Source organism: Dendrobates tinctorius, unplaced genomic scaffold (assembly GCF_039654945.1).
Source record: "Dendrobates tinctorius isolate UK_male_01 unplaced genomic scaffold, ASM3965494v1 ptg000011l, whole genome shotgun sequence".
Taxonomy (NCBI): domain Eukaryota; kingdom Metazoa; phylum Chordata; class Amphibia; order Anura; family Dendrobatidae; genus Dendrobates; species Dendrobates tinctorius.
In genome coordinates, this window is record NW_027361679.1 from 89,663,725 (window position 1) to 89,952,082 (window position 288,358).

Consider the following 288,358-nt stretch of genomic DNA (forward strand, 5'->3'; position numbering starts at 1 on the left):
AGGTCATTGCTAAAGAAGCTGGCTGTTCACAGAGCAGAGTGCTGTATCCAAGCATATTAATGGAAAGTTGAGTGGAAGAAAAGTGTGGTAGAAAAAGGTGCACAAGCAACCGGGATAACCACACCCTTGAAAGGATTGTTAAGTAAAATGCCATTCAGAAATTTGAGGGAGATTCACAAGGAGTAGACTGCTGCTAGTCATTGCCTCAAAAGCCACCACACACAGATGTATCCAGGACGTAGGCTACAAGTGTCACATTCCTTGTGTCAAGCCACTCATGACCAATAGACAATGCCAGAAACGTCTTGGGCCAAGGAGAAAAAGAACTGGACTGTTGCTCAGTGGTCCAAGGTGATGTTTTCTGTTGAAAATAAATTTTGTGTTTAATTTGGAAATCGAGGTCCAAGAGTCTGGAGGAAGAGTGGAGAGGCACACAATCCAGGCTGCTTGAGGTCTAGTTTGAAGCATCCACAATCAATGATGGTTTCAGGAGCCATGTCATCTGCTGGTGTAGGTCCATTGTGTTTTATCAAGACCAAAGTCAGCGCAGTCGTCCACCAGGAAATTTTAGAGCACTTCATGCTTCCCTCAACAAGCTTTTAGTAGATGGAAATTTCATTCTCCAGCAGGACTTGGCACCTGTCCACACTTCCAAAAGTACCAATACCTGGTGTAAAAACAACAGCATCACTGTGCTTGATTGGCCAGCAAACTCGCATGACCTTAACACCATAGAGAATCTACGGGGTATTGTCAAGAGGAAGGCTGCTATCAAAGCAACCTGGGCTTCCATAACACCACAGCAGTGCCACAGGCTGATCACCTCCATGCCATGCCACATTGATGCAGTAATTGATGCAAAAGGAGCTCCCCCTCAAGGCTGTTTTGTACCTTCATGACCAAGACAAATTTTACAATTTTGACCACTGTCACTTTATGTGGTAAAAACTCTGGAACGCTTCAACGCATCCCACTGATTCTGAAGCTGTTTTTTCATGACATATTGTACTTCGTGATAGCAGTAAAATTTCTTCAATATGATTTTTGTTTGTTTGTGAAGAAATTGGAAATCTGGCGACACTTAGAAAATTTAGCAATTTTCAAACTTCAAATTTTTATGCTCTTAAATGAGTTACTGTATGTCACACAAAATTGTAAATAAATAACATTTCCCTCATGTCAACTTTACATCAGGACAATTTTTGAGACATAATTTTTTTTTGTTAGAAAGTCATAAGAGTTAAAAGTTGACCAGCGATTTCTCATTTTTACAACAAAATTTACAAAACAATTGTTTTAGGGACCACCTCGCACGTGAAGTGACTTTGAGGGGTCTATATGTTAGAAAATACCCAACAGTGACACCATTTTAAAACTGCACCCCTCAAGGTGCTCAAAACCACATTCAAGAAGTTTATTAACCCTTCAGGTGCTTCACAGGAACTAAAGCAATGTGGAAGGAAAAAAATGAACATTTAACTTTCTATCACAAAAATGTTACTATGGCGCCAAACTTTTTATTATTACAAGGTTAAAAGTAGAAAATGAACCCAAAAATTTGTTGTGCAATTTCTCCTGAGTACACTGATACCCCATATGTGGAGAAATACTACTATTTGGGCGCATTGGAGAGCACAGAAGGGAAGGAGCACCGTTTGACTTTTTTCCAGCAAGAGTGGCTGGAATCGAGAGCGGATGCCATGTTGCGCTTGGAGAACCCTTGATGTGCCTAAACTGTGGACCCCCTCACCAAGTGACCCCATTTTTTTAAACTACACCCCTCAAGGAATGTATCTAGATGTGTGGTGAACTCCTGGAACCCACAGGTGCTTCACAAAAGTTGTTAATGTAGAGCTGTGAAAAAAAAATCCCATTTTACACACAAAAATGTACTGATGGCCCCAATTTTTTTTTTATTTTCACAAGGGTAACAGGAGAAAATGGATAACAAAATTTGTTGTGCGAGTTCCCCTGAGATACCCTTTATGTGGAGGAAAGCCACTGTTTGGGCTCACTGCAGGGCTCGGAAAGGAAGGAGTGATGTTTTGGACCGCAGACTTTCATGGAATGGTCTGTGAGCGTCATGTTGCGTTTGGAGGGTCCCTGATGTCCCTAAACAGTGAAGAAAACCCACAAGTGACCCCATTTTGGAAACTACACCCCTCAAGAATTTTATCCATTGGTATAGTGAGCATTTTGAACCAACAGGTACGACACAGAATTTGATAACATTAAGTTGTCATACTGAAAATCTTCATTTTTTTTCACAAAAATGTTTTAGCCCCAAATTTGTAATTTTCACAATAGATAATAGAAGAAAACGGATCCCATAATTTCTTGCGCATTTTCTCTCGAACGCGACGAGACCCCATATGTGGTCAAAAACTTCTGTTTGGGTAAGTGGCAGAGCTAGGAAAGGAAAGAGTACCATTTGCCTGGGATAGATTGTGAATGCCATGTTGCATTTGGAGACGCCCTGACATGTGAAAACAGCAGAAACACCCCCACAAGTGACCCCATTTTGGAATCTCGACCCCTCAAGGAATTCATCTAGTTTTTTTTAACCAACAGGTAATTTACAAAACTTTATAACATTTAGATGTGAGAACAAAATTTTTTTTCCCCACTGAAATACTGTTTGATCAAATTCATAACTTACACAAGAGGTATTGGGAGAAAATAGGTCGCACAATTTATTACATTTTTCCCCGAATGTGGCAGTACTCCATATGTGGTTTCACACTACTGTTTGAGCATACGGCAGAGATCGGATGGGAAGGAGCATTTCTTGGCTTTTAGAATGTAGATTCTGTATGAATAGACTGTTAGCTCCATTAGCTGAGCCCCTGAGGTGCCAGAACAGCAGAAAACCCCCAAAAGTGACCTCATAGTAGAAATTGCACCCCTCAATGACTGCATCTATGGTTGCAGTGATTGTTTATTAAGTTCCACACCATGCTTTTTTCCAGAGAATTGCAAATATGCCAGTCTAGTGCCCAGCTTGTGTTTCTGGCGATACACACCAGTAAATTAAGCGCTTTCTTTCCATTACAATAATGTCAAACATGTGTCCGCCTACTGGGGTTTTTGGCACAGTGGGGCTCAAAAGGAAGGATTCACTGGATTTTGAGAGGGTGGGAGCCAAGTCTCTTTTCCAGAGTCTTTGTTCTACCAGTAACGTGGGACCTCCTATATTTCCAGTGACGGATGACTGACCTGAGTGGGGGCTGGTTTTGTGCAGGATAAATTATAGTAACATTTTGGAGTACATTACTTTTTTTTTATTGCTTCCAGAATAAAGTTTGGTATTCTTGATCTACTCTGAGCACTTACGTCGGGGTTTCTATATAAATCCCATAAAAATGCAATTCAGATGACACCCCCAATGGAACCACCCACCAAGAGGCAAATAGAGAGACTTCGTACTCCATTTGGCATCTGCTCCGGTTGTATCCATCTTTTTGGACGTGCACAGATCTGTGGTCTCCCACACTTGTGCGCTAAAAAGAAGCCTATAATGATGTGATACCCCAGGAACAGAGACCATTCCAAAGTGACTCCATCTGCCCCGATAAGTGAGTGGTTCCCTCCAGGGTTTTCTCAATTGCGGTTTTGGGGAATTTACACGCAAACCCCTATGTAAGAGAGAGCAGGATAAATGTGAGCTGAGCCTTATTCTGATTCTTGGGAGGTAGAATAAACAAATAGGCAGTACAAGAGTAGTTCTTATTTTTGCACAGTTCACTGTGCGCTATAAGTAATAAGGTGGATTTATTCTTCGGGTCAATGCAATTAGAGTGATACCAGATTAATATCGCTGTTTTTTTTTAGGTTTTGCTCCTATCACACAGTAAAAATGCTTTTTTCTAAAAAGTAGTTTATTTTCATCACCGCATTCCAAGAGCTGTAACTTTTTTTTTCATTTTGGCGAACAGAGCTGTACGAAGGCTTATTTTTTCCAGGAGGAGTTGCAGATGTTTTTGATACCATTTTGGGGAGCATATTTTTGGATTTCTTTTTATTCAGATTTTTCAAACACTGAACAAAACCCAGCAATTCAGTTGTTTATTTTTTCTCCGAGCAGTAAAAGTGATGACAGATTTTTTTTCTTTAGGTCGGTATGAATACTGCAGTACCAGATTTATATATATTTTTTAATGTTTTGCTATTTATACACTTTTATAAAAATTAGTGTTTTTTCCAGGCTGTCCCTCCTAACAGCACCATGGAGGTTGTACTTCCAGCCTTTTAGGGACAGGAAACACATGAGGTTAAACGACCCCACCCACCCACACACACACCAGTGTTTTTACTGTCCCTTTAACGACAGGCATGAGAGAAGATGTGGAAGGTCAGAGTGGAGCTCTTGCGCTTCCAGGGTTACCTTGCGGGTTCAAGGGGATCGGGAGTCCAACTCTGCCTTCCCCTGTCAAGAGCTCCGGGGCTGACACTCCCCGAAGGGGGGTTCTTCAGCCATACGTCCTGTCGAATGGAAGCTCCGGGACTTGGGGCCGCTTCCCTCCCAGTGGTGACTCTCTGCTTCCATCGCCGGCAGAAGACCGCACATATCAATATCGGGTGCCACAAATGACTTCCGGATGCGTTCCAGGCTGAAACGCAATGGGTCGAAGGTGAGAGTGGCGCTTCCGGTGATATCAGACGCAGCGGAGCCGGCATGCCGACAAAGGTATTGAGGACATCGGGCAGCTCAGGCAAGAAAAGGTAGGACATATAAGACTACCTTGATCGGGGCAGGCTGTGAAAAAGGGAACCTCTTGATCAGCTTGGAGGAATCCAGAAGGACGGATATTCACCATGAAACACCAATGATTGAAAGTGGGCTTAAGGTCACGGCTTGATTATAACAGTAAAGACAGGAATTGATTAAACTTTCCTGTGCTTTACAGTAGGAGGATGCGGGATCAGTTATTATGGCATCGGCACCTAAGAGAACCAGCAAGTCCTCGGAGAAAATCCAGGAGGTGTGCCATTTGTTCCGTTAAGTTACCAAAAGCATGGGCTAAACAGCTATGCTAAGGATGCATCCTTAAAGTCATCAAGGGAGAACAGGCTTCCTTCTTGTCAAATGCGAACCATGGTTAGAGAGGAGGTCCAGGCTTTCATCTCAGGCCTCCTACCAGCCCAGACACCCCAACAGGGTCCCCGTCCCAAAAGACCGAAGTGGGAGATGGAACAGTCCTCGGACTAAGAGGTCCAGTCAATAAGTTCGGACCCTGAGGGAGAAATGACTTCGGAACCTCCGGAAGTGAGAAAGGGGTACCTTTTCTCTTCAGAGGACACGGACGAGCTTCTGGGAACTGTCTTAGTCGGTTCAGGACGAGATGTTTGGGGGCCTGCGGTCACAGATATGTCAGGTTTCCGGGTGAACGACCACATCTGGGCCATGATTCTGGAAGAGTGGGAAGACATGGCAAAATAGCTCGTTATCCCTTGAGATTTCAGACTCCATTTACCATTTGAAACGGAGAATATAAAGACTTGGGACAAAGTTCCTAAAATTGACGTTCCGGTGGCTAGGGTATCGAAGAAGACTTCAATTCCCTTTGAAGATTCTTCTAGCCTCAGAGAACCCATGGACAGAACAGCGGACGGATTCCTTAAGAGGGCTTGGGAGGCATCAGCGGCAGTTATGAAGGCCAATATAGCTGCCATATCAGTTGCTAGATCCATGTACTTTTGAATTGATCAGCTGGAGGACCAGATAAGAGGAAAACTTCTACGGGAGACATGCTAGAGGGCTTTTCCTTTTTGAGACTCACAATCGGGTTCTTAGCAGATGCTTCTGCGGAATCTGCGGTTTGTGGCATAAAATAACTTTGTCCAATGCAGCTTGTAGAGCCATATGGATGAAGACCTGGTCGAGCAATTACTAATCAAAAAATAATCTGTGTGCCATACCTTTTTCAAGGTCAAGAGTATTTGGGCTGTTCCTAGATAATAATCTAGAGACTGCCACGGATAAGAAGAAATGGTTTCCTGAGGAAAAATCAAAAACATACTATCCCTTTCAGAGGTCCGGCCCTGTCCAAAGATCGGAAATTTCGGGGAAAGTTGTAAACAGGGCGGTGGGAAAATCCTAAAGGGGCTAAAAGTAGAGCCCCTTCATCATGCTTCAGAGCTGATCCAAGGAACAGGAGGCAATGATGCCATACCTGTAAGTGGTCACCTTGGGGAATTTTCAGATTCTTAGGGACTCATCTATCAAAGTCAGTAGGTTCTGAACACTATATCTCAGGGATATAGCCTAGAGTTTGCCAGTCCTCCCCCCAACAAGGTTCATGGTCACAAATCCCCTTTCCAAAATCTTAGACTCTCCTATATGGGCAGATGTAATGTTCCTGTTAAGATTAAATGTAGTGGTCCCTCAGCCAGAAGTGGGTCAGTGTCATTACTCAACCCTATTCACAATAAAGAAACTGTCAGGAGAAAGTCGCACCATAATAAACCTGAAACCCCTAAACCAGGGGGTAAAATGCAAGAGGTTCAGAATGGAGTCTCTAAAGACCACCATTCCCCTCATAGACTGGAATGCAGTAATGTGCACAATAGACCTGTAGAGCGCGTACTATCACATTCTGATCCACCTATGCTCTCAAAAATTTCTATGGTTTGGGCTAAAAATAAAAAACGAGTGCTACCACTTCCAATTTTGTGCTCTTCCTTTTGGTCTTGCTTCAGCGCCTTACGTCTTTACAAAGCTGGTCGTGGCGTACCTGATGCCGAAGGATGTAGTCATTGTTCCATACTTGGATGATTTTCTTCTAATATCGAGTTCAAGGTCCGAGCTAGAAGAGCAGCTCAGCCTGGTGATTTCTACATTGGAAGATCTGGGTTGGATTTTCAAACCAGGAATCAGACTTGCTACCCGGAACCAAGAAAAAGTTTCTATGTGTCATTCTAGATTCCAGGCAAAGAAAAGGACAGTGAGAAACAAGGTCTGTCAGCTCCTTCAAAATCGAGTCTCCATAAGAACTGCGATGAAGGTCTTGGGGAATGTTAACAGCCTGGATCTCGTGCGTCAGATGGGGTCAGTTCCACATGAGGGCACTACAGAGAGCGATCCTTTCAGCAAGGGACAGACGACAGATTTCTTTTGACAGAGAGATTTGTCTATCTCCAGCATTAAAGTCGTCACTGGAATGGTGGACCATTAACAGAAACATCAGTCAGGATGGGGAGCTGATCTGGAAGAAAGGTATTTCCAAGGGGCTTGGTCGCCAGGCATCAGGGCCCAGTCCTCAAACTTCAGAGAGTTGTTTGCGGTTTGGGAGACTCTGAAGCGAAATCAGCCTTGCTTGCAGGGCCAGCATGTAAAAATTGTCAGTCAACATAACAGCAGTATCATATCTTTGACACCGGGCCCTTCAGGACCTGGCCGCACGGATTTTCACCTGGACAGAAAAGAGGGCCTGGTCAATATCGGCTGTACATCTAAAAGGATCCAGGAAAATGGTTGCCGACTACTTGAGCCAACAAGAAATCCAGGCCACAGAGTGGAAACTGAAGGGAGAGATATTCAACTACCTGTGTCATCAGTGGGAAACCCCTGAGCTGGACCTCTTCGCAACCTGGAAGAAAACCAAGGTGCGAACATTCTAGTCCCTCAATCCAACAGACCACCCAGAAGGAATCGATGCCCTGAACCAAGTATGGGAAGGAGGTCTTCTATATGCCTTCCTTCCCATTGCCATGATTCCGAGAGCCCTCAGAAATATTCAGGAGGAAGGTGCATTGGTAATGCTGGTAGGTCCATTTTGGCCAAGACGAAGTTGGTTTCCCTTGCTAAGGAAGATAGTCTGGGAAAGCCCATTCCGGTTACCAGAGACGGAAGATCTGCTTTCTCAGGAGCCAGGTCTACATCCGGATCCAAAAAGTCTACAGCTGTCAGCATGAATCCTGAAAGGAAGATCTTAAGAGCTAATGGTCTCTCCGACCAGGTGATCTCCATGATCCAGGCCAGCTGTAAACCCGTTACTCGTGCGATCTACAATAAGATCTGGAAGAGATTTTGCTTGGAATGTAGTAGTTCGTATATAAACTGGTCCCAGCCTGACATCCCTAGAATCCTCGATTTTCCTCCAGGCAGGTTTTAATAAAGGGTTGAGACCAAGCACGCTAAAAGTACAGATAGCGGCCCCAAGTGTTTTCTTTGATTTCCTCTTGGCATCTCACACGTGGGTAGCACGATTTTCTAATAGTCCAGTCAAAATACGGTCTGACCTGGAACAAATTCCAAGAAAGCGTTTTATGATTTTTATTTTATTACTATTATATGTGGGGAGCAACATATTAAAAGTTTTCCAAAAATTGATCACCACAAAGGTCCTAACTATGACGTCATAAGACGATGACAGCCATCGCACTAAAAATAACGAATATTTCCCTATTTCAAAGCTGTAGCTTTAGGTTACAGAAGAGTTTGCATTTTGTATACTACATATTTTCATACAACAATTTTTATACAAAGTTTTATACTAACTACATGGACAGGCGAGGTCATGACGTCATCAATGACGTCCTGACATATATGTACATTTCTAGAAATTATAGAATTAATACACAGTGCATTTTAAGACCTACTTCATCACTGAATAAGCGTGTCAGGTCAATAGTCACTATTTTCATCATCAGACACTGCTTCCTCACTCATATTGTCACAATGCCCTTCTTAACATGGTCTGCATACCGTGAACAGGTAAATCCGTGTCTTTTGCAAGTGCACCGAAGTGTACTACAATCACGAGAACAATTGCAGTGAATTATTTTCAGAAGTGTTTCTGGCGCGGGTGAAGTATCCATCACTGGAACTAGACTGTTGTTCTGCAATTCCTATCCCTATTCAGTAGTTTCCATGGCCTCACCATTGTCCATCCAAAGCATCACTTGGAGGTAACTCCGAAGGGCATGATACTTTGTTGCAGAGGAGGTCGGTGGCAGTCGTTCAGGTGTAACAAAGATTTTGGCTGAACCAACTTTTTTGCAGAGAGTAGAATACCTCATTGCAGACAGATTGTCTCCAGGTTTGCCCCCGAACAATGCCACCATTACTTTACACCCAGCGTCTTCAATCGCAGCTCTGTTTTTGTTAGGTGTGGAAAAGATTTTAGCACAGCTATTTAAGACCGAGTCTCCCTTCAAAACCTTGTGTAGACCAAGTTTTTTACCGATTCCAAAAACCGCAGAAGTGGTATCGCAACCCGTGAATGCATGAAGGAACAGAAGACTGCTGCAGTCATGGTTTCCCAGGAACTTCTTCATAACCTTAATGTCGTATACTGTTGCAGGACTCCCTTTATCCGAGTAGAAATAAAGCTTGTTGCCATCGCTGGTTGACGCGTGATGAAGTAACAACACCAAAAGATCTGTATCTTCGCCAATGAGACTAGTACTTTTGTTGGATGACATTGACACTGCTGCCTTAACAATCTCCACATCTGCATCCCCCCTCTGATTGTATTACGTGGCAACCTCTGTCATTCATGCGCTGTGAAACGAGATTGATAAGAGACTGTTTGTTCTCCACATTCGAATGGAAGTCCTCCTTTTTCCCGACAAATTTCGTTCCTTCAGCAATGTTCACTTTGTTACCTGTTCGTTTTTTGCGCCGTCGCTGATGGGTAATGTCCTTAGTGTTTGGTCCTCCAATGTAACCATCAAATTCTATCGTAGCCTTACCATAGTGCTTTAGTGTGAAAGATGCATAGTCTTCAGCGATTGAACAATATGTCTTTCCTTCTGACCACTTCAGTCGATGGAGAAGAGAACCTCCATCAAGAACATAATGTTCCACTTCTGGTACATCCTTGAGTACTGCATCATCTGAACTCTGTTCTTTTATAGCAGCCATCAGTTGTGTTTTCTTTGGTTTCCGTAAGAGATGTTTTGCCTCAAAAAGGGATGGTGGGTATGGTGAAAGTTCATAGGCCATCACCTCATCAAGGGAAAGATCAGCAGTTTGAGACACCATAAGAAACCTTTGGAACAAAAGAGCGGGGTCTATTGTTTTGTCCTTAGCAACGTCAATAGCCTCACTGGATGCCAGGGTCTTGGCTTCCATTGACTGCTTATACTTAACTGAAAACAGTGATTGACCCTCCATTGTTGCCACTATTTCTCTGCCAATGGTGAACAGGTTATGGACATTCACATCCTTATTTGCGTTGACACCGGTGATAATGTTGCGAAGAGACACTTCATCAGTGAAAGGTGAAAAGGTCTCTAGTTTATCTGCAATTTTCTCCAGGTCTTCACGATCTCTTCTCGTCCTTGACGTTCTTGCCTCCTTGTGGTGTTCACTGGTGACAAAGCTCTGGCGAGTGAAACCCTGCATTGCATCACTGTAGGAAGGGGACACTGGCACAGACAGAGTCCACAAGGCCCTCTGATGTTCGGACATTCCACTTCCTCTGGTGAGTCCTGCAGTTTTTAGGGAGCGCATCAGAGCTTGCTCGATGACTAGGTCGTAACCCAGGCCTGCCCAGTACTGATCAGTCCGCCTTACAACATGCAAGCCATTCATAAATCTATGGAAGACTGATGGCATATCATCTTCCAGAGTGGTCATAGACTGGAGGTAAAGGTAGGCGGCCTTCACATAGTTCCCATGCCCTGCAGCTACAAGAATGGGCAAACATTTGGCTACAGCATGAAGGTGCATCAGCCAGGATCCTATATGATCAGCCTCGATAAGCTCCCTTGCAATTCCAACCATCTGTTGGTAATTCAGCCATAGTTTACTTGTGCGAGATTGAGCGGATAATCCGTTTCTTTTGGTGGACAAGAGGTGGACAATTTCACTAAGGCAGGTAGAAGTGATGACCGAATTCAAGTCACTCTCCCTTGTCAGTGTCCGAGCATACAACTGCTCAAGTTCTTGCAACAGGTCTGCAAAACCGGGATGGTCGCAGAGTACTTTGTCTGCAACTTGCTGAGTAAGACACTGATCAAGGAGGAGATGGCCACGAACTGCACGCTGAACTGCCTTTCCAGTCATGATGTGTTGCACAGCATTGTCACCGTAAATTGTTCCCAAGATCTCTTTGATTCCACTCCCATCCATCAACGTTCCTATGGCACCCATTAGATTCATCAATGTCTGGAAGCTCCTGAGCATCAGGACAACATCTCGAACCGGGCTGTCTTCAGGCACCTCGTGTTTGATTTCTGACGCTTTCCAGTAGAGTGGCTGATGGAATGTTACAACTGCAGCGGATCGGTGTTCATCAGCAATGTTGCACTGATACTCAAGTGTAGAGAAGATGCATGACTTGTCTCCGGAATACATGTCAATGATGGGCAGGAAGATTACCGAAGATGACCCCGCATAATCACAGTCTTTATGTAGCATGTGCATCATTCCATTCCAGCTCGGTGCAGGCTGTTTGAAGCGTAAAGACATCTCCCACAATACATCAACACGATCGTCAATGAAGTCGAGAAATGGCAAGGGTTTGAATTTTATGTTTCGGCGAGTGTGTTTTGCGAAATGGTATTCCTTTACATCAACTCTGCTTTGTTCAACTATCTCCAAGTCCGCAGTCTTCCGTCTGAGAACAGTGCGACTGACCTTCCTTCCTGGAGTCACAGTAGCTACCATCCCCATGCCGTGGAAAGTCCCCTTCCCATCTAACGTGATGATATTATAATTGACATTGTCCGCAGCGAACAGCAGTGCCGTATCCAGTCTGCAATGGTACCACCGAGTACATCCTGGCCAACAGAAGCGGCAGCGTTTTCCTCGAATCGCTGAACTTCCGAATATGATGAACAATAGCCCATGGCTGAGAGACTGTCTACAAGAAATCGAGACCTGAAATAATGATGGAGCTGGACTGCTAACCCAAGCTGCAATGGAGCTACTACAGCCCTGGGACGTACAGCCTGAACAACTGATTGTCCAATGCTTGCGACCTTCCTGTGAATGTCCTTTCAAATGAAGAGGGTTTCAAGCAAGCAAAGCAAACTCGGGGAGATAATCTAAGGCAGACTGACATTCAAGCGAAGAAGTCTTCGGATATTCATCGGTTGAAGATGGTATCTTAGACTTGATATCGCTCTTGATTAGTTTGGCCGCAGTCTATATGATGGCTCTCTTCTGGGCTTCTTCATCCGTTTCCTGACTACGGAAATAGTCCCTCAGGATTATTCTGGTCTTTTCACGGAATGTTACAATGTTAGGCAACCCTTCACACTCTGCTATGAATAGTGAATCGCCATACCTCTCCTCCAGCCTATACCTCAGTCATTTATTACTATAGGCAGCACTGTCTCCTTCTACAAGATACCAGAAAAAGTCACTAATTCATGGAGATTAGAAAAAGACTTTGTGTACATACAAATCCCCTTAAAAAACAATTTATTAATGATCATAAAAAACACCACCTTCCCAGTGAAATTTGAAAAATATCAAAAATGAAAAAAGACCTTGTCTAAGGTGCTGCATAGCCCTACATTAAGGCCTAACTGATACCTTCCTAGCCGTGGAGGTTGGCACCCTAATAGTACGATATTGGCGCCCCCACTCAACGAGGACTGTCCCTCGCTTCCCTAGTGATCCCTGATATCACAGAGGGGAAAACAATCTTCAAATAGAACAGTGGTGAAATAATCAGAATGCCCTAGGACTCATGCAGACCAGACAAATAAATTTAAGGAATACAGCGATAAAAACATTTCAACCATATCATGATATCATGTGACCTATAAAAATAGAATGACCTCAATAAGGCCAAATCAGCAGCTATTCTCACTCGGAGAGATAAACATCCTCAGATACAATCACCAGATAATAAAAGGTCACTTATCATGTCTTATGGGGGAACCCTCAACGCGTTTCCCCGCCGTAGCGGTTCATCAGGAGGAATAATCCTTTCAGAGATATTGTTGCTGCTTCATGCCTGATACCACATCATGCCATCATGATTGTGGTATCAGGCATGAAGCAGCAACAATATCTCTGAAAGGATTATTCCTCCTGATGAACCGCTACGGCGGGGAAACGCGTTGAGGGTTCCCCCATAAGACATGATAAGTGACCTTTTATTATCTGGTGATTGTATCTGAGGATGTTTATCTCTCCGAGTGAGAATAGCTGCTGATTTGGCCTTATTGAGGTCATTCTATTTTTATAGGTCACATGATATCATGATATGGTTGAAATGTTTTTATCGCTGTATTCCTTAAATTTATTTGTCTGCTCTGCATGAGTCCTAGGGCATTCTGATTATTTCACCACTGTTCTATTTGAAAATTGTTTTCCCCTCTGTGATATCAGGGATCACTAGGGAAGTGAGGGACAGTCCTCGTTGAGTGGGGGCGCCAATATCGTACTATTAGGGTGCCAACCTCCACGGCTAGGAAGGTATCAGTTAGGCCTTAATGTAGGGCTATGCAGCACCTTAGACTAGGTCTTTTTTCATTTTTGATATTTTTCAAATTTCACTGGGAAGGTGTTTTTTATGATCATTAATAAATTGTTCCTTCTACAAGATACTCCATCATTTTCTTTGCAAGATCTGTGACAGTCAGTTGCTCTTCATCGTTGTCCTCGAGAAATGCACACATTCTCAAGAACGCTTGCTCTTGGTCCATGTTCATCGGCCTCCCTACCTTCTGCGGTTTCTTTGTAGTAGATCCACCACCATGACGCATAGGAATTCCGTAATTTATCCGAAAGTTAATATCACATGAACGATGATACAGACAGTCTGCAGCATGTAAGTCCTTCCCAAAGTACGTGATTCTCCCTTGAATGGTGATTGCCCAGTCATCATTACGCTGTTTGCAATGTGACAAGATGGACCTTACAAATCCATCCGTTTTAACAAAGTTATAGTCATTGAAATCACTACTAGATATTGTCTTTACCACTTCATGTCCACAGAACAAACACTGCGTTGTGCTATCATAGGATCCAGTAGGCACTTATGTACCTCTCTTGGCAGGTGAACGATGAACGGAAGTAGCTTTCTTATGCAAGTCTATTTGCTTCTTGTTTATGTAGTTCATACGACATCTCTTGTGCAGCAGTGCTCCAGCAGCTACCACAGTGCTAACGCCACTCTCAATACTGGCTTTATTGATCCCTTCAGCTCCTTTCGCACCAATCACCACTCTTTCTCCGTCATCTTCTACTTCATGGCTGCATAAGGGGCAAGTTTCTTGACTTTCCATCATTCTCAGCTCTGTAAAAGAAGATAAATAAATCGTTAAATAATAAATATAATAGTAGTAATTGTAAAAGAAATATGATAGACACTGAAAGGCGAGTCGCATTTAACATTTTACAGCTTTGGCGGCCATATTCTTTGACGTCACATTTGTACCCTTTGTGGTAACCCTATCTTGGTAAACTTTTAGTATGTTTTTCCCTACATGTAATACTACCAAAAAAAAAACAATAAAACGCTTTCTTGGAATTTGTTCAGGGTAAAGGATTTTTTTTTCGTATTTTGACTGGACTATAAAGCCATTCAGAAATTAAGGCCCTCCTTGGGATTTAAATTTGGTCCTCAATGCTTTGTGCAAGGCCCCATATGAGCCTGCGTAGAGTATAAACATCGCAAAACCTGCATTCAAAACAGTCTATTTAATGTCCATCACCTCAGCTAAAAGACTGGGAGAAATTCCGGCTCTTTCAGTGCAGAACACCTGTATTCAGATCTTCGATGACCATATAGTCCTAAAGCTTAACGCCGTTTTTCTGTCTAAAGTAGTTTCTCCTCAAAATTTAAATCAGGAGATACTTACCTCATTTTGCCAGCATCCAAAAAGCGCAAAAGAACAATTTTTCCTCTCGGATGTTAGGCAGTCAATACCTGGGGACCACTCTCAAATGGGGGCAAAAATAAATGGAAGAATGCATCTAAGCATTATTTGGTTAGATGGATAATGACCAACATCTCCCTAGCATACAAAGCCGAAAAATTACCTATACCCAAAGGTTTCAGGGTTCATTCCACTAGAGCGATAGCGACATCGCGGGCCGAAAGGGCGGGGGCTTCGGTAGAGCAAATTTGTAGAGCAGCTATATGGTCTACTTTAAACACTTTCTGTAAACACTACAAGCTGGATACATTGAGTAGACAAAACAAAAAACACAAATATCCTAAAATAAAATAAAAAATAATAAACTGCAAATAATGCATAAACATAATAATAATAAGGGATACATTGGCAGGCAGCCAGATGGCCTTCGGCCGTAAGGTGCTGCAAGCAGTAGTCCCACCCTTGAGAGATCTTACTGTGGTATTCTCCATGGTGCTGTCAGGAGGGACATCCTGGAAAACGGGTATTAGACCTACTGGTAATATTGTTTCCAGTAGTCCATCCTGACAGCACTGGTAATTCCCTTCCTTAATTTTGTATTTGTGATGATAAACTTTTAAAAAATTTCATTAAATAAGATTGCATCCATCCTGGTGTGGTACTTGGAAAAATCACTGGGGTGTGTGGGTGGGAGTGGTCTTTTAACCTCTCATGTGTTTCCTGTCTCTATAAGGATGGAAGGACAACCTCCATGGTGCTGCTAGTTTGGACTCCTGGAAACAATATTACAGGTAGGTCTAATCCCCATTTTCAATCGTCAAATTTTGAGAGCTGTAACTTTTGTTTTTTTGTCGAATGAACCATATTAGGGCTTGTGTTTTGCAGGACTGTTTGGCATTTTCATTTAAACCATTTTTTTACATAAGACTTTTTAATCACTTTTTATTCACATTTTTGTGAGTCAGTGTGATGAAAAAGCAATAATTTTGGCTTTTTTTAATATTTTTGTATGGAATTGTCCATACGGAATAAATTACATGCTAGTTTTATAGAGTGGGCCGTTCTGGATGCAATGATACCAATATGCATTTTTTTGTTTATTTTTGTTTTATCACAAACACTGCATTTTGTGTGGAGAAAAGGCTTGTTGTGATTTGTGTGTACTTTTTTTAACTTTTTTAATATTATGTAACTTTTTTACTTTTTCACTTAGTGCAACTGTGCATGAGAGCAGTCAGTGTCTCACTAGCACAGCCTGTGAGACCCAGCTTATAGCAAAAACCTTGCCAAAACAACGCATTAAAAACACAATACAATACATTTTTTTATTAAAAAAAAAAAAAACACTAAAAAGTTGCAAAAAATTGTGCAATTTGTCATTATTTGTGAGGGAGAAAATGCACCAAAGAATTGACATGATGCTTTTTTTAAACTTGCATTCAAAAGCAGAAAAAACACCACGCACCTTTTAGGCATGTTTTCCCAAATGAAAATTACAGTTGTGGCCAAAAGTATTGACACCCCTGCAATTCTGTCAGATAATACTCCGTTACTTCCTGAAAATGATTGCAAACACAAATTCTTTGGTATTATTATCTTCATTTAATTTGTCTTAAATGAAAAAACACAAAAGAGAATGAAGCAAAAAGCAAAACATTGATCATTTCACACACAACTCCAAAAATGGGCCAGACAAAAGTATTTGCACCCTCAGCCTAATACTTGGTTGCACAACCTTTAGCCAAAATAACTGCAACAAACCGCTTCCAGTAACCATCAATGAGTTTCTTACAATGCTCTGCTGGAATTTTAGACCATTCTTATTTGGCAAACTGCTCCAGGTCCCTGTTATTTGACCCTTCAAATATCAGGGACCTGGAGCAGTTTCTCCAAACTGCCATTTTTAGATCTCTCCACAGGTGTTCTATGGGATGCAGGTCTGGACTCATTGCTGGCCACCTTAGAAGTCTCCAGTGCTTTCTCTCAAACCATTTTCTAGTGCTTTTTGAAGTGTGTTTTGGGTCATTGTCCTGCTGGAAGACCCATGACCTCAGAGGGTGACCCAGATTTCTCTCACTGGGCCATACATTATTCTGCAAAATTTGTTGGTAGTCTTCAGACTTCATAATGCCATGCACACGGTCAAGCAGTCCAGTGCCAGAGGCAGCAAAGCAACCCCAAAACATCAGGGAACCTCCACCATGTTTGACTGTAGGGACCGTGTTCTTTTCTTTGAATGCCTCTTTTTTTCTCCTGTAAACTCTGTTGATGCCTTTGCCCAAAAAGCTCTACTTTTGTCTCATCTGTCCAGAGAACTTCTTCCAAAACATTTTAGGCTTTTTCAGGTAAGTTTTGGCAAACTCCAGCCTGGCTTTTTTATGTCTCGGGGTAAGAAGTGGGGTCTTCCTGGGTCTCCTACTGTACAGTCCCTTTTCATTCAGACGCCGACGGATAGTACGGGTTGACACTGTTGTACCCTTGGACTGCAGGGCAGCTTGTTTGGATGTTAGTCGAGGTTCTTTATCCAACATCCGCACAATCTTGCGTTGAAATCTCTTGTCAATTTTTCTTTTCCGTCCATATCTAGGGAGGTTAGCCACAGTGTCATGGGCTTTAAAATTCTTGATGACACTGCACAAGGTAGACACAGGAACATTCTGGTCTTTGGAGATGGACTTGTTGCCTTGAGATTGCTCATGCTTCCTCACAATTTGGTTTCTCAAGTCCTCAGACAGTTCTTTGGTCTTCTTTCTTTTCTTCATGCTCAATGTGGTACACACAAGGACACAGGACAGAGGTTGAGTCAACTTTAATCCATGTCAACTGGCTGCAAGTGTGATTTAGTTATTGCCAACACCTGTTAGGTGCCACAGGTAAGTTACAGGTGCTGTTAATTACACAAATTAGAGAAGCATCACATGATTTTTCGAACAGTGCCAATACTTTTGTCCACCCTCTTTTTTATGTTTGGTGTGGAATTATATCCAATTTGGCTTTAGGACAATTCTTTTTGTGTTTTTTCATTTAAGACAAATTAAATGAAGAAGATAATACCAAAGAATTTGTGTTTGCAATCATTTTCAGGAAGAAACTGAGTATTATCTGACAGAATTGCAGGGGTGTCAATCCTTTTGGCCACAACTGTAACTTATCTAAGCATATTTGGGCACTGAATCTGTGTCAAAAACTATTAGGATTCTTTCTTCCGATAAGCTTTTGGTGAGTTCTTGATATTGCAGATTTTCTGCATCCATTAACCCCTTTATGACCTTGGACGTACTCCGTACATCTTGCACATCTACAATTGTAGCCTTTAGCAATACTGCAATTGTTCTGTACTACAAATGGTGCCCCAGCATCATTGCGGGGATCCGATCGTTGCCATGGTGACCCAATGTCATCATGATGACATCTGTGTCACCAGGCTACGACACGTTCCTCAGACCACTAGCAGAGCACAGTCTCAGGGGCTTGTGTCAGTGCAGCACTGACAGTTATAATCCATTTCAATGCTCGTGTATTGCAATGGATAACTGATCAGGCTGCTGAAAGTGAAAGTCACACAGTGGGACAAAGTTAAAAAGTTTAAAAAAAAGTAAAAAATTCCAAAAACATATATATTTTTTAAAATCAGGAAATATAAATATATAAATTATACAGTTGTGCTCAAAAGTTTACATACCCCTGCAGAATTTTTTCAGACTCTCGCATCTTTCATCCAGCCACTGACATTTCTGAATTGTGAGTGATGGGGAAAGCAAACTTGTCAACGGATCTACGGGAAAAGGTAGTTGAACTGTTTAAAGCAGGAAAGGGATACAAAATTGATATCTTAGGAATTGATAATGCCAGTCAGCAGCGTTCAAACTGTGAATAACAAATGGAAAATCAGGGGCTCTGTAAAAACAAAACCACTGTCAGGTACACCAACAAAAATTTCGTCCACAACCTGCAGGAAAATTGTTCGGGATGCAAAGAAAAACCCACAAATAACATCAAATGAAATACTGGACTCTCTGAAAACTAGCGATGTGGCTGTTTTCAAGATGCAAAATAAGGAAGCACTTGAAGAAAAATGGGCTGCATGGTTGAGTCACCAGAAGAAAGCCATTACTTCGCAAATACCACAAAGTATCTCGCCTACAATACACAAAACAACACAGAGGCAAGCCTCAAAACTTTTGGAACAAGGTAATTTCGAGTGATAAGACCAAAATTGAACTTTTTGGCCACAACCATAAACGTTATATTTGGAGAGAGGTCAACAAGGCCTATGATGAAAGGAATAACATACCTACTGTAAAGCAGTGAGGTGGATCGCTGATGTTTTGGGGATGTGTGAGCTACAAAGGCACAGGAAACTTGGTCAATGTTGAAGGAAAGATGAATGCAGCATGTTATCAGCAAATAACTGGAGACAAAATTGCAATCATCAGCCTGGAAGCTGCGCATGGGACGTACTTGAATGTTCCAACATGACAACGATCCAAAACACAAGGCCAAGTCGACCTGTCATTGGCTACAGCAGAACAAAGTGAAGGTTCTGGAGTGGCCATCTCAGTCTCCTGACCTCAACCCCTTCAATGAACACCATTAAAAAAGTAAGAAAATGGGGCAAAAAAATAATGCTTTTCATCATATCGCCATAAAAAAAGTGGAATACATTGCGATAAAAAGAACATAAACAGTGTAGCTGATAACGTCAACTTTTCCTGCAAAAAATAATTCGTCATACAGCTCCATCAGTGGAAAAATAAAAAAGTTATAGCTCTCAATAAAGCGATGCAAAAATAATTATTTTTTTCTATAAAATAGTTTTCATGTAAAAGCGCCAAAACATAAAAAGATATAACTGTGGTATCGCTGTAATCATACTGACCAAGCTGCATTATCAATTTTACCACATAGGGAACAGTATAAACCCCCACCTGTCAGCAAAAAAACAATTCCTGAATTGCTGGTTTTTGTTAATTCTGCCTCCCAAAAATCAGAGTAGAAAGCGATCAAGAAGCATTATGTGACCAAAAATAGCACCAATAAAAACGTCAACACATCATGCACAAAACAAGCCCTCACATGACTGTCAGCAGGAATATGGAAAAAAATATAGCTCGGAAACTAAGGCAATGCAAAAACTAGTTTTTGCAATAAAAAGCGTTTTTGAGTGGGTGACAGCAACCAAAAATAAAAAACCGATATAAATCTGATATCGCTGTAATCACACTGACCAAAAGAATAAAGTGGTCTAATCCCTTAACCCCTTCACCCCCAAGGGTGGTTTGCACGTTCATGACCGGGCCAATTTTTACAATTCTGACCACTGTACCTTTATGAGGTCATAACTCTGGAACGCTTCCATGGATCCCGGTGATTCTGACATTGTTTTCTCGTGACATATTGTACTTCATGTTAGTGGTAAAATTTCATTTAAATAACTTGCGTTTGTTTGTGAGAAAAATGGAAATTTGGCGAAAATTTTGAAAATTTAGCAATTTTCCAACTTTGAATTTTTGTGCCCTTAAATCACAGAGATATGGCACCCAAAAAACTTGATAACTAACATTTCCCACATGTTTACTTTACATCAGCACAATTTTGGAACCAAAATTTTTTTTTGTTAGGAAGTTATAAGGGTTAAAAGTTGACCAGCGATTTCTCATTTTTACAACACCATTTTATTTTTACGGACCACATCACATTTGAAGCCACTTTGAGGGGTCTATATGATAGAAAATACCCAAAAGTGACACCATTCTAAAAACTGCACCCCTTAAGGTGCTCAAAACCACATTCAAGAAGTTTATTAACCCTTTAGGTGCGTCACAGGAATTTTTTTGAATATTTAAAAAAAAAAATGAACATCTAACTTTTTTTCACAAAAAAATTACTTCAGGTTCAATTTTTTTTATTTTACCAAGGGTAACAGGAGAAATTGGACTGCAAAAGTTATTGTGCAATTTGTCCTGAGTACGCTGATACCTGATATGTGGGGGGGAACCACTGTTTCGGCGCATGGCAGAGCTCAGAAGGGTAGGAGCGCCGTTTGACTTTTTCAATGCAAAATTGGCTGGAATTCAGATCGGACGCCATGTCACGTTTGGAGAGTCCCTGATGTACCTAAACGGTGGAAACCCCCTACAAGTGACCCCATTTTGGAAACTAGACCCCCTAAGGAACTTATCTAGATATGTGGTGAGAACTTTGAACCCACAAAGGCTTTACAGAAGTTTATAACGTACAGCGGTACAATTGAAAAATCATATTTTTTCCACAAAAATGATCTTTTCACCCCAATTTTTATTTTCCCAAGGGTAACAGGACCCTAAAAGTTATTGTGCAATTTGTCCTGAGTACGCTGATACCCCACATGTGGGGGTAAACCACTATTTGGGCGCATGGCAGAGCTCGGAAGGGAAGCAGCGCCATTTGACGTTTTTGGCTGGAATTGAGATCGGACATCATGTCGCGATTGGAAAACCCCTGATGTACCAAAACAGTGGAAACCCCCCACAAATGACACCATTTTGGAAACTAGACCCCCTAAGGAACTTATCTAGATGTGTGGTGAGAATTTTGAACCCTCAAGGGCTTCACAGAAGTTTATAACGTACAGCGGTACAATTAAAAAATCATATTTTTTCCACAAAAATGATCTTTTCACCCCAATTTTTATTTTCCCAAGGGTAACAGGACCCTAAAAGTTATTGTGCAATTTGTCCTGAGTACGCTGATACCCCACATGTGGGGGTAAACCACTATTTGGGCGCATGGCAGAGCTCGGAAGGGAAGCAGCGCCATTTGACGTTTTTGGCTGGAATTGAGATCGGACACCATGTCGCGATTGGAAAAACCCTGATGTACCTAAACAGTGGAAACCCCCCCACAAATGACACCATTTTGTAAACTAGACCCCCCCCAAGGAACTTATCTAGATGTGTGGTGAGCACTTTGAACCCCCCAGTGCTTCACAGAAGTTTATAACGCCCGGGCGTGAAAATAAAAAATTCGTATTTTTTCCACAAACATGATCTTTTAGTCTCCATTTTTTTATTTTCCCAAGGGTACCAGGAGAACTTGGACCCCAAAAGTTGTTGTCCAATTTGTCCTGAGTATGCTGATACCCCATATGTGGGAGAAAACTACTGTATGGGCACACGTTGGGGCTCGGAAGGGAAGTAGTGACGTTTTGGAATGCAGACTTTGATGGAATGGTCTGCGGGTGTCATGTTGCCGTTGGAGAGCCCCTAATGTACCTAAACAGTGGAAACCCCCCACAAATGACCCCATTTTGGAAACGAGACCCCCTAAGAAACTTATCTAGATGTGTGGTGAGCACTTTGAACCCCCAAGGGCTTCACAGAAGTTTATAATGCCCGGGCATGAAAATAAAAAAAATCGTATTTTTTCCACAAACATGATCAATTAGTCCCCAATTTTTTCATTTTCCCAAGGGTAACAGGAGAAATTGGACCCCAAAAGTTGTCCAATTTGTCATGAGTACGCTGACACCCCATATGTGGGAGAAAACTACTGTATGGACACACGTCGGGGCTCGGAAGGGAAGCAGTGACGTTTTGGAATGCAGACTTTGATGGAATGGTCTGCGGGTGTCATGTGCGTTTGGAGAGCCCCTGATGTACCTAAACTATTGAAACTCCCCACAAGTGACCCCATTTTGGACACTAGACCCCCCACGGAACTTATCTAGATGTGTGGTGAACACTTTGAACCCCCAAGTGCTTCACAGAAGTTTATAACGCTCGGACGTGAAAATAAAAAAATCATTTTTTTCCACAAAAATGATATTTTTGCCCCCATTTTTTATTTTCCTAAGGGTAACAGGAGAAATTGGACCCCAAAAACTGTTTTGCAATTTGTCCTGAGTAGGCTGATACCCTACATGTGGGGGTAAAACACTGTTTGGGCGCATGTCAGAGCTTGGAAGGGAAGGAGCACCATTTGACTTTTTCAACTCCGAATTGGCTGGAATTGAAATCAGACGCCATGTTGCATTTGGAGAGCCCCTGATGTGCCCAAACACTGGAAACCCCCAATTCTAACTCCAACCCGAACCCCAACACACCCCTAACCCTAATCTCAGCCCTAGCCCTAATCCTACCCTAACCCTAGCCCTAACCCTAACCGTAATGGAAAAATGGAAATAAATACATTTTTTTTATTTTATTATTTTTCCCTAACTAAGGGGGTGATAACGGGGGGGTTTGATTTACTATTTATGGCGGTTTTTATGTTTGGCGGCTGTCGCACGCTAAAAGACGCTTTTTATTGTAAAAATAGTTTTTGCATCACCACATATTGAGAGCTATAATTTTTCCGTATTTTGACCCACTGAGTCATGTGAGGTCTTATTTTTTGCAGGACGAGTTGATGTTTTTATTGGTACCATTTTCGGGCACGTGACATTTTTTGATCGCTTTTTATTCCGATTTTTGGGACGCAGAATGAACAAAAACCAGCGTTTCATGAATTTCTTTTGGGGGGTGCGTTTACACCGGTAAAATTGATAAAGCGGTTTTATTCTTCGGGTCAGTACGGTTACAGCGATGCCTCATTTAGGTCTTTTTTTATGTTTTGTCGGTTTTATGCAATGAAAGCTATTTTATATAAAAAATCATTATTTTTGCATCGCTTTATTCTGCGAGCTATAACTTTTTTGTTTTTTCGCTGATGATGCTGTGTGGTGGCTCGTTTTTTGCGGGACAAGATGACGTTTTCAACGGTACCATGGATATTTATATGCGTCTTTTTGATCGCGCGTTATTACACTTTTTGTTTGGCGGTATGATAATAAATCATTATTTTTTGTTTCGTTTTTTATTTTTATTTTCTAAGGGGTTCACTAAAGGGGTTAACTAATGGGACAGTTTTATAGGGCGGGTCGTTGCGGACGCGGCGTTACCTAATATGTGTACTTTTATTGTTTTTGTTTTTTTTTTTATTTTCAAAAAATGGATTTATTTGGGGGAATATTTTTTTTTTTTTGTAATTTATTTGGCGATTTTTTTTAAATTATTTTAACACTTTTTTTTTTTTTTTTTTTTTTTCTTTATTAAATAGTCCCAGGTGGGACATCACTGTTCTGTGACAGATCGCTGATCTGTCACATCACAGATCACTGTGACAGATCAGCGATCTGTCACAGGCAGTGCACAAGGCTTCCTCATGCCTGCGCTTTGCAAGCACTGAGGAAGCCAGCTTCCTGCAGGCCCCCCGAAGACCCCCGTCGCCATCTTGGATTCGGGTGCCTGCAGGAAAGGAGCCCCCGGCAGCAGCGCTGCACATTGCGCTGCCGTGGGGGGCTCAGGGAAGCACGGAGGGAGCCCCCTCCCTGCCGATTCTTCCCTTTAACCCCCGGTACACCGCGATCATGTTTGATCGCGGTGTGCAAGGGGTTAACGTGTCGGGGCGGTCCGTGACCACCCCTGACACATTGTGCCGGGTGTCAGCTGTGATAATCAGCTGACACCCGGCCGCGATGAGCGGCGCTCGCCACGTGGGCGCCGCTGATCGCGGTTGACGTACTATCCCGTCCATGGGCATAGGGGCCCGGGTCCCATGTACGGGATAGTACGTCTGATGTCAGGAAGGGGTTAAACCACACAAGGAACGCCGTAAAATAATTAAGTCAATCTTGACCTGCTGTTGATTTTTTTTTTTTTTTTTCATTCTGCCTCCCAAAGATCGCAGTAAGGCTTGGTGCACATTTATCCTGCTCATCACACTGAGCAGTTACACCAGAGTTTCCGTGTACATCTCTGAAAGATGTGATTAAGACGGAGCTTCTGGCGGAAGATTTACTATAATGAGGCACATTGAGGCACTGTGGACACTCTCTGGCCTGTGATCCGGAGGTGTCTGTATTTTTAGACATGCATAAAAGAGCGGTCCGTCAGTTTTGTGCACTTCTGAAAAGGACACCGCTGAATTGAGGCCAGACGGAGTCCAGAGTAACTCTACTGCCTCATAGTGAGTGGATCCCTCAGGGGTTTCCTCTTGAATCAGCTCAAGCCACAAAAATAGCAATCCTCACTCAGGTCTGTCATCTGTTAACAGAAATATAGGTGGTTTCCATGTTACTGGTGGTACAAATGCTCTAGAAAAGCGAAATGGTTCCTCACCCTCCAAAAGAAATTCAGCAAATTCTGTGCCGCCAATTCCAAATGCCCTCCTCCCTTCTGAGCCGCACAGTGTACCTAAACCACATTTAGCATCCAAATGTTTGGCAATTCTGTAGTGATGAGAGCCTGCCTAACTTACGGGTGCATGCCTCCAGAAGCATGAGCTGGACATAACATACTGGGCACTAGAATTTACTGGTCACTACAACATACTGATCACTATAAATTACTTGACACTAAAATGGCAGTTGCAATTTATTCAGTAACATCCACTGCTGCTTGTTTTTTGGAAAATACCCATGGAATCAAAATTGTCACAACACCTGTAGATAAAGGGCCATTTGAGGGGGAATTCTGCTCTTCTAGCAATTAGGGGCTCTTTATATGGAATCCTCAAACTATTCTTGGAAAAAATCTGTGCTACAGGAGCCAAGTAGCGCTATGGATAAGCTGCTCTTTCCACCACATATGGGATATTTTGACATTTAGCAGAAATTGTGGGACAAATTATGGTGCCATTTTTACCCGTTTCTCTTTGTGGAAATGTAAAATCTGGGGCTAAAAAACAGGATTTTTAGTTGCTTACCGTAAAATCTTTCTCGGAGCCTTCATTGGGGGACACAGGAGCCATGGGGTGTATGCTGCTGCCACTAGGAGGCTGACACTATGCGCATAAAAAAGTTAGCTCCTCCTCTGCAGTATACACCCCACCGACTGGCACTAAGTTAATCAGCTAGTGAGACAGCAGTAGGAGAAGAAACAAGATAGAACAAACAGACAATTCAAACTATAACATTAGCACACAGAAGAAAAAACAGAAGATGTAAAACATGGGAGGGTGCTGTGTCCCCCAATGAAGGCTCCAAGAAACAGATTTTACGGTAAGCAACCAAAAATCCTGTTTTCTCCATTGCTTCATTGGGGGACACAGGAACCATGGGATGTCCCAAAGCAGTCCCTGGGGAGGGAAACAGCAGAAAACTCCATTCAGGTCTGAGAACTCACCACTGCCACCTGCAAGATCCTTCTGCCTAGGCTGGCGTCCACGGAAGTGTAGGTATGGACCTTGTAAAATTTGGCAAATGTGTGGATGGAAGACCAGGTTGCCTCTTTGCAAAGTTGTAGGGCAGTTTCCCCATGGTGTACTGCCCAGGAGGCACCCACTGCCAGGGTAGATTGCCTGTTCAATGAATGCTCCAGTGAATGAGTCGGAGCAGGACAGAAGGAAAGGAGGACAATATCTTCGTTCAAGTGAAAAGTGGATACTACCTTGGGAAGCAAAGAAGGCGGAGGCCGCAACACCACCTTATCTTGGTGAAGAAGCAAGAAGAGGGGGCAACAGGAAAGAGCCGCCAACTCTGAGATGTGTCTAATGGAGGTGATAGCACCAAGAAACGCCACCTTCCAGGACAGGATGGACAGGGAGACCTCGGTTCAAAGGGAGAACCTCTCATGACCTCCAGAACAAGATTGAGGTCCCAGGGGATCATGGGATTCCGGTACAGAGGAGCTGCATGCGCCACTCCTTGAAGGAAAGTTATGATTTGATAATGGGAGGCTAAGAACTTCTGAAAGAGGAGAGAGAGAACTGACACCTGCCCCTTTAGAGAACTAAGGGCAAGGCCAGCATCAAGTCCCACTTGGAGAAAAGCCAAAATGGAAGGAAGAGACAAAGACATTGGTGGAATGTCATTGGACTTACACCAGCGGGAATAGGCTTTCCAGGTCCAATAATAGACCCTGGAAGACAACGGCTTCCTAGCCTGGATCATGGTGCATATCACCCGATTGGAAAAACCTGACTGTTTTAGAATCGCGGTTTCAACAGCCACGTCGTCAAATTGAGTGACCGAGAACTCTGGTGGCAGATCGGACCTTGTGACAGAAGATCTGGCCTGTCTGGGAGCCTCCAAGGGGCGTCCACCATAAGATTGACAATCTCTGCAAATCAAGACCTTCTGGGCCAATCCGGTGCGATCAGAATGACCGGCACCCCCTCCGCTTTGATCTTCAACAGCCTGGGAAGAAGAGGAAGGGAAGGAAACAGGTAGGGAAGCACGAATTGCGACCAAGGAATGGCCAGAGCATCGGCGCCCACCGCGAGAAGGTCGCGGGAACTGGAGACGAATCGTTGAACTTTCCTGTTCAGCCGGGACGCCATGAGGTCCACATCTGGAGTTCCCCATCACAGGCAAATCTGATGAAAGACCTTCTGATGAAGGGACCACTCGCGGCTGAGAAAATTGGCGGCCCAGTTGTCCACTCCAGGAATATCCACTGCGGATATTGCTGGAACAGTCGCCCCCACCCAGGGGAGGATCTTGGATAACTCGGCCATCACTAGGGAACTCTGGGTACCTCCCTGTTGATTGACGTATGCCATCACTGTGGCATTGTCCATTTGAACCCTGACTGGTAGACCCCTGAGAAGCCTTTCCCAGTGATGGAGGGACAGAAAGGTGGCCCTTACCTCGAGGATGTTGATCGGTAGAGAGGACTCTTGTGCCGACCAATGCCCCTAAACCGTCAAATGGCGAAAACCCGCCCCCCAGCCGAGAAGGCTGGCGTCCATCGTCACCACTTGGTAATGAAATGGAAAGAAGGAAACGGCCCTGGGGGCTGAGAAGGGATGACAACCACGATCCAGCGACAAGACAGATCTGTTCCACTGCGAAAGAGTGGCTCGCTGAAGTGGTCTCGAGTGGAATTGCATGAATGTGATTGCTTCAGAGGCTGCCACCCTCCTGCCCAGGACCTTCATTGCTGAACGGAAGGAAGGAAGCCGAAGGCCTTGAGGAGAGCAAACTCCCTGCTGGAGGTTTTCTCTCTTCTCTTCGGGAAGAAAAACCCTCGCCTGTCGGGTGTCAAACAGCATGCCTAGGAAGACCAGGCGCTGAGTCAGAATAAGGCAGGACTTTTTCCTGTTGACTAGCCACCCAAACCGGGCCAGGGAGTCGAGGACGATGGTCAGACTCTCCTGGGCCTGAGAGAGAGATGGAGCCTTGATGAGGATGTTGTCGAGGTACGGAATGAGCATTAGGCCTCTGATCCTCAAGATGGTTATCAAAGCTGCCATGATCTTCGTGAAGACCCTGGGAGCTGTTGTGATTCCGCACGGCAGGGCGACAAACTGGAAATGGTTCCCATGTACCGCGAAACACAGGAACCTCTGATGAACTTGAAAGATCGGAACGTGGAGGTAGGCGTCTTGAATGTCTATGGAGCACAGGAATTCCTGTGCATCCATGGAAGCAATTACTGAGCGGAGGGACTCCATCCTGAAATGTCGCAGGCGGACTCTTCAGTTTAGTAACTTCAGATCCAGAATTGGCTGAACCGCGTCATCCTTCTTTGGCACTATAAACAGGTTTGAATAGAAACCCTGTGAAGCGTTCCTAACCCCTGAACTGAGAAGGGAAGCGATGGACGCAAAGAAACCCGGAACCAGAGTAGGATCTTTTGGAAGACTGGATTCGAAGAAACGACCACGGGGACGCAAAGCGAACTCTATTTTGTATCCTGAGGATACTACCTCCCTGACCCATGCATCCTCCACCGAAGCGAGCCAGACGTCCTTGAAAAACGGGAGACTGACTAGCCTGGGAGATACGTTGGGAACTGTACATGAGTCATGCCAAGGAAGATCTGCCAGGTCTGGGCCTGGTGGACATGCCATGGGAGCTTTGAGTACGCCAGGAAGGCATGTGCTTGAATGAAGCCTTTTTCTGACCTGGCGGGTCTGCGACCTGCGCTGACCGGAAGAATCCTCCGTCGCCGCGAAACGGTGAAAGGGGTGGAATTGCCTCCTCCGGGAAGGCCGGCGAGGTGTTGAGTGGGGGAGAAGAAAACTCTTGCCTCCTGTGACCTCTTTAATAATCTGGTCCAACATGGTGCCAAACAGGTGGCCCCCCTGGAAGGAGAGGCTGTTAAGTGACTTTTTTGACGATGGGTCCGCCTGCCATGCTTTGAGCCAAATATTCCTTTGGATGGCCACCATATTGCTGGACACCTGAGCAGCACAGGACACAGCATCCAGGGAGGCAGATACCAAATATTTCCCTGCATAGGAAATCTGGTCTGCAAGGTCAGCTAGCTGCCTCAGAGGAGCTCCCGCAAGAATCCCCTTACGAAGTTGTTTGGCCCATCTGGCTATGGCCTTTGAGACCCAGGTAGAGGCAAAGGCCAGGCATAATGTAGAAGCAGCTGCTTCAAAGCCTGACTTTGCCAGCGATTCTATCATCCTATTGTTAGTCTTTGAGGGATGCTGCATTAGAAAGCAGGAGGACCATGTTGGTTGACAGTCTGGAAACTGGCGGGTCCACAGCTGGGGAGTCGTCCAGTTAGCGGTGAGCTCAGGAAAGAAGGTATAGGATGCCGAGGCGCTTCCCTCTTTGAAAGCGTCAGGTAGAGTTCTCTCATTCCCTCTTGAGTACCTCCTCAAATTCACTGTGTGGGGCAAAGACCTTGGAAGGTGGTTTTGACTGTCTAAACGAAACCGCCTCATCTGCGGGTTCCGTAGAGGTATCTTTGATGCCTAAGGTCTGGATGGTATCTCTCATGTTGGAGGCCTGTTCTGAATCTAGGTCTGACTCATCCTCTGAAAGCGCGTCCAAAGACGCCTCGCCGGATTTGGGAGAGGAGGATCCGGAAGAGGGATCTTGCTGTGAAAGACCGGATGGTAAGATGGAGCGGGAAGAGGACTTAGAACGGTGCTCCTGTCTGGGTCTCTTACGGCTTGTGTTGGAAGGGCAGGGTGGAAAAACCTGTGATCCACTGGCAACTGCGAGGGCCAGAAGGGGTAATTTGTCAAGTACGGACACCAGGGTCTGTGACATTCTGGTGAGGTCCGCCATAGACTGCGACAGAGAAGAAGCCCACCCTGGGAATGGGGTCTCGGTCTCGCCTGGAGTGGGAAGGTACTCCTGGGTGGTGGGCACAGTGGGGTTGCTGCAGTCCTGACAGAGAGGAGAGGATTGGCCTGAGGGCAATCTGCTTTTGCAAGAATAGCACGCAAAGTGTCTGACCAGAGTAGAAGAGGAAGCCGGAGGGATGAGATGGCTGTCCTTTGGGCTTAGGCATGATGAGCAGACCCACTAACTAATGCCAGAAGGTTAGGGGACAGTGAGCGAGACAGAGGAGAGTGTCAGTCTGTAGAGCAGAGCTACTAACAATATTCTGCCCAGAAGACTGCTTCCAGGCTGTAGAGGCTGCTGAAGAAGAGCAGGTCCTATAGGGAGAAGCCACTGTCCGGGATCACACGTAGGAAAATGGTGACCGCAGGGAGGATGCCGGAGGTCCGTGTATGAAATTGCGCGCTGCAGGAGAGTGGGCAAGCTAGGAAAAGCCCGCTCATAAAAGCAGAAAAGGGGGCGGAGCTAACCGCCAGGCCTGTGAGCAGAAAGATGGCAGCGATCGCTACTTTCCCTGCGCCACTTTTCTGATGAGGCTGGGTGCAGTGGGCAGAGCTAGCCACCAAGTGCAGAAGGCGGAAGTGGAGAGGAGACGGGCGGGAGAAAAGCCCGCCCGAAGAAGAGAAGGGAGGAAACTAGGACGGAATAGAAGCTGGGGCCTAGATCAACCCCCAGCGACCGCTGACGGAGGCGGGGGCGACGCGGAGGCCCTAAAAACATCGGAGCTATCTGCCGGATCCGACTAAAAAGTTAGCCAGGTGCTGGAACTAGGCCCGAATGTAAGCCGGGGCTTACATTAATCCTGGTAACCGTGGGAGGCTGCTCCGGTCCATAGAAGAATCTGGGGAAGTGGTGACTAACGTTCAGAAGGGGGGTCCCCTTAAGATAATACCTTCATTTTCTCTGACCTTTTCTTTATGAAGAACTAGTCCTAAAGGGACCTTGGGAAAAGGTACCTCCCCATCCCGGTGATGTTAGACGTCCGGAAAGGCCTGTTGCATGATGGCAACGTCTCTTCCAATCAACAGGCTCTGGTGGGCGATTTGGTGGGAGACGATGGGCCAGGACCGTGTCCAGATCACCTAAGCACGCTTCTGTGGTAGGGGTTGGGGTCCTGCCGACTAGACCTATGAGGATACGGGGTGGCAGTACACACCTTACTCATAGTCTCTGCGTTGGATTACAGTAGTGACCTTTCACACTGTATCCCTCCTGGTACCTGAAAAGGAACGATGCATATTGAGGAAGAAATGGGTCTAATAAAAGACCTGTGTCCACCTCCTACTGACACTAGGCTAAAACTGACTAACTGCCAGTCGGTGGGGTGTATACTGCAGAGGAGGAGCTATCTTTTTTTATGTGCATAGCGTCAGCTTCCTAGTGGCAGCAGCATACACCCCATGGTTCCTGTGTCCCCCAATAAAGATATAGAGAAACAAAATTTTCAGGGTAAAAATTTAATTATTTTTTCTTCCCTGCCTAATGATATAAAATTTCTGTGACACACCTGTGGTGTCAATATAATCACTGCACCCCTAGATTAATTCATCAAGAGTTGTAGTTTGTAAAATGGCGTCACTTGAGGAGTTCTGCTGTTCTGGCACCTCAAGGGCTCCGCCAGTGGGTCATGGCACCCGCAAACTATAACAGTAAAATCTGCACTATATGGTGCGCCTTGCCTTCTGAGCTTTGCACGGTGCATTGCATTGGTGCACTAAGGAGACAAAATGCAAATAAATGTATATAATATAAACAATGTGATTTTCTGGATTTTATTTTTGATATTCTTTCTCTCAATGTCAAAATTAATCTACCCTTTAATTTATACAGTTAGGTCCATATATATTTGGACAGAGACAACATTTTTCTAATTTTGGTTCTAGACATTACCACAATGAATTTTAAACAAAACAATTCAGATGCAGTTGAAGTTCAGACTTTCAGCTTTCATTTGAGGGTATCCACATTAAAATTGGATGAAGGGTTTAGGAGTTTCAGCTCCTTAACATGTGCCACGCTGTTTTTAAAGGGACCAAAAGTAATTGGATAATTGACTCCAAGGCTATTTCATGGACAGGTGTGGGCAATCCCTTCGTCATTCTCAGTTAAGCAGATAAAAGGCCTGGAGTTGATTTGAGGTGTGGTGCTTGCATTTGGAAGGTTTTGCTGTGAAGGAAACATGCGGTCAAAGGAGCTCTCCATGCAGGTGAAACAAGCCATCCTTAAGTCTAACTGTAGACTGTTCATGTCTTTGTCAGTTGGCAAACTTACAGAATCAGAAAGGGATCAAATACTTATTTCCCCTACTGTAGTTAAGGTTCCCATGAGGCACATGAATAAATATCTGTAAAAGGAAAAAAGAGAGAGGTGCCAGGACCAAGGTACAACACTGTTAAGAACAATACCTTTATTGAATACATTTAAAAAAAAATCATACAATGTAATCAAAGCAGATGCCAAAAATTCAGGTACAGACAACAAAGACAATTGTTGGGTGAGTTAAGGCCCCGTTACACGCATCAATGTCCCAGCGATCCCACCAACGATCCGACGTGGATGGGATCGCTGGGACATAGTTAGCTGATCGCTGGTGAGCTGTCATATAGACAGACCCACCAGCGATCAGGACCAGCGAGCAAGCTGGTTTCCAATGTAAACAGCGGGTATCTAAGAGCCGCGTGGCTCTTAGATACCCACTGTTTACCCTGGAAACCAGCGTGCACGCTAGTTTCCAAGGTAAACAGCGGGTAACTAAGAGCCATACCCGCTGTTTACATTGGAAACCAGCTCCCAGCGTCGCTGATCATTGCTCTCCCGCTGCCACACGCAGTGATGCCTGCTGGCCAGCGGGAGACCGACGATCAAAAAACGGCCGAGGACGTTCGAGCGCGATCAGCGATACCCGGCAGGGGGGGCCGGTCACTGATACATGTCACAGCGATATCGCTGGTGAGATCGATGTGGCGTCACAAAATCAGCGATCTCGCTGTGTGTGACGGGGCCTTTAGTCAAAATAATATAATAATGCATTGCAGGTACTTCAGAATAAGTAAGGCTCGATAGCAGTAAGTAGTAGAGTAGTGGATCTATACAGGGGATTGCATAAAGCATACTCACAAGAAATCACAAGTACATGAATACGATCAGCTCACTCACCAACAGACCTGACACGTGTTTCAACAACAGCTCTGTCAGCCCTTAGAAAAATTAAAAACTTGGGGTTAAAACACCATTTTAGTGGTAAAAATGTAATTATTCTTTCTGAACTGCCCAATCGTATAAAATTCTGTGAGGCACATATGGTGTCAATATTATCACTGCACACCTAAATGAATTAATTGGGAAGTGTAGTTTGTAAAATAAGGTCATATATGGAGGGGTTTCTGATGTCTCGGCACTTCAGGGAATCTGCCAATGTGACATGGCATCTTCAAACCATTCCAGCAAATTCTGAACTCCAATATGGCGCTTCTTCCTCTCTGAGCTTTGCACTGTGCCTCAAAAGTAGTTTTCAACCACATATGTGATATCGGTGTACTCAGGAGGAACTGCACAACAAATTTTGATGTGCATTTTCTCCTACTATCCTTGTGAAAATTTAAAAAAATGGGGTTAAAACAACAGTTTTATGAGAATTTTTTTTTTTAATTTTCACGGATCAGCGTTGAAAAATTCTGTGACGCACCTAGGAATTTAAGGTGCTCACCACACGTCTAAATAAATTCCTTGAGGGGTTTAGTTTCCAAAATGGGGTCACTTGTGGGTTTTTTTCTACTTTTTTAGGCATCACAGCGGATCTCTAAACAGGACATGACACCCGCACACATTTCTATGGAAGTCTGCAATCCAAAACGTCACTCCTTCCTTTCTGTGACCTACTGTTCACATATGGGGTACCAGTGTACTCAACAATTTGTATGGTGCAATTTCTTCTGTTACCTTTGTGAAAATAAAAAAGATGGGGCAAAAATGATTTTTTTGTGGGAAAAATTCGATTTTTTATTTTCACAGGTCAACGTTATAAACTTCTGTGAAGCACTACGGTGCTCACCACACATCTAGATACATTTCTTGCGTAGTCTAGTTTCCAAAATGGGGGGACTTGATGGTTTATACTGTTTAGGCACATCTGGGGCTCTCCAAGTGGGACATGGCATTCACTTAATGTTTCCATCAAGTTTTGCATTAAAAAAGTGAAATAGCACTCCTTCCCTTCCAAGCTCTGCCTATGCACCCAAACAGTAGCTTTCTTTCACTTATGGGGTACTCAGGAAGAAATTGCACAACAATTTTAATGTTTTTTTACCCTGGTAAAATAAAAAATTGGGGCTAAAATAACCTTTTTGTGGGAAAAATGGGATTTTTATTTTCAGTTTAAGGTTGTAAACTTCTGTGAAGCATCTGGGGGTTCAAGATTGTCATCAGACATCTAGATATATTCTTTGAAGTGTTTAGTTTCTAAAATGGCACCATTCATGGGGGGTTTTCTCTGTTTAGGCACATTAGGGCTCTCCCAAGCGTGACATGGCATCCGCTAATGATTCCACCCAATTTTGAGTTCAAAAAGTCAAACGCTGCTCATTCCCTTCCAAGCCCTGTTGTGTGCCCAAGCAGTACTTTTTCCTCAAGTATGTATCGGCATACTCAGGAGAAATTGCACAACAATTTTTTTGGTTCTTTTTCTCCACCCTTGTAAAAATAACAAATATGAGGCTAAAAGAACATTTTTGTGAAAAAAATTGATTTTTTTTTTTTTTTTTTTGTTTTCATGGCTCAACAGTATACATTTCTGTGAAGCACCTGGGGGTTCAAGGTTCTTACCACACATCTAGATAATTTCTTGAGGAGTCTAGTTTCCAACATGGGGGTCACTTGTGGGGGTTTTCACTGTTTAGGCACAGCAATGGATCTGCAGAAGGGACAAGGTTTCCGTTTTCGATTCCAGTCAATTTTACGCCCAAACAGTACTTTTCCTCCACATATAGGGTATTGGTGTGCTCAGGAGAAATTGCACAACAAATTTTATGGTTAATTTTCTCCTGTTTCCCTTAAGTCTAAAGTAATATTTTTGTGAAATAAAGTTAAATGTTCATTTTTCCTACCACATTCCACTAATTCCTGTGAAGCACCTGAAGGGTTAATAAACTTCTTGAATGTGGGTTTAACCTCCTTCAGGGGTGCAGTTTTTAGAATGATGTCACTTTTGGGTATCTTCTATCATATAGACCCCTCAAAGTCACTTCAAATGTAATGTGGTCCCTAAAAAAATGGTTTTGTAAATGTTGTTGGAAAAATTAGGAAATTGCTGGTCAACTTTTAACCCTTATAACTTCCTAAGGAAACTAAATATGTTTCAAAAATTGTGCTGATGTAAATTAGGCATGTGGGAAATGTTACTTATTAACTATTTTAAGTGACATAACTCTGATTTTGCATATTATTGTGCAGGCAGGAGGCCACATTTCCTAATCAAAATTGTTTGGGCTAATATTGCTATGCAGGCACCAGGCCACATTTCCTTATAAAAATCATTTGAGATAATATTGAAGTGCAGGCATCCGGCCATTTTTCTTAATCAAAATCGTTTGGCCTAATATTGTTGTGGAGGCACTCTCTCAGCAACTGAATACTGATTGTAAATTTAGTGACAGGTGCCTGACAGGACTGGGTCTAAGGTTGTGAAGAAGCTGGTTAAAAGAGGGGAAGGGTACAGCCAACATGAGTGGGAAAAGGCTAGGTCGTGGTTGAAATGGGAATAGCCTTGGTGTTCGACGTGAACATGGGTTAGGTGGTAATGTTACTGAGCGCTCTACTGAGCAAACACCATCTTGTCCTATCCAAAGACAACTGACAACATCTGTTACTGTACGGTCTACTTGATGCCCTTTCTTTGGCAGCCGCATGGCAGTACGCTTTGTAGATGAGGTCCGGAAAGAGCATGTGCTCCAGTGGATGGCAAGCGCTGCATCAAGTGGCCTCTCCTTTTCCAACTTAACAACACAGTACAATCTTCAGCAGTGGCAACCCAATTACTCTTGTTTTCCATCACGTCACAACTCTCCAACAGACCAACTGTGGGGAACCACAGAAGGTCGAGTATACAGAGCTGTTCACAGATTCTATTCAATGGGCATCAGAGGTCTTCTCCAAAGATTAACAGAACTTAAGGGGGTTTTACACATAGCAATATCGCTAAAACGTCACTGATTTTGTGATGATATAGCGATATTGCTAACGATATCGCTATGTGTGATACTTACCTCCGACTGGCTCCCCGCTGCTCATCGCTGATCGCGCGGCTCCATTTCTCGTCGTCTGCTTCCTGCTCGGGCTTCCTGCTGTGTGAGACGAGCAACGAGGGCGGGAGGACGTCAGGATCGCTGTGTGAAAGGTAAGTATCGTCCGCTGCGTCGCTGCTGCATCGCTGTGAGATCTTCCTGTGTGGCAGCTCACTAGCGATCATTTAGCGATGCACCAGCGATCCTGACCGGGTCGGATCGCTGGTGCATCGCTAAATGTAAAAGGGCCGTTAGAGGAGGAAAGTATCTCCACTGATGCCCAAAATTTTTTCATGTTTTATCCAGGGCTGAACAAAGTAGGTTCTGAGCAGGATTCAGACCCTCATCACCAGACGTTAACCACCAGGGGTGGAGGTGATCTTAATGAGACTCAGATACCTGAGGTGCACTTGGACTGTACTGTGCTGTCAGATCAGGAAGAGGAGGAGGGTGACTCTCAGGGCAAGGAGTCGGAGAACAGAGAGAATGAGGTTGTAGATCCCACTTGGTGTGAACTCAGAGGCACGCAGCTGAGTAGCTCAGCAGAGGAGGGGTAGGAAGACGAGGTTAGGTTGCAGCTTGCCGCACAGACAAGGAGTGATACAACCACGACAAGCACTGCATCCTCAGCCACAACTCTGGCTGTGGCCAGCAGCAAGTCTGCAGTTCACAGGGCAAAGGATGACCTACCTCATGTTATCTGTCAACTTTACAAAAACGAATCAGTAGAGGAAATAGTTGCAATAATCTGACTACTACATGTTTGAACTAGCACAACATGGGTTAGTCTGGGAATCTCACTGCGCAAAAATGCAGACTAGCGGGCCTCGCCAACCACCGGCATCCCATCAATCATATCTGATGCTTCTTCCTCCTCAGTCACCATGGCAAGTGTTCTCACACAGGTGTCCAGCCGCAGAACCTCCTCCACTTGTACACCCCCAACAGTCGGGATGAGTGAGAACCTTTCAGCTGTTATGGAAGTGGAGATGCCTGCTGTTTTTGTTTCACGGAGCACACCGCATATTTTTCAATCCATCATAACATCTCCGCCTGCACCACGCCTGGCAGATACAGATGGTTTCCGATAGCTGATGGCCGTCACAGTCCCCCAATATCAGTTGTGCAATTGACATTACTTCTCTAAGAAAGCTGTGCTTGGGCTATATCGGTATGTCTCAGACAACATCACCCATTCCCTGAAAAAATCCAGAGGTGTTATAATCTGCTGACTGGCCACTTGGTGCCTCTGGTGGCAGGCAGGCAAGGGGCTGCTCCACGAGTTTTGGTGTCACCAAGGCTTGCGGGACAAGCCTCTGTGTCTAACACTTACTCCACTGCCTCTTCCCCCTTCAGGGCCTCCACCTGCGCACTCGACCCATATCTTAATGAGACCCATGTTCCAACAGTGCGGAGAGGATCCCCCTCACCTCCATACTTCTTTGTTACTAATAGCATTACTGATGTAAGCGCCATTGCTGAGTTTTTTCATTGTTCTCTGTCTGTTGTTTTGGTTTGTGATTTATATCTTTTTGACATTTTTTGCCAGTTATATTGCTGCATTCATTCTGACATTTGGAGGTGTGAGGTGCCAAGGGGAGAGGTACTAGAAAACAGGTATGTTTCTCCCCGTTTCATTTCATATGTCTCCCTGTACTGATGATGAAGCCGGTTTATTTCACTGTAATCCAGTCCTGGTTTCCTTAGTGATCAGCATGGAAAGGACTGGTAGTTCCCCCTCCACTAATTCAATCCAGGTTTTGGTTTCCTGACTGGTCCAGCTGATATAATCAGGAGGAGCTGCAATCTCTCAGTCTATCGTCTGCTGAGCTGGGAGCTGACACAGTAAGATAACATGGACTTGTTTGCTGTTATATAGGTTTATTTTGTAGTTAGCCTGCTATTGTTAGTTAGTGGCCAGACGGCCTTAGACGTTTTATTTCATGTTTGGCATGTGTAACATTGAATAACAAGTGTGCACAATAAATATGCTGTGTCCATATTCATGTGGAACTTGCTAGTCTGCTGAAGTGACTTCATAGCCACACGCTTGTGCCAAAGCAAAGATCCCAGCTGAGCTATCTATTCCCCACAAATGGTGGAGAATGCGGGCACTTGTGGCTGCTGGACTGTGACTGCAGAGAAAACGCTGTGTATGTCCTGGCTGAAAGCTTCTGCGCTTTTGAAGAGCCAAGAGTCCAGTAATATGGAGGAACTAGTGAAGCAGTTATTGCAAGCAAATGTGCAACAACAGCAGACTAATGCTTGCTTCCAGAAGGCTCTGGAGCAGCAACACCAGATGCAGCAAGAGCAGTTGGAGGCAATAAAACAGGCCTTGGTTCGGCAACCCCGAGATGAGGGAGACCGTGCACAAAGCGCTGCTAGTGCGCAGAAAGCCGTACAGAAGACTTTGCTTAAAATGACCGCAGACGATGATGTGGAAGCATACCTCACCGTGTTTGAACGTATTGCAGAACGTGAGCACTTACCACTGGACAGATGGGCTGAGGTAGTGGCTCCATTTCTGAGCGGAGATCCACAAAAAGCCTATTACGATCTGAGTGGAGCGGATGCTATGGACTATATCAAACTCAAAGGCGAAATCCTGGCAAGGCTGGGAGTAAACACGTATGTACGTGCACAGAGGGTGCATTTATGGAATTTTGTGGAGCATCAGCCAGCCCGCTCACAAATGCATGATCTCATCCATCTAGTAAAAAAATGGCTGCAACCGGAGGCTTTGACGTCCGCACAGATGGTGGAGCGTGTTGTTCTAGACAAGTACCTGCGGTCCTTACCCGCTAAGATCCAGAGGTGGGTTGGACAGGGTGACCCAACTACCGCTGACCAGTTGGTGAATATGGTCGAACGCTACAATGCTTCTGAAAGCCTACTCCAAGGGACGTTAGCACCCCACTGGCCCCCCAAGAAATCGCTGGAGAGTCCTGCGAAACCTACTCCATCTTCAAAAGAAGAGAACGTCACAATGAAGGGTAGCAGACCTACAAAGGACTATGGAGGTGGTACGGGCTCACATCAAGCCAGCAGACCTCGTCTGGGATCTCCATCGAGGAGACAGGGGCCTATACAATGTTGGCGATGTCGCGGGCTTGGCCATGTAGCAGCTAACTGCCCAATGACTACAGAGCCAATGGACTGTAATGCTATGAGGCGTCTTTCATTATATGTGCAGTCAGTCTGTGGCGGAGACCCTCACGGGAAATGAACAACACGTGTGCCATGTCGAGGTTGACGGTTATAGTGTGAATGCCGTCTTGGATTCCGGCAGTCAAGTAACTTTGGTACATGCCAGTTTGGTGGACTCTAGCGCCCTAACGAACTTAACCGTGGGCATTAGTTGTATCCATGGGGATACTAAGAACTACCCCACTGCCTGGGTTACTCTTGCCACGCCAGTAGGGACCAAAAGACATCAGGCGGCAGTCATAAAGTCTATGGGACACAGTGTAATCCTGGGGAGAAACTTTCCCTTATTTTGGGACTTGTGGAACTTCAAAAGTGGCATGAACCCTCTAGTTGAAGACAGTGCTCCGGAGCTAGCCCCTGAACCATTGCAGCAAGACGACGGAGAACTCATCTCAGAGGAAGTACTAGAATCTGTGGACTCTCCTCTGGCTGTGTATGCAGGCGAGGCAGACCAGCTAGAGGATGTTTTAGAAATGCCTGACCTTGAGGTGGCCCATGGTAAGTTCGGGACCGCTCAGCACCAGGATCCTACTCTAGCAAGGGCGTGGGAAAACATAAAGGTCTCTGAGGGAAGACCATTGTACCCAGGGGCTCAAAACGAGTTCCCACACGTGGCGGTGCAGCAGGATATGTTGTATCACATAGACAAGGTGCGAGGGGTGGTGGTAGAACAACTAGTGGTACCTAAGTCCTTTCGCCAGGTAGTTTTGGAGTTGGCACATAAACATCCCTTGGGAGGACACCTGGCGGTAGAAAAGACAAAACACCGTATTCTGCAACGTTTCTTTTGGCCGGGTCTAGTGGGAGACGTGACCCAGTACTGTCGGTCATGTCCTACGTGTCAATTGACCGCACCTATGTCACATTTTAGAAGCCCCTTAGTGCCCTTACCAATAATAGAGGTGCCCTTCGAGAGGATAGCAATGGATATAGTCGGTCCATTAGTTAAATCTGCCAGGGGTCATCAGTACATTTTGGTAGTATTGGATTACGCCACGCGTTATCCCGAAGCAGTGCCCTTGCGGAATGCCAATGCGAAATCAATTTCAAAGGAGCTGGTTAATATGTTTTCCCGCACCGGCATTCCGAAAGAGATACTTACGGATCAAGGGACCCCCTTTATGTCTCGTATACTTAAGGATTTATGTAAACTGCTAAAAATCTCCCATTTGCGTACCTCAGTATATCACCCTCAGACTGATGGTTTGGTGGAGCGCTTTAACAAAACCCTAAAGGGAATGTTGAAAAGGGTGGTGGATAAGGACGGGAGAGATTGGGATGCCCTACTACCATACCTCCTATTCGCTATACGTGAGGTACCCCAATCCTCCACAGGCTTTTCACCTTTTGAGTTGGTTTATGGGCGGTGTCCTAGAGGCCTGTTAGATATTGCCAAGGAGACTTGGGAACAAGAGGTGACTCCTTATCGCAGTGTAATTGAACACATAACACTTATGCAGGACCGAATTGCAGCAGTTATGCCAATAGTTAAAGAGTGTTTAGAGCGCGCACAACATGCCCAAAGCACGGTATACAACCGAGCGGCAAAAACACGAGTCTTTCAACCCGGAGACAGGGTGTTGGTATTGGTGCCTACCATAGAGAATAAATTTCTTGTGAAATGGCAGGAACCATACGAAGTGCTAGAACGAGTAGGTGAAGTAAATTATAAGATACACCAACCAGACAAGAGAAAGCCCGAACAAATATACCACATAAACTTGCTTAAGGCCTGGCGGGACAGGGAGAGTCTGGTGGCAGGAGCTGCCCTTGAGGATGGGCCTCGAGGGGCACCACCTTCTAAGGTAAAGGACCCCCAGGTAGCTCCGCCAGAAGTGGGTATTGCAGACACGCTATCCGAAAGCCAAAAACGAGAGACCAGGGAGTTCATACAGAGGAACGCAGATATTTTCTCGGAACTTCCTGGCCGGACTCACCTAATTAAACATGACATTATTACTGATCCACAGGCGCGGGTACGGCTTAAACCATATCGAATTCCGGAGGCTCGGAGACAAGCCATTGCCCAGGAAGTGAAGAAGATGTTAGAGCTTGGGGTCATTGAGGAGTCCCGGAGTGATTGGGCTAGCCCTATCGTACTGGTGCCCAAACCCGATGGGACTATCCGATTTTGTAACGATTTTCGGAAAGTAAACGAAGTATCGAAATTCGATGCCTACCTGATGCCAAGAGTCGATGAACTGATAGAGAGACTGGGTTCGGCTAGGTACATATCCACTATTGACTTAACAAAAGGTTATTGGCAGATTCCCCTCACGGAATCAGCCAAAGAGAAAACTGCCTTTGTTACACCCCAGGGATTATTCCAGTACCGAGATATGCCATTTGGGTTGCATGGTGCCGCAGCCACCTTCCAACGTCTAATGGATATTGTCCTAAAACCCCATGGCCAGTATGCATACTTATGGCCAGTATGCGTACTTGGACGACATTATTATCTTTAGTAATGACTGGGACACGCATTTGTCAAAAGTACAAGCCGTCTTAGACTCCTTAAAAACAGCTGGGTTGACTGCCAATCCCAAGAAATGTACGTTAGGATTGGAAGAGGCTCGCTATCTGGGATATAGCATAGGGAGAGGCGTCGTGAAGCCTCAAGCCTATAAAGTGGATGCTATTCAAAATTGGCCACGACCGGTAACCAAAAAACAGGTTGGAGCTTTTTTAGGGATCGTTTGTTATTATAGGCGGTTCATCAAACATTTTGCGACCATCGCAGCTCCTCTCACAGATCTTACTAAGGGGTCGAAATCTGTCACAATAAAGTGGAACGCAGAAGCAGAGGAGGCCTTTCAGCGATTGAAAACAGTCCTCTGTGACCAACCAGTGTTGGTTGCACCAGACTTTAAACGGGAGTTTATTGTCCAAACAGACGCCTCTGGGGTGGGCCTCGGCGTGGTTTTGTCTCAAGAAGTAAATGGCGAGGAACACCCAGTGGCCTATCTAAGCAGAAAGCTTACGAGAGCAGAAAAGAACTACAGTGTAGTTGAGCGGGAAGCCCTGGCTGTGAAATGGGCCCTGTGCACCTTGCGCTATTATTTACTAGGTCGCCAGTTTAGGCTAGTGACGGACCATTCGCCCCTAACATGGATGTCCCGGGCAAAAGAAGGCAATGCATGGGTGACACGCTGGTTCTTAGCATTACAAGGGTTTAAATTTTCCGTTGAGCACAGGGCGGGCACAGCGCACAGAAATGCAGATGCGTTGTCTAGAACGCACTGCTTGGTGACTCGTCGTGTCCGACCCCACGGGCTCGAACAGAGGAGGGGGGTGTGTGAGGTGCCAAGGGGAGAGGTACTAGAAAACAGGTATGTTTCTCCCCGTTTCATTTCATATGTCTCCCTGTACTGATGATGAAGCCGGTTTATTTCACTGTAATCCAGTCCTGGTTTCCTTAGTGATCAGCATGGAAAGGACTGGTAGTTCCCCCTCCACTAATTCAATACAGGTTTTGGTTTCCTGACTGGTCCAGCTGATATAATCAGGAGGAGCTGCAATCTCTCAGTCTATCCTCTGCTGAGCTGGGAGCTGACACAGTAAGATAACATGGACTTGTTTGCTGTTATATAGGTTTATTTTGTAGTTAGCCTGCTATTGTTAGTTAGTGGCCACACGGCCTTAGACGTTTTATTTCATGTTTGGCATGTGTAACATTGAATAACAAGTGTGCACAATAAATATGCTGTGTCCATATTCATGTGGAACTTGCAAGTCTGCTGAAGTGACTTCATAGCCACACGCTTGTGCCAAAGCAAAGATCCCAGCTGAGCTATCTATTCCCCACAGAGGTTTTACAATTATAGAGTGGATTGTATATCTTAACCCCTTACTGCCATCGGACCGCATAGTCCCCTTACTGCCATGCGATGTCAGAATCCCCTGCTTTGATGTGGGCTCTGGTGGTGAGGCCACCTCAAAGCCGGGAAATGTTGGGTGTTTTGAACAGCTGACGTGCCCGCAATAGCTGTGAGCGGAATTGCGATCTGCCCGCGGCTATTATCTAGTTAAATGTGGCTGTCAAACTCTGACAGCGGCAATTAACAAGCGCTTCTGGACATCTGGCCAGAAATGCGCTCCCCGGTGACCCGCATCACGTGATCATGGGTCACCAGTGTGTCGGCATCACAACCAGAGGTCTCCTTGAGACCTCTATGGTTGTTGATGCCGGATTGCTGTGAGCGCCACCCTGTGGTCGGCGTTCATAGCAATGCAGTAATTCTGTTACACAGCCGATCAAGTTGTGGCAGCTTCTAGCCTCCCATGGAGGCTATTGAAGCATGCCAAAAGTAAAAAAAAAAATGTTTTTAAAAATATGAGAAAAATATAAAAACATAAGTTCAAATCACCCCATTCAAAATAAAAAATAAAAATAAAATCAAACATACACACATTAGGTATCGCCGCGTTCAGAATCGCCCGATCTATCAATAAAAAAGGATTAACCTGATTGCTAAACGGTGTAGTGAGAAAAAAAATCAAAACACCAGAATTACGTTTTTTTTGGTCACTGTAACATTGCATTAAAATGCAATAACGGATGATAAAAAGAACGTATCTGCACAAAAGTGGTATCATTAAAAACGTCAGCTCAGCGCGCAAAAAATAAGCCCTCATCCGACCCAAGATCATGAAAAATGGAGACGCTACGGGTATCGGAAAATGGCGCAATATTTTTTTTTTAGCAAACTTTGCTAATACAGCAAAGCACAGAAAGAGGGAAAAAAAAATCCTCCAATAATGATACACAGCAAGGGAACAACAAGGTTTACCCGTACAGGCCTCCAGACAATGCACTATCAGGGTGCAGTGGACCCATATAATTAGGATGGCAACACAGGTGCAAAAAATACCAACAAAATAACCTGCTCACATCCTACCAATACATGGAGGGGGCGGTTATCTGGCATATAGATGCACACGGAACTTGTGTTTGCAAAACCAAATGGGCCCAGCTGCACCCCGAAAGAGTGCAAAGAAAAACACATTAAAAAAATGTGGAGTATTAGCTGATATTTTGGCCAAAATACGTGAGCCCGTAACCTGCGCCAAAGGTCTCCACGTTTACGGGTACCTAACACTAATATATACTAATACAGCAAAGCACAGAAAGAGGAAAAAAAAAATCCTCCAATAATGATACACAGCAAGGGAACAACAAGGTTTACCCGTACAGGCCTCCAGACAATGCACTATCAGGGTGCAGTGGACCCATATAATTAGTAATGTATTAGTATATATTAGTGTTAGGTACCCGTAAACGTGGAGACCTTTGGCGCAGGTTACGGGCTCACGTATTTTGGCCAAAATATCAGCTAATACTCCACATTTTTTTAATGTGTTTTTCTTTGTACTCTTTTTCGGGGTGCAGCTGGGCCCATTTGGTTTTGCAAACACAAGTTCCGTGTGCATCTATATACCAGATAACCGCCCCCTCCATGTATTGGTAGGATGTGAGCAGGTTATTTTGTTGGTATTTTTTGCACCTGTGTTGCCATCCTAATTATATGGGTCCACTGCACCCTGATAGTGCATTGTCTGGAGGCCTGTACGGGTAAACCTTGTTGTTCCCTTGCTGTGTATCTTTAGCAAACTTTGGAATTTTTTTTCACCACTTAGATAAACAAGAGCCTAGACATGTTTGGTGTCTATGATTCTCCAGGTCATTACGAGTTCTTAATGGCAGGTCAGTTTTAGCATTTAGTGAACCTAGCAAAAAAGCCAAACGAAAAACAAGTGTGGGATTGCACATCTTGAAATTGGAATTTTTTTTCACGCTTTCTGCTACACGACATTGTGAAACCAATGGTATCATTCAAAAGTACAACTCGTCCTGCAAATAAACACGCCCTCACATGGCCATATTGATGGAAAAATAAAAAAGTTATGGCTCTGGGAAGGAGGGGAGAGAAAAACGCAAAACCGAAAGAAGCTGTGGTCATGAAGGGGTTAAGTGGTGTCACTGCACTGATAACTATTGAATAGCCATTTACCTTTCCTCTTGGTTGTCTACTTGATTACTCATTTTTCAACCTTGCTGGGCGTCCCCTAAATGGCATTTCTGTTTTTCATTTTATTTCTGTTTGATTTTGTGGCTTTTAATGGATCTGCTAAATTATTATAATTGATGGATCTCTTTGTGTACCCTCGTATTATTTTTACGTGGGATATGTTGTTCTAGGTTGTTTTTGAAGCGCCATTAACATTTGGGACATTGTTTGGTACTCATCTACATGTCTAAGGCCGGGGTCACACTAGAAAGAAATACGGACGAGTGAGAGGCGTTAAAAAAACGCATTACACACGGACCAATGATTCCCTATGGAACAGCTCCCATCAGCCGTATATTTTCTCGTCTGTATTCTAGTACGCCAATGCAAGTCTATGGGTGCGCTAAAAATACACATTACACACGGACCACATGTGTGACTTGCGAGAAATACGCACCCGGTGTCCTTTAGAAAAGCCGGCAATTCAGTGCGCGATACAGTAAAATCACACTGACAGGTTTAAGAACACAAAAGAAAGAATAGATATATATATATATATATACACAGTTGTGGCCAAAAGTATTGACACCCCTGCAATTCTGTCAGATAATACTCAGTTTCTTCCTGAAAATGATTGCAAACACAAATTCTTTGGTATTATTATCTTCATTTAATTTGTCTTAAATGAAAAAACACAAAAGAGAATGAAGCAAAAAGCAAAACATTGATCATTTCACACACAACTCCAAAAACGGGCCAGACAAAAGTATTGGCACCCTCAGCCTAATACTTGATTGCACAACCTTTAGCCAAAATAACTGCGACCAACCACTTCCGGTAACCATCAATGAGTTTCTTACAATGCTCTGCTGGAATTTTAGACCATTCTTCTTTGGCAAACTGCTCCAGGTCCCTGATATTTGAAGGGTGCCTTCTCCAAACTGCCATTTTTAGATCTCTCCACAGGTGTTCTATGGGATTCAGGTCTGGACTCATTGCTGGCCACCTTAGAAGTCTCCAGTGCTTTCTCTCAAACCATTTTCTAGTGCTTTTTGAAGTGTGTTTTGAGTCATTGTCCTGCTGGAAGACCCATGACCTCTGAGGGAGACCCAGCTTTCTCACACTGGGCCCTACATTATGCTGCAAAATTTGTTGGTAGTCTTCTGACTTCATAATGCCGTGCACACGGTCAAGCAGTCCAGTGCCAGAGGCAGCAAAGCAACCCCAAAACATCAGGGAACCTCCGCCATGTTTGACTGTAGGGACAGTGTTCTTTTCTTTGAATGTCTCTTTTTCACCTGTAAACTCTGTTGATGCCTTTGACCAAAAAGCTCTACTTTTGTCTCATCTGACCAGAGAACATTCTTCCAAAACATTTTAGGCTTTTTCAGGTAAGTTTTGGCAAACTCCAGCCTGGCTTTTTTATGTCTCGGGGTAAGAAGTGGGGTCTTCCTGGGTCTCCTACCATACAGTCCCTTTTCATTCAGACGCCGACGGATAGTACGGGTTGACACTGTTGTACCCTCGGACTGCAGGGAAGCTTGAACTTGTTTGGATGTTAGTCGAGGTTCTTTATCCAACATCTGCACAATCTTGAGTTGAAATCTCTTGTCAATTTTTCTTTTCTGTCCACATCTAGGGAGGTTAGCCACAGTGCCATGGGCTTTAAACTTCTTGATGACACTGCGCACGGTAGACACAGGAACATTCAGGTCTTTGGAGATGGACTTGTAGCCTTGAGATTGCTCATGCTTCCTCACAATTTGGTTTCTGAAGTCCTCAGACAGTTCTTTGGTGTTCTTTCTTTTCTCCATGCTCAATGTGGTACACACAAGGACACAGGACAGAGGTTGAGTCAACTTTAATCCATGTCAACTGGCTGCAAGTGTGATTTAGTTATTGCCAACACCTGTTAGGTGCCACAGGTAAGTTACAGGTGCTGTTAATTACACAAATTAGAGAAGCATCACATGATTTTTTAAACAGTGCCAATACTTTTGTCCACCCTCTTTTTTTATGTTTGGTGTGGAATTATAGCCAATTTGGCTTTAGGACAATTCTTTTTGTGTTTTTTCATTTAAGACAAATTAAGTGAAGATAATAATACAAAAGTATTTGTGTTTGCAATCATTTTGAGGAAGAAACTGAGTATTATCTGACAGAATTGCGGGGGTGTCAATACTTTTGGCCACAACTGTGTGTGTATATATATGCATGTCATTGAGACACATATATATTTATATTTCATGGAGTTCTTCATGGCAAAATGGACATATAATGGAGCCCTATGACAGGTTTTCTAACACAAACGAAAGAATAGATATATACACATAGAATGCATATATGCAGTATATATATACACACGTCATTGAGACACACACATATACATACAGTTGTTGCCAAAAGTATCGACACCTCTGCAATTCTGTCAGATAATACTCAGTTTCTTCCTGAAAATTATTGCAAACACAAATTCTTTGGTATTATTATCTTCATTTAATTTGTCTTAAATGAAAAAACACAAAAAGAATTGTCCTAAAGCCAAATTGGATATAACTCCACACCAAACATAAAAAAGAGTGTGGACAAAAGTATTGGCACTGTTCGAAAAATCATGTGATGCTTCTCTAATTTGTGTAATTAACAGCACCTGTAACTTACCTGTGGCACCTAACAGGTGTTGGCAATAACTAAATCACACTTGCAGCCAGTTGACAGGGATTGAAGTTGACTCAACCTCTGTCCTGTGTCCTTGTGTGTACCACTTTGAGCATGGAGAAAAGAAAGAAGACCAAAGAACTGTCTGAGGACTTGAGAAACCAAATTGTGAGGAAGCATGAGCAATCTCAAGGCTACAAGTCCATCTCCAAAGACCGGAATGTTCCTGTGTCTACCGTGCGCAGTGTCATCAAGAAGTTTAAAGCCCATGGCACTGTGGCTAACCTCCCTAGATGTGGACGGAAAAGAAAAATTGACAAGAGATTTCAACGCAAGATTGTGCGGATGTTGGATAAAGAACCTCAACTGACATCCAAACAAGTTCTAGCTTCCCTGCAGTCCGAGGGTACAACAGTGTCAACCCTTACTATCGGTCGGCATCTGAATGAAAAGTGACTGTATGGTAGGAGACCCAGGAAGACCCCACTTCTTACCCCGAGACATAAAAGCCAGGCTGGAGTTTGCCAAAACTTACCTGAAAAAGCCTAAAACGTTTTGGAAGAATGTTCTCTGGTCAGATGAGACAAAAGTAGAGCTTTTTGGGCAAAGGCATCAACATAGAGTTTAAAGGAGAAAAAAAAGAGGCATTCAAAGAAAAAAACACGGTCCCTACAGTCAAACATGGCGGAGGTTCCCTGATGTTTTGGGGTTGGTTTGCTGCCTCTGGCACTGGACTGCTTGACCGTGTGCATGGCATTATGAAGTCTGAAGACTACCAACAAATTTTGCAGCATAATGTAGGGCCCAGTGTGAGAAAGCTGGGTCTCCCAGCAGGACAATGACCCAAAACACACTTCAAAAAGCACTAGAAAATGGTTTGAGAGAAAGCACTGGAGACTTCTAAGGTGGCCAGCAATGAGTCCAGACCTGAATCCCATAGAACACCTGTGGAGAGATCTAAAAATGGCAGTTTGGAGAAGGCACCCTTCAAATATCAGGGACCTGGAGCAGTTTGCCAAAGAAGAATGGTCTAAAATTCCAGCAGAGCATTGCAAGAAACTCATTGATGGTTACCGAAAGCGGTTGGTCGCAGTTATTTCGGCTAAAGGTTGTGCAACCAAGTATTAGGCTGAGGGTGCCAATACTTTTGTCTGGCCCATTTTTGGAGTTTTGTGTGAAATAATCAATGTTTTGCTTCATTCTCTTTTGTGTTTTTTTTCATTTAAGACAAATTAAATGAAGATAATACCAAAGAATTTGTGTTTGCAGTCATTTTCAGGAAGAAACTGAGTATTATCTGATAAAATTGCAGGGGTGTCAATACTTTTGGCCACAACTATATATATATTTATATTTCACAGAGTTCTTCATAGCAGAATAGCCGCTAATTCAATTGCCGGCTTCTGTCAAATCATTCCCCAACCCGACATGAAATGACACATGGTTTGCATACAGTAAACCATTTCATTTAATGTTTTTTTTTTATGTCTTTCAATAGTAATCTTATAGATGCGCCATTTCTGGGGGCAGATTTTTGTAGCCGGGGGGGCAATAACAATGGTCCCTCTCATGGCTATTAAAATCTGCCCTCACTCACCTGCTTTACCTCTCTGGTTGACAAATTACCGCGGGAGCCCACGCCTTTTTTTTTACAACAAATTAACCCCTTAAATTAACACCTACACCTCCAAAATTTTACACATCAACCCTCATCTAATTACTAATGAAAGACATATAAAAAAAAAACCATGAACTGAAATGGTTTACTGAATGTAAACCATGTGTCATTTCATGTCGGGTTGGGGAATGATTTTACAGAAGCCGGCAATTGAATTAGCGGCTATTCTGCTATGTAGAACTATATGAAATATATATATATATAATATATATGTGTTTCAATGACGTGTGTGTGTATATATATATGTATATATGTATTCTATGTGTATATATCTATTTTTTCTTTTGTGTTATAAACCCTGTCATAGGGCTTCATTATATGTCCATTTTGCAAGCCGGCAAGAAAATCTCACCATACGGATGCTCACATCCGCAAAATATGCGACACCTTGATTACGGATGACATACAGAGCACTGTTTAGGGGACATTTCTCCGTATTACGCATGTAAAATACGGACCGTATTTTGCGTCGGTTAGTGTGACCACGGCCTAGCAGTGGTAAATCCCAGTGGATATATTTAATCAGCCATCATGTGTTTTTAAGAACCACTGGTGGAGCGGAGCTCTGCCCATGGCTAATAACCTGGTAAACGCCGGTCAATCTCTGACAGTGGAATTTAACACATGGTGGCAGAAGGGAACATCATTCCACCTTCCCATCGGAGTGCCTGTGATGTGATCGCGGAGTGCCGATGGGTTGCCATGACAGCCAGGAGTATACTGATGACCATCTTGCCTGTCATTATAATACTCCTGTGAAAGCCAGCATTTAGCATAGTAATATAGTTTTTTGAGGTTGAAGGAAGACTTTAAGTCCATCTAGTTCAACCCATAGCATAACATGTTGATCCAGAGGAAGGCAAAAAAACAAACCCCATGCGGCAAATACTAAGTTCCACTTTGGGGGAAAAAATTTCTTCCCGACCCCACATACGGCAATCAGACTAGCTCCCGGGATCAACGCAATATTAAGGAAACTAGTGTATATACCCTGTAATATTATACTTTTCAAGAAAGGCATCCAGTCCCTTCTTAAATTTTAGTAGGGAATCACTCATTACAACATCATATGGCAGAGAGTTCCATAGTCTCACTGCTCTTACAGTAAAGAATCCGCGTCTGTGAGTATGCTTAAACCTTCTTTCCTCCAGACATAGAGGATGCCCCCTTGTCCCCGTCACAGGTCTAAGAGTAAAAAGATCATTAGAAAGGTCTTTGTACTGTCCCCGCATATATTTATACATTGTAATAAGATCACCCCTAAGCCTTCGTTTTTCCAAACTAAATAACCCCAGGTGTAATAACCTGTCTTGGTATTGCAGACCCCCTAGTTCCCTAATAACCTTGGTCGCTCTTCTCTGCACCCGCTCCAGTTCAGCTATGTCTTTCTTATACACCGGACGCCAGAACTGTACACAGTATTCTAAGTGTGGTCGCACTAGTGACTTATATAGAGGTAAAATTATGTTCTCCTCATGAGCATCTATGCCTCTTTTAATGCATCTCATTATTTTATTTGCCTTTGCAGCAGCTGCCTGACACTGGCCACTAAATGTGAGTTTGTCGTCCACCCATACACCCAGGTCTTTTTCAGTGAGTTTTGCCCAGTGTTTTACAATTAAGCACATAATTATACATCTTGTTTGTTCTACCCAAGTGCATGACCTTACATTTATCCCCATTAAAACTCATTTGCCATTTATCAGCCCAAGCTTCTAGTTTACATAAATCCTCCTGTAATATAAAATTGTCCTCCTCTGCATTGATTACCCTGCAGAGTTTAGTGTCATCTGCAAATATTGAAATTCTACTCTGTGCCCCCTACAAGGTCATTAATAAATGTTAAAAAGCGGGCCCAATACTGACCCTGTGGTACCCCCACTGCTAACCGTGACCCCGTCCGAGTGTGCTCTATTAATAACCACCCTTTGTTTCCTATTCCTGAGCCAGCTCTTAACCCACTTACACATATTTTCCCCTATCCCCATTGTTTTCATTTTATCTATCAACCTTTTGTGTGGCACCGTATCAAAAGCTTTTGAAAAGTCCATGTATACCACGTCCACTGCATTCCCTTGGTCCACTCCGGGACTTACCTCTTCATAGAAACTCATCAGATTAGTCTGACAGGAACGGTCCTTTGTAAACCCATGTTGATATTGGGTCATGAGGTCTTCAGATACTCCAGTATAGTTTCTCTTAGAAAACCCTCCAGGATTTTACCCACAGTAGAGGTTAAAGCTCACTGGCCTATAATTTCCAAGTTCAGTTTTTGTCCCCTTTTTGAATATTGGCACCACATTTGCCATACGCCAGTCCTGTGGTACAAACCCTGTTATTATGGAATCTTTAAAGATTAAAAATAATGGTCTATCTAAGACTGTACTTAATTCCTGCAGTACTCAGGGGTATATCCCATCCGGGCCCGGGGATTTGTCAATTTTAGTGATTTTTAGATGCCGCCGTACTTCCTGCTGGGTTAAGCAGGTGACATTTAATGGAGAATTTTTGTTATCACTGATCATGTTATCCGTCATGGGATTTTCTTGTGTAAATACTGTTGAAAAAAGTCATTTAGCATATTGGCTTTTTCCTCATCACAAAATGTATCCTCTGCGATCTCCTGCTGTAATGTCAGTATTGTCTTTTGCTTCCTCCCCTGCCCAGGAGCTGTGGTATGTTCTGTACACTGTCAGACACAGGGGTGAGAGAGACAGAGTACAGGGGGGAGATAGCTCAAACGGGACAGCACATGTGGGGAAAACACAGCACAGGAAGGAGACAGCAGACAAGGGGGATAGCATATGAGGTAGACAGGTCAAAGAACAGAGCACAGACGGGAGAAGTCAGCACATGGGGAGAGTGGATAGGTGGGTGAGCACATGGGGGGGAGATTCTCAATGCTGCAAAGCCTGCCCCCATTGTGACATTACCGCCCTCCATCAGACCTCCATCTAGGTTTTTATACAAATATGAATCTGAAAATGGTGATGTGTATTTTTATTCAGCCCCCCTGATTCAATACTTTGTAGGACCATCATCGGCTGCAAGTCTTTTGGGGTAAGTCTCTACCAGCTTTGCTCATCTGGAAGCTGAAATTTTTGCCCATTCTTCTTTTCACAGTGATATTGAATGGACAGTGTCTGTGAACAGCAATTTTTCAAGTCTTGCCACAAATTCTCAATGGGATTTAAGTCTGGACTTTGAGCCATTCAATCACATGAATATGATTTGATCTAAATGATTACATTTTAGCTCCGGCAGTATCTTTAGGGTTGTTGTCTTATTTTATGGTTAACCTATGCCCCAGTCTCAAATCTTTTGCAGCCTGTGAGGAGCTGACCACTTAATAAAGACTATAGGACGAATAGACGTAAAGCGGAGTCCACAGCTCTAAGGGATACAGACTTTTTCCAGCACGGAGCACCGGTTACATCAATATTATTGTATTTTATTAGATAGTTGCTTGCTGTGTTTTATTAGTGATTTCCTTGCTCATCAGTTCATCCTCAGGAATCAATGTTTCTGTTAAGTGACAGCAAGTAGAGGAAGTGCAGGTTGTATCTTATGTATATATAAGGCCAGACAGGAGATTGCCTAAGGTAAATATAAAGCAATCCTGTCAATCTCACCTGTATCTCAAGGTCTCAATCCATTGTACTCTGAGCAGTAGGCCCATTGTGTGGATGAGAATTGTAGACTCAGGGGAGCCATCACCACAAGGGGTCTCACATGGAATCCCAGGCGATGGGCTTATTGAATATGCTTCATTCTGTGAGTTAAAGAAAAATGTTTAAGGGGGAGGGATAAACAGACACCACAGGTTTAGTCAGGCAGTTGGAGTAAATTCAAAGGGAGAGGATCCACGCTGGGATGGATGGTCTATGGAGCTTTGGAGATCGGTTGCCGACTGGGCTGAATCCACCTGCTACTGTTGAGGGATCTAACTTTCTTAAGGATTGTTGGTCCTGGATACATGGACGTCAGTTGTGTTGTTGTCTGGAGGAGCCTGGACTGTGACTACAGACTAAACGGCCAGGAGATATGAAATCTGTGGGCCAACCAAAAGTTGGGAGGCAGTGAGTATCGCCGGGTAAGGGGACAGTAGGACTATCGGCCCCGGGGAGGGGATCTTGTGGACTGAGGAGACTGTATTTTGGCCATCTACCTGGATTTGTTGTAAAACCATGGATGTATGGAATAAAAAAATAGTTGCATTGTTAACCTGCCTAAGTGATTATTACAACCCACAACCTCAGATCTTCACACAGCCTCAAACAGATTTTCCTCCAGGATTTCCCTTTATTTAGCTCCATCCATCTTTCCGTTAACTCTGAGCAGCTTTCCGGTCCCTGCTGAAGAAAAGCATCCTCACAGCCTGATTCTGACACCACTTTTGATAGTGGAGATAGTGTTTTCAGCGTGACGTGTAGTGTTAATTTTCCTCCACACATAGCATATTTCATTTAGCCCAAAAAAGTTCTACTTTGGTCTCATCTGACCAGAGCACATTCTTACACATTCTAGCTGTGTCCCCTACGTGGCTTTTTGCAAACTGCAAATGGGACTTCTTATGGTTTGCTTTCAAAACTTGATTTCTTCTTGCCACTCTTCAATAAAGGACAGATTTGTGGAGTCTATGACAAATAGTTGTCCTGTGGACCGATTCTCCCACCTTAGCTGAGAATCTCTGCATGTCTTCAGAGTGGCCATGAGCTTTTTGTCTGCTTCTCTAATTACTGTTCACCTTGCTTGTGATATTAGTTTAGGTGGATGGCTATATCTTGGTAGGTTTGCAGTTGTTGCATACTCCGTCCATTTTTGGATCATGGATTGAACAGTGCTCCAAAGATGTTCAGAGCTCAAGCATTATTTTTCTTTTATAAATTAACCCTGCTTTATACTTCTCCAAAACTTTATCCCTGACCTGTCTGGTGTGTTCCATGGTTTCCACAATGCTGTTTGATACCTAATGTTCTCAAACAATCCTCTGAGACCTTCACAGAACAGCTGTAGTTACGCTGATAATACATTACATACTGGTGGACTCAATTTACTATTTCTGTGACTTCTGCTGGCTGATGAAGCGGTAGTGAAACACTTGTTGGAGTGGTGTGTGCAGGGGGCAGGGAAGAGTCTGACCGGTTAGTAATATCTTCATAGCGTTATCACTGATGCACTTTACTTTTATTGTATATTGCTCACATTAAGAGGTGAACCAGACTTCTGGTATATGCACTTTATTTTTTATTATAGACAACTTTGCTCATAGGCCAATTATTATGGCGCACACTATGTTATTATAGCACTTGCAATGAATATATACTTTATTTAATCTTAAAAGAGAAATAAATCTCTATTACAGAGAATGAATCACTTGATGATCAATGTATTTCTAATGTGCACTTTTTTGTATACACATGCTAATTGATGTTTACTATGAATATATAGAGTTGCATATCTCGCACTAATTTTATTTTTTAATATTATTGGTCGTGTATCTTTATATTTTTTTCTGCCAGCCATTGCAGTTTCTCCATGCCCCCTGCATACATATGCATTTTTAGTTCTTATTTTTTTACTTTTTATGAAAATAAGAATAAAATCTCTTTTTGTAACATCTTGTCTTTTTAATCAGTATAACATTTTGTGTCATTATGTCTTTCTTGTGATACATTGAATAAAAACAGTCTAATTTTATGAATAACACTTTGAATGTCTTTTGTTTGGGTTATATATTGTATCAGACACTGAGTGTTTTTGATTTTTAGTATACCATTAGTATTTCTTTTCTATATAGGTATCTACCATATAGCAACTGGATTGCTCTCAGCACATATCATGCTGGGGAAAACACTTATGGCTTTCACATCACACAGGAAAGCAATCATTGTCACACATATCTCCCTTCATGTACGACCACCAGTGACCCTGTCACAAATAATATATACACACACACAAAATGCTGCCACTATCAAATACAATGATTTCTAAAAGAAAATAAACAAGCCCTCATACGGCTACATCAATAACAATTGTAAAAAGTTACACCTCTTGGTACCCGTCAACAAAAAATTAAACAAAAAGATTGTTCATTATAGAGACCAAAGCTGTAGCCACCCATCATGGAGATGGCACAAGATACCGAACTCAGAAAGTAGCTGCAGGGGTGATGTCACATCGACAGCGCCCAGTTTATTTATTTTTTTGTACAAATAGGATCAGGGGCCAGGAAATATTTCATATCTTTTCCATGTGGTCTTACCTGCATGGCTTTGCATTTATTTGCTTTTATTTTCTTGTCGTCAATTATGTATGGTTATATTTTCATAGACAAATGTTAACATTTTAATTCTTTAAAGAAGTGTAACCAAATAGCTTTGTGAAAATTGTATTCAAAGTTAATTACCATTTTTAATGCCCCTTGTGGTCATGTTAAATGAAGAAATACAGCTAGAACTATTTTTTATTAAATACATAAGGTGACTGCAGATAACAACAACGTAGACTTACATTTTATTATTAATGGAAATGATAAATTAATCCTGTAAATTCACAGCAACTAGGTAAGAGCTCTATAAATTTGGTCAATAACAGCCTCATATCCAGCATCTTTCGGAACCCGTGTAGCCAATGATCCCTGCAAATAAAATAAGGACAGTTAAGTGTTAACAGAATAAAAATATATTCTGGTTATTTGTATCTAGCAAAAAATAATGTGTGCACTGTTAGGCTCCAAGGTATAATGTCATCTTTAAAGGGATTTACTTCTATAGGCACTTTGATTATGCAAATTGCTTCTTCAGAGAGGAAAAAGCCTAGAACTCTATAGCGCGACCTCTTGGAAGCTATAAGACTACTATTAGATAGCACAATAACCTGTAAAAGCCATTATAGGTTAGCTGATCACACGGACAGATCATTCAACCCCCTCACTGGCCATCTATAGGCTATGTAAGTAGTCAAGGTTATGCAGTCTATAAGAATTAAGATTACGGTGGTCACCTCTTCTGTGCATGTACTCAACGTAATCAGCCATTTAGTGCCTGCACAGAAGAGGACGTGTCCAGGGAAAAAGGATGCAGTAGTCACATGGGGTAAATCACATCATCTTGCTTCCTGCTAATGACAGACTCTATACTGTTTGCATCATTCATAGGTGGGCAGCCAGGGGCCTTAAGATGAATAGTTGCAAGAAGCTATGAGGAACTTTATGGTGTTTTGTGCTACAATAAACATGTTTAGGGCTTTTAACAAATATTTTTAACAAATTCTAAAAGGTAAAACATTGTAGAAATAGAATTGCTGAAAAAGATATGTAGTGAAATAGTTTGTGAAATCACATCTGGGAGCTCACCATGGACAAATACTGTAGACTCAATACTTTACGTCTGACATATTTTTTGCTCTTTCCTAACTGCCAATGGCGCCATTTTTTGGTAACTTTGTGTGAAAAAGTGTTTGACCCCTTCCTCATTTCTTATTCTTTAGCATGTTTGTCACACTTAAATGTTTCAGATCACCAAATAAAAATATTAGGCAAAGATAACACAAGTAAACGCAAAATACAGTTTTTAAATGAAGGTCTTTATTATTAAAGGAAAAAGAAATCCAAACCTACAGGGCCCTGTGTGAAAATGTGATCCCCCCCCTTAAAACAAATTAACTGTGGTTTATCACATCATTGGGAAGCAGAGTTAAAATAATCTACCCAAATTCAGGCCTAATTACTGGCTGGCTGTTTCAATAGGTATTATTGCACCTGTGCAGTTGCCATTTTACTTGGGTCCGCTGCACCGTTAGTGCATTTGTATTGAGGCCTGTCTATACAAGTAAGCATCTCTGTCTGTTTTGGTTTCTTCTCAAATATTGGAGGATTCTTTCCTCTTTCTGTGGTTTTCATGTTAGAGTAGGACTGGCAAGTGTAAGGAACTAATTTCTGCCACACCTGTTCTCAATCAAGAAATCACTTAAATAGGACCTGCCTGACAAAGTGAAGTAGACCAAAGGATACTCAAAAGCTAGACATCATGCCATGCCATCATCAGGACAATGATACAAAACACACCAGCAAGTCCACCTCTGAATGGCTTAAGTAAAACAAAATTGACTTTGGAGTGGTCCAATCAATGTCCTGACCTTAATCCAACTGAGATGCTGTGGTATGACCTTAAAAAGGCAGTTCATGCTCGGAAACCCTCCAATGTGGCTGAATTACAACAATTCTGCAAAAATGAGTGGGCCAAACTTCCGCTTTGTAAGACTTATTGCCATTTATCGCAAAAGCTTGATTGCAGTTGTTGCTGCTAAGGGTGTCAGAACCAGTTATTAGGTTTAGCGGAAATCAGGAAGGGGGCAAACCCTTTTTTTCACAGTGTATTAGAGAGAGGGATGGGGGTTTCTTCCATAAGCCCATCAGTTCATCACCTGATAACTGTATTGTAATCTGTGTCTTGTATCCACCACATATGTGTATTACCAGTGTCAAACTGCAATGCCAAGGGCCCACCAGTAATATTGACTCGGGGGGGCACTGATCAGATTCACACATATTACATTACCCTCATTCAAAAATTGGTGGTGTAAGTATCGATATAATACACTGGGAAGTGTGCTAAATGGTTGACGTTGTATTTGTCAATAGTGGATTGTGCAAACACTATTCATATAAGGTGGTAGGGGTGCCACTCATGCACAGGGGGCTACTGGAGATTCACACATTACCCTGTGGACCAGGCCAAGCCTGTTTATAACCATTACCTGACCAAAACACTTTGTTTCCCTGAAAGTAAACTATGAGGATGAATTTACATACAGTGTCAAAATGGTCAGTCATGCACATGCACAAAGAACCCCAGTGGCGTGAACAACGCCAATTGGTAAAATACCAACAGTCCCTCGCCAGGGAAAAAGAACACCCACTCATAGAAGACATGTATAACAAGGAGAAAAAAAGAGCATCGGGCCATAATCTAGTTTTATTATATCCACCTAGTTGCTATCGCATCGGGAGGATGCGATAGCATCACACCTCTTGCCATGTTAACCCTCAACACACACACTCCTCTCACCTTTCACTCCACATACGACCCCTTCTCTCACTCCGTCTCTCATACTCACGCCGTCATCGCCGCTGCTCCACGATCCCTGACATCATCTTCCACCGGCGCCATCCTGGATCCAGACGTTGTCCATGCCGGCGACATATTCTTGCGGCGACGCCATCTTGAGTATCGTGAAATCCCGCGATACTCAAGATGGCGTCGCTGGAAGAACATGTCGCCAGCGTGGACGACGTCGGGATCCAAAATGGCGTTGGCGAAATCTTGCGAGTTTTCGCCAACGCCATTTTGGATCCCGATGTCCTCGCCGGCGACATGTTCTTGCGGCGACGCCATCTTGAGTATCGCGGGATTTCGCCGATCCAAAATAGCGTCGCCGCAAGAACATGTCGCCGGCGTGGAGGACGTCTGGATCCAGGATGGCGCTGGCGGAAGAAGATGTCGGGGATCGTGGATCAGCGGCGATGACGGCGTGAGTATGAGAGACTGAGTGAGAGAAAGGGTCGTATGTGGAGTGAAAGAGTGAGTGGAGATGGTGAAAGGTGAGTGGAGTGTGTGTGTTGAGGAGTGGTGTGTTGAGGGTTAACATGGAAAGAGGTGTGCGGTGACGTCACCGGTTACAACTGGACGGAAGTTGTTACAACCGGAAGCTGCTTAGGGCATTTATTATTATAGATATATCACTTTATTAAACAATTACGGTAAGTACCAAAATATACAATATATAGAATAACCGTTAATAGACATCATGAGACAATAGCAGGATAGTCCAGATACCACAGGGAAGAAAACAGTACCCTATCATGCATGTGAGCAGCTTAAGAAAATATCATTGAATAAAGGTGCTAGTGCCTAGCTTGCTTCATACATGTATGAGAGCTCCCAGCAGAAGTCCATAGTAAATATAAAATGCGGACAGAGTCGTCCAGTAAAAGATATATATGACCAAATAGTGGGGAACACTGCAAACAACCCCGGACTGGGTATGGATGTTCCATAGAATGTACAGAAAAAAGCCTTTACTTACACACAAAAATTGTAAAGCTTGTTTTGAGTTTGCCAAAAGACACGTGGGCGACTGCCCAAATATATGAAGGAAGGTGCTGTGATCAGATGAGACCAAAACTTAACTTTTTGGCCACCAAGGTAAGCGCTATGTCTGGCACCAAACCAACACAGCTCATCACCCCAAGAACACCATCCCCACAGTGAAACATGGCGGTGGCAGCATCATGCTGTAGGGATGTTTTTCAGCAGCAGGGATAAGCAAAATTGTCCGAGTCGAGTGGAAGATAGATGGTGCAAAACAGGGATATCCTTGAGCAAAATCTGTTTCAGTCTGTCAGTGATTTGAGACTGTAACAGAGGTTCAACTTCCAACAAGACAATGACTCAAAGCATGCTGCTAAAGCAACACTCAAGTGGTATAAGGGCAAATGTGTAAATATTTTGGAGTGACCTAGTCAAAGCCTAGACCTTAATCCATTGAGAATCTGTGGTCAGACTTAAGAATTGTTTTTCAATAGAGAAAACCATCAAACTTGAAGGAGCTGGAGCAGTTTTTGCCTGAGGAATGGGAAAAAATCCCAGTGGCAAGATGTAGAAAGCTCATAGAGACATATCCAAATTGACTTGCAGCTGTTGTTATTAATGCGACGTGTCCTAAGTGCTTTGGGACTTGATTTTTTTTTAGCCTTTTTTAAAGCTTCTTCATGAATCTTATGCGGTTAACCTCTTGATAAGCTAAAACAATAATCAGAAAGCACAATTTCTGTAGTGGGGCCAATGTGGGTATGTATGTCCGGGATTGGCATCCGCACCGTTGCAGCTACAGCCACAAAATTTGGCGCAGTCACATGTCTGGACCCCGAGAGCGTCATAGGCTATGTTGTGAGGCGAAATTTTAACCCCGTGCATTACAATTCACCAAACAATTTTACCCCTATCTACATAATGGGGAAAAAGTGAAAGGAAAAGTGTTGGGAGGCAAATTGACAGCTGCCAGATGTGAACAAGGGGGACTTAAAGAATGAGAGCGATGGCGCCAAAGAGTATATACCTTACAGTTGCTAAGGTGGGGCCCTGACATGGGATACTCACCACACACGGGGATATGAACACACACACAAAATGCGCCACACACTACCACGTGCTTCAACACATATACCACCCTCAGCACACATTTCACCACACAGACACCAACCTCACAACATAAAAGTCGAAACACAAAAGTCGCCACTCAAAACTCGCCACGCTGTTCCAGAGCTGTTTAAAAGATGAAAAATGAGCTGTGATTGGTTGCTATCAGCAACAGCTTTCTTTGTAGACAGTTGTGGTAACTGAGGCCTATTATTCTTATTTCTATGGTGTTATCGTCCTTCTGTAAAGCTGGAAATAACACAATTTATTACCGTACCAACACAGACCACCCTCTGACACAGACTGCAGGGGAAGCCCAGTATCACACAGGATAGGATTAGATTAGATAGGATTAGATACACGGCTCAGCAGTCAGTATCACACAGGATAGGATTAGATACACAGCTCAGCAGACAGTATCACACAGGATAGGATTAGATACATAGCTCAGCATTCAGTATCACACAGGATAGGAATAGATACACGGCTGAGCACACAGCATCACACAGGATAGGATTAGATACACGGCTAAGCAGACAGTATCACACAGGATAGGATTAGATACACGGCTCAGCAGACAGTATCACACAGAATAGGATTAGATACACGGCTCAGCAGACAGTATCACACAGGATAGGATTAGATACACGGCTCAGCAGACAGTATCACACAGAATAGGATTAGATACACGGCTGAGCAGACAGTATCACACAGGATAGGATTAGATACACAGCTCAGCAGTCAGTATCACACAGAATAGTATTATATACATGGCTCAGCACACAGTATCACACAGAATAGGATTAGACACACGGCTCAGCAGTCAGTATCACACAGGATAGGATTAGATGCATGGTTTTTATGTGCAATATCATTATAATTTGTTATAACTAACCACAGTTGGTTACTATGCCCAGGCAACGCCGGGCTCTTCAGCTAGTATGTGATAAAATTGGAGTACTCCCAAAACAATTGCAAAACTAAAACAATGGAGTAAGCCATAATTCAGAAAAAGACACACAATATTAAAATAGAGAACATATAACATAGTATAATGAAAGCATATAAAGGAAAGCAGCACTAACTAAATCTTGTGGCATACAGCAGAGCACCAACAATAGTAATAGGTGGACAAGCTCAAGAAGTATAGTGCATAAAGTGCAAAGGATGATTAACCCCTTAAGCCCCAAGGGTGGTTTGCACGTTCATGACCGGGCCAATTTTTACAATTCTGACCACTGTCCCTTTATGAGGTAATAACTCTGGAACGCTTCCATGGATCCTGGTGATTCTGACATTGTTTTCTCGTGACATATTGAACTTCATGTTAGTGATAAAATTTCATTCAAATAACTTGCGTTTATTTGTGAAAAAAATGGAAATTTGGCGAAAATTTTGAAAATTTCGCAATTTTCCAACTTGAATTTTCATGCCCTTAAATCACATATCAGATATGGCACACAAAAAACTTAATAAATAACATTTCACATATGTTTACTTTACATCAGCACAATTTTGGAACCAAAATTTTTTTTGTTAGGAAGTTATAAGGGTTAAAAGTTGACCAGCAATTTCTCATTTTTGCAACACCATTTTATTTTTACGGACCACATCACATTTAAAGTCACTTTGAGGAGTCTATATGATAGAAAATACCCAAAAGTGACACCATTCTAAAAACTGCACCCCTCAAGGTGCTCAAAACCATATTCAAGAAGTTAATTAACCCTACAGGTGCTTCACAGGAATTTTTTTGAATGTTTAGAAAAAAAATGAACATTTAACTTTTTTTCACAAGAAAATTACTTCAGGTCCAATTTTTTTTATTTTACCAAGGGTAACAGGAGAAATTGGACTGCAAAAGTTATTGTGCAATTTGTCCTGAGTACGCTGATACCTGATATGTGGGGGGGAACCACTGTTTCGGCGCATGGCAGAGCTCAGAAGGGAAGGAGCCCCCTGAAGGGAAGAGCCCCCTGAGTAAGCAGACATGATGTTTTTAGGATAGGCTTGATCATTATACTATGTTATATGTTCTCTATTTTAATATTGTGTGTCATTTTCTGTATTACGAAAATGTATGTAGTTTATAATTTTCAGTGGTTTATGGCTTATTCCATTGTTTCAGCTTTGCAACCTCTTGATAAGAACTGACTTTTTAATTCATCTGCTTGTTTATCAAACGCCTACCAACTTCCTGCCATTCCTGGACCCGTTGAAGCGTCTGATCGATGTGAAACGGCAGTCATCTTCCGCTGCACCTTGTATTGAATAAAGAAAGGATTGTTTTACTGCATCACGGAGTGCCACCTATTTTTTTTTCCTCTTTGGCCTAGCAATTGTTAAGTACACGATGCTATATAATATGATTGCAATATACCAAAAGGATAAAAACTTTCATGGGAGTGCTTCTTTAAGGATCAGTGTAACTGCACACCTGGAAGAGTGCATGAGAGAGATGTGTAATCCTTCCCTCTACACCTGGTCTAATGGCCGAGACGTGTGAGCTTTCCTACTACAGTCAGCTGGTCTAGTGGGTGAGAGCTATGTGAGCCTTCACAATACACCAGGAAAATGTATTCCGACTTGATGTAGGAGTGTGCCTGTTGACAAAGTTCCTGGCACACAGAGGGCATTTGCAGAAAGTCAGCTGTTGGAGGAACAAGTCACGGCCTTCTTCAGTGTGCAGTCTTGGCCCCAATGGCATGATCTGAACTGAGTTATCCCACTGGGCTGCCTTGAAGTTGTCTCTATATTTTTTTGTGGGACTTTAACATGCCACCCCATGCCATGTGTGTTCTAAATTGTTTTTAACCTCTTTTCTTGGGACACAGGGTCCTCTATAGAGCAGGCTTGATCTCTGTCTAGAACTAGGGGTTCCCTTATATCGGGTAGAAGGGACCACTAGTGGCTGTAGGGTCTGTCAGGGCCCCCAGGGATAGCCATCGTGAGCGGGGGCGCCACAACGTTCCCCCCTTAGGGTGCCAACCTCCGCAGCCAGGCAGGGTACAGCTCAGTAAACAATTAGGGACTCACAGGGGTTACCCTAGTGTGGGCTATTTTTGAACACTTTTTTTTTTTTTTTCATTTTCTGTCACATTTTTTCTGGTGTGTACCACATTTGTGGTTTTTAAACAATAAAGTATCGTTTTAGGGATTTAATATATGAGTTTGATTTGAGAACCCTTTAAGGATTATATTTCAGATTGTTGGGATACAAAACAGCTAAACAAGTAGTAAAAGACAGAGAAGGAAAGGAAGAAGTGAAGAATGTGGGACCAATATTGGAAAAGGCAAATATGCTGGAGTGTGGATTTTTGGAAAATTTATTTTTTCCAATCTCCCTGCCCTTCCCTGAATCTGTGGCAAAGGAAAGGAACAGCAAGCACATAAATACTGTTGTGTGGTGAGGAAGTGCAGCAGTACGGGTGTAGAGAGACCACAATCGGGCATGTGGTGTAGTATCAATGTAGTGTCAATGATTTGATGCATTAAAAACTGAGACCATGACCGCTACCATCCCACCTCATTATAATTAGAAACATGGACCAGACAGATGGACTTGTAAACATTGTGGTCAGCAAAACCCTCCCTGGAGAGATACTTGTGCGACATGTGCTGCCTCCCTACCCTAAGCGTGTCACACAAAATGCTGTTTAGACGAGATCACATGTTGAGAAAGAAGATGCTGAATATTTCCCCTTACCCTTATGTTGCCTTACCCAGAGAACCAACCCGTCCCCATTTTTAGATAAATACAGATAATACAGAGGACATATAAGTGCACTTGGGCAGACCTAGAGAGTCTGGTCGCTGCAAAGGTAGGTGACGTACTGGGACACATAATTGGAACTTTTATGGACGTGACAAAGGATCAAATGTGGACAATGAATGAGCAGTCTGTACAGTCCAGAGAGATGTACTGTGAAGCTCTGATAGAATGGGCTATGTTGAAAAGATGTACTTTGGGCATTTACAACTGAGATGGGTAGCCATGGGGTCCAGTCGTAGAAACTCACTGGACGTTAAAATACTAATGGATTCGTTCATCGATGGTTAAGAATAAGATTTTGGGGGGGGCTGCAGAGAAGCCAGACCTGAATGCAGAAACATGGACTCAAAACACCTTTTGCAAGTGGCAAAGAGAGTTGAACAAAGCAGAATTAAGTTTGCAGTCATAAATGTGAGGGCACAGGGAAACCTTGTGACCTAGAAACAGTGCAGTGCTGGAACTGTGGGGAGAATGGATATTACTACAGACAGTGCAAATACCCCAGAAAGCAACAGACTGCTTTTCCACCACCATTACAATGGAAAGTTAGGAAGCACAGTGACGAATGTGCACTCCATGATTGGTTAAGAAAGTGTGAATTCAACTGCATAGCCTACTAAAGCTGCGACTGCTGCTCATGTGACGCTAAAAAGAGATACAGGAGAGAGGTGATATCACTGATAGAACGGCTCTATTATATAAAACTTTGGTTAGATGCAAGAGTGTGTTTTCTGAGTATACTAGAAAAGGAGAGGTAGGCCAAGTCCCCAGATAAGTATTGTAGAGTGAAATCAGGTGGGAAATGAGATCTTCAGCAAACATTTCGTAATATACAGTTGAAACCAAGAAGTTTATATACACTATATGAAAAGACACATATGCATGTTTTTCTCAATATCTGCCAAAATGGTAACAAAGTGGCTTAAGGATAACAAAGTCAATGTTTTAGAGTGGCCATCACAAAGTGCTGATCTCAATCCTATTGAAAATGTATGGGCAAAGCTGAAAAGGCAGGTGCAAGCAAGGTGACCTAGGTACCTGAAACGGTTACACCAGTTTTGTCAGGAGGAAGGGGCCCAAATTCCAACCAACTATTGTGAGAAGCTTGTAGAAGGATATCCCAACGTTTGGCCAAAGTCATTCAGGTTAAGGGCAATGGTACCAAATACTAATGAGATGTATGTAAACCTTTGACGTTGCAGTAAGTAATAAAAATGCCTTAAAACATTATCTCTCTCATTATTCTGGCATTTGGCAAATATTAATAATTATGGTAATTGACCTAAAACGGGAAGGGTTTAGTCTGATTTCACGTCAGATATTGAGAAAAACATGCAGATGTGTCTTTATATATAGTGTATGTAAACTTCTAGTTTCAATTGTACATGCGTGAATCTGTCTGGGTCTGAGGCAATTCCAGAAGGAAGGAACTTCAGGACACTTAGAATTTCCTGCTTGTTAATTGGTTTATTTAGTCAATCTAAAGCCTCAGAAGAATGTGTAGGAAGGTTGCACTTGGATAAATAGGTGTGCAAAAGGGAGGAACAACAAATCAGATCTGACAAGACAGAAGATTAGAATAGTAGTGAAAGAAAGTGGCTATTCCTGCAGGGTCATGTATGTTCTATCTGGAAACGTCACTAAATGCTGAGGAGCTGAAGCTGCAGACCGATCTAGTAATTGCTGGGCTAGCAATGTATGAGCTTTGTTGCCCTTGACATAGAGCTTATTCTCTGTGAAGAAAAGAAGCGTCTCAACTCTCCACGCAAAACCAGATCCTTCAATTTATGTACCTGCTACCATTTTCCAGTGAATCCGAATAGACTGGATAAAGTATAAGATTTGGCATGTTGTCTGATAATGATATGGGACCAATGGCCATGTTCTTAAGCAGTCTGAAGATAGGCATGTTTCTAAAAATAAATAAAAAAAAATAATCCATGGAGATTTGTGTATAATCTTTGGAGGAATAACCATCTTAAGGCATGGGCCCGCGTTAAAATACAAAAATCAGAATAAAAAAGGGTCAGACATATAAGTTGTGGTCTGTCCTGGACTCGGAGCCTGTCCATTTGCTCTGAAAATGAATGTTTAAAATCCCCCACTAGAAAGGCTGTTGAAGGCATTCTTTGCACAAGAAACAGAATTTGGGCTGCATTTGGCACATATCCTCTAAAATAAAGTAATGCCCATCAGGGCTGAGCATGTAGAAACAGGTGATATGACGACATCTCCCTTTTTATGGCTACAGCGTGCCAATCAAGCGGTGGGAAACATTCTTGCCACAAAACAAAATGTCCCCTGATTTATCATAATGGATCTCCTGCAAGAAGCCAACATCAACTTTTTGTAATCTTTAATTATTTTAACGTAAGGTGCCTTTTCCTATCTGGGTTAAGGCCCTTTACACTAAGAAAACTCCCCGAATCATTAGGATATATACAACAAGTAATTTCTAAATGGATCTCACCCATTGTACAAGTCACTCTACATCATCACATAACTATTAGGATCAACAAGTCTTCTTTACCTCATTTCAGCCTATTCCAGATAGATCCATTACTCTAACCAATAGTTTGACCTAGTGTTAAAAGAGGGGGAAGGAAAAAACACTAGGATAGGAGGTTGAAACTGATGACATACAACAAAAAAACATAAGCAACCTTGGCATATAATGCATTTCCCAAGAGCTCCAGGTTCTAAAACACTGTGAAAATCTAGTCAAGGTGTGTTAATTACAAAAATGTCCAAAATAAGTACCCTATGTCACAGAAGAGAAGTCAACAGCTAGAAAACAGTGGTGCGTAAGGAGAGTGGGAGAAAGCCCAGTAATGGACCAAGGCTACAGTAACTAACAAAATAAAACCAGGATATTTCAGTACCCACTACATCATAATATCAAATTGGTTTTTAATGGCGTGAATGAGAAACCAAAGTGTACCAACCCCTGTGTTCAAGGAGGGATTTCTGGAAAGGCAAGGCAATGGTGGGAGGATCCCCATCTCTTGCTAACCTGTTGCTGGCAAGGGACCTCAGACAATGTTTAAAAAAAATGGCATGAATAACCATTATTGAATATTTTGGGCTATCCTGTATATAGAGTGCCTGTGTAACTCATGTTGTGATCTAACAGAAGCACGGGTGGTCTTCCATGGTGCATGGAAATGCCGTGATCAGGGTGAACAGGAAGCCCCAGCTATACAAAATCCAGTGGTTCATCAGTTACACAAGTAGAGGGTTTAGGTGCCTTCTTTTCTGAAGTGTAATGCGAAATAAACAAGGATCTTGTTGGATTGCAGAGCCTTTGTATTCCAGTGTTGTTAGCGCTATCAACCTTTACTGTGGGAGATGGCGGCTCTCCAGCATGGTCAGGAATGGCCTTAAGATCCTCTGTATCACTCCACGTCTCTTACTTGCATATTGCTTCTTCTACCCCTACTGCCCAAGTCCTATGAGTGACTTTGCATAACCTGAGCAACTAATTTTTGGGAAAATAAACATTCTACAGGTAGGAAATATAAAAGCTGGTATTATCATGCTCAATTTTCAGGGTTTCATTTCAACATGTCCGTTAAATATCCTGGCTCATACATGCTATTTCACTCTGTGGTTCTCTCACTTCTGAGGTCAGTGCCTTAAAATCTTCTTTAGTAGGAAACTGACTGATATATTTGCTAAATGTCAGGATAGGAGGAGTATCTGATTCTGAATAGTTCCCCTTAGATTCTGAAGAGGTTCAGTGGTTTCATAAAATAGTATATTTGGAGAAACGAGAAAACATTTTACTCACATCAGGGGAGTTAGCAGTAGTACTGGTCCAGTCACTCTGCTAATGTATGTGCAGATTTTTTCAGCCTTGGTAAACTGTGAGAGGTTTGCTAGTCATAATACAAGAAACCCAAGCATGGGGCCTAGTATAATTCTATTGGTCTACAGCAACTTTGAGGAAGCAGGAGAGGGTTTGTTGTCTAATAGGGTTCTTAGTTTCTTGCATGTATTCAATACAGATTATCCTTGATAAAAACCAACTGGTCTAAAGCGCTGAAATATGATCCCGTAATTTATTGCCAGAATAAATCACACTGACGCACTTCAAAGATCTGTTATAGGCTTTATTGTACGGAGATTGCAGCTGACGGCCCCGAGCCTGCAAGGACAATAGCTCGCGGCTCGGGATCAGCAGGACGGAGCCAGCGCAGCCGGTGGTTCGGAGTCTCCCCCCCCCCACTCAGGTGGATGAAAGTACGTGTCAGCGGAGGCACCCACACTAATAGCCGGCATACAACACACTTCAAAGCAGCAGCCGCGACTGCCTCTAAACCAGGCGGCTGAAAGCTCCGAGAGATATGGGACAATAGCTCTCGGCCAGACTGCAGCGTGTCACCGCGGTCTGCACTTAAAGGGAATCTTTCACCTATTTTTTCGTCAGCTGCCGGCACCACCATCAGGGCTTTTCTACAGCATTCTGTAATGCTGTAGATAAACAGGTCAGAGTAAGTGCGCCTGCGTAGGAGCCGTAAGAAGGAGGACGTCATCGCTACAAGATGGGAGGCGCCGGACCGGACCGCGACACCCATCGGACCGGACCGGACGCCCGGGTAAGTATAATCTAACTCGTTTTTCTTATCTTTCAGGTTACATCGGGGGCTTATTACAGCATTACAGAATGCTGTAGGTAAGCCCCTTATGGCGGTGGCTGCATCTTATAGCCAAAAAATAGGTGACACATTCCTTTTAACAGTTGAATTTAGTGGAACTCTGCTGACCGACAGTGGACGTCTTGCGAAAGTGTTCAGCCCCCCTGGAACTTTTCAACCTTTTCCCACATATCATGCTTCAAACATAAAGATACCAAATGTAAAATTTTGGTGAAGAATCAACAACATGTGGGACACAATTGTGAAGTTGAATGAAATTTATTGGTTATTTTAAATTTTTGTGGAAATTCAAAAACTGAAAAGTGGGACGTGCAATATTATTCGTCCCCTTCACATTCAGTGCAGCAAACTCACTCCAGAAGTTCATTGTGGATCTCTGAATGATCCAATGTTGTCCTAAATGACTAATGATGATGTTTGGGAGACACACCAAACATGTGGAAGAAGGTGCTCTGGTCAGATGAAACCAAAATCGAACATTTTGTCAACAATGCCAAACGATATGTTTGGCATAAAGGCAACACAGCTCATCACCCTGAACACACCATCCCCACTGTCAAACATGGAGGTGGCAGCATCATGGGTTGGGCCTGCTTTTCTTCAGCAGGGACAGGGAAGATGGTTAAAATTGATGGGAAGATAGATGGAACCAAATACAGGACCATTCTTGAAGACTGGGACAGAGATTTGTCTTCCAACAAGACAATGATCCCAAACATAAAGCAAAATCTACAATGCAATAGATCACAAATAAACGTATCCAGGTGTTAGAATGGCCAAGTCAAAGTCCAGACCTGAATACAATCGAGAATCTGTGGAAAGAGCTGAAAACTGCAGTTCACAAACGATATCCATCAAACCTCGCTGAGCTCGAGCTGTTTGCCAAGGAAGAATGGGCAAGAATTTCAGTCTCTCGATGTACAAAACTGATACACATACCCCAAGCGACTTGCAGCTGTAATCGCAGCAAAAGGTGGCGCAACAAAGTATTAAGTTAAAGGGGCCGAATAATATTGCACGCCCCACTTTTCAGTTTTTGAATTTCCACAAAAATTTAAAATAACTAATAAATTTAGTTCAACTTCACAATTGTGTCCCACTTGTTGATTCTTCACCAAAAATTTACATTTCGTATCTTTAAGTTTGAAGCATGATATGTGGGAAAAGGTTAAAAAGTTCCAGGGAGCCGAATACTTTCACAAGGCACTGTAAGGAAATGGTGTCCCAACGGCCTGCTATATCTATACCCTTAATGACCGGAGTGGATCTTATACGTATCGCCAGTGCTATGCATGTTGTATTTTAGGTGGTAGAAATGATAAAAATTTAATTAAGGCATGTGTATAGTGACACACAGTTGACATAGGTTCATACCTTTATTTTATCTAGGAATGTATTCTCTTCATTCCAATTATCCCGGAGTGCAATTTGGTCTGGTCCTCCTTTATAAAACTCAACCAGCAGAGCCTATGGGAGATATAAACAGTGACTGAAAAATATGTAGTACTAGCTGAAGAGCTCGGTGCTGCCCGGGCATAGTAACTAACTACGGTTAGTTATAACAAATTATAATGATTAGATCTATATATATATAAAGCTGAGTGTATAGCCCCACCCACTCCGCATAGCCACAGTCACTATAATATCCCACACATCTCGTCAGCCAGAGCTACCGGACTACTATCCCTAATGTCCCACATCGTCCCGTCAGCCAGAGCCACCGGACTACTACCCCTAATATCCCACATCATCCCGTCAGCCGGAGCCACCGGACTACTACGCCTAATATCCCACATCATCCCGTCAGAGCTACCAGACTACTACCCCTAATATCCCACATCATCCCATCAGCCAGAGCCATCTGACTACTACCACTAATATCCCACATCATACCATCAGCCTGGGGTCAGAACCAGAGCACTGAGTGAAACGGTCCTAACTTCCATATCGGGGATCTCTTTAAGAGAGGCCTGGCGTCAGAACCAGAGCGCTGAGTGGATTTGCCCTGACTTTCATACCAATGATCCCTTTAATAGAAGCCTGGGGTGAGAATCAGAGCGCTGAGGGATTTACCCTAACTTCCATACCGGAGATCTCTTTAAGAGAGGTCTGGGGTCAGTACCAAAGCACAGAGTGGATTTGCCCTCACTGTTAGGAACGGCAGAACGCACTAAATAAATAATAAAGTGCGTTTGCCGCTCCGGGTCCACCGTGCAGGTGTTAAAACCGCTGCTAAACAATGGCAGACGCGCTATATGGCAGTATAATGCGCTCGGGTTCAACGTCACCCGATGAGCGTGGAGCGGACTCTGTTAAACTCACAGAGGTGCTGTAACAAAAACATACAAGTATACACTGAGCCAGTTAGACTTCACCGGACTCAGTGAAATTGCACGCACGGTATCTGGTCACAGGACACAGGTCCAAGACAGGGGACGGTGTCCGTCTAGACCTACCGTGCGTGCGGCGTTGCTGCTCTGGACGCCGGTAAGTGCTGCTACATGCAACGCAGCGGCAGACACAGCCGCTAAGCGATGGTGCCTTGAGAGACGTGACACCACCGGACGCTAGTGTAGAGGTGCGGTGTGCACAGTGGCCTATGGTTTGCCACTGACTGGCACGGACTCTAACTATAGTTCCCTATCCACATGTGTAATATCAGAGGGAGGGGAATCTTAATGAGTCAGTTACCAGAATCATACATCCATCACCATTCACACATCTAGCAAGAATAGCCTATACTAGTGCATGGCCATATGGCCATGCGGCCCTTTTATAGCCGTGCGCTGCCGGGACCTTCCAGATCTCTGAGATGGACCAATCAGATCAGGAGAAGGACCTGAGCACGTGATTCCCGACCTCCAATGGGAGATTATCTCATGAGCATGCTCAGAGGAGCGGCAGAGGGACTTAGCCTCAGGAGTAACTTGCTGCGAAGCAGTATGTGAGGCTCTGGACTCCTGCTGTGTAGCCGCAGGAATCTGACGCCTAACACTGACTTGCATACCAATGATCCCTTTAATAGAACCCTGGGGTCAGAATCAGAGCGCTGAGGAATTTGCCCTAACTTCCATACAGGAGAGCCCTTTCAGAGAGCTTGAGGTCAGTACCAGAGCATTTGAAGGCTCACTTCCATACCAGAGATCCCTTTAAGAAAGGCCTGGGGTCAGTACTAAAGCGCAGAGTGGATTTGCCCTAACTTCCATACCAATGATCCCTTTAAGAGACCCTGGGGTCAGAACCACAGCGCTGAGTGGAAAGTTCCTAACTTCCATACCAGAGATCCCTTTAAGAGAGGCTTGGGGTCAAAACCAAAGCACTGAATGGATTTGCTCTAACTTACAGACCAATGTTCCCTTTAAGGGTGAGTGCACACGCTGCGGATTGTGCTGCAGATTTTTCCACGTGGATTAGCCTGCGGTTTGACACCTGGACAATGGAGCAGGTGTAAAACCGCTGCGGATTCCGCACAAAGAAGTGACATGCTGGGGATTTGAAACCACAGCAAATCTGCGCGGAAAAATCCGCAGCATGTGCACTGCGGATTTGAAAACCCATTGCCTAACATTGTACTGTACACTGTCTGCGGAACTGCTGCGGATCCGCAGAGCCAAAAACGCTGTGGATCCGCAGCAGAATCCGCAGCGTGTGCACACAGCCTAAGAGAAGCCTGGGGTCAGTATCAAAGCGATGAAGGATTTGCCCTAACTTCCATACCGGAGATCCCTTTAAGAGGGAAGATGTGCCTATGGGGTGGAGGATGTGTGATGGGGATATGGGCACAGGAGGGGGGATTCATTTCTGTCATGTGCCCTCTGCTCCTTTTTGGGGGGCAGATAATGATGGGGGCTTATGTTCCCAGGAATGCTAGATTTCTCCCACCCTGACAGAGTCTGCTGAGGTCTTGTCAAGTGGGAAAACTTGCTAATAGCAACCAATCACAGCTCAGCTTCTTTTAACCAGCTTTAGGTAAATGAGAGATACTTAGTGATTGGTTGCAAGGAAAACTGTTGCTCATAGCAACCAATCACAGCTCAGCTTCTTTTGAACAGATCTGGTGAAATGAAAGATGCTTCGTGATTGGTTGGTGATGCACACACACACATACACACACATTCATTTTTATATATAGAGATGAAAATCGTAGTTACTTACCGATAACGGTATTTCTCTGATCCCATGACGGCACCACGGAGAGAGGGATCCGCCCTCAGGGACAGGAAACCTATGGATGAAAAAGGCGGTACCTCTCTCCCACATCAGTTGGTTTACAGAGCATTACACAGAACTCTCAGCTGCAACTCAAATGGTTATAAAAATCCAAAATTAATCAAATTTACTCAACTTAAGCTTAATAGAGGCACCGTGTGGCTAAGTACTAAAGCTAACTAACTCACTCTTATGTGCACACCTGTGTGTGTGAAAGGGAGGGGATGTACGGGTGCCGTCATGGGATCAGAGAAATACCGCTATCGGTAAGTAACTACGATTTTCTCTTTCCCGCATGACGGCACCACGGAGAGAATTACAAAGATAGTACATCTAGGGAGGGACCACCGCCTCCAGAACCCTTTTCCCCAAAGGTGAGATCTGAAGAGGAGGTCAAGTCTAGACGGTAATGTTTGAAAAATGTAGAGGGGGAAGACCAAGTGGCAGCTCTACATATCTGATCTATTGAAGCGCCAGCTTTCTCTGCCCAGGATGATGCCACTGCCCTGGTTGAGTGGGCTCTTACGTCCTCTTGTAAGCTTTAGAAAAAACATTTTTTTTTATTTTTAAATTACGCGCCGCCGCCCCCTTCCCAGGGATCCCTGCGCTCCGCCGGAAGTACCGCGGCCTGCCGGAAGTTTCGCGCATGCGCACGGCGAGACTACCCAGTGGTGCACCGCGCGTCCCCCCTTAAGGGAACTGACATGGCGCGAGCGCGCGCCCATCCCCCGGTGTACCGCACGCCGGCGCTGGTTCCTGCGGCCTCCCGGCGCTGCACACATGGCTCCGGTGGCTGCCGCCGCCCCCGCTGTGTGCTGCAGAGGCCTGCCCGGTTCGTGGTCCTCGGTGGGCCCCCACCTCCCTGGTATGGCAGGCTCTGCCGAATGGCCCTCAGTGACCGTTGCCACCTGCCCGGCCCCTTGACAGATCGGCTGAGCTTCTCCCGTAGTGACCGCCGTCACTAACTGCACAGGAGGCCCCCTTTTTTTTTTTTTTTTTTTTCCTTTCCTTTTTCCTGGGATCGACAGGCTTCCAGGATTCTTCACTGCCTTTCCCCATTCACCCTCAAGGCCCGCCGACCCCGATAGTGGTGCTTCGGGGTGGAGCCTGTTCGAGCCCCGCTGCCTTTTGCTGGTCTGGATCGGTCCCCGGATCCTGCGACGACTCCAGGTACGTGCTGTAGGTTCCCCGCCAGGGACAGGAAACCAACTGATGTGGGAGAGAGGTACCGCCTTTTTCATCTGTAGGTTTCCTGTCCCTGAGGGCGGATCCTTCTCTCCGTGGTGCCGTCATGGGGGAAAGAGAAACGCTATTAGTACCAAGTGGTTAGTACTTCTAAACACAAAGTAGAGAGAATTTAAAAAATAGTCTAACTAAAAATCTGTGAGAGTGGTGCACACATGTATAGACTTCAGGTCCCATACACATCACACTCGGCTGACAGTCTAATGTTTATGATATATGAGGTCCAGGGAGATTTGGTTCTGACATGTCTGACTTTGGAATGCAGATCCTTTTATTCGTGCAAAGATAGACCACCGCTAGAGGATTATGGCAGTCTCTCTCTCAGAGAACACAGAACCGCTCGGGACAACCAGAGGTCCTATGTATGGAGGAGTCAGGAGAGATAGCCATTGTTCAGCCAATTGCTTGGCTGGCAGCTATCTATTGTGTGGGAGGCCACTTACAATTGAGCCCATACATGTATCTGGACAAAACTCATGCAGAAGCTTTGGAGTGGTATTTTGATCAATTTGTCTCAGAACCCAGATACCCACTGAGCGGCAGGTCTAAGCAACTTATAATATAACTCCAATTCCAAAAAAGTTGAGATTCTGTGTTGTAAAATGTAAAAAAGACAGGAATGCAATGATTTGGAAATCTCTCATTGCCATACTGTATTCACAACAGACCATGGAAAACATCAGAACTTGAAAATTAGACATTTTTCCATTTCATTTGAAAACAATTGCCGTATATACTTGAGTATAAGTCGACCAGAGTATAAGCCGAGGGACCTAATTTTGACATGGAAAACTGGGTAAGCTGATTGACATTGTCCCCTCATCCCTGTCTTGGTATACGTGGCTCCCCCCCATCCTGTCCTCATATGCGTGGCTCCCCCGTCGCTGTCCTGATATGATGGCTCCCTCCGTAGCTGTCCTGGTATACGTGGCTCCCCCAGTAGCTGTCCTGGTATGCGTGGCTCGCCCCGTAGCTGTGCTTGTATGCTGCGTGGCTCGCCCCATAGCTGTCCTGGTATGCGTGGCTCCCCCATTCCATCCTTGTTGGCATGCTTCCTATTAAAAGAAAAAAAAAAAACAACCTACTCACTCTCCAGTGTGCCGTCGCAGCACCTCGTTCCCGTGCCAGCAGCTCTTCCTATGCTGAACGATCACGTGGCACCGCTCATTAAGGCCTGTTTCACACTTCCGTTTTTTCAAATCCGTCAAAATCCGTTGTTTTCCGTAAAAAAACGGATCCGCCATTTTTTGCAGGATCCGTTTTTTTGTGCCATAGACTTCCATTACGGTTACCGCGGATCCGTCAAAAAAACGGATCCGTTTTTTTAAAAACGGATCCGTTGGCATCCGTTTCCGTCAAAAAAACGGAAACTGATCCGTTTGGCGGACACAAAAACGGAAGTGTGAAACAGGCCTAAGGTAATGAATATTCCCTCCACGCCTATGGGAGTGGAGACGCTTGCATATTCATTACCTTAATGAGCGGTGCCACGTGATCGTTCAGCACAGAAAGAGCTGCTGGAAGCCAGCACCAACGAGATGCTGCAAGGGCGCAGGGAACAAAGAGATGCTACGAGAGCACGCTGGAGGTTGAGTAGGATGTCTTCTGGAAGCCGGCGGCTGCAGCTGTCACTGTGTGTGCTATAAGAGAAATTAAAATTCATTACTTTTTAGCAGTGGCACAGGCTGTAGCCATACCCGCCAACTCCTGATTCTGTCACCCACCACTCCCCCTCCCCCCGCCAACTTTATGGGACAATTGACTTGTGTATAAAGGGCCTGTCACACTAAGCGATATCACCAGCAATATCGCTATAACGTCACTGGTTTTTGTGATGTAGCAGCGATATTGCTAGCGACATCGCTATGTCTGATACTTACCTCCGACCGGCTCCCCCGCTGATTATCGCTGATCGCGCGAGAACGTCCTGGACCGTTTCTCGTCGTCAGCTTCCTGCTGGGCTTCCTGTGGCGCCGACGAGCGACGCGTGGACGTGGGTGGGAGGACGTCTTCATCGCCTCGTCTGACAGGTAAGTAACGACCCCCGACCGCTGCTATGTCGCTGGTGAGATCTGCCTGTGTGGCAGCTCACTTGCGACCACTTACCGATGCACCAGCGATCCTGACCGCGTCATATCGCTGGTCGGGATGGCTGGTGCATCGCTAAGTGTGACAGTACCTTTAGCCGAGGGGGGGCATTTTCAGCACAAAAAAGTGTGCTGAAAAAACTCGGCTTATACATGAGTAAATACGGTAACTCATTTAGAAATTGATGTCAACAACACATCTCAGAAAAGTTGGGACAGGGTTAACAAAAAGGCTGGAAAGTATGTCTTACTAAAGAAAAACAGGTGCACAATCAATTTTGAACTAAGTTACAGGGCTTTGTATAAAAAGAGCAAGATAGAAAGGCAGAGTCTCTCAGAAGCACAGATAGTCAGAGGTTCACCAATCTAAACAGCTGCATTTAAAAATTGTGAACCAATTTCAGAAAAAAAAGTTCCTCTATATAAAATTGCAAAGACTTTGAATATTCCACTATCTACAGAACACAATATCAAAATATTTAGAGATTGTGGAGAAATCCATGTACACAAGTTACAAGAGCGGTGATCAATATTAGATGCTCATGATTAATGGGCCTTCAGGTGGCACTGCATTAAAAACAGGAAAGATTTGGTTGTGTAAATCAATACATGAGCTCACAAATACTTCCAGAAATCAGTACAGTTTGATGTGCAATCCTCAAATGCAAGTGAAAGCTCTATCATGCAAAGAAGCTGCCATTTGTCAACACAATCCAGAAACCGCTGATAGTTTCTATGGGTCAAAGCTCATTTATAATGGACTGAGGAAAAATAGAAAACTGTTCTTTGGTCAGATGAATCAAAATGTGAAATTCTTTATATAAACAAGGACATCATATCCTGCAGACTCAAGAAGAGAAGGACAACCCAGTTTATTATCAGCGAACAGCTCAAAAGCCTGCATCTCTAATAAGGCTTACATTAGTCTCTATGGCATGGGCAGCTTACACATCTCGATAGGAACTGTCAGTGCTGAGCATTATATAGTGGTTTTAGAACAACATATGCTCCCATCCAGACATCTATTTCAGGGAAGACCTGGCATATGTCAGCCAGACAATGCTAAACCACATACTGGGTCCATCACACCATCATGTCTTCATAAAAGAGTTAGTGTGATGACCTGGCCGGCTCCAGACCAGACCTTTCACCAATGGAAAATATTTGGAACATTATGAAACATAAAAAAAACAAACAAGGCTCAGGACTGTTAAGCAGCTAGAATCCTACATCAGGAACGAAGAGGACATTCCTCTCCCAAAACTCCAACAATTGGTCTCCTCACTTCCCAGACCTTTACTGTCTGTTGTAAGAAGAGTGGATGCTGCATAATGGTAGACATGGCCCTGTCCAAACTTTTTTGAGATACGTTGCTGCCAATTTCTAAAGGAAGTGGTTTTTCTAATAAAATGGAAAAATGTGTAACTTTCACCTCATGATCTGTGTTCTATGTTCTGTTGTGAATATAATTTGGCTATAAGAAATTTCCAAATCATTGCATTCTAATTTTCTTTACAATTTACATAGTGTCCCAACTTTATTTTGGATTTAGGGTTGGATATAAAAAGTTTTTCAAATGATAGGTACAATATAAAGGATTTTGATCCCTTTGGAGCCATTCCACTCAAATATGTGTATTTTGGTCAAAAAAATCTTTTTGCAACAAGGTTTTCTTAAACATTTTGGGCTGCTTGGTTTCTACAGCCTCTACTTATCCCAGTACTTGATGATGAATGAGTTAACAGTGATTTAGTCAAAGGGATTGCAACTCTCCTCGCTCTTCTCATGAATGATCATTAAACCCACTCATGATTTCATCAAAGTTAATGTTTTATCATGAATCAATTATAAACATTTCAATGTCCTATAAAAAAAAATGGGACTCCTTACCATGTCGTGCAAGATGTCATTTGTTAGAAAGCTGTCCTGTATATATGCAACTTCAACTTCCATAGGAATTCCATAATCATTTGGACGGTGCTGGACGAGATTTGTATTATAAAAAGGAAAAAAAATGAAACGTAACCTACAACATAGGGAATGTGAATTCTAAAATGTATAACTAACCTCTGCAGGAGGCATAACCCAGAATGGACAAATTGTAGACTGGGTCCCATGGTTTCCACGGAAGTATGGGGCTAATTTAAAGAAAGCAAAAAGTTATAAAAACCCCACAGACCTTGAAATGCTATGGATCTGTGAGGCAAATGAGAAAAATGTCTCACCGCATATTAAGCCCAAACATGGCTGGAAACTGTTGTCTGAACCCTGCAGTTTTAGCTGATAATCCATCTGAGACTCAATGTCCTGCAGGGATGGCAGAGCGGGACTAAAAGGGTGACTATGATACCAACCAACCAAAGACAGGCCCCGTAGGAAAAGATTATGATAGATCTGGTTGGAAAAAGAACTATTCTGAATAAGGAGAACATGGGAATGGATATAAACGAAGCTGATGTAGAAGGTTGTAAATGGATAGGTTAAACGATGGTATGCTTAAAGAGGTCGGCCAATTTATGGGAAGGTTTAAGGCTTCCTGCTTCCCATGTAAACTGGAAACTAGCAGTCTCCATATCCTTAGAATTTAAGATGGCAGCAGTCTTGTGATTTACTCATGTGATTACTTAGTTGGCTCTTCCTGCCTGAGTTCCTCTATAGTTTACTACTGCCTGCGTATGTGCTAGATGCATTAAGTTAATGCATAAAATCTGTACAAAGGCAGATATGGCCAAGGACTGCGGACTTGTGGTCACATTGGTCAATCATGTGACTGCTGCCAACCTATAGCCTATGGATACTTAGACCTATGGTTACCAATTCTTTCATAGCCCATACATGAGCAGCAAGGACTATTACATTGCAAAGCTTTTTTTTTTTTAATTTTCCAAAACTTAATTGTTTATGGCCTTTCTGACAATCTTCCTATTGAATGGCCAGTCCCTTTAAAAGAAAATATTTTTTTAAACAGAAAAAACTTCACAATTTACAACTGATACCCTCATAATTATTTCTGGTACCCATCGCAGTTAGCATTTATATAAATAGCACTTGAAGTGCTACAGCTCTCTTCTCTCACAATAGGCAGTGTACTAACATAGGCTAGTCAACATCTCGATTTAAGAGCTTGTGGTAATGTAATGGGGAGAAAAGAGCAGCAGGCCAAGTCTCTTTGTTGAGAATCACCATTGCATGCAAAACCTCTGATATTTGAAGTGATTCAAGGCATTTTACTAATAAAACTAGTGGTATGACCCACCCCAATGCACTTCCAGGTAATGTTCTCTCTAAGTCTTTGTAGAAGAGAAGCATCTACAGTTAGGTCCAGAAATATTTGGACAGTGACACAAGTTTTGGCATTTTAGCTGTTTACCAAAACATATTCAAGACACTGATATGTAATCAATATGGGCTTAAAGTGCAGATTCAGCTTTAATTTGTGGGTATTCACATCCAAATTGGAGTAAGGGTTTAGGAATTGTAGCTCTTTAATATGTACACAGAATCATTAGGCTATAAAAAAGAAGAAATCCATTAGAGAGGTAGTAAAAATGTTTGGAGTGGCCAAAGCAACAGTAGTACATTCTGAAAAAAGCGTACTGTTGAGCCTGGGAACTCCAAAAGGCCAGGGCATCCATGGAAGGCAACAGTAATGGATGATCGCAGGATCCTTTCCATGGTGAAGAAAAACTCCTTCAAAACATCAACCCAGGTGAAGAACACTCTCCAAGACGTAGGTGTTTCATTATCAAAGTTTACCATAAAGAGAAAACTTCATGAGCGCAAATACAGATGGTTCACCTCAAGGTGCGAACCATTAATCAACCTTTCAAATAGAAAGGTCAGATTAGACTTTGCTAAATAACACCTAAGGAGTCAAGCCCAGATCTGGAAAAGCATTCTTTGGTCAGACGAAACTAAGATCAACCTGTACCAGATTAATGGGAAGACGAAAGTACGGAGAAGGCTTGGAAAAGCTTATGATCCAAAGCACACCACAAAACGTGGTGGAGGCAGTGTAATGGCATGGGCATGTATGACTTCCAATGGCGCTGGGTCACTAGTGTTTATTGATGATGTGACTGGAGACAGAAGCAGCCGGTTACATTCTGAAGTGTACAGGACTATACTTTCTGCTCAGATTCAATCAAATAGATTGGATGGCGCTGCACAGTATAGATGGGCAATGACCCAAAATATACTGCAAATGTAACCCATGAGTTTAATGTAAAGAAGTGAAATATCCTGCAATGGCCCAGTCAATCACCAGGTCTCAACCCAATCGAGTATGCATTACATTTGCTTAAGACCAAAATTTAAAGGAAAAGGTCAAAGTACTGCGTACTGCAGTACTTTACTCTGCCCTCAACAGGGCAGAGAAGTATGCCAGCGCAGGAGCGTGATGATGGGGAGCCTGTGTGGATGATGCAGGTTTGTGTCATCCACAGGAAGCAAGCAGGAGGGTGGCGATCATAAGAAGATAGGAGGCGCCGGACCAAGACCAGCGACACCCATCGGACCGCCCCGTAGGGGAGTATAATAAAATTTATTTTTCAGTTCTTCCAGGTCAGGTTGGGGGCTTATATACAGCATTATAATATGCTGTAGATAAGCCCTGAAAGGTGATGGCTGTATCTTATATTGGCCAAAACTGCTGACCGGTTCCCTTTCAGGCAGAAGACCCACAAACAAGCAATAACTGAGGCCAGCTGCAGTAATGGCCTGGCAAAGCATCACAAAAGAGGAAATTCAGCGTTTCGTGACGTCCACGGCTTCCAGACTTCAGGCAGACATTGCTTGCAAAGGATTCTCAACAAAGTATTAAAAATGATCATTTTATTTATGCTAAAGTTAATTTGTCCAATTACTTTTAAGTCCCTCTAATGAGGAGACTTTACAGAAAAATGGTTGAAATTCCTAAACATGTTGCACGATATTTTTGTTCAATCCCTTTAATTAAACGTAAACGTCTTCGCATCAATGTCATCTCAGTTGTTTCAGTTTAAATCCGAAATAGTGACACGCAGCGCGCAAATCACCAAGCTTCGGTCACTGACCAAATATTTCTGGATCTGACTGTAAGAAGTTGCGCAGTGTTCTGTTAAAGAGATCCTACAACTAGGCAAAGTGTATCCAGATTTGGTATTGTTTTATTACTGCTACTCCACTGAATATTCCATTTTTTTAATCCGCCATATTATTCGAGACCTATGGGCCTTTTTATTTTGCGTTAATTTTAATTGTCTTTACTAAAGGGATATAGCTTTAGGCACTCTGCATAATTACTCTGTGAGAATTGTCAACTTGGTAAAGACCATAAAATTCGCACTAAATAAAAAGACCCATATCTCTAGAACTGTATAGCGGATTATAAAAAAAAAAAAAAACTAAAACTGAATAGTCAGGGAAGCAGCGGAAATAAAATGTTCTGTGTTACCACCTGACATCCCACTGTTTTCAGGCTAAATTGCATGTGGCTCACTGAATTTCCATAAAACAAGCATCATTTCTATTGTTACAACTCATACAGCCATACCACCAGTTTTATTGGTAAATTCGTTTTGACAGATTCCATTGAAGTTGCTAAATATAACTTAATAAAATGTAAAAAAATAAAGTTAAAATGATAGAAGTGCATTTTGACATATTTCAGGGGACATGTCTCCAATCTCTGATGTTCCCATTTCAATGTTTCCAAACATCACCTCTTCTTCTACTGCTGCAGCGGTCTCCGTGTCCTTCAGGCGAGAGCGGCAAGGAAAGGCACGCAGAACAGTCAACACTAGAGAAAGATTTACAATTTACTCCAGCACAATACTTAGTAGGGGTTTTCCACTACTTGTCAACCACAGCTTAATCAATATAGGACCCCCAGGTGTATACTAGTCTCTGCAGCGGCATCATTCCAGTGATGTCAGCAACACTGCAGAATGATGTGATATTGTTGTGCCGCATGCTGGCTGTAGCCAATAAGTGGCGCTTCATCAATATTTTGTCAGGGTGGACATTCACGGTGACACAACAAAGGGTGACGCTCACGAGCAACGGATCATTGGCTACAGCCAGCAACTGGCACAAAAATATCACTTCACCTACACGGCTGGAATGGCGCCACTGCTGGAATTGACAACCCCTTATTTGATCAATTATTATTGGGTGAAGTAGAAACAACAAAAAATACTTACGCTGGCTGCTGGTGTCCCAACGCCCCCCAAGGTAGCCCACTACTTCACTACGCGTCAAGTGGCTGTGGAAATCCTGGGATGTAGTGAATTGATTACTTAGCGGTTATTAACAAAATTGCATTTTAAAACATTCAAAAAGGACTGAAACTCACCACCAACAGAAGAGTGTTACTGGAAATAGACACGTGAAAAGGCTGGAACTTGTTCAATGCCAGGAAAGAGGTAAGTTGAACCAACGTATGTGGGTCTCTAAAACAAAAATGCCGAATAATGATTATCACAGGTCTTTCTTAAGTGGTTGTAGAGAAAGTACAACTAACATCAGAGAAACATTCTCACTAATCTCTGTAGGTTCTATGTTTTCCTTTTAACTAGGTCGAATAGCACAGCAGTCACCATCAGTTTTGTCTGTTAACCCCTTCAGGACTGTCCCATTTTTAGTCTTTAACCCCTTAATGAGCGCCGATACGCATTAAAACGTCAGCCGTTAAGGGGACTTATTCTCTCATTGCCGTTTTAAAACAACAAATCGGGAATAAGAGTATAGCGTCCCAAGCGTCGGACATTCTCTGGGGTTTCAGACGCTGAAGAACATAATCAGTGCCGGTTTTTCCAGTTCCCGATCACGTGATCACCGTTATTCAATGAATAATGACGATCACGATTAAAAAAAAAAAAAGTGCCGCTATTAGAGACATTTCTATCTCTTCTGAAATGATATATATGTCAAAGGAGAGAGACATGAGGTACCCTACTCCCCCCACTCCGGTACCTTCACCGCCCCCCAAGCTCTGTTCCCGCCCCTCCTCCAACACTTCCTGGAAAAAAAAATGGCGTTCGGCACCTGGCAACAGTGGGGATTTTTCTTATTGGTTCATTTTGATCATTGTGATAGACCTTATCACAGTGATGAAAAGCCAATAACTAGTATGTCACCCTCCCAGTGTCATCCCCTTACATTTTTTTATTTTATCATTTTTATTTCTTTCATTCTTTGTCATTTGAGTTACGTTTTTTTCAAAAGTTAAAAAAAAAATAAAAAATGACGATATGACGTCTAGTGTGGAGTGCAAGTGCACGCTACTTGATTTGGCATCAGGGTTGCTCGAGCACCCGAAATACTTGCATACAGGAGCACCCCGATGCAAACTCGAGTAGCCCTTGCGCTCAACACTAATGATGACATATTCAATATCACTACCTAATGTTATCAAATTCTGTGTAGCACCTTTGGGTTAAAAAATCAATACTATACCCCTGGATAAAATGCATGAGGGGTGTAGTTTCCAAAATGGGGTCATTTATAGGGGGTTTCCACTGTTTAGGCACATCAGGAGCTCTCCAAACGCTTCTGCTTTCCTTTCGAGCCCTGCCGTGTTCCTAAATAGTAGTTTTCCCCCACAGGAGAAATTGCACATCAAATTTGTGGCTCCATTTTCTCCTGTAACCCTTGAGAAAGTAAAAAAAAATTGGGCCTAAAGCAAAATTTTTGTGATAAAAAGTAAAATGTTAATTTTTTCCTTCCAGATTCCATGAATTCCCGCAGACAACCTGAAGGGTTAATAAACTTCTTGAATGTGGTTTTGAGTACCTTGAGAAGTGCAGTTTTTAGAATGCTGTCACTTTTGGGTATTTTCTGTCATATAGACCCCTCAAAGACACTTGAAATGTGATGTGAACCCTAAAAAAGAATATGTTTAAAAAATGATGCAGATGTAAAGTAGACATGTGGGAAATGTTATTTATTAATTATTTTGTGTGGCATATCCATCTGATTTAAGGGGAAAAAATGTAAAGTTTAAAAATTGTGAAATTGTCACATTTTCTGTAAAATTTTCAATATTTTCATAAACACAAATCATATCGACCAAAAATTACAACTAACATGAAGAACAATACGTCACAAAGCAAGTAACATTCTCTGAATCACTATGATCCATTGAAGCGTTCCAGAGTTATTACTACTTAAGGTAACACTGGTCAGATTTAAAAAAATCTGGCCTGGTCATTAAGGTCAAAATTAGTTCCGTCACTAAGGGGTTAAAGACAAAGCACTTTTTTTTATTGTCATAACATTTTTACTTTTATTGTACGAGATAAGTTGTATTTATCAGTGGCACCAATTTTGGGCACAAATAACATCACCAAAGGGCTTTTTTTGTCTCATATTACAAAAAAAAAAAAAATTCCGTTCTGTGTTATTTTATTTCGTTTTGCTTTTCCTTTTTAAGTAGTATGTTTTGTGCCATTTACGTTTTGTACAAATAGAGTTAAGTACTTGCAGCAATACGGCAATACCAAATTCACGTTTTAAGGCTTTTGTACAATACTTTCTTTGCTAAAAAATCATTTGTTTTTGTGTCACTATTTTGTTTAACCCCTTAGCGACAGGGCCAGTTTGCAGCTTAATGACCAGGCCAATTTTTACAATTCTGACCACTGTCCCTTTATGAGGTTATAACTCTGGAACGCTTTAATGGGTGCCGCTGATTCTGAGATTTTTTTTTTGTGACATATTGTACTTCATGTTAGTGATAAAATTTCTTCGATAAGTCTTGTGTTTATTTATGAAAAAACGGAAATATGGCGAAAATTTTGAAAATTTTGCAATTTTAAAACTTTAAATTTTTATGCCCTTAACCCCTTTCTGACATCAGACGTACTATCCCGTCCATGGGACCCGGGACCCTATGCCCATGGACAGGATAGTACGTCTAGTGCGATCAGCAGCGCCCACGTAGTGAGCGCCGCTGATCGCGGCCGGGTGTCAGCTGATTATCACAGCTGACACCCGGCACAATGTGTCAGGGGCGGTCACGGACTGCCCCGACACGTTAGCCCCCTGCACACCGCGATCAAACATGATCGCGGTGTACCGGGGGTTAAAGGGAAGCATCAGCAGGGATGGGGCTCCCTCCGTGCTTCCCTGAGCCCCCAACGGCAGCACAATGTGCAGCGCTGCTGCGGGGGGCTCTTTCCCTGCAGGCCCCCCGAATCCAAGATGGCGATGGGGGCCTTCGGGGGCCTGCAGGGAGCTGGCTTCCTCAGTGCCTGCAAAGCGCAGGCATGAGGAAGTCTGCAGTAGTGCCTGTGACAGATCGCTGATCTGTCACAGTGATCTGTGATGTGACAGATCAGCGATCTGTCACAGGACAGTGATGTCCCACCTGGGACTATGTAATAAAGTTAAAAAAAAAATTAAAAAAAAAGTTAAAATAATTAAAAAAAAAATAAAAAAAAAAAAAATTGCCAAATAAATTAGAAAAAAAAAAAAAAAAATATTCCCCCAATAAATCCATTTTTTGGAAATAAAAAAAAAACAAAAAAACAATAAAAGTACACATATTAGGTATTTCCGCGTCCGTAACGACACGCCCTATAAACTGTCCCATTAGTTAACCCCTTTAGCGAACCCCTTAAAAAATAAAAAACGAAGCAAAAAATAATGATTTATTATCATGCCGCCAAACAAAAAGTGTAATAACGCGCGATCAAAAAGACGCATATAAATATCCATGGTACCGCTGAAAACGTCATCTTGTCCCGCAAAAAACGAGCCGCCATACACCATCATCAGCGAAAAAATAAAAAAGTTATAGCTCGCAGAATAAAGCGATGCAAAACTAATTATTTTTTATATAAAAGTTTTCATTGCATAAAACCACCAAAACATAAAAAAATGACCTAAATGAGGTATTGCTGTAACAGTACTGACCCGAAGAATAAAACCACTTTATCAATTTTACGGCACGCGGAACGGTGTAAACGCACCCCCCCAAAAGAAATTAATGAAACGCTGGTTTTTGTTCTTTCTGCGTCCCAAAAATCGGAATAAAAAGCGATCAAAAAATGTCACGTGCCCAAAAGTGATACCAATAAAAACGTCAACTCGTCCCGCAAAAAATAAGACCTCACATGACTCAGGGTGTCAAAATATGGAAAAATTACAGCTCTCAATATGTGGTGATGCAAAAACTACTTTTACAATAAAAAGCGTCTTTTAGCGTGCGACAGCTGCCAAACATAAAAACTGCCATAAATAGTAAATCAAACCCCCCCCGTTATCATCCCCTTAGTTAGGGAAAAATAATAAAATAAAAAAAATGTATGTAATTCCATTTTCCCATTAGGGTTAGGGTTAGGGCTAGGGTTAGGGCTGAGATTAGGGTTAGGCTGTGTGCACACGCTGCGGATTTTGCTGCGGTTCCGCAGCGGTTTTGGCCGCTGCGGACCCACAGCAGTTTTTGCTGCGGTGTACAGTACCATGATTCCCTATGGGAATCAAAAACCGCAATGCAGACGGTGCGGAATTTTCCGCGCGGATTATCTGCGGTTTTCAATCCGCAGAAAGAATTGACATGTCAATTTTTTCTGCGGATTCCCCTGCGGTTTGCCATCTCCTCCATTGAGGAGATGAAAAACCGCATAGCAATCCGCAGGTAAAACCGCAGGTATTTTGACCTGCGGTTTCACCTGAGAATTTTACAAAATCCGCGCGGATGAATCTGCACCTAGTCCGCAGCGTGTGCACACAGCCTTAGGGGTCTGTTGGGGTTCGGGTTGGAGTTAGAATTGGGGGTTTCCACTGTTTGGGCACATCAGGGGCTCTCCAAATGCAATATGGCGTCTGATCTCAATTCCAGCCAATTCTGAGTTGAAAAACACGGGTATTACATACCTGGTAATGTGTTTTTTCATGAGACATGACGGCACCACGAGAGAGGGGATCCACCCAGCGAGGACAGGAAACCTTCAAGATAAAAGGGGCGGCTCCTCTCTCCGCATCAGTTGTTTTACAGAGCACGAGAGGAACTCCGCAGGTTAGTGTACACATAAATAATACAACTTTAACGCTGATAAATTTCCGGCACCAAGGGAGTGTATAATACTAATAATGCACCCAACTAATGACGTGATCAAATAGGGAGGGAATATAAGGGTGCCGTCATGTCTCATGAAAAAACACATTACCAGGTATGTAATACCCGTGTTTTTCCATTCTACATGACGGCACCACGAGAGAGTTACAGAGATTTGTATTCTCTTTAGGGGGGGATCACTGCTTGTAACACTCTTCTCCCGAATGTGACATCAGAGGTAGCAGATAGGTCTAATCTATAATGTCTGAAAAAGGTAGATGGAGAGGACCAAGTGGCCGCCTTACAGATCTGGTCGATGGAGGCGTCCGCTCTCTCCGCCCAGGACGTTGCCATGGCCCTCGTGGAATGGGCTTTTAGGCCCTCTGGAACAGCCCTACCTGCACTACTATATGCTAGTATGATGGCCTCTCTCACCCATCTAGCTATAGTTTGCTTAGAGGCTTTAAGGCCCTTCCTTGCCCCCTGATATGAAACAAACAGGGCCCTCTGTTTCCTCCAGGGTTTTGTCATCTCCAAATATTGTAGGATACATCTCCTAACATCTAAGCAATGTAGCCTCTCCTCCTTCTTGTTACCGGGGTTAGAACAAAAGGATGGCAAGACTATTTCTTGAGCTCTGTGGAATTTCGACACTACCTTAGGGAGGTATGCTGGGTCTAATCTTAAGACAACTCTATCGTCCATAATCTGAGTGTACGGCGGGTCTGCTGACAGTGCGTGTAAGTCCCCCACCCTACGTGCCGATGTAAGCGCTACTAATAAGGCTGTTTTTAAAGTTAACACTTTATCTGATGTCACGTCTAGTGGTTCAAATGGACTTTCTGTTAGAGATGATAGGACTAAGTTTAGATCCCAGGGAGGAGGTTTAGGAGATGGGACAGAGTTGGCTCTAGTACAGGCCCGGACAAACCTGGCCACCCATCTATCATTTGCTAGGTCATAATTGAATAATGCTGCCAGTGCTGAAACGTGTACTTTGAGGGTGCTGACAGCTAAGCCCAAGTCTAAACCCCTTTGCAGAAACTCTAGCACTGCCCTCACAGGTACTTCCCCCTCCTGTATTGGGCCCGAGGTGGACAAAAATTTTCTCCATATTCTCCCGTATATTTTTGTAGTCACTGGCTTTCTGCTACTGATTAGGGTGGAAATTAACCTTTGTGAAAACCCTTTTTTCTCTAACAGCGACCTTTCAAATTCCAGGCTGTCAAATGCAACCTGGAGTTCGGAGGGTGATTGAAGGGACCCTGTGTTAGGAGGTCGTGGTCCTCTGGGAGTACCCACGGGTCCGTCACTGACATCACTCTTAGCCAGTAGAACCATGGTCTTTTTGGCCAAAAGGGAGCCATCATAATTACTCTGGCTCGGTCCTCCCTGATCTTCTTCAGGACTAATGGAATGAGGCATATCGGAGGGAAGGCGTACAGGAGACCTGATGTCCATTTTATCCTGAAGGCGTCTACCGCCAGTGGCATGTCTGCCGGACTTAGAGAGCAGAACTTTTGAACCTTTCTGTTGGTTTTTGAGGCGAAGAGATCTATTATGGGTTTCCCCCACATAAGCATAATCCGTTGAAAAATGGACTCTTTTAGACACCATTCGCCTTGCTTCAACCGGTTCCTGCTCAGAAAGTCTGCCTTCAAGTTGTCCACACCTCGGATATGCAGGGCCGATAATGAGAGAAACTGACGTTCTGCTAGAGTCAGGATTCTTCCCGCTATCTTCATTAATGACCGAGAACGGGTGCCCCCCTGATGGTTCACATATGCTACTGCTGTCCGATTGTCTGATAGGACTTTCACGTGATGTCCTGTCAGGTGTGTCAGTAAACCTTCCAACGCCCTTTCGATGGCTAACAGCTCCCACTCGTTTGAGGATAGATCTCTTTCGTCCTGAGCCCAAGGATCTTGAAGCCATAGGGTGTCTAGATGGGCTCCCCAGCCCCAAGGGCTGGCATCTGTCGTGATTACTCTGGAGGCTGTGTATGTCCAGGGTACTCCCCTTGGAGAGGACTCTATCTGTAACCACCACCTGAGTGACTGGAGTACAGGGTCCGGGATGGTGAGTTTTTGCTCTAACTGCCCCTGAAGCCTCAGATCGTTTTGTAACACGCACCACTGAAGTTCCCTTGTGTGAAACTGAGCCCATTTTATTGCTGGTATGCAGGAAGTTAGGGATCCCAACACTGACATGGCTTTCCTCAGAGTCATTACTGGCTTTCTTAATGTTGTCCTGATTAGGTTTTTGATTTTTCCTTCTTTTTCCTCTGGGAGGCGACATTCCTGCACCACTGAGTCTATTGTTAGGCCCAAAAAATTCTGGATCATTGTTGGTTCCAGTTTGGATTTTTTGAGGTTCAGTTGCCAACCCAGAGTCTGAAGTGTCTCCATCACTATCTTGACTTGTTCCTGACAGTGAGAGAAATCTCTCCCCACTATCAGGAAGTCGTCCAGATATGGTATTACCAGGGCATCTTTTTCCCTGAGATGTGCCGAGACCTCCGCAATTAATTTCGTGAAGACCCGGGGGGCTATTGCTACCCCAAAGGGCAGAGCCCTGTATTGGAAGTGATGCCACTGAGATTTTATCTGGACTGCCACCCTGAGATATTTGCGGTCTTGCTGCTGGATCGGGACATGATAGTAAGCGTCCTTGAGATCCAGGACCGCCATGTAACACCGAGGAAAGAGGAGTTTCACTGCAGATCTTATGGTTTCCATCTTGAATGATGGGACTATCAAATATCTGTTGAGGCTTTTCAGGTTTATAATTGTCCTCCAGGAATTGTCTGGTTTCTTTATTAGAAATAGGGGGGAGTAAAAGCCTTCCTTTTTTTCTTTTTCCGGAACTTCTTCCAGTACGAGTTTCTGTATGAGTGACAATACCTCCTCTTCCAGACTCTCTTGTCTTTCTTGAGAAGATTGCACTGGAGTCTGAATGAATTTTTGTGGTGGCCAATGGTGGAACTTTAATTCCAGACCTGACCCCACTATCTGTCGGATCCAGGTGCTGGATGAGATTCTCTCCCAGGCTGGGAGGAAGTGAGAGAGCCTTCCCCCCACCTGAGAAGGACCGTCACTGGGAGGGCTTTTTGGCTTCCCTGGAGGGCTTACCGAAATAGAAGCCTCTCCCTCCTCTGTATCGTCTGTCAGAATTGTTTTTGTCTCGATCTCTGAATCGTTGCTTTCTGAATTTTCGGCCCCTCTGAAAGGAGCGCCGAAACGCCTGAAATGGTTGTTTTGGAAAATTTTTCTTTGTATCACCCGCTTTTTCCAATACGTCATCCAACGCTGGTCCGAACAAGAAATTTCCCTCGCATGGCAGAGAGCACAGTTTCATCTTTGCCTGAGTGTCTCCCGGCCAGCATTTTAGCCATACTGCGCGCCGTCCTACAATGGTTAAGGCTGCTGACTTTGCTGCTAGTCTGGCCGAGTCTGCAGAAGCCTCTGCGAGAAAGTCTGCCGCCGCTCTAATAGCCGGTAATGCTTCCAGAATTGACTCTCTGGGCACTCCATGTTCTAGTTGATCCTCCAAGTTGTCTACCCATATCTTTAGAGACCTAGCCACACACGTAGCTGAGATAGCTGGTCTTAGTGCCCCAGCCGAGGTTTCCCAGGCTGTCTTAAGGCAACTGTCAGTCTTTCGGTCCAGCGGTTCTTTCAGAAACCCCAGATCCTCAAAGGGTAGGGAGGTTTTCCTGGCGACTTTTGATATCGCTACGTCGATTTTGGGAGCTCTATCCCAGGATGAGGATGCCTCTTCCTCAAAGGGATACCTCCTCTTCAGAGAATTAGATATCTGGGACTTTTTCTCTGGTTTTTCCCATTCGCGTTTTATGAGCTCTTCTATTTGCTCATTAATAGGGAAGGTCTTACGCTTTTTCTTTTGTAGTCCACTGAACATAAGTTCTTGGGCTGTCTTTTTTGCTCGCTCCTCTACCAGACCCATGGTAGATCTGATTGCTTTAATAAGTTCATCCGTAGATTCTACTGGGAACGTATCTTCCCCATCTGAGCTACTATCTGAATAGTGCGTTTTATCTGAGTCCTCCTCTGATCCTGTATAGTCTTCTTGAGAGACCCCTGAGGGGCTGCATCTATCCCTAGTTTTCCTATCTGCATCCGCAGTTTGCAATGCACTTACTGACTTACAAACCTCGGTTTGAATTAGGGACCTCAGACTATCCGAAAATGAGGGAGTCTCCTCCGCTATAGTTTTGTTAATACACTCCTGGCATAACTTTTTATTCCAGGCTGTTCCCACAGGACTTTTGCATAAAGCACATTCTTTATTCTTAGATTTTCCCCTACTTTTCCTAGGGACTTCCTATACTCCACCCCGCCAGTGTATGTAAGAGAGGGAGGAGAAGGAAGAGAGGAGACAAGAGAAAGAGAACAGACATTAGAGTACTGGACTTTCTCGTAGTTCACTCACCACTCGGACGCTTTCATAAAACGGGTACCGGATCTGGAGGCTGACTGGTCTTCTCACTGTCTCCCAAGGAGACTAGGGACCCCTCCTTCTTGCGTTGACGATCCGCCCGTGCGCTGCCCGAGCGGCTTCCACTGCTGCTGCGGCGTGTCTGGCTCTTTTCGTGTGAGCGTGACCGCCTTGCTTCCTGGCGTGGTTGTATATGCTCTGGTGAGGGGCTCTCCATCCTGCCGTATATGTCTGCTGCTATCTTGTGCTGAGAGCAGTCACACCCTACCATATAATGGTGTAGTGACGCCTGCCGCTACTGGTTTAAATAGCAGCCCCCAGCTTCCAGGTGCTTAGCAGGAGCCACTTAATGAGAGCAGTCACCTTCCGCCTAAGAGGGAAGGTTATTCCCCCTTTTTTTTTTTTTTTTTAATTGGACCGCCTGGTCTCCGCGCCCTGCTTGCGCCCTGTGTGCGCGCGCGCGCGCGCCACCGCCTGTGTCCGCGCGTCCCCAGTAACTGCGCACACCCTCCTGTGTCTCTGCTGAGCGCGCCAGTACTACTTCCGGGTCGCCGCTTACCACTTCCGGTTTAGCGTCGGTTTCCTCCCAGCAAGGCCCCGCCATGCGTGCTCCCATGCGCGCATCCTTGCCGCCCCGGTGTGCTCAGCGGCGCGATCCCGGGTTGCCCGGTGAGCGCCTGGGCCCTATACCGGCCATCTGCTCCCTCTTACCTGAGGAGAAGAGGATGGGCGACCACTATACCACCAACGCATCCACCAGGTAAACCTTCCCCTGAATCTTGCAGGGACTGGCGTCGGGTCTCAACAGGGTGGGTACACCAACGTGGCACCCCCGAGGAGCAATATCTTCGCCCAGACACCGATGTGTCGCATGGGCTGCATGGCCACCGTACGTCGACAGGGAGGGAACACGAAAAGTGGCCTCCGTGGACGTTTTACGGGGTATTTTTACCTCTTGGAGGGTACACCACCTGTGGCCTCCAAGGTATCCAGCTTCACCCGGGCATCTGCCCCATGGGCTGTGGCCATGCACTCACTCAGGGGGGACATAGGAATATATGACCCCCGAGGCGACTACCGGTACCTGGTATCAGGTGTAGCAGACCGGCGCCTGCTATTTGATCACCCGATCCAGGCCCAGGCATCCTCTTCTTTCTTCCATCAAGAGGTTTTCATCTTGAGGGTTTCCCATCGAGGACAGGAAACCAACTGATGCAGAGAGAGGAGCCGCCCCTTTTATCTTGAAGGTTTCCTGTCCTCGCTGGGCGGATCCCCTCTCTCGTGGTGCCGTCATGTAGAATGGAAAAAGTCAAATGGTGCTCCTTCCCTTCCAAGCTCTGCCATGCGCCCAAACAGTGTTTTACCCCCACATGTAGGGTATCAGCCTACTCAGGACAAATTGCAAAACAACTTTTGGGGTCCAATTTCTCCTGTTACCCTTAGTAAAATAAAAAATTGGGGGCAAAAATATCATTTTTGTGGAAAAAAATGATTTTTTTATTTTCACGTCCGAGCGTTATAAACTTCTGTGAAGCACTTGGGGGTTCAAAGTGCTCACCACACATCTAGATAAGTTCCGTGGGGGGTCTAGTGTCCAAAATGGGGTCACTTGTGGGAAGTTTCAATAGTTTAGGTACATCAGGGGCTCTCAAAACGCACATGATACCCGCAGACCATTCCATCAAAGTCTGCATTCCAAAACGTCACTACTTCCCTTCCGAGCACCGACGTGTGTCCATACAGTAGTTTTCTCCCACATATGGGGTATCAGTGTACTCAGGACAAATTGGACAACAACTTTTGGGGTCCAATTTCTCCTGTTACCTTTGGGAAAATTAAAAAATTGGGGACTAATTGATCATGTTTGTGGAAAAAATACGATTTTTTTATTTTCATGCCTGGGCATTATAAACTTCTGTGAAGCCCTTGGGGGTTCAAAGTGCTCTCCACACATCTAGATAAGTTCCTTAGGGGGTCTAATTTCCAAAATGGCGTCATTTGTGGGGGGTTTCCACTGTTTAGGTACATTAGGGGCTCTCCAAAGGCAACATGACACCCGCAGAACATTCCCTCAAAGTCTGCATTCCAAAACGTCACTACTTCCCTTCCGATCCCCGACGTGTGTCCATACAGTAGTTTTCTCCCACATATTGGGTATCAGCGTACTCAGGACAAATTGCACAATAACTTTTAGGGTCCTGTTACCCTTGGAAAAATAAGAATTGAGGGTGAAAAGATCATTTTTGTGGAAAAAATATGATTTTTTAATTGTACGGCTGTATGTTATAAACTTCTGTGAAGCCCTTGGGGGTTCAAAGTTCTCACCACACATCTAGATAAGTTCCTTAGGGGGTCTAGTTTCCAAAATGGTGTCATTTGTGGGGGGTTTCCACTGTTTTGGTACATCAGGGGTTTTCCAATCGCGACATGGTGTCCGATCTCAATTCCAGCCAAAAACGTCAAATGGCGCTGCCTCCCTTCCGAGCTCTGCCATGCGCCCAAATAGTGGTTTACCCCCACATGTGGGGTATCAGCGTACTCAGGACAAATTGCACAATAACTTTTAGGGTCCTGTTACCCTTGGGAAAATAAAAATTGGGGGTGAAAAGATCATTTTTGTGGAAAAATATGATTTTTTAATTGTACCGTCAATTTTTAACCCTTATAACTTCCTAACAAAAAAAAAATTTTGGTTCCAAAATTGTGCTGATGTAAAGTAAACATGTGGGAAATGTTAGTTATCAAGTTTTTTGTGTGCCGTATCTCTGTGATTTAAGGGCATAAAAATTCAAAGTTGGAAAATTGCGAAATTTTCAAAATTTTTGCCAAATTTCCGTTTTTCACACAAATAAACGCAAGTTATTTGAATGAAATTTTACCACTATCATGAAGTACAATATGTCACGAGAAAACAATGTCAGAATCACCAGGATCCATGGAAGCGTTCCAGAGTTATGACCTCATAAAGGGACAGTGGTCAGAATTGTAAAAATTGGCCCGGTCATGAACGTGCAAACCACCCTTGGGGGTGAAGGGGTTAAATCAGAGAGATGTGTCACACAAATTTCTTAATAAATAACATTTCCCACATGTCTACTTTACATCAGCACAATTTTGGAAGCAAAATTTTTTTTTTGTTAGGAAATTATAAGGGTTAAAAGTTGACCAGCGATTTCTCATTTTTACAACGAAATTTACAAAACCATTTTTTTTTAGGGACCACATCATATTTAAAGTCATTTTAAGGGGTGTACATGACAGAAAATACCCAAAAGTGGCACCATTCTAAAAACTAGACCCCTCAAGGTGCTCAAAACCACATTCAAGAAGTTTATTAACCCTTTAAGTGCTTCACAGGAACTAAAGCAACGTGGAAGGAAAAAATTAACATTTAACTTTTTTTTTGCAAAAAATTTACTTCAGAACCAATTTTTTTTATTTTCACAAGTGTTAAAAGAGAAAATCAACCACAAAATTTGTTGTACAATTTCTCCTGAATACGCCGATACCCCATATGTGGGGGTAAACCACTTTTTCAGCACACGGCAGAGCTCGCAAGGGATGGAGCGCTGTTTGACTTTTTCAACACAGAATTGGCTGGAATTGAGATCGGATGCCATGTTGCGTTCGGAGAGCCCTTAATGTGACTAAACAGTGGAAAACTCCAACAAGTGACCCCATTTTGGAAACTAGACTCATTAAGGAACTTATCTAGGTGTGTGGTGAGCACTTTGGACCTTCAAGTGCTTCACAGAAGTTTATAACGTAGAGCCGTGAAAATAAGAAATCCATTTTTTTTCCACAAAAATGATGTTTTCGCCCCCAAATTTTTATTTTTACAAGGGTAACAGGAGAAATCATACCCCCACAGTTATTGTGCGATTTGTCCTGAGTACGCTGATACCCCATATGTGGGGGGGAACCACTGTTTGGGCGCATGGGAGAGCTTGGAAGGGAAGGCGTGCCATTTTGGAATGCAGACTTTGATGGAATGGTCTGCGTGCATCATGTTGCGTTTGCAGAGCCCCTGATGGGCCTAAACAGTGGAAACCCCCAACAAGTGACCCCATTTTGGAAATTAGACCCTCTTAGGAACTTATCTATATGTGTGGTGAGCACTTTGAACCCCCAAGCGCTACACAGAAGTATATAAATGCAGAGCCGTGAAAATAAAAAGTCTTTTATTTCCACAAGTGATTTTTTAGACCCCCAAAGTTGGTAAATAGTGGAAACCCCTCAATTCTTGCTCCAACCCTAACCCCAACACACCCCTAACCCTAATCCCAACCCTAATCCCTAATCCTAATTCTAACCCTAATCCTAGTTCGCCCTAACCCTAATTCTAACCCTAGCCCAACCCTAACCCTATCCCAACCCTAATGGAAAACTGAAAAAAAAAATATTTTCTTTATTTCATTATGTTTGCCTATATAAGGGGGTGATAAACGGGGGGGTTATGTACTATTTTTTTTATTTTGATCACTATGATCGTTTATCATAGTGATCAAAATAATGAATGGAATCTGCCAGCTGGAGCCGGCAGATTCCCGGTGGGTGCACTGCGCATACGCCTGCCATTTTCAAGATGGCGGCGCCCATCGGAGGACGCCGGCGGGACCACCGGGAGGGAAGTGAGGACCACGGAGAGGTACCGGGGGGGGGATCGGGGACCCTATTTCTTTCTCCTCTGATGTATGATCACATCAGAGGAAAGAGAAATTTAATGCATAATCGCGACTTTTTTTTTCTTGCGGTCGTCGTTATAGGGTTAATAACGGAGATCGCAAAAGCGGGGTTGGTAGAAACCGACCGATTCATGTTCTCTGGGGTCTCGGCTACCCCTGGCAGCCGAGACCCTGGAGAAAATCCGACACTGGGGGGCGCTATGTACTTTCTCCACATCACCGTGAATTAACGGCGCTGTGGTTTTAGTACCCTTAATTACCGCCGTTAAAAGGCGTATCGGCGGTCGTTAAGGGGTTAAATTTGTCCGTCAACGGAGCTGTGTGAGAGCTTATGTTTTGTGGGACAAGCGGTTTTGGGTACATATGACTGTTTGATTACTTTCTATTTCATTTTTTTTTGTCAGGATGGATGAGCAAAACAAAAACAAAAAATGTTTTTCCTATTTGGCAGCATTCATAATGAAAGTGCACTGCTACAGACACGGCAAAGCCAAATGTATACATACACATAAATACCATATATTGTGTACGGTATTATCTTATCCTATCAGTGTTTGTCTGATAGGTAGTCTATTAAGCCCCCGTTACACACTGCGATATCGCTAGCAATATCGCTGTAAAGTCACCGATTTTGTGACGTTGCAGCGATATTGCTAGCGATATCGTTGCATGTGATACTTACCTCCGACCGGCTCCCCCGCTGGTTATCGCTGATCGCGTGAGAAGCTCCTGGACTAAGAGCATACTAAATCAGAAGAAATGCTATTATATAACCCACTGTCTGTTTAAAGGAGACATTGAAAACCAACCGGAAAAACATTTTAAATAAAGCAAATCTCAGAGAGACTTAACCCCTTAGTGACCAAGCAAAGTTTGACCTTTATGATCAGGCCAAATTTTACAATTCTGACCACTGTCACTTTATGAGGTAATAACTCTGGGACGCTTCAATTGATCCCACCGATTCAGAGCCAGTATTTTCATGACGTATTGTACTTCATGATAGTGGTAAACTTTCTTTGAAAGGACTTTTGCTTGCTTATGAAAAAAATGGAAATTTGGCCCAAATTTTGAACATTTTGTAATTTTCAAACTTTTAATTTTTGTGCTTTTAAATCAGAGAGTTACCGTATGTCACACAACATAGTTAATAAATAATAAATAAATAACATCTCCCTCATGTTGACTTTATATCAGCACAATTTTGGGAACATAAAAAAAAAAATTGTTAGAAGGGTTAAAAGTTGATCAGTGATTTCTCATTTTTCCAACAAAATTTAAAAAAACATTTTTTTCTTTTTAGAGACCCATCACATGTGAAGTGCCTTTGAGGGGACTATATGACAGAAAATACCCAAAAGTGACACCATTCTAAAAACTGAACCCCTCAAGGTGCTCAAAACCACATTCAAGAAGTTTATTAACCCTTCAGGTGCTTCACGAGAACTAAAGCAATGTGGAAAAAACATTTAACTTTTTTCACAAAAAATTTACTTCCGAACTTTTTTTTGGATTTTCACAAGGGTAACCAAAAAAAGGACCCCAGAATTTTTTGTGCAATTTCTGCTGAGTACGCCGATACCCTAAATGTGGGGGAAATCCACTGTTTGGGAGAACGGCAGAACTCGGAAGGGAAGGAGCACAGTTTGACTTTTTGAACCCAAAATGAGCTGGAATCAAGAGTGGATGCCATGTCACGTTTGGAGAGCCCCTGACGTGCCTAAATAGTGGAAACTCCCCACAAGTGACCCCATTTTGGAAACCACACCTCTCAAGGATTTATTCCAGAGGTATAGTGAGCATTTTGAACCCACAGATATGACACAAGACTTGATAACATTAGGTTGTCACAATGAATAGGTCTTCATTAGTGTTGAGTGCAAGTGCTCGTTACTACAGTTTGCATCGGGTGCTCGAGTATGCACCAAATATTGCGAGTGCTCAAGTGACATCCTCATGTCCCTGCCCCGCATGTTTTGCGGCTGTTAGACACCAAGAAAAAACATGATGGGATATGCGATACTCTGTGCATACCAGAGCACCTGATGCAAACTCGAGTAGTGAGCAATACAAGCCGTCACATCGTTGTCATATTTTTTTTTTAACTTTGGAAAAAAAAAACAAAAAACAATTCTCTCTCCCACCTGAACATAACCCTAACCCAACCCCAACAATAACAGCAAACAATGGAAAAAAATAAAAATATGTATATATTTTATAATTTTTATCTAACTAAAAGGGTGACAAAGGTGGATTTGATTTACTATTTTTTTTTATTTTGATCACTATGATAGACCCCATCACAGTGATCAAAAGGAACAAATAGGAAAAATTCCCTATTGTTGCTGGGTACCGGCCGGTGGATCTAGGTGAAAGCACTGCTAATGTGCCCGCCAGAAAGATGACGCAGGGGTATGGAGCAAGAGGACCCCGGAGAATGGCGAAGGAGCTCGGGGGACCTCATTTCTCTCTTCTCTGATATGTTAGATCATAACAGAGGAGAGAGAGATTCATTTTAAATTGAACTTCTTTTTTTGTGTGATCATCATTATTCGGTGACTAAGGCTGGTTTCACATTAGCGCTTTTTAAGCGCACGCACGGCCGGGGGTAGCTCCGCCCCCGAGCCGGCTCTCTGCCCGGCGTGCCCGCCCCTTGCTTGTAGCGCCGCCTCCTAGCGCACAGCGGCGCCTGCGATCGGCGCACCCTATCTTTAGCATAGGGTGCGCAGATCGTGCGCAGGCCGTGCGCTAGTTGCGCTTTGACCTGCGCTGCGCACTTTTGACGGTGCGCCGTGCGCGCCAAAATCCGAAAAGTTTGATTTTGGCGCGCACCATCAAAAGTGCGCAGCGCAGGTCAAAGCGCAACTAGCGCACGGCCTGCGCACAATCTGCGCACCCTATGCTAAAGATAGGGTGCGCCGATCGCAGGCGCCGCTGTGCGCTAGGAGGCGGCGCTACAAGCAAGGGGCGGGCACGCCGGGCAGAGAGCCGGCTCGGGGGCGGAGCTACCCCCGGCCGTGCGTGCGCTTAAAAAGCGCTAATGTGAAACCACCCTAACAAGGATCATGTGACAGGGGACTGTAAAAACCGGCCCTGATCACAATGTTGCTAGGCCAACATTTCGGATTTTAAAAATAATTTTTCAAGCTGGTGCTATAAAGTATTCTAATTTACTGAGATAATGACTTTTGGGTTCTCATTGGCTGTAAGCCATAATCATCTACATTAGCAGAAATAAGCACGTGAAATAGATCACTCTGTGTGTAATGACTCTATAATATATGAGTTTCACTTTTTGTATTGAAGAACTGAAATAAACTTTTTGATGATATTCTAAATTTGTGAGAAGCACATGAACAATGTTTTGATTGCTTTTTATTGCATATCTTTAGGGAGGACTGACGACCAAAAAAAGGCTAATTTTGGAGTTTATATTTTTCACTTCACGGAATTTACCGAATGGGATAAATAATTTCATATTTTTATAGACTGTACTTTTACAAATGTGGCAAAACTAGGTATGCTTATTTCCTCCACATTAGCTTTGTGCCGAAGGGATCTGGTGCCTGTGTGCATTGGAGATCACGCTATTTAAAGAAAATCTGTCAGCACATTTGATCTATCTAAAATATTAATACGTTTCCTTTCACAGATTTTCTTTAAAATATAGCTCTCAGGAATTGATAGCGACATATAAATGGTTAAGCAACAGCAATCACAGCTACATCTGGCTGCTGCTGTTGCAACTCAGCTGGCATCTCCCTGGTATGGTGCGGTATCAGCTCTAGAGCCCGCTCCATTCACAGGGACCAAACCTGACATACAATTATGTCATGTCGTGAAGGGGTTAACTTCATATCTGACCACCTAGACTGATTGACACCTCCTCTGTATCCCTCCTACTTTGGAAATTCCATACTGGGCGGCTATTAGGGTGAGCGGAGACTGAATACCCTTGGATTCAGGAGCTTGTGTGTTCTAAAATTGCTCATAAAAAACATGTTCATCTTAATATCAGGATTATATAGTCATTATGACATGGATTTTCAAAACTAACACACTAGCCATATGAAAACTTATGACAAATCCACTTTAAATGAGTAGTCCAAGCTTGAAGACCCTCCAATATCGAGAGAAATTAAACAATTGTGGAAAGATGAGTGGGACAGTGATGTAAAAGTTTGGCAGAATAAGTTATCAGGTTTATGGTGGTAAATAATTTTTCATTAGGGCTATATAGATTTAGAAGCCTTTTCTATACACAATAAATATAAACACAATAAATAAATGATCATTTCAGAGCTGCACTTTTTGATTATTTATATAAATTTATATTTTACCGTAAAATTAGCTGGGTAATGTGAAACATTTCAGGAAATTTGAAGAAATCTGGTTAGAGAAAAATACCTTTTTACTGTAGGTAAATAGATTTAGAAATATTTGTACATGCAGTGCATCCTTTTGTACTGTACCTGGCTGAATCCCGACTGCCTAGTGTGGAAAATTTCACGGGTGTACGGCTTTCAACTTGACTGCTTCTCAGATCTACGACAACAATTCTCAAGTAAGAAAAGGAATGTGTATGTACACAAGTAAATAACACTTCAAGAGAACACAAAGTTTATATAGAAATGGTGGCAATTGGTAACACATTTTTAGGAATGTACCAACATTATGGGCTTGCTCACATGAGCGTATAACATGGCACTCGGCCTAATGGGGCAGAGCCGACCATCGTTTTCTTTGTCATGCCGATAATCGAATCACGCACAACCATACAAGTCTATCGGTGCGGGTGAAATATTGGATGTCATCAGTGTGCAGTCCGATTACCGCAGACACAGAGAATGGAGGAGATGTAAAAATTAAGTTCTCCATCTTCTGTGAACCTGTGATATGGTTCTCTCCTGCGAGAGAATCGGATCACTCTAATGTGACACTCAGATCTAACTCTGACAGAGTTTGATCTGAGTGACATTAGCATAATAGGCCAGATTCTCTCGCATGAGAGAACTGATGGCCATGTGACCCCAGCCTAACACTTTGAATGCATTTCAACAGTTAATTGCCATTGTATTTGATGAGCAAAGGTTTTTCAGTTTCTTCTGACACACAGAAGGAAAAATTTCCCCCCCTTTTCTGTGATGACATATGAAGGTAGGGGTTTGGCTGTGTTCCTTGCCGGTAGGGGTCTTACAACACAAGCAATTTCAGCCACTTAGGGTACCATTACACTTAGCGATGCACCGCACCAGCGATCCTGACAACGATATGGATCGCTGGTGCATCGCTAAGTGGTCGCTAGTGAGCTGCCACACAGGCAGATCTCACCAGCGACATCGCAGGGGTCGGGGGTCACTACTTACCTGTCAGACGCGGCGATCCTGACGTCCTCCCGCCCGTGTCCACACGTCGCTCGTTGGCGCCACAGGAAGCCCAGCAGGAAGTGGCCGACGAGAAATGATCAAGGAGCTTCTTGCGCGACCAGCGATAATCAGCGGGGAGCCGGTTGGAGGTAAGTATCACATGTAGCGATATCGCTAGCAATATCGCTGCTACGTCACAAAATCGGTGACTTTACAGCAATATTGCTAGCGATATCGCAGTGTTATGATTGAGTCACTGTAGGAAAATGAACTCACAACATCGCAGTGTGTAATGAGGGCTTTAGTCTTGGTTCACAATGAACCCTCTGACTGTGGGAGAAAATTCTATTGGGACTTATATCAAATCCCCGCATAGCGAGATTCGGGTGTATGTGCTGACATTGGGTCAATGACAGAAATTATGCAAACCGAGTGTGCGCTGTTGTACACCATTCTCGGCAATTAATACCTAGTGATAAGTGTGACAACATAGCATTTCTTCTTAATTATACCATACGTAAATTCCTTAGGCTCAGAATCAGACTATTTTCTGAATTGACTCTTCTTGTAGGTTGAATGGATATTTGTAAATTGATGTATGCTTGTTATTTACCTCTTACATCAGCTCCTAAAGTTTGTTGTACTGTTACCTTTGCAAAACAGGGACCCAAGGTCACTGAACAATAATGTTTGCCAATATGTTGATTACATATTATACCAGGCCATGCAGTTTATTGACTTGCAAACATTGAAGGATAATCAAACAATGCGGGTTAACCTCATCACCCATACCCCTTGACCTGTGAATCATGGCTTGAAGGACAGTTTTGAACTATATAAGGACACTTTGCCTCTGTTCCACAGGACTCTACAGGATGTCAACTGCTACACTGACCATCAATGAACCCTCAGAGACGTCGTGAAAAATCCAGGTTGGGACACATCAGGTCACCTGGCACTTACCACACTGCTCTCGCTTATCTTCCTAAGCTTGTTGTTACCTCCTCTCTGTGGGTGCCTGCAAAAAGCAGTGGGGGTAGCCAGTCCTGGAAGTGGCTCTAATCTCGGCAAGTCAGTGGAAGGGAGAGAGTGTAATTTGCACTATATCTCTGGTATTTGCTGGGACTGTTCTATATGTTATTGTTTGTTGGTGGTTCAATAAATTATTGGCACACCGTTTTACCCTCACCCTGTGTTGTCTGAGTAGTATTATGCCCACAGTAAAAGGAGAGTGGGGGATTAATGGGATGATCCCTGGTCCATGTGGTCTCAAGCAAACAGACTAAAGCACCCGCTGACCCCGTGTCTCCACAATAAGCAAGAAACTTGGCAGTCACAATTGATTAACTTAAATTATAGTGATTTAATATGCAATCCAACAATAAGGTTCACAAACGTTTCGGTCTACATCAGACCTTCCTCAGGGTGCTGCATGGCAAAAAAAAATTCACAGAAGACCCATATTTACATATATGTATCCATAGTCATAGATTCAAATTCCATTAAACAGTAATGTATAGGATAGCGTTAAGACATCATATACCTCTAATCTTATTTGTGTCAAAACAACATATCATATTGTCCAATTGAGTGAAAGACATCTATAAAGAAAAAGAAATCCCTTAGGCTAGGTTCACATTGCGTTAATGCAGTCCATTCAACGCATAGCGTTAGCGGACTGCGTTAACGCTACTCCCTGCGGCGATCGCATTATTAAGCATCTGCGCTAGCAGTGACGGACCCTCGGACGCTGCAGACCGCGTCCGAGGGTCCGTCACAGAATGACGGTACATCGCTAACGCATGCCGATTACGACATGCGTTAGGGATGTGCTCGTCTATAGCAGTCTATGGGTGCGTTAACGCATCCGTTACATAGCATTAATACTGCTATGTAACGGATGCGTTAAACGCACCCCTTTAACGCAATGTGAACCCAGCCTTATGCAGTGGACGTGACGGTAATCAAAGGAAAGAGCTCCTAAGGGTGGTGACAGAGATATACCAGATAGCCTAACTGTCAGAAGGGGATAATCGCTAAGTGCCCACGTTGCAGAAATGCTGCGGAAATGTCTGCCGCGGGTAAAACGCATGCAGAATTCGCATGCTTTTTCCCCGTAAAACACAAGCGTTTTTAGCTTGCAGAATGCTTGCACTTTTCCAAGCGATTTGAAGCATCGCTTGGAAAAGTGATTGACAGGTTGGTCACACTTGTCAAGCATAGTGCTTGACAAGTGTGACCAACTTTTTACTATTGATGCATTATTAGTAAAAGATAGAATGTTAAAAATATAAAAAAAAAAAAAAAAAAAAAAAAAAGAGATATACTCACCTTCTGTCGGCCCCTGGAGTCGTCCCACCTCTCAGCGACGCTGCAGGCTACTTCCGTTCCCAGGGATGCCTTGTGACAATGACCTTTGATGATGTAGCATCACGCAAGACCGCTATGTCATCAGAGGTCATTCGTGCAATGTATCCCTGGGAACAGAAGATGCTGGCAGCGTGGCTGAGAGGCGGGAAGGCTCCAGGGGCCGCCAGAAGGTGAGTATATCCCTATTTTTTTTTTTAATTCTCTTTTTCACAGGAATATGGTACCCTGGGTACCATCCGGACATGAAGCTCTCACTTTACGCTTGGTGGGCATAGCCACATGCGTAAAGTGAGCGTTTCAATGTAATCCTATGGCAGATTATACTATAAGAAAACCAAGGTAGCAACAAGAATAATGATCCCTAAAACTTCACTTTTAATCAATATTTAAAATCTGGACAATCCCAGTTCATAGGGACTAGGGTAATATTTAAACAGACACCAGACAAAAAAACCGGATTACTTACCGGTAATACACTTTTGTAGAGTCCACGACAGCACCCACTGAGAGAGGGGATCCGCCCCCGGAACAGGAAACCTACAGAGAGATAAATGGGGCGGTCCCCCTCGCTCCCTCAGTTTGTGTTACCGAGAACAACGGAGGAACCGCCATACATGTTTTAGTCAATTTGTTTGGGCGATTCATCTATCTTACCCCTACATCATTTAAGTTTGCTAAGTTTAACCACGTATAAAATTTTAATTACAATCTCCGCCACCAAGGAGACCCATGTGAAAAAAGTTTTACGGGAGGGAAGTGAGCGGGTGCTGTCGTGGACTCTACAAAAAAAGAGTATTGCCGGTAAGTAATCCGGTTTTTCCTCTTCACCACGACAGCATCCACTGAGAGATTTCCAGAGATAATCACTTGGGAGGGCACACAGTGTTAAGGACTGATCTACCGAAAGACAAATCCTCGGTAGAGGATAAATCTAGTCTATAGTGACTATAAAAGGTAGATGGAGAAGACCAGGTTGCAGCCTTACATATTTGCTCAATTGGGACGTTTGCCCTCTCGGCCCAGGAGGATGATATGGCTCTAGTAGAGTGCGCCTTAATCCCCAGCGGAGGTTCTTCTCCTTTAGCCAAATATGCCATTGTGATCGCATCTCTAATCCACCTGGATAATGTGCCTGTTGTAACTCCAGCCCCCTTTCTGTTGCCCTGGAAGGAGACAAAAAGAGACCTACTCTGCCTCCAGGGACTGGTCCTATCCAGGTAGGCTAGTACAGCTCTCCTCACATCTAAGGTGTGATATTTCACCTCGTCCTGGTTTGACGGGTTTTCGTTTAAGGAAGGTAGGTATATCTCCTGAGACCTATGAAATTTAGTTACCCGTTTGGGAAGGTATGACGGATCTGTCTTCAAAATCAGTCTGTCTCGTGTTATTGACAAGAACGGAGGGTCTATTGATAGAGCATGAAGATCACCTACTCTTCTAGCTGATACTAAAGCCACTAGTGTAGCAGTTTTCAATGAGAGGCACTTCACTGATGCTGAATCTATGGGTTCAAACGGGGCCTGAGTAAAGGCATCCAAGACCAGAGTAAGGTCCCATGCCGGAAGCCGAGGAATATGCACCGGTTCTGATCGTTGACAGGCTGAAACAAAACGGGTCACCCATCTATTTGCTGCCACATTATAGTTAAATAGGGCTCCTAAGGCCGATATATGGACTTTAAGAGTATTTACTGAGAGGCCCAATTCTCGGCCTCTTTGAAGAAACTCTAAGATGGCCGTAATGGGTGGTTCACCGGCTAGCCCTGCTGGGTGAAAGGTCAGGAATTTCCTCCACACCTTGGCGTATATCCTTGTTGTAGATTCTTTTCTACTTTGTAGCAGGGTATTAATCAGGTTTTTCGAAAAGCCTTTCTGCTTTAATAGTTCCCTTTCAAATTCCAGGCCGCTAGGTGTAGTGCTTTGACCTGTGGATGGTAGCAGGGTCCCTGCGAGAGAAGATCTTGGTGCAGCGGCAGGATCCACGGGTCGGTTATTGACATGGCTCTCAGCCATGAAAACCACGGCCTTTTGGGCCAAAACGGGGCTATCAAGATGACCCTCGCCCTCTCTTGTCTTATTTTCCTGACTACTGTTGGCAGGAGAACCATTGGAGGGAAGGCATAGGCTAGCTGGAATGTCCAGGGTGCTTGGAGGGCATCTAGAATGTCTGGGTTGTCTGACCTGTAGAGCGAAGCAAACCTTCTTACGCGTCTGTTGGCTCTGGTTGCGAACAGGTCTATCTCTGGTCTGCCCCATTCTGACGCTATCGTCTCGAAGACGTGCCTGCTGAGGACCCACTCGCCCTGATATAGGACCTGGCGACTGAGATAGTCTGCTTGAGAGTTGTCCACTCCTCTTATGTGGAGCGCCGACAAGGAGTGAAGATGTACCTCGGCTACCTCTAGGATCTTTTCCGCAATAGACATCAACGGTCCCGATCGCGTACCTCCTTGTCGGTTTATATAGGCCACTGCGGTGGTATTGTCTGTCTGGACCCTCACGTGGGTTCCTCTTAACTGCGGGAGAAATTGAGACATCGCATAGTAAATTGCTTTTAGCTCCTTTACATTAGAGGAGGTTTCTATTTCATGTTTACGCCACCGGCCTTGCATCATGTGCTCCTCCAGGTGGGCCCCCCAACCTAAGGGGCTAGCATCCGTGGTGAGCACCTTGGAGGGAGTTACCCACCATTGCACTCCTTTTGACAAATTGGTAGCATTCAACCACCACTTTAGGGAATTAACCACTTCCAGCGATAGGGACATCTTCCCTTCCAACCGTCCCTGCAGTCTGTTTCCTGCAGAATAGCCCACTGTAGCTTTCTGGAGTGGAACTGAGCCCATTGCACCGCTGGGATGCACGATATCAGGGATCCCAGCAAGAACATACCCTGTCTCAATGATATTACGGGTCTTCCTATAGTATTTTGTATCTTATTGATTATAGCCACCGCTTTAGCGTCTGGTAGAAAACATTTTTGGCTTAAGGAATCTACTTGCAGGCCTAGGAACCTCTGACAGGTCACCGGTTCTAGCCTGAACTTCTCCCAGTTAATTAGCCAGCCCAGTGTTTGTAAGGATGAGATAATCCTAGCCATTCTTGTTTCGCACTGAGAAACAGAATTCCCCACTACGAGTAGGTCGTCCAAGTAAGGGATCAGTAGGGTGTCATTCAGTCTTACATACGACATCACCTCCAGCATCAATTTGGTAAATACCCGAGGAGCCATGGATAGCCCGAATGGCATTGCCGCAAACTGGAAATGCTGAATCCGACCCTTGAACCAGACCGCTACCCGCAGGAACTTCTGGTGCTCTCGGAATATGGGGAGATGGTAATAGGCATCCTTTAGGTCCAAGACTGCCATATAACACCTGGGAAACAAAAGTTTTATTGCAGAATTTATTGACTCCATCTTAAATGGCCTCAGCCTCAAGAAGGTATTAAGCTTCTTTAAATTTATTATAGTCCTGAAAGAGCCATCTGGTTTTGGGATTAAAAATAGAGGAGAATAAAAGCCCATTCCTCTTTCGTCCCCTGGGACCTCTATCAGGACCTGTTTAGTTAGCAGTACTGCAATCTCCATCTCTAGTGCTTCCTGCTGTATCTGGGATTTCATGGAAGTCAATAGGAAGAGGTTCGGTGGATGCCGAACGAATTTTAGTTTTAGGCCCGATGAGACGATATCAATGGCCCATGGGTTTGATGATACCTTCCCCCATTGGTGGCTGAATTTCAGTAGTCTGCCACCTACCGGTGTACTGGTATTAGCGGAACCTGTCTCCTCTGAAGGGACGTTTTCTGAATAGATTGCCCCTTTGTTTGGGGTCCTTATTTCCCCAGCGATCCTGGGGTTTAAAGTCTTTCTTTTTGCCAAACGGCGGTTTTCTGTAGGCCCTCCTATTAAAGGGAATATACGGGTTAGGAAAACCTTTCTTTCTCTCCCCCGCTTTTGTTAAGATCTCGTCCAGTTCCGTACCAAATAAGTACTTACCCTGGCAGGGTATAGCATACAGTTTAGTTTTTGTTTGCGTGTCTCCTTTCCACCCCTTCAACCATAAGGCCCGCCGGCCTGCATTGGTTAGTCCTGCTGCTCTAGCGGATAAACGGAGAGAGTCCGCTGAGGAATCGGAGAGGAAGGCAGCTGCTCCTTTAATGAGGGGCATAGAGGACAGGAGTTTACTCCTGGCCACTCCATTCTTAATATTGTCCTCTAGGTCATTCAGCCACACTAACATTGACCTTGCCGTGCACGTGGCTGCTATTGCGGGCTTAAAAGCTGCCGTACATGCTTCCCAGGATCGTTTAAGGAGTGTATCGGTCTTACGATCCAATGAGTCAGCCAACGCTCCTGAATCCTCTACCGGCAGGGAGGATCTACGAGAGGTAGAAGCCACTGCCGCATCCACCTTGGGGGCTCTCGACCAAGCCGTCAATTCCTCGTCGTCAAAAGGATATTTACGCTTTGACGTTAAGGGGAGGAAGGTTCTCTGCCCTTGTTTCTCCCACTCCTTTTTACTAGCTCTTTTATAGCTGGGACCACTGGGAATGCTCAGACCTTTTTACGGGAAATGCCTGCAAACATTATGTCTTGCGGAGTCTTGGGGTCCCTACTCTCTGGTAGCCCCATGGTATTCCGGACCGACTTAACCAAGTTACTGACGCTATCTGTAGGGAAGCACGTCTGCTCCTCATCCTCTGAGGAAGGGTATTCCTGGGATCTATCAGAGTCTAGATCCCCGGTTTCTGACGGTGAGTTTGACGCCGGCGAAGCTCCCTCTCTTGGTGAACCTATTTCTCTCACGGAGGAGTGACCTCCCAGACTACTGGAGCTGCCTAAGGCCCGTAGCTCTTCTCTAATTATCGCTCGGATATCCTCCTTCTTCCGCGAGGATTCGTCCTGTAAGGCCTCCTCAGTACACGACTGACATAATCTTTTAGGGTGGCCGTCTGGGAGGGGCTGAGAACATAAGGCACACTCTCTATTTTTCGCCTTCTCCGTTCTTTTGGCCTAAAAAAGGGGGGTGTGGACCAGAAAAAACGGACATCAGTTATTTATTCTGACTAAAAACACTCACCCGTGAGTTTCGTCAGTAAACTACCGGCTGCGGGGTCCGCGACTCAGGCTTAGGCGAGGCGTGGGACGGTTTCTTCTCTTTACGTTTTTTCTCTAAGGGCTCGTCTTGTCTGGAAGGTCCGCTAGATTCCTTCCTGGAGCTGCCACTTCTTCTGGTGCTACTACTTCTCCTTGTAGTACCGCTTTGTCTGCTGCCATGTGTGGATTCCACTGGCTGATTTAACGGGAGCGAAGCTGGGTCATCTATGGATGACATGACTGCGCACTGGCGCTATGCTCGTGGCTTCTTTTTATAGGTTTTTCTTATTGATGCTCCACCATTTTTTTTTTTGCCCCATCTGCACATCGCCGCCTCCTGTGTTGACCCCGGAAGTTGTCCTACCACTTCTGGGTCGCCTCTGCCTGGGAGCGCCGCTGGAAGTGCTTAAGCAGCAGCCGCCGGACAGTGATCCCCACGCACCCGGCCGCACCCCTTGCCGCAGGTATGATCTCCCGTAGCGCTGCCTGTCACAGCGCTCAGGCCCCTCTGCTTTCTCCCGGGGGGTCGCACGGCCAACATCCTGGATATAGCCTCATGGCATCTGTAATGCGCTCGCCACCTCCTGGGCGCTCAGGCTCTTCTGCTTTCTCCCGGGGGGGCGCACGGCCGCCATCCCGGATATGCCCTCATAGCATATGTAATGCGCTTCTCGCCCCTTCCTGGGGGGGGGTATACGCCCCGTCCATTCAGTGAGCCTTGGCACCTTTCTTACCTCCGGCCTCACCTGCATTACCAGCTCTGGGGGGGGAAAAAAAAAAATCGCCTCTCCGCCCGACGCTGCTTCCAGTCCTGGGGCCCCTGCTGCTCATATTATGCACGCAGGCGGCTACCAGACCAGGTATCCTCTTCTGCGGGTTCCTTTCCAGGAACAGGAAACCAAACTGAGGGAGCGAGGGGGACCGCCCCATTTATCTCTCTGTAGGTTTCCTGTTCCGGGGGCGGATCCCCTCTCTCAGTGGGTGCTGTCGTGGCGAAGAGGAAAATAATAATAAATGCTCCGGGCCACTAAACTCGCTCTAATAGTCCCTAGCAATCCCTGCCTAACCGCGGAGGTTGGCACCCTAATTGTAGACGATAGTGGCGCCCCCGCTCAACGTCGGTGACCCTAATACACCCTAAGAGACCCTAGTCCACAACGAGGATACACAGAAAAACACAAACACACAATAAACACCCCAAAAAAAACCCTGGTGGAGAGACTGTATAACGTCTCTAAGATATTAGACTTATCTCGTACTGGAATCATGGGCATATAGACCCACCCTGAATAATATCTCGTAGTAAAAAATACTGATACATAGCAGCTGTTGATGACTTATCTCGTAATAAAAAAGGCTTATGCTGCAAAAAATGACAGACCAGATATAGCCCCCAAAAGAGAGAAAGAAAAAAAGTTTATACAGTAAACCACAAAAAGTGCAGCCACAATAATGCACAATCCAAGCACTTCAGGTTAAATAACCACAAAAACTATCCACCAGATGGAGATTAGTGGCATGAAAATAAAGTACAAAACGCTTATTAAGTCATGAATAGTGGACATAATAGTCCTACATGTAAACAATGACGGCAATAAAAAGCATTCCCTGATTAACAGGTTGCCCTAATACAAAAACACTTTGCCATCCATCAAACAATAAGTCTGTCAGCGTTATGAAATTGTTAACGCTTATCAGCCATCAGAAGATATGAGGCCCAGCCCGACGCGTTTCCCCCTCCTAAATGCTGAGGGTTCATCAGGGGCAAAAAAGAAAAGGGGTCATTTTTTGCAGCATAAGCCTTTTTTATTACGAGATAAGTCATCAAAAGCTGCTATGTATCAGTATTTTTTACTACGAGATATTATTCAGGGTGGGTCTATATGCCCATGATTCCAGTACGAGATAAGTCTAATATCTTAGAGACGTTATACAGTCTCTCCACCAGGGGTTTTTTCGGGTGTTTATTGTGTGTTTGTGTTTTTCTGTGTATCCTCGTCGTGGACTAGGGTCTCTTAGGGTGTATTAGGGTCACCGACGTTGAGCGGGGGCGCCACTATCGTCTACAATTAGGGTGCCAACCTCCGCGGTTAGGCAGGGACTGCTAGGGCCTATTAGGGCGAGTTTAGTGGCTCGGAGCATTTATTATTATTTTTTGTCTGGTGTCTGTTTAAATATAACCCTAGTCCCTATGAACTGGGATTGTCCAGATTTTAAATATTGATTAAAAGTGAAGTTTTAGGGATCATTATTCTTGTTGCTACCTTGGTTTTCTTTTTGTCTTTGATCCTGAAAATATTTTTTGGAGGTTTTTTTCAGATTATACTATACCCTTAAGTAAAAAATTCAAATCCCAAGATGGGTTTCTATTTGACCTTCTAGGATTTATTTGAGAGGCAGCTATCAAATCTTTTTATCCATCTGTACTCTGCCAGATTTGTATCCAAGTAAGAGCTTAAAGCCGATAGATGGATCTGGAGGGTACTTGGTCTTAGTCCTTTTGACAATCCTTCCTGCATAAAATCCAGTATTTTAGCTATCTCCGGATGAAAGAGGTCTTAGCACAGATTGAATTAGTGTCCTGCTTTCTGCTTTTCTAGAGAGTCTGAATCAACCCTTCTGAGAGGCCTCTGGCTCTTAAGATTGAGGCTTCAGAAGTCAGGCAGCTAGATTTAGTCTCTAGGGAGGTCTAGCGCCCCAAACCATCCTCTTTTTGGCCACATTGGAGCTATGTGGATCATCTTGACACGTTTTGCTCTGATCTATTGCAGTGTTCTCGGCAGTAGTGGAATTGGAGGGAATGCATATGTGAGAAACCTTCAAGGGGTGAGGGGGGGGGTGAGGGGGGGGCGAATGCATCTACTCCCGCTGAAGTGTCTCTGGGATCCAGGGAAAACATTGGTTTTACTTTTGCGTTCTGGTGATTGCAAATAGATCCACACCTGGATGACCCCATTTCTCTGTGAGAATGTGGAATATTTCTGTATTCAAGCTTCCTTCCCCGGGATGTAAGGCTCGAATATGGCTAATTCGGATTTGGTGACAGATTCCGAACATATTCGCTCAACTCTACTCACTCTTGACACTAGTTTTGGAAGATATTGTTTCCTCTTCCAACTTTAGGATAATTCCAGCGACCCGATTTACCTTTCTCTTTGTATTGAAGGCTTTGGGCCTGTGATGGCCGAAAGGATTTTTTCCTAAAGATTTTTGGCTCTGGCAGCTATTTCTTTTTACCCAAAGATTTTTCCGAAAGATAAATGAGAACTGATCCAAATACACATTCTCCTTTCAAGGGAATACAGCAAAGCTTGGACTTTGAAACACTATCTCCGTTCCTCATCTTCAACCAGAGAGCTCTTAGATAAGACTGAGGATCTGACTGCTATCCTAACCGACTGCTGAACGTCCGGTACTTTCTGCATGTGCCTTAAAGGCCTGTCACACTAAGCAATATCACTAGCAATATCGCTATAAAGTCACTGGTTTTTGTGACGTTATATATATACACTTACCTCCGACCTCTCCCCCGCTGGTTATCGCTGATCGCGCGAGAACGTCCTGGACTGTTTCTCGTCATCAGCTTCCTGCTGGGCTTCCTGTGGCGTCGACGAGCGACGCGTGGACCCGGGCGGGAGGACGTTAGGATCGCCTCACTTGACAGGTAAGTAGTGACCCCCGACCCCTGCGATGTCGCTGGTGAGATCTGCCTGTGTGGCAGCTCACTAGCGACCACTTAGCGATGCACCAGCGATCCTGACCACGTCATATCGCTGGTCGGGATCGCTGGTGCATCGCTAAGTGTGACAGCACCTTTGCAAGCGCGATGGAGGACAAGAGGAAGACAGCAGCTGAGGAGCTACGGGAGGCCCTTAGCCCTCAACATCAACTCAGCGTTACCCAAGGGTGCAGGAGAGTCGTGAGGTCCCGCTCCTAAAGGTGAGGGAGCTAACAGAGAAGGAAGGCAGTACACGATCGACCTCAGCAACCCGGTTCTCTGCAACGTTTTTTGTCAGCGCCGGATCGGCTTTTCCCACAGCGCATGCCCGGACTCTGTGAATGTTAACCCCACAAGTGCCCGGCGAGAGAGAGAGAGATCTCTCTCTGTCACCCGGACACTTGTGAGAGATCTCTCTCGCCGGGCACTTGTGGGGTTAACACTCACAGTGTCTGGGTGAGAGAGAGAGATCTCTCTGTGGGGTTAACCCCACAAGTGCCCGGCAAGAGAGAGAGATTCTCTCGCCTGGACACTAAGTGTTAACCCCCCATGTCTCTCTCTCCACCCCCCTCTCCTCTCCCCTCCCCTCCCCTCCCCTCCCTTTCAGCAGCTGTCTCTCAGCGGCTGCCTCTGTCCACCTCCTCCTGCGGCTCCTTTAAATCATGTCCGAGCCGTATGTCTCGCCGCATACACATCCGGTGTCACGGCTGCAAGCCGGATCTGGCGGACCGGCTTTTCGCCGCACGCCGCCGGACCCCACACACCGGATGTGTGAAAGTAGCCTAAGTGTTTTGTGTGACATATCTCTGATTTAAGGGCATGAAAATTCAAATTTGGAAAATTGCAAAATTTTAAAAATTTTCGCCAAATTCCCATTTTTTTTTTACAAATAAACGCAAGTCATGGCAAAGAAATTTTACCACTATCATGAAGTAGAATATGTCATGAGCACCCTCGGGGGTAAAGGGGTTAATATGGGAAAGTAGCAACTTCATCACCTTCCAGCAGTTCAGTGTCCTTTTCTGCCCTGCACGTACTGTAAGCCTATGTTCCCATGATGAGTTTCTGGTGAGATATTTTGAAAAAAAAAGGCACGTAATCCATTTTACTTAGTCAGTGCAGAAAATCTACAATGTAAAAAAAACTCACCAAAAGCTCATTGTGTGAACATAGCCCAAATGTTCACAAAACAAAACATATCTAGTGTGAACTAGTAGATACTAGACTAGCGGCCCTGTGATTGTCATTTTTTATTTTTTATAGTAAGTTATCTACATTCCTAGTGCACAATACATTTTGTTTGCTCCTCAACATAAACTGTATATCTAAATGACCAACAAAAGAAACAAAATACAAGTTTTTAGGCATCATCCACAATTTCAGCTTGCTTTATCTATTACGGTACCTTGTTCTTTTTTGCTGCCATTTGGTTCCATGTTACATATCTTTCCACATCTCGAGTCCACATCTCCCTCCACTTCAAGTAAATCATATTCTTCTCCTTCACTTAAAGGACTCTGCAGGAAGCATATGTATTAAAAATAGGAGAAGATGCGGAGGTGCACAAAAGACACTTGCAACAAAGGAAATAATTATGCTCTTACTCCTTCAGTCGTCATCGAGCCATGAAGCTGATTCTGTCGCAACCATGCAGTCTTGTACTGATCCAGCTTTTGCCCTTTGTACCGTACTGATGCCCATCCACAGCCAGATTTCTTTGCAGGGTTAACTAGACGTTTGCAATGTGTAGCCCATGCACTGGGAGAGTTAAAGGCTTGACCACTTTCTTGCCAAATAATTTTCCCATCCAGCAAAAGATCACCAATAAACTTCCTTCCCTGAGATAGAAATAAAATAGGTGCATTTTGTGACATCCAATCCAGCTTTCCTAAAGGTGGTGAATACAAGTAAAAGAAAAAGCAGGAAAAGTGTCCATACCCTTGGCACAGCTTTCAGTAGACCCTCATACATATTAGATGGCCGATTGGTCTTCCCATAAGGCTACGTTCACACAACCATATTTTATAACTGAGTGCTGACCATGTTATTCAAATGATCTGCCAGGTGACCTTTATTGTTTCACGGATCAAATAGCCATGTCAAAAAATTTTACAAAATTGCAATAAAAACATTTTTTTTATACTAAATAAACTTATCTTATTTATTTCAGTAAGAGCATTGGAGATGGGTCATGGCTGGGTCTTCCAGCATGACAATGACACAAAACACATAGCCAGAGCAACCAAGGAGTGACTTTGTAAGAAGCATTTCAAGGTCCTGGAGTGGCCTAGCCAGTCTCCACACCTGAACCCAGTGGAAAACCTTTCAAGGTAGCTGAAACTTAGTGTTGTCCAGCGACAGCTCGAAACCTGAAAGATCTGGAGAAGATCTGTATGGAGGAGTGGGCCAAAATCCCTGCTGCAGTGTGTGCAAACTTGGTCAAGAACTGCAGGAAACATCTAACCTCTGTAATTGCAAAAGGTTTATGCACCAAATATTATCGTATTTTTCAGACTATAAGACACACCAGACCATAAGATGTACTCCAAATTTTCAGAAGGAAAATATGGAAAAAAATTAATACATCAAATTGGGGACCATCTTACAGTCTGAATTCAGCTTACCAGGGAAATTGGCAGTGCTGGTGGAGCGGGGTCACAAGAGGTGTTTGATGGTCCAGCGATGATCTGATTCCCGTCCCTGGCTGGTGCAGCAGGTTCGGTGGTGCTCGGTAGTGCACCAACATTTTGTGAAAGCCCGGAGCCCTCGCGCATCCATTGCTGCAATGCGGTGGCCTCCGGGGAAAATGGCCGCTGGAGGCGGCACATGCGCAGATTGAAATCTCAGCACTGAGATCCAAGTTTTGGATGTCCTTGCGAAAACAAAGTAATTTCAAGACTTTCTACTGAGCTTTTTATTAAGTCCACTGACAAAAACAATATTCTTAAGTATGGGAGTCCTCATCCACGGAAAATAATTTAATCTTTCCCCTATAGCCAATTCTTGCAAGCTAGAGGATAGTGAGTGATGAAAAGGTATTAAGTATCTTGAGAAAATTCAAACAGAGAAACTATCCAAATAATTTACTCAAGAAATGGGTGAAGGTGGTTAATACAATAGAGCGTGACTCTATCTTGTAGTAAATTGAATGTGGGGAAAATAAGAGTTTCCTGATGGTGACTACTTTCAGTGAAGAGAGCGATACCATTGTGAGAATTATTAGACAACATTGGGCCATGCTGGGTAAATGCTTACCAGACATTGAGGAGTATCAATCTCCTCCAGTAATGTCATATAAAAGGACGAGAAATAAAAAACATGTATTGATTCATTCTGACTTTGGCCCTAAAAAAAAAAACAAAAACGCAGACATACTTGACTGGAAAAAGGAAAACAGGCTGTTTTCCATGTTTAAACTGTATCACTTGTTCCTACATGATGAAAGGTACCAGCTTTCAACATCCTAGTACTAACGAAAAGTACACTATTAAAGGGAACCGGTCACCCCTCCAGGGCGTTTTTAACTAAAAGAACCACCTTCAGCAGCACCAAGGCTGCATTCTGTGAAGGTGGCTCTTTTGTTTCTGAAATATTGACTTTTATAACTAGGTCCTCATACCTGGAATCAGTCAGAGAGGTACGGCATGTCCCACTGTATAAGCCGCCTCCTAGCTGTCCATCAACCCCCTTGTAGCGTCCGGCACCGCCTCCTCCTGTGTTGGATGCCGGAGGGCGCCTGCGTTGTTCCAACAGTTCTCGGGCATGCGCAGTGCAGGCTGCCCGAGAGCTGACATCAGGCTATGAAGCCTGCGTGTTTTGGAGTCCCCTGATCCCACCCCGCAGTGTGTTATAAAGTATTCACACTGCAGGGCTGGGAATCTTGCACCTGCGCATTGAACAGCTTTAGCTTCGCCTGCCTCCATCTCCCTCCTCCTCTTTAGTTTTTCTCCTTTGGCAGTGTCTGATGAGCTGAACTGCCAGTGAACTAGTGGTACCAATAAAAATGTCAACTCGTCCCGCAAAAAACAAGCCCTCATATGGCTCTGTGGGCCAAAACATAGAAAAATTATAGCTCTCAAAATGTGATGATGCAAAAAACTAGTTTTTGCAATAAAAAGCGTCTTTTAGTGTGTGACAGCTGCCAAACACAAAAACCCAATATAATTCTGATATCACTGTAATCACACCGACTCGAAGAATAAAGTCGTCTAATCACTTGTACTGCATGAGGAACGGCGTAAAAAATAAATAGAACCAATTCTTTACCTGCTGTTATTTTTTCATTCTGCCTCCCAATGATAGCAGTAAGGCTCTGCGGTGAGTGCTTACACCGTGGATTCCGTGTAAATCTCTGAAATACATGATTCAGACAGGACCTTCGACGAAAGATTCCCTATAATGAGGCAGATGGAGGAAGTGGACGCCATAGGATCTGTGATCCGGAGGAGTCCGTCTTTTTAGGGTTGCATAAAAGTGCCGCCTGCCACAGTTCTGTGCACTTCTTAAAACGACACCGCTGAACAGAGGCCAGACGAAGTCCAGAATAACTCTGCTGCCTCATTATAGTGAATGGATCTCTCGGAGGTTTCATCTGAATCACGTCACTCAGACATTTAGATGGAAACCGCAAAGTAAGTGCTCAGCGTAGAGCGCCGGATAAATATGATCCCAAACCTTATGCAAAATGCTCCCAATAAAGGTTTCAACTCAATCCACAAAAAACGCAAGTCCTCACTCAGGTCTGTCATCTGTTAATGGAAATATAGGGGGCTGCCACATTACTGGTAGCACAGAGGCTCTGGAAAAGCAAAATGGCTCCTCAGCCGCCAAAAGAAATTCGGCAAATTCTCTGCTCCCAAATCCAAATGCCCCCCTCCCTTCTGAGCCCCACAGTGTAACTGAACCTCATACTGCGTACACTAGGGTGCCAAGGAAATGCATGGTAAATTTTTGAAGGTCTTACCTAATTTTGTTCCTTTTTGGTGATAGATATTGTATAATTTTCTTTTTTTAAGATTAGTTATCATTTACTGGTAGCTCAATGGCACATCATATTGCAGTTTTAAATGTTTGTTTAGTATTTATCGTCATGCATATCCCGCGTTATGTATGGTATGTTATGACGTTTACCGATCAGATTAATTGATTTTATATTTTGATAGATCGGGCGTTTCTGAACGCGGCGATACCAACGGGCGTATCTGAACGCGGCGATACCAAATGTGTGTATAATTTTTTTTAACCCTTTAATTTTCATACTCGCAAGCGAAGGGGAAGGAGGCCCCCGTGACAGAAGGGAAACACAGCCAGCAAAGTGCAGCAGATTCAGGAGGCATGCTGGAAAAACAGTTATATATGCAGGGCCAAATTAATTTCAAGTTACTAGCAAAAGAAATGGCGGTTTACCTGGCTGAAGATTTCAAGCAGGCTGTAGCCGACATGATACAAGCCACCACCAAAGTGCTGCAGTGCAGGGTGACTCATCAGGAAGGGCAGCTACAGGAGGCGGAGCACAGGATCTCAGAGGCTGAGGACAGAATCTGCCAGTTAGAGGCACAGGTTAATAATTTAAAGAGTCAGTCCTCCTACACAATGGATAAACTGGAAGATTTGGAAAACAGGTCCCGCAGAAATAACTTGAAGCTGATAGGTCTCCCAGAGTCAATAAATGCACAACAGTTAAATGATATATTTGAGACAGAACTGCCAAAGGAGTTGTGTCTGTCATACAAATGCAGAGTGGAACATGCTCATAGAATAGGCCCTCCTAGAGAGTCCTCGGAATCTGACAAAAGCAGGACTAGACAAAACAACAAGGCAGCACAAAGACCGCGTCAATCTGTGGCAAAATATCTGAATTTTAAAGATAAAGAAGAAATACTTAGAGCCTATAAGGGGAGGCAGCGACCACTGATAATACAGGGACACAAAGTCCTTCTGTTTGGAGATTTTTCGGCTGAAGTGACACGAAGGAGGAGGGCATTCAGCGAAATATGTACTCTACTGTTAAAACGCAATGTAAGATTCCAACTGAATTACCCAGCAACTTTGCGATTCAGAACAAGAGAGGGTACGATGAGGTCGTTCGTGGACCCTAAAGAGGCCATAGAATGTTTAAAACAGCAGATGCCCTCTTCCGGCCATCAATCGCCAGGAAATACCAGCCCACCAAGAGGGGTGGCGGAAAGGAACATAGAAGAGGAGAGAGGGACGACTCAGCCTCATGCTTATAGACTAAGATCGGAGGCGCATACGGAGGGGGACAATGAGGGAGTCTCAATGGCAAAAGAACAGAGACCCCCAGTGACAAGACCCCCAGTGACAAGCTCAACCAAAAAAGCCAAATAAGACAAGATGCAAAAAGGAATCAAGGACGGAGAAACTGATATAAAATACATCTCGTGATTGGTAAGGGAGTCCAGTTAAGGCTAAAGTCATACAAGAGCCACTTGAGAGATGGTGATGAAGACTAAGAGATAAATATAAGCTTAGTAAGGACTGTTTACTATCACCAACTCTCTGAGAAAAAGTAGCTGTACATCAGTAACATCTGAAAGACGTACGAAGATGCATTATCTACTTATATGTTCACTCGTCTGGGACCTAAGAGGAGGGACTCTCTTGGATGTTTGTGGAGAGACGCTCTCTTTCCCCTACAGATTTCATAAACTACCGCACCCCATGGAATACCTTTTTCTTGTTTTTTTTTTTCCTGTTTTGTTTTTCCTTCCCTCCCCCTTACCGCCCCCTTTTTTTCCCCTTTTAGGCTATACGGATACGGCTGGAACGAATGAAAAGCCCAGGTCGCAGACTGCAGCAATCTACGATGTGGGGTGCACCAGCAACTGGCGAGGTTTATGTCCTCTTGCTCTAGGGGTACTGAGGTACTGAGTTGTCTTCACAGAGGAGAACTTTATGCCAACTCCTAACAATGACAGCTGGGGATGATCAGTATATCGGGAAGATGGACAAGGACAACACTAATTGCATTGTTTTGTTCTGAGTTGGGAACTTTTTTGGGGTAAAATTGCACCACAACTGTTGAAATTATATTGTGGGGGTTCTCTTGGGGGGTGGGGTGGGGAACAAACTTTATGCTCCTCTGACATCATAGATGAGGTGACAAAAGGTGTTTTTGTACTGTTGGAATAACGTAGGAATTAAGAACTGTTGTAGCTATATAGAAGGGTGGGGGACTTTTAAGTTCTAAAGACTTGAAGTTTGATCACAAGAGGTTCAGGGCTCAGGGCCTAATTATATATAACATCGACGGTTAAGGTTAGATGTGAGAAATAAGGTGGACGGGACATAATTCAGTCTGGATAGTGGTGGAAAAAAGAGAAGTCAAAAATGTGGTTTCTATATGGGGTGGGAGGGCTGAGGGATGGGGAAAACGAGGGGGAGGGAGGGAAAAGATTGTCCATGATTCTACTTATTATATGCTAATAAATTTACTACTGGCTAAGAAGATACTTAATGACATACCGTACACGAATAAAGGTACTGTCACACTTAGCGATGCACCAGCGATCCCGACCAGCGATATGACGCGGTCAGGATCGCTGGTGCATCGCTAAGTGGTCGCTAGTGAGCTGCCACACAGGCAGATCTCACCAGCGACATAGCAGGGGTCGGGGGTCGCTACTTACCTGTCAGATGAGGCGATCCAGACGTCCTACCACCCGCGTCCACGCGTCGCTCGTCGGCGCCACAGGAAGCTGACGACGAGAAACGGTCCAGGACGTTCTCGCGCGATCAGCGATAACCAGCGGGGTAGTGGTCGGAGGTAAGTATCAGACATAGTGATATCGCTAGCAATTTTGCTATAACGTCACAAAAACCAGTGACGTTATAGTGATATTGCTAGCGATATCGCTTAGTGTGACAGGCCCTTAAGATAAAGTTATATTTCACTTATACCTACAGAAGGAAATATACTAAAAAATGGTTAGGTTAATAACTTGGAATGTAAAGGGATTACGCTCACCAAACAAAAGGCTGATGATACTCCGTCATTTAAAACGACTAAAGGTAGATATAGCCATGCTTCAAGAGACGCATCTAGTCAAGGAAGATTTTTTTAGGATGAAGAAACTATGGCTGGGAGAAGTTTATGGCTCTAGCGCGCTAGATAGAAAAGCAGGGGTCTTAATACTTATACATAAATCGTTGGCACATAAAGTGACATCTGTAGAGACAGACCAAGAGGGCAGGGTAATTCATTTGACATTACAAATACATAACGACATTGTTAGTTTATATAACATATACGCCCCAAACATAAACCAAAAGAAATTCTTTACGTCTTTACAGAATATAATACTTACGGATAAGGAGGATAACATAATTATAGGGGGAGACTATGACGAGGTACTTAGAGAGGATGAGGATAGAAAAGGGAGGTTAACGGGACTGAGCCTAGGGGAGGAGAAAAGACACACGGGGGAAAAAAGGGTACTTAGAGGACATGATATTGAATTTGCAGCTGAAAGGTGCGTGGAGATCAAGGCACCATATGGACTGGGAATTCACACATTACTCTCACGCGCATAAGACATGTTCATTATTTCAGATAAGTTACTGCTTAGATTGCTAGCCGACAATATTGAATCATAGAATCATAGAATCGTAGAGTTGGAAGGGACCTCCTGGGCCATCTGGCCCAACCCCCTGCTCAAAGCAGGATTCGCTAAATCATCCCAGTTAGATGTCTGTCCAGCCTCTGTTTGAAGCCTTCCATTGAAGGAGAACTCACCACTTCTCGTGGCAGCCTGTTCCACTCATTGATCACTCTAACTGTCAAAAAGTTTTTTCTAATATCTAATCTGTGTCTCCTCCCATTCAGCTTCATCCCATTGCTTCTAGTCTTTCCTTGTGCAAATGAGAATAAAGTTGATCCTTCTACAATGTGACAGCCTTTTAGATATTTGTAGACAGCTATTAAGTCTCCTCTCAGTCTTCTCTTTTGCAAACTAAACATTCCCAAATCCTGCAACCTTTCCTCATAAGACAGGGTTTGCAGACCGGTCACCATTCTGGTCGCTCTTTTCTGAACTTGCTCCAGTTTGTTGATGTCTTTTTTAAAATGTGGTGCCCAAAATTGGACACAATATTCCAGATGAGGTCTGACCAAAGAGGAGTAGAGGGAAATAATTACTTCACGTGATCTAGACTGTATGCTTCTGTTAATACATCCTAGAATTGCATTTGCCTTTTTTGCTGCTGCATCACACTGTTGACTCATATTCAGTCTGTGATCTATTAGTATACCCAAGTCTTTTTCACATGTGCTGTCACTTAGCCCTATTCCTCCCATTCTATATATGCTTTTTTCATTTTTATTGCCCAGATGTAGTACTTTGCATTTCTCCCTGTTAAAAACCATTCTGTTAGTTACTGCCCACTTCTCCAGTTTATTTAAATCTTTTTGAATCCTCTCTCTCTCTTCTCTAGTATTAGCTATCCCTCCTAGCTTTGTGTCATCAGCAAATTTAATCAGTTTACCCTCAATTTCTTCATCTAAATCGTTGATAAAGATGTTGAACAATACAGGGCCAAGAACAGAGCCCTGTGGTACCCCACTTGAGACATTCTTCCAACTGGATGTGCAGCCATTTACGACCACTCTTTGGGTCCGATCACTAAGCCAGTTATGAATCCACCTAACAGTTGCCTTGTCCATTCCATACTTAGTCATTTTTTCAATAAGGATTGTATGAGAGACTTTGTCAAATGCTTTGCTGAAGTCAAGATATACTATATCTACAGCATTTCCTTGATCCACCCAATCAGTAATACCGTCATAGAAGGAAATTAAATTAGTCTGACATGACTTATTAGTTACAAACCCATGCTGACTCTGTTTAATCACTTCATTCTTATCCAGGTATTCACATACATGTTGTTTAATAATTTGTTCAAAGATCTTTCCTGGTATAGAAGTCAGACTCACCGGCCTATAGTTGCCTGGGTCCACCTTCTTCCCCTTTTTGAAGATAGGAACAACATTTGCTCTTCTCCAGTCTTCTGGCACTTCTCCTGTTCTCCAAGAATTTTCAAAGATTATGGAGAGGGGTTCAAAAATTTCTTCTGCTATCTCCTTCAGTACTCTGGGGTGTAATTCATCTGGACCTGGAGACTTGAATTCATTTAGGTTAGCTAAGTGTTTCCTCACTATCTTTCTGTTTATAGATATCCTGGATTCTTCTATTCCCTTAATAGGACAGTGAATAACAGTTGATGTTACATTTCCTTTCTGAGAGAAAACAGATGCAAAATAGGAATTTAAAAGTTCAGCCTTCTCAACATCCTGTCTTACCATTTCATCATTTTCATCCTGTAAAAATCCTATAGCATCTTTGACTTTTCTTTTACTTTTGACATATCCCCAAAATCCTTTATTATTGCTTTTGACATCTCTTGCAAGCCTCAATTCATTTTCAGCTTTAGCTAATCTGATTTGTGCCCTGCAGGTTCTGCAGACAGCATTATATTCTTCTTTAGATATGCCTCCCTCTTTCCATTTCATAAACATTTTTTTCTTCCTTTTTAGCATGTGCTTAAGTTCTGTGTTCATCCATCCTGGTTTCCTTAAATGCTTCCTATTCTTCCCTCTTTTCGGAATTGTTAACAACTGTGCTTTGAGAATTTCATTTTTCAAGATTTCCCATCCTTCCTGGACATTTTTGTCTTTAAGGATATCCAGCCATTGGATCCCTCCAATTCTCTTTCTGAATCCCTTAAAATCTGCCTTTCTGAAATCTAACCTTGACGTCTGAGTCTTCACAGGTCTTCCGCCTCTAGTTATCCAAAATTCTAAAATAGCATGGTCGCTACCTCCTAGGGTCCCAGCCACTTTTACCTCCTCAACCATTTCCTCCCTGTTTATAAGGATTAGATCCAAGGTAGCAGTTCCCCTTGTTTTCTCCTTTACCTGAAGGACATGGTGATCTCGGATCATAGTCCTGTAACTCTGGACTTGGCTGATATACACCAGAAAGGGACAGATTATATATGGCGTTTCCCGGGATCTATGAGAAAGGACTATGATTTTGTAAAACGGATGGGAGAATAGTGAATTTGCATCCCATAATGAAGAACACAATTCCAATCCTAGACTATATTGGGAAACTGCGAAGGCGGTATTAAGAGGAAACATCATAGCCCACACGCAGAGATTAAAGAAGCAAATAAAAGACCAATTTATAAGGGCAAGCGGCGAAGTCGGGACAACATATACAAAATATAAAAACACCTTATTACACGAGGATAAAAACAATTGGATGCGAGCTAAAAAAGAATGAGCAGAAAAAAAGCGAACAACTATATAAGAGTTACCTGGACATAGAACTAAATAGGTATGGCGACAAAGCAGGGAAAGTAATGGCCAATTTGGCCAAGGGAAGGTATGCTCATACATCTATAATGGCAGTCAGAAATAAGGGAGGACAACGACTGACGGATCCCAAAGACATAAATCGGGAGTTAGGGAAATTTTATAGAGAGGAAGGACGACAGGATGCAACAGGAGACACATGGCTTGACAAAATTAATATCCCGAAACTTACGGACGAGGAATTACAAGACTTGAATGGTTACATCACAGAGGAAGAAATAAGTATGGCAATAAAGGGGTTGGGGTCCAATAAAGCTCCTGGGCCCGATGGGTTTAATGGTTCCTTCTATAAAGCATTAAATGACAAATAACTCCCATACTTAAAGATTTGTTGTATTCTGCAAGACATGTCAGAAGTTATGAATACGGCTTACATAAAACTTCTCCCAAAGGGAGGGAAAGACTTGGAAGACCCCTCGGGATATAGGCCAATATCATTAATAAACCAAAATGTCAAACTTCTATCAAAAATATTGGCCGATAGAATGGCTAAAATACTACCAAGGTTAATCTCGAAACATCAAACAGGCTTTGTAAAGGGTAGGTCAGCCATTACCAATATCAGGAAAGCTATGTTGTTACTAGACGCGACTAGAAATAAACGCCTGGAAAGGGGGGGGAAGACCCAGCCATGGTCACACTAGACGCAGAAAAAGCGTTTGATAACGTGAGGTGGCCGTGGCTGGGTAAGTATTAGATAGAATAAATCTGGTGGGCCCATTTAGGCAATTTTTGACAGCTCTATATCATAACCCAAGAGCAAGGATATATACGCCGGGATTTCTGTCAGAAACCTTCGAGCTGAAAAAATGAACGAGGCAGGGGTGCCCTCTGTCCCCTCTATTGTTTAACCTGGCAATAGAGCCTTTGTCAAGGTATCTAAATGATCATGATATATGCAAGAGTGTGACGGTGGGAGGACAGATGGTTAAAACTGCACTATTTGCAGATGACATAATTTTATTTATGAGAAACCCAGAAGAAGATCTCCCTAAATTACTATCAGAGATTGAAAAATTTGGAGAATTTTCGGGCTTCCGGTTAAATAAAAGTAAATGTGAGATTTTGTTCATGAGAAATGCTGAGAAACGAAGCCAGGGAAATAATATAATGGGTATCCCGAAAGCGACAACATCTATAAAATACTTGGGAATAAATTTGGGAAAATCGCTGAAACAGATATATGACCTAAACTATAAACCAATTATCGATAAAATAGAGAAAGAATTAGAAAGATGGGGGAGTTTACCCCTCTCACTACTAGGACAATGCCACCTAATCAAAATGACAAGTTTTGCAAGACTATTGTACCCATTGCAGACTATTCCAATGCTGATTCGACACGTGGATGTTCTAAGACTGAATAAGGCCTTTTCTAAGTTCATATGGAGAGGGAGAAGGGCGAGACTTGCTTTGAGAACTTTAATGCGTTCAAAAGAGGGAGGGGGGTAGGATTTCCAAACATTAGAGGCTATAATCTCTCATGCTTAATGAGAAATGTAATTGATTGGGTTAAAAAGACGGGGCGTTCTACCGATTATACGCTAGAATCGGAATTTTGTGGTCCATGGGACCTGACGGCACTGCTTCACACACATTATCACATATTCCGCCAGATATTAAACACTCGGTAATCTGTAAGGACACTACTATTGCCACATAGAAGGCAGTAAGGAAAAAACTGAAAATGTCATGGAAGGTATCAACACATCTTAATCCCTGGGCATTCCCAGCCTTTAAATTAGGTAAAGAAAATGAACTGTATACGGCATGGATACAAAAGGTATACAGACGCTAGATGACTTAATACGTGTTCAGGACTGTCGTTGGTTGACGGGACCAGAGGTGACAGACAAGTATAAATTGCCACGATTCCATCTGATGCTCTACAGCCAATTAAAGCACTATGTATTAGATAATCTACAGGACGTGAGGAGGGAAATCGACTCCAAGGTGTGGGAGGATATGGTTGCCAGGGACATTGGGGATGTATCGATCTCCTCAATGTATGGGGGACTGAGGGACACACTGTGTCCATCAGGAGCAGAGTTTTTCACAAATGGGAAAAACACATACAAGATGGAGATCTTGATCATAAAATACTGCAAGGTTGGGAACTGGTAAGGAAACATATCAATGAGCAGTGGAGGGACAGCCAATTCAGGATAATGAACAGAATAATATGCGGATTCAATATACAGCCAACTCCACAAAAACCTGACAGGCAAAAGAGTTGCCCTAAATGTAACACACCTAAAACAGACATGGAACATGGAATATGGTCGTGCCCTAAAACACAAGAACTCTGGGTAAAGACTCAAGACATGTATTTTAAAATGTGTGGGATTTGGGTGGACATCGACCCATGGAGCTGGTTGTTCCACTATACGACAGGCAAAATAAGAGGTGGAAAATTGCATGATTTGTTTCACAACGTGACACTGGTAACAAAGTGTTTAATTTTGCAAAATTGGCTTGCCAAAACACTTCCAGGGATGAAGGAGATAGAGGCAGGGCTGCTTTCTGTCTTGTATTTGGAAAAAAAGAGGCAGAAATACAGAAAGATAAAATGACAGAAAAGTGGAGAATGTTCATGGAATCGTTACTGTCTACTGGAGAAATCCAGGAGATAATGGTGTCTTTTATTAACTCAGATTGGTACATGTTAGAAGATTTAAGTGGTAATTTGGGCAAACTTAAATATGTCATTTAGTAAATACATCAGAAAGGATAGATACAGAAATCGGTTGTAAAGTAATTGCATGCATGGGACAAAAAGACAAGCGAGAAACGTGCCATTCACAAAATGGTACATAAAACGAGTATTTTAGATAGATACTGATATTGACAGCAGATAGGATCTATCTAAATTAAGAAAATATACACATAATTCAAATTTTTAATAAAACTAGATTTTTGTTTATAAGTTCTATTTAAATTGATTTAAACAAAGGGTACAATAGATATTTTTTACATATTCCTAACATACTTGTTAAAAGCTGGAAGCAGTTTGAGAGCTAAGCAAAATGTAAATATATAAATGATCTCACCAAGTAGAGTATAGATAAGACCCCTTGACCTGGCTCGATCAGGCCATCTTTCAAGAGTACCCGCAAGGTGATGCCCCTCTTTGTCAAAAAGTTGTTTGCCTTTTCAGAGTGAGGCACTCTTCCAGAGCTCTCGGTTTCATTATCTTCCAGTTCCTCATCATCATCTTCCAATACATCTTCACCCCAAGGAGATTGTTCCTCCATTACTGAGAAAAAGAAATAGTATTTTAGTCACCAATTAAAAAAAATATATATATATATATTTTAGGAATGTTACAGGGAAAACCTATTTGCTTTTAAATAGTTGTCTGTAAAATACCCATGTTTGGTTGGTTTATTCAGCAGCTTGCAAGAGGGATGTGCTGAGATTTCACCCAGACAAAAAATAATCTAGTGCCATCATCATAGAAACCATTGGAGCCAGATTCATCATTTGCCATATGTCACTTTTCTTTCCTTGTCTCGTGGTATTCATTGACATTTTATGCACCAAATTATTCAAAATGGCACATGTGGTCAGGGTTGCCAACAATAATTTTGGTGCTCAATACAGGAAAAATTTACGGGCCCCCCTTGAGGATCCACCCCAGCTCCACCTTCACCCCTCAAACCTTCCACAGTCCCACCACCAAAAATTGGAAAAACTCCACTTCGGCACCACGTTCTCACCAATCACACATTAACAGTTCCCATTGAACACCATATCACAAACATAGCCATCAGCCTTTGTTGCAGCAAAAAGATCTTTTAAGTCGCCACCACCATGACAAGGTAGGACTCTTTTGGCCAGTCCGTACTCTATTCTAACCTATTAAAAATAGCAAGCAGCAGACAGACTACCTCCAACCTCACACTGGGTGGGGGGCACAAGAAGAGTAGCGGGTAGGTGGGGAATGGGATGTCGGATGTGGGAATGGGGGGTCGGACGGGTGAGTGGGCGTACAAGCACACCTTATCACTATCAGGCCCTCAACTACTGCATAATAATGTACTGCAAGGGTTCGGGGCACTCCGGCAGCTTACGAACACAGGGCGGACTGGAAGCGCTTGACGTCATGGATGTCAGAAGCGGCCGGCCCCCTATGCTGCGGCCATACAATGTAAGTAGCCGCAGCTGTGAGTGACCAGGGCCTTGGGTCTTAATAAAGTAATTAGCCCGGACCCCAGTGTGCCACGCAGTTTAGATAATGGCTCAGCTGTGTTGCCTCATTGTAGGCTGCAGAGCAAGTCTCAGCCAGTCCGGGTCTCCTCCGCTTTGCTTCTGCTCACCGGGGAAGGGGGGGGGGAGGGGGAGGCCCATCTATATATATATATATAAAATTGAATGTATGTGTGTGTTTATGCATGTGTGTGTAGAGGTGGTGGGGGGCGAGCTGGGGGGGGTGGTCCCTCTTCTTACCGCGCAGAGACGAGACAGAGACAAGATGGAGGCAGGTAATGGGTACAACAGGTCCAAGTTTATTTCTGCGCGCCGTCCGTCTGACGGCCCTCGCAACACATCGCCATATCGCTCTCTCTCGGCCCTCCACATCCAGAGCCGCTTCACGACACAGCACAGTACCTCATTCATGGCCCTCTAAATCCAGAGCCGCTTCACACACCGTGTTTCTCGCCGGGGACGTATATATACGTCCTGTCCTTTCTCCTTTCCTGACGTAGTTACAGCTTCCGACACTGTGGCTGCCCTAAGCCAAATCACCAACAGTCCGTTCACTGGTCAGACGTCGTACTCTACACGGTGTGCCTATTCCCTTTTAACTCGTCTCTGTTGCGGTGTACCTGTCAGGACCACCCCCCTGTTGTTCTCTCTCCTCAGTCCCCCTGGTCTGGATTCACCTCACAGCGCACAGACTGTAGCAGTCCTCCTGTCACTGGAGCTCCCCCTGGGGACTGGAACCTTCCCTCAGTATTTCTATCCAACCCGGTTCCTTGAAACTGTCACTGTCACCACGCCCCCCATGACCAACGGTTTCTAAAGCCCTAAGCTGATGTCAAGTCCTTTGCTCACACTCCTCCCTGCCATCTAATGGTCAACCCAAGGTACTGCACGTCCACTACACTTTCCTAGCTGTTTCCCCACTGTACACCTACCTACACTGTGCAAACCTTTCCTTCTTCACTCTGACTAGTCCGTCCGTCCGGTCACCTTCCCCACATGTGTATCACTGTGATGGAAAGTTGTAGTTACTCACCGGTTAACGGTATTTTTCGGAGTCCATGACAGCACCAACTGAGAGAGGGGATCCGCCCTCCAGGAACAGGAAATCCTACAGATATATAAGGGCGGCACCTCTCCCACGCATCAGTTGGTTTACAGAGCACAAGAGGACCGTAATGGTTAATAGCATAAATTATATACAATACTCTACACAACTATCAATTATCCGTGTACATACAAGAGGAAGAAGTGCACACCCAAATTAAACTAAAGGGAGGGAATGTACGGGTGCCGTCATGGACTCCGAAAAATACAGTTAACCGGTGAGTAACTACGACTTTATTCGGTCAGCCATGACAACACCACCTGAGAGAATTACAGAGAGTAATAATTACTTTAGGGAGGGACTACAGCCTGCAGAACCCTGACACCAAAGGAGAGGTCTGAGGAAGCACCCAGGTCTAGTCTATAATGGTTATAAAAGGTGCTCGGAGAGGACCAAGGAGCTGCCTTACATATTTGGTCGATTGAGACCTCCGATCTCTCTGCCCACGAAGTTGCCATGGCCCTGGTGGAATGCGCCCTCAGCTTGCCAGGGGCTTGTTTGCCTTTTGAGGTGTATGCTGAAGAAATAGCCTCTCTAATCCATCTCGCTAGCGAACTTTATGAAGCCCTAAGGACCTTTCTAGTGCCCTGGTAGGAAATAAATAAGGCATTATCTTTTTTCCAGGGGTCAGTAACTGTCAGGTACTCTAGGAGACATCTCCTAACGTCTAGCGTGTGAAATTTCCTTTCCTTATCGTTCGTGGGATTAGGGAGGAAGGATGGAAGAACTATCTCCTGAGTTCTATGGAAACTGGAGGCTACTTTAGGCAGGTATGCTGGATCGGGTGTAAGAATTACCCTGTCATCCCTGAATTATATGTAAGGAGGAAGTCTAGATAGCGACTGCATGTCACTCACTCTACGGGCTGATGTCAACGCTACCAGGAGAGCCACTTTAAGAGACAGGTTTTTAGTGGAAGCTGATGAAATAGGCTCAAACGGGGCCTCTGTCATGGCCGTAAGGACTAAGTTTAGATCCCATGGCAGAAATTTATTTCTCACTATCGGTCTGGACCTGCCCGTTGCCTTAATAAACCTATTGATCCAAAAGTTATTGGCGATGTTGCAGTTAAACAGTGCCCCAAGAGTCGACACCTGTACCTTGAGGGTGCTGGCGGAGAGTCCCATATCCAGACCTTTTTGCAAGAACTCTAAGATCTGCGTTATGGGAGTGGACTGTCCAGCTACTACCCCCGAGCTCTGAAGGAATCTTTTCCAGATCCTCACATAGATTTTTGTTGTAACCGGCTTTCTGCTTTTAAGTAGGGTGTTAATTAGGGCCGGGGAAAAACCTCTCTCTTTTAGCAGTGCCCGTTCAAAATCCACGCCGTCAGATGTAGGCCAGCTACCTGAGGATGGTAAACTGGGCCCTGGGACAGGAGGTCTGGGATGTTTGGTAGAACCCAAGGGTCGGATACCGACAAGGTCCTCAGGCATGAGAACCATGCCCTCCTGGGCCAAAACGGGGCGATCACTATAATCCTCGCTTTGTCTGTCCTGACTTTCCTCATCACCAGGGGTAGTAGAGCCAGGGGAGGGAAGGCGTATGCTAGCCTGAAGTCCCATTTGATTAGAAGAGCATCTACTGCCAGAGGGTTCTCCCTGGGATTCAGGGAGCAGAACTGCGGCACCTTCCTGTTCTCTCTGGTGGCGAAGAGGTCCACTTCTGGCTGCCCCCATTTTTGTACTATCTGGTTGAAGATGGACGCTTTTAAGGACCATTCTCCTTGCTTTAGGAGGTTGCGGCTCAGGAAGTCTGCCGTGGTGTTTTCCTTTCCTTTTATGTGCAGAGCTGTTAAAGACAAGAGATGTTGCTCTGCCCACTGGAACAGCTGTTCTGCTACCTCCATCAGGGGCTTGGACCGAGTGCCGCCTTGGTGGTTGATGTAAGCCACGGTGACCTGATTGTCGGAGAATATACGAACATGGTGCCCTTGTAGATACACAAGATTTTTAACTACCTTCTCTACGGCTGTTAGTTCTTTCAGGTTGGAGGACATTTCCAACTGATGACTATCCCACAGGTCCTGAATTAAGGTTTCCCCCATATGGGCCCCCCAACCCGTAGGGCTTGCATCCGTGGTGACTACCCGGGTTATGTTATATTCCCAGGGTACCCCTCTGGCTAGATTGTTCTCGTCTAGCCACCACTCAAGGGTTCTCAAAGTCTGTTGGGACAGAGGAAACCGGCCTTTTAGATACCCGCCCAGGATTTTTTGGTGGCGTAAAACCTCGCTCTGTAGCACCCTTGTATGGAACTGGGCCCACCGGACTGCGGGGATGCAGGATGAGAGAGAACCCAGGAGGGACATTGCCTTCCTGAGAGACATAGAAGGGCAATTGGAGGCGTTCAAGATCTGCTGACGTAGGCGGGCCAATTTTTTGTGAGGAAGACGACATTCCTGATTCTGCGAATCAAGGATTAAGCCCAAGAACTGCTGGACCTTCATGGGCTGTAGACGGGACTTCTTGAGGTTTAATAGCCACCCTAACCCCTCCAAAGCCAATTTTGCTTTCTGCAATTGATCCAGACAATGGACTGCTGTTTTTCCTACAATAAGGAAGTCATCCAGGTAGGGGATTACTAGGATACCTGCCTCCCGTAGATGGGCCATAACCTCCGCTATAACTTTAGTGAACCCCCGGGGGTCAACTGCTATAGAAGGGAAGGGCGACGTTTTGGAAATGCTGCAACGACCCCTCCAAATGAACTGCCATTCTAAGGAAACGCTGATGAGACGCATAGATGGGTATATGGTAATAAGCGTCCTTTAAATCCAATACCACCATAAAACAATTTTCAAACAGCAACTTTATTGTGGAGCTGATAGTCATTCGACCTTTCAAAATGGAAACTAGGTATCTGTTAAGCGCCTTCATATTAATTATGGTCCTGTAGGAATTATCCGGTTTACGGATCAAAAATAGGGGGGAGTAGAAGCCTTCGCCGTTGGTTTCTAGGGCACTCTGTTCTGCCAAGGAAGACCTAAGCGGAGTGGCTCTAAAGCTGCTCTGGGGGACACAGGCAAATTCGAGCTTTAGGCCTGTGGCCACCAACCCCAGGATCCAATTACTGTTCGAGATCCGTGACCAGGCTGGGTAGAAGGCCGATAGTCTACCTCCCACCAGGGCTTCTAGTCATTGGGGATGTTTCTTGGACTCACGGGATGCTTCTTGGCATCCCCCTCCAAAACATAAAACCGGTACCTTTTCTTTCTTATCTTCCCATCTGCCCCGGTCCACGGACGACCTCCTCCGAAAAAATCTCTTCCTAGCAAAGGGACGCCTATAGGAAGTGGTGGGTAGGGAAGGGAATTTCTTTTTATCATCGCCAGCCTTCTCCAGGAGTTCATCTAGGACTGGTCCGAATAGATATTCTCCCTCACATGGGATGGAGCAAAGCAGGGATCTGGCCTGGATATCCCCGGGCTAGCATTTCAGCCATATAGCCCGTCGGGCTGCATTCGATAGCCCTGCGGCCTTGGCTGCCATTCTCGCAGAGTCTGCTGAAGCGTTGGCTAAAAAGGCTGCCGCATCATTGATGGTAGGTAGGTAGGGTTTTTAAGATAGATTCCCTCGAGGCTCTGTCTACCAGCTGTGTTTCTAATTGGTCTAGCCAAACCATCATAGATCTGGCCGTGCAGGTAGCTGCGACCGCCGGTCTCAGGGCGCCAGCCGACATTTCCCATGTGCCTTTCAAGTAGGAGTCCGCCTTTTTATCCAGCAGATCCTTCAAACAGACCATGTCATCAAAAGGAATAGTGGATTTTTTGGACGCCTTAGCCACTGCTGCATCCAATCTCAGGGCTTTTTCCCACTTATTCACCACAGGGTCCTCAAAGGGATATCGCCGTTTAAAGGCTGGTGGTAGGGAGCCTTTTCTTTCCGGTTTCCTTCATTCTCCATTAATCAAATTTTGGACCCTGTCGTTTAACGGGAATGACTTACGTTTCCTGGGGTCTAAACCCCCGAACATTAGGTCCTGTGCTGACCGTTCAGGTCTGGCGTCTGTTATCCCCATGGTAGCCCTAACTGCCTTGACTAGTTTGTCCACTTGGTCAAGACCTAGGCAGAAACGGCTGGCGTCTTCCTCTGAAGAGGACGCGGACGCGGAGGTGGAGGGTTCTGAGGAGTCTTCGTTCCCTCTAGGGTCTGCTGAAGAGCCTGACTCTGAGAATCTCGCCCTCTTTCTCTTCCTAGACGACTCCCCCTGGGATACGGATCTTAGGGCTTTAACCTCCGATCTGATTATTTCCCTTAGATTTGTAGCGAAGTCAGGGGTCTCTTCTGCCACCTACAGGAGGGGGGATAGAGCAGGAAGAATGCTTGTAACTTTTTGGGACTACACCCCCCCCTTTTTCCTCTTTTTTTTTTTTTACCGTCTGCCGTATGCATGGCTGGCACAGCCTCTTAGGGTAGGCATCCGGCAAGGGGCATTTACAAAGGGCGCAATCCCTGTTTTTTGCCATGTCAGTACATTTCTTCCCCTATAGAAGGAAAAACATAAGGGGGACACTGCATCAGGGCACATTCACGAAGATCTCTTACCCTGAGCAGAAGGCATAGGTACCGGATCACGGGGGGGAGGGGGGCGGGGGTGCGAGCTGGATCCTTTGGCCTGGAGGAACTTCTGTGCCCGGATTGTCCAGTTCGTTTCTTCTTCTGCTGCCGGGAGCTGGTTTGGGACCTCTCTGAGGTACGTTCCTGCTCTTTGTCCAGCTGTGGCACAGGAGCTTCCGGCTCGTCCATCCTGCCTCTGAGCTTGAAGCCGCTCGGCAGTGCATCAGTGCCCTTTTCTCCCCCCGGAAATCCGGGTCCACAGGTGACGTGGCCAGGGGATGATTTTCACCCCCCCCCCCCATTTTCCCCGACGTCCACCCCGTGTGCCGCGCCCCCCCACCCCCACCGCCCTGCTGGCGCCCGCGACGCACGGGGAGAGAGAAAGCCGGCCGGCACCCGATTTCCGGTCTGGCGCCACCAGCCCCGCCCCCCGCTGTGCCACTTCCGGTCCGGGCGCGCGCGGGGACGTGCAGGCCATCAGCACCACCTGACCCGCCCCCCCACACCACTTCTGGTCCGGGCGAGGACGCGCAGGCCACCGGCCCCGCCCCCATCGCGCCACATCCGGCCCGGGCGCACGCGAGGACGCGCAGACCACCGGCGCCGCCTCTCACCCGTGCCACCCCTGGCCCAACGCGCGCGAGGATGCGCAGGCCACCAGCGCCCCGGCGGCGCCGACACATAGCGTTCCCCGGATGCCACCGAAGCGCAGCCGCACGACTCTGACTGCGATCCAGGGGAGGGGAGCCGCATCGGCCGGAACAAGGACCAGGATCCTGGGGGGGAACCCTACTTACCTGCCGGCGCCGGCCCAGGAGACGGGCATCCACCGGACCCCGCTCCCACCTGCCCCGCACACTGCCCGAGGTAGGAGACCCCCCCGCTACCTGAGTCGGACAGCCGGCCTGGGGATTCCTTCGTCCATGATGGCATGATCTGTAGGGAATCCTGTCCTCCAGGAACAGGAAACCAACTCATGCGTGGGAGAGGTGCCGCCCTTATGTATCTGTAGGATTTCCTGTTCCTGGAGGGCGGATCCCCTCTCAGGTGGTGCTGTCATGGACGACCGAATAAATATATATGTATTCCATATAGATCTCACTTGCATGCACATTGCTATATACTGATATATAATAACATCTCTAATATGTGACCTATAATCAACTGTTCAGAATGACCTAACAAACTCATGACCCAGACTAGTGCAAACCAGACTAGCTCCTTGGTGCTTTCCCAGACATGGAGAAGAGAAAGTAACAGCAGATGTTCAAACTGATGTCTCCATTTTGTTGAATAGCAGGAAAAAGCATAGCTAAGCATATATTGCTAAATAAGCCTTTTTTTGTTGAATACTTCCATATACGTTCATGTACTCAAATAGCCAATAGCAATGAAGCTCAAACCTTATGTAAATTAACTAACCACTCCTTTCTGTACGTAATTATAAAACCATGTATGTGCAATAAACCTCCAGAGTTCTGGTGGAATGTAATGCTGCTAACAGGTGTATAGTATCATCATTCCTCATTTGAGCGCTCAAAAGACTCTGTTTTAATTGGGATCTGCCGCAGCACACACAGGGATAGATCTATCCATCCAAATTCCCATAACATCTGACACCCAACATGGGGCAGTGGACGAAACGCACAGGGACCCTGCTGACCGGAGAGACTGGGGTGTCAGCTATGGCCTTGGCTCATGGGGACAGAGACTGCGCAGCTCCATAAGTAAGGTAAGAAAATCTGGTTATCTTACCTGAATGTCCCCTGTGCCCAGTCCAGGTCTATACCTCTTGCCGGTCAGGTGTGGTCACCACCGCATTTCCCAGGTAGTATAAAAGTCCACGCTCTTATCCAAACCCTGGGATATAAGTCAAGGTGTCTGCTGTGTGCGTGTTTCATGTCTGTTAGGATCTGGGAGAAAGGGCTGGAATGGTGGCCGATTTTGCTTGCAGTTGCTGGGAAACCGATAACAGGAAGCAATCTCTCTGGATAAGTTATCACGGTTCCTTTACATAACTGGGACAGGCGAGGCCCAGGTGCAGATGGTTTTAGCTTGGAGAGATATCACAGGTGAATCCCTCTGGACAAGCTGTCATGGTTCCCATGCATACATGGATGGTGTCAGCTTGGAGAGATATCACAGGCTGATCACTGGAGAGGTTATCACGGTCCGGATGGTGATGACTTGGGCCTCTTTCACACTTCCGTTTTTGACAATCAGTCAAGATCCGCCGATTTGGAAAAAAAAAACGGATCCGCCATTTTTCTTTGCGGATCCATTTTTTTCCCCATTGACGGATTGCCGTCCGTTGCATCCGTTTTTGTGAGGATCCGCCAAAATGTTGGTGTCCGTAAACATCCTCAAAGATTTCCAAACGGAGCTTGCAACGTTTTTTTGGGCGGCGGATCCTCCAGACACTGATTTAACCCGAAATTCTGTCTGGGTGCTGGACAGAAAAAAATATCTCTCTCGGCCAGCGGTTCCTTTAAATTTCCTCATTTTGCGAATCCGTCAAAAAACGGATCCTGTGGCATCCGTTCACATCAGTTAGGAACGGATCCGCTTCTCCGCCTTTTTGGCGGATTTTAACTGACACAAAAAACTGAAGTGTGAAAGAGGCCTTAGTGGGATATCACCGGGCCCGTCTCCCAGGACGGAGGCTGATACATCCCGGCGCCAAAACGCCTGGTGTGATTGGGGCAGTTGTCGGTTACCATGGCTGCCTGTACTACGTGTCACAAAATAAAGAGGACTTCGATTTTTCCCGGATGTCTATTCATGTGTGTCCATCCAACTGTGATTCATTGCTGCTTTCAATGAAGATCTGGAGCAGAAAAAGTTTTAGTTTTTTTTACACTTCCTCTTTTGCCCATATTGTTACATCTGTTTTGTGCTGTATTTCCCGTGTTCATTTTTGCATTCTGTGAAAGTTTTAGCTGCAGTGTGAGAATTTTGAGCAAAGCTGGGTTGTTGAGCTGTATATACCATTGTTCAGTGTGCCCTTTGTTTTCAGAGACGTTACTTAACTGAGAATAGACGCGGAGGCAGAGAAAAGGAGAAGAGTGTGTCTTGCATCTGTGCACGGACATAAATATATATATTATTGGAAGTTGTACTGATTTTTGATCTCTTTTCGGAGTGTTTTTCCAACTCCTTGATTTTTCCCTTTATTTTCTTTTTTTCTCCTTTTTCTAAGTTTTTATTAGTGTAACGGGGTCTACCAAGCTGGGGTACTTCTTTCAGTACCACCCCGTGCTTTCGGAGGTCCGCTCTGCGTTGGCTGGAGTCTGAATGAATGACGCTGGCTGGAATTCCTTGGTTACATGGGCGCATATAAAAGATCACTGCTTCTCCATGTATTTCCAGTCTGACAACACTTTACTCACAGGACACAGAATATATCACACAGATATACAGAGGGCAGGCCAATAGAAAAGCGGCAGGCCAGACATGCATTACAAAAGCCGCAGGTGGCCGGAGACTGCCGATGTTTACTGTGGAAATTACAAAGGTGGGGGGAGGGCGGACAAAAGGAGAATATCGTGTCCCCTCTGCCCAGGGGCGCAGCCTGTGAACTGATGCATTAGGGACATGCATCTCACATGGAACCTATTATACATACATATAACTGCACAACATATTCTGGGTGCTAAGTGGTTCTGTAACATGTAACACGGCTCTCATTTTCAGCGACGCGTGTTATGATGAGTCACCGAAGGAGGAAAAAACAAAATACCAGCTAAGTCCAGAAAAACCAGAAAGGTTGGCAGCTATCGGATTGCAGACCCCTGAACCTATCCACAACAACTAGCAGTAGCCGTGGGGGGTTCCTACGGTGCCCTAGACCCCTCGATCACAGCCGGAGAACTATATAGCCTAAAGACAGAAAGGGGAAAAACTAAACTGCCCCAGAGCAGACCCCAAAGCAATAGGCAGCCCCCAACATATAATGACGGTGAAGCAAGATGAAAATACTAACACAGATAGAAAGATAGGTTGAGCAAATGATGGGGCCCAAGCTAACTACATAGGACAGGATAGGAAAGCTGCTGTCTGCCATCCGCAAAAACCCTATCAAAATGAGCCAACCGACTGATAGGAAAAACAGGCCCTGAAGTCGCTAGGCTTCAAAAGACTATATCAGCACTCAGGTATATTCTGAAGACAGAGCAAAATATCAACAGATCAGAGACAAAAATGGAATTCAGCTCACCCCCGGCCGGGGATGGCAGAACTCCCAAAAAACAAGGCAAAACAAAAACAAAACTGAAGAGTACAAAGCAGAGCAGAAAAACTTAGCTTTGAGATGCAGGAATCAGACTGGTCTCCAAGAATCCAGCAGGAAAATCACCAGCCAGGAAGAAGGGCGTCGGCAGCCTTATATCCAGTCCTCAATTCCAGCCATCCAGTCATCATCTAGCTGCCCAGGTGTTTGGTAATCAGTCTCACTACCTTCCTTCACTAGAGGAGGGAGTTCATCAGACCTCAATGGTGAAGGGAAAAATGAACTCACAACAGACGCGGTCGGCATACACAGTCTGATCCTCAACGGATCGGTTTGGGGATGACCGAAGTTTATGGGGTTGGTACAAGTTCCGTTTGTCGACTTAGTCCATCGGAGTTACCATTTTGCTTGCCGGGTCTGTGGTGGATGATGAAGTCCAGAGGTTGTAGGGATAAACTCCACCGCAGCAATCTGGCGTTGTCTCCGGAGACCCGATTAAGCCAGACTAGGGGATTATGGTCCGTTAGGAGGGAAAAACTGTCGTCCATAAAAATATGATTGCAACTTCTTGAGTGCCCATACTACCGCCAGGCACTCCTTCTTGATGGCTGCATAGCTTACTTCACGGGGCAGTAGTTTCCGACTCAGGTAAGCCGGGTGTTCTTGGCCGTCCGGCCCAACTTGGCTCAGTACTGCCCCCAATCCAAACATAGAAGCGTCTGTGTGAACAAGGAAACGTTTAGTTGGATCGGGTGCGGCCAATACAGGGGAGTTGGTGAGGGCGTCCTTTAGTTGGCGGAAGGCTTCCTCACACTCTGAGGTCCAGGTTACCTGGTGGGGTTGGTTCTTATGGGTTAGATCAGTGAGGGGCTTGGCTACGCTGCTGTAATTGGGAACGAATTTCCTGTAATACCCCGCTGTCCCTAGAAACGCCATGACCTGGGTTTTAGTGCGTGGGATGGGCCACTTGACTATGGCCTCAATCTTGGCTGGTTCTGGTCGCTGTTTCCCACTTCCCACCCAATGTCCTAAATACTGAACCTCTGCTTTGCCCACGTGACACTTGTTTGGGTTCAGGGTGATTACGGCCTGGTGGATCCTGTCCAATACTGTCTCTAGGTGATTTAGATGCTCTTCCCATGTCGCACTGTAGATGGCGATGTCGTCCAGGTAAGCACAAGCATAGTCCTGGAGACCATCCAGAAGCCAGCCTTTGGAAGGTCGCCGGGGCATTCTGCATCCCGAATGGCATAACTCGAAACTGGAATAAGCCGAACGGGGAGACAAATGCCGACTTGGGAATAGCGTAAGGACTAAGGGGAATCTGCCAGTAGCCTTTGCATAGATCGATGGTGGTCAAATACTTTGCCCCCGCCAGCCGGTCTAACAACTCATCCACACGCGGCATGGGGTATGCATCCGTCACTGTTTTCTCATTGTGCCTACGATAGTTTACACATAACTGTGTAGTCCCATCCTTCTTGGGCACTAACACTGCGGGGGATGCCCAGGGACTATCTGACTCTTCAATGACCCCTAAACGCAGCATCTCTTGTATCTCTTGTCGCATCCCCTCTCGTACAGACTCAGGGACGCGGAAGGGGTTTTGTCGCAGGGGGGTCTGATCCTGGGTCTCAACCTTGTGTTGTGCCAGGCGAGTGTACCCTGGTCTCCCCGAAAACATCCTCTGTCGCTGCCTCAACAACTCCTCCGCCTGCTGTCTCTCCCGGGGGCCTAGGTCTTCACCCAAGTGTACCTGGTCCCATGTTTTAGACTGAGTCCTTTCCCCTAAGACATCCGGCAAGGGAAGTCCAGCTAAATCCTCTGCTTCAGGTGCACAGATGGCCACTACCTCTTCAGGGCGCTCCCGGTAGGGCTTCAGCATATTCACGTGGAACATGCGGATAACCCTGGGGTCGTCACAATCAGCGACATTATAGGTTGTGTCGGCTATTTTCCCCACTACCTGGTAGGGCCCCTGCCATGCAGCTTGAAACTTATTCTGCTTAGTGGGCTCTAACACCAGGACCTTCTGTCCTATTTCCAAAGTGCGCTCTCTGGCCCTCCGATCGTACCATATGCGCTGGCGCCGCTGGGTCGCCTGCATGTTCTCACGTACAGCCTGAGTCAGCTCCTGTAGGCGGTCCCGGAATTCCAGCACATAGGGTACAATAGGTACCCCTTCTATGAGGCCCTCCCCTTCCCAGTGTTCCAGCACTAAGTCTAGGGGTCCCCTTACCCGTCTCCCGTACACCAACTCGAACAGGGAGAACCCTGTGGATTCTTGGGGCACCTCCCGATAGACAGGAGGTGTGGCAAGAATTTCTCCCAGTCCCTGTATGTCCTGGTAAAAGTCCCAATGAGCTGTTTTAATGTCCCGTTGAAGCGCTCACACAACCCATTGGTTTGCGGGTGGTACGGGGCGCTTCTAATGGACTTTACGCCGCACAGCTTCCACAGTTGTTTGGTCACCTCTGCTGTAAACTGGGTACCCTGGTCTGAGATTATCTCCCGGGGAAATCCAACCCGTGAGAACACCTGGAACGGGGCGGCCGCCACCGTCTCTGCCAGTATGTTAGGTAACGCAACCGCCTCTGGATACCGTGTGGCGTAATCTACCACTGTCAATATATACTTTTTCCCTGATGGACTGGGTTTGGTTAACGCCCCTATCATATCGACCGCTACTCGGCTAAATGGTTCCTCCACAATGGGGAGGGGGCGTAATTTGGCCTTGCATCGAACCGCCCTCTTGCCAATGCGCTGGCAACTGTCACAGGTCAGGCAGTACTGACGAACATCAAAGTTTACCCCCGGCCAAAAGAAGTTTTGTGTCAGACGATGCCTGGTGCGACTGACGCCGAAGTGCCTGGCGAAGGGTATGTCATGAGAGATTCGCAGTAGCTCCTGCCTATACTTCTTGGGAACTACCAGCTGTCGTTTTATAGTAGGGCTCATCCCTGTGTGGTGCTGCTCTGTGATCCGGTAGAGGAGTCCATGCTTCCATACAAACTGTTCCCCTTCCAGTACCCCTCTCCCCTCCTGTGCCTTCCCACGATATCCCTCTAATGAAGGATCCTCAAGTAACTCCCTCTTAAATTCATCTGGGGTGGCCCAAGAAATGTGTCTGGCTATGGGAATAGGTGTAGGGCTGGGATGTCTTACCTAACTTGTCTCCGGGTGGTCACAGGATAGGTCTCAGCCAGAGGGGCCACCGAGAATGCAGACAACATGGGCCCCAAGTCCTTTCCCAGCAAGCCGTCTGCAAGCAAATCCTCCATCAAGCCGACCTCAACAAGGCCATCCCCGACTCCCCAGTTCAGGTGAATCCTGGCAGTGGGCAGTCGATGTATGGCTCCCCCTGCTACATGGACTGCCACTGACCGGTCCGTCTTCTCTTGGTCCCGGACGAGATGAGGCTTCACAAGGCTCAAAGTTGCTCCGGAATCTTAGTCCCTGCATACGTTTCCCATTAACCCACACGACCTGTCGATGCTGTTGTCGATTATCTGCCCGGGCTGCCTGCACGGGGTCTACTTCATGCAGCACTTACTCCATCTCTTCCACCCCTTGGTTAGTCGTAGCCCCCAATGCCGGGTCAGCTTCGCCTTGGTAGCAGTGTACAGCAGCCCGGCTGAAGGTAGCTGTTCCCGCCTTTGGCCACTGGGTATGCTGAGTCCGGTTAGGACATTGTCTTTGCAGGTGGCCCAGCTGACGGCAGGTGTGGCATCGTGCTCCAGGGGGACTGTGGTAGGCCGGGTTTCTAGCTGGTCCCCCTACAATCTTTGGTGGTTTGGGGCCCTCCAGGTCCATGGGCGGGCCCCTAGTGACCATCTTTGATCCGGACAACTGCGGCCTCCTGGCATCATGATGTTCATCGGCCAGACGAGCTGCTTCCTCAAGAGCCATTGGCCGCCTGTCCCGAAGCCATTCCTGTGTCTCGGGGGTTAGTCCATTAAAGAATCGTTCTAACAAGAAGAGCTGGAGGACGTCCTCCTTAGTGGTTGCTTGGCTCCCTTGTACCCAATGTAGCAGTGACTGCCGTAATTTACAGGCCCATTCAGCGTGGGTATCGGTTACGAGTTTTATAAGTCCGCAGAACTTTTGGCGGTATGCCTCTGGTGTCAGCGCATACCGGGCCAAGATCACTTCTTTGATCCACTCATAGTCCATACAGTCCTCATCAGGTACCGTGCGATAGGCGTCCGCTGCCCGGCCTGTCAGCTTGCTGGCCAGAATCTGAACCCGTTCCTCCGGCTTCACTTGATGAAGGGCACACTGTCGCTCAAAGTCCTGCAGAAAGCCATCAATGTCTTCCTCTGCCTCCCCCAACTGTCGGAAGGCATTATACTGGATCTTTTTGTGGCTTACTGTTGAAGGTACCTGGTCGAAGGCCAGAGCTCCCCCTGCTCGCTGACTCTCCTCTCTCCGCTCTGCCATCTCCATCTTGGCTAGCTCTATCCTGGTCCGCTCGGCCATCTTTTCCTTCAGATCAGTACGCACATCAGCCATCACCTCTCGTATGATCTCTACCGCAGGGTTTGGGCCATAGAACGCCAATCTGTTCTTTACCTCCCTCTGGAATTCTGTCTCCTCCATGTTCACGTTGGGGGGCGCTGCACTGTCGTGTTCCATGATGGCTGCTATCAAATCCGCTTTTGTTTTGTTGCTGGCGATCAACCCTCGGGCTTCCACCAGATCTTTTAATGTAGTCCTCTTTAACTTCTGGTAGTTGTTTTCCATTCATTCCTTTCCTCCTGTAGAAGTGGTATCAAATCCCGCTGTCTGCCACCAGTGTAACGGGGTCTACCAAGCTGGGGTACCTCTTTCAGTACAACCCCGTGTTTTCGGAGGTCCGCTCTGCGTTGGCTGGAGTCTGAATGAATGACGCTGGCTGGAATTCCTTGGTTACATGGGCGCATATAAAAGATCACTGCTTCTTCATGTATTTCCAGTCTGACAACACTTTACTCACAGGACACAGAATATATCACACAGATACAGAGGTCCGGCCAATAGAAAAGCGGCAGGCCAGACATGCATTACAAAAGCCGCAGGTGGCCGGAGACTGCTGATGTTTACTGCGGGAATTACAAAGGTGGGGGGAGGGCGGACAAAAAGAGAATATCGTGTCTTTTCTTCCCAGGGGCGTAGCCTGTGAACTGATGCATTAGGGACATTCATCTCACATGGAACCTATTATACATACATATAACTGCACAACATATTCTGGGTGCTGAGTGGTTCTGTAACACGTAACAATGTCCTTATTACTGCACCTGATACCCCAATGCTGAGCTGCTGCTGCCGTATATGTCCTTATTACTGCACCTGACACCCCAATGCTGAGCCGCTGCTGCTGTATGTGTCCCTATTACTACACCTGATACCCCCATGGCGAGCCGCTGCTGCCGTATGTGTCCCTATTTCTGCACCTGATACCCCAATGCTGAGCCGCTGCTGCCGTATATGTCCTTATTACTGCACCTGATATCCCAGTGCTGAGCCACTGCTGCTGTATATGTCCTTATTACTGCACCTGATACCCCAATGCTAAGACGCTGCTGCTGTATGTGTCCCTATTACTACACCTGATACCCCCATGGTGAGCCGCTGCTGCCGTATGTGTCCCTATTACTACACCTGATACCCCAATGCTGAGCCGCTGCTGCCGTATGTGTCCCTATTGCTGCACCTGATACCCCAAATGCTGAGCCTCTGCTGCCGTATGTGTCCCTATTACTGCACCTGATACCCCAAAACTGAGCCACTGCTGCCGTATGTGTCCCTATTACTGCACTTGATACCCCAATGATGAGCCGCTGCTACCGTGTGTCCCTATTAATGCACCTGATACCCCTATACACACACACGGCTCTGCTCCGCACCCCCTATACACACACGGCTCTGTTCCGTACACCTTGCACACATGCAGCTCTGTTCCGTACACCTTGCACACACGCAGCTCTGTTCCGTACACCGTGTACACACGCGCCTCTGCTACGTACACCTTGTACACACCTGGCTCCGCTCCGTGCACTTGTACACATGCGGCTCTGCTCCGTACACCCTGTACACACGCGGCTCTGCTCCGTACACCCTGTACGGACGCGGCTCCACTCCGTACACCTCATACACACGCGGCTCTGCTCCGTACACACGCGGCTAAGCTCCATACACCTTGAACAAACGGCTCCGCTCTGTACACCCCGCACACACGCGGCTCTGCTCCGTACACCCCGTGCACAGACGGCTACGCTCCGTACACAATCGGCTCTGCTCACCCCATACACACGCGGCTCCGCTCCTCTGTACACCTCAAATATGCATATCTCTGCTCCGTACACCTTCTACACACACGGCTCCGCTCTGTACACCTCATACACACAACTCTGCTACATCCACCCTGTAAACCCCTCCTGACCCCACAGAGAAACTTAGTTCACCTCATCCAGCACCATGACATCCAGCACAGCAGAGTCCTGCAGCCACTGAAGCCCCTGATCATGTGACACCTGACTCCGCCCCTCCTGTGACCTCATCACAGGTCCTGTGCGCACAGAATAGCCCAGGACGACATTGCTGGCTGTGAGGCCCACTGCTGGCACCGGGGCCCCCCACCGCCTTCTCAGGGGCCCATAGCGGCTGGGCGGCAGAGTAGGGAGATCTATTCTCCCTGCTCTGCCGCAGAATGTAACTGTATGGACGCGCTGTGCACGCCAATACAGTTACAGTAGCGTAGCTCGGTGGGCCCCCTTAGAGCGCGGGGCCCGGGGTCACTGCCCACCTGGTAGCTACGCTACTGCTAAGCACTTATTGTGATTCAATCTGCACTTGAAAAAAATCTACCTTTTTGGAGTTTATACGGGGACTCCCCAACTCTATTTCATGCAATTCTTTTTGCATAAATTGCACGCCCATAATGATATTAGATATTCTTTAATAACCTCTATTTGTGGCGAGGGGGTGTGGACTTATACTACCCCTTTCAGTAATCAGGGGATTCTGGGGAGATTGCAAAAACCCCCAGCAAACTTTCTTATTCTAACATGGACCATTTATTATGCATCAGCGTTTTGATTATCTAGCAAACACCTTATAACTTGCATTTTAAAAAAATCTACGTTTTGGAAACAACTTGGGTGCTCCCCGACTCTATTATAAGTCATTTATCCTTTGCAATTTGCACATCTACAGTTGTGGCCAAAAGTATTGACACCCCTGCAATTTTGTCAGATAATAAATACTCAGTTTCTTCCTGAAAAGGATTGCAAACACAAATTCTTTGGTATTATTATCTTCATTTAATTTGTCTTAAATGAAAAAACGCAAAAGAGAATGAAGCAAAAAGCAAAACATTGATCATTTCACACTAAACTCCAAAAATGGGCCAGACAAAAGTATTGGCACCCTCAGCCTAATACTTGTTTACACAACCTTTAGCCAAAATAACTGCGACCAACCGCTTCCGGTAACCATCAATGAGTTTCTTACAATGCTCTGCTGGAATTTTAGACCATTATTCTTTGGCAAACTGCTCCAGGTCCCTGATAATAGAAGGGTGCCTTCTCCAAACTGCCATTTTTAGATCTCTCCACAGGTGTTCTATGGGATTCAGGTCTGGACTCCTTGCTGGCCACCTTAGAAGTCTCCAGTGCTTTCTCTCAAACCATTTTCTAGTGCTTTTTGAAGTGTGTTTTGGGTCATTGTCCTGCTGGAAGACCCATGACCTCTGAGGGAGACCCAGCTTTCTCACACTGGGCCCTACATTATGCTGCAAAATTTGTTGGTAGTCTTCAAACTTCATAATGCCATGCACACGGTCAAGCAGTCCAGTGCCAGAGGCAGCAAAGCAACCCCAAAACATCAGGGAACCTCCACCAGGTTTGACTGTAGGGACCGTGTTCTTTTCTTTGAATGCCTTTTTTTCTCCTGCAAACTCTATGTTGATGCCTTTGCCCAAAAAGCTCTACTTTTGTCTCATCTGACCAGAGAACATTCTTCCAAAACGTTTTAGGCTTTTTCAGGTAAGTTTTGGCAAACTCCAGCCTGGCTTTTTTATGTCTCGGGGTAAGAAGTGGAGTCTTCCTGGATCTCCTACCATACACTCCCTTTTCATTCAGAAGCCAACGGATAGTACGGGTTGACACTGTTGTACCCTCGGACTGCAGGGCAGCTTGAACTTGTTTGGATGTTAGTCGAGTTCTTTATCCAACATCCGCACAATCTTGCGTTGAAATCTCTTGTCAATTTTTCTTTTCCATCCACATCTAGGGAGGTTAGCCACAGTGCCATGGGCTTTAAACTTCTTGATGACACTGCGCACGGTAGACACAGGAACATTCAGGTCTTTGGAGATGGACTTGTGGACATGCTTCCTCACAAATTGGTTTCTCAAGTCCTCAGACAGTTCTTTGGTCTTCTTTCTTTTCTCCATGCTCAATATGGTACACACAGGACACAGGACAGAGGTTGACTCAACTTTAATCCATGTCAACTGGCTGCAAGTGTGATTTAGTTATTGCCAACACCTGTTAGGTGCCACAGGTAAGTTACAGGTGCTGTTAATTACACAAATTAGAGAAGCATCACATGATTTTTCGAACAGAGCCAATACTTTTTGACACCCTCTTTTTTATGTTTGGTGTGGAATTATATCCAATTTGGCTTTAGGACAATTCTTTTTGTGTTTTTTCATTTAAGACAAATTAAATGAAGATAATACCAAAGAATTTGTGTTTGCAATCATTTTCAGGAAGAAACTGAGTATTATCTGACAAAATTGCAGGGGTGTCAATACTTTTGGCCACAACTGTATAATAACAAAAGATCCTAATTCACATCTGGCTTGAGTATATGCTGTTATTGGCACTCTTTGTATATAAGCGCCGCTCTGAATGCCACTCAAGGATCAGTGTACCCAGTTTTTTTTGGTGATGAATCTTTCTTTACTCAGAGTAAGGCATTATAGTATTTGTGCAGGAGAACACGCGTTATTCAATGCATCTTGGCCTCCTATTCCAATCCGCGAGCGCTCTACGATACAAGCGCGTTAGGGGACTTCTCTCTTTAATCTTCTGCCATACTCCCTTCTCCGCATGTCCGGACACGCGCTCGCACACTTCATTCTATTTTACTAGGGAACGTTCCCTTCTTTTCATCCTCAGCTTCAATCTCTCCTGCGCATGCCCGAACTCGCGCATGCGCATCTTATTTCAGTTCAGCCATATGCAAACACCCTTGGCAGTGGCTTCTTTTACAGCATTGCGCAGCCGCGCTCTTTAACTTCTGGTTTACAGTGTCATGACGACATATCCTCCCTCTGCGCCCTGAGTCTCCAGCTGATTTCAGGCATCTTTGATTTTACAGGTACTTAAGACACTCTTTTTGCACACTGCACCAATTGCCCCTGAGGAAGTCAGACTGGCGACACGCGTCGGGCGTATTCCTGCCCTTGTCTTCTCCACCGCGCTCCATTCTCAGTACCATGTCTTTGGGCTCATTTCAGGCACTTTACCAGACAGTCCTCAGTATACAGGTCGTATAGGTGTTTTAGACTGCTAAATAATATTTTGAGGCCCCAGTAAGTGGCCCCTTTCTTTGACCAGGAGCCACAAACCATTATGGTACAGTCGGACTTCTTAGACTCTTTTGCTATATAACTTTACTACATTCATTTACATTTTTTGGGTCTATTGTTCTAGGTCTTCTTTAGTGGCCACCACAAGGGAGCTTTTTGTGACTATTTAATTTGGGCAGTCCTTAAGGAGGTTTCCAATATCAATAATGATTTTTGTATTGCATGTTTAGCAAATTAGCATATTGGGCTTCCATTAATATAGTGTTGTATCTGTTTCATGTCCGCCATGTCTGCCTTGTCTGTTTTGCCTCAAGAATCCCTGGAGCGGTGTGCACGCGCATCTCGTGTCTGCTATCCTGCATGTTCCCTAGAGCAGTGTGCACACTCACCTTTCTGTTGAGCTGCTGCTCTGCCTTCTGTGATCATCTCGTCATGTCTAGCATCCCTGATCATGTGTCCTTCTTATGTTCTAGCATAGGCTGGTTCTGCATTCGTCTCTGCATGTCTGAAACCCTGATCACGTGACCTTCCCTAGGATCCTGCATTGTCCGGTTCTGCAATCATCTCTGCAGGTCTGAAGTCCTGATCATGTGACCACGCTCTGTGATCCTGGAGGAATGAACTGGAAGCTCTTCCCTGGTCCTGACCCGGAAGTGGTGGTGCTAGGCCCTATATCAGACCGCCCCTTCCTATGCTCAGGGCCTGAGTATTGTGTTGCTTCCCTGTATGGCTGCTTGGTCTGTGGGGTTGCTCCCTCTATTCTGTGCCCTTGCACTCTGCTCTGTAGTGCGTCTCTGCACAAGCTCCGTGCTCGTATTCCGTCTCTTGTCTCGTGCCTTGTCCAGTGTTTGTTTTCGTGTTATGTTTTGTCTTTGCCCTGCTTTGCCTTGTAGTCTTTGTTTGCTCTGATTCTGTTCCGTGTTTCTTTCCATGTCTCCTGTCTCACTTTGCTTGTGGCTTCAGGTACCCCTCTCTGTACCCTGTCCCTGACGTGTCTCCCTACACGTGCAGGCCTCGTCTCTGTACCCTGTCCCTGGCGTGCCTCTCTGCACGTGCAGGCCTCACTCTGTACCCTGTCTAGTCCCAAGGTTCTCCCTTGGCTTGGCTCTGGGCTTCGGCCTACGCTCCGCTGCTAGACTCTGTCCCTCTCTCTGACGTGTCTGTCTACAGGTGCAGGTCTCCGTTCTGTCCCTGTCCTTGACGTGTCTGTCTACACGTATAGGCCTCTGCTCTGTACCCTGTCTAGTCCCAAGGTTCTCCCTTGGCCCGGCTCTGGGCTTCGGCCTACGCTCTGCTGCTAGACTCTGTCCCTGCCGTGTCTCTACACGTGCAGGTTTCGCCTTGTACTTTGCCCCTGGCATGTCCTTTGCATGCGCAGGGTCCTGTCTACTACTCTATGCCTTGTCTCTGATACTTCGTGCGCACTTGCACTTTTCGTACTAGGCTTTGCCGTGCTATCGCACGCGTCTCTGTCCTGTACCTTTGCCTAGCCCTGCCTTGTGGCGCCGTGCCTCCGTGCACATGCCTGGTCGCCTGTGCCTGCCTGGTGTGCCTCAGCCGTGCCGCCTCTAGCCGTGCTCGCCTGTGTGCCTCAGCCGTGCCCCCATCCAGTGCTATAGTGGTTTCCGGCTGCGTGGCCGCAGCGGTGCCGCCTCTAGTCGTGCCCGCCTGCTTATGCCATCGTCGGTACCACCTGCCGGTGCCCCCAGCTGTGGTGTCCGTGCTCCCTTGCACGCACGCTGGTTCTCGCACTGTGCCTTTTCGTGCTACTCTTGCACAAAGCCTTTTGCCTCTTTTGCTCTGCTCTGAACTCTAGTTTGCCTGCCGGATTCCGTAACCTGTCGACCGCTGCCAGAGGTCCGGACCTAGATGACTGCGGCCTGATGTCCGTAGCCTGATTCCTGGACCCTGTCGGTTGATGCCAGCACCCCGGATTCCGATGCCATTGAACCCGCCCCTGGCGTGCCCTCGCACGCGCAGGTCTCCATCCTTGTACCCGTCCCTGGCAGGCCCCTTGGCATGCGCAGGCCTCCATACTGTGAACCCGAACCTGGCGTGTCCTTTGACACGCATCATGTCGTTAACCCTGTCTTGTTTCCTTGCATGGAACCCTGGCTGACTTTCGGATGTCCAGATCCTGATGATTGCCTACAGAGCTTCAGAACCTGATGTCCCGGTTGATCTTCGCTTGCTGTCCGGAGTCTGATGTCATCGTGCCTCCGCCTACCATCTGCATGTACCATGCTTGGACTTTGGCGTGCCCTTGCACGCACTTTGCTATGTTGTCCCTGTTCTGGTTATGTTTGTACCTGATGTTATCCCTGAAGCCTTCCTTAAATGAAGTTTCTTTGAACCAACGTCTTGTCTTGTCATGTTTCCCTGAGCCGGCGTCTGGTCCAGCTGCCGTGGTGGCTCACCCCCTTAGTCTTGCCCCTGACACTCCCTGTATAGGGGGTGGTTCTCACTAGGTTAGCTCGCCCTAGGTGGGTGCCACGGTCCAGAGGGTCCACTCATTCAAAGAAGAAACGACTCTGCGTAAGCTGATGCTCGTCACAATCTGTGACTTGTCCTAGTCTTGTATACTGTATGCTCATTATTATCTCATTTATCTATAGTGCCTTTTCATCCAGAGCGAGTATCTACTGTGGAGCGGCAAGGGTTTGACCTTATTGTGGGTCATGTTTCTTACCTTTTTTTACTTGTTTGCAATTTTAAATGTTTTTTTAAGTGTTTTTGCAGTGTTGTGAAATTTTGTCACATAATAAAGTTTATATATTTTTCTGATATTATTTGGTCTGTGCATGCTCTTGTCTTTATGATGTTTATATTCCTTCGATTCCGTAGCAACATATAGCCCTGGATTTCATCACGGATTTGCCTTGCTCGTCTGGTTGCACAACTATTCTGGTGGCGGTAGACCGGTTCTCCAAGATGGCCCACTTTGTCCCTTTTCCAGCGATGGCCTCCGCTCCTAAATTGGCAAAAATCTTCATCCGGCACATCTTCCACCTTCACGGCTTCCCGCAACATATTGTCACAGATTGAGGCGTACAATTCACGTCTCGATTTTGGAGAGCTTTTGGGTGTGTGCACACGCTGAGGATTCTGCTGTGGATCCGCAGCAGTTTTTGCTACGGTGTACAGTACCATTATAATCTATATAAAATGAAAACCGCAGTGCAGACACTGCGGAATTTTCCGTGCATTTTTTCTGCGGTTTCTGTTACGTGCTACAGAACCACTCAGCACCCAGAATATGCTGTGCAGTTATATGTATGTATAATAGGTTCTATGTGAGTTGCATGTCCCTAAATGCATCAGCCCACAGGTTGCGCCCCTGGGCAGAGGGGACACGATATTCTCCTTTTTTCCGCCCTCCCCCCACCTTTGTAATTCCCACAGTAAACATCGGCAGGCTCCGGCCACCTGCGGCTTTTGTAATGCATGTTTGGCCTGCCGCTTTTCTATTGGCCTGCCCTCTGTATCTGTGTAATATATTCTGTGTCCTGGGAGTAAAGTGTTGTCAGACTGGAAATACGTGGAGAAGCAGTGATCTTTTATATGCGCCCACGTAACCAAGGAATTCCAGCCAGCGTCATTCATTCAGAATCCAGCCAATGCAGAGCGGACCTCCGAAAACACGGGGTGGTACTGAAAGTGGTACTCCAGCTTGGTAGACCCTGTTACACTGGTGGCAGCGGTGGGACATGATACCCCTTCTACAGGAGGAAAGGAATGAATGGAAAATAACTAACAGAAGTTAAAGAGGACTACATTAAAAGATCTGGTGGAAGCCCGAGGATTGATCGCCAGCAACAAAACAAAAGCGGATTTGATAGCAGCCATCATGGAACACGACAGTACAGCGCCGCCCAATGTGAATGTGGAGGAGACCGAATTCCAGAGGGAGGTAAAGAACAGACTGGTGTTCTATGGCCCAAACCCTGCAGTAGAGATCATACGAGAGGTGATGGCTGATGTGCGTACTGATCTGAAGGAAAAGATGGCCGAGAGGACCAGGATAGAGCTCGCCAAGATGGAGATGGCAGAGCGGACCAAAGTGGAGCTAGCCAAGAAGAAGATGGCAGAGAGGAGAGTCAGCGAGCAGGGGGAGCTCTGGCCTTCGACCAGGTACCTTCAACAGTAAGCCACAAAAAGATCGAGTATAATGCCTTCCAACAGTTGGGGGAGGCAGAGGAAGACATTGATGGCTTTCTGCAGGACTTTGAGCGGCAGTGTGCCCTTCATCAAGTGAAGCCGGAAGAACGGGTTCTGATTCTGGCCAGCAAGCTGACATGTCGGGCAGTGGATGCCTATCGCACGGTACCTGATGAGGACTGTATGGACTATGAGCGGATCAAATAAGTGATCTTGGCCCGGTATGCGCTGACACCAGATGCATACCGCCAAAAGCTCCGCGGACTTATAAAACGCGTAACCGATACCAACGCTGAATGGGCCTGTAAATTACGGTGGTCACTGCTACAGTGGGTACAAGGGAGCCAAGCAACCACTAAGGAGGACGTCCTCCAGCTCTTCCTGTTAGAACGATTCTTTAATGGACTAAACCCCGAGACACAGGAATGGCTTCGGGACAGGCGGCCATCGACTCTTGAGGAAGCCGCTCGTCTGGCAGATGAACATCATGATGCCAGGAGGCCGCTGTTGTCCGGATCAAAGGTGGTCACTAGGGGCCCGCCCATGGACCTGGAGGGCCCCAAACCACCGAAGATTGTAGGGGGACCAGCTAGAAACCCGGCCTACCACAGTCCTCCTGGGGCGCGGTGCCACACCTGTCGTCAGCTGGGCCACCTGCAAAGAATGTCCTAACCGGACTCAGCATACCCAGTGGCCAAAGGCGGGAACAGCTACCTTCAGCCGGGCTGCTGTACACTGCTACCAAGGCGAAGCTGACCCGGCATTGGGGGCTACGACTAACCAAGGGGTGGGAGAGATGGAGGAAGAGCAGCATGAAGTAACCAAGGGGTGGAAGAGATGGAGGAAGAGCTGCATGAAGTAGACCCTGAGCAGGCAGCCCGGGCAGATTCTTGACAACAGCATCGACAGATCGTGTGGGTTAATGGGAAACGTATGCAGGGACTAAGAGATTCTGGGGCAACTTTGACCCTTGTGAAGCCTCATCTAGTCCGGGACCAAGAGAAGACGGACCGGACAGTGGCAGTCCTTGTAGCAGGGGAGCTATACATCGACTGCCCACTGCCAGGATTCACCTGAACTGGGGAGTCGGGGATGGCCTTGTTGAGGTCGGCTTGATGGAGGATTTGCCTGCAGACGTCTTGCTGGGAAATGACTTGGGGCCCATGTTGTCTGCATTCTCGGTGGCCCCTCTGGCTGAGACCTATCCTGTGACCACCCGGAGACAAGTTAGGTAAGACATCCAAGCCCTACACCTATTCCCATAGCCAGACACATTTCTTGGGCCTCCCCAGATGAATTTAAGAGGGAGTAAGGCTAGTTTCACACTAGCGTTTATGAGCGCAGCGACGGCCTGCGCACGGCCGCCGCTAAGCCCCGCCCCCTGCCCCGCCCGCCGGTAGCTCCGCCCACCGGCGCATGACGCTGCATGCGCCCTGCGTCCCCTATCTTTATCACAGGGGGCGCAGGCCGTGCGCAGTATGCGTTTGGCGGAGCATGCGCCTTTATGACGGTGCGCCGACGCAACCAAACTGCTGCGGGTCGGCGCACCGTCAAAAAGACGCATGCGCCGCCAAACGCATACTGCGCACGGCCTGCACCCCCTGTGATAAAGATAGGGGATGTAGGGCGCATGCAGCGTCATGCGCCGGTGGGCGGAGCTACCGGCGGGGCGTGGCAGGGCTTAGCGGCGGCCGTGCGCAGGCCGTCGCTGCGCTCATAAACGCTAGTGTGAAACTAGCCTTACTTGAGGATCCATCATTAGAGGGATATCGTGGGAAGGCACAGGAGGGGAGAGGAGTACTGGAAGGGGAACAGTTTGTATGGAAGCAGGGACTCCTCTACCGGATCACAGAGTAGCACCACACAGGGACGAGCCCCACTATAAAACAGCTGGTAGTTCCCAAGAAGTATAGGCAGGAGTTACTGCGAATCTCTCATGATATACCCTTGGCCGGGCACTTCGGCGTCATTCGCACCAGGCATCGTCTGACACACAACTTCTTTTGGCCGGGGATAACCTATGATGTTCGTCACTACCGCCAGACCTGTGACAGTTGTCAGCACATTGGCAAGAGGGGGGAATCGATGCAAGGCCAAATTACGCCCCCTCCCCTTTGTGGAGGAACCATTTAGCCGAGTAGCGGTCGATCTGATAGGGCCGTTAGCCAAACCCAGTCCGTCCAGGAAAAGGTATATATTGACAGTGGTAGATTATGCCACACGGTATGCAGAGGCAGTTGCGTTAGCTAACATACTGGCAGAGACAGTGGCGGCCGCCCTGCTCCAGGTGTTCTCACGGATTGGATTTCCCCGGGAGATTATCTCGGACCAGGGTACCCAGTTTACAGCAGAGGTGACCAACCAACTGTGGAAGCTGTGCGGCGTAAAGTCCATTAGAAGCGCCCCGTACCACCCGCAAACCAATGGGTTGTGTGAACGCTTTAACGGGACATTAAAACATCTCATTGGGACTTTTACCAGGATCTACAGGGAATGGGAGAAATTTGTGCCACACCTCCTGTTTGCCTATCGGGAGGTGCCCCAAGAATCCACGGGGTACTCCCCGTTCGAGCTGGTATACGGGAGACGGGTAAGGGGACCCCTACACTTACTGCTGGAACACTGGGAGGGTGAAGGCCTCATAGAAGGGGTACCTATTGTACCCTATGTGCTGGAATTCTGGGACCGCCTACAGGAGCTGACCCAGGTTGTACGTGAGAACCTGCAGGCGACACAGCGGCGCCAGCGCGTATGGTACGATCGGAGGGCCAGAGAGCGCACTTTGGAAATAGGACAGAAGGTCCTGGTGTTAGAGCCCACTAAGCAGAATAAGTTTCAAGCTGCATGGCAGGGGCCCTTCCAGGTAGTGGGGAAAATAGCCGACACAACCTATAATGTCGCCGATTGTGACGACCCCAGGGTTATCCGCATGTTCCACGTGAATATGCTGAAGCCCTACCGGAAGCGCCCTGAAGAGGTAGTGGCCATCTGTGCACCTGAAGCAGAGGATTTATCCGGACTTCCCTTGCCGGAAGTCTTAGGGGAAAAACATGGGACCAGGTACACTTGGGTGAAGACCTAGGCCCCCGGGAGAGACAGCAGGCGGAGGCGTTGTTGAGGCTGCGACAGAGGATGTTTTCAGAGAGACCTGGGTACACTCGCCTGGCACAATACAAGGTTGAGTCCCAGGATCAGACCCCCCTACGACAAAACCCCTTCCGCGTCCCTGAGTCTGTACGAGAGGGGATGCGACAAGAGATACAAGAGATGCTGCGTTTAGGGGTCATTGAAGAGTCAGATAGTCCCTGGGCATCCCCCGTAGTGTTAGTGCCCAAGAAGGATGGGACTACACGGTTTTGTGTAGACTATCGTAAGCTCAATGAGAAAACAGTGACGGATGCATACCCCATGCCGTGTATAGACCGGCTGGCGGGGGCAAAGTATTTGACCACCATCGATCTATGCAAAGGCTACTGGCAGATTCCCCTTAGTCCTGACGCTATTCCCAAGTCGGCATTTGTCACCCCGTTCGGCTTATTCCAGTTTCGAGTTATGCCATTCGGGATGAAGAATGCCCGGCGACCTTCCAAAGGCTGGCTGACCGGCTTCTGGATGGTCTCCAGGACTATGCTTGTGCCTACCTGGACGACATCGCCATCTACAGTGCGACATGGGAAGAGCATCTAAATCACCTAGAGACAGTATTGGACAGGATCCACCAGGCCGGAATCACCCTGAACCCAAACAAGTGTCACGTGGGCAAAGCAGAGGTTCAGTATTTAGGGCATTGGGTGGGAAGTGGGAAACAGCGACCAGAACCAGCCAAGATTGAGGCCATAGCCAAATGGCCCATCCCACGCACTAAAACCCAGGTCATGGCGTTTCTAGGGACAGCGGGGTATTACAGGAAATTCGTTCCCAATTACAGCAGCGTAGCCAAGCCCCTCACTGATCTGACCCGTAAGAACCAACCCCGCCAGGTAATCTGGACCTCAGAGTGTGAGGAAGCCTTCCGCCAACTAAAGGACGCCCTCACCAATACCTCTGTATTGGCCGCACCCGATCCAACTAAACGTTTCCTGGTTCACACAGATGCTTCTATGTTTGGATTGGGGGCAGTACTGAGCCAAGTTGGGCCGGACGGCCAAGAACACCCGGTAGCTTACCTGAGTCGGAAACTACTGCCCCATGAAGTAAGCTATGCGGCCATCGAGAAGGAGTGCCTGGCGGTAGTATGGGCACTCAAGAAGTTGCAACCATATTTGTATGGACGACAGTTTTCCCTCCTAACGGACCATAATCCCCTAGTCTGGCTTAATCGGGTCTCCGGAGACAACGCCAGATTGCTGCGGTGGAGTTTAGCCCTACAACCTCTGGACTTCACCATCCACCACAGACCCGGCAAACAAAACGGTAACGCCGATGGACTAAGTCGACAAACGCAACTTGTACCAACCCCATAAACTTCGGTCATCCCCAAACCGATCCGTTGAGGATCAGACTGTGTATGCCGATCGCGTCGCTGAAAAGGGGGAGCCGTGTTACGTGCTACAGAACCACTCAGCTCAGAATATGTTGTGCAGTTATATGTATGTATAATAGGTTCTATGTGAGATGCATGTCCCTAAATGCATCAGCCCACAGGCTGCGACCCTGGGCAGAGGGGACACGATATTCTCCTTTTGTCCGCCCTCCCCCCACCTTTGTAATTCCCACAGTAAACATCGGCAGGCTCCGGCCACCTGCGGCTTTTGTAATGCATGTCTGGCCTGCCGCTTTTCTATTGGCTTGCCCTCTGTATCTGTGTGATATATTCTGTGTCCTGTGAGTAAAGTATTTTCAGACTGGAAATACGTGGAGAAGCAGTGATCTTTTATATGCGCCCATGTACCCAAAGAATTCCAGCCAGCGTTATTCATTCAGACTCCAGCCAACGCAGAGCGGACCTCCGAAAACACGGGGTGGTACTGAAAGAGGTACTCCAGCTTGGTAGACCCCGTTACAGTTTCAAATCCGCAGCATGTCAATTCTTTGCTCGGATTCCGCTGCGGTTTGGCACCTGCTCCATGGCAGGTGTCAAACCGCAGGGGAAAACCGCAGGCTAAACCGCAGAAAAACTGAAGATAAACCGCAGGTCTTTTGACCTGCGGATTTACCTGCGGTTTTCATCAAATCCGAGCAGAAAATTCCGCAGAGCAATCCGCAGCGTGTGCACACACCCTTATGTAGACATCTGCAGGTGAAATTGGACTTTTCCTCAGCGTTCCAATCCCCAGTCCAAATACCAAGTGGAACTAGTTAACCAAGCGCTGGCTCATTATTTATCTATAGTGCCTTTTTACCCAGAGCGAGTATCTACTGTGGAGCGGCAAAGGTTTGACCTTATTGTGGGTCAAGTTTCTTACCTTTTTGCTTGTTTAAAAAACTGTAAGTTAATGTGTATGCACAATGTAAGTGCATATTAACACGACCATTAACCAGAGAAAACATTCACGTCACTTGGCAAGTGAAAAGGTTTTAAATACTAGAGTAGGGACTGTCCCACAAGGGTTGCCGTGACATGGCGGGATGCCTTGTACATTATTTTGATCAAAATCAAGTTTACTAAATACCCTTATTATTATTATTATTACCTTTATGCACTATTTGCAGTTTATTTTTTACTTTTTAGTTTAGGATATTTGTGTTTTTTGCTTTTGGTTTTCTCTTTTTGCTTGTTTGCAATTTTAAATGTTTTTAAAGTGTTTTTGCAGTGTTGTGAAATTTTGTCACATAATAAAGTTTATATTTTTTTTTTATATTATTTGGTGATCCCTGGTCTGTGCATGCTCGTCTTTATGATGTTTAGTTTGCTTCTTAACATGCATTAGGTGATCCCTAACGGTGGTGCCCTCCTACATCCTTACATTTATACTGGAATCGAAGGAATCGGCAGGAGAAGCAGAAGTCCGGAAGGTGACCATTTAGGGACCTTGACTTTGGCAAAGGAGGGACATGAAGCAGCGAAGTCAGTCACATCTTGACATAGAGAGGGTCACCAATAAAAACCGAGTAATGAGGTCCAGTGTCTTTGACTTCGACATGGCCAGAAACCTTAGAGGATAGCACCTCTTTTCTATCTGCCTCCGTAACGTAGATCTTGCCAGAGGCGGAGCAATCAGTCTCACAGGAGCCACAGTGATGATCTCGGCTGGATCAATAATGTGAGTCGGCTCCTCCAACAACTCTGGAGACTGAAGGGACGGAAACGCAGTTCAAAGTCGAAGCGGCCAAAGAAGAGAGACCATCCGGCTTGCCGGGGGTTGAGTCTCTGGGCTGACTGGAGGTATGCCAGGTTTTTATGGTTGGTAAAGATGGTAAACGGATGGACCGATCCCTCTAGAAGATAGCGCCATTCCTCTAGAGCCAACTTTATGGCCAGCAACTCGCGATCCCCGATGGAGTAATTACACTCCGCAGGAGAGAAGGCCTTTGAAAAGAATCCACAGGTAACCAGGCGGCCAGACGGAGACCTCAGAGAGTACGCATCGGCTCCCGTGGAAGAAGCATCAACCTCAAGAATGTTAGCCTCGGGACGGTGTAAAACAGGTACAGCCGCAAAGGCTTGTTTCAAGCTTGAAAAGGCTTCTTCAGCCTCCGGAGTCCAGACCGTGGAATTGACTCCCTTGCGAGCGAGACTGGAAATGGGTTTGATGACAGACGAAAAATGTGGCACAAATTGACGGTAGTAATTGGCAAAGCCAAGAAAACGTTGAATTGTCTTGACCCCCAACGGACGTGGCCACTGAAGGATTGCAGACAGTTTCTCAGGATCCATCTCCAGTCCAGAATCTGAAACAATGTAGCCCAAAAAGGGCAAGGAAGACTGCTCAAAGAGGCACTTCTCTAACTTAGCGTAGAGGCGATTCTCCCGCAGATGCTGAAGCACTAGATGAACACTCCTACTATGGGAAGCCAGATCCGGAGAAAAAATGAGGATGTCGTCAGGGTACACCCCCATGCAGGAGTATAGCAGGTTTCGGAAGACATCGCTGACGAACTCTTGAAACACCGCGTGGGCGTTGCAGAGGCCGAAGGGCATAATGAGATATTCGCAATGCCCATTCCGGGTATTGAAGGCAGTCTTCTACTCATCGCCGGGGCGAATGCGGACGAGACTGTAGGCTCCGCGTAGGTCCAACTTAGAAAAGACCCAGGCTCCACGCAGACGGTCAAAGAGCTCAGGAATGAGTGGCAGAGGATACTTACTTTTGACAGTTATGTCGTTCAGTCCTCGGAAGTCGATGCAAGGCCGAAGCGAGCCGTCCTTTTTCATGAAGAAGAATCCGGCACCGGCAGGATTAGACTTCCGTATGAAACCTCTAGCTAAATTCTCACGGACGTACTTGGACATGGCCGAGGTCTCGGCTGGTGACAAGGGATAGATTCGCCCCCTGGGCGGGGTAATTCCGGGTCGCAAATCGATAGGGCAGTCGTACGGGTGATGGGGAAGGGTCTCTGCCTCCTTTTTATTAAACAAGTCCGCAAAAGACCAGTATGCGGCGGGTAAGCCAACAGGACCCGAGGAGGCTGGAGCGGAACTAGCAGGCTGGACGGACTCTAGGCACCTCTCTTGGCATGGATGCCCCCAGCGAAGAACCTCACCAGAACGCCAAACCAGGACTGGCTCGTGTGTCCTAAGCCAGGGAAGGCCGACGAGCAGGGCATGGGATAGGTTGGGTAGAACATAGAATGCGATCAGCTCCTGGTGCAAGGCCCCGATTTGCAGACGTACCTCCTCCGTGACCAAGGATACAGACTCTTGTAGAGGTCTCCCATCCACAGAGGCAATTACGCCTGGAGTTTTTAGAGTGACCACGGGAATCTGATACTTCTTCACCTCTTTAAGCCTTATGAAGTACCCCGCCGCGCCCTAGTCCACCTCCGAGCCACGTCTCTGGCCAGAAACCAGCTAAACAGAAAGAATGAGAGGATGAGAGGAGTGGGACACAACTAGGAAGGCCTCTCTTACCTGGCCTAGGTGGAGGAGTTTCCCGGCCTCTCTGGACATAAGCGCAGAAAGTGGGACGCGCTGCCACAATACAAGCATAAACCTTGAGCCAACCTCTCCTTCCGGCGTTGTTCCGCCAACCTGACCCGATCCACCTGCATCGGTTCCGGTGCCGAACTGGTGGAGGACCCAGGAGGACGTGGACTGGGTGGCCTGTGAAGAGAAGAAGATGGTCTAAGTGGTCTTCTCTCCCTCGCAGCTTCATGGGCATGCTCTTGAAAATGGAGGTCGATACGTGTGGCCAAGGAAATTAGGTCCTTCAAGGTCGTCAGAGTATCTCGCCCAGCAAGTTCATCCTTAATTTTGCCAGCGAGGCCACGCCAGAAGGACCCAACCAAAGCCTCATTGTTCCACCCCAACTCAAAGGACAAGGTGCTGAAACCAATAGCATATTGTCCAACCGTAAGAGTACCCTGAATGAGGTAGAAAAGGGACTCAGTTGCGGAAGCCAGTCGACCAGGCTCATCAAAAACTCTCCGGAAGGTGTCCATGAAGGTCTGGACTCTAGAAACAATGGGATCGTCCCGCTCCCACGGGGGTTCACCCAGGAGAGGGCCTCTACCTCCAGGTGGGACACTATAAAGACTACCTTAGCCCGATCAGTTGGGTACTGTTGGGGTAGGAGTACAAAATGCAGCCTGCACTGTTTCAAAAACCCCCTGCACAACTTTGGGTCGCCGCCATACCGAGGCGGTTTACCAAGCCGGGGGGAAGGAGCAGGGACCGAATCAGTACTGCGGGACGGGTCTCGCGAGGAAGTCAACTGTAAGGAAAGCAGACGGTCGTCCACCGAGGCCATATAAGAGAGAATATGGGCCAGGGTGTCACATTGTTGAACCAGCTCCTGCTGAAGGCTGGTCAACTGGGAGGCGTTACCAGGATCTGCGGTCTGCAAGGCCGACAAACAGGAGTCCATTGTCTTCATAAAAGACATTATACGGGTCTGGTTCTCCCGTAGGAACACTAGCTCTTTTTGGGCGGAGGCCCCAGCGGGGTCCATGGCCTGACTATTCTGTTACGCCAAGGGCAACGGGTGCAAGAGTGGACCCACTGGACCGTGGTACCGAACCTTCCCCGAGCGAGAGCGCCAGGTGGAACCAACACCTATAGAGGGACTGTTAGGGAGCAGGATCAGGGACCTCAAGCACCACCGTGGCCAGGACCAGGGGTCAGCTCAGGAAGCTGTGCAGGCAGTGGGGAGAGACCAGAGATCCGGGGAGGGGTCCGGGATAAACGGAGTCCGGAGGGTAGAGCTAGTAGGAAGCAGAACGGAGAGACGGAGCTGGAGACCTGAGGCAGACCGGACTGGAGCGGGCACTGAAAGAAGCAGAGGACAACACACGGATTAGGAGAGGAAAATTACAGGGCAAACGGGGACCAGGGGTAGTGAGCGGAGGCAAGCTGCGACTAGCGGAAGCGAGCGGAGGCAAGCGGGGCTAGCGGTGGCAAGCGGGGCCTAGACACACAGAAGGAACTCAATAGTCAGGCGCCTCCACTAAGGGAGGGCAGCCTGAAATACCTGGTGGACGTTCCTGATAGGTTCGAGGGTGCTGCCGGGTCAGGTCGCGCCAGAAGGCAAAAGGAGCACAGGGACGCTCGGCCTGGCCCTAAGGCACATGCGCTAAGGCACTGTGCGCGCAGCCAGTGGCAGAGGAGAAGTGCACCGGGAAGTAGCCTGCCGAAAAGCAGGAGGCGCACACTGAAGCAGGGAAGCAAGAGGCGCACACTGGAGCGGTCACTGTGACGGACCTCGGGCCGATGGTGGTGAGCCTGCAGACGAAGAACACGGGCCGGAGGCGGTGAGTACCGGGCCAGAGGCAGCGCCAACAATAGCTAAGCATATATTGCTAAATAAGCCTTTTTTGTTGAACAATTCAATATATGTTCATGTACTCAAAAATAGCCAATAGCATTGAAGCTCAAACCTTATGTTAATTAACTAACCACTCCTTTCTGTACGTAATTATAAAACCATGTATGTGCAATAAACCTCCAGAGGTCTGGTGGAATGTTATGCTGCTAACAGGTGTATAGTGTCATCATTCCTCATTTGAGCGCTCAAAAGACTGTTTTAATTGGGAGCAGCTGCAGCGCACACAGGGATAGATCTATACATCCAAATTTCCATAACATCACTAACCAATCACTAAGCATCTTTCATTTCACCAGAGCTGCTTAAAAGAAGCTGAGCTGTGATTGGTTGCTATGAGCAACAGTTTTCCCACTCGACAACACCTCAGCAGACACTGAATGGGTGGGAGAAATCTAGCATCCCCGGCAACATAAGCTCCCAGCCATTATCTGCCCCCCAGAAAGGAGCAGACAGCACATGACAGAAATGAATCACCCCCTCCTGTACCTATATACCCATCACACATCCTCCATCCCATAGGCACATTTCCCTCTTAAAGGGATCATTGATATGGAAGTTAGGGCAATCCACTCAGCGCTCTGGTTCTGACCCCAGGCCCCTCTTAAAGGGATCCCCGATATGGAAGTTAGGACCATTCCACTCAGCGCTGTGGTTCTGACCCCAGGGTCTCTTACGGGGATCATTGGTATGGAAGTTAGGGCAATTCCACTCAGCGCTCTGGTTCTGACCCCAGGCCTCTCTTAAAGGGATCCTCAGTAGGGAAGTGAGGGCAAATCCCTCAGTGCTTTGGTTCTGACCCCAGGCTTCTATTAAAGGGATCATTGGTATGGAAGTCAGGGCAAATCCATCCAGTGCTTTAGTTCTGACACCAGGCCTCTCTTAAAGGGATCCCCGGTATGGAAGTCAGGGCAATTGCCTTCAATTGCTCTGGTACTGACCCCAGGCTCTCTTAAAGGGATCTCCTGTATGGAAGTTAGGGCAATTCCACTCAGTGCTCTGGTTCTGACCCCAGACCCCTCTTAAAGGGATCCCCGGTATGGAAGTGAGGGTAAATCCAAACTGAGATTTGGTACTGACCCTAGGCCTCTCTTAAAGGGATCTCCAGTATGGAAGTTAGGGTAAATCCCTCAGCGCTCTGATTCTCACCCCAGGCTTCTATGAAAGGGATCATTGGTATGGAAGTCAGGGCAAATCCATAGTCCGGTAGCTCCGGGATGATGTGGGATATTATAGTGAATGTGGCTATGCGGAGTCGGCAGGGCTCTACACTCAGGTTTATTATATATATATATACATATACACAGTGCCTTGCGAAAGTATTCGGCTCCCTGGAACTTTTCAACCTTTTTCCACATATCATGCTTCAATCATAAAGATGCCAAATGTAAATTTTTGGTGAAGAATCAACAACAAGTGCAACATAATTGTGAAGTTGAATGAAATTTATTGGTTATTTTTAATTTTTGTGGAAATTCAAAAACTGAAAAGTGGGGCGTGCAATATTATTCGGCCCCTTTACTTTCAGTGCAGCAAACTCACTCCAGAAGTTCATTGTGGATCTCTGAATGATCCAATGTTGTCCTAAATGACTAATGATGATACATATAATCCACCAGTATGTAATCAAGTCTCCGCATAAATGCACCTGCTCTGTGAGGCTGTGTGCACACGCTGCGGATTTTGCTGCGGTTCCGCAGCGGTTTTGGCCGCTGCGAACCCGCAGCAGTTTCTGCTGCGGTGTACAGTACCATGATTCCCTATGGGAATCAAAAACCGCAGTGCAGACGGTGCGGAATTTTCCACGCGGATTATCTGCGGTTTTCAATCCGCAGAAAGAATTGACATGTCAATAGAGGAGATGGCAAACCGCAGGGCAAAACCGCAGAGCAATCCGCAGGTAAAACCGCAGGTCCTTTGACCTGCGGTTTCACCTGCGGATTTTACAAAATCCGTGCGGATGAATCCGCACATAATCCGCAGCGTGTGCACACAGCCTGATAGTCTCAGGGTTCTGTTTGAATCACAGAGAGCATCATGAAGACCAAGTAACACAACAGGCAGGTCCGTGACACTGTTGTGGAGAAGTTTAAAGCCGGATTTGGATACAAAATGATTTCCAAAACTTTAAACATCCCAAGGAGCACTGTGCAAGCGATTATATTGAAATGGAAGGAGTATCATACCACTGCAAATCTACCAAGACCGACCGTCCCTCTAAACTTTCATCTCAAACAAGGAGAAGACTGATCAGGGATGCAGCCAAGAGGCCCATGATCACTCTGGATGAACTGCAGAGATCTACAGCTGAGGTGGGACATTCTGTCCATAGGACAATAATCAGTCGTACACTGCACAAATCTGGCCTTTATGGAAGAGTGGCAAGAAGAAAGCCATTTCTCAAAGATATCCATAAAAGTGTTGTTTAAAGTTTGCAACAAGCCACCTGGGAGACACCAAACAAGGTGCTCTGGTCAGATGAAACCAAAATCAAACTTTTTGACAACTATGCCAAATGATATGCTTGGTGTAAAGGCATCACAGCTCATCACCCTGAATTCACAATCCCCACTGTCAAACATGGTGGTGGCAGCATCATGGTTTGGGCCTGCTTTTCTTCAGCAGGGACCGGGAAAATGGTTAAAGTTGATGGGAAGATGGATGGAGGCAAATACAGGACCATTCTCGAAGAAAACCTGTTGGAGTCTGCAAAAGACCCGAAACTGGGACGGAGATTTGTCTTCCAACAAGAAAATGATTCCAAAGATAAAGCAAAATCTACAATGGAATGGTTCACAAATAAACCTATCCAGGTGTTAGAATTGCCAAGTCAAAGTCCAGACCTGAATCCAATCGAGAATCTGTGGAAAGAGCTGAAAACTACTGTTCACAAACAATCTCCATCAAACCTCACCGAGCTCGAGCTGTTTACCAAGGAAGAATGGGCAAGAATTTCAGTCTCTCGATGAACAAAACTGATACACATACCCCAAGCGACTTGCAGCTGTAATCACAGCAAAATGTGGCGCAACAAAGTATTAAGTTAAAGGGGCCGAATAATATTGCACGCCCCACTTTTCAGTTTTTGAATTTCAACAAAAATTTAAAATAACCAATAAATTTCGTTCAACTTTACAATTGTGTCTCACTTGTTGTTGATTCTTCACCAAAAATTTACATTTGGTATCTTTATGTTTGAAGCATGAGATAGATATATATATATATATATATATACATACACACACACACATACATACATATACAGTGCAGATAGATAGATAGAATCATTATAATTTGTTATAACTAACCATAGTTGGTTACTAAGCCCGGGACCACATCACATTTGAAGTGACTTTGAGAGGCCTATATGACAGAAAATACCCAAAAGTGACACCATTCTAAAAACTGCAACCCTCAAGGTGCTCAAAACCACATTCGAGAAGTTTAGTAACCCTTCAGGTGCTTCACAGGAATTTTTGGAATGTGGAAGGAAAAAATAAACATTTACTGTATTTTTTAGTTTATAAGACACACCCCAAATTTTGTGGAGAAAAATAGGAAAAAAATGTAATAAAATGGTGCTGCTTTTTACAATCCATGCGTCTTATTGCTTACCGGGGGGGTGGTGGCTCCAGTGAAACGGAGTCCCAGAGTCGCTGCTGGCGGAGGCAGGAGTGGGGCGATGCTGCGGACCTCAGACTGTGAGAAAGGGGTGTTCAGATATGTGACACTGCGGGTTTTCGGTGGTGCGGAGGCTCCGCCAACATTTTGGGAAAGCCCGGAGCCCCTGTACTTCCATGGTCTACTTTTCGGTGGACTCTGGGAAAATGGCGCAGATGGAGAGCTTGGCACTGAGATCTCATCTCCCGAGATCTTGGTGTCGAGGTGTTGGTGGAGCCCCCGCACCACCGAACACCCGCAGTGTCGCACCTCCCAACACCCCCTCATCCCAGCCTGCGGCCTGCAGCACCACGCCACTCTTGCCTCCTCCAGCAGCGACCCTGGAATCCTGCTCCGCCGTGGCCGGTAAGATATTAGAATCATAAGATGCACCCCCATTTTCCCCCTAAATTTTTTTGGGAAAAAATGCGTCTTATAATCCGAAAAATATGGTACTTTTCTTTCACAAAAATTTTCCTTTGTAACTATTTTTTTTTTTTTTTACTTTTGCAAGGATAACAAGAGAAAATGGACCATACAATTTGTTGTGCAATTTCTCTTTAGCATGCAGATACCTCATATGTGGGGGAAAACTAATGTTTGGGCACATGACAAGACTTGAAAAGGAAGGAGCGCCATTTCACTTTTTGAATGTAAAATTTGCTGGAATAATTAGCGCATGCCATGTCGCATGTGGAGAGCCCCTGATGTGCCTAAACAGTGTAAACCCCCCAAAAGTGACACCATTTTGGAAACTAGGCCCCTAAGGGAACTTATCTAGATGTGTGTTGAGCACCTTGAACCCCCTAGGTGCTCCACAGAAGTTTACAACATAGTCGTGAAAAACAAAAAAAATACACATTTTTCCCAGATAAATAATTTTTAGCTCCAAATTTTGTATTTTCAAAAGGGTAAACGAAGAAATTGCTCCATACAATTTGTTGTGCAATTTCTCCTGAGTTTGCAGATACCCCATATGTGGTTGAAAACTACTTTTGAGGCACAGTGCAAAGCTCAGAAGGGAAATAGCGCCATATTACAGGGCAGATTTTGCAGCACTTGTTTGAGGGTGCCATTTTACGCTGGCAAAGCCACTAAGGTGCCAACACAGCAGAATCCCCCATAAATGACCCCATTTTAAAAAGTAAACCTCTCAATGAATTCATCTAGGGGTGCAGTGATTATATAGACACCACAGGTGTGTCACAGACTTTTATACCATTGGGCAGTGAAGAGAAAATAATTTACATTTTTACCACCAAGATTGTGTGTTAGACCAAGTTTTACATTTTCATACTGGGAAATGGGTAAAAATGGCACCAAAATTTGTCCCACAATTTCAACTGAACAAGGAAATACCCCATATGTGGCGGTACAGTATTGCTTAACCATACGAAAAGACTCGGGAGAGATGGAACGCTATTTGCCTCCTGGAGCGCAGATTTTCCTAGAGTAGTTTGCGGATTCCATATACAGAGCCCCTAAGTGCTAGAAGAGCAAAATACCCCCTCAAGTGACCCCATTTTGGAAATTAGAACCCTTGGAATTTATCTACAGATGCAGTGACTCCATGGGTGTTTTTTTTACAGAAACAAGCAGCAGTGGATGTTGCAGTGAAAATTGCAAACTGCCGTTGTAGTCACCAGTACGTTGTCCCCAGCTCATGCTTTTGGAGACACACACCTGTGCAAGTTAGGTGGGCTCTCATCACTATAGAAATGCCAAACATATGAGCGCTAAATGTGGTTTAGGTACACTGGGGCTCAGAAGGGGGGAGGGCATTTGGAAGCACAGAATTTTCTGAATCTATTTTTTTTTTGGGGGGGGGGGGGTGGAGTGAGGAGCCATTTAGCTTTTCCAGAGCCTTTGTAATACCACTAACGTGGAATACCCCTATATTTCGGTTAAAAGATGACAAACCTGAGTGGGGGCTTGCTATTTTTGTGGACTGAGTTGAACCTTTTATTGGAAACATTTTACATAAAATTTATGATCACATTTATCCGGCGCTCTACGCTGAGCCCTTACAGTGGGTACAGAAAGTATTCAGATCCCTTTCAATTTTTCATTCTGTTTCATTGCAGCCATTTGGAAAATTCAAAAAAGTTCATTTTTTTCTCATTAATGTACACTCTGCACCCCATCTTGAGTGAAAAAAAAATAAAGAAAGAAATTTTTGCAAATATATTAAAAAAGAAAAACTGAAATATCACATGGTCATAAGTATTCAGACCCCTTTGCTCAGTACGGAGTAGAAGCACCCTTTTGAGCTAGTACAGCCATGAGTCTTCTTGGGAATGATGCAACAAGTTTTTCACCCCTGGATTTGGGGATCCTCTGCCATTCTTCCTTGCAGATCCTCTCCAGTTCTGTCAGGTTGGATGGTGAACTTTGGTGGACAGCCATTTTCAGGTCTCTCCAGAGATGCTCAATTGGGTTTAGGTCCGGGTTCTGGCTGGGTTCCTGTACAGTCAGACAAATGCTGTGATCGAACTCGATCACAGCATTTTGAAAGCAAGCAGAGGGAAGAAAGCCCTTCTGCCCTTGGATCGGAGGTCCTGCAACGTCAACACGGGGTCCCGATCGTTGCCATGGTGACCCGATGTCATAAAAACATCTGGGTCACCAGAGCTAGCAAAGATGCTTGATCATGCCCAGACCATGATAAAGAAACTTTGTAAGTGTGGCGCTGACAGTTTGCATAGCACAGGGATGCAAAAGCGATCAGTCTGCAAAAAATTAATGTCCCAAAGTAAAAAACTTATTTTAAAAAGTTTAAAAAAAACTGTAAAAATATTTTAAAAATCAAAATATATTGTACCCATGAATAAATATTTGTATATAAAAATAAAAATATAAAAACAATTAAAGTGAACATAGTTGGTATTGCTGCATCCGGAACAACCTGTCCCACTAGTTAACCACTTTAGTGAAAAACAAAACAATGCTTTATCATCATACTGACAAACAAAAGTGGAATAAAACGCGATCAAAAAGACTAAGACTGTGTGCCCAAGTAAGCGTTTTTGAAGCGTTTGTCCAGGTCAAAACGCTTCAAAAATGCATAAAAGAAGCATCCCACTAATTTTAAATGAATTCCGCACTTTTTGTGCACATTGATGCGTTTTTTCCATGAAAAAAACGTTTTGCGGTAAAAAACTAAACATGCTCATTAATTTTGCGGAAACGTCCACGTTTTTGCTATATTCTATGAGTCAGAAAACGCGCAGAAAAAAGCATTAAAAACGCACGGTTTTTGTGCAAAAAAAACCACGCAGAAATAAAATGTGCGTTTTCTGGGAAGGAGTCCGGTTTTGAAGCAGAAATTTTCTGCATAAACATGGTACCGTTGAAAACGTCACAATGTCCTGCAAACAACAAGCCCCCATACAGCTTCATCAGCAGAAAAAATAAAAAATGTATAGCTCTTAAAATAAAACGATGCAAAAATAATTTTTTCCATAAAATAGTTAATTGTGTAAAAGAGCAAAACCATAAAAAAGATATAAATGGGGTATTATTGTAATTGTTCTGACCTTTAGTATAAAGAATACTATAAAGAATAGTATAAAGAATTTAGAATAAAGCTGCCTTGTCAATTTTACCACACACTGAACAGCCTAAACCCCCCCAACCCCAAAAAAGATTCCTGAATTTCTGTTTTTTGTTTAGTCTGTCTCCCAAAAATCGGAATAGAAAGCGATAAAAAAAAAGTTATTTCTCTGAAAATGGTAACAATAAAAACGTCAAGCCGTCCCACAAAAAAAAAGACCTCACATGATTCTGTGGACTGAAATATGGAAAAATTATAGCTCTCAAAATATGGTGATGCAAAATATGTTTTTTTTATTTTGTGACAGCAGCCAAACATAAAAACCCTATATAAATCTGGTGTCGCTGTAATCACACTGACCAGACGAATAAAGTTGCCATATCACTTAACCACACAAGGAATGGCGTAAAAAAAAAAAAAAAAAAAAAAAAATTTCACTTGCTGTTGATTTGTTCATTCTGCCTCCCAAATATCTCAGTAAGGCGCACATTTATCTCATGCTCTGGGCGAGCGCTTACACTGGGGTTTCTGTGTAATCTCTGAAATACGCAATTCAGATTGAACCATCAGGCGGAAAATCACTTCTAACGAGGCAGATGGAGGAACTGTGGACGCTATAGGACCTGTGATCCGGCGATGAAAGTCTTTTTAGGATTTCATAAAAGTGCCGTCAGCCACAGTTTTGTGCACTTCTGAATAGAAGGACACCGCTGAACAGAGGCCATCCAAAGTCCACAGAAATTCTTCTACCTCATTATAGTGAATGTATCCTTTGGGGGTTTCATCTGAATCATGTCACTCAGAGATTTAGAGGTAAGTGCTGAGCTTAGAGCACAGGATAAATGTGATCCCAAACGTTATGTAAAATGTAACTAACAAAAGCTTCAACTCAATCCACAAAAAAAAGAAAGTCCTCACTCAGGTCCGTCATATTGGTAGCACAAAGGCTCTGGGAAGGCTTAATGGTTCCTCGCCCAGCAAAACAAACTCAGCAAATTCTGAGCTCCCAAATCCAAATGCCCCCTACCTTCTGAGCCCCTCAGTGTACCTAAACCACATATAGCATCCACATGTTTGGCTTTTCTGAAGCGATGAGAGCCCATCTAACTTACGGGGGCATGTCTCCAGAAGCACGAACTGGGCATAATGTACTGGTTACTACAATGGCAGTTTGCAATTTTTACTGAGCAACATTCATTTGGCTGTGTGAGAGGCGTCTGATCGATTCCTTGCTGTACTGTCATGATCCAGTCCGGGTTTTGCGTCCTTTCTGACCCTTTCCCGGACTGATCATGTCAAGGGTTAACTTTGCCTGGCCTCGTTTTGGGTTCAGGTCTGCTATTTCTTCCCGATGCGTCCTGCAGGCCATGTCAGTTATATTTTCTGCCTACGGTGTGAGTATCTGACTCTGATAGTACACTGATTTGTACTGCTGCACTTTCTGACCTTGCCCGTGTCCGTTCATCCCTCTCTGCTGGTTGCCAAAAATGGGGGGACCCCACGCCGTTTATTTTAATTATTTAAATAATTTTAAAAAACAGCATAGGGATCCCTCTATTCTTGATAAACAACCTTGCTAACGCTGACAGATGAAGGTTGCAGCCTGCAGCTGTCAGTTTTTCCTGGCTGGGTATCAAAAATACGGGGAAACCACGCCTTTTTTTTTATTTATAGCGCAGGCGGTGGCTGAATACTCCCATCAGCCGCCGCCTGCTCTCACTGCTATTGACGGCAGCAGGTGTAGGCTGATGGGAGCAGTAGTCCCATCAGCCGCCGCCTGCTCTCACTGTTATAAATTGAACATAACTCATCTTTCAACCCTGTGTTGCGCCCCTGAGGCTCTGTCGCCACAGAGGTACTGCACCTTCTCCTAAGGTGTAGTGCCCCACCAACTAGGTAAGTTGGGAACTCCTTTCCACACCAACACTCGCACCCCACACAACAGGGTAGTTCTGCACAACCACATTGAGGTGTCTCTCTCCTCCTAGACATTAGGAGTGCCTTGGTGGTTCCCTGCTTGGAACACTGGATGTGCTGGGAGGTGGGTGGAGTTGAGATCCATATAAAAGGTTGGGATGGTTTAGAATTACAGTCTGACGGGAGGTCAGGTGGGAGAAGGACAGTCAGTCAGGAGAGTCTGAGGACGGGTCCAAGAGAAGAAGGAGTGCTGCAGCTGCTTCAGTGATCTGAACCAGCTGGCACGGGAAAGGAACAAGAGAGAGAAAGACGTAGAACTGCAACCTAAGCTTCCATAGGAAAGAGACAAGCACGGAACGAAGGAGTAGAGAGAACAGAGATGAGTTGTGAGTTGGAAGAGGAACCCTGCCTATAGGTTCTTAGCGCAAGCCCGGGGCCCGGTCCACGAGGTTGTATGGACACTTATTGTTCTGCAGCAGACACCGATGGAGTAGTTGGCTGTAAATGCACTACTCCCATCTAAGACTTGGGGCACAACAGCAACTGAATAGAGAGCCAGGACTCCGGAGAAGGGAGTCCCCGAGAGAGGCTACAGCTGTCTGCCATACAAGTAGAGTTGTTAGGAACATCTGACAGGAGGAACTCCAGAGTACCACGGTACTGGAGCTCTTCACACCTTAAGGCGCATTAGAGGAGTCGTTCAGGAAAGGTACATGTTGGCGGAGTGTTGGAGAGGAGAATCCTGACTTGCCCGGGAGGTTGATTGAGTCTCTGCCCCGGAGGACACGGCACGGAGGCAGGCACCAGTGTGTACCACGCACTGTGAGTAAAGCTTTGGAACTGCAAGCCCTGGTGTCTTCCATTCATTTGTGCGCTAACACCATCAACACCGCTACATCTGGGTACCAGCATTCCTCACACCGCCTGCGCCTATCCTCCTCTATTGCAATTACACTGCCCTGGGGTTACAGCTTCACCTGTGAGGAGCTACACCATCTTTGCTGCAACACACCATCAGCCCCAGAGGATCTGCATGCAGCGTTGGCTTAACATCTTGCTTGCCAAACACCACAGGTAGCGTCACAAACTATTCCATTAACTACATATACATTCCACCATTGCTTTGGGCGCCCAGGGCCACGGACCGGGTCACCGCTGCTGTGACACCTTTCCCCCTGACACCGGCCCGGTACCGAGTACCCCACAGCCCTGGGAGGGCGACCCAATTTTGGCGTCACGAACAGGATGACGAGACCCGATACCCTCTGGTTCTGTGCGCCTGAAATTTCTGAGACTTTGAACTTTTGAAAATGTGTAGAAGACCTAATTTAATAGACTGTAAAATGGACATTAGAAATGGCCGCTGGCACGGAGAAGAAGGGTGTGAAGAGATGGGAGGTCCTAGGAAAAGACCGCGAAGAGTATTGGGCCTTCCCTGCCTGAATTACTATGTGACAGCGACATGGCCCACCCCCCGAGGGATTCGTATACTGGCTTAGTATGGAGGTGCTGGAAGACGCCGCCCCCGGAAGGAGGGGCAGAAGAAGCCAGTGGCGGGAAAGGGGCCGAGGCAGGAAGAACGCCAGAACGCCATGATGGAAGGAGCGCAGAGGCCAGAAGGAAATGACAAGGGGAAGCCCCCCCTTCCCCAAGCAGCGTTCGCGGAGCATACCACCGCTTCGACACCCTTTACAGTGCCCGCCGCTGCCGCCAGGCCGGTGCTGTCATTGGATGCGGCCTGCCAGGAGAAGATATATGAGAGTCCCGGAGATTGTGGGACGGGAGCGGAGTCCCAGCCCGAAGCCGGCGCAGCCACGCAGACTCCTGCCGGCCTGTCCTGGTCCTGAGCCGGGACGGATACAGCTACCGGCCGTATGACAGATAACCCCGGGGGTTACGGCCGCCATCATTCGCCATCCAGTGCCTCTGCAGGAGTCGTAACATCACCGGGAGGTAGCAGGTATGTTGACTGCCCCTACCATGATCCTAGTATTAGGAGCTGCACCCGCAGACAGAAACGGTCCAGTGATCGCGCTGACATCAGGGGGTGGCCACCAAATGGCCTTATACCCGCAACAGCCGGCCGTAGTATCATTTGCTGTGATACCCCCTGCAGTCGCGGAACAACACCTATCGGTACCCGCTGCCGCTCTGGCCGAATCGCTAACGGCAGAAATACCAGCTGCAACCCCTGCAGAACCCCATGTAACAGACCCATCAGCTTCCAGAACCCCAGGAGGGGATCAGCAATAAGGATTTACAAATCTCGTTACCCAGGAGGGTTTGTTTGCACCGTTGTGCCTGTTTCTATTTTTGTTTGTTATCATGTTTTTCTGGTAGCACTTTTTTTGCCTAGTTTTTGCAGTGGCAGCGTTCTTCAATTTTGAACTACAGTGATCATGAACTTGGAGTGTATCACAAACTCTCTTGTAAATAGTTTGCACCTCTTTAGGTGCTCTCTCTTGGTTTTACATAAAGACACTTTGCGAAGATGATGTTTTGCATGGACACTTTTCGAAGATGATGTCTACCTCAAAGGACACTGCAAGGAAATCCCGGCCGGGAGCGGTGTCCAGCACTTACAAGAATAATTATTGAATGTTTTACTGTGAAGTATTTGATAATGTGCTTTTATAAGGAGTATTAGTAACTGAGAAATGGCTTTTAGATAGAGAATTGAGAATGTTTTGATACAGAATTAAGAATTGAAAGTAGACAGGTGACGGACCAGGTACTTGTGGTCAGCGTCTTGGGTCTAGAAGAGAGTAAAATGATAAAGAAACGTGTACTAGGGAAGGAAAAGCTGAATAATACTGAAGTGATAGTGAGTCACAGATAATGGCACTTAGAATGAAAAATTACACTTTTTGACTTGAACCTTAGATAGTTAAATAAGAATTGTTTGTAACGGTCAAGAATACGTACCCCCTATACTAGGAAGCTTAGCATAAGAATTGTTTATGCAGCATTATAAAAAATTTTGCATGTTCCTGTACTGTCAACTTTGTTGTCTTGCAGCCCGCGGACGTGCTGTGTTTAACGGGGGGGTATGTGGCGCCCCTGAGGCTCAGTCGCCACAGAGGTACTGCACCTTCTCCTAAGGTGTAGTGCCCCACCAACTAGGTAAGTTGGGAACTCCTTTCCACACTCCAACACTCGCACCCCACACAACAGGGTAGTTCTGCACAACCACATTGAGGTGTCTCTCTCCTCCTAGACATTAGGAGTGCCTTGGTGGTTCCCTGCTTGGAACACTGGATGTGCTGGGAGGTGGGTGGAGTTGAGATCCATATAAAAGGTTGGGAAGATTTAGAATTACAGATCAGTCTGGAGGTCAGTCTGACGGGAGGTCAGGCGAGAGAAGGACAGTCAGTCAGGAGAGTCTGAGGACGGGTCCAAGGGAAGAAGGAGTGGTGCAGCTGCCTCAGTGATCTGAGCCAGCTGGCATGGGAAAGGAACAAGAGAGAGAAAGACGTAGAACTGCAACCTAAGCTTCCATAGGAAAGAGAGACAAGCACGGAACGAAGGAGTAGAGAGAGAGGAGTTGTGGGTTGGAAGAGGAACCCTGCCTATAGGTTCTCAGCGCAAGGCCGGGGCCCGGTCCCCGAGGTTGTATGGACACTTATGGTTCTGCAGCAGACACCGATGGAGTAGTTGGCTGTAAATGCACTACTCCCATCTAAGACTTGGGGCACAACAGCAACTGAATAGAGAGCCAGGACTCCAGAGAAGGGAGTCCACGAGAGAGGCTACAGCTGTCTGCCATACAAGTAGAGTTGTTAGGAACATCTGACAGGAGGAACTCCAGAGTACCACAGTACTGGAGCTCTTCACACCTTAAGGCGCATTAGAGGAGTCGTTCAGGAAAGGTACATGTTGGCGGAGTGGTGGAGAGGAGAATCCTGACTTGCCCAGGAGGTTGATTGAGTCTCTGCCCCGGAGGACACAGCACGGAGGCAGGCACTAGTGTGTACCACGGACTGTGAGTAAAGCTTTGGAACTGCAAGCCCTGGTGCCTTCCATTCATTTGTGCGCTAACACCGTCAGCACCGCTACATCTGGGTACCAGCATTCCTCACACCACCTGTGCCTATCCTCCTCTATTGCAATTACACTGCCCTGGGGTCACAGCTTCACCTGTGGGGAGCTACACCATCTTTGCTGCAACACACCATCAGCCCCAGAGGATCTGCATGCAGCGCTGGCTTAACATCTTGCTTGCCAAACACGACAGGTGGCGTCACGAACTATTCCATTAACTACATATACATTCCACCATTGCTTTGGGCGCCCAGGGGCACGGACCGGGTCACCGCTGCTGTGACACCTTTCCCCCTGACACCGGCCCAGTACCGAGTACCCCACAGCCCTGGGAGGGCGACCTACCTGCTCACGAAGATCGCCGGCACAGCAGGGGAGAATGATGCGAGCAGTCTTCAGCACCTGGCGACAGGAATAGCGCTAATTGTACCATTGCTTCCCTAGTACCGGTACGTGTGGTACTAATGGGTCTATATGTGCAAGTGTCTCAGGTCACACATCCTTCAGTGTCCTGCCCCCTGTTTTACATACTGAATATAATATGTTTTTTGGGGAAAAAAATTCACATTCGACAGGCTGGCACTGTAGCATGATTGCATGTATAACGTCCATTTATTTTATTTGGTATAAAAATGTATAAACCCTCTCAAAATAGTGCAAAATTGCATCCTAGCCTGCACAATAGCATCTATCAGCAACCCGAGTGCTGCTACTGCGCAGGCGCCGCTCCATTTTACTAGAAGAAAAAAAAAAAATTGTCTCCACCAAGATGGAGTATCTGTCAGTGATCCAATAGATGCTGACAGGTTCCCTTTATGGTGAAAGATACCTTGCGGGGGTAAAGGAGTTAAAGTAAAAAATAAAAGTACTTCATTCATCATTTTGGTTTTTATTTCAATTTTGTCACTTTAATTTTTTGCCTTGTAGGGTTCATTGATGTTTTATGTGCCAAATTCTTCAAAATAAGGAGCACGGTTCATGAATATTGCTCCAAAACAAGAAAAAGTCTTTCACCTGTTGGGCGACTTAACGCAATTCACCAAACAATTTTGCCCCTGTCTACATACTGGGGAAAAAATGTGTGCGCGTCAAGCCCCGCCCCTCTCTACATACTGGGGAAACAGTGTGTGCGAGTCAAGCCCCGCCCCTCATTATGATGTCAAAATGCCCCTATCTACATACTGGGGAAACAGTGTGTGCGAGTCAAGCCCCGCCCCTCATTATGTCACAATGGTTGCCATGGCGACGCTGATGTCATCATAGGTTGCAAGCCCCGCCGCTCATTATGATGTCATAATGGTTGACTACGGAATGGAGGATGTGTGATGGGTATATGGGCACTGGACTATGGGATGGAGGATATGTATGATGGGTATATGGGCACTGGACTATGGGATGGAGGATATGTATGATGGGTATATGGGCATGGGACTATGGGAAGGCGTATATGTATGATGGGCATATGGGCACTGGACTATGGGATGGAGGATGTGTGATGGGTATATGGGCACTGGACTATGGGATGGAGGATATGTATGACGGGTATATGGGCACGGGACTATGGGATGGCGGATATGTATGATGGGTATATGGGCAAGGGACGGAGGGTATGTATGATGGGTATATGGGCACGGGACTATGGGATGGAGGATGTGTGATGGGTATATGGGCATGGGACTATGGGATGGAGGATATGTATGATGGGTATATGGGCATGGGACTATGGGATGGAGGATATGTGTGATGGGTATATGGGCACTCGACTATGGGATGGTGAATATGTATGATAGGTATATGGGCATGGGACTATGGGATGGAGGATGTGTGATAGGTATATGGGCACTCGACTATGGGATGGAGGATATGTATGATGGGTATATGGGCACGGGACTATGGGATGGAGGATAATTATAATTTGCTATAACTAGCCACAGTTAGTTACTATGCCCGGGCAGCGCCGGGCTCTTCAGCTAGTATATAATATATGGACTTAGGGGGCAGTCAGACGGATGTATAAATCAGAACGCAGTGCCCGGACTGGCTGGCGGCTCTCCCTAACCTGAGAGCTGCATAACTATACCATAGCTCCCAAGTGTCCCGGATTTGGCGGGACAGTCCCGTTTTTGATTGCATGTCCCGCAGTCCCGGGCGGTAGCTTATTTTTCACGCATTTCACTGAGCCGACCACGCCCACACAGACAGACCCACCGGCCACCGCAGCCCCACAGTGATGAATCCCAGCGCTGATCGCTGGGTTCTTCAGTGCGCACAGGACCTGTGATGAGGTCACAGGAGGGGAGGAGTCAGGGGGTCACATGATCAGGGGCGTCCAATGCCCCTGATCATGTGACCCCTGACTCCTCCCCTCTTGTGACCTCATCACAGGTCCTGTGCGCACAGCCCTGACCCCTGAGTGCCTGCAGGACTCTGTTGTGCTGGTTGTCATGGTGCTGGATGAGATGAAGTTTATGTGTGGGGTCAGGAGGGGTTTTCAGTGTGGATGTAGCAGAGCCGCGCGCGTACGAGGTGTACGAAGCAGAGCCGCACGCGTACGAGGTGTACGAAGCAGAGCCGCACGCGTACGAGGTGTACGAAGCAGAGCCGCACGCGCACGAGGTGTACGAAGCAGAGCCGCACGAGGTGTACGAAGCAGAGCCGCACGAGGTGTACGGAGCGGACCCGTGTGTAAGAGGTGGACAGAGCAGAGCCACATGTGTACAAGGTGTATGGAGCGGAGCTGCACGTGTATGATATAGAAGGTTTGCACATGTACGAGGTGTGCGGAGCAGAGCCGCACGTGTACGAGGTGTGCGGAGCAGAGCCGCACGTGTACGAGGTGTACGGAGCAGAGCCGCACGTGTACGAGGTGTACGGAGCAGAGCCGCACGTGTACGAGGTGTACGGAGCAGAGCCGCACGTGTACGAGGTGTACGGAGCAGAGCCGCACGTGTACGAGGTGTACGGAGCAGAGCCGCACGTGTACGAGGTGTACGGAGCAGAGCCGCACGTGTACGAGGTGTACGGAGCAGAGCCGCACGTGTACGAGGTGTACGGAGCAGAGCCGCACGTGTACGAGGTGTACGGAGCAGAGCCGCACGTGTACGAGGTGTACGGAGCAGAGCCGCACGTGTACGAGGTGTACGGAGCAGAGCCGCACGTGTACGAGGTGTACGGAGCAGAGCCGCACGTGTACGAGGTGTACGGAGCAGAGCCGCACGTGTACGAGGTGTACGGAGCAGAGCCGCACGTGTACGAGGTGTACGGAGCAGAGCCGCACGTGTACGAGGTGTACGGAGCGGACCCGTGTGTAAGAGGTGGACAGAGCAGAGCCACATGTGTACAAGGTGTATGGAGCGGACCCGCACGTGTATGATATAGAAGGTTTGCACATGTACGAGGTGTGCGGAGCAGAGCCGCACGTGTATGAGGTGTGCGGAGCAGAGCCGCACGTGTACGAGGTGTGCGGAGCAGAGCCGCACGTGTACGGAGCAGAGTCGCACGTCTACGGGGTGTACGGAGCAGAGCCATGTGTGTACGAGGCGTGGAGCCGCGTGTATTCGAGGTGTACGGAGGGGAGCCGCGTGTGTAGGAGGTGTATGGAGCAGAACCGCTAGTGTACGAAGTGGATGGAGCAAAGCCGCATGTCTACAAGGTTTACGGAGTGAAGCCATGTGTGTACAAGGTTTACAGTGCGTGGCCGCGTGTGTACAAGGTGTACGGAGCAGAGCCACATGTGTACGAGGTTTACCGAGTGGAGCCGTCTGTGTGCGAGGTGTATGCAGCGGAACCGTGTGTGTACGAGGCATACAAAGCGGAACCATGTGTGTATGAGGTGTCCCAGATCCAGCGGGACAGTCCTGATTTTGATAGTCTGCTCCGGCCGGGAGGTTACTTTTCCCGTGGACTCAGGAGTACACGGCGGAGCCCCAAAGAGAACGTTAAAATTCACACGTGACATTCCACCGGAAGTGACGTGCTAGAAGGTGACCGGAAATGAGGTAATTTCGGGAGGAGATTGTGACGGAACCATGGAGGCACTTCAGGGAATGCTTCAGATCCATCACCATGTCCTCCTCCGATAGCGTGGACAGCAGGATCACCTTGGACTCAGGATGCCGGCCATCTGAGTGGATCATGATATGTCCTGCACCGGGAGGCTCAGGGGGGCATTACAATGGGAGCCGGGCTGCTATAGTATCTTTATAGAATCTTTCTTTATCACTCTGTTTCTTTCTCTCTAATCTTTATTTCTTTCATCTGTATCTTTCTGTCTGTTCTTTCTTTCCCCTCTTCCTTTCTCTCTCTGTTCTCTTTCTTTCCCCTCTTTCATTCTTTCTCTCGGTTCTTTCTTTCCTCTCTTTCTTTCTCTGTTTCTTTTGTTCCCCTCTTCCTTTATCTCTGTTCTTTCTTTCCCCTCTTCCTTTATCTCTCTCTGTTCTTTCCCCTCTTTCTTTCTCTCTAATCTTTCTTTCACTCTCTGTTCTTTCCTTTCTTTTTCTCTCTCTCTGTACTATCTTTCTTTCCAATCTCTCTCTCTGTTCTTTGTTTCATTACCCTCTTTCTTTCTCTCTGTTCTTTCTTTTCCTCAGTACCAGTCTGTGCCCACAGTACCAGCCACTGTGCCCTCAGTACCAGTCAGTGTGATCAGCAGTGCTAAATGGGTGTCTTTTGGGCATGGACATGGGTGTGGCTAGTTGTGAAATGTGTGTGGCCTAAAATCGCAGCCTTTGTCCCTCTTTCCCTTCTTCAAAAGTTGGGAGGTATACTATACATGAAGCAGTCAGGCTCAGCTCAGGAGAGCCGCCAGACAGTCCTGCACCGCCTTCAGATCTCGCTCCTATTTATACAGCCGTATAAAAGTGCAAATAAATAAAAACAAGCAAAAAAAAAAAAGAAAGAAAAGGGGCAAGTGCAATAACCCCGTCTCCCCCTGGACCCGTCGGTGACTCGTAATGCTCACGGTCACTGTGCATGTTGCACCCCTCACATGTAGAGCGCCATGGAATAAAGGTGCGATAATAATAATAATAATGTGTTGGGCCCAAACTGCTTTATTTTGTGCAGAATTCATGACTGCCACAGGACAACGCCTAGCAGCTAACAATGGGGGTGAAGGGGTCCCTGTGCTGTTCCTCCAGCTTGGAAGCATTTCTATGGCTTTAGCCGCAGACTACAGGCTTCTCTACAGGTCAAAAACCTCCATCCCGGCTCTCAGCAATGACAGAAAACGCCACACAGCCTCAGGGTCTCTGCCTCACAAGACCAGGAGTTTTATGCAATGAAGGCCAATACTACTATAGGGAGAGTTCACACAAAAGCAGAATTACCAGCGTCTACACGGCGGCCGCCTCCTGCAGGAACTCCCGGTGTCAGGTAAAGACAGCGTTATCTCCTCTCTGTCAGGATACAAGCGATATCCTAGGTGCTAAAGGACCTTTCATGATGTCATGATCATGTGACCAGTCACGTGTGTAGGAAGAGTCAGACTCCGGGGCTGCTTTACCTGGTCATGGATTTTCCCTGCAGTCCGTGCATTCATTGTGTGGGGAGAAGCACTGTACTCTGTGTGGAGGGGGGCTGCATTATACTCTGAAGGGGTTGCAGTATACTCTGAAGGGGTTGCAGTATACTCTGAAGGGGTTGCAGTATACTCTGAAGGGGTTGCAGTATACTCTATGAGGGGGGCTGCAGTATAATCTGAAGGGGTTGCAGTATACTCTATGAGGGGGCTGCAGTATACTCTATGAGGGGGGCTGCAGTATACTCTATGAGGGGGGCTGCAGTATACTCTATGAGGGGAGTTGCAGTATACTCTATGAGGGGGGTTGCAGTATACTCTATGAGGGGAGTTGCAGTATACTCTATGAGGGGAGTTGCAGTATACTCTATGAGGGGAGTTGCAGTATACTCTATGAGGGGAGTTGCAGTATATTCTATGAGGGGAGTTGCAGTATACTCTATGAGGGGAGTTGCAGTATACTCTATGAGGGGAGTTGCAGTATACTCTATGAGGGGAGTTGCAGTATACTCTATGAGGGGAGTTGCAGTATACTCTATGAGGGGGGCTGCAGTATACTCTATGAGGGGAGTTGCAGTATACTCTATGAGGGGAGTTGCAGTATACTCTATGAGGGGGGCTGCAGTATACTCTATGAGGGGAGTTGCAGTATACTCTATGAGGGGGGCTGCAGTATACTCTATGAGGGGGGCTGCAGTATACTCTATGAGGGGAGTTGCAGTATACTCTATGAGGGGGGCTGCAGTATACTCTATGAGGGGAGTTGCAGTATACTCTATGAGGGGGGCTGCAGTATACTCTATGAGGGGAGTTGCAGTATACTCTATGAGGGGAGTTGCAGTATACTCTATGAGGGGAGTTGCAGTATACTCTATGAGGGGAGTTGCAGTATACTCTATGAGGGGGGCTGCAGTATACTCTATGAGGGGAGTTGCAGTATACTCTATGAGGGGGGTTGCAGTATACTCTATGAGGGGGGTTGCAGTATACTCTATGAGGGGAGTTGCAGTATACTCTATGAGGGGAGTTGCAGTATACTCTATGAGGGGAGTTGCAGTATACTCTATGAGGGGAGTTGCAGTATACTCTATGAGGGGAGTTGCAGTATACTCTATGAGGGGAGTTGCAGTATACTCTATGAGGGGAGTTGCAGTATACTCTATGAGGGGAGTTGCAGTATACTCTATGAGGGGGGCTGCAGTATACTCTATGAGGGGGGTTGCAGTATACTCTATGAGGGGGGCTGCAGTATACTCTATGAGGGGGGCTGCAGTATACTCTATGAGGGGGGCTGCAGTATACTCTATGAGGGGGGCTGCAGTATACTCTATGAGGGGGGCTGCAGTATACTCTATGAGGGGGGCTGCAGTATACTCTATGAGGGGGGCTGCAGTATACTCTATGAGGGGGGCTGCAGTATACTCTATGAGGGGGGCTGCAGTATACTCTATGAGGGGGGCTGCAGTATACTCTATGAGGGGGGCTGCAGTATACTCTATGAGGGGGGTTGCAGTATACTCTATGAGGGGGGTTGCAGTATACTCTGAGGGGGGCTGCAGTATACTCTGAGGGGGGCTGCAGTATACTCTATGAGGGGGGTTGCAGTATACTCTGAGGGGGGCTGCAGTATACTCTCTGAGGGGGGCTGCAGTATACTCTCTGAGGGGAGTTGCAGTATACTCTCTGAGGGGAGTTGCAGTATACTCTCTGAGGGGGGTTGCAGTATACTCTATGAGGGGGGCTGCAGTATACTCTATGAGGGGGGCTGCAGTATACTCTATGAGGGGGGCTGCAGTATACTCTATGAGGGGGGCTGCAGTATACTTTGAAGGGTTTGCAGTATACTCTATGAGGGGGGCTGCAGTATACTCTGAAGGGGTTGCGATATACTCTATGAGGTGGGCTGTAGTATACTCTGAAGGGGTTGCAGTATATGAGGGGGGCTGCAGTCTACGCTGAAGGGGTTGCAGTATACTCTGAGGGGGGCTGCAGTCTACGCTGAAGGGGTTGCAATATACTCTATGAGGGGGGTTTCAGTATACTCTCTGAGGGGGGCTGCAGTATACTCTATGAGGGGGCTGCAGTATACTCTATGAGGGGGGCTGCAGTATACTCTATGAGGGGAGTTGCAGTATACTCTATGAGGGGAGTTGCAGTATACTCTATGAGGGGAGTTGCAGTATACTCTATGAGGGGAGTTGCAGTATACTCTATGAGGGGAGTTGCAGTATACTCTATGAGGGGAGCTGCAGTATACTCTATGAGGGGAGTTGCAGTATACTCTATGAGGGGAGTTGCAGTATACTCTATGAGGGGGGTTGCAGTATACTCTATGAGGGGGGTTGCAGTATACTCTATGAGGGGAGTTGCAGTATACTCTATGAGGGGAGTTGCAGTATACTCTATGAGGGGAGCTGCAGTATACTCTATGAGGGGAGTTGCAGTATACTCTATGAGGGGAGTTGCAGTATACTCTATGAGGGGAGTTGCAGTATACTCTATGAGGGGGGCTGCAGTATACTCTATGAGGGGAGTTGCAGTATACTCTATGAGGGGAGTTGCAGTATACTCTATGAGGGGGGCTGCAGTATACTCTATGAGGGGGGCTGCAGTATACTCTATGAGGGGAGTTGCAGTATACTCTATGAGGGGGGCTGCAGTATACTCTATGAGGGGAGTTGCAGTATACTCTATGAGGGGAGTTGCAGTATACTCTATGAGGGGAGTTGCAGTATACTCTATGAGGGGAGTTGCAGTATACTCTATGAGGGGAGTTGCAGTATACTCTATGAGGGGGGCTGCAGTATACTCTATGAGGGGGGCTGCAGTATACTCTATGAGGGGAGTTGCAGTATACTCTATGAGGGGAGTTGCAGTATACTCTATGAGGGGAGTTGCAGTATACTCTATGAGGGGGGCTGCAGTATACTCTATGAGGGGAGTTGCAGTATACTCTATGAGGGGAGTTGCAGTATACTCTATGAGGGGGGCTGCAGTATACTCTATGAGGGGGGCTGCAGTATACTCTATGAGGGGGGCTGCAGTATACTCTATGAGGGGGGCTGCAGTATACTCTATGAGGGGGGCTGCAGTATACTCTATGAGGGGAGTTGCAGTATACTCTATGAGGGGAGTTGCAGTATACTCTATGAGGGGAGTTGCAGTATACTCTATGAGGGGAGTTGCAGTATACTCTATGAGGGGAGTTGCAGTATACTCTATGAGGGGGGCTGCAGTATACTCTATGAGGGGAGTTGCAGTATACTCTATGAGGGGAGTTGCAGTATACTCTATGAGGGGAGTTGCAGTATACTCTATGAGGGGGGCTGCAGTATACTCTATGAGGGGAGTTGCAGTATACTCTATGAGGGGAGTTGCAGTATACTCTATGAGGGGGGCTGCAGTATACTCTATGAGGGGGGCTGCAGTATACTCTATGAGGGGAGTTGCAGTATACTCTATGAGGGGGGCTGCAGTATACTCTATGAGGGGAGTTGCAGTATACTCTATGAGGGGGGCTGCAGTATACTCTATGAGGGGAGTTGCAGTATACTCTATGAGGGGAGTTGCAGTATACTCTATGAGGGGAGTTGCAGTATACTCTATGAGGGGAGTTGCAGTATACTCTATGAGGGGGGCTGCAGTATACTCTATGAGGGGAGTTGCAGTATACTCTATGAGGGGGGTTGCAGTATACTCTATGAGGGGAGTTGCAGTATACTCTATGAGGGGAGTTGCAGTATACTCTATGAGGGGAGTTGCAGTATACTCTATGAGGGGAGTTGCAGTATACTCTATGAGGGGAGTTGCAGTATACTCTATGAGGGGAGTTGCAGTATACTCTATGAGGGGAGTTGCAGTATACTCTATGAGGGGAGTTGCAGTATACTCTATGAGGGGGCTGCAGTATACTCTATGAGGGGGGTTGCAGTATACTCTATGAGGGGGGCTGCAGTATACTCTATGAGGGGGGCTGCAGTATACTCTATGAGGGGGGCTGCAGTATACTCTATGAGGGGGGCTGCAGTATACTCTATGAGGGGGGCTGCAGTATACTCTATGAGGGGGGCTGCAGTATACTCTATGAGGGGGGCTGCAGTATACTCTATGAGGGGGGCTGCAGTATACTCTATGAGGGGGGCTGCAGTATACTCTATGAGGGGGGTTGCAGTATACTCTGAGGGGGGCTGCAGTATACTCTGAGGGGGGCTGCAGTATACTCTATGAGGGGGGTTGCAGTATACTCTGAGGGGGGCTGCAGTATACTCTCTGAGGGGGGCTGCAGTATACTCTCTGAGGGGAGTTGCAGTATACTCTCTGAGGGGAGTTGCAGTATACTCTATGAGGGGGGTTGCAGTATACTCTATGAGGGGGGTTGCAGTATACTCTATGAGGGGGGCTGCAGTATACTCTATGAGGGGGGCTGCAGTATACTCTATGAGGGGGGCTGCAGTATACTCTATGAGGGGGGCTGCAGTATACTTTGAAGGGTTTGCAGTATACTCTATGAGGGGGGCTGCAGTATACTCTGAAGGGGTTGCGATATACTCTATGAGGTGGGCTGTAGTATACTCTGAAGGGGTTGCAGTATATGAGGGGGGCTGCAGTCTACGCTGAAGGGGTTGCAGTATACTCTGAGGGGGGCTGCAGTCTACGCTGAAGGGGTTGCAATATACTCTATGAGGGGGGTTTCAGTATACTCTCTGAGGGGGGCTGCAGTCTACGCTGAAGGTTGCAGTATACTCTATGAGGGGGGTTGCGGTATACTCTATGAGGGGGGCTGCAGCCTACGCTGAAGGGGTTGCGGTATACTCTCTGAGGGGGGCTGTAGTATACGCTGAAGGGGTTGCAGTATACTCTATGAAGGGGGCTGCAGTATACTCTGAAGGGGTTGCGATATACTCTGAGGGGGGCTGTAGTATGCTCTCAAGGGGTTACAGTATACTCTATGAGGGGGGCTGCAGTCTACGCTGAAGGGGTTGCAGTATGCTCTATGAGGGGGGTTTCAGTATACTCTGAGGGGGGCTGCAGTATACTCTGAAGGGGTTGCGATATACTCTGAGGGGGGGCTGCAGTCTACGCTGAAGGTTGCAGTATACTCTATGAGGGGGGTTGCAGTATACTCTCAAGGGGTTACAGTATACTCTATGAGGGGGGCTGCAGTCTACGCTGTAGGGGTTGCAGTATACTCTATGATGGGGGCTGCAGTATACTCTGAAGGGGATGCAGTATACTCTATGAGGGGGGCTGCAGTATAGTCTGAAGGGGTTGCGGTCTAATATATAAAGCTCAAAGTGTGTATGTGTGTGTGTGTATGTTTGTATGTCCGGGATAGGCATCCGCACCGTCGCAGCTACAGCCACAAAATTTGGCACAGTCACACGTCTAGACCCCGAGAGCGTCCTAAGCTATGTTGTGAGGCGAAATTTTAACCCCGCGCGTTCCTATTCATCAAACAATTTTGCCCCTATCTACATACTGGGGGAAAAAGTGTGTGCGCGTCAATCCCCGCCCCTCATTGTGATGTCACAATGCCCCTATTTGCATACTGGGGAAGCAGTGTGTGCGTATCAAGCCCCGCCCCTCATTATGATGTCACAATGGTTGCCATGGCGACGCTGATGTCATCAAAGGTTGCAAGCCCTGCCGCCGCTCATTATGATGTCATAATGGTTCACTATGGAATGGAGGATGTGTGATGAGTATATGGGCACCGGACTATGGGATGGTGGATATGTATGACAGGTATATGGGCACGGTACAATGGGAAGGAGGATGTGTGATAGGTATATGGGCACTGGACTATGGGATGGAGGATATGTATGACGGGTATATGGGCACGGGACTATGGGATGGCGGATATGTATATGGGCACGGGACTATGGGATGGAGGATGTGTGATGGGTATATGGGCACTGGACTATGGGATGGAGGATGGGTATATGGGCACCGGACTGTGGGATGGAGGATATGTATGATGGGTATATGGGCACGGGACTATGAGATGGCGGATATGTATGATGGGTATATGGGCACGGGACTATGGGATGGCGAATATGTATGATGGGTATATGGGCATGAGACTATGGGATGGAGAATATGTATGATGTGTATATGGGCATGGGACGGAGAATATGTATGATGGGTATATGGGCACGGGCCTATGGGATCGTGGATATGTATGATGGGTATATGGGCACGGGACTATGGGATGGAGGATAATTATAATTTTCTATAACTAAACACAGTTAGTTACTATGCCCGGGCAGCGCCGGGCTCTTCAGCTAGTAAACCCTGAGGGGGGTTGCAGTATACTCTATGAGGGGGGCTGCAGTCTACGCTGAAGGGGTTGCAGTATACTCTATGAGGGGGGATGCAGTATACTCTGAAGGGGCTGCAGTATACTCTATGAGGGGGGCTGCAGTATACTCTATGAGGGGGGCTGCAGTATACTCTATGAGGGGGGCTGCAGTCTACGCTGAAGGGGTTGCAGTATACTCTATGAGGGGGGCTGCAGTCTACGCTGAAGGGGTTGCAGTATACTCTATGAGGGGGGCTGCAGTCTACGCTGAAGGGGTTGCAGTATACTCTATGAGGGGGGCTGCAGTCTACGCTGAAGGGGTTGCAGTATACTCTATGAGGGGGGCTGCAGTCTACGCTGAAGGGGTTGCAGTATACTCTATGAGGGGGGCTGCAGTCTACGCTGAAGGGGTTGCAGTATACTCTATGAGGGGGGCTGCAGTCTACGCTGAAGGGGTTGCAGTATACTCTATGAGCGGGGCTGCAGTATACTCTGAAGGGGTTGCAGTATACTCTATCAGGGGGGCTGCAGTCTACGCTGAAGGGGTTGCAGTATACTCTATGAGGGGGGCTGCAGTATACTCTATGAGGGGGGCTGCAGTCTACGCTGAAGGGGTTGCAGTATACTCTATGAGGGGGGTTTCAGTATACTCTGAGGGGGGCTGCGATATACTCTGAGGGGGGGCTGCAGTCTACGCTGAAGGTTGCAGTATACTCTATGAGGGGGGTTGCGGTATACTCTATGAGGGGGGCTGCAGCCTACGCTGAAGGGGTTGCGGTATACTCTCTGAGGGGGGCTGCTGTATACTCTGAAGGGGTTGCGATATACTCTATGATGGGGGCTGCATTATACTCTGAAGGGGTTGCAGTATACTCTATCAGGGGGGGCTGCAGTCTACGCTGAAGGGGTTGCAGTATACTCTATGAGGGGGGCTGCAGTCTACGCTGAAGGGGTTGCAGTATACTCTATGAGGGGGGTTGCAGTATACTCTATGCGCGGGGCTGCAGTATACTCTATGAGGGGGGTTGCAATATACTCTATGAGGGGGGTTGCAGTATACTCTATGTGGGGGGCTGCAGTATACTCTATGAGAGGGGTTGCAGTATACTCTATGAGGGGGGCTGCAGTCTACGCTGAAGGGGTTGCAGTATACTCTATGAGGGGGGATGCAGTATACTCTATGAGGGGGGCTGCAGTCTACGCTGAAGGGGTTGCAGTATACTCTCTGAGGGGGGCTGCAGTATACTCTAAAGGGGTTGCAGCATACTCTATGAGGGGGGTTGAAGTATACTCTATGAGGGGGGCTGCAGTCTACGCTGAAGGTTGCAGTATACTCTATGAGGGGGGTTGCAGTATACTCTATGAGGGGGGCTGCAGTCTACGCTGAAGGGGTTGCGGTATACTCTTTGAGGGGGGCTGCAATATACTCTGAAGGGGTTGCAGTCTAATATATAAAGCTCAAAGTGTGTATGTATGTGTGTGTATATGTTTGTATGTCCGGGATAGGCATCCGCACCGTCGCAGCTACAGCCACAAAATTTGGCACAGTCACACGTCTGGACCCCGACAGCGTCCTAAGCTATGTTGTGAGGCGAAATTTTAACCCCGCGCGTTCCAATTCATCAAACAATTTTGCCCCTATCTACATACTGGGGGAAAAAGTGTGTGCGCTTCAAGCCCCGCCCCTCATTGTGATGTCACAATGCCCCTATTTGCATACTGGGGAAGCAGTGTGTGCGTATCAAGCCCCGCCCCTCATTATGATGTCACAATGGTTGCCATGGCGACGCTGATGTCATCAAAGGTTACAAGCCCTGCCGCCGCTCATTATGATGTCATAATGGTTCACTATGGAATGGAGGATGTGTGATGAGTATATGGGCACCGGACTATGGGATGGTGGATATGTATGACAGGTATATGGGCACGGGACTATGGGATGGAGGATATGTATATGGGCACGGGACAATGGGATGGAGGATATGTATGATGGGTAAATGGGCACGGGACTATGGGATGGCGGATATGTATATGGGCACGGTACTATGGGAAGGAGGATGTGTGATGGGTATATGGGCACTGGACTATGGGATGGAGCATATGTTTGACGGGTATATGGGCACGGGACTATGGGATGGCGGATATGTATATGGGCACGGGACTATGGGATGGAGGATGTGTGATGGGTATATGGGCACTGGACTATGGGATGGAGGATATGTATGATGGGTATATCGGCACGGGACTATGAGATGGCGGATATGTATGATGGGTATATGGGCACGGGACTATGGGATGGAGGATATGTATGATGGGTATATGGGCATGGGACTATGACATGAAGGATGTGTGATGGGTATATGGGCATGGGACTATGGGATGGAGGATATGTATGATGGGTATATGGGCATGGGACTATGACATGAAGGATGTGTGATGGGTATATGGGCATGGGACTATGGGATGGAGGATATGTATGATGGGTATATTGGCATGGGACTATGACATGAAGGATGTGTGATGGGTATATGGGCACTCGACTATGGGATGGCGAATATGTATGATGGGTATATGGGCATGGGACTATGGGATGGAGAATATGTATGATGTGTATATGGGCATGGGACGGAGAATATGTATGATGGGTATATGGGCATGGGACTATGGGATGGAGGATGTGTGATGGGTATATGGGCACTCGACTATGGGATGGAGGATATGTATGATGGGTATATGGGCACGGGACTATGGGATGGCGGATATGTATGATGGGTATATGGGCATGGGACTATGACATGAAGGATGTGTGATGGGTATATGGGCATGGGACTATGGGATGGAGGATATGTATGATGGGTATATGGGCATGGGACTATGACATGAAGGATGTGTGATGGGTATATGGGCATGGGACTATGGGATGGAGGATATGTATGATGGGTATATGGGCATGGGACTATGGGATGGAGGATATGTATGATGGGTATATGGGCACGGGGCTATTGGATGGAGGATAATTATAATTTTCTATAACTAACCACAGTTAGTTACTATGCCCGGGCAGCGCCGGGCTCTTCAGCTAGTATACTCTATGAGGGGGGCTGCAGTATACTCTATGAGCGGGGTTGCGGTATACTCTCTGAGGGGGGCTGCAGTCTACGCTGAAGGGGTTGCAGTATACTCTGAGGGGGGCTGCAGTATACTCTGAAGGTGTTGTAGTATACTCTATGAGGGGGGTTGCAGTCTACGCTGAATGGGTTGCAGTATACTCTGAAGGGGTTGCGGTATACTCTCTGAGGGGGGCTGCAGTATACTCTCTGAGGGGGTTGTAGTATACTCTCTGAGGGGGGCTGCAGTATACTCTGAAGGGGTTGCAGTATACTCTATGAGGGGGGCTGCAGTATACTCTGAAGGGGTTGCAGTATACTCTATGAGGGGGGCTGCAGCCTACGCTGAAGGGGTTGCGGTATACTCTCTGAAGGGGGCTGCCGTGTGTGTGCACAGCAGCCTAATCCATCACAATGAACACAGAAAAATTACGGCGGACATAACCAAGCGTGCACGGCAACAGTGGTGGTGAGCCACAAACCAACAACAAGAAAATAGGGGGGGAAGCCAGCACTGCTTAAGGTTAGAACGCATAAATTGGAGTGCATATGCACATAATGTCTAGCTGTATTCAAAAATGAGATATTTAGCAAAAAAATTGATCAATACTCTATGAGGGGGGCTGCAGTATACGCTGAAGGGGTTGCGGTATACTCTTTGAGGGGGGCTGCAGTATACTCTGAAGGGGTTGCAGTATACTCTATGAGGGGAGTTGCAGTATACTCTATGAGGGGGGCTGCAGTATACTCTATGAGGGGGGCTGCAGTCTACGCTGAAGGGGTTGCGGTATACTCTTTGAGGGGGGCTGCAGTATACTCTGAAGGGGTTGCAGTATACTCTATGAGGGGAGTTGCAGTATACTCTATGAGGGGGGCTGCAGCCTACACTGAAGGGGTTGCAGTATACTCTATGAGGGGGGCTGCAGTCTACGCTGAAGGGGTTGCAGTATACTCTGGGAGGGCTGCAGTATACTCTGAAGGGGTTGCAGTATACTCTATGAGGGGGGCTGCAGTCTGCGCTGAAGGGGTTGCAGTATACTCTGAGGGGGGTTGCAGTATACTCTGAAGGGGTTGCAGTATAATCTATGAGGGGGGCTGCAGCCTACAATGAAGGGGTTCCAGTATACTCTATGAGGGGGGTTGCAGTATACTCTATGAGGGGGGCTGCAGTCTGCGCTGAAGGGGTTGCAGTATACTCTGAGGGGGGTTGCAGTCTACGCTGAAGGGTTTGCAGTATACTCTATGAGGGCAGCTGCAGTATACTCTGAAGGGGTTGCAGTATACTCTATGAAGGGGGTTGCAGTATACTCTATGAGGGGGGCTGCAGTCTACGCTGAAGGGGTTGCAGTATACTCTATGAGGGGGGCTGCAGTATACTCTGAAGGGGTTGCAGTATACTCTATGAGGGGGGCTGCAGCCTACGCTGAAGGGGTTGCAGTATACTCTATGAGGGGGGTTGCAGTATACTCTATGAGGGGGGTTGCAGTATACTCTATGAGGGGGTTGCAGTATACTCTATGAGGGGGGCTGCTGTCTACGCTGAATGGGTTGCAGTATAGTCTGAAGGGGTTGTGGTATACTCTCTGAGGGGGGCTGCAGTATACTCTGAAGGGGTTGCAGTATACTCTATGAGGGGGACTGCAGTCTACGCTGAAGGGGTTGCAGTATACTCTATGAGGGGGACTGCAGTATACTCTGAAGGGGTTGCAGTATACTCTATAGGGGTTGCAGTATACTCTATGAGGGGGGCTGCAGCCTACGCTGAAGGGGTTGCAGTATACTCTCTGAGGGGGGCTGCAGTCTACGCTGAAGGGGTTGCAGTATACTCTGAGGGGGGCTGCAGTATACTCTGAAGGGGTTGTAGTATACTCTATGAGGGGGGTTGCAGTCTACGCTGAATGGGTTGCAGTATACTCTGAAGGGGTTGCGGTATACTCTCTGAGGGGGGCTGCAGTATACTCTCTGAGGGGGTTGTAGTATACTCTCTGAGGGGGGCTGCAGTATACTCTGAAGGGGTTGCAGTATACTCTATGAGGGGGGCTGCAGTATACTCTGAAGGGGTTGCAGTATACTCTATGAGGGGGGCTGCAGCCTACGCTGAAGGGGTTGCAGTATACTCTATGAGGGGGGCTGCAGTATACTCTGAAGGGGTTGCAGTATACTCTATGAGGGGGGCTGCAGCCTACGCTGAAGGGGTTGCGGTATACTCTCTGAAGGGGGCTGCCGTGTGTGTGCACAGCAGCCTAATCCATCACAATGAACACAGAAAAATTACGGCGGACATAACCAAGCGTGCACGGCAACAGTGGTGGTGAGCCACAAACCAACAACAAGAAAATAGGGGGGGAAGCCAGCACTGCTTAAGGTTAGAACGCATAAATTGGAGTGCATATGCACATAATGTCTAGCTGTATTCAAAAATGAGATATTTAGCAAAAAAATTGATCAATACTCTATGAGGGGGGCTGCAGTATACGCTGAAGGGGTTGCGGTATACTCTTTGAGGGGGGCTGCAGTATACTCTGAAGGGGTTGCAGTATACTCTATGAGGGGAGTTGCAGTATACTCTATGAGGGGGGCTGCAGTATACTCTATGAGGGGGGCTGCAGTCTACGCTGAAGGGGTTGCGGTATACTCTTTGAGGGGGGCTGCAGTATACTCTGAAGGGGTTGCAGTATACTCTATGAGGGGAGTTGCAGTATACTCTATGAGGGGGGCTGCAGCCTACGCTGAAGGGGTTGCAGTATACTCTATGAGGGGGGCTGCAGTCTACGCTGAAGGGGTTGCAGTATACTCTGGGAGGGCTGCAGTATACTCTGAAGGGGTTGCAGTATACTCTATGAGGGGGGCTGCAGTCTGCGCTGAAGGGGTTGCAGTATACTCTGAGGGGGGTTGCAGTATACTCTGAAGGGGTTGCAGTATAATCTATGAGGGGGGCTGCAGCCTACAATGAAGGGGTTCCAGTATACTCTATGAGGGGGGTTGCAGTATACTCTATGAGGGGGGCTGCAGTCTGCGCTGAAGGGGTTGCAGTATACTCTGAGGGGGGTTGCAGTCTACGCTGAAGGGTTTGCAGTATACTCTATGAGGGCAGCTGCAGTATACTCTGAAGGGGTTGCAGTATACTCTATGAAGGGGGTTGCAGTATACTCTATGAGGGGGGCTGCAGTCTACGCTGAAGGGGTTGCAGTATACTCTATGAGGGGGGCTGCAGTATACTCTGAAGGGGTTGCAGTATACTCTATGAGGGGGGCTGCAGCCTACGCTGAAGGGGTTGCAGTATACTCTATGAGGGGGGTTGCAGTATACTCTATGAGGGGGGTTGCAGTATACTCTATGAGGGGGTTGCAGTATACTCTATGAGGGGGGCTGCTGTCTACGCTGAATGGGTTGCAGTATAGTCTGAAGGGGTTGTGGTATACTCTCTGAGGGGGGCTGCAGTATACTCTGAAGGGGTTGCAGTATACTCTATGAGGGGGACTGCAGTCTACGCTGAAGGGGTTGCAGTATACTCTATGAGGGGGACTGCAGTATACTCTGAAGGGGTTGCAGTATACTCTATAGGGGTTGCAGTATACTCTATGAGGGGGGCTGCAGCCTACGCTGAAGGGGTTGCAGTATACTCTATGAGGGGGGTTGCAGTATACTCTGAAGGGGTTGCAGTATACTCTATGAGGGGGTTGCAGTATACTCTATGAGGGGGGCTGCAGTCTACGCTGAATGGGTTGCAGTATAGTCTGAAGGGGTTGTGGTATACTCTCTGAGGGGGGCTGCAGTATACTCTGAAGGGGTTGCAGTATACTCTATGAGGGGGACTGCAGTCTACGCTGAAGGGGTTGCAGTATACTCTATGAGGGGGGCTGCAGTATACTCTGAAGGGTTTGCAGTATACTCTATGAGGGCAGCTGCAGTATACTCTGAAGGGGTTGCAGTATACTCTATGAGGGGGGCTGCAGTCTACGCTGAAGGGGTTGCAGTATACTCTATGAGGGGGGCTGCAGTATACTCTGAAGGGGTTGCAGTATAATCTATGAGGGGGGCTACAGCCTACAATGAAGGGGTTGCAGTATACTCTATGAGGGGGGTTGCAGTATACTCTATGAGGGGGGTTGCAGTATACTCTATGAGGGGGGCTGCAGTATACTCTATGAGGGGGGCTGCAGTATACTCTATGAGGGGGGTTGCAGTATACTCTATGAGGGGGGCTGCAGTCTACGCTGAAGGGGTTGCAGTATACTCTATGAGGGGGGCTGCAGTATACTCTGAAGGGGTTGCAGTATACTCTATGAGGGGGGCTGCAGTATACTCTGAAGGGGTTGCAGTATACTCTATGAGGGGGGCTGCAGCCTACGCTGAAGCGGTTGCAGTATACTCTATGAGGGGGGTTGCAGTATACTCTGAAGGGGTTGCAGTATACTCTATGAGGGGGTTGCAGTATACTCTATGAGGGGGGCTGCAGTCTACGCTGAATGGGTTGCAGTATAGTCTGAAGGGGTTGTGGTATACTCTCTGAGGGGGGCTGCAGTATACTCTGAAGGGGTTGCAGTATACTCTATGAGGGGGACTGCAGTCTACGCTGAAGGGGTTGCAGTATACTCTATGAGGGGGTTGCAGTATACTCTATGAGGGGGGCTGCAGTCTACGCTGAATGGGTTGCAGTATAGTCTGAAGGGGTTGTGGTATACTCTCTGAGGGGGGCTGCAGTATACTCTGAAGGGGTTGCAGTATACTCTATGAGGGGGACTGCAGTCTACGCTGAAGGGGTTGCAGTATACTCTATGAGGGGGGTTGCAGTATACTCTATGAGGGGGGCTGCAGTCTACGCTGAAGGGGTTGCAGTATACTCTATGAGGGGGGCTGCAGTATACTCTGAAGGGGTTGCAGTATACTCTATGAGGGGGGCTGCAGTATACTCTGAAGGGGTTGCAGTATACTCTATGAGGGAGGTTGCAGTATACTCTGAAGGGGTTGCGGTATACTCTCTGAGGGGGGCTGCAGTCTACTCTGAAGGGGTTGCAGTTTACTCTATGAGGGGGGCTGCAGTATACTCTCAAGGGGTTGCAGTATACTCTATGAGGGGGGTTGCAGTATACTCTCTGAGGGGGGCTGCAGTCTACTCTGAAGGGGTTGCAGTTTACTCTATGAGGGGGGCTGCAGTATACTCTTAAGGGGTTGCAGTATACTCTATGAGGGGGGCTGCAGTCTGCGCTGAAGGGGTTGCAGTATACTCTGAGGGGGGTTGCAGTCTACGCTGAAGGGTTTGCAGTATACTCTATGAGGGCAGCTGCAGTATACTCTGAAGGGGTTGCAGTATACTCTATGAAGGGGGTTGCAGTATACTCTGAAGGGGTTGCAGTATACTCTATGAGGGGGGCTGCAGCCTACGCTGAAGGGGTTGCAGTATACTCTATGAGGGGGGTTGCAGTATACTCTGAAGGGGTTGCGGTATACTCTCTGAGGGGGCTGCAGTCTACGCTGAAGGGGTTGCAGCATACTCTGAGGGGGGTTGCAGTATACTCTATGAGGGGGGTTGCAATATATAAAGCTCAAAGTGTGTATGTATGTATGTATGTATGTATGTATGTATGTATGTCCGGGATAGGCATCCGCACCGTCGCAGCTACAGCCACAAAATTTGGCACAGTCACACGTCTGGACCCCGAGAGCGTCCTAAGCTATGTTGTGAGGCGAAATTTTAACCCCGCGCGTTCCAATTCATCAAACAATTTTGCCCCTATCTACATACTGGGGGAAAAAGTTTGTGCGCGTCAATTCCCGCCCCTCATTGTGATGTCACAATGCCCCTATTTGCATACTGGGGAAGCAGTGTGTGTGTATCAAGCCCCGCCCCTCATTATGATGTCACAATGGTTGCCATGGCGACGCTGATGTCATCAAAGGTTGCAAGCCCTGCCGCCGCTCATTATGATGTCATAATGGTTCACTATGGAATGGAGGATGTGTGATGAGTATATGGGCACCGGACTATGGGATGGTGGATATGTATGACAGGTATATGGGCACAGGACTATGGGATGGAGGATATGTATATGGGCACGGTACAATGGGAAGGAGGATGTGTGATAGGTATATGGGCACTGGACTATGGTATGGAGGATATGTATGACGGGTATATGGGCACGGGACTATGGGATGGCGGATATGTATATGGGCACGGGACTATGGGATGGAGGATGTGTGATGGGTATATGGGCACTGGACTATGGGATGGAGCATATGTTTGACGGGTATATGGGCACGGGAATATGGGATGGCGGATATGTATATGGGCATGGGACTATGGGATGGAGGATGGGTATAATGGGCACCGGACTGTGGGATGGAGGATATGTATGATGGGTATATGGGCACGGGACTATGAGATGGCGGATATGTATGATGGGTATATGGGCACGGGACTATGGGATGGAGGATATGTATGATGGGTATATGGGCATGGGACTATGACATGAAGGATGTGTGATGGGTGTATGGGCACTCGACTATGGGATGGCGAATATGTATGATGGGTATATGGGCATGAGACTATGGGATGGAGAATATGTATGATGTGTATATGGGCATGGGACGGAGAATATGTATGATGGGTATATGGGCATGGGACTATGGGATGGAGGATGTGTGATGGGTATATGGGCACTCGACTATGGGATGGAGGATATGTATGATGGGTATATGGGCACGGGCCTATGGGATCGTGGATATGTATGATGGGTATATGGGCACGGGACTATGGGATGGAGGATAATTATAATTTTCTATAACTAAACACAGTTAGTTACTATGCCCGGGCAGCGCCGTGCTCTTCAGCTAGTATACTCTGAGGGGGGCTGCAGTATACTCTATGAGGGGGGCTGCAGTCTACGCTGAAGGGGTTGCAGTATACTCTATGAGGGGGGTTGCAGTATACTCTATGAGGGGGGCTGCAGCCTACGCTGAAGGGGTTGCAGTATACTCTATGAGGGGGGCTGCAGTGTACGCTGAATGGGTTGCAGTATTCTCTGAAGGGGTTGCGGTATACTCTCTGAGGGGGGCTGCAGCCTACGCTGAAGGGGTTGCAGTATACTCTATGAGGGGGGCTGCAGTATACTCTGAAGGGGTTGCAGTATACTCTATGAGGGGGGCTGCAGTCTACGCTGAAGGGGTTGCAGTATACTCTATGAGGGGGGCTGCAGTATTCTCTGAAGGGGTTGCGGTATACTCTATGAGGGGGGTTGCAGCCTACGCTGAAGGGGTTGCAGTATACTCTATGAGGGGGGCTGCAGTATACTCTGAAGGGGTTGCAGTATACTCTATGAGGGGGGCTGCAGTCTACGCTGAAGGGGTTGCAGTATACTCTATGAGGGGGGCTGCAGTATACTCTGAAGGGGTTGCAGTATACTCTTTGAGGGGGGATGCAGTATACTCTATGAGGGGGGATGCAGTATACTCTATGAGGGGGGATGCAGTATACTCTATGAGGGGGGATGCAGTATACTCTATGAGGGGGGCTGCAGTCTACGCTGAAGGTTGCAGTATACTCTATGAGGGGGGTTGCGGTATACTCTTTGAGGGGGGCTGCAATATACTCTGAAGGGGTTGCAGTCTAATATATAAAGCTCAAAGTGTGTATGTATGTGTGTGTGTATGTTTGTATGTCCGGGATAGGCATCCGCACCGTCGCAGCTACAGCCACAAAATTTGGCACAGTCACACGTCTGGACCCCTAGAGCGTCCTAAGCTATGTTGTGAGGCGAAATTTTAACCCCGCGCGTTCCAATTCATCAAACAATTTTGCCCCTATCTACATACTGGGGGAAAAAAGTGTGTGCACGTCAAGCCCCGCCCTTCATTGTGATGTCACAATGCCCCTATTTGCATACTGGGGAAGCAGTGTGTGTGTATCAAGCCCCGCCCCTCATTATGATGTCACAATGGTTGCCATGGCGACACTGATGTCATCAAAGGTTACAAGCCCTGCCGCCGCTCATTATGATGTCATAATGGTTCACTATGGAATGGAGGATGTGTGATGAGTATATGGGCACCGGACTATGGGATGGTGGATATGTATGACAGGTATATGGGCACGGGACTATGGGATGGAGGATATGTATATGGGCACGGGACAATGGGATGGAGGATATGTATGATGGGTATATGGGCACGGGACTATGGGATGGCGGATATGTATATGGGCACGGTACTATGGGAAGGAGGATGTGTGATGGGTATATGGGCACTGGACTATGGGATGGAGCATATGTTTGACGGGTATATGGGCACGGGACTATGGGATGGCGGATATGTATATGGGCACGGGACTATGGGATGGAGGATGTGTGATGGGTATATGGGCACTGGACTATGGGATGGAGGATATGTATGATGGGTATATCGGCACGGGACTATGAGATGGCGGATATGTATGATGGGTATATGGGCACGGGACTATGGGATGGAGGATATGTATGATAGGTATATGGGCATGGAACTATGACATGAAGGATGTGTGATGGGTATATGGGCATGGAACTATGGGATGGAGGATATGTATGATGGGTATATGGGCATGGGACTATGGGATGGAGGATGTGTGATGAGTATATGGGCACTCGACTATGGGATGGAGGATATGTATGATGGGTATATGGGCACGGGCCTATGGGATCGTGGATATGTATGATGGGTATATGGGCACGGGACTATTGGATGGAGGATAATTATAATTTTCTATAACTAACCACAGTTAGTTACTATGCCCGGGCAGCGCCGGGCTCTTCAGCTAGTATACTCTATGAGGGGGGCTGCAGTATACTCTATGAGCGGGGTTGCGGTATACTCTCTGAGGGGGGCTGCAGTCTACGCTGAAGGGGTTGCAGTTTACTCTATGAGGGGGGTTGCAGTATACTCTATGAGGGGGGCTGCAGTCTACGCTGAAGGGGTTGCGGTATACTCTATTAGGGGGGTTGCAGTATACTCTGAGGGGGGCTGCAGTCTACGCTGAATGGGTTGCAGTATACTCTGAAGGGGTTGCGGTATACTCTCTGAGGGGGGCTGCAGTATACTCTGAAGGGGTTGTAGTATACTCTATGAGGGGGGCTGCAGTATACTCTGAAGGGGTTGCAGTATACTCTATGAGGGGGGCTGCAGTATACTCTATGAGGGGGGCTGCAGTATACTCTATGAGGGGGGCTGCAGCCTACGTTGAAGGGGTTGCAGTATACTCTATGAGGGGGGTTGCAGTATACTCTGAAGGGGTTGCGGTATACTCTCTGAGGGGGGCTGCAGTAAACTCTATGAGGGGGGCTGAGGTATACTCTGAGGGGGGCTGCAGTCTACGCTAAAGGGGTTGCAGTGTACTCTATGAGGGGGGCTGCAGTATACTCTGGTGCCATAGGAACGATTTTGAAATGCTTGAGGTACAGTGTGCATGTAATGAGGTCTTGCTTTTATACATTTAGGAGGCCGCAATGGCACAGCGAACATAAAAAACGTAGAGTAGGACTCCCCATACGAGACTGCCTTGACGTGGCGGGGTAGCTCAAACAATTGATCAATTTTTTGCTAAATGTCTCATTTTTGAATACAGATAGAAACCAATGTGTGTTTTCACACTTTATGTATTACGTTCTGACCACAAGCAGCGCTGGCTTCTCCCCCTCTTTTTTCTGAAGGGGATGCAGTATACTCTATGAGGGGGGTTGCAGTATACTCTATGAGGGGGCTGCAGCCTACGCTGAAGGGGTTGCAGTATACTCTATGAGGGGGGTTGCAGTATAGTCTCTGATGGGGGCTGCAGTATACTCTGAAGGGGTTGCAGTATACTCTATGAGGGGGGTTGCAGTATACTCTATGAGGGGGGCTGCAGTCTACACTGAAGGGGTTGCAGTAAACTCTATGAGGGGGGCTGAGGTATACTCTGAGGGGGGCTGCAGTCTACGCTAAAGGGGTTGCAGTGTACTCTATGAGGGGGGCTGCAGTATACTCTGAAGGGGATGCAGTATACTCTATGAGGAGGGTTGCAGTATACTCTGAAGGGGTTGCAGTATACTCTATGAGGGGGGCTGCAGTATACTCTGAAGGGGTTGCAGTATACTCTATGAGGGGAGTTTCAGTATACTCTATGAGGGGGGCTGCAGCCTACGCTGAAGGGGTTGCAGTATACTCTATGAGGGGGGTTGCAGTATACTCTCTGAGGGGGCTGCAGTCTACTCTGAAGGGGTTGCAGTTTACTCTATGAGGGGGGCTGCAGTATACTCTGAAGGGGTTGCAGTACACTCTATGAGGGGGGCTGCAGTATACTCTATGAGGGGGGCTGCAGTCTACGCTGAATGGGTTGCAGTATACTCTGGGAGGGCTGCAGTATACTCTGAAGGGGTTACAGTATACTCTATGAGGGGGCTGCAGTCTGCGCTGAAGGGGTTGCAGTATACTCTGAGGGGGGTTGCAGTCTACGCTGAAGGGGTTGCAGTATACTCTATGAGGGGGGCTGCAGTCTACGCTGAAGGGGTTGCAGTATACTCTATGAGGGGGGCTGCAGTATACTCTGAAGGGTTTGCAGTATACTCTGAGGGCAGCTGCAGTATACTCTGAAGGGGTTGCACAAAGGAAAAAGTTTTTTGTCAGCTCACCAAACCGTAGCAAATGCGAAGTCTGGAGGAATGCAATCAATCCTGGGCGGTGCAGGGAACTTGGATTCCGGAAAATCTTGTAGGCACAATACTTGGGAGATGTTCCAGCAACTTCGACCAAAGGATGGTTAAAATCAAAAGACTTTATTCCAAAAAAATGATTAAAAACAGAATAGATGCATAAAAAACATATGGTTCACCAATGTGACAGACGCTTACGCGTTTCGGACTAGAGGGTCCTTACTCATAGCTTAACATCTTACAAATAAGCATATACCTATATACACTTGCTGGCTGAAGTAAAGTGGGAGGGAAAGAAAATGGGCGGAGGTCCACAATAACAGGAAGGGAGGATTTTCTCCACAAAAAAAAAAAAAAAAAAGGGGTTGCAGTATACTCTATGAGGGAGGCTGCAGTATACTCTGAAGGGGTTGCAGTATACTCTATGAGGGGGGTTGCAGTATACTCTGAAGGGGTTGCGGTATACTCTCTGAGGGGGGCTGCAGTATACTCTGAAGGGGTTGCAGTATACTCTATGAGGGGGGTTGTAGTATACTCTATGAGGGGGGCTGCAGCCTATGCTGAAGGGGTTGCAGTATACTCTATGAGGGGAGTTGCAGTATACTCTGAAGGGGTTGTGGTATAGTCTCTGATGGGGGCTGCAGTATACTCTGAAGGGGTTGCAGTATACTCTATGAGGGGGGCTGCAGTCTACGCTGAAGGGGTTGCAGTATACTCTATGAGGGGGGCTGCAGTATAATCTGAAGGGGTTGCAGTATACTCTATAAGGGGGGTTGCAGTATACTCTATGAGGGGGCCTGCAGTCTACGCTGAAGGGGTTGCAGTATACTCTATGAGGGGGGCTGCAGTATACTCTGAAGGGGTTCCAGTATACTCTATGAGGGGGGTTGCAGTATACTCTATGAGGGGGGCTGCAGTCTGCGCTGAAGAGCTTTCAGTATACACTGAGGGGGGTTGCAGTATACTCTATGAGGGGGGATGCACTCTACGCTGAAGGGGTTGCAGTATACTCTATGAGGGGGGCTGCAGTATACTCTGAAGGGTTTGCAGTATACTCTATGGGGGGGGCTTCAGTATACTCTGAAGGGGTTGCAGTATACTCTATGAAGGGCGTTGCAGTATACTCTATGAGGGGGGCTGCAGTCTGCGCTGAAGGGGTTGCAGTATTCTCTGAGGGGGGTTGCAGTATACTCTATGAGGGGGGCTGCAGTATACTCTGAAGGGGTTGCATTATACTCTATGAAGGGGGTTGCAGTATACTCTATGAAGGGGGCTGCAGTCTACGCTGAAGGGGTTGCAGTATACTCTATGAGGGGGGCTGCAGTATACTCTGAAGGGGTTGCTGTATACTCTGTGACGGGGGTTGCAGTCTACGCTGAATGGGTTGCAGTATACTCTGGGGGGGCTGCAGTATACTCTGAAGGGGTTGCAGTATACTCTATGAGGGGGGTTGCAGTATACTCTATGAGGGGGGCTGCAGTCTGCGCTGAAGGGGTTGCAGTATACTCTGAGGGGGGTTACAGTATACTCTATGAGGGGGGCTGCAGTATACTCGGAAGGGGTTGCAGTATACTCTATGAGGGGGGTTGCAGTATACTCTATGAGGGGGGCTGCAGCCTACGCTGAAGGGGTTGCAGTATACTCTATGAGGGGGGTTGCAGTATACTCTGAAGGGGTTGCGGTATACTCTCTGAGGGGGGCTGCAGTATATTCTGAAGGGGTTGCAGTAAACTCTATGAGGGGGGTTGCAGTATGCTCTATGAGGGGGGCTGCAGTCTACGCTGAAGGGGTTGCAGTATACTCTATGAGGGGGCTGCAGTATACTCTGAAGGGGTTGCAGTATACTCTATGAGGGGGGCTGCAGTATACTCTGAAGTGGTTGCAGTATACTCTATGAGGGGGGCTGCAGTATACTCTATGAGGGGGGCTGCAGTCTACGCTGAAGGGTTTGCAGTATACTCTATGAGGGGGGCTGCAGTATACTCTGAAGGGGTTGCAGTATACTCTATGAGGGGGCTGCAGCCTATGCTGAAGGGGTTGCAGTTTACTCTATGAAGGGGGTTGCAGTATACTCTGAAGGGGTTGCGGTATACTCTCTGAGGGGGGCTGCAGTATACTCTGAAGGGGTTGCAGTATACTCTATGAGGGGGACTGCACTATTCTCTGAAGGGGTTGCAGTATACTCTATGAGGGGGCTGCAGTCTACGCTGAAGGGGTTGCAGTATACTCTATGAGGGAGGCTGCAGTATACTCTGAAGGGGTTGCAGTATACTCTATGAGGGGGGTTGCAGTATACTCTGAAGGGGTTGCGGTATACTCTCTGAGGGGGGCTGCAGTATACTCTGAAGGGGTTGCAGTATACTCTATGAGGGGGGTTGTAGAATACTCTATGAGGGGGCTGCAGCCTATGCTGAAGGGGTTGCAGTATACTCTGAAGGGGTTGCGGTATAGTCTCTGATGGGGCTGCAGTATACTCTGAAGGGGTTGCAGTATACTCTATGAGGGGGGCTGCAGTCTACGCTGAAGGGGTTGCAGTATACTCTATGAGGGGGGCTGCAGTATAATCTGAAGGGGTTGCAGTATACTCTATGAGGGGGCTGCAGTCTACGCTGAAGGGGTTGCAGTATACTCTATGAGGGGGGTTGCAGTATACTCTATGAGGGGGGCTGCAGTCTGCGCTGAAGGGCATGCAGTATACACTGAGGGGGGTTGCAGTATACTCTATGAGGGGGGATGCACTCTACGCTGAAGGGGCTGCAGTATACTCTGAAGGGTTTGCAGTATACTCTATGGGGGGGGCTTCAGTATACTCTGAAGGGGTTGCAGTATACTCTATGAAGGGCGTTGCAGTATACTCTATGAGGGGGGCTGCAGTCTGCGCTGAAGGGGTTGCAGTATACTCTATGAGGGGGGCTGCAGTATACTCTGAAGGGGTTGCAGTATACTCTATGAGGGGAGTTGCAGTATACTCTATGAGGGGGGCTGCAGCCTACGCTGAAGGGGTTGCAGTATACTCTATGAGGGGGGTTGCAGTATACTCTGAAGGGGTTGCGGTATACTCTCTGAGGGGGCTGCAGTCTACGCTGAAGGGGTTGCAGTATACTCTATGAGGGGGGCTGCAGTCTACGCTGAAGGGGTTGCAGTATACTCTATGAGGGGGGTTGCAGTATACTCTATGAGGGGGGCTGCAGTGTACTCTGAAGGGGTTGCAGTATACTCTATGAGGGGGGCTGCAGTATACTCTGAAGGGGTTGCAGTATACTCTATGAGGGGGGTTGCAGTATACTGTCTGAGGGGGGCTGCAGTATACTCTGAAGGGGTTGCGGTATACTCTCTGAGGGGGCTGCAGTCTACGCTGAAGGGGTTGCAGCATACTCTATGAGGGGGGTTGCAGTATACTCTATGAGGGGGGCTGCAGTCTGCGCTGAAGGGGTTGCAGTATACTCTTTGAGGGCGGCTGCAGTATACTCTGAAGGGGTTGCAGTATACTCTATGAGGGGGGTTGCAGTATACTCTATGAGGGGGCTGCAGTATACTCTGAAGGGGTTGCAGTATACTCTATGAGGGGGGTTGCAGTATACTCTATGAGGGGGGCTGCAGTCTTCGCTAAATGGGTTGCATTATACTCTGAAGGGGTTGCGGTATACTCTCTGAGGGGGGCTGCAGTATACTTTGAAGGGGTTGCAGTATACTGTATGAGGGGGGCTGAAGTCTACGCTGAAGGGGTTGCAGTATACTCTATGAGGGGGGTTGCAGTATACTCTATGAGGGGGGCTGCAGTCTACGCTGAAGGGGTTGCAGTATACTCTATGAGGGGGGCTGCAGTATACTCTGAAGGGGTTGCAGTATACTCTATGAGGGGGGCTGCAGTATACTCTGAAGAGGTTGCAGTATACTCTATGAGGGGGGTTGCAGTATACTCTATGAGGGGGGCTGCAGTCTACGCTGAAGGGGTTGCAGTATACTCTGAGGGGGGCTGCAGTATACTCTGAAGGGGTTGCAGTAAACTCTATGAGGGGGGTTGCAGTATACTCTATGAGGGGGGCTGCAGTCTACGCTGAAGGGGTTGCAGTATACTCTGAGGGGGGCTGCAGTATACTCTGAAGGGGTTGCAGTATACTCTATGATGGGGGCTGCAGTATACTCTGAAGGGGTTGCAGTATACTCTATGAGGGGGGCTGCAGTATACTCTATGAGGGGGCTGCAGTCTGCGCTGAAGGGGTTGGAGTATACTCTATGAGGGGGGCTGCAGTATACTCTGAAGGGGTTGCAGTATACTCTATGAGGGGGCTGCAGCCTACGCTGAAGGGGATGCAGTATAGTCTATGAGGGGGGTTGCAGTATACTCTGAATGGGTTGCGGTATACTCTATGAGGGGGGTTGTAGTATACTCTATGAGGGGGGCTGCAGCCTACGCTGAAGGTTGCAATATACTCTATGAGGGGGGTTGCAGTATACTCTGAAGGGGTTGCGGTATAGTCTCTGATGGGGGCTGCAGTATACTTTGAAGGGGTTGCAGTATACTCTATGAGGGGGGCTGCAGTCTACGCTGAAGGGGTTGCAGTATACTCTATGAGGGGGGCTGCAGTATACTCTGAAGGGGTTGCGGTATACTCTCTGAGGGGGGCTGCAGTATACTCTATGAGGGGGGTTGCAGTATACTCTATGAGGGGGCCTGCAGTCTACGCTGAAGGGGTTGCAGTATACTCTATGAGGGGGGTTGCGGTATACTCTTTGAGGGGGGCTGCAGTCTACGCTGAAGGTGTTGCAGTATACTCTATGAGGAGGGCTGCAGTATACTCTGAAGGAGTTGCAGTATACTCTATGAGGGGGGTTGCAGTATACTCTATGATGGGGGCTGCAGTCTACGCTGAAGGGGTTGCAGTATACTCTATGAGGGGGACTGCTGTCTACGCTGAAGGGGTTGCAGTATACTCTATGAGGGGGCTGCAGTATACTCTGAAGGGGTTGCATAATATGGAAAAAAATTCCAGCATCCAGATCAGTAATTAGATTAAAAATTTTTTTATTCCTTTATTCCAAAATTTAAAAAAATCATAAGATTCTCCATCATGATAAGAGACGCATCAGTACGTGTAGTTGGACGCGTTTCGGACAAAAAACCAGTCCTTATTCTAAGACAACACATAATACATCTGAACACATGCTTATAAAGGGAAACAAAGGAAGTCAAGGAACAATCAAGACTAAACATAGCCAGCTGATTAATAGGAGGTAGTAAGTCAAAATCACACTTACAAAACACTCAAAATCTCACTCCTAATATTCATACCCGTTGGAACTCTGCTTTGTAACAATAACATCCATTTTGCCTCTCGGCGTAATAATAAATCATTTAAATTTCCACCTACCCTTTTTGTCTGCACCTTCTCTATGGCATTAACCCTAAAGTTGCTGAGATCTCCTTTATGTATATGCAAAAAATGTCGAGAAGCAGCAGACAAACTGCGTGTGGTAGTGTGACCTACGTCATAAACGTGCTCGGAAATACGACGTCTCAAGGTGCGTGAAGTATTTCCCACATACTGAATATTACAATCCACGCATGTTATGACATATATCACACCAGTAGAACCACAGTTCAAAAAAGATTTTATTTTAAATTCCTTTCCATTAACAGAAGATACTATTAGCAATTTAGTACTGACTACTACAGGATTGTTCATATTATTAAAAAATTCCTCCCTATATTGTATGTTGATGATACATTAAAGAATATACTGAAGGATGGGATTAGATTTGTTTCAAGGAGGAATAAAACTATTGCTAATAAGGTATCTCCAAGTGATCATACTAGTGTCAATAGACATGCTAATAAAATTTTTTCAGACAGTTCAGCAAGTATAACTAATTGGTTACCCACTTGTGGATCTTTTAAATGTGCTCAGAAAAACTGTGGGCTTTGTAGGTTTTTGTGGAACACAGAAAAAATAGTATCTTCTGTTAATGGAAAGGAATTTAAAATAAAATCTTTTTTGAACTGTGGTTCTACTGGTGTGATCTATGTCATAACGTGCGTGGATTGTAATATTCAGTATGTGGGAAATACTTCACGCACCTTGAGACGTCGTATTTCCGAGCACGTTTATGACGTAGGTCACACTACCACACGCAGTTTGTCTGCTGCTTCTCGACATTTTTTGCATATACATAAAGGAGATCTCAGCAACTTTAGGGTTAATGCCATAGAGAAGGTGCAGACAAAAAGGGTAGGTGGAAATTTAAATGATTTATTATTACGCCGAGAGGCAAAATGGATGTTATTGTTACAAAGCAGAGTTCCAACGGGTATGAATATTAGGAATGAGATTTTGAGTGTTTTGTAAGTGTGATTTTGACTTACTACCTCCTATTAATCAGCTGGCTATGTTTAGTCTTGATTGTTCCTTGACTTCCTTTGTTTCCCTTTATAAGCATGTGTTCAGATGTATTATGTGTTGTCTTAGAATAAGGACTGGTTTTTTGTCCGAAACGCGTCCAACTGCACGTCCTGATGCGTCTCTTATCATGATGGAGAATCTTATGATTTTTTTTAAATTTTGGAATAAAGGAATAAAAAAATTTTTAATCTAATTACTGATCTGGATGCTGGAATTTTTTCCATATTACGCTTTGCTGCAGAGGGATCCTGTTTCCACATTCCGTGCACCGATCGGACTTATAGTTGTCTTCTTTGGGGTGAGCTGAAAAAATTTTCTTTTTTTACCTTACTGTTTGGATTCCCTATTTTTCGTGCTCCCCTTAATTTGATTTTGACATATCCATTATTATTCATAAATATGAATTTGGAGATAGCTACCAATATTTCTGATGACATTATCAGTGATGATTTTTTCAATGTGAACAGTCGGCAACGACTAGACAAGGCTGCCAACATTTTTTCTACTATCCATGCCTTTACACCTGAGGATGGAAAGGATTTGAAACCACTTATGTGGGAACTTGAAAAACTTATGTCATCACGACTCAGGGTGTGGTGGGACCACAAAACCTTACAGGCTTATATAAGCAGCAATATGATTCCAAGAGGTTTGCGCATTAAGAAGCGCCCTACTATGGAATATGACCCTGAATTTGTAAAAGAATGGGACAATATTCTTAGTAAATGTTCTACTAAGCTGATGAATTTGATTGTGAAGAGAGAGGAAGCCAAGATGTTAACTTTGGAGGAATCTATTAAAATGATTGAAAGTGATTTGGTGAAATATAAAGATTCTTCTTTTATAATGGCTAGAGATAAAATTAATGACAATCTGAGCAAAATGGAGGACTCTATTACAGTGATAAAGGAAGAGAAATTCAGAAGAGATAAAACTGATTACCAGAATAATCATCTTTATGACTGGCATGATTATAGAAGAAAACGTAATAACATTCACCCTTCCATTCTCAAACGCAGAGATAATAGGGTAAGCTTTTCCTCAACGGATATGGATAATACGGATGTTAATACTGACACTTCTGATACTGAGAATTTACCATCTAACAGTTCTATGTGTGCACGGGATGTGGGGCAGCGGATTTCACAAAGCAGTAGTTTTTCAAAAAACTGTTCAGGAAAAAGAAACGTCAGAGGAGATCAGGGAGGAAACACTCCCGTCATAAGAGAATTCAGGAGATCAGCGCGGAACAAGCATGCTTAGATACAACTGATAATTTTACAGTCCTGAACCTTTCTGCATCGATTTTATCGAATGATCAAATTAATATCCTTGAAAGGGGTCTTAATTTTGTGCCTACAGCGAAAATGGACTTATTCAACACTATGCTTGATGTTAATCACTTTATGAGAAGATTGACTCTTAGGAGACATTTTTTTGCAGAAGATGTGGAACGTGAAAAAACTTCCAATATCAATGATGAATATGTTGATAAAGTTCCTGAGGAATTTATGCCTACTTCTTTCCAGGAGCAAGTTACCCTAAAGAATTTGAGGGACTTGTCTGAATCTGGTTCTAAGTTAATGTATTTAACTGATGTTAATTTTTCCTCTAGAGTCCCTAATCCTAGATATTATCCTGAGCAGTCAAAATTGCAAGTTATGGTTGATTTTCAATTTCTTGTTGAGGATGAACTTATGAAAATCTATAATGCTAATCAGAATGGTCGTTCTAACATTTCTCGTACTGAGAAACAGGCACTTGATTTGTTATCTGCTAATGTCAATATCGTGGTAAGAAATTCTGACAAGGGGGGATCTGTGACCATATTAGATACTGGGCTGTATGAAAGAGATGTGAGGGCTATGCTTTTTAATAGTGAGGTATACAAGGGAATTAATTATAACCCTACAGATAGCATCAGAATGGAACTACAGGAATTGTTACATAGGGGTTTTAGTTTGGGAATTATTAATCAAAAACAATGTGAATTTTTCTGTCCTTTATATCCCAGAGTTCCTTTGTTACATGCACTTCCAAAAGTTCATAAGGAGGTTTTTCCACCTTTGTTTCGTCCTATCATATCGGGCATAGGATCTCTTAATGAAAACTTGTCGGAATGGTTGGATGCAAGATTAAAACCTCTAGCCACTATTTCACCTAGCTATGTGCAGGATTCCAAGCATGTTCTTAGTATTTTTTCTCAGGTGGAATGGCGACGTTCCTTTTGTTGGCTCACTTGTGATGTACAAAGTTTGTACACTTCCATCCCACACGATTTGGCTATTTTGGCTCTTACTACTTATTTACAGAAATACAGTAATTTTTCAGAAGATTTACAGATGTATTTGATTGAAGTGACCTATTTTTTGTTAAAAAACAATTTTTTTTCTTTTTTGGATGATCTTTATTTACAGGTGCAAGGCTGTTCCATGGGTTCCAAGTTTTCACCGTCTCTTGCTAATATTTTTATGGCCTGGTGGGAGGAGGAGTATATTTTTTCTGAAAAAAATCCTTTTTCTTCTGATATTTTTCTTTTTTTGAGATTTATTGATGATGTTATAATTGTGTGGGATGGTGATGTATTTAATATTGAGAATTTCATGTTCTATATTAATAATAATCCATGCAATATACGTTTCACATATCAATTTGATGCCAAGACAATTTTGTTTTTGGATATTCTTTTGTCGGCAAATTTGGAAGAAAAAAAGATTGATTGTGATATTTTTAGAAAACCTATGGCTGGCAATTCACTGTTACACGCATCTAGCTGCCATCCACGGCATGTTATAGCTAATATACCTACAGGGGAGTTTGTAAGAGCAAAAAGAACATGTACCACGCCTAATTTATACGATAAACAATGTGAGATCATTGGTAAACGTTTTATAAAGAGGGGTTATACTAAGGTAGACATTCAGAAAGCTAAGCATAGAACGGATGAAAAAAGTAGAGAGGATTATTTGCAGAAGGAAAGGAGAAAAACACCAAATTCTGTGGAGGGTCGGTCACCTATTGTTTTTTCAACTAATTTTAGTACTGACTACTACAGGATTGTTCATATTATTAAAAAATTCCTCCCTATATTGTATGTTGATGATACATTAAAGAATATACTGAAGGATGGGATTAGATTTGTTTCAAGGAGGAATAAAACTATTGCTAATAAGGTATCTCCAAGTGATCATACTAGTGTCAATAGACATGCTAATAAATATTTTTCAGACAGTTCAGCAAGTATAACTAATTGGTTACCCACTTGTGGATCTTTTAAATGTGCTCAGAAAAACTGTGGGCTTTGTAGGTTTATGTGGAACACAGAAAAAATAGTATCTTCTGTTAATGGAAAGGAATTTAAAATAAAATCTTTTTTGAACTGTGGTTCTACTGGTGTGATCTATGTCATAACGTGCGTGGATTGTAATATTCAGTATGTGGGAAATACTTCACGCACCTTGAGACGTCGTATTTCCGAGCACGTTTATGACGTAGGTCACACTACCACACGCAGTTTGTCTGCTGCTTCTCGACATTTTTTGCATATACATAAAGGAGATCTCAGCAACTTTAGGGTTAATGCCATAGAGAAGGTGCAGACAAAAAGGGTAGGTGGAAATTTAAATGATTTATTATTACGCCGAGAGGCAAAATGGATGTTATTGTTACAAAGCAGAGTTCCAACGGGTATGAATATTAGGAGTGAGATTTTGAGTGTTTTGTAAGTGTGATTTTGACTTACTACCTCCTATTAATCAGCTGGCTATGTTTAGTCTTGATTGTTCCTTGACTTCCTTTGTTTCCCTTTATAAGCATGTGTTCAGATGTATTATGTGTTGTCTTAGAATAAGGACTGGTTTTTTGTCCGAAACGCGTCCAACTACACGTCCTGATGCTTCTCTTATCATGATGGAGAATCTTATGATTTTTTAAAATTTTGGAATAAAGGAATAAAAAAATTTTTAATCTAATTACTGATCTGGATGCTGGAATTTTTTTCCATATTACGCTTTGCTGCAGAGGGATCCTGTTTCCACATTCCGTGCACCGATCGGACTTATAGTTGTCTTCTTTGGGGTGAGCTGAAAAAATTTTCTTTTTTTACCTTACTGTCTGAAGGGGTTGCAGTATACTTTATGAGGGGGGCTGCAGTATACTCTGAAGGGGTTGCAGTATACTCTATGAGGGGGGCTGCAGTATACTCTGAAGGGGTTGCAGTATACTCTGAGGGGTGCTGCAGTATACTCTGAGGGGTGCTGCAGTATACTCTGATGGGGGCTGCAGTATACTCTGATGGGGGCTGCAGTATACTCTGAAGGGGTTGCAGTATACTCTGAAGGGGTTGCAGTATACTCTATGAGGGAGGCTGCAGTATACCCTGGGGGGGTCTGCATAATACTCTATCAAGAACAATGGGGTGTGCATTATACTGTATCAAGGAACATATGTCCCCATCATTCTTCCTCAGCCGGTGTAAAGAAACTCCGGAACAAGCATCAAAAAACTTCAATGCCGTCCATCACGCTCGTTTAGTGGCCTGCACTCTGCACCTGTAAATACAGCCAAAACAAAAAGCAAAAAACACAAATATCCTAAACTGAAAAGTAAAAAATAAACTGCAAATAATGCATAAAGGTAATAATAATAATAAGGGTATTTAGTAAACATAATTTTGATCAAAATAATGTACAAGCCATCCCGCCACGTCTTGCAACCCTTGTGGGACAGCCCTACTCTAGTATTTAAAACCTTTTCACTTGCCAAGTGACGTGAATGTGAACAAGGATTGAGCGACTGAACCACTAGTAAAAGCTTAGGCCAGACAGGATGGCTTTCCCAGCTCAGAAAGAGGGCGGTCACACCCATATATGCACTGAATGCACAATGAAATGAATAAAAAAACTGGAGTCTGAACTAAAAAAGTAAATTAATGTGTATGCACATGTAAATACAGTCGAAATGTTTGTGTGATATGGAATATGTGAGCATTTCACGCCTCACTTTAAAATTTTGCCCATGGCCCAACTTTCTCTAAAACCGGCCCTGCTGGTAGGTCCTGCCTGCAGTCTATACATTCTGGGTGTCATGATCCAGGACGGGGTTTCGCTTTGGCCCATCCTGGTCAGACAGGGGGTCAATTGTTTCTGCCTTTCTCTGGCAGAGGGCGGCTATTTAATGCTCACTGGACCTGGGCCCGGTGTCAGTTATACTCCTGCCCTCGGCTGAGTTAGTTGACCTCGTGCGTACGTGTGCCTTGTGCCTGATATCTTGCTTGCTTGTTTGGTTGTGATCTGGTTCTGTCCCTGTTACGAGTTCTGCCTGACCCTCTTGTACTGCGCTACCTCTCGTGTATGACCCTCTGCTTGTGACTCGACTGCTCTCTGCTCGTCCCTTTGGTACCGCACCGCCCTCTTGTGTATGACCTTTGGCTTCGTCTGACCTCCCATCTGCTTGACCTTCCTGTACCTCGTTCGCCCGTATTGTGTATGATCTCTGGTTTGCCTGTCTCTGAGTGTTCTTCCATCTTAGCAAGCAGGACGCTAAGCCCCGCCCCCTTGTGGTCACATGACCGTAGGTCCCGTGCCTACTTGCTAATACTTCAGCGTGCAGGTCCTGTGCGTCTCTACTTTCCAGCTGTTACTGTCCCCGTGACCCATACAGTACTGGTGAGTCCTTGCTCAGCGGAGGCTGCATGCCGGCGCTGTCAGGATCCTGACACTGGGCAGTGCAGTAGTGAAGGACCTTCAATATATGGGCTCCTGGTAGGTCCTGCCTACAGTCTATACATTCTGGGCAGTGCAGTAGTGAAGGACCTACACTGTATGGGCTCCTGGTAGGTCCTGCCTGCAGTCTATACTTTCTGGGCAGTACGGTAGTGAAGGACCTACACTGTATGGGCTCCTGGTAGGTCCTGCCTGCAGTCTATACATTCTGGGCAGTACAGTAGTGAAGGACCTACACTGTATGGGCTCCTGGTAGGTCCTGCCTGCAGTCCATACATTCTAGGCAGTACAGTAGTGAAGGACCTACACTGTATGGGCTCCTGGTAGGTCCTGCCTACAGTCTATACCAGGGTTTCCCAACTCCAGTCCTCAAGGCACACCAACAGATCATGTTTTCAGGATTTCCTTTGTATTGCACAGGTGAAGCAATTATCACCTGAGCAATACTAAGGAAATCCTGAAAACATGATCTGTTGGTGTGCCTTGAGGACTGGAGTTAGGAAACCCTGGTCTATACATTCTGGGCAGTGCAGTAGTGAAGGACCTATACTGTATGGGCTCCTGGTAGGTCCTTCCTGCAGTCTATACATTCTGGGCAGTACAGTAGTGAAAGACCTACACTGTATGGGCTCCTGGTAAGTCCTGCCTGCAGTCTATACATTCTGGGCAGTGCAGTAGTGAAGGACCTACACTGTATGGGCTCCTGGTAAGTCCTGCCTGCAGTCCATACATTCTGGGCAGTGCATTAGTGAAGGGCCTACACTGTATGGGCTCCTGGTAGGTCCTGCCTGCAGTCTATACATTCTGGGCAGTGCATTAGTGAAGGACCTACACTGTATGGGCTCTTGGTAGGTCCTGCCTGCAGTCTATACATTCTGGGCAGTACAGTAGAGAAGGGCCTACACTGTATGGGCTCCTGGTAGGTCCTGCCTGCAGTCCATACATTCTGGGCAGTGCAGAAGTGAAAGAACTACACTGTATGGGCTCCTGGTAGGTCCTGCCTGCTGTCCATACATTCTGGGCAGTACAGTAGAGAAGGGCCTACACTGTATGGGCTCCTGGTAGGTCCTTCCTGCAGTCCATACATTCTGGGCAGTGCAGTAGTGAAGGACCTACACTGTATGGGCTCCTGGTAGGTCCTGCCTGCAGTCTTTACATTCTGGGCAGTGCAGTAGTGAAGGGCCTACACTGTATGGGCTCCTGGTAGGTCCTTCCTGCAGTCTATACGTTCTGGGCAGTACAGTAGTGAAAGACCTACACTGTTACATGCAACTTCTAGCCACCCTAGACATATTATTCGAGCTGTCCCAGTGGGTCAATTCTTAAGGCTCCGTAGGATTTGTACTACAGATGATGATTTTTTTCGGCAAGCAGAAATTCTACGTCAACGCTTTCTAGCACGTGGCTATAGCCGCAGGTCTATCAAGAAGGCGTTTAATAGGGCGAAATATACTTCTCGTCAGGATTTATTATACCGTTCCCAATTAACTAGACCTGTGAACACTAATCAGACTGTCAGATTTGTGACATTTTGTTCTAGATCAGACTCTGTACGTCAGGCATTAATGAAAGCGTGGCCTATTTTACTGATTGATCCGATTTTGAAGAGTTTTTTAACAGACAAACCATCTATGTCGTTCCGGCGCGCTAAAAACCTCACACATTTTTGAATGCTCTTACTCCCAGGGTAGGTTGTGTCCCATGTGGCGGCTGAGTGGCATGTCCCAATATTTTACGGAGCAATTCCTTTTCTGATTCTAGTGGTACTAATACTTATACTATTCGCCAACGCATTACTTGTACCACAAGGTATGTCATCTATTATGCTACTTGCCCCTGCGAGTTGATTTATGTCGGCCTTACTACACGCCAATTTAAAGTGAGGGTAAGGGAGCACGTTGTTGGGCATCCAGGCAGCACGCACACATGAGGACTCCACCACCCTGAGGACCATTCCACGCCACTTTAGGGATCATCACGCTTGTGATGCTACCCAGTTGAAAGTTAGAGGCATTGATGCCCTAAGAATTGATATTAGAGGTGGTAGTCTGTCTAAGCGACTCGGTCAGCTTGAATCGAAATGGATATGGCAGCTTAAGACAGTCCATCCATATGGCCTTAATGAATGCCTTTCTTTTGCTCCTTTTCTATAGGCTTATGTCCACTTATGTGACACTGTTGTAGTGTGTGTTTTAACCTTCTTTGTTTTTAACTCTAGTGACCTCGTGGTTTCCAATTTGGCCGTTGCCTGTTCAATTTTGGTATGGACTTGATATACATCTACCTTTGGTTGTTCCTCATGTCTGTCTACTAACATCCTGGAGTTCTGTGACTTCGTGGTTTCCAATTTGGCCGTCGCCTGTTCAATTCTGTGATGGACTTGATATACACCTATTTTTGGCTGTTCCTCACGTCTGTCTACTTATATTCTGGAGTCCTGGTTCGTGGTTCTTTGTTTAACATTTAGACCAAGTAGCCTATGGATGCATTTTATTCATTTGACAATAAAAACATAACTAGGTATTAATGTGCATAGTGAATAATATCTAATTATTTCAATTATATTCTCGATTTGTGCTTCCATGGCAACTGTTGCCCTTATATAAAAAACTGGTTTGGTTCTAAATGGTTATCAAGCATATGATTGTACCTTTATTCATGTTTTTATTAATGCGCCCTCATATGATATATTGCGTCTTGGATCTCCCTTTTGCATTTGGATTACACCACGGAATATGGCGATATATATCTATTATGTATTATGCGGTGTATTCTTGATTTGCCCCTTTCCAAGATGGCCGCTGCTGCAACAGTGCGGTCTGCGCATGCGCGGGTTTATATGTAGGATGATGTTATGATAACTGTTGTCCTCATATAAAAAACTTGTTTGGTCACATAGGATTATTAAGCAGATAAACGTTTTTGCATTAATGCTTTAACTATAGTGATATATTGCAGCTTAAATCTCCCCTTTTGACTTCTGATTGCATTATGTAATATGGCGTTATATATCTTTTATTTGGTATGCTCTTTACCTTTGATCTGCCCTTTTCTAAGATGGCCGCCGCTGTAATAGCGCGGTCTGCGCATGCGCGGGTTGACGTGCAGTATGATGCCACCTTTCTCCTCCTCCCTTCCGCCCACTGTCTGGAGTCTGACATCACGGGGCCCCGTTGTGTGTCAGCGCCAGCGGTGGTTGCCATGCTGGGATGGGGGGGAAGGTCTCACACACATGGGGCACAATCAATGGTCCTTGTGGTTATCCTATAAATTACGCAGATACCGGCCTTAGCACACGCCCCCTGAGGAAGGAACTTTTCCGAAACGCGCGTTGGGGTACGGCTACATATACCGAGCTGCATTTCCCATTAGGTATGTGATCCTACCAATTTATAGTCTAGGCAGCATTTCTATTTTTGATGGTTTAGCCAGGGATTGTTCCCTTTATTTTGGTCGGCATTTTTATGTATCATTGTGCCTATACAATATCTGGTTTCACATTGCCAATGGGTTACTATAGCTATATATTCATTATTCATTATTTATTTGTGGCTCACTATATGTTGCCTTTTTGTAAGTGTCACTTTTTAGCTCTATTGTGCCTCATATGTTTACAATAAAGATTTCTATTTCAATTTTTATATTGGACTTGTTACACTGTTTTTCATTGGTGTTTGTATGGGCTCCTGGTAGGTCCTGCCTGCAGTCCATACATTCTGGGCAGTACAGTAGTGAAGGACCTACACTGTATGGGCTGCTGGTAGGTCCTGCCTGCAGTCTATACGTTCTGGGCAGTGCAGTAGTGAAGGACCTACACTGTATGGACTCCTGGTAGGTCCTGCCTGCAGTCTATACATTCTGGGCAGTGCAGTAGTGAAGGACCTACACTGTATTGGCTCCTGGCAGGTCCTGCCTGCAGTCTATACATTCTGGGCAGTACAGTAGTGAAGGACCTACACTGTATGGGCTCCTGGTAGGTCCTGCCTGCAGTCTATACATTCTGGGCAATACAGTAGTGAAGGACCTACACTGTATGGGCTCCTGGTAGGTCCTGCCTGCAGTCCATACATTCTGGGCAGTGCAGTAGTGAAGGACCTACACTGTATGGGCTCCTGGTAGGTCCTGCCTGCAGTCCATACATTCTGGGCAGTACAGTAGTGAAGGACCTACACTGTATGGGCTCCTGGTAGGTCCTGCCTGCAGTTCATACATTCTGGGCAGTGCAGTAGTGAAGGACCTACACTGTATGGGCTCCTGGTAGGTCTTGCCTGCAGTCTATACATTCTGGGCAGTACAGTAGTGAAGGACCTACACTGTATGGGCTCCTGGTAGGTCCTGCCTGCAGTCTATACATTCTGGGCAATACAGTAGTGAAGGACCTACACTGTATGGGCTCCTGGTAGGTCCTGCCTGCAGTCCATACATTCTGGGCAGTGCAGTAGTGAAGGACCTACACTGTATGGGCTCCTGGTAGGTCTTGCCTGCAGTCTATACATTCTGGGCAGTACAGTAGTGAAGGACCTACACTGTATGGGCTCCTGGTAGGTCCTGCCTGCAGTCTATACATTCTGGGCAATACAGTAGTGAAGGACCTACACTGTATGGGCTCCTGGTAGGTCCTGCCTGCAGTCCATACATTCTGGGCAGTGCAGTAGTGAAGGACCTACACTGTATGGGCTCCTGGTAGGTCTTGCCTGCAGTCTATACATTCTGGGCAGTACAGTAGTGAAGGACCTACACTGTATGGGCTCCTGGTAGGTCCTGCCTGCAGTCTATACATTCTGGGCAATACAGTAGTGAAGGACCTACACTGTATGGGCTCCTGGTAGGTCCTGCCTGCAGTCCATACATTCTGGGCAGTGCAGTAGTGAAGGACCTACACTGTATGGGCTCCTGGTAGGTCCTGCCTGCAGTCCATACATTCTGGGCAGTACAGTAGTGAAGGACCTACACTGTATGGGCTCCTGGTAGGTCTTGCCTGCAGTCTATACATTCTGGGCAGTACAGTAGTGAAGTACCTACACTATATGTGCTCCTGATACGTCCTTCCTGCAGTCTATACATTCTGGGCAGTACAGTAGTGAAGGACCTACTCTGTATGGGCTCCTGGTAGGTCCTGCCTGCAGTCTATACATTCTGGACAGTGAAGTAGTAAATGATCTACACTGTATGGGCTCCTGGTAGGTCCTGCCTGCAGTCTATACATTCTGGTCAGTACAGTAGTGAAGGACCTACACTGTATGGGCTCCTGGTAGGTCCTGCCTGCAGTCCATACATTCTAGGCAGTACAGTAGTGAAGGACCTACGCTGTATGGGCTCCTGATACGTCCTTCCTGCAGTCTATACATTCTGGGCAGTACAGTAGTGAAGGGCCTACACTGTATGGGCTCCTGGTAGGTCCTGCCTGCATTCTATACATTCTGGGCAGTGCAATAGTGAAGGACCTACACTGTATGGGCTCCTGGTAGGTCCTGTGTTATGAATGGGTCACCGAGGAGAAAAAAGCACAACAAGCTAAGTCACAGAAAACCAGAGAGGTTGGTAACTATGCAGATTGCAGATCCCTGATCTTACAACACAACTAGCCGTAGCCGTGGAGCGTGCCTACGATGTTCCTAGATGCCTCGTCACAGCCGGAGGACTAAATAAGCCTAAAGCAAGAAAAGGGAAAACTAACTGCCCCAGAGCAGACCCCAAAGGAATAGACAGCCCCCACACATGCATTGACGGTGAAACAAGATGAAGGCACAAACTCAGGCAGGAAAATAGGCTGGACAAATGATGGGGCCCAAACTAACAAGACAGGAAAGACACTGTCTGCAACCTGCAAAAAAACCCTGCAAAAATCATGTCCAACACTTCTGATAGCAAAATGAACCCTGAAGTCACTAGACTTCTCCCACTATATCAGCACTCTGAAATATTTTGAGACAGAGCAAAAAGAGACCGAACTAGTAAGGGACAAAAAGCCAATTGGCAAAATACTGATAAATAAGAGTGGAAATTCAGCACAGCCCCCAGCAGTTGCTGGCTGACCACACCAAAAAACTGAATAGACCAACAAAATCAAGTGTGAACATTAGCAGAAAAACCTAGCTTTAGATCAGGGTTCCCCAACTCCAGTCCTCAAGGCCCACCAACAGGTCATGTTTTCAGGATTTCCCTTATATTGTACAGGTGATGCAATTATCACCTGGGCAATACTAAGGAAATCCTGAAAACATGATCTGTTGGCGGGCCTTGAGGACTGGAGTTGGGGAACCCTGCTTTAGATGACTGGAACAGAGCTGAAAACCAAGAGCTGACAAGCCAGAAGGAATCACCAGCAACTGAATAGGGCGTCGGCTGTCTTAAATCCAATCTGAGACTCCTTAGATCCTATCGTCATCCTCATTCTCAGGTGGCAGATTTCCACCGATCAAATCAGCCTCTCTACCTCCTGTTACCACCAGAGGGAGTCTGGAAGGAGAACTCACAACTGGTGAACCAGAGAATGAACTCACAACAGTCCTGCCTGCAGTCTATACATTCTGATCAGTACAGTAATGAAGTACCTATACTGTATGGGCTCCTGGTAAGTCCTGCCTGCAGTCCATACATTCTGGGCAGTACAGTAGTGAAGGACCTACACTGTATGGATTCCTGGTAGGTCCTGCCTGCAGTCCATACTGTTATGATTGAGTCACCGTAGGAGGCAAAAACAGAAATGCTAGCTAAGTCCTGAAAACCAGAGAAGTTGGAAACTATCAGATTGCAGACCCCTGAACCTATCAACACAACTAGCAGTAGCCGTGGGGAGTTCCTACGATGACCTAGACCCCTCGATCACAGCCGGAGAGATACATAGGCCTAAAGAAGGAAAGGGGAAATCTAACTGCCCCAGAGCAGACCCCAAAGCAATAGGCAGCCCCCCACATATAATGACGGTGAAGCAAGATGAAAACACTTACACAGACAGAAAGACAGGCTGAGCAAAGACGGGGCCCAAAAACTACCTAGATAGGAATGGATAGGAAGGCTGCTGTCTGCAATCTGCCAAAACCCTATCAGAGACAAAAGCCAACAAGCTGATATTAAAATGGCCCTGAAGCAACTAAGCTTCAAAAACTAAATCAGCACTCCGGTACTTTCAGAAGACAGAGCTCAAGGAACACTGCACACTCCAGCAGGGAGTGGCAGAATCCAAAAAGCAAGAAAAACAAAAACAAATCTTAGATGCAAAAAGGCAAAACAGAAAACTTAGCTTTAGGAGAGCAGGAATCAGACTGGTGTCCAAGAGTCCACAGAGAAATCACCCGCAGGGCAGAAAGGGCGTAGGCTGCCTTAAATCCAGTCAGTGACTCCACTCAGCCAATCGTCTTCATTAGTCCCAGGTGCCTGATAATCAGGCTCACTACCTTCCTTCACTAGAATAGGGAGTTCACCAGGCCTCAGTGACGGAGGGGAAAATGAACTCACAACAGTACCCCCCCTTGAGGAGGGGTCACCAAACCCTCAACAACGCTACCAGGGCGATCAGGGTGAGCCCGATGAAAGGCACCCACCAATCTTTTGGCATGAATATCAGAGGCAGAGACCCAGGAATTATCCTCCTGACCATAACCCTTCCACTTAACCAAATACTGGAGTCTCCGTCTAGCCAGACGGGAATCCAGAATTTTCTCTACCTCATATTCCAAGTTACCTTCAACCAATACAGGGTCCGGAGGTGCCACCTCAGGCACAACTGGCTCAACAAACCTCTTCAATAAGGACTTATGGAACACATTATGGATCTTAAATGTGACAGGAAGAGCCAAATGAAAAGAGACCGGATTAATAATCTCCAAAATCTTGTAAGGTCCAATAAATCTAGGCTTAAACTTAGGAGAAGCCACCTTCATAGCAATATTTTTTGATGATAACCACACCATATCACCAATCTTAAACTGGGGACCAATGGTCCTATGTCGATTGGAAAACCGCTGGGCCTTTTCCTGGGAGAGAGATAACTTATCCACCACTTGGTCCCAGATCTGGTGTATTCTGTCCACCACAGTGTCAACACTTGGGCAGGCAGAAGGCTCCACCTGCCCTGAAGAAAATCGAGGGTGAAAACCAAAGTTACCAAAAAAAGGTGACATCAAAGTGGCAGAACTAGCTCTATTATTTAAAGCAAATTCGGCCAAGGGCAAAAATGAAACCCAATCATCCTGATCAGCGGAAATAAAACATCTCAAATACGACTCCAAGGTCTGGTTTGTTCTCTCTGTCTGCCCATTGGTCTGAGGGTGAAAAGCAGAGGAGAAGGACAACTGAATTCCCAACTTGGAACAGAACGTCCTCCAAAATTTAGACACAAATTGAACTCCTCTGTCTGATACAATGTTCTCAGGAATCCCGTGCAAGCGAACCACCTGTTGCAAAAACAGAGGCACCAACTCAGAGGAAGATGGCAACTTAGGGAGTGGTACAAGATGAACCATCTTAGAGAACCTATCACAAATCACCCAAATAACAGTCATTCTTTGAGAGACCGGCATATCAGAAATGAAATCCATTGAAATATGGGTCCATGGCCTCCTGGGGACCGGCAAAGGCATCAACAACCCACTAGAGCGAGAACAAGATTTAGACCGGGAGCAAGTCCCACAGGATTGCACAAAATTCCTGACATCATGAGACAAGGTGGGCCACCAAAAAGAGCGACTCACCAGATTTCTAGTACCAAAAATACCTGGATGACCAGCCAATGCAGAGCAATGAACTTCAGACATCACTCTCTTCTTCCACTGGTCAGGAACATACAACTTTCCACTGGGGCAACGCTCAGGTTTGTCCTCCTGGAACTCTTGCAGAGCAAGTCTCAAATCGGGCGAGATGGCAGAAAGAACTACCCCTTCGCCTAAGATGGTGGCAGGCTTGGTCACCACAGGAGAATCAGCAAAGAAACTCCTAGAGAGGGCATCTGCCTTGACATTCTTAGTTCCAGGAAGGAAAGAGACCACAAAATCAAAACGTGTAAAAAAACAAGGCCCACCTAGCCTGTCTAGGGTTCAAGCGTTTAGCCAACTCTAGGTAAATCAAATTTTTGTGGTCAGTGAGGACCACAACTTGATGTTTGGCTCCCTCCAACCAATGTCTCCACTCCTCAAATGCCCATTTCATGGCCAACAGTTCCCGATTCCCCACATCATAGTTACGTTCAGATGAAGAGAACTTATGGGAAAAGAAAGCACAGGGATTCATTTTAGATGTTACCGGATCCTTTTGGGACAACACCGCTCCTGCACCAATCTCAGAAGCATCCACCTCTACCTGGAACGGGAGTGAGACATCAGGTTGCCGCAGAACCGGGGCGGAGGTAAATCTACGCTTCAGCTCCTGAAAGGAAGCAACCACCTCCGGAGACCAATTCAACACATCCGCACCCTTCCTGGTCAGGTCAGTCAATGGTTTGGCAATACTAGAAAATTTTGCTATAAATTTCCGATAAAAATTAGCAAAACCCAAAAACTTCTGGTGGGCCTTCAAAGAAGTGGGCTGAACCCAATCATAAATGGCCTGTACCTTGGCCGGGTCCATTTCAATAGTTGACGGAGACAAAATAAATCCCAAAAAAGAAATTCTCTGTACTCCAAAAAGGCATTTTGATCCTTTGACCTACTGAGAATTCTCTCTCAAGATCCGGAACACAGTCCAAATATGTTCCACATGAGAATCCCAATCCTTGGAGAAGATCAAAATATCATCCAGATAGATAATCAAAAATTTATCGACAAAGTCTCGGAAAATATCGTTCATGAAGCACTGGAAGACAGAAGGGGCATTAGTGAGCCCAAAAGGCATCACCAGGTACTCAAAATGTCCCTCCGGAGTATTAAACGCCGTCTTCCATTCATCCCCCTGCTTAATGCGGATAAGATTATACGCCCCCCTGAGGTCAAGCTTGGTAAACCAGCAAGCACCTCTGACTCTAGAGAATAGATCCGAAATCAGGGGTAACGGATACTGATATTTAATAGTAATTTTATTGAGGGCACGATAATCAATACAAGGCCTTAAAGAACAATCCTTCTTGGCCACAAAAAAAAACCCAGCACCTAAGGGTGAAGAGGATGGTCTAATATGACCCTTCTCCAACGCCTCCTTAATATAGGACCGCATAGCCTCGTGCTCGGGTACAGATAAATTGAAGAGCCGACCCTTAGGAAATTTACACCCCGGGTTTAGTTCAATTGCACAGTCATAACTCCTATGAGGAGGCAAGGACGCAGACTCATTCTCACTAAATACATCATAGTAGTCCGCCAAATAGTCAGGAACCTCATGCGACTGAGGAGAGGTGGAAAAAACCGGAGCCTCACTAAAGGTACACCGGCAACCCCAACTCACCACAGACACAGACTTCCAATCCAAAACTGGATTATGAATCTGCAACCAGGGAAACCCCAGAACAACGGCATCATGCAGACCATGCAACACCAAAAATCTGCAATTTTCTTGGTGGTCTGCGGCGACCCGCATGACCAACTGGGTCCAAAACTGAGGTTTATTTTTAGCCAGAGGGGTAGCATCAATCCCCCTCAAAGGGATAGGCGTCTGCAGAGGTGTCAACGGAAATCCACAACGTTTAGCAAAATCCAAGTCCATTAGGTTTAGCGCTGCTCCCGAATCCACAAAAGCCTTGGTGGAAAATGTGGACAGGGAACAGATCAGAGTAATCGCCAAAAGAAACTTAGGCTGAACCCCACCAACAGAAAACGTGTGTGCAAAGTGTTTCTCACGTTTAGGACAAACAGAAATAACATGTGAGGCATCTCCACAGAAAAAACACAGCTTATTACGCCTTCTGAATTCCTGACGTTGCGCCTTAGACAAAACTCTATCACATTGCATAGGTTCAGACGTCTGTTCAACCGGTGGCAACACCTCTCGTGTAATCCTGCGTTCACGTAAACGCCGATCAACCTGAATGGCTAAAGACATAGAATCGTCCAGACCAGAGGGAACAGGAAATCCCACCATAGTATCTTTTACGGCTTCTGACAAACCCTTCCGAAAGAGAGCAGCCAAGGCACTATCATTCCAGGTAGTAAGGACCGCCCACTTTCGGAACTTTTGACTGTACAACTCTGCAGATTCTCGACCCTGGTTCAATGCTAACAGGGTCTTTTCAGCCTGATCAATAGCATTAGGTTCGTCGTACAGCAACCCCAAGGCTTGAAAAAATGCGTTCACATTAGTCAGAATAGGGTCATCTGGTTTCAAAGAAAACGCCCAATCCTGGGGATCGCCGCGCAGCAAAGAGATGACAATTTTAACCTGCTGCGTGGGGCTCCTTGACGAGTTAGGCTTCAAAGCAAAAAATAATTTACAATTATTTTTGAAACTCAAAAATTTAGATCGATCCCCAAAAAATACATCAGGTGTGGGGATCTTTGGTTCAACAGCATGTGAACGAGCAAGATAGGCGGAAATTCCTCGCACTTCAGCAGCGAGCTGCTCCACACGATCAGACACTTGCTTTATCTCCATTGAGAGAAAAAAAAATTCCCCCTACGGCCTCAGAGATATAGAGGAAAGAATATACACACACCCTTTTTTTTTTTTTTTTTTTTTTTTTTTTAAACACAATTCTTTCCTGCTATTGAGTACCCCAGGATCTGCGGTTTGGCGGGTGATTCTGTTATGATTGAGTCACTGTAGGAGGCAAAAACAGAAATGCTAGCTAAGTCCTGAAAACCAGAGAAGTTGGAAACTATCAGATTGCAGACCCCTGAACCTATCAACACAACTAGCAGTAGCCGTGGGGGGTTCCTACGATGACCTAGACCCCTCGATCACAGCCGGAGAGATACATAGGCCTAAAGAAGGAAAGGGGAAATCTAACTGCCCCAGAGCAGACCCCAAAGCAATAGGCAGCCCCCCACATATAATGACGGTGAAGCAAGATGAAAACACTTACACAGACAGAAAGACAGGCTGAGCAAAGACGGGGCCCAAAAACTACCTAGATAGGAATGGATAGGAAGGCTGCTGTCTGCAATCTGCCAAAACCCTATCAGAGACAAAAGCCAACAAGCTGATATAAAAATGGCCCTGAAGCAACTAAGCTTCAAAAACTAAATCAGCACTCAGGTACTTTCAGAAGACAGAGCTCAAGGAACACTGCACACTCCAGCAGGGAGTGGCAGAATCCAAAAAGCAAGAAAAACAAAAACAAATCTTAGATGCAAAAAGGCAAAACAGAAAACTTAGCTTTAGGAGAGCAGGAATCAGACTGGTGTCCAAGAGTCCACAGAGAAATCACCCGCAGGGCAGAAAGGGCGTAGGTTGCCTTAAATCCAGTCAGTGACTCCACTCAGCCAATCGTCTTCATTAGTCCCAGGTGCCTGATAATCAGGCTCACTACCTTCCTTCACTAGAATAGGGAGTTCACCAGGCCTCAGTGACGGAAGGGAAAATGAACTCACAACACCATACATTCTGGGCAGTACAGTAGTGAAGGACCTACACTGTATGGGCTCCTGGTAAGTCCTGTCTGCAGTCCATACATTCTAGGCAGTACAGTAGTGAAGGAAATACACTGTATGGGCTCCTGGTAAGTCCTGCCTGCAGTCCATACATTCTGGGCAGTACAGTAGTGAAGGGCCTACACTGTATGGGCTCCTGGTAGGTCCTGCCTGCAGTCTATGCATTCTGGGCAGTACAGTAGTGAAGGGCCTACACTGTATGGGCACCTGGTAGGTCCTGCCTGCAGTTTATACATTCTGGGCAGTACAGTAGTGAAGGACCTACACTGTATGGGCTCCTGGTAGGTCCTGCCTGCAGTCTATACATTCTGGGCAGTGCAGTAGTGAAGGACCTACACTGTATGGGCTCCTGGTAGGTCCTGCCTGCAGTCTATACATTCTGGGCAGTACAGTAGTGAAGGACCTACACTGTATGGGCTCCTGGTAAGTCCAGCCTGCAGTCCATACATTCTGGGCAGTGCAGTAGTGAAGGACCTACACTGAATGGGCTCCTGGTAGGTCCTGCCTGCAGTCTATACATTCTGGGCAGTACAGTAGTGAAGGGCCTTCACTGTATGGGCTCCTGGTAGGTCCTGCCTGCAGTCTATACATTCTGGGCAGTACAGTAGTGAAGGGCCTACACTGTATGGGCTCCTGGTAGGTCCTGCCTGCAGTCCATACATTCTGGGCAGTGCAGTAGTGAAGGACCTACACTGTATGGGCTCCTGGTAGGTCCTGCCTGCAGTCTATACATTCTGGGCTCCTGGTAGGTCCTGCCTGCAGTCCATACATTCTGGGCCATACAGTAGTGAAGGGCCTACACTGTATGGGCTCCTGGTAAGTCCTGCCTGCAGTCCATACATTCTGGGCAGTGCAGTAGTGAAGGACCTACACTGTATGGGCTCCTGGTAGGTCCTGCCTGCAGTCTAAACATTCTGGGCATTACAGTAGTGAAGGACCTACACTGTATGGGCTCCTGGTAGGTACTGCCTGCAGTCTAAACATTCTGGGCAGTGCAGTAGTGAAGGACCTACACTGTATGGGCTCCTGGTAGGTCCTGCCTGCAGTCTATACATTCTGGGCAGTGCAGTAGTGAAGGAACTATGGGCTCCTGGTAGGTCCTGCCTGCAGTCTTTACATTCTGGGCAGTACAGTAGTGAAGGACCTACACTGTACGGGCTCCTGGTAAGTCCTTCCTGCAGTCTATACATTTTGGGCAGTACAGTAGTAAAGGACCTACACTGTATGGGCTCCTGGTAGGTCCTGCCTGCAGTCCATACATTCTGGGCAGTGCAGTAGTGAAGGACCTACACTGTATGGGCTCCTGGTAGGTCCTGCCTGCAGTCTATACCTTCTGGGCAGTGCAGTAGTGAAGGAACTACACTGTATGGGCTCCTGGTAGGTCCTGCCTGCAGTCTATACATTCTGGGCAGTACAGTAGTGAAGGACCTACACTGTATGGGCTCCTGGTAAGTCCTTCCTACAGTCTATACATTCTGGGCAGTACAGTAGTAAAGGACCTACACTGTATGGGCTCCTGGTAGGTCCTGCCTGCAGTCTATACATTCTAGGCAGTACAGTAGTGATGGACCTACACTGTATGGGCTCCTGGTCGGTCCTGCCTGCAGTCTGTACATTCTGGGCAGTACAGTAGTGAAGGACCTACACTGTATGGGCTCCTGGTAGGTCCTGCCTGCAGGCTATACATTCTGGGCAGTGCAGTATTGAAGGACCTACACTGTATGGGCTCCTGGTAGGTCCTGCCTGCATTCCATGCATTCTGGGCAGTGCAATAATGAAGGACCTACACTGTATGGGCTACTGGTAGGTCCTGCCTGCAGTCTATACATTCGGGTAAGTGCAGTAGTGAAAGACCTACACTGCATGGGCTCCTGGTAGGTCCTGCCTGCAGTCTATACATTCTGGTCAGTACAGTAGTGAAGGACCCAATTTTGGCATCACGAACAGGATGACGAGACCCGATGCCATCGGGTTCTGTGCGCCTGAAATTTGTGAGACTTTGTACTTTTGAAAATGTACAGAAGACCTGATTTTATAGACTGTAAAATGGACATTAGAAATGGCCGCTGGCGCGGAGAAGAAGGGCGTGAAGAGATGGGAGGTCCTAGGAAAAGACCGCGAAGAGTATTGGGCCTTCCCTGCCTGAATTACTATGTGACTGATACATGGCCCACCCCACGAGGGGTTCGTATACTGGCTTGGTATGGAGGCGCTGGAAGAAGATGCCGCCCCCGGAAGGAGGGGCAGAAGAAGCCAGTGGCGGGAAAGGGGCCGAGGCAGGAAGAACGCCAGAACGCCATTTTGGAGAGTGAGGGAAGGAGGCCTACGGAGCGCAGGGAAACGGATCTCCCTGGGGCCATGGCTGACGGCTCCAACCCGAACTCCGGAATGAACCGCCAGCAACTAGAAGCCGATATTGCTGAATTGACAGTCAGTCTGCAGCTGAGGAAGGAAGCCTTAGAGAAGCTGAGACGGTAGCGCGCCCCGGCGGGGCCTACACCAGCGGTACCCTCTACATCTGTACCCGCCGCTACTGCATCGGACTGTCCCCGGGCAGCGCTGATCTACACTTCTACCCTGGCCGTACGGCTGAGTGCCGCCTGCCCGAAGGAGTTACCGGAGGACCCGGGAGTGGAAGCGGAGCAGGTCCCCGCAGAGGCCCCTGCGGACCCAGAGCCACCATCCGCTCCATCACCACCTGCACTGGAGCAGAGGCCGCACCGCCAGGAGGCCCCAGGTATGTTGGATGTCCCTCCACCTGGGGAGGCCCTGGGGTGTACCGCAGTTGCAGCGGCTGGCCAAGTCGTCCTGGATCTGGTCTGGGACTGGGATGCTAGTTCTGTGGGTGAGAGCAGGTCCCGGGAAGAGCGGGAGGATGAAGAGAACTGGGCAGGATCCTGTACCACCATCCGACAGCTGGCAGCGGAATACCGAGAGAGAGCAGAGAAAGAAGGCTGTGCTGGGCCCGGATCTGGCCCGGAAGGAGAGGGCCCGTGCAGGTCATCATGGCCCCAGGGATGCAGCTGGATGGGGACAAGTGCTGAATGTGAACAAAGAAAGGGGTTTTGGATTTATTGCGGACCCCAAACGAATTAGTGACTTGTTCTTTAACCGGAGGGATGTTGAGCCACATCTGAGAAAGGGACATCCTGACAGAGACCTGCAGCCTGGGGAGTATGTGACATTCACTCGGCATGAGGGGCTCAGAGGGTGGTATGCCCTGAATGTACATCGCATTCCAGAAGAATTTATTGAGAGGCACAAGCCAAAGCGACCTGTTGCTGTCTCTCCACCCACCGTAGCCACCCAGACTATTCAGGTACCAGCTTCCAGGAACCAGGCTGTTCTTTCATTAGCTCCAGTGCGGCAGCCCAGACCAAAGATCCCTGGCTTGACCCCTTGGGAAGAGGAGTACTTAAAGATTGCCAACGACTACTTTGAATCTGGTAGCAGTTCCAGTTCAGCTTCCAGAACCCCAGGAGGGGACCGCAATCAAGAAATACTTTTCAAATCTCGTTACCCAGGAGGGTTTGTTTGCACCAGTTGTGCCTTTTTCTATTTTTGCTATCATGTTTTTCTGGTAGCACTTTAGTTGCCCTGTTTTGATTGGCAGCGTTTTCCCAATTTGAACTAGCGATCATGAACTTGGAGTGATCCAAAAACTTTCATTGTAAATAGTTGCACCTCTTTAGGTGCCCTATCTTGGTTTTATATAAAGACACTTTGCGAAGATGATGTTTTATATAAAGACACTTTGCAAAGATAATGTTTTTGCATGGACACTTTTCGAAGATGATGTCTACCTCAAAGGACACTGCAAGAGATCCCGGCTGGGAGCGGTGTCCAGCACTTACAAGAATAATTGTTGAATGTTTTACTGTGAAGTATTTGATAATGTGTTTCATAAGAATATTAGTAACTGAGAAATGGCTTTTGTAGAATTAGGAATGTCTGATCTAGAGATGAGTGATGTGAAAAAAGAATTGAAAGTAGACAGGTGACGGACCAGGTTCTTGCGGTCAGCGTCTTGCATCTAGAAGAGACAGTGGAAGTAGAAAAATAAATGTGTAAAAATGTGTTACAGAGAATAGCACTTTGAATTGAGAATTGCACTTAGAATTAAAAATTTTAGATAGAATTTAAGATAGAATTGTTTGTAACGTTCAAGATGAGTACCTCCTATACTAGGAAGATTAGTATAAGAAATGTTTATGCATTACAAAATTTTGTATGTTTCTTTGCTGTCTACTTTGTTGTCTTGCAGCCCGCGGACGTGCTGTGTTTAACGGGGGGTATGTGGCGCCCCTGAGGCTCAGTCGCCACAGAGGTACTGCACCTTCTCCTAAGGTGTAGTGCCCCACCAACTAGGTAAGTTGGGAACTCCTTTCCACACTCCAACACGTGCACCCACACACAGGATAGTTCAGCAATGGACCACATTGCGGCTCCATGCTTAGAGGATAGCATAGCACCTTTCGTGGGTCCTTGCTTCATAACATGAGATGTGCTGGGAGGTGGGTGGAGTTAGATATAAAAGAGTGGGAAGGTTTAGAATTGGAGTTCAATTCAGTCTGAATGCAGTTCAGTCTGGAGGAGAGGCTGAGAGCAGGCTGACAGGAGGTCAGCCTGAGGGGAGCTCAAGGCGGAGGAAGGCAGTCAGTCAGGAGAGGCTGAGGACTGGTCTTAGTGGAATGAGCTCCCTAGGAAAGAAACAGAAGGAGAAAGACGTAGAACTGCAACCTAAGCTTCCATAAAAGAGAGAAGGAACAGCGCAGAACGAAGGAGTAGGAGAACAGAGGAGTTGTGGGTTAGAAGAGGAACCCTGCCTATAGGTTCTCAGCGCAAGGCCGGGGCCCGGTCCCCGAGGTTGTATGGACACTTATGGTTCTGCAGCAGACACCGGTGGAGTAGTTGGATGTAAATGCATTACTCCCATCTAAGACTTGGGACACAACAGCAACACGGATAGAGAGCCGGGATCCAGGAGGTCCCTGATCAGGCTACAGCTGTCTGTCATACAAGAGTTGTTAGGAACATCTGACAGGAGGAACTTCAGAGTACCACGGTACTGGAGCTCTTCACACTAAAGGCGCAATAGAGGAGTCGTTCAGGAAAGGTACATGATGGTGGAGAGTTGGAGAGGAGAAGCCTAACTTGCCCGGGAGGTTGATTGAGTCTCTGCCCCGGAGGACACGGCATGGAAGCGGGCACCAGTGGTTACCAAGAACTGTGAGTAAAGCATTGAAACTGCAAGCCCTGGTGTCCTCCATTCCTTCTTGCGTCCGCCAGCACTGCTACATTCCCTGCGCCAGACACTACACCATCAACGTGTCCCCACATCTACACTGCCCTGGGACAACAGCCCTGCCTGTAGAGGGCTATACCACCATTGCTGCATCCCACCATCTGTCCCAAAGGATCTGTCTGCAGCGTCGGCTTAACATCTCCCTTGCAGAAACCACAGGTGGCGTCACAAACTATTCCATTACACCATTACAAACCACCATTGACATTGGGCGCCCAGGGCCACGGACCGGGTCACAGCTGCTGTGACACATCCCACTGACACCAGCCCAGTACCGAGTACCCCACGGCCCTGGGAGGGCGACCCACCTGCAGTCCATACATTCTGGGCAGTGCAGTAGTGAAGGACCTACACTGTATGGGCTCCTGGTAGGTCCTGCCTGCAGTCTATACATTCTTGGCAGTGCAGTAGTGAAGGACCTACACTGTATGGGCTCCTGGTACGATATCTTGGTATTCTTCTACTTTCCAACCCACATACTGCGGATTTATCTGCGGATTTTGCACAATCCGCGCGGCTGAATCCGCAGACCAATCCGCAGCATGTGCACACACCCTAAATCGTTAGGGGCCTCAATTTTCCAAATTTAAGATTGTATAGTGTTGCAGCCATTTTCAGACATTCTCTTGATTGGATTTGGGCCCATACTAAATTTACCAACACCCCATTAGATGAAGCAACGTCTAGACCGATCAGTTTTTCTGCCTTACTCCATTTACAACAAAATAGAGTTACCGCTGTAATCAGGGATAATCCACTGTTATGCTCTGTGGTATTAGTATGGCGTCATGCTAGAAGGATCAGCGGACTAGACCCTTATACCTCAATTTTCCTTCCCTTTCAATGTAACTCTTTCTTTGTAGAAGGCAGACCATCCCCAATGCACCGAGTGCTGGGGGAGAGAGGGTGCAGACTGGTCTGCGATCTTCTGACAACTGCTCAATGTCCTCTTTCTCTGGAGGGTATTTTCTCCAAATATTCAATCTTAGTGGGTAATATTTTTATTACTACTCAGATTAAGCATTACGTTGACTCTGTTTCCGAGGCATACCGGATAGTGTCAGAACCTGTCCTCTCCATCTCCCTTGGCACTCGTGCAGGAGTTTATTCGCTAAGTCTTATCTATAAATCAATCAAACCTTCCATTTCATGGACAGATTCTTCAATACTCTTGCGGGTAGCCACCGCCCAGATAGTTAAAACACATCGTTGCTGAGCAAAGAGTCCGAGTAGCTGAACCCGTGGGAGAATATTAAATAACGCCCATTCCAGAGATAATGTAAAGCAAATGTTGAAGGTGTTGGTGAGATGACGAAGAAGCATATCCCAAACCTCCTGTATCTTTGGACAATCCCAGAGACAATGAAAGATGTCAGCTGGAAAGTGTAAACATTTGGGACAAGAGGGATTAGCCGATAGAGACATCCTAGATTTGACCTCCGGGGAAATGTAAGCCCTATAGAAAATAATGAGGGCCATAGTTGAGTAGCTGTCATATGGCAATAAAGAGTTTAAACGTAGAGTGGCTTTCATAAGATCAGTCAGTCTATAATTAAATAGTTGTGATATCCATCTGCCCAGGCCTGGTCTAAAGGAAAACACCAGTTATATCCTGCAGCCCACCCATGACCACCGTTGGAGGTTTTGAACAGGTCCTCCATTCAAAGGACATTTGCGGATACTTCGGCTGGACCAGTATCTACCATCTTCCAATATAATTGCCGTTTAATAAAAGCACTTTATATTATTATAGTAATGTTTAATAAAAATGTAAGGTTAATAAATAAAAATTCAAAGCAGGTGACGAATTATAGTTGGCGGTTGTCACCAAGAAGTAGTTAGATTTATGGGTATTATGAATAAAGTAATTTTTGTAATGGTTAAAGTAAAGGTACCTCTCTTCAGGAGATGTCTTATAGTATTATCTTTGTTGCTAATTACTGCAGTAATGTTTCAAAATAATTTTTGTATGCTCCCGTGACATCTTGTGCTTTATTTCAGCCCGCGGATGTGTTGGGTTTAACGGGGGGGGAATGTGGCGCCCCTGAGGGTCCAGTTGCCACAGAGGTACTGCATCTCATCCAGAGGTGTGGTATTCCACAACCAGGTAAGGTGGAGACACCTGACCAGCATTCCATCCCACATCTCACACACACAAGTAGTGTAGCAGAGCACCCTTTATGTCCCCTGCTTGGAACACGAAGAGTGCTGGGAGGTGGGCGCAGTGTAGATTGAGAGCAGGAGACGGATAGGAGGTAAGGTGAGATTTCCCTCAGAGAGAGGGAAGGAGCAGGATGTGTCTGGAGCAACTCTTGAGATTAGAGGCTGCTGGACGGATTGGATTATAAGAAAGCTCCCTAAACGTAAAGGTGGTTCTTCTGAGACACGGCTGGAGCATACTCCCCGTGGGTCTCTTATCCATGCTGACTGACGTCAGGTGGAGGAAGAAACTGGTCGCAAAGGGTCACGGCCCCTAGCCTAGTGAGTTTACTTCAGGGCGCTACTAGCAAGCCGAAAGCTGTGGTGACTTTATGGACCATAGCCCCTACCACAGTTATTCCGACTGGAAAGGCAGCTACATAGGATCACAGAAATAGAAGGGAATGCGTTGTCTGACAGGATTCGCAGCTGCTGGCCTGGAACGATAATTGTGAAGTGCTGGAAAGGAAGGAAAGCAGCATATTGTGTGGAGATGGCCAGGAAAGGTACATACTGACAGGGTGAACTTCATTTTACCTTGAAGTTGGATGGACCCCTCACCTGGAGAACACAGCACTGAAGTGGGCCTCTGTGCATGCCAGAAGTGTGAGTAAAGCCCTTGGAACTACATAAAATTGTGTCATCTCCCTTCTTCCTGCATCTTCAATTCAGCACTGCTACATCCTTTACTCAACACTACACCACCATCTACAAATTCCTCTCAACTGCCCTGGGACTACAGCTCTACCTGTGGAGAGCTTTACCAACGCTGCTGCACCCTACCATCTGTCCCAGAGAAGCAACACTGCAGCGCTGGTCACCACTGACCAGAACACCACAGGTGGCATCACAAATTCATACAAAATCTATTCTCATCTAATTACACCCAATTTACATGACCGCCTGGGGCCACGGACTAGGTCAATGCCACTGTGACACTTCACCCTTAAGAGACTGGCCCAGTACCGACTTTCCCACGGACCCTGGGGCACCTCACCCCCTTGAGGAATTGTTTGTCAGCTCATGCATTCCATTACAAGTCTCCGAGACCCACACCCCTACATAGGGCCTACTTCTTAACTGTGTTTCCTGCAATGTCTCATCCTTATCTCACACTACCTGACCTAGATGAACGTGTTCTGTACTGTTATAGGCCAGTGAATTTGGGGCAAGAGGAGGCTGTGATGGCAATAGTATATTTTGAAAAAAGGAACCCCCCCCTTGGGGAATTGTTTGGCAGCTCATGCACTTCATTACTAGTCTCAGAGACCCACACCTCTACCTTGGTCCTACTTCTTAACTGTTTCCTGCAATGTCTCTTCCTTATCTCCAACTACCTGACCTAGATGAACGTGTTCTGTACTGTTATAGGACAGTGAATTTGGGGCAAGAGGGGGGCTGTGATGGTACTAGTACTGTATATTTTTAAAAAAGGTACCCCCCATTGGTGAAATGTTTGTCAGCCTATGCACTCCTTTACAAGTGTCAGAGACCCACAACCCTACATTAGGCCTACTTCTTTACTGTGTCTCCTGCAATGTCTCTTCCTTATCTCCGAATACATTACCTAAATTAACGTGCTCTGTATTGTTATAGTCCGGGGAATTTTGGCCAAGGGGTGCTGTGATGGCAATAGTATATTTTGAAAAAGGTACCCCCCTTGGGGAATTGTTTGTCAGCTCATGCACTCCATTACAAACAAACCCAAAAAAGAAATTAAGGACCAAGGAGCAATATCTAAAAATATATGAATTTTATTATACACAAATGAAGAATAAAAAAAATCAATAGAATTTAATTGGTTATAGTTATAGTAAACACAAGGGAATCAGCGACACCTAGATGCCACATACAGACTAGGTTAGGTACAAATATGGCAAATTGAATAAGTAAATATCAAATACATGTACCAAAAATTTTTCCACAATAAAACCCAAAAAAGACACCCAATTGGTAAAGGGTTAATAATAAATCATGACCTCCAAAATGTGAGGGTACATAGGTAAACAAAAAGAGGGAGTAAATGTCTCTAAGTAGTCTTATATAAAGTGCAATAGTGCAGTATTGAGATCCAAAACAAGGACCTAAAAGATAGACCACAAAAGGGAGAGATATAATCCAATACCTGAAGTGCCAATCAATGGTATAACTAAGGGTGCTGGAGAAGGTACATGGAACTTAAACAATAATTGTAAACATGAAAAGCCAGAGACCAACCTTGCTGTAATGTGGACTGAAGGACCCCAACGCACGTTTCGCTACTTAGCTTCTTCGGGGGGGTGCTGTCTGAGTGTAACATGCAGGTTTTTATATGCTGATGGGCAGAAATCCCTCTGAGCGGTAAGGAACAGCGCTTCCAGTCATACAATGTGGAGTCTGAGGCGGTGGAGTCAGCGTCCGACGTCACAGATACATGCCCACCACCAGGACGTCACTGAGGCGGGAGCTAAGTCTGCGATGCTGCAGGACGCGTAGCCACAGCAACGAATCCACATGAATAACCGGAAGCGTTCACCGCGTCATGTGGCATTAAGTTACCGGAGGTAAACAAGAATGACAGAAAATAAAGCGGCGTATAAAGGGGGCGGGAGCTGGATCTATAGCGCTGTTTAGATGTGTATCCATAACAACCAATCCACATCAATGCCCAAAAACATTCACCACATCAGGTGATACTATATAGCTAGAGGAAAAAAGAATAGCAAGGAGCGAGGGGGCAATAACCTCCCTCCAATATAATCTGATTCATACCCATGAATTTAAAAGGCCATCATACTCAACAATAAGGACAATTGCATAACTAAAGGTGCAAACAAAGTGAGAAAAGAATATAAAATAGAACAAACACAGATGTATATGTATAACAACGAATCATACTGTACATGTATACGTGCATACATAAAAGACATGTACATATGCATAAAAAATAAATTACAAGTCTCAGAGACCCACACCCCTACATTGGGCCTACTTCTTAACTATGTTTCCAGCAATGTCTCATCCTTATCTCACACTACCTGACCTAGATGAACGTGTTCTGTACTGTTATAGGCCAGTGAATTTGGGGCAAGAGGAGGCTGTGATGGCAATAGTATATTTTGAAAAAAGGATCCCCCCTTGAGGAATTGTTTGGCAGCTCATGCACTTCATTACTAGTCTCAGAGACCCACACCTCGGTTTCTTGAAATGTCTCTTCCTTATCTCCAACTACATGACCTAGATGAACTTGTCCTGTATTGTTATAGGCCAGTCAGTTTGGGGCAAAAGGGGGCTGTGATGGCACTAATATATTATTAAAAAAGGTACCCCCATTAGTGAAATGTTTGTCAGCCTATGCATTCCTTTACAAGTCTCAGAGACCCACACCCCTAAATTGGGCCTACTTCTTAACTGTGTTTCCGGCAATGTCTCTTCCTTATCTCCGAATACATGACCTAGATGAATGTGTTCTATATTGTTATAGTCTGGCGAATTTTGGTCAAGGGGTGCTGTGATGGCAATAGTATATTTTGAAAAAAAGGAACCCCCCCTTGGAGAATTGTTTGACAGCTCATGCACTTCATTACAAGTCTCAGAGACCCACACCCCTTCATTGGGCTTCCTTCTGTACTGTTATAGGCCAGTGAATTTGGGGCAAGAGAAGGCTGTGATGGCAATAGTATATTTTGAAAAAAGGAACCCCCCCTTGGGGAATCGTTTGGCAGCTCCTGCAATGTCTCTTCCTTATTTCCAACTACATGACCTGGGTGAACATGTTGGGTACTGTTATAGGCCGGTGAATTTGGGGCAAGAGGGCTGTGATGGCACTAGTATATTTTTAAAAAAGGTACCCCCGTTGGTGAAATGTTTGTCAGCCTATGCACTCCTTTACAAGTCTCAGAGACCCACACCCCCACATTGGGCCTAATTCTTAACTGTGTTTCCTGCAATGTCTTTTCCTTACCTGACCTAGATGAATGTCTTCTGTACTGTTATAGGCCGGTGAATTTGGTGCAAGAGGGGGCTGTGATGGCACTAGTATATTTTGAAAAAAGGTACCCCCCTTGGGGAATTGTTTGTCAGCTCATGCACTACATTACAAATCTCAGAGACCCAGACCCCTACTTTGGGCCTACTTTTTAAATCATTTTCCTGCAATGTTGGGTCGCCCTCCCAGGGCTGTGGGGTACTCGGTACCGGGCCGGTGTCAGGGGAATGTGTCACAGCAGCGGTGACCCGGTCCGTGGCCCTGGGCGCCCAAGTAATGGGGAGATGTGGTTAAATGAATGGAATAGTTTGTGACGCCACCTGTGGTGCTCGGCAAGGGAGGTGTTAAGCCGACGCTGCAGATAGATCCTCTGGGACAGATGGTATGGTGCAGCGGTGATGGTATAGCCCTCCACAGGCAGGGCTGATGTCCCAGGGCAGTGTAGCTGTAATGGTTGTGGGAAGGCGCAGGCAGTGTAAAGGATGGTACCCAGATGTAGCGGTGCTGAGCGGGTTGGCGCAAGAATGAATGGAGGACACCGAGGCTTGTAGCTCCAACGCTTTACTCACAGTCTGCGATACACAAGGGTGCCTGCCTCCGGGCCGTGTCCTCCGGGTCAGAGACTCAGTCAACCTCCAGGCCAGATGGAAAGCTCCCCTCCAACACTCCGCCAACATGTACCTTTGCTGAACGACTCCTCTATTGCGCCTTAAAGTGTGAAGAGCTCCAGTACCGTGGTACTCTGGAGTTCCTCTTGTCAGATGTTCCCAAGAACTCTACTCGTATGGCAGACAGCTGTAGCCTGCTTCGCAGACTCCCTTCTCCTGAGTCCCGGCTCTCTAAATCAGTTGCTGTTGTGCCCCAAGTCTTAGATGGGAGTAGTGCATTTACAGCCAACTACTCCACCGGTGTCTGCTGCAGAACCATAAGTGTCCATACAACCTCGGGGACCGGGCCCCAGCCTTGCGCTGAGAACCTATAGGCAGGGTTCCTCTTCCAACTCACGTCTCCTCTTTGTTCTCCTACTCCTTCGTTCCGTACTGATCCTTCTCTCTCTTATGGAAGCTTAGGTTGCAGTTCTACATCTTACTTCTTCTTTCCCTTTCCCGTGCCAGCTGGCTCAGATCACTGAGGCAGCTGCAGCACTCCTTCCTCCATCCCTCCTTCCAGGGATCCTCACTCCTCCCGAGTGGGTTCCTTCCTCAGTGACCTTCTGTCAGACTGAACCTGACTGATTGAACTCCCATCCTACACTTTCCCACTCTTTTATGTATCTTAACTCCACCCACCTCCCAGCACATCCAGTGTTTCATGCAGGGAACCACCAGAGGTGCTCTGCTACTCTCTAAGCACTGAGCCACAATGTGGTTGTGCAGAACTACCCTGTTGTGTGGGGTGCGATTGTTGGAGTGTGGAAAGGAGTTCCCACCTTACCTGGATGGTGGGGCACTACACCTTAGGAGAAGGTGCAGTACCTCTGTGGCGACTGAGCCTCAGGGGCGCCACAATATCTGTTCCTTATCTCCGACTATATGACCTGGGTGAATGTGTTGTGTACTGTTATAGGTCAGTGAATTTTGGGCAAGGGGGTTGTGATGGCACAAGTATAGTTTTGAAAAAGTACCCCCCATTGGTGAAATGTTTGTCAGCCTATGCACAACTTTACAAGTTTCAGAGACCCACACCCCTACATTGCGCCTATTTCTAAACCCGGTTTCCTGCAATGTCTCTTCCTTACCTGCCACTAGATGACCAGGGTGAACATGTTCTGTACTATTATAGGCTGTCGATTTTTGGCCAAGGGGGGCTGTGTTGGCCATAGTTTATTTATTCATAAAGGTACCCACGATTGCTGAAATGCTTGTCAGTCTATGCACTCCATTACAAGTGTCAGAGAACCTCAACCCTACATTGGACCTACTTCTTAACTCGGTTTCCTGCAATGTCTCTTCCTTATCTCATACTTCATGACCTGGGTGAACGGGTTTAGTACTTTTATAGGCCAGCACAGTAGTTAAGGACCTACACTGTATGGGCTCCTGGTAGGTCCTGCCTGCAGTCCATGCATTCTGGGCAGTACAGTAGTGAAGGACCTACACTGTATGGGTTCCTGGTAGGTCCTGCCTGCAGTCCATACATTCTGGGCAGTACAGTAGTGAAGGACCTACACTGTATGGGCACCTGGTAGGTCCTGACTGCAGTCTCTAAATTCTGGTCAGTGTAGTAGTGAAGGACCTACACTGTATGGGCACCTGGTAGGTCCTGCCTGCAGTCTATACATTCTGGGCAGCACAGTAATGAAGGACCTACACTGTATGGGCACCTAGTAGGTCCTGCCTGCAGTCCATACATTCTGGGCAGTGCAGTAGTGAAGGACCTACACTGTATGGGCTCTTGGTAGGTCTTGCCTGCAGTCCATACATTAAATATCAGTATCCGTTACCCCTGATTTCCGATTTATTCTCCAGAGTGAAAGGTGCTAGTTGGTTTACCAAGCTTGACCTTAGGGGGGCATATAATCTTATTCGCATCAAGCACGGTGATGAATGGAAGACCGCGTTTAATACTCCTGAGGGGAATTTTGAGTACCTAGTGATGCCTTTTGTGCTCACTAATACCCCTTCCGTCTTCCAATCTTTCATTAACTATATTTTCTGGAATTTTGTGGACAAGTTTTTGATCGTTTATTTGGACGATATTTTGTTTTTTTTCAATGATTGGGATTCTCATGTGGAACACATTCGGATTGTATTCCGGATTTTGAGAGAAAATGCTCTGTATGTTAAGGGATCGAAATGTCTCTTTGGCGTGCAAAAAATTTTGTTTTTGGGATTCATTTTGTCCCCGTCCGCTATTGAAAACGACCCGGTCAAGGTCCTGGCCATTTACGATTGGGTTCAGCCAACTTCCTTGAAGGCGCTCTAGAAATTTTTGGGTTTTGCTACCGTAAATTCATAAGTAATTTTTCTGTTATTGTTAAACCACTGACAGATTTGACCAAAAAGGGTTCTGATGTGGTGAATTAGTCTCCAGTGGCAGTCTCGGCATTTCAGGAGCTTAAGCGGAGATTCACTTCTGCTCCTGTTCTACGGCAACCTGATGTTTCACTCCCATTTCAGGTGGAGATAGATGTTTCTGAGATTGGTGCAGGAGCCGTTTTGTCTCAGAGAGATTCGATAACCTCTAAGATGAATCCTTGTGCCTTGTTTTCTCGAAAATTTTCCCCATCTGAACGTAATTATGATGTGGGGAATCGGGAATTGTTGGCTGTGAAGTGGGCGTTTGAAGAGTAGAGATATTGGTTGGAGGGGGCCAGACATCAAGTTGTGGTCCTCACCGACTACAAGAACTTAATCTATCTGGAATCAGCCAAGTGATTGAATCCTAGACAGGCTAGGTGGGCCTTGTTTTTCACGCGTTTTAATTTTGTGGTCTCCTTTCTTCCGGGCACTAAGAATATTAAGGCGGATGCCCTCTCTAGGAGTTTCTTTGCGGATTCTCTTGATGTGACTGAGCCTACTACCATTCTAAATGAGGGTGTGGTTCTTTCCGCTATTTCACCCGATTTGAGACTTGCCTTGGAGGAATTTCAGGAGGACAAACCTGAACGATGCCCTATGGGGAAATTGTATGTCCCGACCAGTGGAGGAGAAGAGTAATGTCTGAAATTCATGGCTCCGCGTTAGCTGGTCATCCGGGTATTTTTGGTACCAGAGATTTGGTGACTCGGTCTTTTTGGTGGCCTGCTATATCTCGTGATGTCAGGAATTTTTTGCAGTCCTCTGGGACTTGTTCTCGGTCCAAACCCTGTTCTCGTTCTAGTGGGTTAGTGCGACTGCTGGTGCCCAGGAGGCCATGGACCCATATCTCAATGGATTGTATTTCCGACCTCCCTGTCTCTCAGAGAATGACTGTTATCTGGGTGATCTATGATAGATTTTCCAAGATGGTCCGTCTTGTACCACTGCCGAAGTTGCCATCCTCTTCTGAGTTGGTGCCCTTGTTTTTACAGCAGGTGGTGTGTTTGCATGGTATTCCGGAGAACATTGTGTCTGACAGAGGAGTCCAGTTTGTTTCCAGATTTTGGAGAGCTTTTTGTTCTAAACTGGAAATTCAGTTGTCCTTCTCTTCTGCTTTTCACCCTCAGACCAATGGGCAGACACAGAGAGCAAACCAGACTTTGGGAACCTATTTGAGATGCTTTGTGTCTGCTGATCAAGATGACTGGGTCTCTTTTTATCCCTTGGCTGAATTTGCCTTTGGCTGAGTTTAAGTCAAGGTTCATTGGACCTTATAAGATTTTGGAAATCCTTAATCCCGTTTCTTTCCGTTAGGATCTTCCAGGAATGTTTAAGATTCATAACGTCTTTCATAAATCTTTGTTGAAAAGGTTTGTGGAGCCAGTAGTTCCCATGGTTGCACCCCCTGATCCTGTATTGGTTAAGGGTAATCTGGAGTATGAAGTAGAGAAGGTATTGGATTCTCGTCTGGCTAGACGGGGACTCCAGTACTTGGTCAAGTGGAAAGGTTATGGTCAGGAGGATAATTCTTGGGTGTTTGCTTCTGACATTCATGCTGAGAGATTGGTTCGTGCCTTTCACCGGGCCCATCCTGATCAGCCTGGTGGCTTGGGTGAGGGTTCGGTGACCCCCTCCTCAAGGGGGGGTACTGTTGTGAACACTTTTGACCTGATTTCTGAGTGAGTTTGGGCTCCCTTTGGTGGTTGCTGCTGGTAATGGAGCTGGTCTGGCTGACAGAAGTCAATCACCTGAGGAGGATGATTGGAGGTCAGGTGTTACAGACTGGAGAGATTTAAGTGAACAACCTTCCCTCAGTTGTTGCTGGTGAGTTGGTTTTCTTCCTGAACATTTTGGAAGTCTGCTTGCCTCCTGCCTTGTCCTGCATCTTTCACATAAGTTACTTGTCTTCTTGAATCTTTTTGCATTTGAACCATTTTTTGCGTTCTCTGATTTCTGTTTTGCTGGTGTGAGTTCAACCTTGTTCCCTGCTGGGACCTGTGCTGGACTCTGTTCCATATGCCACGGCTCAAGTTAGTCTTTTCAGTATTTTTTCCCCTGTTATATCAGTATCTTTTGTTTTGCGTCCAGTTCACACCAGAGTTCTGATTTAGTGGGGGAGAGGTTGTGTGGCCTCAGTATTTTTTTCATATCAGACGTGTTGGATTTTTTCTTAGGGTTTTTTGTGTGATTGCAGACAGTATCCTTTCCTGTCCTGTTCTATTTACACAGTTTGGGCCCCATCATTTGCTTACTCTATTTTCTGCCTGTGTTTTGTGCCTCATCTTGTCTCATCGGCAATATATGTTCGAGGGCTATCTATTCCTTTGGGGTTCTACTCCGGGGCAGTTTAGCTTTCCCCTTTCTCTTTTTAGGCTTAGTTAATTCTTTGGCTGTGCCGAGGCATCTAGGGCATCGTAGGTACGTCCCATGGCTAATTCTAGTTGTGTTGTCAGTTTAGGGGTCTGCAATCCGCTAAGTTACCAACCTCTCTGGTTATCTGGTTGCCTAGCTTAATTCCCTGCTATCCTCCTCGGTTATTCAAACAGTATAAGCCAGCTCACCGACTTCCATAGGAGCACGGATCACCATCCTGCAATGGTTGATTCAACGAAGATCGCTACATGCGATCTTTATCAAAGCTTTGATAAAGATCGCATGTAGCGATCGAAACGCATCGCTGATGTCGCTCCTGTGTGAGCTGATGCAGTCCTGGAGCTGATCTATATTGTCTTCATTGGAATAAATCCTTAAAATCGAAACTCGTGTGGAGCTGGATAATTTTCTCCTTTCTTCGTACCCTCCTCGGTTACCTAGTCATAACAGGGATTATTGAGTGATGTTGCGGCGTCAAGGACTATTTGTAGAGCCCCTCTGGTACGCAGCCTGAACTCACAGGGAATTGCCCTGAGGTACCGTGCCAGACTGCGCCCATAAGCCTCCTCCCCATCATCATGAGCAGATGTGGCCAAGTAGTCCAAGACACCACTGTCCACCTGCCTCCTTGTTCCAGAAGCTGCTCCTTCTCTCCTGCGCCAGCCTCGTCTTGGTATGGCAGAAGCCTGGGGAGAGGTATCCAAGAGGCATGGTGGGACTGCTACTGTTGCCCTGGTCCTTGTGATGTGCTGCCTGGCTAGCTGATTCTGGTGGTGGAGGTGGTGGTGATCTTGGTGGTGGTGGGGTGCATCTTGAAAGTGCTGAAGAAGGGCCAGCCCCTGCAGCACCATCACCCACTGGATCTATCACCACCTCGGAGTCAGAACCCGTGCTAGATTTGAAAAGAACAAAACGAAACATTACTATTTGAGACCAAAAAGAACCCCCCAAAAAAATCAAGCCATGCACTTACAGTCTCAGATCCATAACAGGAGCAAGGAAATTTAGGCGGTCGTAGTAGAGGTATTTCCTCTTGGTGGTTGCGACAGCTCCACTACCGGCCCGCAGCTGTCTCTCCCTCATATGAGTCCCTACAGCTGCGCCAATGCCTTGACATATCAGTCACTGCAATGTAACACAAAAAGCAAGTATTCAGACAACACATATGTCTATGTTGACAACATATACAAATATATTTAGCAAGCAATTTCAAACTTATATGATTTAAATTTCTTATGGCTCCAGACCAATACTTAAAAGGGAGTAATGTTTTCAGGCCACCAAAGGACCTTCATTAGAACATACCGTATTTTTCGCTTTGTAAGACGTACTTTTTTTCCCCAAAATTTGGGGGGGAAATGGGGGTGCGTCTTACAATGCGAATATACCGGTAACCGCTTACCAGTACCGTAGCTGCAGGCTGGGATGAGAGGGCGTCCGCTACTGCTGCGCTGCTGCCCGCCGCCACTGCCTGGGATGTCCGCTGCTGCTGCCCGGGGTGTCTGCGTCCGCTGCCGTCACTGCCCGGGATGTCCGCCGCTGCTGGGAGGCTCTGCCGACATTTCGTGAAAGGCCAGAGCCCCCCCGGCAGTTCTGTGGTTTCCTCATGTGCTGTGGACTCCAGTAAAATGGCCACCATGGGGAGGCGCATGTGCAGACAAAGATCTCGGGAGATGAGATTTCAGTGCTGAGATCTCATCTCCCGAGACCTCCATGCCGAGATCTCCATCTGCGCATGCGTCGGCGGCCATTTTACTTTTTTATTTTTCCGCTGATGATGCTGTATGATGGCTCATTTTTTGCGGGACAAGATGACGTTTTCAGTGGTACCATGGAAATTTATATGCGTCTTTTTGATCGCACGTTATTGCACTTTTTGTTGGGCGGTATGATAATAAATCATTATTTTTTGCTTCTTTTTTTATTTTTATTTTTTAAGGGGTTCGCTTAAGGGGTTAACTAATGGGACAGTTTTATAGGACGGGTCGTTACGGACGCGGCGATACCAAATATGTGTACTTTTATTGTTTGTTTTTTTTTATTTCCAAAAAATGAATTTATTGGGGAATTTTTTTTTTTTTTAAGTTATTTAGCGATTTTTTAAAAATTATTTTTACACTTTTTTTTTTTTTTTTAACTTTATTACAATGTCCCAGGGGGGACATAACTGCCATGTGACAGATCGCTGCTCTGTCACATCACAGATCGCTGTGACAGATCAGCGATCTGTCACAGGCACTGCTGCAGGCCCCCGGAGGTCCCCGCCGCCATATTGGATCCGGGGACCTGCAGGAAAGGAGCCCCCCACAGCAGCACTGCACATTGCGCTGCCGTGGGGGGCTCAGGGAAGCACGGAGGGAGCCCCCTCCCTGCCGATGCTTCCCTTTAACCCCCGGTTCACCGCGATCGTGTTTGATTGCGGTGTACAAGGGGTTAACGTGTCGGGGGTGGTCCGTGACCGCCCCTGACGCATTGTGCCGGGTGTCAGCTATGATAATTACCTGACACCCGGCTGTGATAAGCGGCGCTCACCACGTGGGCGCCGCTTATCGCTATGACGTAATATTCCGTCCATGGTAATTATCCCCCAGGGCACATGGACGGAATATTACGTCCAATGAAGGAAAGGGGTTAATGGAATGTCGCAGCAACCAAAAAAACGTAATTCTGGCGTTTTGACTTTTTTTTCCCACTACGCCGTTTAACGATCAAGTTAATCCTTTTTTTATTGATAGATTGGGCAATTCTGAATGCGGTGATACCAAATATGTGTATGTTTGATTTTATTTTTATTGTTTTATTTTGAATGGGGCGAAAGGGGGGTGATTTTAACTTTTTTTTTCACTTTTGGCATGCTTCAATAATCTACATATGTAGTAGAATTGCTGACTTGCTATGAGCGCCGACCACTGGATGGTGCTCACAGCAATCCAGCACTGACAACCATAGAGGTCTCCAGGAGACCTCGGGTTGTCACGCCGACACACCGGTGACCTGCGATCACATGTCGCAGGTCAACGATGTGTGTATTTCCGGCGCGATTGCCGGAAGCGCCATTTAAATGCCGTCAGCGTTTGACAGTGGTATTTATCTAGTTAATAGCCACGGGTGGATCGCGATTCCACCTGCGGCTATTGCGGGCACATGTCAACTGTTCACAATCAAGAACAGTGATACTGTTGTTTTTAAACTAGGTATTGGAACTTTTGGCAGTGTGGACAGGTGCCAAGTCCTGCTGGAGAATGAAATTTCCATCTCCAAAGAGCTTGTTGGCAGAGGGAAGCATGAAGTGCTCTAAAATTTATTGGTAATCGGCTGCAATGACTTTGATCTTGATAAAAGACAGAGGAGCTACACCAGCAGATGACATGGCTTCCCAAACCATCACTGATTGTGGAGACTTCACACTAGACCTCAAGCAGCTTGGATTGGGTGCCTCTCCGGACAGACTCCACATGGAGGGCAGGCAGAGAGTGATATAACACACACAGGGCTAGGACTAGGAGTAGGCACCTGCCTAGAGTGCTACCTCCTGCCTACCCGAGAGGAGCACATGCACAGAGGTGAGCGATGTCAACTCACCCCTGTCTCTGTCCTATGCACTGGCCATCACTCCCTCCCTGCGGTCAATTGCATTTGCGTCTATCAGACGTGAATACAATTGTGTGTGCCGCCTGGAGCAGGAGCAGAGAAAATGTCATCTTCCCTGCTCCACCGGGATCTCCAGCAAGACAAAGACCACTTTTGGAATTCGCCTTGTTGGAGAAGGCACATGACGGGGAGGTTGGATGCGGTGCAGTGACGTGATCACGCCATCCAGCGTTGACTGCTGCACAGAGGAGATGGTAGACCGGGAGTCTGGATTAGGTAAGTATGAGCTTTTTTTAACTCTTATATTACTGTGCAGGGGGCATAAAATGAGGGGAGGGGCTCTGCAGAGAAGTGGTAAAATGAGTGGCGGGACTGTAATGATCGAGGGCAATAAAATGAGGTGAGGGCTGTGCTGAAGGGGGAATACAATGAGGTGAGAGGCTGTGTAGATCTATATATATAAAATTGAATGTGTGTGTGTGTGTATCACCAACCAATCACAAAGCATCTTTCATTTCACCAGAGCTGTTTAAAAGAAGCTGAGCTGTGATTGGTTGCTATGAGTAACAGTTTTCCCACTCGACAACACCTTAGCAGACACTGACATGGTGGGAGAAATCTAGCATCCCTGGGAACATAAGCTCCCAGCCATTGTCTGCACCCCAGTAAGCACATGACAGAAATGAATCCCCCCTCCTGCGCCCATATCCCCATTGTAGGGAAGTGGACTGACTTATGGACCTGTCTGAAGACGAACAGTGAATGTAAGTTAGACAGCAAATATACTTGACGTAAAATTTGTATATACGTGTGGGAAACAGCTGGAAGGAAGAGATGGTGTAGGACCAGGAAAAGGAGACGGTGCAGTACTGAGGTTTGGCCACTAGAGGGAGACAAGGAAAACTAGGGAAAGGACTTAACAGCAGCTAATGCTTAAGAAACCACAGAGTCATGGTGGGCGGAGTTATGGGGGCTCGTGAGGGGAATTCCCAAGGAAGGGGATAAAAGAGAGAGAGAGCCCAAGGGGAATCCAGTCTGGGAGGAGTTGAGTGCAGCTCATGAGAAGACGGAAGAAGGATGATCTCCAGAAGGGACTGGAAGGAGAGACAGTCAGGGGGGTGGCCCTGACAGGATAGCCGCAGGACAGAGAACAGAGGAAGCCAGGGGGTACCATACGGATGGACTCAGACAGGCAAAGCACTGTGGTGGTAGGCCTAGGGCAGCCACAGTGATAGAACCGCGAGGGATGTCACTGTAAAGGAAGGCAGGAGGTGAAAGGTACTCAGGTTTGTGTGTACGGAAGCTGTCGTGTAGCTGTGGTCGTCTGGAGGATGGCCAATAAAGAGGACCTGTTGAACAAATATCGGTTTCTGATCCAGTCTGTTTGCGGCGAAAAAGGGACCACCCCCAGTTGGCGCACGATCCTACACATCACACATCCTCCATCCCATAGGCACATCTTCCCTCTTAAAGGGATCTCCGGTATGGAAGTTACGGCCAATCCCTCAGCGCTCCGATTCAGACCCTAGGCCTCTCTTAAAGGGATCATTGTTATGGAAGTCAGGGCAAATCCATCCAACGCTTTGGCTCTGACGCCAGGCCTCTCTTAAAGAAATCTCTGCTATGGAAGTCAGGGCAATTGCCTTCAAATGCTCTGGTACTGACCCCAGGCCTCTACTAAAGGGATCATTAGTATGGAAGTCAGGTCAAATCCATCCAGCGCTCTGGTTTTGAACACAGGCCTCTCTTAAAGAGATCCTCGATATGGAAGTTAGAACCGTTCACTCAGCGCTGTGGTTCTGACCCCAGGGCCTCTTAAAGGGATCATTGGTATGAAAGTTAAGGCAATTCCACTCAGCGCTCTGGTTCTGACTCCAGGCCCCCTTAAAGGGATCCCCGGTATGGAAGTGAGGGCAAATCCACTCTGCGCTTTGGTACTGACCCCAGGCCTCTCTTAAAGGGATCTCTGGTATGGAAGTCAGGGCAAATCCACTCAGCGCTCTGGTTCTGACGCCAGGCCTCTCTTAAAGGGTTCCCCGGTATGGAAGTTAGGGCCATTCCACTCAGCGCTCTGGTTCTGACCCCAGGCTGACAGGATGATGTGGGATATTAGGGGTAATAGTCCGGTGACTCTGGCTGACGGGATGATGTGGGATATTAGGGGGAGTAGTCCTGTGGCTCTGGCTGACGGGATGATTTTGGATATTAGGGGTAGTAGTCCAGCAGCTGTGACGGGATGATGTGGGATATTAGTGGTAGTTGTCCGATGGCTATGGCTGACAGGATGATGTGGGATATTAGGGGTAGTAGTCCGGTGGCTTTAACGGGATAGTAGTAGTCCGGGGACGGTTGATGGGACGATGTGGGATATTAGGGGTAGTAGTCCGGTGGCTCTGGCTGATGGGATGATGTGGGATATTATGGGTAGTAGTCTGGTAGCTCTGACGGGATGATGTGGGATATTATGGGTAGTAGTCCGGTGGCTCTGGCTGATGGGATGATGTGGGATATTATGGGTAGTAGTCCGGTGGCTCTGGCTGACGGGATGATGTGGGATATTAGGGGTAGTAGTTCGGTAGCTCTGGCTGACGGGATGATGAGGGATATTATAGTGAATCTGGCTATGCGTAGTGGGTGGGGCTATACACTCAGCTTTATATATATATAGATATAAGCATTATAATTTGTTATAACTAACCGTAGTTAGTTACTATGCCCGGGCAGCGCCAGGCTCTTCAGCTAGTGGGGAATAAAATTAGGTGAGTGGCTGTGTAGATGGGGGAAAAAATTTGGTGAAGGGCTGTGCTAATGGGGGAAATAAAATGAGGTGAGGGGCTGTGCTGATGGGGGGTAAAATGAGGGAAGGGTCTGTGCTAATGGGGGGAATAAAATGAGGTGAGGGGCTGTGCTGATGGGGGGTAAAATGAGGGAAGGGTCTGTGCTAATGGGGGGAATAAAATGAGGGAATGTGCAGATGGTGGGATTAAAATGAGTGGAGGGGTTGTGCTGATGGGGGAATAAAATTAATTGACGCGTGGTGTTATTGGGGGAAACAAAATTAGGTGAGGGGCTGTGCTAAAGGGGGAAATAAAATAGAGTGAGGGGCTGTGCTGATGGGGTAAAATGAGGGGAGGGTCTGTGCAAATAGGGGAAACAAAATGAGGTGAGTGGCTACGCTAATAGAGGGAATAAAATGAAGTGAGGAGCTGTACAGATGGGGAATAAACTGACGGGCTTTGCAGATGAGAGAATAAAATGCGCAAATGCTGTACAGAGATGAAATAATTCTGAAGTAGATTACAGTGGGGCTGGTCGTATTAGCACGGTCGAGAGGTAAGGATATTGTTGATTTTTTTTTTTTTGCAGGTCATGTTTTTTGGGGGATTACCATAGTTATAAAAATTTGTCAAAATCTTGGTGTCTTAATTTCATTAAAAGACTTTATAATTAATGTCTGTGTGTGGTTTTTAACCCTTTCATAGTATAGGGTTAATAATGGATCGGTGTCTTATTGACACCTCTCCATGTTAATCGGCTTAATGTCACCTTACAATCGAATGATGACATTAACCCTTTGTTATATTAACCCATTAGCCACCGCTACAGGGCAATGGGAATAGAGAGGATAAGTGCCAGAAATGGCTCATCTTATAGATGCGCCTTTTCTGGGGTGTCTGGAGGCAGATTTTTGCAGTTGGGGGGCAGGTCCGGATTGGTAATCTGGCAAGCCGGGCAGATTCCCGGTGGGCCGGTGGCTCTGAACTACAAAATGGGCCGCCAGCCCTTTAAAACTTCTGAGTAGACTCTGTGAGCGCTCGCGCTCCTGTTGGTGCACAAGCTGATAAGGGCTGCAGCGGCCCTCGTCAGTGTGTCAGTGCCGGCAAGCAGGAGAGTGCGCGCACACAGGGCCCAGGTCAGAAATTTGAAAAGGCCACCTGGGCGCGGACGCCTCTCTGCTCTCCTCCAGGGGCGTCGCTGTGAAAGCTCCGGGGCTCTTGTCCTCCTGTGCAGCTCACTCTGAGGGAGACAGCAAGTGCAGCAATCAAGATGAAAGGTCAGCATAAGGTGACAGCATCTCCTGCTCTCATCTGCTAGTATCCCGAGAGACAGGGGGATGTGCCGGACAGTGCTGCTGTGAGCAGGAGAAGCTGAAGAGCTGCACGTGGACACCAGCCTCCCCTGCACCACAGAGGAGAGTATGTGTTGCTGTGTGTATGTGTGAGACTGTGTGTAGCTGCTGTATGTGTGTGGCTGTGTGTGTATGTGTGAGGCTGTGTGCATGTGTGAGGTTGGCTGTGTGTATATGTGTGAGGCTGTGTGTATGTGTGTGTGGCTGTGTGTATATGTGTGTGGCTGTGTGTATATGTGTGTGGCTGTGTGTATATGTGTGTGGCTGTGTGTAGCTGTGTGTATGTATGAGGCTGTGTGTAGGTGTGTGGCTGTGTATATGTGTGTGGCTGTGTGTATGTGTGTGACTGTAGCTGTGTGGCTGTATGTATATGTGTGTGGCTGTGTGTGTATGTGAGGCTGTGTGTATATGTGTGTGGCTGTGTGTATATGTGTGTGACTGTGTGTGGCTGTATGTATATGTGTGTGGCTGTATGTATATGTGTGTGGCTGTGTGTGTATGTGTGAGGCTGTGTGTGTATGTGTGAGGCTGTGTGTATATGTGTGAGGCTGTGTGTATATGTGTGAGGCTGTGTGTATATGTGTGTGACTGTGTGTAGCTGTGTGTATGTGTGTGGCTGTGTGTATGTGTGTGGCTGTATGTATATGTGTGTGGCTGTGTGTGGCTGTGTGAGGCTGTGTGTGGCTGTGTGAGGCTGTGTGTGTATGTGTGAGGCTGTGTGTGTATGTGTGAGGCTGTGTGTGTATGTGTGAGGCTGTGTGTATATGTGTGAGGCTGTGTGTATATGTGTGAGGCTGTGTGTGTATGTGTGAGGCTGTGTGTGTATGTGTGAGGCTGTGTGTGTATGTGTGAGGCTGTGTGTATATGTGTGAGGCTGTGTGTATATGTGTGTGACTGTGTGTAGCTGTGTGTATGTGTGTGGCTGTGTGTATGTGTGTGGCTGTATGTATATGTGTGTGGCTCTGTGTGTATGTGTGTGGCTGTGTGTGGCTGTGTGTGTATGTGTGAGGCTGTGTGTATATGTGTGAGGCTGTGTGTATATGTGTGAGGCTGTGTGTGTATGTGTGAGGCTGTGTGTGTATGTGTGAGGCTGTGTGTATGTGTGAGGCTGTGTGTATATGTGTGAGGCTGTGTGTATATGTGTGAGGCTGTGTGTATATGTGTGAGGCTGTGTGTATATGTGTGAGGCTGTGTGTATATGTGTGAGGCTGTGTGTATATGTGTGGCTCTGTGTGTATGTGTGTGGCTGTGTGTGGCTGTATGTGTGTGGCTGTGTGTATGTGTGTGGCTGTGTGTATGTGTGTGGCTGTGTGTATGTGTGTGGCTGTGTGTATGTGTGTGGCTGTGTGTATGTGTGTGGCTGTGTGTATGTGTGTGGCTCTGTGTGTGTGTGTGGCTGTGTGTATGTGTGTGGCTGTGTGTATGTGTGTGGCTGTGTATGTGTGGCTGTGTGAGGCTGTGTGTATGTGTGTGGCTGTGTGTATATGTGTGTGGCTGTGTGTATATGTGTGTGGCTGTGTGTATATGTGTGTGGCTGTGTGTATATGTGTGTGGCTGTGTGTATATGTGTGTGGCTGTATGTATATGTGTGTGGCTGTATGTATATGTGTGTGGCTGTATGTATATGTGTGTGGCTGTGTGTGTATGTGTGTGGCTGTGTGTGTATGTGTGTGGCTGTGTGTATATGTGTGTGGCTGTATGTATATGTGTGTGGCTGTGTATGTGTGTGGCTGTGTGTATGTGTGTGGCTGTGTGTATGTGTGTGGCTGTGTGTATGTGTGTGGCTGTGTGTATGTGTGTGGCTGTGTGTATGTGTGAGGCTGTGTGTATGTGTGAGGCTGTGTGTATGTGTGAGGCTGTGTGTATGTGTGTGGCTGTGTGTATGTGTGTGGCTGTGTGTATGTGTGTGGCTGTGTGTATGTGTGTGTATGTGTGTGGCTGTGTGTATGTGTGTGGCTGTGTGTATGTGTGTGGCTGTGTGTATATGTGTGTGGCTGTGTGTATATGTGTGTATATGTGTGTGGCTGTGTGTATATGTGTGTGGCTGTGTGTATATGTGTGTGGCTGTGTGTATATGTGTGTGGCTGTGTGTAGCTGTGTGGCTGTATGTATATGTGTGTGGCTGTATGTATATGTGTGTGGCTGTGTGTATATGTGTGTGGCTGTGTGTGTATGTGTGTGGCTGTGTGTGTATGTGTGTGGCTGTGTGTGTATGTGTGTGGCTGTGTGTATGTGTGTGGCTGTGTGTATGTGTGTGTATGTGTGTGGCTGTGTGTGGCTGTGTGTATGTGTGTGGCTGTGTGTATGTGTGTGGCTGTGTGTGGCTGTGTGTATATGTGTGTGGCTGTGTGTATATGTGTGTGGCTGTGTGTATATGTGTGTGGCTGTGTGTAGCTGTGTGGCTGTATGTATATGTGTGTGGCTGTATGTATATGTGTGTGGCTGTGTGTATATGTGTGTGGCTGTGTGTGTATGTGTGTGGCTGTATGTATATGTGTGTGGCTGTATGTATATGTGTGTGGCTGTGTGTATGTGTGTGGCTGTGTGTATGTGTGTGGCTGTGTGTATGTGTGTGGCTGTGTGTATGTGTGTGGCTGTGTGTATGTGTGTGGCTGTGTGTATGTGTGAGGCTGTGTGTATGTGTGAGGCTGTGTGTATGTGTGAGGCTGTGTGTATGTGTGAGGCTGTGTGTATGTGTGTGGCTGTGTGTATGTGTGTGGCTGTGTGTATGTGTGTGGCTGTGTGTATGTGTGTGGCTGTGTGTATGTGTGTGGCTGTGTGTGTCTGTGTGTGGCTGTGTGTGGCTGTGTGTATGTGTGAGGCTGTGTGTATGTGTGAGGCTGTGTGTATGTGTGAAGCTGTGCGTGAGCTGTGTGTGATACGTGTGAGCTGTGTGATATGTGTGAGCGTGAGCGGTGTGTGTGAGCTGTTTGATACGTGTGATTGTGAGCTGTGTGATACATGTGAGCGTGAGCTGTGTGTGTGAGCTGTGTGATACGTGTGATACATGTGAGCGTGAGCTGTATGTGCGATGTGTGAGCGTGAGGCTGTGTGTATGTGTGAGGCTGTGTGTATGTGTGAGGCTGTGTGTATGTGTGAGGCTGTGTGTATGTGTGAGGCTATGTGTGGCTGTGTGTATGTGTGTGTGGCTATGTGTATGGCTGTGTATATGTGTGTGTATGCGTGTGGCCGTGTGTATGCGTGAGGCCGTGTGCATGCGTGAGGCCGTGTGCATGCGTGTGGCCGTGTGCATGCGTGAGGCCGTGTGCATGCGTGAGGCCGTGTGCATGCGTGAGGCCGTGTGCATGCGTGAGGCTGTGTGCATGTGTGTGTATGTGTGAGGCTGTGTGTAGCTGTGTGGCTGTGCGTATATGTGTGTGATACGTGTGAGCTTTGTGATACGTGTGAGCGTGAGGGGTGTGTGTGAGCTGTGTGATACGTGTGAGCGTGAGGGGTGTGTGTGAGCTGTGTGATACGTGTGAGCGGTGTGTGTGAGCTGTGTGATACGTGTGAGCGGTGTGTGTGTGAGCGGTGTGTGTGTGAGCTGTGTGTGTGATACGTGAGAGCGTGAGCTGTGTGATACGTGAGAGCGTGAGCTGTGTGATACGTGAGAGCGTGAGCTGTGTGATACGTGAGAGCGTGAGCTGTGTGTGTGATACGTGAGCTGTGTGTGTGAGCTGTGTGATGCGTGTGAGCGTGAGCTGTGCATGTGAGGTGTGTGTGAGCTGTGTGATGTGTGTGTGAGCTGTGTGTGAGCTGTGTGTGAGAGCCGTGTGATACATGCATGTGTGAGAGCTGTGTGATACATGCGTGAGTGAGCTGCATGTGAGTGTGAGCTGTGTATGTGAGCTGTGAGATACGTTTGTGATATACATGTGTGTGAACTGTGTGTGTGAGCTGTGTGAGTGTGAGCTACTTGTGGGTGAGCTGTGATACGTGTGTGTGTGAGCTACTTGTGTGAGCTGTGTGATACGTGTGTGTGAACATGAGTTGTGTGTGAGCTGTTTGTGTGTGAGCGTGAGCTGTTATACATGTGTGTGAGCGTGAACTGTGTGTGTGCTACTTGTGTGATACATGCGTGTGAGCTGTGTGATAAGTGTGATATGTGTGAGCGTGAGCTGTGTGTGAGCTGTGTGTTACGTGTGTGTGAGCTGTGTGATACGTGTGAGCTACTTGTGTGAGCTGTGTGATACATGTGTGTGATACATGTGAGCTGTGTGTGTGATACGTGTGTGTGACACGTGTATGCGTGAGCTGTGTGTGTGAGCTACTTGTGTGATACGTGAGACACGTGTGTGTGTGTGAGAGCTAAAGCAAAAGTTGGCACAACCTGCCAATGTTCTAAGATTTGTGTGAGGACATTCATGGTATGTGGGCTGATTTTTTTTTTTGTGTGCCAGGGCTGCTTTTTGGTCTCAGTCCGGCCCTGCTGGGGGGGGGGGCAAAAACAATGGTCCCTCTCATGGCTATTAAAATCTGCCCTCACTCATCTGCTTTACCGCTCTGGTTGACAAATTACCACGGGAGCCCACGCATTTTTTGACAACGAATTAACCCCTTAAATTAACACTGTGAGAATCATGTGGGAATAGTGGATGAGGGCAGGTATATCTCGCCCAGATACCTTTCCTATGTGGCCTAGTCTGGTCAGTATCTCACCTGCTTGCTAATGAATAATGGGAGGTGGATATAAAAGGATGCCAGGTGGTTGTGTGTGTCTCAGCCTGGGGACACAGAGAGCCTGTCTGTGTGAGAGACACACGTGAGTGAGAGCAGTGCCCACTGCAACTGTGGTTTGGCTGGACGGGAGAAGCCCGCCAGTTGGTAGTTAGGTTGTACCTTGTTTAGTTAGTGCCGGACAGGCAAGGATTTGTTTTATGTTTTATTTCCTTTTGCATTGCTTTCACCGTTAATAAACCTGACCCAGTGTCAGTTATACCCGAATCCCAGCTCTGCGCCTGAGTTTCATGCTGAACGCACGTGACCTTTGACCCCAGCAAAGGCGATCCCGGAGTGTTTTATCACAACACCTACACCTCCCAAATTTTACATATCAGCCCTCATCTAATTACTAGTGAAAGACATACAAAAATACATGAAATGAAATAGTTTAGGCTACTTTCACACTTGCGTTTTTTGCGCTGCACACCGTGCGCAGTAAAAACGCATCATGCGTTTGTGTGCGGTTTTGAGCATGAGTGTTTGGGTGAAAAAAAACGCATTGCGTGCGTATGCGTTTTTTGGGACAAGTCGGACGCACAAAAAATGCAACAGGATGCATTTTGTGCGCCTGAACGCACACTACAAAAAAACGCATGCACATACAAACGCGTTCAAATGCATGTGTATGCGCACCCATGTAAAGCATAGGAAAAAAATGCATGCGTTTTTTGTGCAAAAAATAAGCACAAAAAAACACAAGTGTGAAACCAGCCTTACTGTATGTAAACCATGTGTCATTTCATGTCGGGTTGGGGAATGAGTTTACTAAAGCCGGCATTTGATTTTGCGGCTATTCTGCTATGTAGAACTATATGAAATATAATATATATATATATATATATATATATATATGTGTCTCAATGTATGTGTCTCACCAGTTTGCCTACAGGCCGGGCATTGGTGTGGATGATGCCATTATCCACCTTCTAGATAGGACTCTCTCTCACCTGGAGAAACCTGGGAACACTGTGAGAATAATGTTCTTCGATTTCTCTAGTGCTTTTAACACCATACAGCCAGGTCTACTGAGAGACAAGCTGGGCCTTGTTGGTGTGGACCTCCAACTCTCCTCCTGGATCCTTAACTACCTCACGAACCGACCTCAGTTTGTAAAGGTTCGGGACAGTGTGTCAGACACAGTGATCTGCAATACAGGGGCACCTCAAGGTACAGTTCTTGCCCCTTTTCTCTTCACACTGTACACTGCGGATTTTAAGTGCAACTCATCTAGCTGCTACTTGCAGAAGTATTCTGATGATTCTGCAATAGTAGACCTCATCACAGGAGGAGATGAAAGAGAGTACAGAGATTCTAACCAAGCTTTTGTGGAGTGGTGTCAGAGGAACCACCTTAGGATTAATTCCGGGAAGACCAAGGAATTGGTGGTGGACTTTCGCAAGGGAAAAAATCCACAAGTAGTGGTGAACATTCAGGGAAATGACATTGAGATAGTCGACACCTATAAGTACCTTGGTGTGATCCTCAATAATAAGCTTGACTGGGCCCATCACTTGGATGCAGTGTACAGGAAGGGCCACAGTAGGCTTTATCTGCTTAGAAGGCTGAGAGCCTTCGGAGTTAGAGGGGCACTCCTTGCATCCTTCTTCATCTCTGTTGTGGCATCAGTCATCTTCTTTAGTGTGGCGTGCTGGGGTAGTGGCATATCAACCAGAGACAGGAATAGGCTGGACAAACTGATTAGAAGGGCCAGCTCTGTCCTGGGATGCCCCCTTGATCCAGTTCAGGAAGTAGGCGACAGGAGGATACTGGCCAAGGTGAGCTACATGGTGCAGAATGATTCCCATCCCATGCATGAGACCGTGATAAAGATGTGCAGTACTGTCAGTGACCGGCTACTTCATCCTAAATGTGAGAGGGAGCGCTATCGAAAGTCCTTCCTTCCTGCTGCAGTTAGGCTGTATAACCAGCACTGTCCAAAACGGAGAACGACCCAAACAGTGAACTGATAGATCCAAAGTTGTGACAGTCTGGTTACGGGTTTTTTTTTTCCCGTATATGTACCTACCTACTGTCAATGTAATGCCTTTATGAATCTGTATCTGTACTTGTTCCTGCCTTGCTGCTGTAATGCTCTGAATTTCCCCATGGTGGGACGATTAAAGGATTATCTTATCTATCTTATCTTATATACAGTATATATATGTGTATATCTATTCTTTCTTTATTAAACCTGTCAGTGTGAGTTTACTGTATAGCGCACTGAACTGCCGGCTTTTCTAAAGGACATCGGGTGCGTATTTCTTGCAAGTCACACATCTGGTCCGTGTTTAATAGACTTGCATTGGCGTAATACGGGTGTACGATGCGTAATTGCATGCTGCGATTGGCATGGACCGTAAAATATAAGCGAGAAAAATACGGCTGATGGGAGCTACCCCATAGGGAATCATTGGTCCGTGTACAATGCATTTTTTTTAACGCCTCTCACTCGTCCGTATTCCTCTCTAGTGTGACGCCGGCCTAATAGACTTTCTAACGAGCCTGTCCATAGATTTGAGCCCACTCAGGCAGAGCTCTGTTTCTGTCTGTTGATCAGCATGCTATAGAGCAGCTGTTTGAAGCGATCAGTGGGTTCCACAGTCGTCACTGATCAACTCCACATAAGGGCTCGTGCATACGACCAATTTTGTCATCTGAACGCTATCCGTGGTTGATGGATAGCACCCATACCTATGATATTCTATGGGGCTTTGCAAATGTCAGATTTTTTCCTCGGACCCAGTGGTCCGCAGAAAAAGTCGGAGACAAGTCCGATTTTGATCCCAGTGTCAGATAAAAATCGGCAATACAAGTCTACGGGCCTGTGAAAAATTTGGACTCCACTTGGATGACATCTGAGTGCGATCCAAATTTCACAGACTAACATAATGGAAAAGGTGGAAAAAACATTTTTTTCCCCTCTCCGTGACGTTGAGGAGTCCAGAGCAGAGCAGCAGCCAGCGAGGAGTGGTAAGGATTTCATTTTTTTAAAATGTTTTGAGCATTATATTTGGTCCATCTTATACTGGAGCATTATATGGGGCCCATTATATACTGGAGCATTATATGGGGCCCATCATATACTGTATGGAGCATTATATGGGGCCCGTTCTGTATGGAACAATATATGGGGCCCATCATATACTGTATGGAGCATTATATGGGGACCATTCTGTATGGAGCAGTATATGGGGTCCTTTATGTATGGAACAATACATGGGGCCCATCCTATACAGTATGGAGCAATATATGGGTCTCATTATATATGGAGCAATATATGGGTCTCATTATATATGGAGCATTATATGGGGCCCATCATATACTGTATGGAGCATTATATACTGTTTGGGGCATTATATGGGGCCCATTATTCATGGAGCAATATATGGGGCTCATTATTTTGTATGGAGCACTATGTGGTGCCCATAATACTATATGAAGCAATATGAGGTTCATTATACTGAATTGAGCAATATATGGGGCTCTTTATTCTGTATGGTGCATGTTGCTCATTATATTGTATGGAGCTCATTATTCTGTGTGGAGCACTATGTAGTGGCCATAATACTGTATGGAGCAATATAATGTATGTGGCTCATTATACAGTGTGGAGAATTATGAGGTCCATTATTCTGTACAAAACTATATATGGGGTTTATTATACTGTATGAAGCAATATATGTTGCTCATTATAGTGTACGGAGGATTATATGGGGCTCATTATTCCGTATGGAGCAATATGTTTCCACTATACTGTATGGAGCAATATATGGGGCTCATTATTCCGTATGGAGAAATATATGTGTCCATTATTCTGTAGGGAGCAATATATGGGGCTCATTATTCTGTAGGGAGCAATATATGGGGCTCATTATTCTGCATGGAGCAATATATAGGGCTCATTATTCTGTATGGAGCAGTATATGGGGCTCATTATTCTGTAAGGAGATATATATGGGGCTCAGTATTCCGTATGGAGCACTATGTGGTGGCCATAATACTGTATGGAGCAGTATGTGGGGCCCATAATAATGTAAGTAGGACTGTACTGTCCGGTTTCTGAACTATCATAGAATTTACAATAGATATCACTCATGTAATGTAAGCAGTGAAATATTTGACATTGTACTATACCTATATTTCTTATGCGTACATCATGAATCGTGGTATGTGTTAAAGGGGCCCACTGAGACTCTTTTCACCCGGGGCCCACGAAAACCTGGAGCCAGCCCTGCTCACGTGCAGTTACGATACCTGTGCCAAATCAGCGCTGGCGTCACTGTCCCTTGTAAGAAGCAAGCAAAATGTCATGTGCACCCCAAATTGGTATCAACATAACCTTCAGCTCAAGGTGCAAAACTACAACCCCCCCCCCCCCCCACACACACACAACTCAATCAATGGAAAAATAAAAATAGGTCTCAATATTACAAACTTCTGAATTAAAAGTAATGGCTTTTGGAAGAAGGAAAAAGTGCAAATGTAAAATAAAAATCAGCTGCAGTGGGAAAGGGTTAAATTAGGTTTGAGATGCGCGGTTCCATTAGCCAAACATAAGACATGACTGACGTTTTTACATCTGGCCAGTAAGGGGTTATTCACGCAATGATTTTTTCCGTACATTTTTCAAGGGTTAAAAACAGCAACGTTTCACTGTTCCAGCAAATGAGATTTCTGGAGTCTCATGCGCACTCATCTAAACGCACATATTATAGTTTTTTTCCTGCTTACACTCTGAATTTTGCTGCACATAGCCTTAGGGATCACACCGGTGCATGGCATCGGATGCGAGATACTAGTGACCCCCCGGATCCAGAGCTGCTGCGAGCATGATCCCAGTGTCAGTGGATCCTCTCGCATAGAGAATCGCAGCACAGGTGCAGAGGAGACGGAGAAAGTACCGAAATTCCTCCGTCTCCTCTGCTGCCAGTGTATATTGGGACTGCACTGGGATAGCATCCGAGTGCAGCCCGGTGTTCCACATGCACCCATATACTTGTATGGGAGAACTGACTCGGCACAGGAAAATAATCGCAGATTTGCCCCATAGTATAACTCCGGGCTGATGTGTTAGACTAGGTTCACATTTGCGGTTGAGTACGCAGTGTATCATTGCAACTGCATGCGTTCGCGGACGATTGCCAAGTGCTATTTTCCTGGTGAATTTTTGAAAGTACACAAGCCACCAGTGATGTGTCGTTCGCAAACGATCCGACACAAAGAGCCAGCTCCCTGCTGTGAACGATGGGAGCTGGCACCCCAGTGAGAGCCACTAAAATCCCTGAATGGCTCTCACTTGCGCATAAAATCCTGGTATTTGACAGATGTAACTCCGCCCACTCAGCAATTTAATTGGTACCTAGAAAGTAGGCGGGGATTATGCGGTAGGTGGGCGGGGTTTCAGACACCTGAGCACGCACGCAATAGGGATCTATTTAGGAAAAGCGACTCTTTTTGATGAGCGGAGCTGTGAGAGCCGGATCACCAAAAAGAGCCGGATTGCCCATCACTACAAGCCATGCCCAATGGGTGTGGCTTATATAAATTCTTGTGCATGCAAACACAAAGCGTACATGTGCTTGCGTAAGCATGCGTTCCCATAAACTAATGCGTTGTTTAGACGCATTTCTTCCACAAGCGTCCACATGTTTGGAGGCGGCAATTTGCTGCCTCCAAAATTGCAACACGTTGTATTGGCCGCGCCCCGGAACGACGCATGCGTAAGAAAATACGGTCAAACGCATGTACCTGCATCCACAACGTTAAAGCTAGGAAAACACGACGCATGCGGCATAAACGCTGCAGACACAACCGCAAATGTGAGCCCAGCCTTATCGCGTAGCACTCGCCCGTGTGTCTCCGGCCTTAGGGTGTGCACGCACAGCGTCTGACAACGCCCCACCCGCCAAGAATTCCCCTCACCGCGGTTCGGACCCTCCAGCGGCAGCTCCCCCGAAGAACTAACGGGTCTCTTCTATTAACCCCGCCATGGCTCGCACCCTGAAGGCACAGCAATATGGTTTTGACGCCGCTGTGCATTTGTTATAGTCACTCTATAGGGCGCTTTTCTAGCCGGAACTCTCCTGCTAAAGCCGCCAGGGTGCACAGAACCTAATTAAGCACCATTTTGTGGCCACCGACGTGCACAGAAGCCATTACGCGCAGCTGAGGCGACAGGCGCCATGACGGCAGGGCTGGGAGGGGGGCTAGGACCGCGGCGGCCGCCATTACCAGCACCAGCTCCGGGCACATCCGCATCTGAGCGGATAATGTGTGTGAGCGGATAATAACAACCAGCCTACGTTTACTGCAAGAGTGGGCGGCGACACGCTCCGTTTTCAACCAATCGGACTGCAAAGCTTGGCGGCTGTCCACCAATCAGCGGCGCAGGAGGGCGGGGATAGCACAGATGCGGCCTGTGTAGAGATGGTGGACGGCGGAAGTGCTGGACCTGGAACGGGAGCTCGGGGAATCGGCTGTAGTGGACGAAGCGGAAGCTCGAGCGGCCCGAGAACGGACGGATGCTCCCCGCGGACGTCCCGTCGCCACAGTGGTAGGTGTCCTGGCCCCCTGAGCCGGGGCTGTCCTGCTGCGCCGCCGTAGGGACAGAGACAATGGTTTGCTGTAGAGGTCGCCAGTAATCGCTTGCATGTAGGTGTCGCGTCTCTGCAGCGATCGCGACTGTTCTCTGTTGTCAGGCAGAGGCTGGGCTTAGGGCATCGGTGCATTACTGTCGCCAGCTGCCGGGGCCTGGCAGGGAGGAGGACGTGAGGTGCTGCTCATCCCCATCCATGGGGGGAGGGGCGGCGGCACTGGCCCTTTAATGACAGCTGGCCTAGGATGACAATGGACCCCCGATGTCATTATTCAGGGGGCTTCTCATCCTGGGGACCGGCCTGCTCCAGGACCCGCCGCCTCACATTTCTGACCATTCTTCCCAAAAATCTCCCGTAATCTCCTTTGTAGCAGCCATTAATGATTAAGGGCCGGCTTTGGGGTTGTTCTTTGACTTAAATGCTTGTATTTGGGGCTAAAAATATTTGTGTTATTGGATATAATCCATATTTTTCGCCTTTCCGGGCTTTGTTTCCCCGTCACATTTCACTTTCAATGTTCCCGTCAGATCACGCTCACTGACAGGTCCCCAGTTAGCCCGTTCTGCGGCCAGCATTAGACCGTGTAGTACAGCGGCCGGAGAAGGTGCAACGTTGAGAAAACCCAACTACCACAATGATTGTTAGCTAAAACTATAGGCAATTACGTAAGAAAACCATTCGGCCAGCCCCTGTAATCAGAATGTCTTTTGTGCGGGCCGGGTTGTGTATATCATATACGTGTGGACCCTATGATGAAACACTGGTCGCTACCTAACCACAAAGCTTCACACCCTAGGTACACCATCTCTAGTGCTTGCATCGTGCCCTAGATCAAGGGTGCACAACCAGTTTTTGGCCCCAGGGCCACATTGCCATACTGAGCCAATCCCAAAGGATGCAATAAAATACAATTGATATCTCCTTCTGTGACATGGCCTGTAAAAAGTATATACCATAAATGTCTGATGGGTACAAATTCTGCTTACAGGATATAGAAATAGATTCTGCTCCAAAATCCACATCCTTTACTCTTTGCATATAGCGGCATGTAAAAGTTTGGGCACCCATGATCAAAATTACTCAACACGATGTCCAGAACTTGGACAGCTCCTTCTCATGCCCCTCGCTTGGCCCCAATAAAAAAGCTTCTACTCCCCTCTTGTGTCGGAGCTGTTCCAGCGGAGTCGGCACTCGCGGTCCTGTGTGACACGTGAGCCAGGCGCCCAGTCTGCGCTGCTGTCACTGTCCCCACCTTCTGTTAAACTGAACATGAAGAGGAATTCCGGCCTGCAGCTGATCTGACTTCCTCTTCCTTTTCAACTTGTCCGAAGGTGAGGATAGTGGCGCCAGCACTGATTGGGCGCCTGGCTCACGTGTCACAACAACCGCACAGGAGACCCAGGACTGCGAGTGCCGACACTGCTGGAAAGTCTCCGGCACAGGAGGGGAGCATAAGCTTTTTAAAAAAAACTTTTTTGGGGCCAAACATTTAGATCCACCAAGTTGAAGATTAAATGATCTCTAAAAGGGCTAAAGTTAACGTTGACACACATCCTTTGTATTTTAGGCAAAACAATTGAATCTTTTACAAAAAAATACAGAAAGGAAAATAGATCAATGCAAAACTTGGGCACCCTTGGAGATGTGTGTGCTCAGATCACTTTTACCAAGGTTTCAGACCGTAATTAGCCTGTTAGGGTTATGACTTAATCACTATCGTCGTTGGCAAATTCCAGGTGATGCAGATTTCTCAGCTTTATAAAAAGCTAGCACCTTTTAACCTTGTGCCAAAAAACAGCAGTCATGGGTTCTTCTAAGCAGCTGCTTAGCACTCCGAAAATGGTGGAGGCCCACTAAGAAGAAGACTATAAGAAGATGGCAGTGTTTCTAAGTTGCCCTTTTCTCGGTTTGAAATGTAATTAAGAATGTCAGTTATCAGGAATGGTGGAGGTCAAGATAAGGTCTGGAAGACCAAGCAAAATTTCAGATAGAGGTGCTTGTAGGATTGCTAGATAGGCAAATTGGAACCCCTGCTTGATTGCAAAAAACCTTCAGAAAGATTTAGCAGAGTCTGGATTTGTGCTACATTGACAAAAGTCATCAGAAGTAAACATCTCCTGCATCCTCACTATAAAATTCAACGTCATAAGTATGCCAAAAAAAAAAATGAACAAGACTGATGCATTTTAGAAACACCTCCTCTGGGGTGATGAGGTTAAAAAAGAACTCTTTGGCCACAATAATCAAATGTATGTGGGGAGAAAAAAAGGCACAGAATTTCAGGAAAAGACAATCTCGACAACTATTAAGTATAGGGGTCGATCAACCATGTTTTGGGATTGTGTTGCAGCCATTTGCACGGGTTACATTTCACGGGTAGAGGGAAGAATGGATTCAATGAAAACTGAAGTTGAAAAGAGGATGGTTTCTACAAATGGATAGTGATCCTAAACACGTCAAACTCCTCAATAGCTTACCTCAAAAGGCGCAAGCAGAAGGTTTAACAATGGCCCTCTGTTATGAACTGGTCACCGAGGAGGATGGCAGGAATAGGCTAGGCCAGTGGTCCCCATCCTTTTTTGCACCAGGGACCGGCTTCAAGCAAGACCATTCTTCCATGGCCCGGCAGGGCGGGGATGGAGGTGTGACAGGGGCGGGGCTTTGGTCATAAGGGGCGGGGCTATGGACTTGGTTGTAGTTTAGCAGTGCATACTTATTTAATTATAACATTTATAATCTGACTCAAAGCACCATAGGTTTTGAATGAGTGGGAGCACCTGGCTTGTTTCTCTGTTCCAGTGGGAGCACTGGGCTACTTTTAGTGATGACCGTCACTGCTAATGATGATTGGAACCTACAAGGAAATGGAGCATTGAGCACTTATGAAAGATTGTACTGGAGTACTGTACATGCTGATTATTTTCTAATCATCAGAAAATGTATGTGTGGTTCCCCCCGTCCTGTCAGGCTCTGTGTGGCTCCCCCTGTTGTATGCATGGCTCCCCTGTCCCATCCCTGTTTACATGGCTCTGCTCCCATCCTCCCATCCTGTATACATGGCTCTGCTCCCATCCTCCCATCCTTGCATACATGGCTCCGCTCCCACCCTCCCATCCTGTATACATGGCTCTGCTCCCACTCTCCCTCCCTTGTATATATGGCTCTGCTCCCACCCTCCCATCCTGTATACATGTCTCTGCTCCCACTCTTCCATCCTGTATACATGGCTCTGCTCCCACTCTTCCATCCTGTATACATGGCTCTGCTCCCACTCTCCCTCCCTAGTATATATGGCTCTGCTCCCACTCTTCCATCCTGTATACATGGCTCTGCTCCCACTCTTCCATCCTGTATACATGGCTCCGCTCCCACTCTCCCTCCCCTGTATATATGGCTCCGCTCCCACTCTCCCTCCCCTGTATATATGGCCCCGCTCCCACTCTCCCTCCCCTGTATATATGGCTCCGCTCCCACTCTCCCTCCCCTGTATATATGGCTCCGCTCCCACTCTCCCTCCCCTGTATATATGGCTCCGCTCCCACTCTCCCTCCCCTGTATATATGGCTCCGCTCCCACTCTCTCTCCCCTGTATATATGGCTCCGCTCCCACTCTCCCTCCCCTGTATATATGGCTCCGCTCCCACTCTCCCTCCCCTGTATATATGGCTCCGCTCCCACTCTCCCTCCCCTGTATATATGGCTCCGCTCCCACTCTCCCTCCCCTGTATATATGGCTCCGCTCCCACTCTCCCTCCCCTGTATATATGGCTCCGCTCCCACTCTCCCTCCCCTGTATATATGGCTCCGCTCCCACTCTCCCTCCCCTGTATATATGGCTCCGCTCCCACTCTCCCTCCCCTGTATATATGGCTCTGCTCCCACTCTCCCTCCCTTATATATATGTCTCCACTCTCCCTCCCCTGTATATATGGCTCTGCTCCCACTCTCCCTCCCCTGTATATATGGCTCCGCTCCCACCCTCCCTCCCCTGTATATATGGCTCCCCCATCATACTTACCCTCACATCGCTGACCTTCCTTCCCGTCGCTGAACTTCCCTCCCTGCATCTCGCGGAGCTTCAGCTCCTGTGCAGAGCGGTCACGTGCTACCGCTCATTAAGGTCTATGAATATGGATGCCACGCCTATGGGAGATGAGTGGCGTCCATATTCATGACCTTAAATGAGCGGTACACTTGACCGCTCAGCGCTGGATGAAGCCGCCGTGCCGACAGGGACCGGTGAGTATCAGCTTCTGCACCGCCGCCGGCTCCCCTTGTGTCCGCGGACCGGCAAGGGCACTGCAAAGGCCCGGTGCTGGGCCGCGGACCGGTGGTTGGGGACCCCTGGGCTAGGCCACCAGGAAACCAGAAAGGTTGGTAGCTTAGCAGATTGCAGACCCTTAATCTTAACACAACTAGCAGTAGTCGTGGGACGTACCTACGATGCCCTAGACGCCTCGGCACAGCCGGACAGCTAACTAAGCCTAAAGCAAGATAGGTGAATTCTAAACTGCCCCGGAGTAGACCCCCAAAGGAATAGATAGCCCCCAAACATATATTGTCGGTGAGACAAGATGAGATACAATCGCAGGCAGAAAATAGACTGAGCAAATGATGGGGCCTGAACTGACTAGATAGGATAGGAAAGGAAAGACACTGTCTGCAATCACGCAAAAACCCTAAAAAATCCAACACGTCTGATGTACAAAAAAACACTGAGGTCTCACAACCACGCCCCCACTATATCAGCATTCTGGTATGAACTGGCAGCAAAGCAAAAGAGAGTAATATAACATGGGACTGAACAAATTGACACAAGCTGTAACACATGGAGCGGGGTCCAGCACAGCCCCCAGCAGGGAGCACGCTGAACCCTCACAACAATCAGAAAGAGGCAAAACCAGATCAGATGCTGGATTAGAAATTGAACAACTTAACTGAAAAATGCAGGATCAGGCAGGAGACATCAGACCTCAGAATGCACAGGAAGAAAACTAATCACCAGCAGGGAACAGGAGGAAGCCTGCTCACGTAAATACTCCAATCAGTGACCCCTGGTCTCCAATCCTCGTCGTCAGGTGGCAGACTTTGGCCAGCTCCACTACCCACAGTGACCACTAGAGGGAGCCCCGACCCAGAAGTCAAATCGAGATAGTTCACAACAGTCCTCTGATCTGAACATCATTGAAATTTTGTGGCTAGACCTTAAAATAGCAGAGAATACAAGATGACCCAGGAATCTCACAGAACTGGAAAACATTTCCAAGTAAGATTGGATTAAAATCCCTCAAACAAGAATTGAAAGACTCTTCGCTGGCTACAAAAAGTGTTTTGCAAGTTGTGATACTTGCAACTTTTTTAGGCACCCAGCATGGTTAGTACCTAGTAGTGCCTCCTTTTGCAAAAAAAAAAAAAAATTTTTGCCTAATGTGCAAAGGAAATGTCTTTAATTTTAGCCCTTTTAGAGATCATATTCATCTTCAACTTAAGGACAACCCCTTCTTGAGCAAAGTGTTTGGCCCCCATAAAATAATAAAGCCTATACTCTCCTGTGCCGGCTTCATTCCCACAGTGTCAGCAGTCTCACTCCCTTGGGCTCTCGTTCAGTGTTTGGGTGCTGGCGTCGCTGTCCTTGCCTTCAGGCAAATCGATTGTAAAGAGAGAGTCCGGGATGCCGCTGATCCCCTTGGGGGCATGAAGAGATTTTCTGGGGTGCAGATCGCTCTGTCTTCCTCCCCTGTATGCTGCTCCTGTTCCTGCTGGAGGGACTGCACCATTCCCTGGCCAACAGTAAATCATGGTAGGCTAGGGTCCTCCCATAGCTCCTCAACTTCGTATCCTCTCCCGCTGTCTCTGGAGTGCTACGTGTACAGAAAGTGATGCGAGACACCAGTCCTGGAGTGTGATGTTATTTCCAGGGTGGAACACATTGTGTTCTTCGGCAGGAAATTTGAAATTTAGACCGCCTATGCTGCATCTAAGCACTGTATCACAACTGGACGTGTGCAGGTGAAGTGTCATCCTATTAGATGGGAGCGCGCTGAGTCAGTCTCTGGACTATAACTGACCCTGAATGGCGACACCTTAAGGTGGACTCGGGTTCTAATATTCAGAGTGTCTTTCTTTAGAGCTGCAACTTCAGAGTCTGGCATCAACCCAGACCCAGTGAGTATTGCTGGTATGGGTGGGTCCAATCTCATGTTATCTCCCCTTTCTTTTAGGGGGACAAGGATCCTCTACCAAAGGTTATAGATAAGGCAACAAATTGCAAATGTACTATTTGTAATAAAAATTCTCCCATCTTCCCATGAAAGCCTTTATGCCAGTGGTGCAGGGAAAAGATTGTTAGAGGAGCAGCCCTCTTATGGAAGTAGTAAGAGGAATGGTGCATCATGAGATTCAGTCTTCCCTAGCTTCCTTCTCTCAATCCTTTACTATGGCGCTATCGTGGAAAGTACAATCCAAGGTATAGTTAAGATTATGAATCGGAGGTATCAGTTCCCGAGGAATGGCTGGAAGTAGTGAAATTACCCAGAGTCGCAGTTTAGACCAGGATAAGTTTTATTTTTCATCAGAAGACATGGAGGAGCTCTTATCGGCAGTAAGGGATTCAGTTGTCATAGAAGAGGGAAAAAAAAAACGACTCGAACAATTCAAGATGAAATGTTAGGTGCTTTGATCTAAAAAAGGAAGATGGTGTTTCCTATTCGTGATAATGTAGAGAGTTTAATTCTGGATGAGTAGGAGGTCCTAGAGAAATGTCTAAGCATCCCGGAAGAACTAAGGACTAGGTTCCATTAGATGAGGACAAAGCCAAATGCCGGTAGGAGATTCCTAAAGTAGGTATCTAGGTGGCTTAGATGTCAAAGTAAACTACTTTGTCGTTTGAAGACTCTTCTTAACTCAAGGACCCGCTGGATTGGAAAATGGACAGCCTGTTGAGGAAGTCTTGAAAGACATCTGTGATTTCACTGAAAATCAATGTAGTTTCCACCTGAACAACAAGGGCCATGTTAAGTTGGTTACATCACTGGAAGATCATATTGGAGGTGGCACCGCTGGCCCTAGAAAAGACCTGCTGGCCTCATTGCCTCTCCTTCAGAAGCTGATGCTTCGGCAGAATCGGACAGGATAGCGGCAAGATCTTCAGTCTTATCAAATAGCACAAAGAGAGATGACTGGTTGAAGATGTGGAGCTGGGATATTATGTCTAAATCTAAACTTTATGCGTTTCAGGAGAGAGTATGTTGGTCCAGCTCTAGATGAACTGTTAGAAAAAGCAGCTAAAAAGTCGCTTCCTGAACCAAAAATCTTCAAGTGAAGGTTGTTTTGTCCATCAACGGCTCAATCCTCGCAGTGAAGAGGGAAATGTAAATCGGGTCTCTGGAGTTACCCCAAAAGGAGGAAGGGGAAATAATATATTTCATAATCAATGTCAAAGACTATGACGCCAAGCAAGTAGGAGGCAAATTTCAAATTTTCTTTCACAGTGGCAGAAGATATCTGGAGTTCTGGAATATGACATTGGGGACAAAAATTGAGTTCTCTTCCTACACCCCGCAAAGGCTGGTATTAACATCCCTGTCATCTCTAAGGTTATAGACGATCCTAATCTCAAGGCTCCAAAGCCTGCTGGCATCAGGAGTGATTTCCTCAGTTAAAAATCTGGAACATGCAAGGGGGTGTGTGTGTGTGTGTGATACAAAATCCTGATCAAATCTTTCAACTAGAGAGCACTGCCGCTGATCTGAAACAGAATATCTTAGTTAACCTAAATACTCTACCATCAATACCAGAAATCGACTGCCAAGGCTCAGCAAAGATACACCACCAGACAGTATGCTAGAAGATGCCAATAGAGCACTTGCATCAATACCTATCACCACCATAACTCAAATTAATAAACTGATGTAGGCTACTGCCTCAGCAATCATGGAAATGCTTGGCTATACAATTAGCAAGAACAACAGAAGTATGTGCCCCCCATGGAAAAGAAGACTGGAGACAAAGATTAAGGTGACACGAAGGGAAGTCAGCCAACTAACAGAAATACTGAAAGATGTAAAGATCAAGAATAAAGACCAAGCTGGACAAGTACAAAGGCCGGACCCCAAACTGAAGCCCTAGTGACTCATAAACAAAGGCTCACAACAATCGCTGCAAGACTAGGGAGATAACTAGAGAAGCTGAGGCCAAGAAGATAAATGCCCTGTTCTCCAAAGAACCGTCCAAGGTGTACTCCCAACTACAGAGTAACAGCACAAAGGCAGCAACTCCACCAATAGCAGAGACTGAACAATACTGGAGGGACATATGGGAGATGGGAAAAAACATACAACATCAGTGCAATGTGGCTGCATGGTCTGAGAATGAAACACTGCAACCCCCTAGAGCAAGAACCAGTTACTATTACGGAAGCAGACATCCAACAGTGGGTCAAGAACATAAAGAGCTGGACAGCACCTGCCCCAGACATAATCCACACCTACTGGCTAAAGAAATTCACAGCGGTACAAGAACGCTTGGCAAAGCAGATGAACCAACTGCTAGAAGCAGGCCACCACCCAGCTTGGCTAACACAAGGAAGAACAGTGCTGATCATTAAGGATCCTTATAAAGGAACATTTCCATCCAACTACCACCCAATAACCTGCCTTACAGCAACATGGAAACTGTCAGGCATCATAGCCTCCAAGCTACAGAAACATATGAACAAGTACACAAATCCAGCTCAAAAAGGCATTGGGACCAACACCAGAGGCTGTAAGCACCAGCTCCTAGTAGAGCAGTCGCTCAAGATCCAGACAGACCAATCTCAGCAAAGCCTATGACTCACTGGAACAAACATGGATCTGTGAATGCTTGGCTCTCTACAATTTCAACAGGAAATTAAGACCCTTCCTCAGAAACTCAATGGGGCTATGGGGAACAAAATTGGATGTTAACTCAAGACAGCTAGCACAAGTGACCATCAAATGTGGCATGTACCAAGGTGATGCACTGTCCCCATTGCTGTTCTGCATAGGCTTGGACCCCCTCAGCCAGATTATTAGAGTCTGGCTATGGATGCAAGTTAAGAGTGGAAGCACCATCAGCCACCTCCTCTACATGGATGACATCAAGCTGTATGCGAAAAACTAATGAGACATCAATTCTCTGATCCACCTTACAAGGATCTTCAGCAAAGACATCGGGATGTCCTTCGGACTGGAGAAGTGCGGCTGGTTGGTAATAAAGAGAGGCAAGGTAGTCAAGACTGATGGAATGGAATTACCAGCGAGGTACATAGCCGATGTACAGACATGCTACAAGTACCTCGGCATCCCACAGGGATACAGTAACCATGATGCGGAGGCAAGGAAAGCAGCAATATCCATATACCGTCAAAGGGTAAGACAGGTCCTGAAGAGCCAACTCAATGGGAAGAATAAAATCTGTGCCATCAATACATATGCCTTGCCAGATATCAGATACCCTGCTGGCATAGTGTACTGGCCAAAAGAAGAGATGGAAGCTGCAGATGTGAAGGCACGAAAGCTCCTCACAATGCATGGAGGTCTCCACTGTTATGAATGGGTCACCGAGGAGAAAAAAACAAAACAAGCTAAGTCACATAAAACCAGAGAGGTTGGTAACTATGCAGATTGCAGATCCCTGATCCTAACCACACAACTAGCAGCAGCCGTGGAGCGTACCTATGATGGTCCTAGACGCTTCGTCACAGCTGGAGGACTAAATAAGCCTGAAGCAAGAAAAGGGAAAACTAACTGCCCCAGGGCAGACCCCAAAGGAAAGACAGCCCCCACACATGTATTGACGGTGAAATAAGAAGAAAGCACAAACACAGGCAGGAAAATAGGCTGAGCAAACGATGGGGCCCAAACTAACTAGAAAGGATAGGAAAGGAAAGACACTGTCTGCAATCTGCAAAAAACCCTACAAAAATAAAGTCCAACACTTCTGATAGCAAAATTATCTCTGAAGTCACTAAACTTCTCCCACTATATCAGCACTCTGAAAAATTCTGAGACAGAGCAAAAAGAGGCCAATCTAATAAGGGACAAAAAGCAAATTGATAAATAAGAGTGGAAATTTAGCGCAGACCCAGCCGGGGCTGGCTGACCACACAAAAAACTGAATAGACCAACAAAATCAAGTGTGAACATTAGCAGAAAAACTTGGCTTTAGATGACTAGAACAGAGCTGAAAACCAAGACCTGACAAGCCAGAAGGAATCACCAGCACCAGACTAGGGCATCGGCTGTCTTAAATCCAGTCTGAGATTCCTGAGGTCCAATCGTCATCCTCATTATCAGGTGGCAGATTTCTACTGATTAAATCAGCCTCACTACCTCCAGTTACCACCAGAGGGAGCCTGGAAGGAGAACTCACAACTGGTGGACTGAAAAATGAACTCACAACACTCCACCCTAAGTCTAGCACCCAAAGATTGTATACCAACAGAAAGGAGGATGGTCTCGGCTTGATAAGCATCCAAGTCACCATCACGGATGAAACAAGGAGTATCCAGGAATACATCAGAAAAATGGCACCAAAAGATGAGATGCTGAGAGAAAGCCTAAGGGTCTGTGCACACATTGCGGATTTGGCCCTGCGGATCCGCAGCAGTTTTACAAAGGATGTACAGTACCATGTTATCCTATGGAAAACAAAAACCGCTGTGCACATGCTGCGGAAAAATCCACGCGGAAACGCAGCGGTTTATTTTCCGCAGCATGTCGATTCTTTGCGCGGATTCCGAAGGCGAAATCCGCACTAAATCTGCTAGAAACCCGCAGTAAATCCGCAGGTAAAACGCAGGCATTTTAACCTGCGGATTCTGCAGATTCCGCGCAGAAAAATCCGCACACGAATTTGCAACATGTGTACTTTTCCTAAGGCAGCAACAACAACCAATCTGGAATGAGGAACAGGAACATAAAGCACCATGGCAAGACAAGATGCTGCATGGGACGTACCATTAACAGATAATGGAGGTGGTTGGCCTGGAGAAATCCTACCAATGGCTGGAGAAAGCTGGACTCAGAGACAGCACAGAGGCACTAATCATAGAGGCACAAGAGCAAGTACCAGATCCCCAGATGCAGGAATCTACCACACAAGACCCAAGGTGCAGACTATGCAAAGAAACATCAGAAATAGTCCAACACATAGTGGCAAAATGCAAGCAGGAACAGCGTATACCAAACGCCACAACCAAGTAGCGGGAATTGTATACAGGAACATCTGTGTAGCACATGGGCTAAGTCCCCCTAAGTTCAAATGGGAGACCCCAGAAAAAGTGGTGGAGAAGGAAAGGGCTAAAGTCCTGTGGGACTTCAAGATCCAGACGGATAAGGTGTTGGCTAACTAACCAGACATTGTGATGGACAAAGATCAGAAGACAGTAATGATAGATGTGGCAGTGCTAAGTGACAGAAACATCAGAAGGAATATGAGAAGCTGGAGAAGTACCAGGGCCTCAAAGGAAAACTGGAGAAGATGTGAAAGGTGAAGGAAACAGTGATCCCAGTGGTGATAGGAGCACTTGGAGTCGTGACCCCCTAAGTTGGAAAAATGGCTACAACAGATCCCAGGAGCAACATCTGAACTCTGTCCAGAAAACTGCAATGCTGGGAACAACTAACATCCTGCGCAGAACCCTCAAAGTCCCAGGCCTCTGGTAGAGGACCCAAGAATGAGAAAGGACAACAAAGAACACCCCCATTGGGGGTAACAATGATTGATGTATAGAATTTTTTATGGGACTATTTTATAATTATGACAACACTTCAAATTTTAACATCATTAGGTTGGATAGTAAATTAAGAAAAATCGAGACTTGGCTCCTTCCACCAAGAAGGTCTTCGTAGGGATTCTTTTAATTTCCCAAGATCAGACCTCTTCTCTCCCGGTATCCAAACAATTGCATAAAAAATCCAAGATTTATGCTCTAAGGGACCAGAAGACTGTCTCTGAGATTCGTATTGTCAGTCCTGGGGTCCATGACATCATTCATCCTGGCAGTTTCCTGGGCTCAAGCCAATACAAGATTCCTTCAGAACTTCATCCTTTTACACTGGGGCTTATCTCCCAAGTTCATTCAGCAGAAGGCTTCACCTACCTTATCGTGTAAAGGCGTCACTTGACTGGTGGCTCACCTCAGCGAATCTAGCAAAAGGAACGTCCTGGATTCATAATTTCCCTATCGTCAATATCATCAATTGTACCTAGGAAAATCTAATGTTTCATCTTGGGACCTCAACGTTAAAAGCAAAGGTCTGACTATGCTGTCTTTCGAACCAGTATTCTACATTCGGATGAACAGATTTTCCTGAAAAGTGGCTTTCTTGGTTGCCATAACAGCAAGGAGAGTAGGTGAGATCCAGTCTCTATCTAATAGGGAACCCTATCTGAGAATCCTGGAAGTTAAGGTTGTACCGCCGCAACAGATTTTAAAGGGAATCTGTCACCTATTTTTCGCATATAAGATGCGGCCACCGCCATCAGGGTCTTATCTACAGCATTCTATAATGCTGTAGATAAGCCCCCGATGTAACCTGAAAGATAAGAAAAATGAGTTATATTATACTAACCAGGGAGCGGTTTGGATCCAATGGGTGTCGCGGTTCGGTGCCTCCCATCTTCTAGCGATGACGTCCTCTTTGCTTCCCGTCGCGGCTCCAGCGCAGGCGTACTGCTCTGCCCTGTTGAGGGCAGAGCAGAGTACTGCAGTGCGCAGTATAATGCAATAATGGGCTATCAAAACTTCTTATCTACCCCAAAATGGTATCAATAAAAATGTCAGCTTGACTTGCAAGAAATAATCTCTCAGCCAGCCCCAGACCACGAAAAATGGAGATGCTACGGGTCCCGGAAAACGACGCCTTTTTTTGACAAACTGGAATTATTTTTCACCACTTAAAAAAGAACCTATACATGTTTGGTATCTACAAACTCTTAATGACCTGGAGAATCATAATGGCAGGTCAGTTTTAGCATTTGGTAAACACAGTAAAAAAAAAAAAACAACCTCCAAAAAACAACTGTGGAATTGCACTTTTTTTTTTTTTGCAATTTCACCACACTTTGATTTTTTTTTTCCCAGTACACTATATGTTAAAACCAATGGTGTCATTCAAAATTACTACTCGTTCCACAAAAAACAAGCCCTCATGTGGCCATATTGACAGAAAAATAAAAAAAAGTTATGGCTCTGGGAAGAAGGGAAGCAAATAACAAAACCTCAAACCCAAGGTAAACGGGTTAACACTCGGCTGGTTTATTATTTCAGTCCTCCTAAACCACGTCACAGGAAAAGTTTAACTACATCCTTGTCCGGCACAAAGTAAAACATAAACAGTTTATACAATAGTGCAGGTTTGCCCACTTGGCCTAGAGTCCATCTTCTTCGTTCCTTTGCAAAGCCACATAATCCAGGAGGTCTACCCACCTCCATACACAGCACCATGTGACAGATAAACAGAGGTCCCATTTTACAATGGAAACCACACCCAGGGGTGGAGGTATGGTGAGCAGCCTACCCGTCCTAAGTCTTCAGTTGCTCACAATTAGAGCTGGACATATGATGGCCGATTTCAGCGCTGAGATCTCATCTCCCGAGATCTCCATCTGTGCATGTGCCGCCCCTGACGCCATTTTCCCGGAGTCCAGTGCAAGGTCGGGGCTCTGGCCTTTCACAAATGTCGGCAGAGCCCCGGCAGTACCGCCGGAGAACCCCGCGGCAGCGCGCCGCACATCGGAACACCCCTTCATCCCAGCCTGTGGCCTGCAGCATCACCCCACTCCTGCCTCCTCCAGCAGCTTCACTGCAGCCACCACCCCTGGTTAGCAATAAGACGCATGAATTATAAGAAGCACCACCATTTTATTAACAAAAAATTTTTTCCTAGTTTTCTCCTCAAAATTTGGAGTGCGTCTTATAATCCAAAAAATACGGTACGTACCAGTAATTCGGTTTCTAAGAACCCTCCGAGACAGCATCGGTAGGTTCTCCCCCTCCTTTTTTTTTTCTTTTGTTCCTTGTGGTTATTTGATTGTTTTGTGTTGAGTAAATATTGGAAGTATTCATGCTGGTGTGGCCCTTTAGAAAAAACACTGTAGATGGAGGAAGGGGATTGGCTATTTAAACCTTTGTTTCCTGTCCTTAATTAGGGTGGGGAAGCAACCTCCTTCTTAGAAATCGAATTAACAGTAAGTCTAATAATAGTTTTTTGTCTTCACTGCATTGTGGAAATAAGGGTTCCTGAAATTTCGGACATACAAATCTCCCCTTGAAGAATGGGGGCTTTAGCAGAAATTCTTCTCTGGGGCTTTTACTTTTTCACCTCTCTGACTTTGCCCAATTGTAAGAAAGCAGCATCAGAGACAAGGGGAAAAAAAGCAAAGAAAAGGTCAGAGCAGTCATTTTCCATGTGAATAGGTAAAGAATGATGTCTCACATGACCAACCTATGCATGTCTCTCTCCTGTTGCTTCCTGTCATGACAGCAGGAGGAGAAGAGAACTGCTGCCTGGGTGCATCGTGGCGGTGAAGATCATTGTGGGAACAGCGTTTCTTCCATAGAATGCTCTCAACCTCCTACTGGTAAAGAGGCATTATTCCCCAATACTGGTAGTAGATCCACAGCATTGTATGTGATAAACACTGCTCTCACCCTGCAGCTCTTTTCCTCCACTGGTGGTGTACAGAAAAGAAGCAATGAGACGCAGATCTCTGTGCCGGACATACATTTCTGTGAGAATCTACTTATTTTAAAAGAAAGATGGCATTACCAGTGTTAGACATGTAATGCTTGAATATTTACTCTCCTCCTGATCTCCCTGCAGGGCTGTGTGTGATTACAACTAACAGTACAACAGAGTTGATCTTTAGCTCAATATAAAAACCTCTGCAGTTGTAGCTCTCCTCTCACAGTGCTGCCAGTCCTGCTGTACTCCCCTCCCTCTACACTGGTTGCTTGTTGGATGGAAGCTGAAGAAGTTAGTTATCAGGCACAGCTCTGCACTAGAGCTAACTGCACAATGAGAGGAGAGCTGCAGATGTGTTTGCAATGAGACAAAGCTCAGCTCTGCTGAACTGTTAGTTATAATCGCACACAGCTCTGCAGTAAGATCAGGAGTGCAGACTGACAGTCATTACATGTCTCACACGAAAATAATCCCTGGAGGCAGATACTTGGGAAGATCTACTTCCAGTCCCGTGATCTTAACACCTCACATATTAAGAAAAATGTGGATTTCTTTGTAATTAGACTTCAGATTGCAGACATGAAGGTATCATTTTATGCAACTTTTGATAACCTGCATGCCCATATAGATGGCTAATGAGGGTTGACCCAACTGACAGATTGTCTTTAAATTGTGGGGGTGATTATGATTTATGCACAGCTGTAAATGGAACCTGTCAGTACAGTTTGGATTGCTGTGCTCGGAAGAAATTGCATTACAAAATGTGAAGTACATTTTCTCCAATTATAACCATGATGTTGGTTAAAGAATACAGTGGTGACCAAAAATTTTGTGACCGACACCAATCTTGTGTTTTACAAACTTTGCTGCTTCAGTTTTTAGAGTGTAAATTTGCGTTATCTCTTGATTGTTATATAGAGATATAGAATCGGAGACCCTGCTACATCATCGCGGGGTCCTAAGGGTGTGTGCACACGTTGCGGATTCTGCTGCGTTGTGCGGTACCATTAAAGTCAATGAGAAATGGAAAACGCTGTGTACATGCTGCGGATTTGAATCAGCAGCATGTCGATTCTTTGTGCGCAGCGTTTTGACACCTGCTCCATTATAGGAATCCGCAGGTGTCAAAACGCAGGGGAAATCCGCACAAAATCTGCACTAAACCCGCAGGTAAAACGCAACGGATTTACCTGCGGATTTAGCCAAATCCGCGTGGGAAAAATCCGCAGGGTAATCCGCAACGTGTGCACATACCCTAATTGTTGCTTTGGTGACCCAATGTCGTCATGATGACATCCATGTCACCAGGCACTAGAACTTTAGATTATGTGCAGTGTACGATCTAACTAACTTGTGTCTGCAGGGCTGACAGGATATAAGGTATAGTCATGCTCTTGCATTGCAATACCTTATTAACTACAATCAAACTGCAGAAAGTGAAAGTCCCGTAAAGGGACTAAGAAAAAAATAACTAAAAAAAAAAAAAAAAAGTTGTACAAATATTTTTTACATGTATATATGTTGTATGAAAAAAAAAAAAATACCCCCCCCCCCCCCCCCCCCAAAAAAAAAAAAAAAAAGTACACACATTTGGTATCTTCACATCTGGAATGACCTGACCTATAAAATTTGTCCCACCCATTCACTGAAGGAGTTAACACCATGAAACAGGCCACAAATTATGCAAACATAAAGTAGAGTAAAACAAGATAAAAGAGATAAATGTAAATAAAAATGCAATAACTGAAAACGTCATCTTGTCTCTCAAAAAAACAAGCTGTCATACATACAACTCGATCGGCGGCAAAATAAGTTATAGCTCTCAGAATAAAATGATGCAAAAATAATTATTTTTTTCTATAAATGGCTTTTGTGTAAAAGCGCCAAAATTTAACCCCTTACCTACAATTGACGTAATATTCCGTCCATGTAACCATGGACCTAATTACCATGGACGGAATATTACGTCATCGCGATCAGCGGCGCCCACGTGGTGAGCGCCGCTGATCGCGGCTGAGTGTCAGCTAATTATCATAGCTGACACTCGGCACAATGTGTCCGGGGCGGTCACGGACCGCCCCCGACACGTTAACCCCTTGCACACCGCGATCAAACACGATCGCGGTGTACCGGGGGTTAAAGGGAAGCATCGGCAGGGAGGGGGCTCCCTCCGTGCTTCCCTGAGCCCCCCACGGCAGCGCAATGTGCAGCGCTGCTGCGGGGGACTCCTTTCCTGCAGGTCCCCGGATCCAGTATGGCGACGGGGACCTCCGGGGGCCTGCAGGAAGCTGGCTTCCTCAGTGCCTGCAAAGCGCAGGCATGAGGAAGCCTGTGCAGTGCCTGTGACAGATCGCTAATCTGTCACAGTGATCTGTGATGTGACAGATCAGCGATCTGTCACAGGACAGTGATGTCCCCCATGGGACATTGTAATAAAGTAAAAAAAAAATAAAAAAAAGTGTAAAAATAATTTAAAAAAAATCGCCAAATAAATTAAAAAAAAAAAAAAAAAATATTCCCCAATAAATTCATTTTTTGGAAATAAAAAAACAATAAAAGTACACATATTTGGTATCGCCGCGTCCGTAACGACCCGCCCTATAAAACTGTCCCAATAGTTAACCCCTTAAGCGAACCCCTTAAAAAATAAAAAAAAAACGAAGCAAAAAATAATGATTTATTATCATACCGCCGAACAAAAAGTGCAATAACGCGCGATCAAAAAGACGCATATAAATATCCATGGTACCGCTGAAAACGTCATCTTGTCCCGCAAAAAATGAGCCACCACATAGCATCATCAGCGAAAAAATAAAAAAGTTATAGCTCGCGGAATAAAGTGATGCAAAAATAATTATTTTTTATATAAAATTGTTTTCATTGCATAAAAGCGCCAAAACATAAAAAAACGACCTAAATGAGGTATCGCTGTAACCGTACTGACCCGAAGAATAAAACCGCCTTATAAATTTTACCGCACCCGGAAAGGCGTAAACGCACCACCCAAAAGAAATTCATGAAACGCTGGTTTTTGTAAATTCTGCGTCCCAAAAAACGAAATAAAAAGCGATCAAAAAATGTCACATGCCCGAACATGATACCAATAAAAGCGTCAACTCGTCCCGCAAAAAATAAGACCTCACATGACTCGGTGGGTCAAAATATGGAAAAATTATAGCTCTCAATATGTGGTGATGCAAAAACTATTTTTACAATAAAAAGCGTCTTTTAGCGTGCGACAGCTGTCAAACATAAAAACCGCCATAAATAGTAAATCAAACCCCCCGTTATCACCCCCTTAGTTAGGGAAAAATAATAAAATTAAAAAAATGTATTTATTTCCATTTTCCCATTAGGGCTAGGGCTAGGGTTAGGGCTAGGGCTAGAATTGGGGGTTTCCACTATTTGCGCACATCAGGTGCTCTCCAAACGCAACATGGCATCTGATCTCAATTCCAGCCAATTCTGCGTTGAAAAAGTCATATGGTGCTCCTTCCCTTCCAAGCCCTGCCATGCACCCAAACAGTGTTTTACCCCCTCAAATGGGGTATCAGCCTAATCAGGACAATTTGCAAAACAACTTTTGGGGTCCTATTTCTCCTGTTGCCCTTAGGAAAATAAAAATTTTGGGGCAAAAATATCATTTTTGTGGAAAAAATTTTTTTTGTTATTTTCACGCCTGGGCGTTATAAACTTCTGTGAAGCACTTGGGGGTTCAAAGTTCTCACCACACATCTAGATAAGTTCCTTGGGGGGTCTAGTTTCCAAAATGGGGTCATTTGTGGGGGGTTTCCACTGTTTTGGTACATCAGGGGCTTTCCAAACGCGACATGGTGTCTGATCTCAATTCCAGCCAAAAAAGTCAAATGGCACTGCTTGCCTTCCGAGCTCTGCCATGGGCCCAAATAGTCATTTACACCCACATATGGGGTATCAGTGTACTCAGGACAAATTGCACAATAACTTTTAGGGTCCTGTTACCCTTGGGAAAATAAAAATTGGGGGTGAAAAGATCATTTTGTGGAAAAAATATGATTTTTTAATTGTACCGCTGTGCATTATAAACTTCTGTGAAGCCCTTGTGGGTTCAAAGTTCTCACCACATATCTAGATAAGTTCCTTAGGGGGTCTAGTTTCAAAAATGGGGTCACTTGTGGGGGGGTTTCCACTGTTTAGGTACATCAGGGGCTCTCCAAACGCGACATGGCGTCCGATCAGAATTCCAGCCAATTTTGCATGGAAAAAGTCAAACGGCGCTCCTTCCCTTCTGAGCTCTGCCATGCGCCGAAACAGTGGTTCCCCCACACATATCAGGTATCAGCGTTCTCAGGACAAATTGCACAATAATTTTTGCAGTCCAATTTCTCCTGTTGCACTTGGTAAAATAAAAAAAATTGAACCTGAAGTAATTTTTTTTGTGAAAAAAAGTTAAATGTTAATTTTTTTTAAATATTCAAAAAATTCCTGTGACGCACCTGAAGGGTTAATAAACTCCTTGAATGTGGTTTAAAGCACCTTAAGGGGTGCAGTTTTTAGAATGGTGTCACTTTTGGGTATTTTCTATCATATAGACCCCTCAAAGTGGCTTCAAATGTGATGTGGTCCGTAAAAATAAAATGGTGTTGCAAAAATGAGAGATCGCTGGTCAACTTTTAACCCTTATATCTTGCTAACAAATAAAAATTTTGGTTCCAAAATTGTGCTGATGTAAAGTAAACATGTGGCAAATGTTACTTATTAGCTTTTTTGTGTGCCATATCTCTGTGATTTAAGGGCATAAAAATTCAAAGTTGGAAAATTGCGGAATTTTCAAAATTTTCGCCAAATTTCCGTTTTTCTCATAAATAAACGCAAGTTATATGAATGAAATTTTACCACTAACATGAAGTACAATATGTCACGAGAAAACAATGTCAGAATCACCGGGATCCACGGAAGCGTTTCAGAGTTATGACCTCATAAAGGGACAGTGGTCAGAATTGTAAAAATTGGCCCGGTAGTTAACGTGCAAACCACCCTTGGTAGTGAAGGGGTTAAAAAAAAACCAAAACTATACAAGTGTGGTATTGCTGTTATTGTACTGACCTGAAAAATAAAACTGCCTTATCAATTTCACCAGAACGCAGAACGGCATTAAAAAGCTTCCAGAAGCCAATTACTGGTCTTAGTTCATTCTGCATCCCCAAAATTGGAGTAGAAAGTGGTCAAAAAATGTCATGTGCCCTAAAATGTTACCAATAAAACCGACAATGCATCCCGCAAAAAACAAGACCTCACTCTGTCGGCAGAAATATGGAAAAATTATATTTCTCATAATATGGCAAAGCAAAAACTATTTTTTGCAAAAACAAGCATAATTTAGTGTGTGACAGCAGCCAAACATAAAAACCCGATTATGAATCTGGGATCGCTGTAATCGCACCGACCCGCAAAATAAAGTCCGTCTAATCACTTGTACTGCATGAGGAACGGCGTAAAAAATAAATAGAAAAAAATTCTTCACCTGCTGTTGATACTTTCATTCTGCCTCCCAAAGATCGCAGTAAGGCTTCGGCGCACATTTATCCTCTGCTCTGCGCAGAACGCTTACATTGGGGTTTCTGTCTACATTTCTGAAAGACATGATTCTGATGAAACCCCCAGTGGAAGAATCCCTATAATGAGGCTGATGGAGGCACTGTAGATGCCGTCTGTCCTGTGATCCGGCGGTGTCCGTCTCTTTAGGATTCCATAAACGTGCCATCAGTCACAGTTTTGTGCTCTTCTAAAAAGAAGGACAACGCTGAACAGAGACCACACGGAGTCCAGAGTAACTCTGCTGTCTCATTATAGAGCATGGATCCCTAAGGGATTTCTTTCTGATTCACTTTACAGGTATGAAATTATGTGACCTACCTGTGGTGTCTGGCAATATGAATTCATTGAGAGGTGTAGTTAGGAAAATGGTGTCACTTATGGGGGTTTCTGCTGTTTTGGCACTTTAGGGGATTTGCCAATGTGACATGGCACCCTCAAACCAGCTCAGCAAAATTTGAACTCTGGTATGGAACTTCTGACCTGTGCAATGTGCCTTAAAAGTATTTTTTGACCTCATATAGGGTATCTGCATACTCGAGAGGAATTGCACAACAATTTCTGGGGTCCATTTTCTCCTGCTATCCTTGTGAAAATGAAAAAATTTGGGGCTAAAACAACATTTTTGAGTGAAAAGTATTTTTTCTTCATTTCCACAGATCAACGTTGTAAAATTCTGTGAAGCACCTGTGAGTTTAAGGTGATCATGACACACCTAGATTCCTTGAGGGGTGTAGTTTCCAAAACAGTGTCATTTGTGGGGATTTTCCTCAGTTTAGGCACAACAGTGGCTCTTCTAACATGAAATGACACCGGCAGAGCATTCCATTAAAGTTTGCATTCCAAAACTTCACTCCTTTTCTGAGCCCTGTCATGCACCCAAATAGTAATTTACCCCCACATATGGGGTATCTGCATACTGGGGACAAATTGCTCGACAAATTTTGGGTTCCGTTTTCTCCTGTCACCTTGTAAAAAAAAATTTGGGGCTAAAATAATTAACATTATTGCCGAAAAAATGTGATTTATTTTCACGGGTCTAAGTTCTAAACTTCTGTGAAGCACTTGGGGGTTAAGGTGCTCAGCACACATCTAGATTAGTTCCCTGAGGGCTGGTCTAGTATCGAAAATGCTGTCACTTTTGGCAGGTTTCCACTGTTTAGGCACATCAGAGGCTCTCCTAACGCGACATGGCGTCCGCCAATTGTTCCAGCAAATTTTGCATTCAAAAAGTCAAATGACGCTCCTTTCCTTCCGAGCTGTGCCGTGTGCCCAAACAGTGGTTTTCTCCCTCATATGGGATATCGACATGCTCAGGTAAAGTTACATAACAAATTTTGGGGTGTATTTTATTCCTGTTACCTTTTTGTCAAAATAAAAAAAATATTGGATCTGAAGTAAATTTTTTGTGAAGAAAAGTTAAATGTTCATTTAAGAAAAAATTCCTGTGAAGCACCTGAAGGGTTAATAAACTTCTTGAATGTGGTTTTGAGCACCTTGAGGGGTGCAGTTTTTAGAATGGTGTCACTTTTGGGTATTTTATACCATATAGACCCTTCAAAGTGACTTAAAATGTGATGTGGTCTCTTAAAAAAAAAAAAATGTAATGATTTTGTAAATTTTATTTGAAAAATCACTGGTCAACTTTTAACCCTTATAACATCCTCACATAAAAAAAAATTTGTTTCCAAAATGCTGATGTAAAGTAAACATGTGGGAAATGTTATTTATTAACATTTTTTTTGTGTGCCATATCTCTGTGATTTAAGGGCATAAAAATTCAAAGTTTGAAATTTGCAACGTTTTCAAAATTTTCACCAAATTTCCGTGTTTTTTTCACAAATAAATGCAAGTCATACCGAAGAAATGTTACCAGTAACTTGAAGTACAATATGTCACGAAAAAAAAAATCTCAGGATCACCGAGGTCTGTTATTACCTTCAACAGTGGTCAGAATTGTAAAAATTGGCCCGGTCATGAGCGTGCAAACCACCCTTGGGGGTAAAGGGGTTAAGGTGACATCTCGATGTCATGGCTTTTTAAATGCTGTACATTGTTCCAGATGGAGTGATTAATAATAATCTTTATTTATATAGCGCTAACATATTCCGCAGCGCTTTACACTTTGCACACATTGTCACCGCTGTCCCCTTTGGGGCTGACAATCTAGGTTCCCTATCAGTATGTCTTTGGAGTGTGGGAGGAAACCCACGCAAACTCGGGGAGAACATACAAACTCCTTGCAGATGGTGTCCTTGGTGGGCCCCCTACTCTACAAGGCTCCATTCTGTAGAAAGCATGAGCTCCACATCATTAACCAAGAACGATTTACGGTATACGAATTGCCCTCCTCCAACACTACTTCGATATTTCTTTTGTTTTTAGATTTATTCTAGAGGCAAATTCTGTAGAATTCATCATGGGACCAGAAACCACGCCATCTCAGAATTCGGGCTGTAAGATCATGACATTTCGGCCCACATGGGAAGAGTTTCAAGACTTTGGGAAGTATATAGCTTACATAGAAACTCAGGGAGCACACAGAGCTGGTCTGGCTAAGGTAAGTGCTTAGTTTATAGTAATAATTTTATTTATTTGGGGCCAACAAATTCGGCAACACTTTGTATTGTCTGTACAGGTCACTGTTATCTGCAAAGTGTAGTGATTCACTCTTTTGGTAGGTGTTGGGCACTGGGCCTTAGTGTTCACACAGGCAATGCAATTTTGGTCCAAACAAGCAGTTTTTATTGCTTTCTACAGGTTACTTATCACTAAAACAAACTCGTCAATAAAAATCCCTAGCCTTGTCATATTGCGTTCCCGTGCAGTCGGCGGGAACGTCAAAACACCACATGCGGATGCCTCCGCATACAACACATGTCCCTGCATACTCAATGTTAAAGATAGGTGCGCAGGATGCATGCAAAAGTAGGCGGAGCTTAAGGGAGGAAATACGCAGCCCTACGCAGACCAGCCGAACGCAAGTGTGAACTTAGCCTTACTCCTGCTGCTGCTTTTACAGCTCGACCAGGAGTTTGTTGGTTTCCTGTTGGATCTGCTGTTGATTTACTAATTTCTTTACAAGCGCCTCCATGCTTTCATACTGTGTTTGCAATCATGTAGTTGCCTTTGCCAAGGACTTTCAATCTTTAAACTGCAATCACCTGTGTTCTCTGGGACTTCACACCCGCATTGCATCCACCAATTGAAGGGATTCACTCTCTCTGTTAGGCATTGGGCCCTAGGCTTTGGGTAGCATACACACAGGCAATTCAGTTTTTATTGCTTTCCACAGGTGGCACAGCGCCAAAGCAAACTCATAAATATACCTAGCTTTGTCCAGGTGCTAACTAAACAAAACGGACCCTGACTACTTATACACAGCCGAGCCAGCCCCAGTAATACACAGCAGAAATTGCCCAAAGCAACCACCAATATTTGCGGTTCTCTGCACACTGCCTGTGCAGACTCTACTCAGAGAAGGATTTTGGCTTGTCTCTATTTGGAGCTCCAACACACATCCAGTCTGGTCAGCTTCCCTGAGCTGACTGACCAAAGGTATGTGCAGACGATCCGGAAGTGGCAGCGCTTTGGACGCAGCACATTCTGGCTACGTCCAAAGCGCTGCCGTCTATTGAATGCAGGTGAATCTGCAAGTGTTCACTGAACCGTGCGGAATCAGTGCGTCCAATTCATTCTGTTCCTGAAATTTCTCTTGCAGAGACTATCACCACATGTCCATCTCCGCTGGTGATTCATAGGCATCGGCACACGCATAGTGGACATGGGATTTTTTGAGATCCCATCTACTATGCTGTAACATCTAGACGCTGCACAAGTACACAGCGTCCAACCCGCAGCATTTACTGACCGTGTGCACATACCCTTAAAAGAACAGCTAACCTACTTATATGCAGGGCTGTCAAAGTCCCCTATGATGAGAATGGGAATGTCACAGTATAGAAAGTGTGGAAGCCAAATGGCAAAGTGATTGACAAACTGGTTGGTTTTGCCTCGAGGGCAGTACACAGCCGCCACTTGCAAGAAGGATGTGAAGAGTCCTAACTGTGTGGACTTCAAAAGAAGGAAACATAAGTGAGGGTGATTGTGAAATGAACCTTTGATCGTTCTCATTCCTATAAAGCCTCAGCATCTCTTGTCCTATTTAAAGGGAATCTGTTATCAGGTGTTTGCTATTTAATCTGAGAGCATCATGATAAAGTGATACACATAGCTGTAATCAGATCTCTATCTTACTGGTCTGTGTATTGAACCAGCAATGCAATAAGTGTTTTTTCAGCAGGCGATCATCATAGCAGGACAACTGTCCTCATGCCTCCTAGTCCTACCACGCCCCCAGCACTGATTAGCAGCGCTCTATAACTATACATTGTACACAGAAAGCTGTGGTGTAGGCAGGTTATGTAAACTCTGGTAGATCTGCAGGAGAGAAAACCGTGGCTCTATTATAACTGCTGCACCCAGGAAAATAAGTGATGCATCACTGGAATCTGTGTTTCTGTCCCTACCTCATGCTGCTATTAAATTATATAGCAAAAACCTGCTGACAGATTCCCTTTAAACTGGCTTATGAACTAGAAAGTTTGTAGACTGAACATGAATAAGTACAAGTTTAGGGATCTTTGTGGTGCACATTTAGCACCTGCGTTGGATTATGCTGCCTGCAAATGCTCTAAAGCAGTATACATATTTTTTTTCAATGGCCAATGTTCACATCTACATGGCATATACTTTTATGTATTGGGCCTTACATGCATCATGTGTACCAAAGAAGGGGGGAAATAAGCTAGGTCTGAACCATGTAGCTTCATGCCACAATCAAGAATAGGATGGAAGAGTAATTATTATGTTGGGTATTCTCTCGGCAGATTATTCCTCCAAAAGAGTGGCGCCCAAGGCGAACGTATGATGACTTGGATGAAATGGTGATTCCTGCTCCAATTCAGCAAGTGGTGACCGGTCAGTCCGGCCTCTTCACTCAGTACAATATCCAAAAGAAAGCCATGACTGTGGGAGAATATCGCAAGTTGGCAAACAGTGACCAGTAAGCCTCGTTCTTGATGTGTTCATAAATACAGGAAATGTGAACATTACAAAGGGATATATGTCTGCTGTTCCTCTACTTAAAAAGAACAATTTGATTATGGCGCTTTTTTGTCTCCTCCTCTATATGTCATATTATTGATGTTAAATAAGGGATGAACCTTTACCCACGACTTCACAATGCAGCATGTACATGTGTTACTTGCGGATTTTGTTTCCTCCAGCTTTCACTCCTTGCAATGGATATTGGCCGTGAATTCGACTCCAAGGCGATGCGCATATGACTCCTTTCTCTTGTGGTTTTGTCTAGATTGTGCCTCCAAAAATTATCATCATGCACAGCAATATCAAAACGTCATTGCTGTGCACCTGTTCCGTCTTACGTCACGTGTTTAACAACTTCAGGGTTCAGGAAGCCATGAAGCGGTACAAAGAAGTGACATGCTCATTCTTCAGGCTGCTTCCACTACTGCCTGCCATCTGTTCTTAACAGTATAAAGTGAAAGTCACTGTCGACTGAGCCGTCACAAGAATGATGGCCAAACCACCTTCACACAGTATGATGTCCTCACACAGCTCCTCAAACAGTATGATGATCCCTCACAGTGTTACCACAGACCCCGTACACTATTGAGGGGGCATTACACTGTGTTGGGGGGTTGTGTGGGGAATCTCCTACTATGTGAGGGGCTTTATTGGGACATTATGCTTCGTATGATGCCCTCATAAAACCCCACTACAAAATATAATATCCTAATAAAGCCTCTCTCATAGTATGATGCCCCCCACTACACAGTATCATGTCCCCACACCGCTCCTCAAGCAATATGATGTTCCCTTAGTGTGTCACCACAGCCCCATACACTATAGAGGGGGCTTTGTGGGAACAATGCACGATGTAGGGGGGCTGTTTGGGGACATAGTACTGTGTAGTGGGATGTGTGGGGGATTTCGTACTGTGTAAGGAGGCATAATACTATGTGACATTATACT

At 46.0% G+C, this 288,358-nt stretch overlaps 2 protein-coding genes across 10 annotated transcripts in view; one reads left to right on the forward strand and one right to left on the reverse strand.

Annotated features, from left to right (window-relative positions):
* Window positions 1-56,113: 56,113 nt before the first annotated feature.
* MPND (MPN domain containing) lies at window positions 56,114-201,672 on the reverse strand. 8 transcript variants are annotated; one of them, XM_073544578.1, is made up of 14 exons: window positions 201,455-201,672; window positions 128,015-128,220; window positions 115,174-115,407; window positions 114,975-115,086; window positions 101,494-101,566; window positions 83,172-83,268; window positions 83,020-83,092; window positions 82,540-82,616; window positions 79,063-79,231; window positions 78,905-78,975; window positions 78,728-78,817; window positions 70,671-70,763; window positions 63,057-63,127; window positions 56,114-56,305 (listed from the first exon to the last, which is right to left on the reverse strand). In XM_073544578.1, the coding sequence occupies exons 2-14, from the start codon at window positions 128,216-128,218 to the stop codon at window positions 56,188-56,190; spliced, it is 1,482 nt and encodes a 493-aa protein (XP_073400679.1). In that variant the 5' UTR covers window positions 128,219-128,220; window positions 201,455-201,672; the 3' UTR covers window positions 56,114-56,187. The 8 variants fall into 8 exon arrangements, 4 of the variants coding, with proteins under 4 accessions (XP_073400679.1, XP_073400670.1, XP_073400695.1 ...); XM_073544569.1 differs by lacking the exon at window positions 201,455-201,672 and adding an exon at window positions 181,222-181,374; XR_012220129.1 differs by lacking the exons at window positions 63,057-63,127; window positions 201,455-201,672 and adding exons at window positions 73,452-73,521; window positions 181,222-181,374 and having other exon boundaries at window positions 56,283-56,305.
* Window positions 201,673-261,807: 60,135 nt separating this feature from the next.
* Window positions 261,808-288,358, forward strand: part of KDM4B (lysine demethylase 4B) — an 88,285-nt gene continuing 61,734 nt past the window's right edge. Inside the window, exons 1-3 of one of the 2 annotated variants that reach the window (XM_073544632.1) lie at window positions 261,808-261,973; window positions 284,687-284,861; window positions 287,191-287,366. In XM_073544632.1, the coding sequence (XP_073400733.1) occupies window positions 284,721-284,861; window positions 287,191-287,366 (317 nt within the window). In that variant the 5' untranslated portion in view covers window positions 261,808-261,973; window positions 284,687-284,720. The remainder of the gene's footprint in view (window positions 261,974-284,686; window positions 284,862-287,190; window positions 287,367-288,358) is intronic. The other variant, XM_073544622.1, reaches the window with a different exon arrangement.

Bases quoted from the DNA above. Each gene is read 5' to 3' on its own strand.
- MPND (XM_073544578.1), bottom strand. From the start codon at position 128,218: ATGGAGGAACAATCTCCTTGGGGTGAAGATGTATTGGAAGATGATGAT. The intron at 101,567-114,974 runs GTACCGTAATAG...TTGTTGTCGTAG, and splicing joins TGGCAGCAAAAAAGAACAAG to ATCTGAGAAGCAGTCAAGTT. The intron at 78,976-79,062 runs GTGAGACATTTT...TCTTTAAATTAG, and splicing joins ATGTTTGGGCTTAATATGCG to CCCCATACTTCCGTGGAAAC.